General features: G+C 40.0%; 1 protein-coding gene and 1 long non-coding RNA gene across 10 annotated transcripts; one reads left to right on the top strand and one right to left on the bottom strand.

The window, feature by feature from the left end:
* Positions 1-10,104: 10,104 nt before the first annotated feature.
* On the bottom strand, positions 10,105-246,917 carry SH3KBP1 (SH3 domain containing kinase binding protein 1). Of its 9 annotated transcripts, XM_068918418.1 has the most exons (20): positions 246,334-246,804; positions 223,518-223,675; positions 166,797-166,920; positions 124,676-124,782; positions 114,378-114,501; positions 113,812-113,929; positions 108,916-108,990; positions 98,000-98,196; positions 72,894-72,969; positions 64,610-64,704; positions 45,272-45,373; positions 40,465-40,516; positions 36,667-36,747; positions 33,612-33,774; positions 28,904-28,989; positions 18,067-18,176; positions 16,640-16,765; positions 14,660-14,931; positions 13,147-13,210; positions 10,105-11,177 (listed from the first exon to the last, which is right to left on the bottom strand). In XM_068918418.1, the coding sequence occupies exons 6-20, from the start codon at positions 113,918-113,920 to the stop codon at positions 11,136-11,138; spliced, it is 1,650 nt and encodes a 549-aa protein (XP_068774519.1). In that variant the 5' UTR covers positions 113,921-113,929; positions 114,378-114,501; positions 124,676-124,782; positions 166,797-166,920; positions 223,518-223,675; positions 246,334-246,804; the 3' UTR covers positions 10,105-11,135. The 9 variants fall into 9 exon arrangements, with proteins under 9 accessions (XP_068774519.1, XP_068774484.1, XP_068774462.1 ...); XM_068918383.1 differs by lacking the exon at positions 113,812-113,929 and having other exon boundaries at positions 223,544-223,675; positions 246,334-246,917; XM_068918361.1 differs by lacking the exon at positions 113,812-113,929 and having other exon boundaries at positions 246,334-246,912.
* LOC138062127 (uncharacterized) lies at positions 64,712-93,056 on the top strand. The gene is made up of 3 exons (XR_011136213.1): positions 64,712-69,805; positions 85,239-85,475; positions 91,256-93,056. It is a non-coding gene; the product is annotated as an uncharacterized lncRNA (long non-coding RNA).
* Positions 246,918-250,331: the final 3,414 nt, after the last annotated feature.

The following is a 250,331-nucleotide window of genomic DNA, read 5'->3' as shown; positions in this document are numbered from 1 at the left end:
CCTCACACAGGGGCACATCCCGAGCCATGGCCACCTCTCCCTCCTCTCGTGTCATCCTAGCCAGAGCCCACAGCTGGGATGGAGCATCCCATATGGGCTCCTCAAAGGAGCACCATCAGGGTGATGGTTGCCTCACGTGAATGCACTTCTGGGAAGCCTGGGTGCTGTATCCTAGACATGACAATTTTCTCTTTATTGCACAGATCAGAGAGTGGGGAAAATATTTTGATGCTTGAATTCTTTCCTGGCAAGCCGCTGTACTAGCCTGCCATGAGATAATGCAACTTGTGTTTAAACTATTCCTAGCAAACACCTTGCTAACGGACTTTTTGCTAATACTGTCGCTAGTGTGCCACTCCATGTATTTTCATGGTGAGCAGGTATCCAAGTAACCATAAGACGCTGCTTTGAAGTAAGTGGATGAGGGGGAGAATAGTTAACTTCTCTATTAAGCAGGAACATCAGATTTTACAAAAAAGAGTATGGGTTCAAGTAAAAGCTGTTTTCTTTTATAAGGTCATTATGTAGAAGCTTGCTCAGAGTTTAAATAACATGCTGTGGATTTTCCCTAAGAAGTCTAGCAAAATGCTTGGTTTTGTACAGATTCAAAATACTAAATACTTGTACTTCTGTACAACAGAAGCTAAACAACATGGATGATCCATGAAGAAAAGATTGATAAAGAGAAGGCCTAAAAATGCTACAGGCTTTAAAAGTTGACTTGAAGGAACATCTGCTTTGCAAGGGGAAACCTAGGTGCCTCAAAGTGCTTCGTAGGACATAAAGTTATAACACATTGCAGCCACCAAATCAACATTGGAACTAGGTTCAGAGATCTGAGATTCCTTGAATATAACCCTCTTGGTTTTCTGTCACGGGAGAGGATGAGGCCTCCCATGCTCCCTCCTCAACCTAGTGACGGAGAACGAAAGCAAGCAAAGTGGTTGCTGGTTCAGGGACCATAATCCCAGGGTGGCTTCTATTCAGATCTGCTGGTTTCTACGGAGAAGAGTAATCCCACGGCACCCACCTATCGCTGCCCCTTGCAGATGAAGGACAGAGTGACATCTTGTGTGGAATACAAAGTTAATCAAAGGGTGACCTTTCTATTCCTTTCCTCTCAACCGATCTTACAGAATGATGATTTTATATATGCACAGCGTGTACACACAAGTACGTCCACCAAACTGTAATCAATTTCAAAGTTTGCTTTGATTCAAAATAGGTTTATAACAAATTAATCTCATATCCTTTAGTTTTCAGCCCATCGGGCACTCTAATCACGTTTTTGCATATGGATTTTGCCTAGTTATAGGGCAACTCTTTGTGAACTTGAATGATTAAGGAGTGCAGGCTAGCAATGAACACTTGATGCCTTTGAAACGATGAAGCTCTTCTCACTGGCCTCCACAGAGCCAGAATTTTCACCTAGAGATGGATGCTTGCCTTTGAAATTAAAATAATACAAATCCAGTAACAAAAGAGGTACAGAAAACTTTCCACGAATCTCCATCAATACAGACAGCTCACGCTTTTTAGTGTAGTTAACGTTATGTACACTGTCTTTAGCAGCTAGCTAGGTCAGATCCATTATGCAAGACTCAGACATGGGCATTTATAAAGTCTGGTAAAAACTTAGCTCTAATCTGAGTACCTGTGGCTCACCAGCCTTCTCCACCCAGTTCAAAAACTGAGGAGCAAACAGAAAACTCGGAGTCACAAGCTGACGCTGTTTCTCCAAAAAAGTTATGTTTGCTTGATTAGTAAAACTGGAAAACAATTTGTCTCCAATCTTCAACACATTTCAGATAACTTATTTCGGACTTCAGGTGGGAGAAAAACAAATCAGCCCACCCATCCAGAAAGAGAGCCATCCCTTCAAGTTTAGACCCTGACATTACTGGACCCCCACTATTATGACTAAGATTAAAGAAAACCTCAAGAAAAACTGGTGAAAGAGAACACTTCCAACTTAGTTTGGAGGATGGAGTCCTCACCTGACTGTCTATTTCATTCTAATTTTTAGTATCCAAGTCATAGGTGTTAATATTTTAATAGTATTAGACCTAGATTTCTTCAGTCGTGAGACATTTTGACATGATGAATACTTTCTCTTTTGCAATCAAAACCTAACAGATTGCTCCTCATATTAAGTCTCTCTCTCTCTCTTTCTAGTGGAGCAGTTCCTAGGGGTGAGAAACAAACATTTCCTGGAGGAATAAGAAGCAGCTTCAAGAGGTCTGGTCTAAAATGTTTGTGCTGGTAGAAGATTAACTATTCTTACTGGGCCTGGTTAATTTTTCCAGCTTCAGGTTGAAAGTATCTTTGACTTCTTCACATGTCATGGCTCAATGCTTGCATTGGAGTTGTTGCTATGTATTGCTTTAACACAAGATTCTCAGTTTTAGCTTCTCTCAAATTATTTCTCACTGAAAAAATATTCATGACGACTGTCAACTGAGCATTCTCTTTTACTCCCTTTAAACAGGCTTATTTTGTCTACTCGTCAACGAAAGCCCAGCAAAATTATGACTATGGCAGAGAGAACGTCTTATGCATGCATGGTCTATGAGCAATGGAGAGGACAGAATACTTAGCTTGTTTTTAATTGCATTTAGGCTATTTTAATACTACTCTAGATGGCAGATACACAGGATACATGAGGTTTAGAAGCTTAGCAGAAGCAAAACTATCAGTGCTGCTTAAAAGCATTTCAAATTATCTGTAATCTCAATTGTTTTGGTGTTAATAGCTGGGAATGTGAAAAGTAAAGAAATCCTGGAGGGGCAACAATTGCTTCAAAGTGACAAATGAAAAACTGATCTATGTTATGTTGATGTTCACTTTTATAATAGGTACTTATGACGACTTCATTTATTCAGATAGATAAGTAAATTTAGCACAGCCTCAATCCAAATCCTTAGATTGCACCCACGCTTTCCTCTTGCTAAGGCAGCCATGAGATTGCAACACTTATTAAATGTTAGCTTGATATTTGAAGAAATAAGTCTACCAATGTCCAAACAGGGGCTTCGCATCTATTCGTCATTCTCATCCATGATTTAGCAGTCGGAAAACTCATGAGAGGAGCGGGCAATAAGTGGGAAGCGTGCAGCTAAGGTGCCTAATGGGAGATAAGGCAACATTAGCCTCTCAAAATCTCTGGCAACTGTTTGCTTAGCTTACATGATGCCCTCAGTTTGTGAGCATGAGCTAATTAAGGTTGGTTTTGTTTTTAACTATTTGAGTTTGGCTACTTGCAGTTCTCCATACTTTTAATATTGGGACCTGAATATATGTCGTAATTACTGGGCACCAGTCCACAACTGGTCCTGAAGCTCTCTTGGTTACAGTGAGACAAAATGTGATACTAAACACTTTGCCTTCTCTGCTTTGTCAACTCGTATTACATTTATTCTTTGCTAGAGCAGTGTCAATGCTCAAGGCTATTAAAGCCACTGCCAAATAACATGTCAGTCTTGTACAGTTAGGAAAAATTGTGGCCAGGTACATTGTCAGTCATACGCAGTTCTATCCAACTAACCAACATTATAGGAATAACTCCAGAAAAGTTTTATAAGGCTGTAGGAGTGAGAAGTCCAGCCCATCATTGTGTCAAATCACATTTCTGTATAAGTACAGAAGAACTTCTTTCCTTACATTGCAGTGAAAAGGATCACAACACCAAGTTAAATAATAACTTATTTCCTGTTCTAACCCAAGACACCTATGAAGCACAGGACATTCCTGACCTTTTCACACGGACAAAAACAATACTTTACATGTTTTGCTAATAGCTTTTAAATAAAAAAATATTTTCAAGAAAGGGATATTTAGCTGCCAGAAGGAGTAAGATTTCCAGAAGCAGTGGTAAAAGGTAATCCTTTTCCTTGTATGACACTCCTGCTTTTTCTCAACGTTTAAATCCAGTTGGAAAACTGGGAATGATTTTAATATTGCTCTGTACTGCCTTGTGTTTTTCTCTAGCTATTCACAGAGAGCAAAAAAAGAAGTAAAACACAAGTTTATTACTTTGGGACAAACATGAATGTGGGACAAACATAAGATACCATTTCTTATCCCTTCCACATGAGAAGATCAGCAAGCCCCAGTTTTCCAAAAGAAATATGCGCACTGCCAGCACCTCAACCAACTCAACTCAGCGTTCCTGTTTAACAGAGCCATAGCGACATCCTAATCCTGCCGGCAGAGAGACACCTGCTAGAGCCTGCGGAAAGCAATCAGCTGGCCTGAGCTGCAGCATCAGCACCTTCGCCCGGTTCCTTAACCCAAATCAGAGGTGCCCTGATGCATCCTCCCGTGGCCAGTCCCCCTTGCTCCTCTCCTGTGCTTCACAGGTTACCCAGGAAACCCAGCCTGTGCTAGGGGATACAAAGCCAGTGCAGGAAGGAGCTGGATTCCAGAGGAGGTTGGCAGTCTGAGATTGCTGCCACTGATAATTACGTGCAAGAAGGTTGAGGAAGCACAAGACCTGAGCGAGGGGAGCTGGAAAGAGAGTGAAAATGTGTGTGTTGGGGGTGGGATATGGATCTACCCCAGATTGGCACCCAGCTAAACAGAGAGATGCCGCCCCAGCTCACGCGCTGGTGGCAGGTACCTGCCACACCGGTGACGTTAGGGAACTCCAACTCAGCACTTTGACTGGCTGCATCAATCTTGTTGAGTTTAATGTAGCTAGATTAGTTCAAGTCCCTCATAACACTGAAGCTCTGAGCCACTGCAGCAATGTGACATCCTCCTTGTGCTAGAGCTCTCTGAGAGCAGGTTACTGAGCTGCGTTTCTGAGGTGAACAGGTGCTTTGGGTCAGAGCACAAGAAATTTTCCATCCGTGAGACCAGTAATACACACCAAGCATGACTGTGTAATCACAGCACAAACATCTTGCACCTCTGGTGAGAGACCTGCCATCCAGTTAGGAACTGGCTTTCCCTAGCCAACACCATTTTTGCTGGAGTCTCTGAATTTATGCCATGTTTCTATTTTTTTGCAAAATGGCTGCATCTGTAGCTCCAGCAGGGCTCAGTAAATTTGGCTGTTTGAATCAGCAGTAGCCAAATATCTACCAGCAGCAATTTCCATGCAGGTGCACATGCTTGCCTACTATGCTTTCCTAGCTGTTGTTCCGCTCTCTGGCATTAAGAAATAGCATGGTGCCTGGATCGTCTGTGCCATCTCCTACGCTTCAGTTGTCTTTGTGCCCTTCACAAAGAAAACTGTCTCCTGGAGAGGGTGCCATCAAGTGACAGACCATCTTGCAACAGAGGCTGCTGCCTCGCTTAATTTTTACTTCTTCTAAGAAGAGCCTGGAAGTGCTCTCACAAAAATCCCAACTCTTCGTTCCCATGCTGTGATGTGAGGCCATGGGGAACAGTCTGCCAGGGCCTTTTGCGTGAGCTGTTCCACTGTTCACCAGCTGGCATGACTCATGCAGAGAAGAGCTGGTTGTACTGAGGAATATGACCTCCCTTTTAGGAGGCTATAACTGAAAGTGCAGAGTTATGCACAGAGTTATGTGCAGAGGGCATGTTGAAGTGAAATGGTATCATCAAAGTTTTGAAAGCAGATACTTCTTTGACGTTCTGCTATTCGTGAAACTTGGTGATTATCTAATTGCTTTGTTGTTACAGTAATTTTACATTTTCTCATTTGAAAGAAACAGCCCATTACAACTTTTACGATTGTACTGACAGGAGCCAATTAGGTTTCCCACTGCTTATCAGCTACATGCTCCAGTTGCTTTTTGTTTCATAAAAAAGGAAGAGAGTTCAAAACACACTTATCACAAATCATATCTGAAGGGCTGGCAGAGACTGGTGGAGCATTGCCTCCCTATCTTAACCTTCACAGTGCATTAGAAAAATTATTCTCATGGTAAAAGATTTGGTCCTGGAGATTGGGCTGGAATTACAGTTAATTGACTTGCAAAATACACTAAACTAGCACTTTCAGGTAGCAATTTCAACAAAATAACCTTACATCTTATAAATAAATGATTCACCTTACAGTAGAGTATAACACATTTAAAAATACCATTACATTTGTAATACAATTAAAAAAAAAAACATACAAGAGCATTAAGCTATTTAGCTATTTGCACTCCAGAACCCACACTGGCTGATCATTGCTGTGTGAGCACTGAAAGGGGAAATGCAGCTGTATCTGCAGCTGTATCTGCAAAGTTTGTATCTGCACAGGCTTTGAAATCGTTTCAGCAAAGGGCTAAAGACAGTGTGCGAAGCAGGTCCAATAACCTTCATACCCGAGCAGAAAGCGTTGTTTTGGCAGCAGAGGGGAAAGAGGTCAGGAGCGCGGGTCTGCCCGACTAAGCTTGGCTGGCCAGCAGCATGCGGTGGGGGGCGTGCTGAGGCCTGGCCATCACCCAAGCGGCGGGCACGCAGCGCTGCAGATGCCTGCTGAAATTAAAACAAAGCTTTGTGCTTCCTGAGCTGCCCTGCTCCAGGCTGGGAAGCGCCGGTGGCTCCTCACCTTCAGGGCTCACTAAGCAAGTTGGTTATTTTGCAAAACCAGAGAACGGCGAGAGTGGAGGCGGAAAGAGCTGGAGCACAGAAAGAGGGAAGCCGCTGCAGGAAGCCAGGGAAGCCCAGGACTGGGCAGAAGCACGTATAACTAGCTGCCAATGCCTAGACCAGCTCAAGAGTCAGCTGAATGGCCAAAGCTGCCAAGCAAAATCCAGTTTCTGGCTGAAGGGTGTTAATAACCATGGGTACAAGTACCTGCTGTGCAGACTAGCAGTTTCTTCTCCACCCACTCTTGCTCTTTTTAACAGAAAGATTACTCTGAGTGGAAGTTGCGCTTGGAGCACCCTCACCTTGTCAAACACCAACGTCTACAGGAACCACAGTTTCCCAGCAGCATTGCTACCCCCTGGTGACCAAAATGTCCCCTCTGCACTGAAGTTGTAGAGCGGTTGGGTGTTTCTGCTTTTAAACTGTATCCCGGTCTGCCTTTTGAACCACAGCGCGCCCGTGTGAAAGGCAGCTTTAGTCTAGCCTGCTCCCACAATTCCCTCCTCAGTGTACTTCTGTCCCTTTCCCAGCCCCAGGCTTCTCCCTCCAGAAGAGCCGCAGACACCCCACACCTCTGTGCGCGGCCGCACAGACGACTGCGCAGCCGCTTACCGCAGGCAGGAGAGCTGCACCTCGCTCCTAACTACTTCTCTTCTCTCCCGGGCATTGGGGCTCACCCGGCGGCAGCCCCCGGCTCCCGAGGCAGCCCGGCAGAGCCGCTTCGGTGGGGCCGCTTCCACCCAGGGCATCGGCGCACGCCGCTGAGGCTAAGATCGAGAGCGTTGCCAGCGCTGCGACAACTGGCGCGTGACAGAGCCGAGGACTTTGCAGGACTACTAGACATTTTTGCAGCACGCAAGCCCCGCAGACGTGTTCCTGTGCCCAAGCGGGCTCCAGGCACTGGGGCGTGCGCAGTGGGGCCACAGCAAGAGGCTGGCAGCACCAGGGCCTCTGGGCAGCCTGGTGGCCAGGGTGCTCCGGGGGGGGGGCAGAGGGGACCGTCTCATGCGTGGGCTCAACTGCACGAGTTGACGAGCAAAACAACCTGAATTTCTACACTGAGTTCTACACCTGAGGGTTTCTTCTTCTCTCACCTCTCTTAGGCATGTGCAGATTTTAATGCCCGTTGTCACAGAGCATGCCACACCTCACACGAAGATTTCAGAGATAAAGCAGCCCATGAGATTTACTGGGCAGTGAGGTATCATATGCCTAGAAACGAGAACATACTGCCCATAGGTATATTCGATCCGTTGAGCTCTTAGCATAACCACACACGCCTCTAACCCTTTTGCTCATGTATAAACGGAACATAAATCAAAAAAAAAAAAAAGGCAAACCAAAAACGAAACTTGACTAACAGAACTTAGTTCACACTGTGAATGGTTATCATCTTATTTCCATTGAATACTTATTTTTGAAGTGATAAGTGCTGTGACCCCACATTAAAAAAGACGAGATCCTTTCACTTTTAAGATTATTATTTCTTCTCAGTATCGATCTGAGGGTTTTTCAATTACTTCTCACCAGCAGCAAAAAAATGAAGAATGTAACAGATTTGACTAGATTTAACGGTCAGAATTTACTCAAGCTTTGGTAAGTGCAAGAGGTTTATGTTAGAATGAATTCAACATTTGAGGTATACAGATCTTCTTTCACTGGCTTATATAAATCCTTATTATTGTAAGCAAAACATACAAAATATTAAGGAATGAAATTGTATATGAATTAAATTATAACATACCAACCGAGCTATGACTGCCTATAAGAAGAACATAAAACTGGTTTCTTAATTATCTAAACTAAAAATGTTTCAAATTATCCAAATTAGGAATGTGAATAGTATTATCATCCAAAGGCATAAGCCTGATGTTTCATACCTAACTTCTGCATGAAAACGTAAGTCATAATATTACACAAATCCATTACAAGACCAGTGTGTGCATATTAATGAAAAGTCATTTTACACAACTCTCCAAACAACAATATTTAATCATTTTTATGTCAAAATCACTTTGTAGCTCGCCAGCATTTTTTTCTTAAATATAAAAACAAACATTTTTAAAAGCAGCAGTTTATATCCATAAGTTTAATGCATAACTCATCTTTAAAAAGGGAAAACCATGTGCTACGTAAAATACTTTCTATTATTATAATGAAATGCAGCAAGAAGAAAAACTTGTATTTCCAAGAACTCTCTTCTCTCAGAATAATTAACTTTCAAAACAAAGCATTTTCATAAAATCTCATTTAATCTTCTTTTGCAAAGCATGGTATGTTGCACTTCTAAGTACGGATTTACAAAATGACAAGTTATCATCTCAACAGGAGGAAAAAACAGATGTCATCTGCTATCAGGAAACTCCATGCCAAAATCACACTTTCATTTGCAAAAATGGAACATTTCTGAGATGCCCATTATATTTTTGAGGTACAACTCAGCAATAAATACTTTATTTACCACAGATAAAGTAATTTATTATCTTCCAGGGGTGCAAATTAGGAAGCGAGAGCTGTTTATCTCTGGAAACTTGTTGTAAATAGATCACTAAAAACCAGAATTTTTATTGATTATCTCCTATTTCCTCCTGCTTCCCTTACTCTGCTACCAGTTTCACAAAAGATATGGGAGTAATCTAGAAATCTTTATTGCTGGAAAACTATGATGGGACAATCATTCTCGGTATAAAAAATATCTTAATGCAGTTATTTAGAAACCTTAAATAAAAGCATTTCAGTGACAAAATATTTCATTAGTGCTTGAGCAAACTGAGCAATGTATTGGGACTTAAATTAAAATTCTTAAGTTTTAAAATTCTAAGTGACACTACTATTAAAATACTTAAGTTTCACTATCATTGTCAGATACCTTTTTTACAATAGAAGCACATGCTGGAGTAGAGGAAATTATCTCAACGGTAAGGTCCTGCATTGCCAGTTGAGACCCATAAAGCAATATCTGAGTACACTGGAGTATGTATTTTATATATCTATCCGTATCAAAAAGATTATGGGAACTCTGCCAACCCATTTCTGAATGTGACCAGCCAACTAAAAACCAAGTCTCTCATCCAGTTCCTGGCAGGCAGGATGCTTAGCTGTGACATAGGATCTCCTGGATGGAGGCAATTCTAGCACTCCATGCGAAGATAAATAGATCCTTTGTGTGTGTTTTTTTTAATCACTCTGAAGGATCACCAATATCACTCACTCACTCCACAAACTGTGCAAAAATATCCATATTTAAATGCTTTGTACAAACTCAATAGACCCTGCCGACAAGGTTAGAGCTACTCCGCTGCCAGTAGAGAACTTATGAAACCACTAACAGAAAAAAGGAAGAAGTTATTTTGAAAGGATGAAAGCAAACAGATAAACTTCAAGAGAACAGATAAAGCAAGCAGCAGGTTCAATAAAATTAGGAAAAATCCTGCTACAAAAGCAGGACTGTAAAATGTATCATTCTCTTTCTCAAGGACAGAAAGCTTACAAGAGAATGTAGCAAACGATACCACATAAACAGCAAATGAAACAATTCACACAATAAAGAGAACCTTGTGCATGAAATAATACAACTTTTTATTCATGTTTTATATTTACTTTTATTTATTTTTGCTTTAATAATGCATATTCTGTTCACTCTGTGCAAAGTTGGGGACGGAGGCGGGCATTTAATTTTTCTAATGAAAATCAAGCGGAGATGAACATTCAAATTGGAGAGGCCTATTAAAAACAGGAAAGCTAAAAAGCCACAGCTGATAAGGACAAAGCTGCTCTCAACTGCGCCGTTTGTTATGCCACCTGAACACAAATCTGGCTATACTGCCTGAGCAGCTGTACATTGGAAGAGTGACCTCTACCGGTATACGTGACAGGAGTTGTTGTAAGAGCTACATTACTGAAATCTGGTTGGCAACCAGCTCCAGTCAGTGTGTGGCAAAGAAAGGCACAAATCATTGCAAAGATCAGATATTTTTGTTGTTTGTTTCTTTTCTTCTTGTGTAAATACATTATTGTACACAACTTAAGTTTATTTGTAGGGCGTTTGGGGACATAAAATTGCATATTTAACAGAACTTAAAACCATAACAAAAAGTAGGCTGTTCTATCTTGAAGCAAAAATAATCCCTCCAGCCCCAATGTTAACATTCACTCCTGGCTATATGCAGTACAAACATTTTAAAATCTGTGACAAAAGACAATTAAAAACCAAAAATCAAAATCATAAAGCTTGTAAACAGATAATCTGAAATACACTTTATTTATGGAAAAATATCATCAAAATAGTACCACTATGGACTAAACTGCCTGAGTTTTCATTTCACCTATGATCTCGAAGTAGAGAGAGCCTTTAGCACAATAAGATCAACTTCAGTCACAACTAGTGCCACACAGCACTGCTTTGTGTGGAAATTTTTTCCTCGCTGTTGGTATTTTTGTTGTGCTATCAAAACTCTTGTGCTAATCCTTCAAATAAAGGGATGTTGAGGCAATTCTTAAATCATTTGGCACAAAGTTATTTTGGCTGGGGCATAAATTTGAGTCTCAGTCATGATGAATAATGCAACATTTCATCTATCAAGTATTCACTTTGATTGAAGAGCCTTCTTTATGTCATTAACTTCCATCTGAAAAGAAAAAGATTATTTTTGATGCGATTAGATGTTTTCACAAACTGAGGCCCAGTTGGTACCACTTGAAAAGCAAATGTTTCATCTTAGCCACAGGTGTCGAGTATAGGCTTTTATACTACTCTCACTTCCACAGTCTTCACAAATTGAAGACACCTCCTCAGCTGCCGAAGATGACCAGTCATGGCTTTCTGCCCTTCAAAGCTAGACAAGTATCAGTATTGGGATGTGCCACAAGACCCTTCAAACTCTTTATATTACAACTTTTACAACATACACAGCTTGCTGCCAGGAATTAGAGGCAGAATGAGCACTGTGTCCCTACACTGGCTGCTGCAGTTACACCTGGTAAAACTAAACGAAGCTACCGACAATGAACATCAGCAGCGGAGGAGCAAAACCTAGTGCCTCTCTTGCTACAGGGACCGTTCTTGCTATAGGGATGGTACCTCTACACCATTCAAGCCAGCATCCAGGCATCCTAAGGGCCCTGATGGATGTACAGCAGTGTGGTAAAAGCAGGTGGATATAGCTATCATCACCTCCAACTGTACACTTGGCTCCTCTGACAGAGGCTGGAAACCCCGAGGCAGGGATATTAGATACACTCACAAATGCCCTCAGTGCTTAACTGCACCATTTCTAGACAATTTTCTTAAATACAGGAACCAAGAGCTGCTCTGAGCTGAGTTGATAACTATCAGCACTGTTAAACTAATGCAACTTGTGGCTGTTGAACTTCATGCTAATTTAAAGCTGATTATGCCGTCTTAGCTAGCAGCTGACCATTTACTGGCATAAGCAAGATATGAACCAGAGTAACAGCATTCAGCTATAAGATCATATTCTTAAAACTATCAGTGCAGGAGGTCTCTGTATAAAGATTTAAAACCATCCTTGGAGGTAGAATCCAGGGCTCTGAATAGTTTGGCCTGTTGGACTAAAGCAAAACTGCTATTAAAATTGTTGGTCAATTTTATCTCCTGTTAGCTGAATATGAATTGTGTGTTACCAGAAGCCATACTACTACGCAGATGCATACACGAAGTCCTTTATGCAGGACTGGAGCACACACGCTCAACAGCCAAACAAACATTCATTGAAGGTCCCCAGTTCTGCCAAAGCACTTTACTCAGCAAGAACGGCCTAGAGAAATTACAATTCGATTTTCTATCCTTAGTACCAAAAAAAAAAAAAAAAGCACATTTGACCTATACCTTAAAAATATAAAACATAATCAATACGAAAACACTTAAGAAGTACATCACTTTCCAAAATCCTGAAAAGCAGTTTCAAAGTTATTCCATATTGAAGCAGCACTGTCAATGATCCCACTAGAGGCTTAGTTCCACTAATCTCACACAGAAAGGGCAGTACACTACCTGGCAAACTATTAAATCAGTATGCCAACTTCTAGAGCTAAGGTGCTATACAACATTATGGCAGCAGTAACTGGGCTTTTAATTAGAATTCCATCTTTTATATTGCTTATAATGCTTTATTAAAGACAATTTGAGTACAATCCATAAAACAGACATCAAAAATCTTATTATCTGAAATCATATTCCAAGTACCCTAACACTAAGACTGACTTAACACAAAATAAAAAACTTCAGTAGAGAGCAAATCATTTAAAAAGGCAAGATTTCACTTGTGACAAAATTAGACAATTAAAATTGAGACTAAAAACGTATCATACTTTGTAACCTATATTGTGTTCACTTTTGAATTTGCCTATTTGTGCTGATACCTTCTTACACAATTAACAGGCTTTTCAGTAGGAACTCAGTGCTGCAACCCAGGACACAGACTGGCAATGCTACAAAGGGTGTTGTACTTTGAGTGCTTTTTTACTCAGTTTTAGAAATGTTAATAGCTTTTGATTCACTGGAATGTAAGCATCTTATCAGAGTTGTATATCCTACACCTAAGGCTAAGTATTTCCATAACATTATAATTTAAGTACCTGCAATCGTAGACGGATCTTCTTTTCTTCATCCAACTCAGACAGCAACTGCTTAATTTCTTTTCTGTTAAAAGAATGCAAAAAAGCTGGGAATGCAAAAGTTTAAACTAGTGAACAACGAAAGATCACCTCTTGGAGACACGTTTTCCACACTTGACTAGCTATCTTTTCTCCCTGAACTAGTCATTAAACTAAGTATATTCTTGTATACTACATAATATACTACAGAGAAGTAATACTACGAATAAAACGACAACCTCCCCCCGCAACACTGCTAACGAATAATCAGTTTCCTCCTAAGAACCCTGCATCCACAGGGCTCTGTTCTTGGCTAGCAGTATCAACATTATATCAGTACCCAGTTACCTTTTTCCATACAAAATGTAAACGGATTGGCTGTTGGTGGGTTATAGGAACCAGTAGCACAAACCCTGCCCACGCTATCATGCATTTAAGCCACTTAAAAGCTGCTTATCCCTACAATACAATATAACCTACAACTTTGTAAGACTTAATGACTCCTAATTATGGTTTTGCTGTCATCTCTTTTGTAAGGAAAAGTAAGAGCAGAAACCTCACATTCCCATTGACTGACCGGACCCTCGAGACAGAGCCCAGCAGGTGGAAGTAAACCATGCCGGAAATGCTGCAGGACGTTGGCCGCAGCCACCCACACAGGCTCCGAAGAGGAGTCACCTGAAGAGGCAAAGCTGCGGGGCTTTCTGGACACTTCCGCCTTGAACAAGGCCCTCCTACACTGTCTTCTCCAAAACTCTGTTTATCTCCCCCTAAACCCCTGCTCCACTACAGTCTCTGCATCCTGCTTTCCCCTTTCTTTTTCCTGCCTGGGCTACACACAATAGACAGTGTAAGTGAAGGTTTAATTTCCAAGACATTACATATTCTCAGGAATAGCAAAAACTATGGGACAGCCCCAGTTTCTCCTGAGAAATCAGCAGCTTAAAGAAAAGACACTAAACTCTAAAATCATAAGATTCAGAGTGATAAACACAGAGCTCATCAACTGTCCTAGAGACAATTCAACTGCTTCTTTTGGAATACAAGCTTTCTGGGCAAATGCACTAACAGTCTAATAACAAATGATTTAAGAATGTTATTAACTAGTACAAATGCACCTCCTTATTTAGATCAACGTATATGAGCTCCCAAATAGTTATTGACTGATTAAATTATATAAAGTTATGAAGAACCTTATTAATTGCTTACAGTTTAAAACTTACCTTTTTCAAAAGCCCACAGACATCTACTTATGTCATAAAACAGAATGACAAAGCTGTTACAGATTAATAACGCCAGACTTTTTTCCGGAGCTTCTCACCTCCAAACACGTTCTTTTTGTTAGAACAGTAGAAGAAAATTATTCACAAATACAAATGCAAAATCCTTGCAGAATAATATATGTGAAGATTCAAGAAGAAAGAAACTGGGATGCACTTTGACATCACATTTTAACAAATGCATCCCACCTACAGATGTGACTTGCAGTACTTACTTTTGCTGGTCTTTCATTGTTTCAACAATGGTTCTTAGCTCCTTAATTTGTGTTCTCAGCTCCTCCAGGGCAGTCTGACCTTGGCTCAAGGGCTCAGTCTTTGGCTTTCCTTCAGTACCAAACGGGGATGGAGAATTTGACCTGTGGCCTGTTGTTCCCATAGCAATTGAATGAAATCCAGGTGATGGTGAAGGAGATAGTGATGCTTGTACATTACTGCCACTAGCCAAACCTCCTGGTTTTGGAGGCAAGGAAGTTTTATTTTCAGATACCTGTAACAAAAAGAAACACTTTTAATATGTGGAGAAAGCTTTATGAAAATCAGATCCCTAACAAATACTAAGCACGTCACTGCTTTGTGGTAATGCTGAAAGACCAAACTCATACATAGACAGTATTGGCCAAAGCATGATAGATGCAACAGTCAGTCAAATTATCTTTGTACATATGCAGAGGGGATTCAATCTGGACCCATAAGATCAGATAGTTTCAGGAGGAGTTTCCACACTTGTTACAACCAACCAGGAAAAAGTGTTTCCAAGATCTGGGGCACAACAGTGAAATGAACTCTGAACGACGGATACTCGGTGTTTCTCTCAGAAGTTCGTGAGAATATGCCAGCACCCACGGATGCGTGTTTCAGAGCACAAAACCGTAGTGCCCAGATTCTAAGCTGGATTTTTTGCAGATTACATGTATGACTTCCAACTAACCACTGAAGGATTCCTCTACAACACCCAATATTGTTTTAAAAATAAGAAACGCATTACGCTTTCCCCTTAGTATTACAAGAAGAGGTAAACATGCCTTAAGTTCACTTGTTGGTATGACACATAAAGACAAATAAATCTCATGACTTCAGAGTGATAATATAGTAATAAGAAATGTAAGACTTTTATAACTTTACTGTACTGTCCAGGGTACAGTATGAGTATAAAATCACAAATGGCATTAAGTCTCTCCAGTGGCTTGGATGCTTGACTTTGTGACATTAATTTAATTCTTTTAACATTTTGTATGTGTGCGCATAGGTGAGTAATGTGCACCTATAACCAGACCTTTCATAGATAATAATCCTTATATCGAACCTTTACAAAACATAGGTTTCTTTTGGACTGAAAAGAAATGTTAGGCCAATTTCAAACCTGAAGCAAGTAAGCAAAGCACAACTGGACTTAACCACATTGAACACCTTATTTCAGAGCTTAAATGGGCATTTACATTAAACCCTTAAGTAGCTACTTTCTGACAGCAATATTCTCATTTTACAGGCACATCTACACAGTTGTCACGCCAGCATATCATTTACAAATGCGGGCCCTAGCGTATTCATTAATTCAGGTGCTCCCAGAAGAGGGAGCTATATAGCAAAATATTATCGTTGCAACTTGATCACAGACATGCATGCCTTCATCTTTCAAATAACTGTTATACTGTAAGTGTGTAAGGTCTGTATTATGAAAATCAACATGTACTACAGAAGAACTCCAACCTCTAGAGCCTGATCTACAATCTTTTCCTGTAATATTTAATCAGATCAATATACAGTAAGAATGGCACAAGCCCATAGGATGGACACAGTTTTATCAGTATAAAAGGTGCTTACACTTGCAAATTTAAATTCACATGTACTTAGAGCGGGTCAAAGGGTTGCATTTTCTCCACTCGCAAACTCTCCTAATGTAAACTCAATTTACAGCTGCAAAAAAGGGCTGCTGCTTCTGAAATCTGTTTCCCTACCTTCTCTGATTCTATAAACGTACTTAAAACTAGAAGGATTTTTTTCACAGTATAGTAGTAGAGACATGTTAACTGTGCCATTCACTTAGTCTTGCATTTCAAACATGGAACTATCCTAATATTTTGTAAGCTTCTTTAAAGGGCTAGTTACCAAGGTGATTTTTGAATTAAATTTTAAAAATACGTATTTGAATAATATTCTTAAAAAGGAAAATGCACACAGCATTCCAGTTAACTTACTTGTGATATTGTAACCGTTCTTGATTTCCTTGACACTTCAATAGTTTTTTGTGTAATGGAAACATGTTCCTCCTTCTCTTCTTCAGGACTTGGTGAGTCAAAGAAATCCGGGCTTGAAAGGGAGGACTATGTAGACAAACACAAACACACACACCCCGAGAGGGGGAAGAAACGCAGATAATTTCATTGTACAAGAATTTAACACAGGTAGAAGAAAAGCATTTATAGAAACATTTTTTTCTAAGTTACTATTTTCAAGTGTAACAAAACTTACAATTAGGACACTACCACACTTTTTTTTTTTTTTTTTAAAGTCATGTTTTCCAGGTTAGAATGCTTTCAGAGCAATCATGGAATGTGAAATACTTAGTTAAGTTACACTTTTGCATTGCCTTATATGATAACATGAAAGCACCATCCTGTCCACAAGAAGAGCTCTACCTTATTTCGCTAGGACAGTGCGCACCGCACTGCGGGGATGTCAGGTCTGCCACCTGGGCAGCTCCGTGGGCGGCTCCTTCAGAGGACTCGCGCTGTTACCTGTGCACACTGTGGGCACTGCAGGGCTGCCTTACGCACCACCACTTTGTATGACTGCAAATGGGGGAAGGTTCTTTCCACCCTTTCTCTCTTTCCCCATAGATTTTACAGTGGGGAAAAAAACACTTTCAGCTTGCCTTTTAGGTTACTGCATTTATTTACATAGTCAATTTTGAAAGCTTTTCACAACAATGCTTTTAGCCTCCCTCCACTTTGTTTTTTTCAGCAAAATGACCACGGGTAAATGTGAGTAGTTACTCTCATTCCCTTACCCCAGAATGCAAAAAGCATGAAAGCAAACCCCATATCCAAAAGGAAAAGGCACTGAAAAACTGAGTGTTGGTTTCCAAAGAATGGTTTATAAGGCCATAACTTGTCTTAAGATGCCTATTAGAGGGTGAAATTTAAATCCCTCGTAAATTTACACCAGTGAGCTTAATGAAAAGAAATGCATGAAGGCTCATGAGAGGTGTTGAAGGCTGACAATGGTCTATTTGTCCTAAAAATCTCTTAAGTGTCCTAGAGAAAACAAGGGATTTCCTTTGGGAAATGCTTTCAAAATCCTTGATCCTTAGCACAAACTGGTTTATTCCAACGATTTTTATGAAGGATTTTTCTGGCCTTGGTCATGACTGGCAAGAAATACCTGCCAGCACCCAAACGAGGGGTCCAACTCCTATAAGGAAAGGACTGTTTTAAACATTAGTATTCAAAATACTGGCAGACTTTTGACATTGATTTTCCTGAGCTGCATTTCTCTGACACCCTGTACGTGTGAAGAAACGGCTGTGTAAATGTAAGTGAAAGTACCAAGGAACACAGACAGTAGAAGGAAAAAAAAAATCAGAAAATACAATCTTTTTAGAAGAAAAGGAATATTAACTTACAGATGTGAGAGACTGGGAGGGTGGTCTCCTGCCAGTAGCTTTTGGTCTGGTTGTAGTTGGATGATTAAGCTTCTCAGCAATTGGTATTACAGAGTCAAAACCTTCCAAGTCTTAAAAATATAAAATAGAATTGATTTGATTTTCTGATGGATGTTCTCAAAGGGAAAGAATCAGAACTTTTTTAAATTTCAAAGAAATCAAATCCCATTTTCCCCATTGTGTCACAGTATTTTACACATTCAGCCACCATGCTGCCATTAACAAAAAATTAGAAGTCAAAGACAGCTGTAATGCAGTCGCCCTTGCCAAGCACACTTACCCTTCCATCTCAAGCACAGTAAAGCTGAGAGGGAATGCTAAAGGAGCCTTTGGTTTTGTTTACACTCAGCACAGTGGAAGCTAAATGACAACATGGGTCCTGTGGCATGAAATTAAAAACAGAATTCCCAAAGTTCCTTCCTTCTTGCTATCAGAAAGATTCGCAAAATTTTCTTCTGAATATCTGGAGACTGAAGACAGCGCGCACATTATCTCAAAAACCGCAGCATCAGCACTACCTCTGCTGCAGCCCACCCCATTGCTTAGGGGACCACAGAAAGAGAATGACTGGGCTGGGAGGGACCATGAAACTGTAGATGAGAGGGGAATGTTTGATAGCCCAGAGCTTAAGAGAAGTAAAACACCAACAGGCTCCTGAAACTGAAGGAAAGCCCAGGAAAACCAGGTCTACTGGAATGAAGTTTTGACTCGTCTTTATGGTTAGTAGAAGACACTGGGGGAGTGTCAGTTTACCGAATCCAGCCACGTGGTAGCATGTTTATATGAAAGACAGATGTGATGAGTGAAGGAATACTGCTGCAGCTTGTGAATACATGCCTACATGAATACATTCAAAAGGCTTAACACCATTCATCTATTTTTATAGGTTATATCAATTTCAACCATCTCCATTTCAAAATACTCCACTGCGTATGTTAAGAAGAAATGATACAGAAAACAAACAAGAGACACTAAAGACCTGACAAAAATCAGAGTTCTGTAAAACTGCTTTCAGATATGAATCAAGTGCTCAAAGTCTATTTATTATTCAGTGGCTATTTTTTATTGCACAACACTTGTGAAAAATAGCCGTTAATAGTTATATATACTGGGCACCTAATTTTCAGAGCTGTTAAAAAAATAATGAATCTCTGAAGATTTGTTGCCATATTACAACCCCCATACAACATTACACAATGGAAAAACAAACCTATTAATGGGTCTGTGCAATAAACTGCACACTGAAGGACACTCAAACTGATTCCAAGTACTCTTGATCTGGCTGCTAGGAGTTAACAGGGATCAGACATTCTTTATTTAGTAATCTTCTTTCATCTCCGGGGGGAAAAAAAAAAAGAGAGAGAGACCTCTTTCAATAGCCCTGAAATACTCTAGGGTTATCCACCTCCAAACACCACTCTATTTTTGCAGTAACTCTTCCTATATATAAGCAGTGACCCCACTGTCCTCTACCAGGTATTTCTCTCTTTGCTTTTTTACTGACTGTTGATGCCTGCATCCCAAGGCATGCCACAAAGTCTGTCACTGAGAATTTGACAATCCAAAGCTTCAAATATATCCACAGATCAGGTGAGGTTATAGTGCTTTTAAAGTAAGAATGAGCTAACCTCAAAGGATTATATAAAACCTATTTATAGAGCCCTACAGAACTTCAGGATTTGGAGAGAGGAGAAATGGAAGAAAGAATTTATTTTCTGGGAAAAAATTTAGTCCACATGTGAGAGCTGGTTTCCAGTAATACCCAGTTTGAAGATGAGGCATGAGATAGCTAAATGACTTGCTTAAGATCACACAGAAAATCAGTGACACATATTTTCATAAAGTATCTTCGTTTTCACCACTCTATGTTACTTAGTTAAGCTGCACAGCAAGAAAATATTGCCACCAAAAATACACACTCAGTTCTATAAGCACATGAAGCTTGTATACATAGGTACAAATGCTGGCCGAAGCAATCCTTCCCTCTGTTCCCTAGCCACTCTTTCCCACCTAATTGTTTTTTTCCAAATTAGTTTAAATTCAGCTTATTTTCACTAATTTTCACTAACTGTTTTCTCTGAATTAATTTAAATCCAGCTTATTTTCCAGCTTAATCCAGCTTTAAATCCAGCTTATTTGGTGTGCACCCACCCACACCAAAACCTGCGCTGAAAGGAGGAAGTCTCAGAGAACTGATACAAGCAGGTAAAAGGGAGGCAAAGAGGAGATTACTTCTTTGGGGGACAGTACGTTGGCTGAAGTTGTCTTCAAGCCTAAGAACGTGCCTGTACATGCCTGCTCTCTCTCGGTTTTGCTGCTGCCGTGGTAAGCTCCCTTATTCCTTCCTCTGTCCTTGCAAAAGATAAGTAACTACATTAAAATGGAAAACAACCAATGAAAGAAAATAGTGAAGTCATTAATTCGATGCGGTCTTTAGGCTTAAATAAACTAACAATTTCCTAGAGTTCTATGTTTGATCAGGATAATGAAATATTTATGTTACCATTGTAAAATGTATTGACCAACAGCACAAGAGGGTATGAATTTGTGTCCATGAGACCCATGAGCATTTGCAAATAAAACTTGCCTCAAATATTTTATGAATACTTTGAAAAATGAACATTTCTGCACAAAGCTTCTCTTATCAAGAAATAATGGGAAGAAATTGAGCAATAGTCCAGTTTTTCCACTTCTGACCACATTTCTGATAGCCCAAAAAAAAATAAACCAAAGCAGTCGATATCTGCACTGAATTTTAAAAAGAGCAGAGCAGAGGTTGGAAAAGTTCCACAGGTGAAATGTGTTGCCAAACTAGTGAAATCACAGCCACTCAGCTGACACTATAAATGAAATTCTACTTAAGTGTAAAGGATGAAGCTTGGTACAATGCTGAAATAGAAAATCCATTTCCAGTACTTCCATGTGCCCTTTATTCCCCTCTTTTTCTTCTCCTTATTTAGATGCAGGTTTCTCTCCCAGTCCTCTCTGCATCCAAGATTATCACCACCTTCCACAGTCTTGACCTATGAAGTACTCATTCAGGAAAATTCCCATCTAGTAGAGACTGGTAAAGAAAAATGAGGAACAGAACCAGGCAAGAGACCTCTACCTTACTATCATCTATGCTGTAGATGCAGTAATGAATTCACTTATACTGGTTATTTGACTATTTTTTGCTAACGGAACGTAAGGCTAAATCGATGTGACTATATTATTCATTGAGGTCATTAAAGGCAGACATTTGACTTTAATGTGTGTTTCTGTAGCTATCAGAAATTGGGAGCTTAAAACTAGGTACTAGGCAAAATGTACAGCCTTCCTAGGCCGGACCCTAGGGGATACCATTAAAAATAAAGTCCCATCTACTGTATTCAAAGTCATGATAATTGCCAGTCAGGCAGCATCAGCATCCAGTGGATCCGTTTTCTCTATTGTAAATAAAGATCAGTAAAGGAGATTCTACTGAATATATAGAAGTCACCCTTCAAATAACACTGACATCCCCTAATTAAAAACTGGGTGATATTTGTCCTACAGATAAACAGATGCATTCATCATTATTACTGTCTTACCGATCAAGCGGGTACATCTTGAGCTAATTCATGAGATGGGGAGAAAAACATTGGAGTAATTCTAGTATACTGGCGAACAACAAAACGTTTGCCTTACTGAGCAAAAATACGTAATGAAAATGAAAAATGTTAGCTGTACAAGAATTATTCGCTGGTATCCTTCCATGCCATGTTAAGAATAGGCTGTTTTTCTCCATTGCTAGGTTCCTTTGGAGACATGAGTATTTAAAACATGATGACGATGTTTTTAAAAAATATCCAGATTTAGAAAAACAAACAATGATTTGGGGAAAAAGTCCTGGCTTCTGAGCTGATAAGAGTTATACCTACTTGTAAAACAACCTTCAGTCCCTCCAAAAAACCACCCCAAACTAAAAAGTTAAATGTTTCTGCTTCCTCCTCCTCCCCTTGCTTGCCTTTACTATGGTGACAAAAAATATAGCTATGCTTTAATTTTATCTTAAAGTAAGTTAGGATTTTTAGTCTTTGGACAAAGTCATTTATACATTATGAAGACGGAAAGCATTTTGAATGAGCAGAGAGATTTCATCTTGAGAAAACTGAAATGGAAAGTGATTGATAATATGAGAACCAACATATTCAGAATGTTAATGGCTAGATTTCATAGAACAGAAATACGGCAGAGCTGGAATAAATGAGGCAAAGGCGGCACTCGATTCATTTGAAGAAGATAATGTCATAAAAGCCTCAGAGGTAGATTCCATTTCATCATCATACTCCATACATTTAAAAGATTGACAAGAGGCTAGTGAAACGGTATACTGTCTTTACATACATTACGCCCGAAAGCTTTGCCTGCAACAGATGAGGCAGAGATACCGCAAAGGAAATCTTCTGCACTAGTAATGTCCACTCAATACACGGCACTAATGAAGGAACACTAACTCAATCAAGAATCTGCCTACTACTGGGAACTTTCAGAAGACCACTTCTGAAGACCACAATTATTTCAAGTCCTTCAAGTGCCCAGACGGTGCCACGCTCCCCATGCTGAACAGCCCTTTACCCTTTAAGGAATATATAGCTATGCTCTTAAGAGTCAGGGGAGCAGAATCTCTCCCATTACTAACTACAGATATTTTCTTAAGATTTGGGTTTTAGCAGGAGGTTTTCCTGGCTCGGGGGATACAGTGTTCTAGAGTTTAACTACAACGGACCCAGGAGGCCTGTCCACCTGGTTTCTCGTTCTGGCTGAAGGAAGCTTGCCCATCTGGCTGCCTGCGACAGCTACTGCACCTTTCCTAAAGTATACAATTATCTTTTCACATTTTAACCTTGAGTCTTGTCAGTTGAAGAGCTGCCTGTAGAAAGTTGCCGTAATGAGCGTTGCTAACCTCTTGCCAGTGTCCCCATAAGGATTTTATTTTTAACAATTCAGAAGATGCCAAGGAAGAACTGAAAGGTCAAGAAAACTGAGCTAGAAGAAATGGATATGCTGTTTTCAGGCACCTCCATTTGACACACATGGAGAACGGTTTAAATTTATGTTTTACTGCCTTTTTCTGGACCCTCCAGGGCAAAAGACCCAATTAAATCACTGAATGGACTATTACCATATCCCTCGTTATAATATTTACTATTCACATCTATGTTTATGGGTAATTTTAATTCATTGATATAAATATTACAACATAACACATTTGTGTAATTCTGCTCCTTTGCTCTGCTATATTAAAATGAACAGTAGCATAGAAGGAAATCACAGTTTCAGGTAGATTTCTGTCTTCATTATATAATTCACATTTTGTCCTCAACCCCTTATATTCACGGGTGTTTTGCCTTCTCCAGGTTTTACTTTGTGTCTTCAGGCAAAATAATTATAATGTCTTCCAGTATACAGCTTGGGATTTAAACACAAAAATGCTCCATTTTACAACTTTTTACTGGAAAGATTCTCAGACTCTTTCCCTAGTGCGGGCCAAATCTTATTAGATCACTTTTTCTTCCATCCAGAGCCACAACGATCACCTCTCCTAACAAACATGAGTGTATAATAGCTCTGGAACAACTACAGATACAGCTCAAAGAAACACAACATACAGATTTTATTGCTTTTTGTTAGATTTTTTTTAAAGTAGAGTATTTTTAACTACCCTTCCAGGCAACTTAGCACCAGGGTTGGGGAAAGAGAGAGAAAAAGAGTACGGCTAACAGCATGGGTCCAGCCAGTACTCCATGAGCCATCAGGAAGGGCTCTGAAGACTAAAGTCTGAGGAAAGACTGAAAAACGTGCTCACGTTAACCAGTTTTCAGGGAATCTCTTTAAAAAAAAAATCATGCCAACACGGTGTTTCAGCAGGAATCAACAAATGTGTATGTGCCTTCTGTTGGCGCTGTTAAAGATTATTAACTGCTTTCATAACTACTATGCAAAATGCATAAAGAGCCAGGAAAAATACTGGAAAGCTGTGTCCACTTGCCTCTGTAAGGGAAGTGGCTGTGTAGCTCAGTCTTTTTGCAAAGCACAAAGAGACTGTTTCTTGTGTGGATTAACTGCGCGTTTCCACAGTACATAAATTATTTTCATTTGTTCCTGGCTTATTCTTTAAATTACTTAGCTTAAATCCATATGATTGTAAATGCTCTTTCAAAGCAAATCTATTTTGGATATACAAGCCTTTGCTGGGACTGCAATCTTCCACAGTGCGTGTACAGTTAAAAGAATTAGGATTAATCTTCACTTACATTGCAGAAAGAACTCAACACCCCTAATTAATTGGAATAATTCAGTAATTTTCTGGAAGCATGAGTGTTTGATCCAGTAAACTATTAAATGCACTAGTTGTTTTTTTGTCATATCACTAGCCCTCAGAAATAACTTTTTTGTGTGAAATTGAAAACCAAACACACAATCTAAAGGCCAAATTATACACTAGTATGTGAATTTAAATTGTTTACATCAATATACTTCCCCATAACGACTACTTTTCTGCTGGTAGAACAGGACTTACTTTGAGTGCAGTTTATGTTGCTTTGGAAGGATTTTAAACTAAGCCCCAAAAGCTACTGTCATTCCAGAACGGGAGTCTCTACGTGAGACTTTAAAACAGATAATACTACTGTGATTTAACCATAGCAATACCGGAGACAAATGCTGGGTGACATGGCAGTGCAAGTCCCACTGAGAGCCAACGGGACTCCAATTTCCACTTTTTTGGTTTCTACTTCAGACCAGGAAACTAGCCTAGAACGTTGCTGAGTATCTTCTGTTTTGTAACATGTACAGGCATCACAACAAAATATACACATTTAACTTTGTGATGGCATCAGCCGACCGTACGAACGCCTTAATGAACACAGCACTGACAAGCAGCACGTTCATATTGTATACTTCACATACATCACTAAAATTTTTTTACAGTAAAATAACAGAAACTATAATTATTATATTCCATGTCAATGCTATAGTGCAAGATTTTCTGTCACAGTACACTCAGCTACAACTGTTAATTTAAAAAGTCTGTAATAGCCAAGTACACATTAGCTGGTCTACAAAATATTTAGGTATTCATTGTCAATGAAAGTAAAGACAGGACAGAAGAGAAATGGAAAAAGAAGCCTTACCATCATGAAATGAAGAAGAGTTACCCATGGCAAAGAGATGTAAATAGGAAAAGCTGGATGAAATATGTGTGGAAAGGAAAGGAAAGGCATCACTAAAAAGAAGGAAAAAGAAAACAGAAGAAGTGAGGAGGAAAAGGGAATGGTTCATCTTATATAATACATTCTGAAGGCTAGTTTTCCAATGTTTTTTGTAAGGATTGTGGAAAGAAGCAAAGGCAAGAACAACCGTGGTAACAGCCGCCATTATACCTACAATCAGCAGTCATGCTGCTGAACAGGACTTGCCCTTGTCAGTACAGATTGCAAAATTGTAACCAGTGCTTTATTATCATCAAGAGTTTTAAATGTCATGCCACAACTCAGCATAACATGCTAGGGAAATCAAGCCATGCACTAACATTTACATAAAAATAACTTTTTATATATGAAACTGAGAAAATGTTATGCAAGGTGTTGTACCTCACCTCCGCCTTGCCTAAGCAATTGCAACTTTCTTGCCTGGTAAAGCTGAGTAAAAATTTTTACAGATGTTTTTAAAGGTGTGGGGTTTTGCGGTTAAAGACCTTATTGACACCAAAAGTTTGGTGTCCACTGATGCCAGAACTCTTTGAAGTGGAAAATTTCATGGAGAATTAACAGAAAAACACATTTTCCAAAACAAGCAGTGTTTAACACACTGATCTGCAATAGGGGACCTAAACCGCACACAAGTTTTGAACCTGGACCCTCCAACTCTCCGTGGCAAATTCTTTCTCATTTGTTGATTGAATTGGTGATGTTCTTGTTCACATGTGGTTTGTTTTTTGCGGGGGGCAAATGTACATGAAGGAATCCTGTTTTCTTCTCTGCCCTCTTCCTAAGGTTTTTTTTTTTTTGATAAAGGAAAGGAACCAATGTAGAAAACCTTAAAAAAGCTTTTGCAAAATGGAAAGCTACTCGTCACCCAGCTTTAATAGGTTTTGCTCTTATAACCAGTACACTCTCTCCAGTGCTTTTGTAGGTGTCTCTGCTGGGACTGAAAGAGGAAGAGTTTACAACTGGCTATATCCACCATGCTGCCACTAGTGCAAAAAAGCCAGGAGAGTGCTGTAGCACCCACCCCACGATTCACCATCAGGCCTTAGCAGAAGCATGAAACAGGGTTAGGCAGCTTGCAGCTGACTGCTGCTTCTTCCCCGTTCCTCTACGAGAACTGTAAGCGTCCTAGTGACACATTAGGGTAATGAAGGAACAAAGAGGGACCCAGTAACCAGACTGGTCATACACCGGAGCTATCACAAAAACCATTTAACTTCCATGTTCCCCAAAGGCCACTAGTAGGCCCGGCTGTATCTGTCACACAGCTTCACAGTCATTAGCTCAACTGTGAATCTGGATCACTGAAAAGAAAACAAATGGCTAGATTTAATCATAACCGTTTTGATTGGAAGGATGAACTTCGGGGAAGCTGAGGCCATCCTCCCCATAGAGTATGTGGTGCTTTGGCAACATGCGTAACACATACACAGGTAAATACTATCTGGATTCACACTGCCCAGTCCATCAGTGGTCTGTAAACACTGGACACTCCACTCAGTCATCCATCATTTTTACCAGTAACTCCTTTACCCACCAGATTTCACCAACCCACTGTTCTCTTCATTAATAAATCAGAAATCTTAACACACTTATCATAAATCTTTCCAATAACACTACCCCACAATCTGTCCTCAACTGCAAATCTCTCTGCACAGTAAAAGACATTAATCCACTGTGAATTGTTTTGGCTTACAAAGTTTTAATTTATCGCTCTACCCTCTCCCGAGGGGCTGTTTATTTGTCTAACGATATCTTACAGGAGCCATCACAAGCCTTCTGAAAATTCCTATCAGTTATGATATTTAGGTCAACTTCCACTCCAAAATCTTTTTTTTTTCTTTTTTTTCTTTTAACAAGTTGTCTAACAGGCTAGAATAACATGATTTGCCCTTGTAAATGCCATTCTGGTTTGACCCTATCAACTTATACTCGTCTAAGTATTCACACTGTTCTGTCCTTAGACTCAATTTACTCTCCTTGTTAGTGGTAGCAGGAGGTCATCAGCTAAACCCTTTGCAACATGCTGTAAATGTGGTTTGGTGTATGGACTCTTGCGGGCTTTCTATTCTCCATTAAAAAAACAACTGAGTTCTGGAAAAGAACAAAAATTATTCTAAATCAAATATCCTACCTATCCTTCCAGAGATTTTGTTAAAAAAGCAAAAAATAAAGAAACGCTATAAACCTCCAAGCTTTTATCCTCATAGCAATCCCAAGGAAATTAGCACTGTGATAAAATAAAGTTTTCTTTCATCCCACTGTTACATGCCATTTGCATTCATAGCTTTCTCTTTTAAGCAAACAAAGGCTTATAGGCTTTGAAGCAAATTTATAAAAATAGGTAATAAACATTAAATGGTAGAATCTGACTGCATTTCCATACCATTCTCTAAGATCAATCTCCACAACAAAAAAGGTCGTGCAGTTTATTTCCAGCTTCTAGTATTCCATGTTTACCCCAAATAAAAACCTAGAGAAAACATACTCTTCGGCTCTCCAGAACAACTTTATCAACATAAACCACCGCAACAGCAAGAGGTTAAAAAAAGGCAGGCACACGGATGCTGAAAAGGCTCATAACCCCACGTGGAACCAATGCAGTGTTTTAACTTTTTCTGCTGTCACTAAAACGGATAGATAAATTCAAGACCACACGTTTCAAGGGCGAAGACAAGGCAGGTCTGGCTGCTGAAAGTATAGTAGTATTTTACGGAAGCGGCTGACCAGAGCAGCGGCTGCGGCAGCCAGCCGGCACTGAAACAGCCGTTAAGGCCGGGCACAGCTGCTGCGGCAGAGGGAGACGGACAGCCGCAGGTGACGGGGCGGGGTGGGGCAGGGCACGCCCGAGATGGCTGCCCTGGCTGCCCCCGAGATGGCTGCCCTGGCCGCGCCGCCAGCCTGGGCTGCGGCCCAGCACCTGGCGGTCTGAGTGTCTCCCACCCTCCGCTAGAAACATCTCCTGTTTGCAGACGGCAACCTCCAAAGGGCAGGAGGGCGAGAGCGGAGAGGAAACCACCCACCTTTGCTCCTTTCAGGGTGGTGTCCCGATTAAGCTGTTTGTGTTTCAGGAACATGAATTATTGTTTTAAACAGAAATGTATGGTTTTTCACTCAGTGCTCTAAGTAAAATGGATTTTTTTTAGTTCAGTCTCTATGCCTTTGTATTAGGAAACGCACGGGTTATTTTCTAACTGCACCAAACGTACAAGCTTTTATGGCATTAAAAATATGGCAGCATTAATATTACATCTGTTAAACAAGTATGACTTACTGTCATTGGCCTTCTCACTTGTCTCTGACTTTTAAGCAGAAATAACAAAAAGCCCTCCCAGTCAAAATATCTCACCATTTCATATTTGGGTTTTTTTAAACAGAAAAACACAACAAAACAAGTAAAGCAGAAATGTTGCTTTAATTCTACAGTTCAAATCTGATATAAATTCATTCAGATTCGTTGCCAAATCCTCAATCTGCCTTTTGGATCATAACAAAGTCACTAAAAAGCAGACATTTATGCCATAAATTTCTTAGGCAAACTTAAAAAAAAAGGCACTATAACTTACCAATGTCGTTGCTTCTTTCAGAGGAGTCTTTCTCTAGAGTGCCGGACACTGCACTGCCCACTAACTCCACTTTCGGACTGTCACTCCTACAGTTGGAAAAACAAGAGGAGACATTTTACTGGAGTTTGTGTGGGGGCTTCAGTAAATTGATAGCTAACTTGCAGTTAATGAAGAGAAAGGGAAATATTCTTCCTGTGTAGCACTGGCGTTACAGCACCCTGTCAGGGAGAGCAATCTCCGGTAAGCAGACATGCTCTGCGGATTAACCTTATCTCATTTCTCTTTAACACCTGTCAAAAAAGCCTATTTTAGACACCGTAGCGTCCTGAACAATTCTTCAAATGTTCACAGCATCCCAACACGAAGGAAATCTAAGGGCACAGGGACATCCTTCAACATCTTATTTGTACTTGTTTCTAATTAATTGGCTTGCATAAACGATAGTGATGGGTGACCCAGAATACTGTAGACAAAGGAGAGAAAATTCATGCTAAGATAATGGGTTTCAGCACTTCCTAGTGCTTACTCATAAACGCAGCTCCTTCACCAATAAAAGATTCTTACTTATTTTTGCACGTTGCTTACAAGATTAGACTATGAAATCTGTTCCCACAAGTCCAAAGAAACAAGATGACCTCATCTGTCTGAAAAGGCTTTGGAATACACAAGCGTCAAAAAAGCTGTGATACTTTATAGAGAGGAACTATTTTTAAATCTAACAGGAATTCATACATAAGCAACATTATTTTTCTTTCTTCGGAGAACTTTCTATCCTGCAATTATTTAAGTCTACAGAAATAATCTGGCTACTGAAACTTTTTTTTTAAAAAGAGGGCCAGTGGTACATAAGTAGCTCTGCATTGCACAGCTCACACAAACAACTCTCTGTGACATTTACTGTGATATCTCAAGAAAACAACAGCTCAATTACTGCAATAAATTGTGTTAACCGTTATGAAACATTACCAGGCAGCTTTGCAAATATCGTAGTTTTTTCCAAAATAACTATCTCCAACATAGTGCTACAAGAATTACGTGTGCACAGAACAATGGGCTTTGGGTAAAAATATTGCTTGTCCCTGAGACAGCCCACCTAGATGGTGCATTCCTAAAAACAGCAATAATTAGCCATTGACAAGAAAATATGATGTGCGCTTCCAAGCCCTGTTGATTTTTCATTCCTCTCTGCTTTTGATGCCATAAGCTGGTGAGGGACCGCCTGAACTCAGGACAGCAGTTAATGAGTCAAACATAAAGGGACTGCAAAACCAGTTTCAGACTTTAAGAAGGCTATGATAGATTAAAAAAAGAAAAAAAGAAAATTTGTTTTAAAAACTAGAGGAGGTCACAGATTAAGTGAACTTATACCCAATTAAATACTGTGGTAGGGTGACACATATTCTAAGACCCAAAAAAGATGGACAGCCAGTTCACGGCCTGAAAAACAAACTAGTGTTGCACAATTATCAGTATGGCAGACAGTTTGCACCAAGAAAGAAACGGAAGAAATTTAACATATTTCTGGAACAATGAACTGATGTGTAAGATGATATATGAGGGTATTCCAAGTGACCTACCCAATTAGTTAATTTCCCTATGTCTTTGTCTTTTAGGTTTTTTTTTTCTCCTAATGGCTTATATATTTGTAAATATTTGAGAAGCAACATAGTTTCTTTCCTGACATGGCCACTGAGCAACTGACCACGTACTCTGTTCTGCACATTCGTATTTCCTAGCAAAGTGAGAGCATCACATGAGTCAGGAGCGCTCTAGCAAAATACATGCAATACAGCAAATACTGTTTTGGAGGAGAGTCTTAGGTTGGTGTGATTCAGAGCTGAAAGTTGTAACGTTTACAATTTGAATACCAAAAAAATCAAGACATCTGACATCACAAAAAAAACCCCCACCCCACCTCTGGTGTCAAAAGAATCAACAGGCTTATGCCAATCTATATCCCTACTGCTACAAAAGGCATAAAGCCATCCCTCCTTGGTCACAGCGTCTCCCTCCCTCATGTTGCCACTAAAGCCTATGAAGATAGGCTGTCAGGTTGATCACACAGAGGATCAGCCTGAAAGAAAACTCACGCCAATAGAAATCCCCTTGCAAACTGATTAATTGCCATCTGGACCAACTCCCTGACCCATATGGCCGAACGGCCGCAGGAATGCTGGTGCTAACATAAGGGAGGCCAGGGGAACAGGCTGCCAGGAAAGGGAGCCCGCACGTCTCAACAGTGGCATAGACCCAAATTGGTCTAGACCGATTGTGAAAATGCATTTTCAGTAGGTCTTTATGACTTGCCTACCCCAGAGAATTGACTCATCGGTAAACTGTATAATCACTTCTATGTCTGGATAAGCTGTGAAACCTCTGGAGCAAATTGACAGCTGTTCTCTATCCCACATGGTTTTTGCCTCTCCCATTGCCCTTGAAGTCCTAACCTGCCTCTAAGGAAGGGGCATTATATTTGGAAAAACCATCGTTACCACAAAAAGACAGTGAGATGCATGAGATACGCAGCACTTACTCAGAACACAAGAGACATTCTTCTGCTAACCAGCAGCAATGGAAATCTCCTGGGAACCACTGTATAAATCTACAGCAATTTTTCCCCCTAGAATCAGCAAAAAATTCTGCTGGTTCTATTTTTATTCTGATTGCCTTAGGCCTTACAGATTCTGGAAGTGGATACCAGAAGGTCTTAAAATAGTTACTATCTTACTAAACTGAACTGACTTTAAAAAATGTACAAAACACCTTATGGAAATGACCACTTTCAGCTGAAGTTACACAGCTCTTAATTATCCAAATAATTCCAAGTCTATTCCAACGGTTATATAACTATGTGAACTTCCCACCCTCTTCCTATCAGACACCCATACAGGTTAGAGCTTACCAGGACAGAACAGCTATATGAGATAAATCCATTAATTTGAATTAGCTGATAAAGAAATTCACAGTGAAGCTGCTAGCACTTGTGACCTTCAGAAGAGCATCATCATCACCTTAGAAGTCAGCTTTCCTTCTTAAGTTTTAATCTAATCACTGTCACAAGTAAAACTCTTTCAAATATAATGGTATTAGGCATACAGAATGAAGTTTTTTTCCTCTGCCAGACCCAGCAGAATTTGGATATTAACAACAAAAACAGAGTTACTGTTTAGATATGCTTTTTCACACAGTTAACATGAAAATTGAAACATTTGAAAAAAATAAAAGAAGGCTTATTTAGTTACACATGTCCCTAGTTAGAAAAAAGGAAAACGGGAGAGAGAGAAAACAGCTAACCCCACAGCTCTAGTCAAAATGATATTTACAGTGGCAATCCAGGCGAAGCATAGAACAAAAGAATAGCTACACCATTACATGCCAGGCCAGCAAACTGAACACTAGGATGTGTACTAGTCTTGCCATGAAGGTATCACTTGGCTAAATCTAAAGGCCATAGCAAATACTTGCTTTCTCAAGCATGCCCAAGTGATCAGCAGGTGTGGGCTACATTTTAGAAAAACTGAACAAGCATATTCAAAGCCAAGGTGGCCAAAAGAAGCTGTGGCCCTAACACACGGACAAGGGGTAAGCTCTTGGAGATGCACAGCCAAAGCACTTCAGTAAGATGAAACTGGCAGCACATGGCAATCACCAGCTCTTTACTTTACGTGTCTCAGATTTCATGCTGAGAGCGTCTGTTTAATGAACCATATGTGGAACAACGAGGGGAATCAGTACCTAGGATTTCTGTTTTATTCCACTCTATCCTATATTCCATTCTGGTATTTAATCCACCATTATTAACATAGCATACCTGAACTCCATTAGTTCGATGGCAGCTAATAGTTCTAACAGTTCAACAGTAACATCATTTTTATATGTCTTCTTTCTACTGTTTCTGCAAGATACGCAGCTCCATATTCTAGGCGTCTAGGAGTCTTTTGCCTATTTCTCTCCATGACATATAAGGGAGTCTACAGTGCCCAGCCCAGAGCTGATGACTATAATATAACCATCTGGACTTGATTAAGGCTAGAGGTGAGGCATTTAATTTCTACAATCTTTTCCCAGCTTTAATAAATGGATCTAACAGTTGTGTTGGAAAGTCCAGCTCCTCAGTGCGTGTCAAAGGCTGTAATCACCCCTGACATAGAGCCTCATACAACTACAGAATAACAAGAGAACCACACTGGAGCATAAGTCACTTGATAAGCAGTGTTCTGCAGCAAGACCAGCTTAAAGGATATGCTGTGAAGAAGCACATATTTTGCTAAAAATTCATCTATAACAATCAAGGAAAACAGACTGAATGCAGGCCGACAATATTTGAAATGACTATTGTCTAATACTGTTCCTCAATACAAGAAACGAAGCTTTTGCACTGAATTAGTGCCCCAGTTAAACTGGAATAGTATGAGGTAGCAGAAGTCAACACTGGCATAATTTCACATTCTGCAGTGGAAACTATGACATTTCAGTATTTGCGTGTTCATCAGTGGGAATGAAGTATTAATGAGCAGTCCAAAATCGCTAGTCTTGAGAAGATAGTTATGATACAGCCACATGACTAGAAGGGTGGGGTTTTTTCCCCTAGGTTCTTTAAATGTGTTTTACCAGGAAACAAACGGTGACATTAGCTGCAAAATCTAAGTTCTATAAATATGTTTTCTTCCATTAATCCAAAAAGCACTGGACAGAGGAAAAACAATACCTTGTGTGAGTCACAGGCACAACTGGTCTTTCTGGTCGTCTAGGGGGCAAGGTACCAGGTCTATTCGCAGAGTTTGCTTTGGGTGGCCGAGGTTTCTTCGGAGGTATAGCGGGAACTGAAGGCTTCTGCAAGTCTAACTGTTTTTGCTCTCTCTCTGATCTTTCTTTAAATCAATTAGTTCCAGAAAAAAAGAACACAGATATTATTAATTGAAAATCATTTGCACAAGTCTACAATTAAACCAGAATTCCTCAGCTGTAAATATACTGCATAAAAAGAATAAGCTTATGTTCTTTCCACTTTTGTCTTAAATCATTCTTCATTTAAAACAAAATGTTTACCACAAATCAGATGTTTGCACCATCTGAACATTATGCATATAATTCCTCATGGCTGAAGTGTGTGTGCAGTGTCTGAATGCGAATGGCATTTTTGATTCTAGCAACCCACTGGTTTCTGAGCATATGTAAAAAATAAAAAGAATGGCAAGAAATTACGTGCCATATGGAATAATATCCCATGAGCACAACTCATATCAAATTCTATTATGAGACGATAACTGAGTAAGAAGGGCACAAATACAAAGATAATAACAGTGGATATTATTCTCGATCTATTGACCAATCAAAGAAATATCATTTTTGGAAAACAATTCTGAGCATTTCAAGTAAAATATAGTTAAATGAAAATGTAAACATTAAAATTCAGCAATGCCAGGCCAAAATCTAAACATGCAGTTAGAGCAACAAAATCCCTCACAGATATGCTCAAGAGCAGGTGCAGGATGTAAACCCCTCTGAAAAAATCAGATCTTTTATGTACGTGTTTAAGCACAGACTTCTAAGCTTAGTTTTTCAGCTTCCCAATGAAAAAATCAGATCACTTGGAGAACAGGTTATGCATAGTTAGAAAGTGTCACAACATTAATAGCCCAGTGCCAAACATGCAGTGCCTGTGATTATGTCAAGCACGATTCACCTGAATAACTCTTGTACATAATAAGCTCTACATTCAAAACACAGAACAAACAAACATAGAAGAAACTAAACAGATTTGCCACACCATAGAAAACTGGATGCCTCTTAAGTCAAGTACAAAACTCTCAGTGGGATCTGAGTTTCACTCTCCGTATCTGGCTCTGTCAACACTCCCACTTCCTTTGACAATACTGTCTATGATACGTTGCGAGTATTATACCTTTGCGTACACATAAGAGGTGTTTGGAATATTAAAGGATATTACTTTATGGGTTCTAGGTTTATGTCTGAGAGAATCACAGGTCACAGAATTAATCAACGGAAATTTCTCTTTCCTGAAAATACTAGCAGAAAAACTTAAATGAAATGGTGGCATAATGCATTTCAATGTTTGCCTTTAACTCAGTAAAGAAATAGCGTTCAGATAGCTAAGGACCAATTTATTGCTGTGTTTTTAAGTGATTCAAACACTCTAAATGGTTTGGGCTGCACTAGCTAGGAACATACCAGTGGGCTACTAGGCAGTCTAGTAAAGACAGTGAAAACTCACACTTCAAATTTCTATTTAAATAAAGAATATAAGCTGAATGCTATGAGAAGGTATAGCATGTGAGTATCCCAGGCACAGAATAAATCAGTATAGGAATCAAAGTTGACAGCAATACACAATAAATACTAGATTTGTAATAGTCCAGCAAGTGATTATTGTTCACTGCCTTATAGTCTTTATTCAGAACACTTTTACTTGACCTAATCAGCTGGTCCTCTGTAACGTACCTGGAAGCTATTCCAAAGTATTGTACAATTTTCACACCCTTATTCCTATGACTATTTATACTGCGTCAGTGTCCAAGAATCGAAGCTATGCATCAGGGACCGGCTAGGCTTTGTCCTGTACCAACACAGTATAAAGAAAATTCCTGTGCCCACCCATACTGCCATACCACAGTGAGCAACTCCTCTCAAGCCCTGGTATTCTACAAATGTAGACGTGATTCCTATTGCCCGGTTTTCCGTATCTAGAAAAGTTACAGATATTTATACCCTGGGACAATAATATATTTAAACTTCTACCATTTCAGCAGTTGGCTTTCTAAATCCAAAAATGGAAAGCCACATCAAGTACTGCACATTACCAAAACTAAATGTATGCAGATAAAAGTGCTAAACCAACACCTGCCAGATCGCTTAGACATTTATCCAGAAACAGACCTTGGTGCAGAACCTGAATGTTCTGGCACTAAATTATACCCGCATATTTTACACTTACTCATGTGCATTCATGTGCCTTTTTTCAGGTTGCAAATTCAAACCCTTAAAAGTTAAGGAATCCTGTAATTAAGTCTGTCTATACCACCTAACAGTCCACTCAGGCATATGTAACTTGACACCATCTTCAATTAGACGGTCAACGCAACTGTTCTCCCAGTACTATTCAGAACGCACAAAGAACAGCCACTAAAGGTCTCATTCTCTCAGCAGGGCTCGCGATGGTACCATGCCTCATTTTCTGCACAGTGTTCAAACCTGGCTTTGAAGACAGAGTTTTTTTATTTCTTCGCAGGCTTGCCTGAGAGCGTTTGTCACTATTATAATGGAGTGATTCATAAGCATTAATGACTATAACTTCACAAAATCCCTACATGGCGCAGAAGAATTGTCAACCCTCTTGTAACTAGAGAATCAAAGCATACAGATGTTAAGACGTAAATATGCACTAGACTGGTGTACCTTACTTCACTGAGGACCGGGGTTCTACTGAGCACTGAGCTTTTGATAGCATTTTATGTATTGAGAGTATATCTCCCCTTGTCTTCTGTTGAGGCTGCTGGTACAAGTAACACCTCTGGATTGGTACAATATCCACTACAACTGAAGTCCCTGAATTCAGCCTCAAAGCAACCATGGGATTTTTTCCAAAATGCATATAATCACAGATCTATTAGAGTGGAAAAGAAACATCCAAACAAATATTCTTAATAAAATCAACCTACTGAGGAACTAGGAAATGAGGATGTATCTCAGTTCCATTCACCTTTTCTTTCTGTAAAAATCAAGCAAGAAAGCATATTTCATACCTTTTTCTTCCGTTCGATTAGGAAGGCATTCTGGCCTTTCAGGAGGTACCTTTTTGATTTCATGCTTCCGATCGACGATGCCTGTCAAAGAACAGAAAATATGGAATTCTGACAAGCCAACAAGCCCCGATATAAGGCTATATGAGATTTAATTTTGAAATTTCTTACACTTTTTAGATTTTCCTGCTCTGAAATTTTCTGGCTAAAACTGACTCTAAAGCTATTTTCAAATATAATTGCTTACATCATAAAGGCCACAAAAGCAATCGCATGTTTATGTTTTCACCACCAACTTCACACTTTGCAAAGAGGGAACCTTTTGCAAGGAAAAGATCATACTCATTCACCATTTTCACCATTCTGTGAAAATTTTCAGTAATTACAGATCTTTAAATGAGGACAGAAATTTAAATTTTGTGATCCTTTAGTGTAATCCTTTAACTCTGTAGACATACTAAACTGAAGAGCAATTTAGTAGTCAGGAAACTCATTTGTAACAGATCAATTAATTGGGCATTTCTGCCAGTAAAATATTGTAGATAGATGAATATACAGGTTTTATTTCCCATTAAGTTAAAAAAAAACAAACACACACTCCACACATGAAAAGGATGAGAATACTAGTAACAACAGTGTTCTTAGTGACTACAGGCATTTTAAATGAGAGTTTTTGGCCTAGAGGCGTTCAGGTAAGCGTCTGCTTACCTTGGAAGGTTACCATAGTCTTAGAAATGCTAGGGACCCTGACATACTGGCTTCGGTTACTCTGAGGAGTATAAGAGAACTAGTGGCAGCAACAATGGGAAGATTTTGCAGAAATTTCCTGGCACATGCAAGATGCAATCTTCCAGCCCCCATTTTATAAGAAGCACTATTCTGGATTTTGGCTTCATTGCATTGGCTAGCTACTAGGTGCTAATACCATTTCAACTTAGCAGTGCTGAAAACTGCTTTAGGTAATACTATTAGTATTTCAATAAAAATTACAGTAGATGACATCCAAGAAAAACAGAGGAGGTAGGGTAGGGAGTACAAGGCAATTTTTTGCTTCAGTGTGTTCTACTGTATGCAGTTCTTAAATATATTTGCATTTTCTCAATGTGCAGTCACAACTCTCTTCTGCAGCTGGTTCCTAGAAATCAGTAATCACCAGTGCAAATTGCTCATCAGTGGTGATTATTGGCTACTGTTTGTTCATGTAACTGTGCTATTGAACAGGCAACACTTGTACAACCTATCATGCCAATAAATACTACTGAATCGCCATAACAATATTTTACTCCTGAAGGAAGAAACTGCTGCTAGTATCCAATTAAAGCCATTCTAAACGCATGGGTTATATCAAGCACATCCTGACAGTCTTGCACAGATTACTGTGTTCAAGGAGAAACGGCACCTATACCTAGGTAGCCACCCATGCATAATTACCGTATGATTCATGGACATCATCAATACACCGAGAGACACTCCTACGCTATGTCTCAGACAACAGACCTACAAACACTTATGAGCCAAACTCCCAAACTCGGGTGTACTCTTTACCTGAGCACTCCCTGACCCCAATAATGCAGGTACCAGGCAGGTATCATGCTCCTCCGGCGGAGCTGCCAGGAGAAGGCCACCGGAGCACGGTGGCTGTAAGAAAGCTCAGGTGAACTTCAGGCAAGTCCCCAAAGGCATTCAACAGAATATTCCCACCCTTCAGTCTACATGCAGCTATACTGCTTACCCTAGATATCCAGTTAAATGCCTGTCTCTCTTCAATGACTATGTAAGGAACTTGCACTTTTAATTTTTTTTTAAGGTTTTCACCTTAATTCGTAAAGCAGCTTAACACAGACGGCCCTGATGGTTGCTTACAGCTTAAAACTATCAGCATAAATTTCCACCTTCACTATAACACAGACTAGCCCCCTCCTTTACATGGGTAGCAGCTGTGCTATAGACAAAGACCAGTTCTACTTCTCCGCTTTGACTTTATACTCTGCATCAGAACATGCTGATATTTAATTATTTAGCCTGCAAGTGACAGTTCTCAGTTTATTCGTCATGCTACGACAGGCTAAACATGCAGAAACAGTACTGGCAATTGTTATCTACTATTAACAGCAAAGCCTGCCATGTGCAGAAGCGGTATAACACCGTGTCATCCTGGTGAAGTGATAATTTCATACTGTAGAGAATGGCAGGATGGTAATAAGAACAGAATGATTTTCATCTCTAAATGCATTTCAGAAGAAACTCTTGTGCAAACTCAACAAGGACTAGTCAAGACAGAATACGAAAACAAAGAACAGTAGCCTTGGCTTTGCCACACGCTCAGGTGGCCGTAAACAAACTGTCGGCATCCCTTATACATCTGTTTTTCCTTCTGCAAATGGGCATATTACTCTGCTATGCCGAAACAGTAAATGTTATGGATGCAAACAGGAAGAAACAAGTTAAAAGTATTATTTTCCCATTTTACATTAGGGAAATATGAGAGGAGTATAAACTGAGAGAAATGTAACTTTTTATAGAAGTTTTCCAAAACTTATATGAGGTGATAATTTTTGTTGTCACTAAGACATCTTTAATATGCAGCCACCACTAGATGGCAAAGTTATACTGCTCTCTCGGGACAATCATCCTGTTAGATCAAAAATCTTAAAATTAAGTCTTCTCTATGTTTTTAGGAGTCTCAAGAAGAAATGGAGAATAAACCATGGAGGCCAATAAGCAAACAACAAATTCATAGTCACGATTCCATAGTCAAAGAACTGCTTGGTAGAATTAAACTATGTGAATTATAATCTATTGATTCACAGTCAATTGTACCGGTGCAACTACTTCTTCTATTAATAAGTCAAGATTGTAGGAGGGGGAAATTTACTTTTTAAAGCACTGAAAGTTGGAACAGACCGCAGCGAAAAGAAAAACAGAAATATGACTAGATTGGCTATGTTAGTTTTCTTCTTCCTAACATGTCCCAGCAGTGGGGGAAGTGGTAAAGCTGCTGCAGAATTTACTAATCTAAATCACCCAGGCACTTTTGAAAATTTTTATTGAAAGGCCTCATTTAAACTCCAAATAAAAGAGCCTTTGGCTTTCCATATTGGCTTTCAACCCAGTCTAACATATTTCAAAAATAGCTTTGGTAACACTCATTCATTTGGAAAACATGCTCAGCCTCTCAATACATTTGCAAAACAATTGTCTACATAATCAGAGTCAAGGTAACTCCTTTAGCTTTATACTTAGAAGTGTACAGAAAAACATGAATCTGTCATTATAGCATACAACCTGGAGACAGACAGTTGGGCTCCAGCATTCATGCAGATCTGTAAGATCTAAATTGTAACTCAGATGGGGCCACCGAATTATAGCCAAGTTGCCTAATACGATCAGAAAAAGGCTCTTTATCTCTAGAAGAGATCAGATCTATAGGTGCAAAGTGGATGCGGTTTCCTGCTACAAACTAGATTCCAGTATTTAGGGCCTAATACTGCATACATGAAAACAACCAACTTAAGTCAAGAACTGCCTCATCCAGAACTGGAGAACTTACTTTTAAAATTTAAACTGGTGCAGTTTTAAAATGGTGCAGATGGTTGGTTGCCTGTAACAGATTCAAAACAACAGATCACAGTCTTTCAGGGTTATTTCATCTTTTTGCATTTTGATTCTGATTTACGTGTTGTTTATACGCTTCCTGCCTATCAGTTTTGATCCAGATGACTTCTATTTCAATTTGAATACACATATTTAGACTGAGATGTGTCTACTGACACGTGCTGTATAAAATCAGCTACACCTTACCTGATCCTTGTTTGATGACAGGTGCCGATGGAGGTGGTGGTTTCTTAGGTCTCTAAAATTTAATAACAGAAGAAAATAGGTTGCTTCAAAATTCACACAAATCTTATTCACACAAAGGTTGAGTGTAACTAGACCTTGCTTAACATTGAGAATTACATGACTTGAGTCCACAGATCTGTCCTATATTTCACAAGTAACTTCATTAAAGTAAAGTTTAAGAGAGAAAGTAGAATCGACATATACAATGACATTTTTCTGCTTTTATCATTTAAATTTCCTGCTCAGGAAAAAAAAGTCCTGTTTATGTGGTTTAAGATTAGTGAAATACATGACCTTTGGTATACTGAAGAAATCTATTTTATTAAAATTTAATCTTGTAAATATTCCATTTTGAAAAAAAAAAAACAGGTAGATGTGGTAGGAGCTGAAGTGTGTCTTTCTGCCTCATAAATAGGGCATAAATGCAGAACACAGGAAATGCTGCAAAGGTTACATTTTATTCACTTGCTGTGATACCAGTTATCAAAGTTTTAGATATTTTGCTGAAATGAAATAAATTATGCCAATCCATCTGCATAATTTACTTTTTACCTTCTCTGTTATTACTGCTTGCCTAATAGATCTGTAACAGTATGGATGATAAACATGATCACCCAGTCAGTTCCAGAACCATTTCCCTTCATCTGCAGGTTAAATGCAGAGTGGCTTTTCTTCTCTGTTGTCATGTGCATACACATGCACACCACACAGACATTCACTGTATATATCTTGGAATGAATACAAAATGGAGCACTGCACTAGACCAAACGACTTTAATACTTTAACTACTTTAATACTTACCCTTAAAAAAAAAAATCGATGTTATTTAGAACAAAACAAAATTAAAAATTTGTAATTGTTTTCTTTGTATAATTAAAAAAAGGTAAAATATAGTTTTGCACAGACTGAGTAAGCTTAACAGTTTAAATCTCTGTAGATGTCATCCTCCAAGTCTCAGGTTTCTTCTAGCACCTGTGAATCTCCTGAGATCAAACTGATAAAAGTTCTGGCCAAGGATACAGGAACTCAAAATGATCCTCTCTGTCCTGGCTGCAATGGGCCAAGACTGAGAACAGTGAGTCCCTCATACTCTCAGAGACACTTCTGCAGGAATTTAGGCAACATGGTTGAAGGTTCAGTTGCTGACAGATGAAGGAAAAAAGGTGGAAAAGGGGAAAGGAGACACAGACACTGTCTTGTGGAGGCAACTGAATGTAGGTGGATTAACGGCTGAGGAGCAAAGCAGCTGGTGCTGAGGATCCGACTGCACAATGTACAAATCCTGGCGTTTATTTTGGACTAGTTTGACTGACCAGCCACCAGCAGTTGCAATAAATGAGGTGCACTCTTTCATCATAGCCTGTGGTTTAGTTCTCATCTGAAAGGCGTCTAGTTCATGAATTCATCACTCCAGGACCTGACTGTGCGGCAAACCAAAGCACAGTAACTGGAAAGGGACAAGTGAGAGATTCACTACAAACCTCGCTCCTGATGGAAACTAAAATGCTAACATAGACACACCACAGAGAGACAATCCGAGGGTTTGTTAGACAAATTGGCTTTAACTGGAAGCTGGCAAGGGCAATACACTATTTTGAAAAGGCAGAGAAACATCAGAAAAAGGAGCTTGCCTGACGGAGCGTTAAGACTGTAGAGGGAAACATGCAGAACCAAAGAGGAATTGTAAAGGTCAGCCGCGGGATGAGATAACCAAGAAGGTGATGGAGCTGGATGGGATGTGAAGCCAACAGAGAAGAAACTGGGACTGACAGGACAGAAAGAAAATAGAACTACAAAGCAGGCCCAAGGAGCACGTGGGGAGCGAAAAACTGGCTGGATGGAGAGACTGGATGTAAAGAGAGAAAGTCCTTACGGATAGTCATTTTGATCAGGTAGTGAGTTCAGGGCAAAATACTGCCACTGAGACACATGAGAGGCAGAGACTGGGACAGGACAGCGCATAGAAGAGACCTGAGACAGGTAGCCACGTGTGGAAAAAAAACAGTATTGGAAAATAGCAGTGTGAACAAGATGGTGGGAAAGGGCCCTGAGCTTTTTGCTCAACAAGCGGAACCACTACAACAAATATGCTTTCAGACCTTGGGACAGAATCCAAAGTCTCTGGATCATACCAGAAAATACCTGACAAAAACACTGGACAAGTATCCATTTCTTTCCCTTTTAGCACTGATTTATGCAAAGAAAGACAGTCTACAGTTCTGCAAGTTACTTTCTAAAGTGGCCAGATCTGTGCCATTCCGAACTTTAAAAAATTTTATTCTCTATGTTTACCGGACACCTAGCTGGCTTTTTTCCTGACTCCATCTCTAGCCTCTCTTCCAGATCTAAAGACAGGTAATTTTGTGCTTTTCTCTGTCAAAAATGCAATCAATTTCCTTTCTTCTTTGGGCCTGTGGCTACCATAAGCAATTGTGATTATTATTTCTTATTGGTTCCTTAGTGAGTCTACTGAGAATAATCATTACTACTCATTAATACTGCCATTTTCATGCACAAATTCAAATGAGAAACTGGCGTTTCTAGTATTAAAAATCTGAAATACATACTACGTTCATGTGAATATTCCAAAGTGACTGAAATTCAGATACAAAACTTAAACCACAGTTCTCTGAACGCTTTTCAATGTGGAATCAGAGAAAACCAAGATAATTTTTCAGAACGTATCTTCTTATCCAGTTCAACAACACAAGAAAAAATCCAGTCTCAGAGAACATCTGAGTTTTTCTTCTATCACTCAGCCACTGAAACAATTCACAAGGATGAAAGTTTTGTAAAGAAATTTTAAGAAGATAGCATACACAGTCTGCAGAATATGAGAGATGAGAAGAGAGGATTTGGATGCGGTAGCGGCAGTTGAGATAGCACACAAAGCCTACCTTTTTTTTTTTTGGTTTTATTCCTCTCTTCATATTAGCTTATTAATGAAATGAACTATTTAATAAAAGATTTTTCAGTTTAGCTTGATTCCACATAGGAGATTATATTCAGTCAAATAGCGCTTATGTGCAGAGAGATGACATAACGGTGAAAAGAGCTACAAGCTTTACTGCAAAATTCATTCAGTTGCACTCTTTTACCTGCTGCAGATGGAATGTACAAAGAGAACGCTTCTGAATTTTCCTAAATGAAGTAAATCTCAGGCATTACTAAAAAGAAAGGATGGTCTGGTCATTTTACCACAGAATTTTTGGACTATTCACAGCTCTCTTACAGACTGTTTGCAACAAGCAGTCACATTATTAAAATTTTTTGCTTTTTGCCCCAAAAAGCTTGAGTGTTGAAAGGCAGGACACTAATTATCTCGGTAGGCTTTAAAATGGACACAGATTTTCAGAAACAGTGAACATGTATAGATTCAACTGAAGGTATGTATTCTGTATATAATAAAGAAAATGATAGGCTGCAGCAAAAAGACGATTGCTTCTAACTCTTCAGAATATTACTTTATCACGTGGAAGCCTGTGTTTGGGCTAGCAGCAACTGGAAAAGGTTAGAAAAGACTTCAGATGTTAAAAGGGAAATGTTAGATAACTTTGCAATTTCTCTGTTCTAAGTGTCTGAACCTTAAAGACATATCATTTATTAGTTTAAGACTGAATAAATTTTACCACAGCAACACTAGATAAGAGCAAAGATTTCTCTTCTTCTGTAATATTATTTGAAGACTCGCAATGTCTTAAGGTTTATGATTTCTGCCTCTTCTGAAAATCATCTTCTTTTATTACTAGGCCTAAAGCCAGGATATCCACTGTGATACGGAATTGCATTTTAATCTCCAACAGTTTTTGCTGCTCTTCTACCTTCATTTTCAGTAATTATCATGTTAACTTCTGTAAGTTGTTTCACACTTCCTTTGTCAAGCTTTCCAAGTTATTTCATTTTTGCCTCCAGCATCCAGTTTTATTGCCAAAGATTGAAGCAGAGCGTAAGTCTTTGTTTTATCACAGAAGGCTTACACAGTCACTGTGAAATACTCATCAAAAGCCTGATCACAAGCTCATAATACCACACTGATGACTGAAAATGGATTCCTGAAAACAGAATGGACTTTTGGGAGGAAGTAATCCATTACTTTCTTCCAGGAAGCTGCAGTATTTCTAAATGCTGTTTGGGAAATAACAACTCTGCCTTCAACTTTCAAATCAATATAAGCTGAAAAAACTTTATTTGTAGTTTTTTTACTTTCCTTTTTAAAATATTTCTGATAGGGTAAAGAAACATGTCTCCGTGACTCCAAATGTTCACCATTCTCCTTCAAATTTCACAGTTAGAATTTCACCCTTTTAATTCTGGGAGAGTGCTTGCAACTATGACAGCTTGGCAAGATAGGATGACATCCATCTACAGCAGGTGGTACTACTAATATTTCACACTCTACCACAAAAATAATGGAGCCAAGTTAACAATTCTGATCACCTTTGCACCACCTGCCCCAGCAAATTACACTGTGATTTCCAGTTTTTCTGCCTCTCAAACTAAGAACAGGGGCTGGAGGGCTTTAAGAATGACGTAATGGAGGCTGACTGACTGGACAGGCCACATGAAACCCTTCAAAGAAATCGCCCAATATGACTTTGAGTGCCACACGGCTTGCAGATGCTTTGTAACCCAGAATTTTTTTTCTCTCAACACTTTCCTGTTATTAAGTTAGAAGCAAAACTTCATCTAAATCTCATATTCCAAATAGAATTTCAACTCCATTTTCATTCTGTATTTTAAAGCGAAGCTGAAGGAATACACTACTTACCTCTTTTTCAAAATCAGAGGGAAGAAGCTTGACAAAATTATCTGGAAACACTCCCCGTCTGCCATTGAGCTCTCCTTCCCACCAACCTACATCAATGCAGTCCTACAAAATAGTAAAATAAAACGAAAAATGTAATGTGCCTGTATGCTGAAGAGATTTGGGTGCTGAAGTGCTCTTTCACATAACGTCCTGCTTTTTTGCTAGAACATGACAATTTACTGGAGTGCCAGGTTAACAATGTAATCTAGCAGATAAAAATGTCAGCAATCACCCTGCATTACATTATCATATGGAACAGCTAGGAAAGAACAATAAACATGCTGTAAGGCTTTAAGAGCTTGTCTGTGTCTAAAGCTAAACACTATCTCACCATTTGATCTATTATATCAGTAAACATTTTGAGCACGTATGACATTACGTCTCTCTGATTTCATGTTAGAGAAATGCAATAACTTAATTAAACATCACATACCCCAAGAGGTAATAAAGCTCCTTTATTTCCCATGCTCTCAAAAAAACACCTTGACACATTAGAACTACGTTTGAAATTATTAAATTTCATCACAGTCCAATTTAGAAGGCATTATACACCTGATCACTATCAAGCATCTTCTTTTGAAGCATTTTTTGAACAGCTCATTGTGGGACGCATAACAAAACAATGTTCAGCTAAGTCGCTCACAATAACCACAAATGAACTACTATATCAATGACTCTAAATGATGGAAAAAATTAGTACAGCTGTGTTGGTAACAAACAGGAATAGTAATACAAACCACATCAATTTTACAGAAGGTTAAAATTGTTCCTTGACTCTTGCATGGTAAGCTCCATGTTCACTTGCTTCTACCTTTGCGAAAGAGAATGCTTCCAGTTGAAATTTTCTGCATTTTTCTTCTTTGAAAAAGTGTCCAAAACACAATTACAGGAAAGTCACCCATCTTCTGCTCAGGCTTAAAACCATTTCAGTCAATTTTAGTAGATGGCTTAGCACCAGGCTGGCCAACCTTTCTATCCTCTTGAGCAGTAAACCTAAATCTCGATGTGGCTCAGAGCCATGCAATAAATACTGTACTCCTGAGACACAGGAGAAAGGGAAGCTCCAAGAGGAGGGTCAACCACGGGTTGCACACAACAAGAACTCCCTGGAGATCCCCCCATTCTGTGGGGAGACAGGGCTAAATGGGGGCTGGGTTTGCAGCCAGGGTCCTACACCATCTGGCAATATCAACCTTAAGCAATCACTGCAGGCTCACTTCCTTCCACGGCTGCAGATCTGGGCTGGCCAAACTGTCTGTGCACCAGCCGGTTACATCCAACAGTTCTGGTAGCAGAGCTGCCCTGGAACTGCTCAGTAGTTCACCAGGTTGGATGTTCCTATGCTAACATTTCTAATATAACCCTGTGGAAATTCTCCCAGACTTGACACACATTTTTGTTTTTCAAAAATCACATTTCACAACCATTCAGAAGAGACCAGTTTGAATTTAGCAGCTACGTTCTCTGAATAATCAGAGGTACTGATGTAGGTCAAAGAGTGCTAGTTTGCGTCATGATCATTGTTCTGGGACAGCCTGTGATGAGGATTTTCCAACATTACTTCAGAAATTGAGAGGTTCTTTCCCGGTAAAGTCTTTATCCAGGCTGTGGAATAAGTGTGCTAGTGTACAAAGCAGGTGCCTTACAAAACAATCACTCATCTCTTGTTGCCCTTCAGTAGAGCGAGAGAGAGAAAAAAAAGAGCTGTGCATCTGGAACACTAGCATATAGGGGCAAAAGTAGGAACAGAGGTAGGGACAGAAGAAAAGAAGGTAAGAGCAGGCAGATAGTTTAGGAGAAGGGAGGAGGCAACAACACGCAGGAAATAGTTATATGGGTTTTCACAGAGCAGGAAGCTAGAAAAATTGGACCGAAGCAAAAGGAACGGGCCAACCTCTATAGGCCTCATAGATGCTCTAAGGCAACGTCCCTCCAGGAAGAAAATAGCTTTAAAGTCATCAAGCAGCGGTTTATGTCTTAATACTGTTTGTCTACGGAAGCTGGTCGTAAAGGCATATTGTGAACTACATGCAAAAGCTCTAGGGCTAAAAATGTCACGTTCACATTATTCACTGTTGTAAGCTTGATACGTAAAGGGAAAGGGAATGCTAAATGCTCATGAAAAAGACAGACCTTAACTTTTTTCCGAGATAAGTATCCAAAATGAGCAAATACTTTTAACTGCAACCACCCTGATCTTCATGCATCATCTGCCTAAGAAAAATCGTAGCGTTCCTTCGTAACACAGGAAAATTTCAAAGATAAATACTTACAAAGTGTGCACACACTACAAAAGTGCAGAAGGAAATAAACTAAGAGGAAATGAATAATTCGGTATCTAGAGCAAGAAAACAGTAGTTTAAATAGGGGAGAGGAGCCAGTTAAAAAATCAGAATGTGAGCGCACAATAAAAGACTGCATGATAACACGCATGCAAGATGGCCTTATCTTTATTATATTTCCATAGAATTATTTGTTTCAGCTGCTACAGAAATGTCAGCAGAATGCAAGATAACTTAACGAGATATATTTAATACTATGAGAAATCTGAAAAACAGTGTTTACAATGATTGTGCTAAGTTGGTATTTATCTGTTAGCTATAATGAATAAACGTTTGATGATACTGGGGAGAAAACAGAATAGCATTAAAGAAGACCACTGCTTTTATGGGATGATTTCCTTTTCCAAATTAGGGGGTCATTTTTCTGTTCTAGGCTTTTTATTTAGCATATTCAGTTCACCTCCTCTCCTAACACAGCTAAATAGCATGGTTTCTTGCATAATGTGTTTTGGGTATTAATTTTTTCTTCTTTCATATCTCAGCATTACACTCTGATTTAATGTGCTCCTGGATCCACACAGGCAGGCACTGAACAATCCTTTCATTCTTTTTTTGCTCCTTTTTTCTCCTGCTTAACCTGTTGTTTCTCCCACCTTCTTCCCTCTTTTTAGCAGGGTAGCCTTCACTAAGAACAGTTTCCTTTTCTAGACCTTCCTGTGATTTTTTAGGAGAGACTTACCAGTTCAGTTTGACCATCAAGCCTCTGTTAGTGAACAGGGCTGATCCTTGACCAGTTGACGTTTTAAAAATATCCTCTGAGTGAAATACGGTGCTCTAGTGAAGGACTGAGATTATCAGCTAGTCATGCATAGCACAAGCAGGCACTGTGCGGATTTTACTCTTACCTCCGCCAGCACCCCTCAGTTCCCGATGGGAAGGAGCCCTCTCAGTTGGCACTATCTACTTGCACAAAGTCGAGTATTCAGTGCACTGAATTTTTCTGTCACACGGGGTGTTTTATAGTGCCCTGCAGCCTGTATTCTGCTAACCTGAAAGTGCGCAAACATTTAAGATCCAATTTAGATTTAAAAAAATATTAATAATAATGCAGGCCTCCAGAGATGAAAAGGTTGTACTACTGGTGGTACAGCTTAGTGCTATCTAATAATCCTGATGACTAAACAACATACTCCATCATACACATCATTTTTAGGTCGGGTGTTTTGCTGTGCTCTTAGGAGTCAGAAATCTTGCTCTTATTTTATCATTTTATTAACACAGATGAATTTTATGCTCAATCCTTTTTTTTTTTTTTTTAAAGGCTGGTTCCTTTTTCATGAAGACACTGTTTCTGTTACATGTTCCTTAATCCAGAACAGCTGTAGGCTTGCTTTTTCCTCCTCTGCAAATTGTCACTCCGGCTTATGCAGCCAATTGCCACACAGGATTCTCATACATTAAGTAAATCTTGAGGCAGTTTCTCTTTAATTTTCTCATTTACTTTAGTGAAATGAAATATTTTCCACAAATCAACTGCAGGATAACACTGACTTGTCTGTTTTCATTGGCAAGGCTGGGGAAGATGTAGGACATGGAGAAAACAAAAATTTAGAGGGAAATCTTAGTGTTTTCTCATTGAAACACAGATCTTGGTTTTATCTTCCTTAAAAGTGAACTAGTTTTGTTCCAAAATCTTCTAATCTGACAGCTCTAACAGAAATTAGTTTTTTAGAGAATAAAATAAAGTGAGAGAATGGAGGTAAAATGAAAGAAGGACGAAAAGCTGATCTATGGCAGAATCAAAATTCATTCTCATTCCAAACTCAGTGGATCAAAAGTAAATGATATTAAGCTAAATACATTAGATTTATTAGCAAAATTTGTTTTGCGATAAATATGAGGGTAAATAATTGGACAAAACATAGTGATGAGAAAGAGAAATCCTGAGGAATTTTTGAACTCCATAAGAAATAAATATTGTACAAAATACGAGGTAATAAAATGTCAACCTGAACAGGAATTCTTAATGAAGTCAGAGAAAACTTGTAAGAGAAAAGGGTAAGCATGGGAGAAATAGCAACCACTAGAACAACAGCATTTAACTAGCATTTCTCAACATGCTGCCAACAATTTTAACGATATATGCAGACAATCTAAAAAAACCAGTCTTTTTCTTGACATGAAGAATAAAAGGAAAAAATATCTTTCATACAATTAGAAGTGAGACACGCAAGCTGTGCAGGAATTTTAAGGAGGAGTCATCTGGAGAAAACAAACATTTTTCCAGAAGGACATATTAAAAGAAAAAAAAAACTACAAAATGACAAGAACACAGCTCCACTCTGAAACCAAAGTCTGTAGTGACTAAAAGAGTAATGGGAGTTAAAAACAAAAACAAAAACTGAGCTATGCCTGACCGGAGAGATCAGACAAAAGCAGTGCAAAGGTCTTCTAACATACAGGCAAAGAAAACTTCCATTTTGGAGCACCAGATTTTTTATACCATTAGTGAATATAATGAAAAATGTAAGTAGGGTTGACAGAATATGATCACAGCTTAGTATCACTTAGAAAATCCAATGACCCTGTAGCAACTCTCATGCTATAAACCACTGAAGTCATGCTTTCGCCTTTTCTGGGTGAAAGAAGCATGGCACTGCTTGGTATCTTGCACATAAAGCATCCTGCATCAATAATTTTATTTAGTGGCAAAACTCGTGCTATTATCCTAGAACAAACACTGTGTTGTTCAATCCCTCAACGTTCTCATTGAAACCATAAAAAAAAGGAGCTAGGGGAAATTGAACATAAAACCTCAGCATAAGGCTCCTTAATACTGTAAGTCTCACAAATACTCCAGAAGCAGCTGCATCTAGACACACACTACTGACAACATGCTCTAATCAATCATCTTCCTAATCTGGGCGTACTCTTGATTGCAGGACAAGAATACGAACTTTCCTTCAGCCAATTACCATTCCCATTTTTCTTTGGTGTTAATAAAGACGACAGCAGAGCTTGGGAAGGCAGAGCTGTCGGTCCTCTGCCAACTTCATCTTAAATCTACTAGCTGATGCCACATTCAAGACTATGACATTAAAAGAGGTAAATTCCTACCCACCAGGTTACAAGTCTCGCCCATGCAGAATTGTTTTGCTGATACTAGCTTGATAATAACAAGTTACCACGTAATTCAAATATGACTGAAATCTCCCTCTTTGAAATGGTCACAGACTCGCAGCCCCTGGCCCTCTGGTCCAAGCGGCCAGGAGTTTCACACATTCCAAAACCAAATGTTATTTTAAATAAAGCCACAGCTCTTAATATCAGGCTTAGATATGACAAAAAGGTTTATTTCTAGCCCATACTGCTACTTTACTTGTACTCTAGGCCCTGACCCAATTGAAAAGACCATGAAGGCAACCAACGTTTTCTCTGAAAACGGAAAGCAGCAATTCTGGTTGTGATCACCTTAGTATAATCTCGCACCATGGAATTTTTCCATTATTTTGCTAGAAGTCAATAAAGTGTACAAGCTTGCCATAACTTAAATATCAGATATATGTTCTCTGCTAGGTACTATGCTTTATTTTTATTTTTATTTTTTTTTTTACTTAAAGGCCATTTCAAGAAAAGTTACTGTATGCTAAAAGATGGTTCTTAATCACTTCAACAAAAACCAGTAGCTACCTGGCTCTCTGCGCAGCTGTATTTTTTAGTTTTGTCTTGCTCCAGAAGCCCCCTGGACTTATGTTTAGATCATTGCTGAAGCTGGCAGCAAACGCTCAGAGACGGCAAATTACGGCTCTTTCCAATATTGTCAGCAGCCTGATGCTCACTGGGGACGTACCAAAAGCTGACCAACCTCTGCAGCTTTACAAGACATATGGAAAGCTAAGAGTGTTGGAGCAGGGCTGGAAAGGGCTGCCTAAATAACCTGTTCAGCCAGTGAACCTGTGGAGCGCAGCACAGCCGCAGTGGGCAGTGCTGAGGTTCCCTCTGGGGGCGTACTGAAGGGTCGCAAGAGATGCAGAAACAGTTCTATTGTGAGGCAAGTAGAAGTTGCTTCAGCCACATTTTCCATTTATTTTAGAGATGTTTCCTGCCTCTTCCCCCATAGCAACCTGATCTTCACGGAGGCATGGACTCCCTCGTCCCTCACTGCCTTTGGACTTACTGAACATTGCAGGGAGAGCCAGAGCCCCAAGTTCATCCAGCCCCTTCCCAGCTTGTTTCCTGAGCTGCCCCTAGCAAAAGGGAAGGCTCTTATTTGTAAATGCAAATGAAGGATCTTTTCTTTGCCCAGGGCTCCCAAACAAAGGAACAATCTGTATTTATTTTCTCTCTTATGCGTGTCTGTTGTTGCAGCTGCATAGATCCATGAAGAAATTAATCTTTAAAAGGGTGATCTTTTCATTTGCAAACAGGACTTCAGTTTTTCTGAAGGAGCAGATCATTGTGCAGGCTTGGCCCTCTGAATGTGCTGCTACTTTGCAATACTACTAAAAATATGAAGCTGAGGTGTAGACATCAGCCACTAACTGATCAATATTTGGCTTTTCTGATTAAGTTTCTGATACAGGAACTTGTGATTTCATCATTACAGCTAGGATAGAAAGCAACGCCAAGTACAAGAACAGCACGTCTTCAGAAAACATAGCTGCAAAGCATGTCTTGTGGGATGTGTACTCTTTGAATGCTGAAGTTTTCTGCTCACACAAGTGGATGTACTTAGATATGGAGCCATCATTTATGGAGATCTTTTCAAAAAGATCTCCATTTATGGAGATCTTTTCATGGTCTTTTCATTTATGGAGATCTTTTTCTTACCTTTTTAGTTTAAGATTATATGTTACCAGCTTAAAATATCCAATTAGCAAGCTAAAATTACACAGTAAAAATTACAGACTATCCAGAATACTGAGTGAGAGACAACACAACAAGTGCAAGCTCTGGCTAAGTGAAAATTTTGCAAGATAGCATAACACAGCTTTGCAGAAATCTCCAATAGAATTCATGGCTCTTTGTAGAAGGCTTCTCATTAGAAAAAAAAAAAGAAGAAGAAATCCCAGCAGTTGGTAGTTGTATGTGTCAAATGTCTGTTTTTCTTCTGCCTTTCTAAAGTTGGTTCCCATCAGGAAGAATGTTGAGCTTGTAAAATCACATTATTCAGAAAAGCCATGAATACCTTTTACATTTCCAGCACTGAGAGCTTTCGTGTGTCAGCTCTGCTCTGCTGGCAGCCGCATATGACATTATTACTCCTGGCACTGTAAACATCTCCCTCGCGTTTCTTCCCACCATTGACAGGCAACCTCACAATTTAAAGGAAAACAAAACACCTTTGAATTTAAGGGGAAAACAAAACACCTTTGAATTTAAGGTGACCAAATCTCCACGGAACTTTTCAAGACGTTATCCGCAAACATACAGAATGCACAAAGAGTTTGTAATTTGAGAATTAAAGGTCTTGTCGAAAGTCAAATCTAAGAAATAAGGCTCTGCTATTGCCTCCACTCATGCAGAGCACCCAAAGTGCGGCGCTGCTGCATGCCTGCGGGCTGAGCTGGGGCCGAAAGGGCCCAACTCTCGCCAAAGCTGGAGAAGGGCCACAGAACGGGCTCTGCAATTTTTCAAGTTGGTGTGTGACACTGTTGGGCAAAACAATGACGGGCAGGGAAATTTCTACCTTTTTTGCCTGTTAATAAATAAGTGCCTGGATTTTAACATACATGGAAAATGTTTGGTGAAAACAAGTATCAAAAATCAGCGCTATTTTGGTAACTTTGAAATGAACTAAAGAAAACCCAACCTCATACAGCATCAGATCTTCATTAATAAAATTTTAGCATTGTGGGAGACAAGGAAATCATGTTAAAGCTGTATGAAAAAAGTAGTTTAATAATATTGAAGAATTTTTTAAAAAAATTCTTACTACATTTCATTGAACAATAATGATGCTGAAGGGAAGATATATTGCTCTCAAAATCCAATTTTGTTTTGAAAAATCAAAAAATATTTGATTTTAGAGTCTTCGTAATGCTTGTATAGCTTGGTAAAATACACGTGAATGAAGGAAAGCATCCTTCCAGAGTCTTATATTACACCCACCTTATGCTACTGAAGACGGCATTTGAAGTAATGAAGCTTTGTTACTTATTAAGCTCAGTTACTGAGAATGAGACTTTACAGTATAGTACAATAATTTGTTAAACATTTTTGAAGAAAATGGCTATGATTGAAAGCTAGTAATCAAGTCCTCCTAAACCGATACATTCCTTTAAAAATGGGCAATGTTCAGAATGAATGAACGAACGACTACCTAATCCAAGATCATTCAGATAAAAGATACAGTAGTCCAACAGCCAATAAATTAGTCTTCTGAGGCTGCGCTGCAGAGCGCCCCTTTCCCTTTTATGTACACTTCCTTGCGAGTACTCACAATTATGGAAGACTGGAAGAAACGTATGAGGAGAAATCTGCCTCTCTGGCCCTGCTTGGCCCATAACCCAGAGTGATTTATTGTTTTAAGTCCCAAAAGATCCAAACCTTGCACGGATCATCCCCAGCTCCTGCCACCGCCCATGCCTAAGCAGTAGGGCACCTTCTATGTGATAACTACAGCTGCATTTTTTTTAAAACTCGAGGCTCCAAATAGGTAAATTTTTCTGTATCCAGAAACTCTACGGCTCCGCTACGAATTCACCAAGTCAACATTATAAGGAAAGAGACTGTCACAAACTAGACACTATTGCAGCTGTGGTTAAACTCCCCTTTCCAGAGAGTGGTTTTCACTGAAAGGCTCAGCAAGATACCTCTCAAAGACATATTCTGGCCAAACTCAGGTTTTTGGGCCTCACACAAGAGTACCAGCTTGAGACTAACACCCTGCAATATAACTTAGAGGAGAGGATCTAACAGACCAGATCCATTGGACTGTTTCAGGCTAGATCTAACCCTCTGACTTTGAACTCTGCAAGCAGCTACAAGCAGCTAATCAGTAATGAAGCTGCAATGCCTTAATGAAATATTTGTACCAACAGAAAAAATGATACTGTTCATGGACCAAAACAATTTCTCCTGGGATTCACTTCACTTGCAGTGTTCAGTCAGCAGAATATCACGGGGAAATACATGGGATCCAGGTCATAAAACCCTAGCCCTCGAACACTCAAAATAAAACTAAATTAGCCAAAACAAACATGAAAGGTAGTGCTAATAACAGATATAATTTATCCCTGTGATGAGCCAATAATCTCCCTTTAAATGAGAGCCAACATACACAGACCAGCACAACTGAAGGATTATTTAATTCCATTATTACTTCTATCACAGAAGTCTCAGGACCAGGGCTTTAATGACAATTACTAATTAGTTGGCACGACATATGCTTTTTTCCCCCCTTTAAATGGCTCTCCCTACCCTGAAAAGGTTGGACTTTTGATAATACCGCCAAACCAGCAGGTGAAACCAACAGCCAGAATAAAAGAAAGGATGAAGCTAAGCAGTGAATCTAAAGCCTGCATTGTGAGCAATAATCACAGTTTTCCAGATTTCTCAGCATTTCTGTGATATCTCTTATAAGCACAGGGAAGAAAAACTCTTCTCTCCTTTAATCTTAAAATAGGTCACCTTTTAAGATTAGCCTGGCTGTATTAAAAATACTTACAAATAAACCTAGCAACTCTTTTCAAATGATGCAAACCTTCAAATCTTACATGCATGGAGGATGCTACCACTTTACCCTCATAGCTTGCCCTGAACTTCCCTTTGTCAAAATTCAAAATTGGGACTTCCTAGAAACAATATAATCCCTTCCTTTGAAGACACTGTTGTAGCACTGGAATCAGTGATAAGGAGAACAGGAAAGAAGTACTTCAGTTCAGGGCGTATTTTAACAAATAACTTTTATGAATACACTAACGAGAAAAACGTTTAAGTGCTGGTTGCTCCCCTCCCCTTTAATAATCTCAGCCTTCACAGTTTATTTAAGCGTTCAGCTCAGAGAATTAATGTTTCAGTAAAGTTTCTAAAGATACCAGTGAAATTTAAGCTGCACCTGGTACCTTATCAAACCTATTTTCAGCCTTCATCCCTACACAGACCTACTTAATGCTCCATTTTTAATCATGCTGGCCAGGAAACGCTGCAAGATATGAATAAGTGTTAAACAATTATTTATAAACATTTAAAAGACTTGGGACAAGGACAAGAATTTTCAGGCAAGAAGAAAAATGCGAGGAAAATGACAGAACAATTACTCACAATCTGTTTTCCCTACGACTTTCTTAGCATATCCAATCATTTCAGAAAACGAACATGTTCATTTGATCATCTACATCCCCACAAGTTTTATATAACTGTTTTATATAACTCGTACAAGGAAACATTCGTGCTTCATCTACGCAATGACAGAAGTTGTACCCCAAACACCTGCCATATGCAAGCAGCACGCCCAGGGTCCGCTTCTCCAGGCCCAACTCCAACCACCATCACGTCTGGCACAGTGGTTTCAAATCTGGCAAAAACCCAGACCTTCTCACTCCCTTTATGTCAAAACCTTCAGGGAAGAGTTTCTGGCTACTGTGAAACCAATCTCTCGGCAAGCTGCTGGCTAAGGCGGCAACACCACTCCTCCGATGGGCTGCTCCCGGTCATACGCTTTGCGTTTCCTGTGACCAGGGCTGCCGCGTCCGAGACCACGGTGGGGGGCAAAAGGGAAGGAACAGAACCAGCCCTTTCAGCAGCTGCCTACCAGCAGTCATGTAAAATTGCACCCTTGGCCTGCACACTTAGCAAAGTAATTCCCCATATGAAATCAGCAGCTCAGGTAGAAGCAGACTTCTCAATCTGCTAAGCAGGCTGGAAGTGTGACAAGTTGCTGTTTTGAGCGCAGCATAGGGGGACATGCAACACAGAAGCCTATTAGAAATAGCTTGTATTGTTCCCAAAAATACTTAAATGTCAGAGTGACGCTTTTCCTACTGTAGCGTGGCCTTTAGAAACTGCCTCAACATCAGGAGAAGTTTTAATTCAACATATTATTCTGACCTATGCAGAATTACAGGGTTTTACCAAAGAGGTGCTGAATAATTTGATGGTTATCTCAGGAGAGAAAAAAGGGGCATGCACTAAGACCCTTTAAGCTATTTTTCTCTGATGGAAATACCTATTTATTTCCAAAGGCAAGCCGTAAGTGCCTTTATTGCTCACAAACAGAACACAATTCTTTGAAGACAAAGCATCTTAAACGCTTTCATGAAGCCGGATGTTATCTGGTGTCTACTTACATTATTTCTTTCCATGTCTGTATGCAAGACTGCAGCAAAAGTTACAAATACTGAAACTACCCTGTACCAAAATCCAAAATGAAGCCATCCGTGTAACCAAATATTTAGTGCCAAGAAAAATCTGCAATGTTGTTAACAGACTACTTTGAGAGAAAGCCATTTTTATTAACTTTATTGAATCAGGTAATCTACTTTCCCCTGCATAACCTGTTTTTTTTAATTGCTGTATTAGTAAAATCATTTTTAAAAGTGAGACAAAAACTTTTATCTGTCAATAAAGGAAAAATAAAATTCTTTTCACCTGACTGACTATCCTGAAACAGGACCAACTTCTTCCCTCCTTTTTGAAAGAGACATCCTTAAGCTACCATATATTTTCTGCTCTGAGAATTCTGTGTTCTTGGACAATTAACTTTATTTTCAATGACTTCAGATATTATCACCCTGATAGTTTTACCTCTGAAGTGGAAAATACTGGACATTCCATCTCAATACGGGAGAATGAGCGTTCCTATCCATCTGTTTGCTCATGATAAAAGAAAAACTAAAAGCCTTCTAATTTCTACGTGCATTTCACTGGTATGACAAACAAGGATTGTCAAATATACGTATGCTGTTTGCAACTAGAAAACGTGGAGAAAAAATCAGCAATGCAAGAACAACCCTGCAAACAAACCTCGAAAACCCTAGAGACGCCGTAATCCAGCAAAACGTTCAATGTCGTATCAGCGGTTGCTCTCCTCTATCAAAGTGTCCTATTGCTGTTCCTTCCCTTGCTCATGGCCTCAATAGCTGGCAGGATTCTTGTAAATAGCACTTACTAATTTCATGCCTTTAGGAGCCTCCTGCACCCGTTAGAGCAGATGTTTTCCTTCACAACCCTACCCAGCCTAGTTATCCTTGGCAATCTCGCAGCTCAAGAAAGTGCTCTGGACAATTACCTCCTGCACCAGGCTGAGCACTTGAAGATGTCCTAAGAGAGAAAACTGGGGGAACTGTTTTGGTGAAAGGGCCGTATTTCAATAACTGTCTATAAATACAAACTAAATGCCTAAAGACTACATGAGAAATTGGAAAATATTAAGCTCTTTGCCTAAGAACAGATTCCATACTCTACCATGGACAGATGCACAGAGTAGCCGCTGTATAGTGACAACCTGACATTATGATAGAGATTAATAAGACTGAATATAATTTCACTGTTTCCTTACACCCTCCTACTGACCTCTACTTATCTGATTCATCTTGGCACTTGATTGTATGTACTTTGGGGCAGAGACTCACTTAAAGTACAGCATTTTGGAGCATGAAAAGTGCAAATCTTATAGTAAAGCAAATTAGTAACAACTCCAAATGCAAATATTATATTTGCAAAAATTGACTGCCATTGTGCTTATTTTTAGAAACTACATTTATGCCTCCAACTGGACCGTCATTAAATACTGAGACCAAGAAATTTGTCATGTAAGTCTCTCACTAGTGATGGGCATTACCTTACTGTGTCTTTCATGATACTGATAATACAAGTTTCACAGTACTATTTGAATAGAGTCATTAGTACTATGGGAGGCTGGGCAGCTCTTTTGTTTTCTCTTTTCACCTTATTAATCCTTCAGACAGTTTTGGTGAATCCGTAAAGGAGGCTGGACCCCTCTCTGTGAAATGCACCTCCTCCTGAAAGCTCCTTTACAAAATCAGAAAGGATCCCCTCTATGTTCATCCGTTACTTCAATGCACCACAGTCCCTGAATCACGGCCCTTCCTAGGGACCACAGATCTCACTCGCTCAGCTTTCAACCTGCAGCCACAGTCCGCTCTGGGAGAAGAAAGGCTCTGCAATCTGGGTGGGTGGAGGCTGAGAGACAGCCAGGTTGGGTATGTACAACAAGGCGTCATATTATTATTCCAGATGAGAACAGTGACACCTAACATTCTGGTCATCTTGCACATTCAGAATTAGCAGAATTGCTGCTGATATTGTCTTCCACTACTCCTACTCTGACAAGAAGGGTTCCGGGGAGGATACCCTTCCATTGTGCTCAGCTCTTCAAATTTTTTCAAATTTTTATTTATCTAGACCACTTTCATTCCTGTGAACAAAGCACCTATATGTCTTCCATATTTCAAGATAACGACTGAGAATACCTGACTGGTGGTCTTTAGTGTCTAGGCGTCAGGTAGATTAATGTAGTGGAATGAAATGTTTCACACTCTTGCAGGTGAAATTGCGAGTGTATTCGTGATGTATTAATTTTGAAATTATTTAGTTATCATTATTGATTTTTCACACAAGTCCTTTCCTACATGCCAGTGAAGTCTCCAGAATCTTACAAATTTTGTCAGAATTTACTAGACTACTAGGAAATCTGCAGCGTATGCTTAAAAAAAGAGTCTTTTATTAACTCTGGAAAGTAGCCTACAGTAGTTATGTCTGAAAGAGTAACTTTCAGTAAGAGCTGGAATGAAAAATACTAAAAGATTTTCAAGATGACAGTTGAAAACGTCACATGTATCTTCTACTGCTTGTAAGTCATTCTATTTACTACAAATATGATCTCCAAAATCAATATTTGAGTAGGATAAAACATCAATTTTCTATTCTGGTCCAGCAGCATAGCACAGTTACTACCAGCGTTCTTAGACTTGCCCAAATGTGGTCAAGAATGTTTTGTAGACTCTAGAAAAATTACTAAAAGAATATAAACATTTCAAGCTGTAAAGAAGAACTTTCAGTGTGAATCTCAAGGCCTCCTGCAATTCATATCTTTTCAGCTAATGAAATTATCTTATCACCTACTTTCACAACAATCACCTTAACTATAGAAGTAACACTACTACGTTTTGCTTTTGGTTCTCTTTCTTCAAGAAGTGTGTTTTTCTTTCACCTTTGCTGGGAAGTAAAGATAAGAAGTCTACTGTTTGACTGCCGTCAGGATGAAGGCATAAAAAAATTCCCTTTAGAATTTTGAACAATATTGTCTGATCCTCTTATTTTTAAATATCTTGCATAAAGGAATTGAAGAGCTACCATTTGCTCCCCTTCCAGCAATTAATAAATAAAACCTTTTCTATGTGTCTACTCAGGGATTCACTTCAGAGGGGAAAAGGAGGAGAGAAAAAGCTTTTCCAGATATTTTTGGAATGCGTTTATGTGAAGTTATTAACTTCTCCCTTTGGTATCGACTTCCAGGTGAAATTTCACCTATGAGATAACAACTGTTACTACCATATGCTTCCGATTGGGTATTTTGTGCACGATTTAGGCCTACACAGTTCACTGAGAAATGACTCAATGTGTTGTTTAATCAGCTATTATTTCTGGCTATCTGTCCTGCATAGTGGCATTCTTCCCATTACATCTCCCAAAATACCCAGCCTTTTCACCAGTTAACAGATCAGCCTCTTCTGACTCACTGAAGTCTTTAAATGAAACTTACCATCAAGTGACTGGGGAAGTCATTTGTGAGTCAACATATCTGTTTACAGATTTCATAAAACCATCAGATATTCAAATTCCCTTATCATGAGGCCTAGAGGGGAGATCTAATCAACTTTTGATTGAATATCCCAACAGCCATCAAAGCAGAGTGAGGACTTTGAAACAGAGTGTGTAAAGGCCTGCTGAAAGTCTACAGAAAAAAAATATTTGTTTATTCTTTATATTATATAGCTATTTGGTGATCTCGACAAGGGGACTTTGCCTATAATGGGATTATAGGGACTATAACTACTTTAACCGAAAAAAAAAAGAGAGAAATGTGATATAATCTTACCCCTTCCATCTATAAGGGCACTGTTAAAATGGTGATTTTGAATTCACCATTGACTGATACCATTTATCTTTCCACAAAAATAGGAACTTCCTCACACAGGTATTCTCACATGTGCAGGTGCACACACAGAGGCCCTCTTAGTGACTTACCATGTAGCTCATTTAAGATCTCCTCTCTTATATAGTATATATCAAGTGCTATCTCATCTTCTTGCTTTTAGAAGTCTTCTGATGTGCTTTGTGCATTTGTGTGTCAATTGGCCGAATGAGTTACTTTTCATACTAAGAATACGTACCATTTTCAGGTATTGCTGATCTCAACAAAACGCATTATTTTATGATAATGCCTCCGTAGTTTTAGGAAGCACTCCACTCATCTCTTCTTTCATTAAAAGTAATGATCTTCTCTCTTTGGCTGTAGGTAATTGGGAAGAGTCAATTTTGTCTTGTGCACTCTAGAACAGAAGGCCAAGCCTGCAAATTACTTTCTTACAAACAGACTAATAGCAGCTGTAATCTGATGGCAAAGCAAAACCACGGTATTAGTTTCTGAAGGACTCCGTACATTTCTATTTAATTCCACTTAATATGGGTCACTAACTCTGGTTAGGAAGAGGACTCTCTAAGCACGGTGATTTGAATTCTGGCTGAAAGACAACTCTCTAGCAAAAGCCATTACTGGGCAGAACCCAGAGGCTGACTTTGCCGCTGCTGATTAAAAAGAAACGGTGATGGACACCTGCTTTGGAAGATTTGGGCTAACATGAAATTACTATATTCTGTGGTAAAAGCAGGGAGGAGATCCCACGTTTTTCAGTACTTTACAGCAAAGAACCTGGCTCCAGATCACTTAGAAGTCCATCTTTTAAACTATATATCAAAAACAAATGGAAAAAATTCCACAAACCTGTCTGCAAAGAGGTCTGCAAACCACAAAAAGATCTGCAAAGTGACTGCTTGTTAAGCACTGTTTCTTCAGTATCTCAGATGAGCTCAGACAAAGCATATAAAAGCATCTATGGAGAAGTGCTAAGCCCTTTTGCATTGAGATCCTCCACTCGCCAGAGGCATGGTTTTATCTAATTGTTCGTGGACATGTGATAAGCCACAGGAAAAAGAAAACGATTAAATAAAATGTCTGCAGTGGCTTGATACCATCGGATTAGAGAGTAGGAGGACAGTGGGATATACCAGATTATCTATTGATAAACTGCTCACTGCAGGTTGGGAAAATTGATCGGTTAAGTCAAAGTATCGGCTCAGCTGCTATAAAAGTATACTTTTATATATATAAAGTAGTATATAAAAATATACTTCCACTGTGGGGGCAGTGGAAGCAGGAAGAAGAGAATGGGAAAATGAAAGCAAATGAAATCTCATATTGAAACCTCAATGGGACAGCTGTCTCTACCTACATATAGTAGAGAACACAGCTTCACTTGGAGACCAGCCACCTCAGCCTAGTCAATAAAGGGTAAAGTGGACAGGAACAAATTTTTAAAAGCCATTTCCATGATCAGAGACACTGTTAAATAATTACATAAGAACATTTTAAATTAGACAAAGCCAAACAATTGTCAAGACAAGCTAAACAAAAAAAGTCTTTAAGGACAAGCACTAAGTTAATGGAAAGGCCACAAAAAGTATAAAGAAAATGGAATAATAAAGTACCAAACGCTTTTACACACAGCAATGATTCATTTTAATTACCTTTAACCTATGTGAAACAAGAGAAATGACACGTTCTATAACTGAAAAGAACAATTCAATTTGCACTAAGAATAAATTCTAGTATGCAAGGTGCACCTCTAGCATAGCAATTCTAGTAGTTACATCGCTAAGGAAGAAAATATCTGTAGAGTAGTGGAATAGAAAAAGGGCAGCTTGGCTGGATTCATTTGGCAGCTCTGTGGATTTTCCTAATTCTAGTAGAAACGAGAGTGAAAAAACAGAGATGTGAAAAAGAACGGTAGGTGAGAAAATGCAATCACACACACCCATGCTTTAGACACGTTTGAGTTTTTCAGCATAAATGTCTGTGCCGAAGTGGAAGTCTGGGGTGTCGTAAAACACCCTCTCCCTGGATTTGCACACTTTTACCTGGGATGTTGCCTACAAGCTGCCCACCCCTTCTGTTCAAATTAAGGTCACCGCAGTGAGGCTTATAAGAAATATGTTCACGCTGTCAAACTTCAGGAACCATTTACGCATTTTTTTTTATATGCACAATTTATCTTTTTAATTCACAGGTCCTTTTCCTACCAATGCATGATTATTTTTCCTCAATTACATGTTATGCATTCTTGAGGACAAAGGTGACATCCTCTCAGTTTGCAGACAGCTTAATATATACTCAACATTGCCGCAGAATTATTTCTCAGGGTCTTTGCTTTTTTTCCCCCAAGTGCCAAATTGCTAAGTAATTTCATATGAAACTTATCAATTTTAGAGTTTCTGCTTTTATCTGCGTATAAGCACAAAGAGACTATTGTGCACACTATTAGAATTCATCTTCACCACACAAAATCCACAGTCTTTCCTAGTTTGTACCTTTTTTCCAAATACTTATTTCCAGGAGTCAAATTTAAACAAACTCTGAAGTCTTTAAACAAGAGTAAGAAATTAAGTGAACCTAACAGAAAATCAGTCCTTTGATATGTTCAGTCCTAAATATTCTAAAATAAAAGACTTAGATTAACAGTATATTAATTTTGCAGAGTTGAAATTAAAACTGCCTGCAAAATACAGAAGTTCATTTTCCTGTGGAATGCTAAAGAGATATTATTATCTCAAAAGCTTAATTTTGTTCTAACTCTTGTGTCTTTGTGATTTTACAAAACTTATTGTTTTCTGTGCCAGTGGCTAAGAATCTGTGAAATACTTCATGTCATGTATTTGACAGACATAAAAGACAACACTGTCCTGCATTACTGTCCAAACTGTATTTTGTTTGTAAACAAGGATGTGAAAGTTTATAGGAGAGCATGCTAAATAAAAATGCTGAATGCAAATACATAAATACAACCAAAAGCAATAAGGGATAGATAAAGGGAAAAGCTGCTGGATTTACCAGCTATTTTATATAACATTATTATATATTTTATATAACATTATTAAAAGCTACCATAAACTTGCTTAGTTTTGCCTACTGACCGAGTTGCCAAATCTCTCAAATATTTTAAACCTTTTTACTTATTTGAGATCTCAGGCTAGACTATATGCATTTATTGAAGATGTCTGGCTCTGTCTCTCAAGAGTTACTTGAAGTGAGGATTTAGGATTAACCATGGAAATGATTCTGACATCTCCTTAACTGCTTCAATAAGCAAGACTGTCAGCACTATCTCCATCTTTACAGAATTAAACTGTTTTGTGCAATTAGACAGCAAATAAAAAAGGAAAGGGGAATGAAACCAAACTGTTTCAGCTCCAAGTGATCCTAATTTCAACAGCAAATAGTTTCTATATACCTCACATTTATTGCGCTAAAGAAAATAAATGTCTAACGTTAAAATAATTAAAGCCCGTTATCGCCATTCACAATTCCTACAAGAAAGATAATTCACATACTTCACATAAAGAGCTGCAAAGATGCTGCTCTCTTAAGTCTTCCAGTTTACTCTTGACGCTGTTACCTTTGTTAAAGGGATCTATTTACAATTTATGTAGATCGGTCAGTGGATTCAAATTAAAATTGATCACATAAACACCTGTAAACTCATGAGTGCACACATGCTGTTCTTTGCTTAACCTTATCCAGGCGAGGCCTTGAAGCACAAGAGGAAGGAAGACATAGCTCTCTGAAATCTATAAATGCTTCCTTGCCAAAATACCATTGTTTTAAGGAGGAAACTGTCAAAGGGACAAATAGGGATTTGATTGTTTACATGGCAACTGAATGATATCTAATTTAAAACCTGCATCCCTGCTTATAGGAGGAAAATGTTGCTTTTACCTTACTGATAAGTGTGACGACGTCGCCTTCCCGGATTGTGAGTTCATCATCGTTCTGCGCTTCGTATGGAAATATCACTTTGCAATACTCCTTGGCTGAAAGGAAGAAAACGCAATGTGATAAAATATAACTTTAAAAAACCTGCTTATCCAAGGGTGAAAATCTTTATAAATATTTCAGAAGTGTCTCTACATGCTGTTTTATTTTCTTGCCATCTTTCTCTTTGTATTACAGACCTTCATAAACTGCAGGAAAGATTAAAAAAGCTACGTACTGATGAGAATTCCTGCATGTGTCATCCAGGAAGACAGCTCTGGGAACTCCCAGGATACTTATCTCAAGTAGAATTGCTCCAGCCAGCAACATGCCATAAACCACTTCTCTTAGAGTAAACCTGTGTTTATCACTGGCATCCACTGGTATAGCCTTCCACCGGACCACATAAATTGGAAGCACAAAGGACCTAGTAGGTTGATATAGCTTATCTATCCCCTGGTGCTGCAAGGTAACAGGTATTTCTGAACCTATTAAGATGGTAAAATAATAAACAGTACATTAATAAAAGTAAATTCTTAACTAAACCTTCTGTATATTCAGCATAAAAAGAGAGTTTTGAATCCTAGCCGAAAGTTGCTTCTTCTCTTCTCCCTTCACTGTCTATAAATAAGGAATCATCTCAACTTTCAGCTGGAAATTACAGGAGCCAAACACTCCTACTCAGAAATCATAAAAAGCAGTTGTCATGAAAAGAAGTTAGTTACATGTTGCTGTGCAACAGACAAGTATGCCAGTGTGCCTTACAAACAAAAGGGGAACATGTATTCCAGCTGTTAAATAATGTATAAAAATGTGATATTCAAAGACAGTGAGTTTATCAAGTCCAAAGAAATGCTCAAGGAAATTACTGGGCGCTTTGGAGAAGGGACGGTGTATATCTCGCTTAACTGTTAAGGTTTCAACGCTGATGACCTCTACCTGTGATCCAGTCATCTGTCATACTCAGTGCAGAAACAGGTACTTGCAAGGCACAGAAATCTAAATTAATTCAGCAAGGCCTATGTCTTTATACATACTAAAAAGAGAATTTGCATTATCTCACTGGGATGCATTTGGGGCTCCACCTGGGGGTTAGCTGAGCTACTCAGAGGCCAAGGGCTGTTTCAGACACTGGTGGGTATGTGAGACACCTGCGTGGGTGACAGGTCTGATGCACAGCCCATGGGAGAGCCAGATCCTTCCAGACTGGAAGCGAGCCAAAAAACCCTGCAATATCTCAAATGGCACCAGGTGCAGCCTACTGACTCAGGCCCCTAGGGTGGGACTGGGATCTGGATTCAGATTTGGTCACCTAAAATTGGAAACCTACAAGTGCCTACGCTCGCACTACAGTCAATGGAGGTGAAGTCCCTACAGTTAGTGGAGCCTAGAGAGCCACTCGTCACCCTAAAAGCAGCCACGTACATTGGATTTGCTGAATCACACTCTAAGCTCCATGGACAGTATAGATAGATCTCCACTGAATCTAGCAGAAGCCCAGACACCAAACTCATGCACCTATAGCTAACCCTTGCGCTTTGACTCAGAACCTGCATCCCAACTGCTAAAGTCCGATGATACGAACATCGCCTTAAAAAAGCATCCAGTAGACATTTTATAAGGCTCTAGTTCAAGTAAACAAGATTTTCTTTGTCTCCACAGATTTCTTATCATCGCACACAAAAATTGATCCAAGGTCATCAGCAGGTAGTTTTTTTTTTTTTCCCTCTGACGTCTTTGAAGAAAGAAGAGTCAGATGAAGATAGTCAACAGAGGATTGTTTTTGCCAGTTCTGAGAGCAGGGAACAGTGTCCAATAAACCTTTGCTAACATTACCAAATGAGTGGCCATGTGAGAACCGCTATGCCACAGTTCAGATTTCAGCTCAGATTCAATTGCTATTTTATTGCAATCTACAGGAAGGGACTTGGATCTCTGTGGACACAGCTAGGATGTTTCACCTGCTATCTCGTCTTCAAGGACAGTATAACAACATTTTATGTACAAGCTGACATATACTGACCTAGGCCAGGTAGATACAGAGCAGCATACAAGAGAGACCAACGGGATATGGAACATTTTTACAGTTCAATGAGTAAGCCACCTTAAACTATATATATATGTTTTTTCTATTCAGAGTGTTCTCATCCTGAAAAACAGCTCTCCTGAAAAACAGATTTGGTGAATTAATGCAAAGATGAAGCAGATTTAAGAAGAACTTAGTTCTTTAAGAACTAAGGAAGTTGAGAGCTGTGCGCTTAGTGAAGCCCCCGGTTACTGGCGACAGCCTTAGCATCTCTTTTCCGCAGAACAGAAAATGCTAGGCTAGGTTCTCAGAGGCAAACATTACCTGGCCAAAGGTGAATCCTTCCTGAACGTCTCTTCTGAATATATGCATCGCTCCTCCGTTGACTAATAGCATAATCTGCACATTAGGTGGGAAGCCAAGCACAGCAACTCACTGCTAATCAATGGGAAAGAGCAGTGACTACACCACTGCATACACACTCAAGGTGCAAATGAATCCCATGCATTTGAGATTAAAGAATGCTTTAAACAGCAAGCATCCACAGGGCTCATGTCTCCTGAATCTTATACTGGGCAATTCTCCCTCAGCTCCCCCTTGCAATCTCAAGATTGTAAATTTGCACCATCCTTCAGGACGAAGACCCTGAAAAAGAGAGTGGGCAGAAGGCTGTGGGATCTGTGGTTTCAGCACCTGAGAAAGTCAGTTACAATCAGGAAAGTAAGTGCTCTCCTTCTTCTTCCTTTTTTTTTTTTTTTAAAAAAACTTTTCTTTTAAAAGCATCTGTCAGTATGCATCCCACAGTCAGTGGCTGTCAAAAGCAGCAAGACTTGAACCGCAGAACCCGTAGTCCTTCATGCGTAGCAAACGACCATGCATCTTCGCCTCGTGCTTTTGATGTCAAGTACTGTCTTGACGATGAAGCAGGAATAAGCACCATCTCTGCCCACTCCCCTCCTAGCCCTGCCCTTTGGGAGGAAGGCACAAGGGAGCCAGGGTTTCTCTGACGGCTGCCCGGGGGGGCCTGGGGTGACCAGGCTGCAACATGACTCCCGTTCCCCAGGTCATCCTCAGAGCTCAGGAGCAGGAGGAAAAAGCAGCAGCAAAGGAAACAGTGATGACTGGCTGCCTGTTACAGCCCACGCTTCAGTGAGGGAAAAAGAGTCTCAGGACCATCCTAAACAGCCTAAAGGGGCTATCCTCTGTAAAGAGCTGCACAAGCTGCATGTTGAAAGAAGATGCAAGTACAGGGATATTTAACATGCATCTTCTTGCAATACCTTCTGCCCCAAGGTCTGTCCTGAGTTCAAAATGTGGCCTTTTTGAGATAGCTTCAAGCCAAAAAAATCAGTGCCTTGAAGAGGAAAACAACAGCAAGAGAGAGCCTCACAGCCTAAAATACTACAGAATACACCTACTTCATTACGTAGGCTGTTGCAAATAGTGTATTTCACCCACAGAATTCAGTGGCTTGATATGTATTTAAAATTTCAATGGAAAGCATTGATTTCAAAATATAAAATTTCTAAGTGGCTTGGGGTCCTGCAATATTTTATCAGGTAAATTGATTTGTTGGTATTTTGGGAGACAGGTTAAATATTATACGGTCCAGACTAGAACTGAGCAAACTCCATTTACTCTACCAGTGAGTCCTGTTCATTTTAAAAGGACACCACTTCTATTTGTTCTCCGGCCAGACTCTTAGGATTAGCTATTCAAGATAGCAGTCCACAGACATCTACACCTTCAGGTTTAAATTTTGCGGTGCGACAGCGACTAGAATTTGCTTTTCCTCTTAGGCCGAGGTGACGCAGGTTCTTCCTCTCACATCTGCAGCAGCTTCCTTGTTGTTAAGCAACTCGTGTTCCACTCCACGGCAAGACTTCCTCAGGCGCAGATAATATGACCACTGTGCTAGATTCACCCTTCTAACTTTTTATTATAGATATTATATATATAAGTGATTTATATATTTTCATATATAAACTATATGTATTTTTTAAGTAAAATAGTGACCTTATATACTTGATTTTTGAAGCTTAATTATTTCTCCCTTGATGAAGGCTAAATCATATACTAACCAATATGGACACAAACAGTAATGATAAGTAAGAAAACAAACAGCATAGAATTAGTACCCTTGAGCCTAAGCTTCCTCTTTTTAATTATTACTTACATAAAATGTTTCCAAAATGGAACAAAATCTACCAAGTCCAAGCAGTGAAAGATTGCATCATCGTTAACAAAAAGATAAAATTGAGAAAAAAACAACCCCAAACCCACACTCAGCAGAATGTGATTTTATTATTAACTGTTAAGACTCGAGATGCGTAAATGGTTTGCAGAAATAAAATGCCTTCACAGAACATTACGAGGTTCAAACTATCCAAACATCACCTCATCAAACAAAGAATTAGAAACAGAACTAATTAGGCCCTCATTAATCCAGATTCAGCTAATCTTTATACCTTCTAGCACCATGCAAAAAGATTAGTTGCGTGCTAGGATTTTGGTATTCCAGCTGTATAATAGGTTAATACAAATCGTAAATATCCAGCGAGTAGAGTAACTGATATTAACTACCATGGTCACTGCACTTCAGGGCTTATTCCTTTGCTTTTCTGTTGTCTACTATTTATCTCCATTTTTGCAATCTCAGTAATCTGCAGTAGTTCCCTCAGTCATGGTGCATGTTTCTGCCTTGCTGAATTTCAGAATCCAACACAGCTACTTACAAAATGGTACATATTTTTAGAATAGCCTTTCCACCTAAACTAAAAACAATCTACTGCATAGCAAGAACAGTTCTTAGACCGCGCCTGTCATCATCCCAGAGATATAGGTATACAAACACACGCGTGCAAGTGCCATCCCAGAAATGTAAGACTGATGGAAACTCAGCAGCAGCGTAATTCCCCTCGAAGTCTCGCCCACTGCCCCGCCACAGCAGGGAAGCTATAGGAGAAAAGCAGGCTCATAAATCAAGACGTGGCAAGAGTCAGCAACCAGCGCTCCTTGCCAAATCGCCCTGCGCAGAGAGGGAAGAGGCCGCGGCTGTCCATTTCCTGGCTCGGCAGGCTCTCGCACAGCACCGCGGCTGTTATCTGGCTGCGAAGAGGGAACGCCGGCATCAGGTATGGAAAGAATCAGGCGGGAGACGAACAGCTCTACTCTTCCTCTGCCAGGGCTCGCTCTTGCTCACAGCACCCACCTCTGGCGGTAAGCCCGGGGGATCTGAATCACCTGCCGAAGCGCCCCTTCCCCATTTTGAGCTCAATCTGTGGGGTTTTGTTTCCTGCTGCCCCTTTGGAGAATGGCGAAGGGGCTGTTTTGTTCAGCAGCTGGAGGCGCCCAGAACAACTGGGACCCCACCACCCCAGGGACACAGTCCCAGCTAAAGTGAAAGTAGCTGAGGGCCAGGGTGGAAGGATGCTTTTATGCTAAATGCCACATTTGGGACATTCATCTGTTTCATGAGACTGGAAACTTTCCGGATTCAGTTTTTTTCGGGCTTGTTTGTGGTAGGTTTTTGGGCAAAAACAAAAATGAAACTTTGAAGAAAATTCTTCTGCCTCAGACTAGTTTGGAAGCCGTTAAGGGCTCATGAGAACTGTTTAGCTATTTCTATTTTTACCTATACAAAGTGGTTTGAAAGGAAAAAAATACGTGTGAGACTGAAGAAAGAGAACAAATAGCAGATATTCAGACTGAACCACAGACCCATTAGGATTATATAATTACTTTACATAGCATGTTAAATAGAGATTTGTTCAGTTACTCTGTCTAGGGAATGTGGAAAATTCTGGATGCACTGCTATATTTTAGAGGAGATACAAATGATATAACTTTGGAAAATGCCCATTTTCCAATGGAGCATTTTAAAAGTTTTCCTATAAGGACAAATATTAGGATCATACTTTTATGGACAGACTATCAGCATTACTACAAAATTATTCCTCTCACTTACAGTGCATACCAAAAAACAAAGCTACACTGAACTATATTTCATTTTCACGGAGAGGTTTTTAAATTTAAATGCAGTACAACTTCCGCTGATAGAAAAGTATCTCCTGTGGTGCCATTTAAGGCTAAGACAACTACTCATAATTCCATTATATCAGACCTCCCTTTGTGCATCTGCTTCCAAGGTGAGAACAGAAATGCCAAAAACCCTACTTGAGGTCCCAGAAATCATATATCCTAAGTAACAAAGCTTAGGGAAAATTCAGAGACTCTGAAGACAGGTGCATGGGAAGATATTGTATAAATCAGCAGCCTCCCCTGCTCGTCAGATCTGGCAACCGTGAAGCTGAAACATGCTTGCACACCCAGGTGGTGAGAATGGAAGGCAACAGAAGAAGGGGGATTTTCTGATCAAAAAGGCACGTCCCAGGGAAATAACTAAAAGAGGGGAAAGCAGAACCAACCAGAGCCCAAACTCGTCCATGCAGAAGGCACAGTTGTCCTACCACTGCTCAGAAGATTTTCACTTTTTCTTTAATATATGGAACAAACACGAAATCCCCATATGTGGCGCGGTGAGCAGTTCTGGCAGCCAGAAGTGTGAGCTGATGTGGAAAGAGGTAGCTGCTTCCCATCATGGCTTTACCGCCCGAGGGCTAGCGCTGCAAGCGGGAGAGCCCTTGCGATCACCCCTTCTGATAGCGCCAGCACTTAGGTCAGCTTAACCTGCTCGAGCTGCGGGCGGGCAAAGATAACGGCGAAGCACCCCCCCCCACCCCGAGTCAGGAGCGTGCTAGCAGTTTGCACATTTTGCAGTATTTCAAGTTCTCCCTTGCTCAGGGCAACTGAGCGCGCGCAGCGCTTCCCATTAACAGCCCTGCGTCACAAGGGGAACGAGATAAGAGGATGTGGCAAGTCAATTACTGCGGTGCAGCTAATGGACAGAACTCGTTAAGCTGTTTTAAGCTGCTTTTGCCACTCTGAGCTGAAAACAGGCAGTAAAACTCTCTTCACCAGACACTTTCCTCAGGCAGCTCCTTCTCTCCTACTCCAGATCCTTCCCCTCCTCTGTCTGTATTTCAGTCCAAAGGAAAATGTGATCGGTTAACTCTCTGGAAGGATAAACACAGCAAGGAAGGAGAAGAATTGTGCAAGTTTATAAATAGAGGCATCACGTGAACTAAAGCGCAGGAAAACATAACTTACAGATAAGGCCAAAATCTCCTAAGTTTTCATACGGACTCCTAAAGGGAAACAGAAACTTCATTTCCTGGACCATTTTAAAGCTACATAAATGGTTGGGTAACTAAGATGAACTGAACATATCTTGAAAGAAACAACTGCGGAGCAGCAAGGTGATGGATGAGATTCCTTTTTTGCGAGCAAAGTTATGCAACACAGAATAGACTGGAGATTTATTTCTGTCACCTTTATATAAAGAGGTTGAGCAATTGTTACCTGTGAAACCAGAAGATCCTTAAACATGGATAAGACAAGAATTTAACTCAGAAACTCAACGTTTTGTATTTTCATCAATTTCTTTGCTAAGATACAGCTATGTTCTCTTCCCTCCTATTGCTTTCTACCAAAAACCCTAAACCATTTAGGTGTAACTTCATATAAATAAAGCCGAAGGATGGGGAATACATACATAAGTTATTTGGTAAGCTAATTACATACAACTCCACAAAAGAGAATTGAGACCTTCCTAAGAGATTTAATTATCGCTTTTTGTTCTTCTAAGCATCAAGATAAACAGAAAAACCCTGAGGTTCTTGGCCACTATTTAATTTGTATTTCCTACCCAAACTATACCACTCCCACAAATTGTTTCAGCTAAGTAAAAAGAGGAAAAAAAAGGAAAAAAGGAAGGGCACTCACAACTAGGGATATTTTTCTACGACGTACCACCTACAAGTTACAGTGTGAAGTTGGATCTTATTCAACTCTGATTAACTCTGAAGTACTCTCAAGGCTGAAATCTGATGACATAATTTTGTTTGATTTTTGGTGGCAGAAAACTCGAGGTAGGATATCAGAGCAAAAAAAAAAAGAAAAAAAAACAGAGGATTCTGTGAAACAAAGCACTCTGTCTTCGTACTGCCTCCTCAAAATTTATCCTAAATATATCTAACTGCCTCCTTACTTTTCAGATATACAGAACACACTTTTAGACAAAACTAAAGAAAAAAATGCTCAGCTTGCTTTTAAGAGGCTTAATAGCACAAAGTGCAAAGAAAAAGAAACGGTGAAACCTACTTTTTGTTCTGCTGTCCACTTCTATTTTTGTTGGCTCCTGAGTTGCTGTGGCTGGAGGTAATTTCTTCCCAACACTCTGAAAAAAATAATATTCTCCTTTAAAATTTGTATGTTCAGTTAAAAGTTGGACAACATAAAAAATTGTAATGGAAATATAAAATATAGGAGTAGAAAAAGGACAGTAAAGAAACAGAGGCAACTTAAACTACACTCAGGTTTATTTCTGGGGAGTTTGTTAGTTTTTTTTTATAAAGGATTCAAAATAACGTGATCCCCAAATTCTCTCTCTCTCTTTTTTTTTATTTTACTAACACATTTTTAAACATGTATCCCTTAACACATTTTCAGGGAAGACTCAAAAAAGTTCCACTGTGGACTGAATATGTGATGAAATTTCTTATAAAAAGGTGCTACTCAGTGCCAACAGTAAACTTGAAAGAAGAGGGGGAAAAAAATCCCTTGATTTCGTTCCATACCAGCAGTATTCATTTTAGTCTCTCTAGACTGAGTGCAATTTTTATGTTGACAGCATTTCTTTAAGTCACTCTCCCATTTCAGTTTATTTTGAGCAAAAATATCTAATTTATAGAGAAGTACTACAAATAAGCCATCATCAGCCTCAGATGGCTAAATTTAAAGAACAGTAAGTGAACGTTATCTGCCCACAATAAAATAAGTAAATAAAACAAAACAAAACAAAATAGAATTTAGAACAGTCATCTTTATGCACCTTCAGTAATAACTATAGGCACGCTAGCCCCTCTCTCCCTCACTTTTCTCCCTACCAAGAAAGTTGTCTCGCTTGAAATCACAACCATGTGCAGCTGAGGACACAGGAGTAATTATTGCTTGTTTATACAAGTCCTTAAAAGCCGTAGCTATAGATCAAAATCCATTTCTGGTAAGCTACGTATAAACGCCACAAAAAGTTGGTCCATACTCCAGTGACCACCTGAGTCAAAGAAAGCTACAAGGCAGCAAAGCTGAAGGCAGTAAGGACCTCTTGGGGACTATGAGGGAAACACTGGTCAATATAAGAAGCAATACCAGTACAGGAGTTTAAGCAGGTGAAAAACTTGAGGGTGTATGAAGAATACAGAGACGCCCATATTAGCCATTCTCTACGCTAACTGTGCCTAGGTGTGTTTAGGAAAAGGGGTAAAAATCATATGCTGGAATTTGAGGCTGGCAAAGGGAGGCACATCCGGGGCAGAGGTAGTTTTGAGAGTTGGCACAAGACAGCCATCAGATTTGTGCTGATGACGATGACAAACTAAAAACTGCAAAACCCAAATGTGTCCTGCTGCAGCTGAACTCCCAGGTGGCAGCAGAAACAACTGAACTTCTGCAGAGCTTGTAAACCCACTGTAAACAACACTGAGCTAGTGAACTGCTGGGGAAGAGAGATCAAGAACAAAACTCTACAGAACCCATCCAGCTTTTTTTTTTTTTTTTGAGATGGCAGTGAGAGGAGACAAGAAGCATTAGCTGAACCAGAGATTATGAGGACAAAAGCATAACAGGAGATGACAGGCTCCTGCAAATCAGGAGACGACAAGACTGCAGAGAAGAGCATGACATGGCTGTGCTGAAGCAAGGCTAAAGTCAAGAAGGATGAGGATGATACGCTGACTCTGAGATTTAGTTGCAAAGCAGTGAAAACTGCACTGCAAGAGATGTATGAGGAATCTGAAGGATCCGGACAGTCACACAGATAAATGAGTTTAAGATGAAAACAAGGATGGAAAGATGGCTTTGGGTTCGGAGGCAACGAGCACAGTTCAAGATGGCTGCACATCTCAGTATATGCTTGTTCACAATCACACCTCTATCAAAGCTCGGTTCCATAAAATGGTTTGGAAAATGATGACAGCACATATTCTAAACTGCATTGCAATTAACTCAGAAAGAAATTTGTACTAAAGGAACAACCAAATGTTTCCATTTAACGAAATATTTGTTAATGATGAAAATGTTATTCTAGAACAATTAATGAAAGGAAAAGGAAAGCATCTGCTAACTGTTTTATCACAGGTGAATCACTGATCTTATGTCCTAAAACTAAAACCTAGATGAAACTGCAACCAACTAAAATTTAACAAGCAAAAATCACAGCAAAAGAATCATGGACAAAGAGAAAGAAACTGCTGCATTCCAGCGGGAAGGGCACGCTGCAACATGGAAACAACTTGGGACTTCTTAATTTACAGATGTAGATGAGAGTGCAGTGCTCGAAAACATTCATTCATCTGCCTGTTCAGACAATATGCCAGCATAGGTGATAAATCGGAACGAAGAACCAACTGACTCCTTTGGACCAAAGGAGAGACTGCCTCCCAAACAACAACATTCTTCTCTTCTGTCAGGAGCTAGGAGACGGACAGAAAAGCAGTCTTTGCATGACTCGCAGTTTTCTCAGGAAAGGGGGTAAAAAGCACAGGGAGAGAAGCGGCTGAAGACGTGACTCCTTTTGCACAAGGGACAGATAGAAACAGCCTGAGCAAAGAAGCGAGGAACCAGACTCCTCATGAGTCTGCTGATAGAACAGCAGCCCCAAATCGTGTGAAACGTGGAGAAAAGATGCTGAAAGATCACAGTGACCTTTAAGTTCTGGACCCAAAAATCATTTAAGCAAAGCAAAGTTGTTGCAAGAATTCAGTAATGAGGACAGGAAGGAACGTTTATACTCTTTAGGAGGGCATGGAAGTCACAGCTTATTTCCAGGATGGCTGTGCAGAACCTTCTCCTGTGAGGAGGGAGACCTGGGATTGCTGTTAGATGCTTCAGAAGGGTGCAGGGCAGCAGGGGGAGGAGAAGACATGTGGAATTAGTATACTTTAACCACTACGGGATTGCACCCAAGGATTTATAGGGGTGTCACAAGCACTGCTGATAGGAAAAAAAAAAAAAGCAAAAATAGATAAAACATGCAAATCTGGCTTCAGGTGGACTTGCCTTGTCAAGGTGTTTCAGTCTTCCAGTGAAATAGTACTACGAGATTTTTTTTTTTTTTTAAATCTGGTCTATACTAATCCATACGTTCATGTGGAAAACATTTGTTTCCACTTTCCTTTTGAAAATATCCTCATGAAACCTAATCTACTACTGATCTGTTCATTAAGAAACAAATCAGATAAACCTTTCTTCACCCTAAGGCACACTGAATCCTCTGTGTTCTCATGAAGTCTGACAGTTTGGCTTTAACAGAATAAAATCTCAAATATATCAAGCACCTGTGTGCGGTGAGTCCCAAGTCAAATACTACTTTCGCAGTTACCAACTTCTGTAACAAGAAAAAGGAAACAGGAGACAGACATCCCATAGGAGCCAGAAGTTTTGCTTCTGGCTTTCCATCTGCTCTGCATCACTCATACTCCCATACTGTTCAAATATACACCAAATTTAGCAGTGGTTAGGAGAACCAAGCAAACCCAACTTTAATTCTTGCTGATCCTACACACATCTCTAAGATAGAGACTTTTCTTTTCAGGGACTAGTTCACTATAGGGTATTTTGGTTCCTTCTCCAGTTGAACGCCTTCTCCAGCATAATTTATCAAAATGTCCTTCACTTTTTTTTAAATAAGAGAGCTCCAACATGGGAGCAAGGAACACTTTAAGCAGGTTGAGCTGCAGATCTTAATATATTAATAATATTAAAATATTAATTATATGAACATAATGTTAATATATATTTTTATTGTATAAACAAGCTTAAATATTAATATATTTTTCTCCTCATTCTCCTCCATTTTTCCTTTACATGAGAAGAAAGCCAATCCTATTTCAGAAAAATATCATCTAAGCCCTTCTAGGCACATTGATCCATGCTGCAAAATAATGATATACAATGTCAGCTTTCACATTGTGTAGTTCTTTCCCCAAATTCATTCCTACCTACCAGGCTAGGTAGGTAGGAAGGATTTCAGAGTATAAGACAAACATTAATTAGCATTCCCAAGAAGTAAGCAGATCTCATCCCTTTGGGATACAGACAAAAGAGAAAATTCGGAACTTGAACAACTTTTGGGGAATTTGGACACTCAAAATCTAAGAGTGGCATCCTCATCAATACCAACATCACCCGTCACCTCCCAGCCTGAACTCTCTCTTCTTATTTATCTAATTCCCTTCAAAAGCTATCACGTTATTGTTTGCAGTAAACAGTCACAAGCAGCACGAACCAGAAGGCCTGAAATCGAACCTCTCCCAGTGGTGTCCTAGTCACCTGGCTGCAAAGTCAGGCTAACTTCTGCATTTTCTCTTCGGCCCGGTATATCTTGAATTCTTGGCTGCAGAGCAGTCCAGCACCAACAGAAAGTATAACTTATTCCACTCACCCCAGACAGCTCTAGCCGAGTGGTTCAGACACGCTCCTGAAGGGCACAGTTTCAGTTCCCTCCATCTTCCCCCACTGCGTGATGACTCTAACTCATTTCTAGGTGGTAGCACTCAGCACTGTTCTACCTACGTTACTCTAGAGGTATCACACTAAGGGACTTGCTCATCTCCTGTCGCACAGGAGATACGTGGTGGACATAGAGTCCAGATTTCCCGACTCCAAGCCCTGGTTGACTCCCAACACAGGAGGAGACATCAATGGAACAAAAAGAATCTAGATCTCACTACTTCTGCAAGGCGAGTACCATCAGGTCGTTTAACTGTCAGACACAAATCCCCCTAATCGCCTGGCAAGTGAATTCTAAAGATGAAAGGAGAAAGAATGCCTTCTTGCAGCTAAACCAGCTGACCAAAGAACGAATAATGGCCATGATTTGGCATACAGATATTAAGAGAGATGAGGCAGATTTAGCAGCAACCTGCCAGTCTTAAACCTTGCTTTTATGAAGCCAATGAAAAGGCAGTCTAGCATTAAACAACAGGTTCTATGAACAGAAGAGGTCTTGATGGCAGGTTGATACACTGCAAACCCCTATCTCCGCAGACCAGTTTCCTGTGATACTGAATTAACAGTGATTACAAAAACAGTTGAGGTGGCACACAGAGTCTCTTGGATGAGGTCACAGTATAATCAAAACAGTCTCATTTCCCTTCATTTATGTATTTTGGCTCAACTGCAATCCCTCTGACAACACAGAATTAACACAAGAGAAGCAGAGCATGTAATGGGCCTTCTACAAAAGAGTTTTTCTCACTTGAGGGCACTACTGACCTTCCCTACAATTCAACCTTGATCAGAGGAGAAAAAGTAGACCTGTGCTTCAGTTTGCTCCTTCAGGATATTTTAAAATTATGTTTAAGGTTTTTTTGTTGTTGTTGAAAACTGACTTGCCTATTTACCTTTGTCATTCAGTTCTTGCATCTCTAGAATACCTGATTTGGAAATTCAAATTAAATCGTCATCTGTGAACTAACTAGGTCAAGACAGAAGATTTTGTTATACTACTTTGTACTAAAGCAGCAAATTTTCCTTTTGCTTTCCTTTAGCAAATATAAGCTTCTCCAAGTATCAGTTTGTTTACTTAGGAATAAGGAAAAAAGATTTACTCACCATCAGGATTTACTTTGGAAAGTGCATTGAAGTATGTATTCTAGAGAAAATACTTTGTAATTGCCATTTCAGAATATTACTCCATGAAGATATTCTTAAGGAAGACACCAGACATCGAAGGATTCATTAAAAAAAAAAAAAAAAAAGGCTATGCGAGCTGGAAACGCTAACCTTTTTATTCTTTTAGGCTTAACATTATTTGTCAACTTGAACAGTGAAAATGTAATTAAATGCACTGATGGCAGAGAGGAAGAGAAGAGAGCTATGTATCTTGAGAATTTTTAGAATTTCAGAATACCTCTGTGACTAGGTAAGGGGAAAAGAAATACAGCGTTTCCTTGACCAGGACACTTCCTTTCAACATTCAGCTACTATTTTTGAACGTTTTTTACACGTACAGAATTTCTTTTCAATATATCTTTAAGTATAATCCAAGGCCACTGTTAGTAAGAGAATACAAAAGTTTTAATATATTTCTTTAATATGTCTTTAATATATTCTTTAATTTATTTATTTAATATATTCTTTAATATATCTTTAATATATTTCGATACTCAATTTTTGTAACTGAAAGTATTTTTTCTCAAAGAAGCAGAAGTGGTCACTAGCTTCTTCCAGCTACAGATGAACAGAAGCATAAACAAGCCTCTCCCTGGCTATGTCTAATGCTGATATTTTGAAGGGGGAGCGAAATTAATTTACTTTTGTTAATGTGCTTCAAATACTTAAGGGGACATTATCAAGCTTTTTATCCACCCTACCTCGACTACCTTAAGTTCAAAAAAATGGAAAGAACATAATTACAAAAACCGCAAAGGCTTTCAGATGTCAACATGTTCTTATACGTCAGACACGTGTAAAATATCAGAAATGTCTAGATCTCAGTTTTTCCCATGACACCAACATGTCACAAGTACCTTCTTGTCACAGCCTGACCAAGTGTTACTATCCTGGGGTTTCCTAAAGGACAGAGTTAACAGTTTTCCCAGAGGGTCACCAGATGGCACTTCTAAGAGGGGGATGGGAAATTTAAGAAGATTGCAAAGAGCAAATAAAAATTCCTTAAAGAAAGTGGGATTAAGCCCCTGCCGGCATGTTTGACTGCCCCATTCACCTAAATAGCTTATTCTGTACCTCTGTCCAGGCTACTGCCCAGCTATGCTTTGGCAGAAATACCATTCCAGATGCTCCTGACCTGTGATTATTATTCTCTTTTAAATACCAACTAGACAGGTATAATCCGCCCAATGTACACACAGCTAGCGCAGAGAGCCTTAGTTGCCCAAGCTGCATGCATTTCTATTGACATCATCTATGAGGAAATTCCAGTCACAACACAGGGTAATTTCCTTAAAACTAGGTTAGATGAATGAACGGGACAGGAAACAAGTGCTCATCAAGTCCTCAATTACAACCAGACTGTCACAAGCACAGGCGAGCGAAATCCTTTTTATTCTCCTCTTCCTAGTTTACTCTGACTATGAACGGTGAGATGGGATGCGATTCAACACGGCTTGTAGTACCCTTGCCATGAGCAAGAGGGAGGGAACGACCCAGAAGGTAGCTGAGCGCTGGAGACCACCCCAGGCTGCCGATTCCTCCCTCTGTCTTGGCGTTAGCACGTTCGTGGGGCAAGCAGGGAACTGATCCATGATAAAACTAATGCAGAGGGGAAAAAAGAATAAGAGCTTTAATGTTGATCCGCTTCACTAAGCAGATCACCAGGACAAACACTGGGATCAGAACAGAGGCAGGAAAATTTATGGTTGGAGGGGTCAGGTGCAACTTTTAGTTGCTGTGCTCATTTACGCCAGAGTAAGCTCATCGTGAAAGCATGGTGAGCATCTCAGGGTGCGTTTTAATATGGCCGTGGGGCCAGCAAACTATCTGTTGCCCATGGCCAGGACAATCCAAAGAAAGGATGCAATAGCGTTGGCCTTTATACCATTCAAAAGGTGAAATACAAGTGACACTCAAGTACATAGCTATAAAGACCAGATGATATTTTCATAAAGAATGGGCACCCTGACCACAGGGTAAGACATGGCATACATCTGAAGAAATTTATTAGCAGGAGGCTTGACAAATATTTCACAGAATGCAGAAAGCACACCAATTAAAATACTTTTAAATTTTAATATTACAGTTTCTTCCAGTCAAGCTACATTATCCTCTATATTTCAGTCAAGCTATATTACCTTCTATGGGACAATCTGAAGGTAGTTTATTTTCACGTTATGCATATACTCCAGCAGACTTAACTATATTTATTCCAACTCATGTCCATACTACATCCATTTAGGAATTGGATAAATATCTGCCTTCTTAATTACAGCTACTTACCTATCTCAAGCATATCCGCGTAATGAAATAAATCCTTTTTTATTTTCTTTTTAAAAAGGTTTTACCTGTGAAAGGTTTTACCCTTCTACAGCAAGGATGTAAACCCCTGCATTTAGGTACTGTGGCAGGCATACGAACCAGTGGCTCTTTAATCCTTCCTTGCCTGAAGAAAGTCAATAAACCTCTAAAGAAAAGATGGCCCTCCAAATAAAATCTAGGCCTTACCAAAGCAAAAAACTAAAGTCTCCATCCCATTAAACCTCCTTGAAAACTCACGTAATTTCAGTAGGAAGCACGCCTCTTGCCACAGTTAATAGTTTTGGACAAAGCAGACAAGTTAGCCGAAGTCAACGATCATCAGCGAGGAGGTGGAGGCCCCATAGCTGTGAATGAATGTCAACCCCCTACTTCCAGCACTATTTTAGAGGAAAGCAACATTCAAGAAGTCAATGAGTATATATATACATATACATACATACATACATACATACACACACACACACACACACACACACATATTTATCTTGCTCTAATATTAAAGGTTTTTGGAACAAGGATACAGATGCAAAAACCTAAAGGTATCTGAGGGGAAAAATGTTATCTAGTGCCCACAGAGAAATGAATACATTTTTCTCAAACACAGATTTCACTTCTTGAATGCAAAACAAAAAATGCGCACAAAAAGAGCAGCTTAGTCTACATCCTACCACAATACTCTCATTTTCATTTCAGAGAGCGGTAAACAGGTTGTGATTATATTACACTGCATTCAATTCACTTGGTGCCCTAGAAAGAGTACTGAATGTCAGAGCCTCTTACAATTGCTGCATGTGATACACTGACACTCATGACACCGAAATTCAAGGAGATAAGCACGCAGGAAAGCAAACAACCCAAAGGAAACAGCAGAAAGGTCTCGAAATGAAGGATGTTTTAGAATGAAGCATGATTTTGTAGGGCTTTTGATTTCTGATTTATCTCAGATGCTTATTCTTCTGGTATACTTCTTTTTTCACTTGAAAAAATAAATATTTAAGGAAAGGAATTACTGGTGTTTTTCTTAATTATGTCAAAAAGTATTTCAAAATCAAGTACAAATAAGACTTTTAAAATCTCTTATCAGGATAGACAAAGAATGATTTATGTGGTTCTGAACGTTCATGGGAAAATAAAGACAAAATGACAAGTCTGTACTCCTTTTGACATGTTATCGTAAAGGATTATATTCAGCAGAAAGGGGAGGGAGAAAAAAGGGCCAGTATGATTGAACCGATTTTCATTACAGCCATGTCGGTCCTCCTGGCTCCTGAAAAAGATTGAAATTGTGACCTGAATGTACAGCAAAAATTGAGAGATAGATAAAAAGAGCCTACTATTTGTCCCTTTTTATGTTGTTTAACTTAGACAAGTAACTGATGAAAAGACAGGAAACAAAAGGCAGAATTTCGTTACTAGGTTTTTGAATTGAGGAATCCCTCAGGGATCTGGATCAAGGCTTTTGTTTTCAGCATATTCACAGATGATTCAGAAAAGACAAAGTATAGAAACATAATTCAGAGAAGCAGACATTTGGAGGAAACCCCCTTAACTTTAGACAGAAATGATGGGCTTTGAACACACAGATGTACTTTGGAAAAGAAAAAAGAACATTGCAAAGTGTTGTGAAAGCACTGTACTAATCTGTCCATAAGTCCAACACCTAGATCACTCTGTGCAATTCTCATGTCCTTTCCCCCCTTGCACATAACCTACCCAGTCTCTACAGGAACTGGAAAAAAGGAAAGTCACCAAGGATGATCAAATCTACGGAACAGATTCCTCCTCCTGGAAATGTGGTCAACGTGGGTGATTTGGCAGAGGTCTATAAAAACCAGGAGGGGCACTGAGAAGGTGGTTAGGGAGGACTCACTAATTATCTCTTCCAGTAATAAAAATTAAGGGTTATCAAAAGAAATTAGCAGGTGTCACATTCAAAACAAAGGGAGGCACTCCTTCACATAATGTGTCATTAGGCTGAGCAAAACACTCTTTCACAGGAACCTACAGATGGAAAAATTCTACATACATCACAAAGTGAATTGCTGAAAACAACCTGAATTGCTGAAAAAAAAAAAAAACATTAGGGTTATTAAACACCAAGCAACCACTTAGCTTGGAAAGTCTCCAGGTTAAAAATCACCAGAGGTTGTGAGCACTCACTGCAGAAGTTTCTCTGCACTTTCACCCTGTCCCCGTACTCTCCCCTAGGTATCCAGTGTTGAGCATGGGTGGAGGCAGAATACCAGCCTAGGCACACTGCTGAGCCAAGCTACGCATGTCTCAGGATCTTCCAGATTCCTGTAAGACTTGTTCTTTGAACATATGAGATGGAAATAATAAATATAGTACCCTTAGGAAGGTAAATCTAAATAAAGCAAGGTGACATAAAAACAAACTGAAAAGACAGAGGAAATTACAAAGGATTACTCCAACTCCTCTCTCTCCCCAACAGTTATCAGATAAAACTTTAAGTTTTTCAGTTAAAGACAGAACTAAATTATAAGGAGAACCAATATAAATGGAGAAAATAATTAGAAAAATGTTCAAAATTATAAAGCAACAAACTTTTTCAGGTTAGCTTACTAATTTTTCAGTCTCCTCTGATTTGTGGACCACTAAGAAAATTTTCATTGAAGAGACTTCAGAGCTAAAGATTGCTTTATGGTATTATATAAATTTGCTTTCCTTGGCCACCTTTTGTCGTTCCCTCAGAAGCAGTCCAGAAGCCCACTATGTATCTAAAAGATTTTAAAAAAGCAAATACTTTATTAAGAATTAGCTACTGTAATGAAAAACACAAATCCATGGGACAGTAATAGCTAATTATATTTCCTTTTTAGATATCTCAATTTCCTTCTCACCTGAAGGGTAGACTAGGTATAAAACACAACGTTATAAATTAAGCGCTCATAACAAGTCACCAGTCCCCTGAATGAATTAGACTTTGCTGAGTACTCTGAAAAAGAATCTCTTTAACTGCCTACAAGTTTCTCTGAGAAAGTGCTATAGATTTGAGATATCTTCATACGCACAATATCGGTCCAACTTTGACTTTAGTTTAATTCCTCTGAAGAGCTAAACCAGTAATGGATAACCCTATTCAGTGTTTCAGTGTATGAATATACCCCGCTCCATCAGTGATGATACTGATGCTTATGTTGAGTTGTAACTGTTTATATCCTCCACATTCATGTAATTCATACTTTTGCATTAAATGAAGAGTTTCAAACCTTCATAGTGGGAAAGACGTCCAATAAGACGAGATTGTTTCACAGATTCCTAATTTCCCATTTGCAACTACAAAACATCTCTTCAGCAACCTCAGAACTTCTTAAATGGAAAATTACTTTAGTTCTTGTTTCCAGCTGTTGAGCTGCATCAGAAATGATTTGAGTCAGCACCAAATGTCCCATCCAGCTCTCCATGCACTACAACAACCAGGTGTTCAGCAGACCACCAGCAGTCTACAAACCACAGATGAAGAATATCCTCATTAGCATTATGCAAGTCTCCAGAGAAGTATGTGTTATTTCAACTATGTTCAAAAAAACGAGCAGTTAAAATACGTAATGCAAAATTTCTGTTTCAATTTCTCAGACAGAAAAGTGGGTGGGAACAAAAGCTTGAATGAACATGAACAATAAAATGTGATTTTCATTAAAACTCTGGGTAGCTCAGAGAGCAGGACAGGATATATCTTGTCTTTTACATCACTACTATCTACAGTATACCTCTTCTACTAGCACATGACTTCAGAGTCTAAAGCTGTTATAATTTGGTATTTTGACAATTTCTTAAAATTTCAAATTATTAGGGGGGCTGAAAATGAGAAAAGCTTTTTTCTACTGACATACTTAGTGTGCTGAACAGAAGAAAAAAATATATACTTTAACTCCTACACTTTCTAATATTCATATTTCTGCAAAATTTGGAGTCCTGACATTTGATGCCATTAGGCTGTCAGTTATAAGCCACTAACGAACTAGGAATCTGACTTCCCAATGGTTAATAGTTTATTGTGTCCAAGTGAGAACGTGGATATAAGCATTTAGATTAGGAAGATGCTGCTGAAACAAATGGAGCAAGACATATTAGAATCACTGATGAGTAAAAATACTTAGCAAATGAAATAAAAAAAAAAGAGAACAAGGAATGAAACACACATTATGCTCCCAACTGCCTCATCTCAAAGCTGTGAAAGCACACATATCGAAATGAGATATATGAACAAGCTTGTTTTTATTCTTAGGCTGCAGACTTGCAATGGTAGAGGATGTTTCTTCAAAAAAGTAAATATTTTTGCAGCGGACAAGTCTTCTCTCCTTCCTGCTTTATTTATTTTTCATTTTCCCCTTTTACTGAGTGTGGTTCACACAAATGAAAAGGGCCACGTCCTTCTGCACTCCTTGTCTGTGCCCCCTAAAATGCTTGTCAGGATTTTATCTTTTGCAGGTTGCGATTCACAGTTTCTGTCTCCCCTGGGAAGAATCCTTTAGCGAGTCTGTACTTAGTGAACGCAGTTCCTCTCCGCTCTCCCAGGAGAGCCAGGGCGGTCTACATTGCAGTTGATAACTAAGCAAGATCCCGTTTATACCATCCGTCATGGAAAGTCCTTTTATGAAACCTGCTCTTTTCCAAAATTTATGGATTTGACAGCTACTACAGGGATCTACACTTACTTCTGCAGTGGTAAGTTCAACTGCTTTTGCATGTCTCTAAAAATCGAGAAAAGCAAAAAACAGGGAATTTTTCTTAAGTATACCGAGTTTTTCATGGCCTTATATCTGCTAAATATCTGTTTTATATATCTGTTTTTATCTGCTATATCTGTTTTATATCTGCTAAAAGATGTTTGTTGGTACAAGGATAATGTCTTCCCAGCTATATTATGTGCACCTCAGAAATCTTTCCATAGCCTCAAAGGGGAAGGGAGTCCTTCCAAGAGGGACTTTTCTTCTGGAGACTGTCCCTGGGCCTGAGCTCCCTGGGGAGGTGGTGACGAAAATGAACTTCTTGGAAGAGCTGATGAAAGCTGCTTTCTAGCAAAATCATATGCTCCAGGGTCTGAAGATGACCCCAAAAACTTAACCAGCAGGTAAATTTGAAATCTGGCTTGGGAGCGTGTCTAGCAGAGACACAGAAAGAGACAAACATTTCCACCTTTATTGTTTAAAAGCAAAAAACTCAACCGGAAAAAAAAAAAAAACCAAAAACTATATATTTATGTGTACTTATACCCAACAAAGGAATCTGCATATCAACAACTGTTCGTAGGAATGCAAAATTTTACTGCTTTTAACAGCTTTGGTAGTCTAAAACTTGGTGGGGGTTAGCTCTGGGAAGCCACATAAGCTAGGTTTACTGGTAAATTACTAAACACTCCAAAAATAGTATTAGATTAGACTACTGACACTGATTAGACCGTATCACATATACTGTAACAAGGAAAGATTAGACAACATTATTGTTATGCCTATAAAGAGATTAAGCACAAAGTAGAGGGAGATTGTACTGGGTATCTGGAGGCTCCAACACAGCTAGAGCATCCAAAGAAGAGTGAGGGAAAGTGAAGTAAGGAATTGCCACTGAAAGTAATACTTCATTGCCACTGAACAAAATTGCATTGCTTTGTATTTGCATCACAGTTTTCAAATACAAGCTGCAAACAGAATTACAAAATAAATTAAGTTACCACAAGCATTTGCTTGCTCCCATTTTAAATATGAAGAAAGTGAAGTTCAAAAAAATATTTTTCTGAGTTCACACAGGGATGAAGCAGGAATAAATTCAGGTCTCCTCTTTAAAAAATGCCACACTGTTAACCAGTACTATCCTTTGCAGGCATTCACTATGCCCATCTCTTTTTTTATTGTGCTCCTTGCTTTTTACACTTATGAAAGAGCTATAGTTAGTGAAAAAAGGAAGACAGAAATGCCACAAATCTTTCTTTTTAAAGTAGCAACAAAAATACTTTGTTCTTTTGTGACAGCTACAAAGCTGACAACAAACTCTCAAGTAGCTGTACAATTATATTTTTCAAATTCAATGATTAAAAAAAAAAAAAAAACAAGCCTTTACTGCCATGCAGATAGTCCTGGACTTAACACTGACAGCAAATATTTCTCCCTTTTTTGGCGTTATACTCCTCCTTTTCCCCTCAGATTATCTTTTATTTCCATTTTTAGGGTTTTTTTTCCACCTTGCATCACTGAAATCGAGACAGAAGTTGCTAGGGCTAAACAGAGAGATATTTTTATTTTAAACTCTCACAGAGAAAATTACAGCGCAACAAGTGACAAAGCAGAAAGTATTAGCATCTGCATCCTTTCAGCTCTTTCAACTGACAGGAATTCAATCTATTTTCCTTCGAATGGAGCTCAGAAACTGGAAACACAAATGGAAAATGACTAATATCACGGGTTTTTAGCTTTTCTCTTCAGCAAGCGCTTTAGGTACAGACAGACTGCTTCAGAAGACACTGTCAGCTGCACACATGGAGCTCTACAGCTATCTGGGTGGCCGGTGCCTAAGCAGGCAACAGCAGCCCACACTTGGCCACAAGTCACTGCTGGACCAGGACTTCCTCCTCACGAGTTGAGTCCTCTCTCCCTCTTGGCTCTTATTGGGAAGTTGCTGTGAAGTGCTTATAGTCAACTAACTATAATAATGCAAGCTCGTGTTCACAGCATTTAAGAACCATTTTTAAAAACATAAAACACAAGTGGCTTAATATAGATATGCAAGCAATGGAGACTTCAAAAAGGCATTTTAGAAGTTGGCCTAAAGACTTTTTATCCCATAGAGCATCTGGCTATTGTATGATCCTTTTGCATGCTTTTGCTCCTCCTTCCTCTTTTTTTTTTTTTTTAAGAAAAAAGACACATGGCACAATGTAAGACAAACGACATCTCAAAAACTTATACCTTCATTTCATATTTTGTACATAGTTTACTGACTTCAGCTTTTAAAAGCAGATGTTTAGAGAAATTTACTTTTTGCTACCAATAGTCCCCAAAGTATCTGCAAATAATTAAACAGTTTACTTGGCATCTCTCCATTCAGCTTTCTATAAAAATTCGTAAGAATCAGCTCACTCCTGTTTTCCTCGCTGTCTTCTAAAGGAAAGGACAATCGGCATTTAGATTTTATTATCCAAGTGAGCAAGATTTTCTACAAAATTATTCATATCAGTTTTCCTTATTCATACAAAAGACTCCAGATGTCACCTCACACAGAACAGGAATTAGTAAAGCTCTTTTTTTTTTCCTGCCATAAAGAACTGCAGTTTTATTAAACCATTTTGGAAGAATATGGGGGGTGACTTTGCTTAGTAAGTACACATTTGAAAGAGCAACACATCCTAGAGACTGTGTAACTATTCCTGCTTAACCGTAAAGTTACGTTATTCTTTATAGGAAGAGAATTCAAACCAAATCATATAGAAATTAAACACATCTGTGCAAGTTTAATGGCCAAACAGTCCGAAGGGGGAAAAAAAACTTAAGCCAAACAGTTCCAGGACAGAATATGTCTTCACACAAAGTAATCTCCTATTTTACTATGTTCCTCTAAAGCAGAGAGGGACTTCAGCATCCCAGGGCTCTTTCTCTTTTCTTTTTATGTACACAGCATTGACAAATGGTAGAGCAGAAATGAAGAATCCTGCAATCAAACTCTGTGCTCCGCAGAATATCTATTATAATACAGTTTTAAACAGTCACAGGAGAAAAAAATATATATATAATTTTAAAAGAAATACCTCCTCTCCCATTGTGAAGCCAAGCTGCCTTGCAGCAGCTAAAAATGTCCAAGAGCAGCACCGGAGTCCTGCCCTTTCCTCGCATGAGCTCAGCTCACCGAGGGTGGGAGCCCAGCCCTAACACTGAGTCACGCTTTGGGCCAGCCCAGGCAAACAAAGGGGACGGTTGTTTATTTCGCAGGAAATCTGGAGCTCTTCCGAGCTCTGCTCACGGTAGGTTCGATGTTTCCTCTCCATCGCCAATCGACTCTCGTCTCCCCTGGCTTCATGAAAACGACAGCTAGGAAAGGCAGCATAAGTAAGAAGGCACGGACTTTTTATGAACGGCCTGGGCAGAAAGTCATGCAAACAGTACTGCTGGAAAATGAGTTTTTGACAAATGATGAGTGTATCGGTCTCATCAGTAAAAAAAAAATAAAGACAGAAAGAAAAAAGTAGAATTTCACGTCATTTTCACGTTGAATTTCAGCGTCTGTTTGAGCTTTTGTTTTTTAAAGGAAGATGATTAAGAAACTGGTAAAACAGAAACATCATTATGATGATGTTGTGCTCCATGAAAATTTCATAAATTCTTAATATTTCTTCTCCACAAACATTCATTTAAATTTAAAATGACTCAAAAAAGGCAGCAGGGGAACAGGGGGTAAAATACCATGGGCTTCTCTCATAATTTGGAGGAAATTAAATATTTATATTTAAGCAAACCACAACATATTAAACACTCTCACTTCTATTTGACCTTAAATAGCATCCAGTAAGCTTTACAAAAGTGTTGAAGCATTTACACACAAATATGTCTGCCACGTACATACATATGCACACTCAACACACTCCCTATACACACACAACTCATTATGTAAGGAGACATTCTCCTCATATGAACGGCAACATAATTTTGAGACAAGAAGACAGACATTTAACTCTTACACTAAAAAGATAAAAGCAAAAACAGTTCTCTAGTTTTGAGAAACAAAGAGTAAGGCAGGACATGATAAACTTTAATATAGAGGATTTTAAAGGGGAGGGCAATTAATTGTTTGATACGGTTCCTACAAAAAAAGAACAAGAAAAGCTTAATTTGCCGAGCTGGGATATTAGAAAATACTTTCTGTTATGGTCGTGAAAGACAAAGATAGGAAGGACACACAGTCCTTAGTGGGTTCTTTTTAAAAACAAGTCAAGAGACATCTCTTGGGGATTGTTTATACCTACTTGCTCCTAAACTGACTGAATGGCTTGCATTAGATGATCTCCGAGAGCCCCTCTGGCCCTCTATCAGAAGCAAATCAAAACTGATCTGAGTAGTACTATCAAAGCAAGTACAAACTTCCAGAAAAAATATCAGGATATTTTAAAAGACAGGAAATGAGCAAGAGGATGGATCACAGCAAAGGTACCATCTCCTACAGCACACTGCTTGTGCCAGCACCCTGCTAGCAGCAGAACAAGTTCAGGAATGATTCAGCGGCTAAAGCCTGAAGGCCTACTCAAACCTACTTCCTGAAGATTTATATTTCCCAAACATAAATTATTTTAAATAGACAGGAAAAGATGAGTATATAAATTCTACTCTAGGTAACTTGCAGATCTTATACACCCTGGTTTATATTCACAAATCTCTTTAATGCCTCAGCAAGTACGGAAGTTATTTATGGAATTTCAAAGCTCACACTGGTTATTTTACTTTTTCGGCATAGGGGTCTTTGCACTTCTAACTTTCAAAGACGACTGGTGCAAAGAATATCAAATATCTTCTCATTAAAATCTTTATAACCTTTTCGAATTTTAAAAAAGTTAACAACTAAGCAATTAAAACTCAAAGTTATATTCTCTGATAAAATCAATGTGAAGCAAGAAAAAAAATCATTTTAGCTAGAAACACTAAGATTGTTTACAAAACAGTTCATTCCGAAGGCCCTGACTACAGCAATTTAAACTTGTTTATATCATTTTATATCAGTTAGATTTTATCTAGGTAGGTTTTATTGTTATTATTAGACACATTACATTGCATTTATTGGTAAACCAGTTCTCTTGCAGTTCATTAGACAGCAAAAAAAAGTCAGCTTGCATGTCAAGTACTGTTACTTTTGAAAGTATTTTCTCTACTGGAGTTGAAACATGTAAGAAATCTTTTTCTAGAAATTCAGTTGATGTTTCATCAAATGTCTCTGGAACTCAAAAATCCGCTCCATTTTAACCTATTAAAGCGTAGTGTTTTGTGTTTTCAAATGATTCTTCTTTTTAAATTCTTCTGGGGGTATGAGGTTTGATTATGGTATAGACTCAACTGGAAACGAGAGATTTGCTGTGATGTAGCAAGTTACTAGTCAGCAGCTGAACCACAGCAACGCATAACATATATACATTTAGTTCGTCCCCACTGTGAAATGTAATTGCATTAGCTTAAACCTACACATCCTGTTTTTCATACTGAAGCATGCTAACATTTCATAATCAAAACCATTACTGAAAACTAGGGAGTATTGCCTCCCAGCACTCCTCCGAGAGACCTCATCCTGGCAGAAGCCCAGCGCTCTCCCTCAGGACAACAGAGCAGATCCTCCACATTACTTTTAGGAGTAACTTCTAGTACTAGGAATACTTCCTACGCTACTCTGTTTCTATTTTTACATGGTTTTGAAGTAGCTCGGGAACATAAGTGGGAAATGGTTTTCACGCATACGCGTTTCGTGCTTCTTTCACACAGAGAAAACTTTTCTGAGGAATAGCCAATGATGTACAAGCGAAGCGTTGCGGCACAGACAACAACTATCTTACATTTATTCCGAGTCCAACAGCTGCTTTATTAAAAACAAAAGCCTATAAAAAGTCATAAGCAGCATCAAATCCTGTGTGGTTACCTTTTTTCACCAAAAAATGCTGTTGCCGACCGCTACAAAAGCAATACCTGGATGGGTCTGCTCAGGCAGCCTGAACAGATTACAACCCAAAGGGATAAAATGTGAGAACAGAGATACCTAATGGGATAGCGTGGAAAAGCAGGAAGTATCCAGGAGATCCGGAGACACTATTTACTCAAGTATCACAGTTCAGTGACTCAGCAGAGACTCACTGCCAGCCGGAATTATCAAATTTGTTCCCCTCTATTAAACTTAATTGTCCATTTCCTGCTCTACCCTCTTTGTACCAAGCCTTGTTTTGATTAAGCCTCCCCAAAAGAGACATGCTGTTTTTCAAGCGTCCCTCATTTCAAGAACTTGCCATATTTCACCTACCCTGCATAGATTAGGTTACTTCTTATTGTTGTGAATTATTTACTTCAGAAAGGACAACAATATTTTAAAGAACTTATTTACAACACCCGCAGTGCTCTGTGAGCATCCGCCACCATTTGCAGATGCGCACTCTTTTTGTGTAAAGAAAGAAATCCTGTTCTTTTTTTCCTCACCGAACCCTAGAAATGCAAAGTGACACCAGCAGAGGAACAGCCACCCGCCAGGAGGCAGCCTTGCTCTCGTGACAACTACAGCAGGGGACCAGTGACAACCTTCCCCAGGAGGCTGACTCACACGGTGGCACTAGAAGAAACGGTTGCAGGGCAGCGATGCCCAACTGCAGCACACCACAACTTCAAAGCCCAACACAAACCGGCTTGCACAATTGCCCGCTGCCTCCTGTTGCTATGTACAGTTCGGCTCGCTGCCGATGCTCACCATGACGGCTGCCATCGCTTGTGGCTGGCACTGAAGAGATGAACAGCAGGAGCCTCTGCTTTCATGCACACAGTGCTATGCGTGCTGTTTTCACACGCACACATGCACCCCCCTCCCCTCTTTATTTGCACTGCATGCTCTTTGTCCCAGCAGGCGTTTTTAAGAGTGCTTGTATTCAATGCCAGGTGGTTTTGTTCACTTTTTTTTTTTTTTTTTTAACTATCTTCATATTTTGAGCAGCAGCTTCAGCATTTTTTCAGGGGAGCAAGCACCTACCTACGACAACATCTGACGGGAAAAAGAAGCCGCACAGCGCTGTACAACACGGAGGCAAGCGCAGACTGCCATGTGCCGCCTACGCAGCTAGCTCTGGCCACGCACCGTCAGTGGGTTGGCAGCATTGCCAGAGCTCAGATATAACATCGACCACTTCAGAAACGCCAAGGAAGACCTCCACGCAGCATCTCTCCAAGATTTGTTTTGAATGTCAGTTAAAAATTAAGGGAAAAAATGTTTTGTGCAAGCAACAAGGCGGGAATTAACAGATCAGGCGGGGCCAAGATGTGGACTGTAACAGAAGACAGTCATCCCAGGTCCAGCAGAACCAGGTCACAGCTTCAAAATACACAGGTCTTACAAGCGCTCGGTCTCTGAATTTACCACTTTCTATCTTGTTCCAGAGGGCAGGCAGATTTAATAATTGACATAAGCTTCTAGCCCTTTTAGCTGTTGTGTCTGCTTTCATTATTTCTTCTCCACTTCCCTCGCTCAAATATATTAAATATATAAATAAAATATAATTAAAATTAACCTCAGCCTAAATTTAGCATCTTGCAGTCAGAAGTTAGCTAGCTAACACCAGTTAGCTACATCTTACACGTTTCTGGATCTAGAGCCATGATAACCTTCTCTCCTGTATATTAAATCATTATGGTGGCTGCAAGGTTCCCCAATTTGACAGTTGAATATAATTTATGTTAAGCTCTGGCAAACACTAATGTGACCTCAGCGAAGTCTGTTAATGAAATCTAGCTCTTTCTGTGAATTCACCAACTCCAGCTAACCCGGAAAAGTCTCAAGAGATCTATTGCCCGAAGAAAAGTACAAATATAATATTTTCAAACAGAAAATGTGAAAAATATTCTCCATAGTCTCTCCTGAAGAAAGCACAGTCTTCAGAGAAAGATATAAAAGGACTTTTTCTTAATATTCAGCTATAATGGCATTTAGCATTCTTAGCTGAAACATCAACTCACTAATCAATCCCATATAGTTAAATCAGACAAAGGAATGCATTGGTCAAAACTGATTATCTTATACATTCAAAGGTTTATTTTTAGATATGGGAAAGGAAAAAGCATTGGCTTGTTGGAACAATGGAAGTATATACAGATAACGTTGGAAGGAAGCTAAACCTCAGAACAGAAGTTTTAGATAAGCTACTACAAATTGAAAGAAGAATAAGCATAAACACCTGTTTAAGTATCTTGAAACTGCCCAAGGAGAAGGCAGAAACGCAAAATGGGCATTTCTTTTGGAGCACAAAACTTGTGCTACTCCAACAATGTTTCACTGAATATTCTAAGGAGGTGCAATATGAATATATGCACACTGTATTTCTTCTAAAAATCCATCTATCAGCAAGCTATTCAGCCACACTAGCATAGTCAATTAGCTCACTTACACCTATTGTTAATGGGAATTTAGCTCTGACAGAGCAAAGCCTTAGGAATTTTGTTTCCTGATGAAATAAGAATCAATACAGCCGACTGATCAACACAAACAGCCAAAGAAAACCAGAAGTGCTGCAAAGCAAAAGTATTTAACTCCCCTTATTTTAAAACACAAAAGCACAGCTCTGACGGCACTGTTCCTATTAAGCCACCACAACCACATCATTAATTTCCCTAGGATAATCTGCCTTTGTGATTCTTAAAACAAAGAACAGCAAAGCAACGAGTCCAATGAAGCCAATGGGGTTTCATGCAATTCTTTGGTTTTGCCTTCACTTAGGAAGTTTATTGATCATCCTCAAAGAGAAGAATCACTGTGTTCAGCATTGTTACTAGTAGACTATCACAACAAACACAAACACAGCACGACAAACGGGGCGGTGATATACAGGCGGGCCTAAGGGAATCTGTTCCTGCTCAGCTGCTAGCAATCCTCTCTGCTCTCTGACTCCTGCCCATCTTATGGGAAAGCCTTCTTAACTCACCATGACACTTGGGTCGTTTAACCTTGCAAAACACCTTTGCACGAAACATGCTGTAAAATTATGATTCATAAAATAGAAAACATATTAAACTACAAAGTAATAATCCCAACAAAATGAGACCAAGCTGACTCTTCTGTAAACGGGACTGATGTTTTCCTGGGAATTATCTTGTAATAAATAATCCCACATTATACAATCTTCATGATAATTTATTCATACTTACAACATTCAGTAGTTGTTAGGAAATACTGTAAAATCAAAATCGTAACATTATCGTTACAGAAGTATATAAAACGTTTCGTCTATAACAGAACCAAGAAGAGCCATCAGAAAGAGTTTTCGGGTCTCCAAACTTCAGAAAGAATAAAAAAACGTGAAGGAATTCAATAAAGCATCGTTTCTGCGTCTTCAAAAAATTGTGAGTTACTGAAAAAGTGAGGCTACTTCTTGTAAATGAACAGGATACTTACCAGGGCAAAGATCCCTTTAAAAACTAAACTGACAGAGAAAAATTGTGCTGATTTGGCACTCTGCATCATAAGATTACAACATTTTTGATCCAGGAAGCAGAGCCCTCAAGCCAAGTATGACCTTTCTTGGAACTACAGACTAAACAGAGTTCTCTATCAGCCAGCATTAAATGGCAAAGACCACTGCAGTGATGAGGGAGGAATTTCTTGCAGCCAGGAGAAACGTATTTGGGGAGGATGATGTTTTGTAATCGTAACCTAATGCTGTGTCAGTGAATCATGTATCTGTACTATGAGAAGCCAAAGACCACAGTGCGAGGAAGCTTCTGAGTGTCAGTGTTAAAAGGTTAACCATCCTGTCTCAGGACAGGAAATTAAGCAGTGACAGCAGAGACATTGGTTTTACTTATCTCCATGCTTGAAACACAAATAATGCACTCTGCTTACAAAGATGAAGCTGTTACGTTCCATTACATATGCTGACTTTAAGACAAATCCAAAGACGTAGGAAAGAAGGTTTGTGGGTAGGCTGTGAACTCGGGAAATCCTAAATTCAATTTTTGGCTGGGTAACAAACCTACCAACTTACGCTACACAAATATCATCTGCCCTTTGGGAAAAAGTAAGGTAACATTTCTCATTATTATATAGCAGAGCGAGACTTCCCGTCATTGAATGAAGGCCACTTAATAAGCACTTTGTGACCACTTCACTTTAAAACAAGGGACTTCAGAGTTCAAGGGATATGTATGTTTTAATCAATTCCCTTTTACAATCTCTACCATACAGATGGTTACACTTGTAGTAAATTGCAGACAAAAGAAATCCTTCATGTGGCATTACAAGAGCCTTATCGTTTGTGAATTCTAATCTGCCTGCGAGACTGAAGAGAAGTGAATTTTGTGCAACTCTGGAATTCCGGTCACTGCCCTACAAGGGAATGCTTATGTTACACAGCAATCATAAATGCTACTAGCATGTACATTCTAAGCGTGTTTGTCTTAGGTGATCCTCTTCACGCATGGCATACAAAATATATTTCCCTTACCTAGCCAGTAGCAGGAAATTAATAATTAAATATTCATCTCTTGTAGAACTGCGTTATTAAAATACGCATTTCCTTATGCTACAGGATTTTGTAAGGTCTGACTCAAGAAAAGAGGTTTAAATACAGCCATGCATGAGCTTAAATCTTACTGCTATCACACTCCTGTACAGTCAATTCCCTTACCTGGGACTTGTTTGAAAAAGATCCCAGGCAGCCATCAAATTATAAAAACAAATATCACCTAAAAAGTTAAAAAAAAAAAAAAAGCGCCAACCTTTCATTAACCAATTTCATGTGCTGGTACTCAGAAAATCCTCATAAAACCTAGTCTCACCTTAGCCACCTTAACCAACGATAGACTGTCAGGGTGGCAAATAAACCACACTGCAGAGAGATGCCACGACGGCTCCTCGCAGAGCTGCCTTCACTGCCTCCCTGTCACGTTCCCTGAGTCTGGACTGAGGGCGGTTCATCAGCGAGCACTGCCAGAGCTGGGCTGTTGCTCTCTTGACTCCTAGATGGGTTGCTTTGAGGAGGTGCCATTTGAACACAGCTCAGCTACTTCTGCTTCTACACCTTACCCAAGTGCTGCACATGAGTTCATAATCAGCCCACCCAGAAAGAGAAGGTTAGCAGAGCACCATGCAGGCTTTGAAGAAGCCAGCAATGTCCGGGAATAACTGTGTTTTTCCTTTACTCAGATACTCAGATTATCCTAGCTCTCTACTACCCTATTCATACAGAATCCAAATTGCAGTCACCTAGAAAACATTAACCATTTTTCCTGCAGCGTTACTAGCTTAAGAAGTTTCCACAATACCTTAGCAGCATCTCCCTTTCTGTTGTACCATTATAACTCGTGATGCAGTGGGGGGCTGTGCTATAAATCAGATCAGTGAAATGATCTAGCTTAAAACCCAAAGTTTTGAGGGCCCCTCCCAGAAGAGCTAACCACTGAAGCACCTGGTTCTACAGACAACTGAAGAGCACAACTCAAAAGGTGAGAAGCTGCAGCACCAGGGAACCACCGCAGCTGCCGAGGAATTTCTTAAAATCACCCTGGAGCCAAAGAAAATGTATTACGTAACTGCCTGCAGCAGGGTCCTGGGTTGGGCAAGCCTGCCAGCATAGTGCCCCGCATCTCAGAATATCAGTCACCCTACAGAAATCTCATGTAGGTCTCATGTTGTTCACTTAAAGAAAGGAGAAGGATTTGACAAGGTTTTTCTTTGGTTGTTAACTGCATTAGTTTTTTGGTTCATTTCCCTAACGAACATACCCTAGAATGATCAATTTATTTTTTTAAAAAAGTTTCTCTCCTCCAGTTTATTAGATACATCGCATTTTGCTTTCTAGTCTCCTTATTTCTAATTTATGTAAAGATTGTTTTCGAGGCTGGAGAACAAGGAGTGTTCTCTAAAAAGATGATCTATTTGAATCTGTCAGAAAACAAGACTTTCTTCCCTGAGTGCTAATCTCAGGACTTTCTTTTTAGGGTATAAAGAATAAAATTACATAAAATATGTTCTGCCTTTTACGAAGCCCTTTAAACAAAGCTGGGTAATTTCTGAAAGCATGTTTTTAAGTCAATAAACCCGCTACTAAATTGAAATGGTTAGGTATTTTCTGAAGCTTCCTTTTTAGCAGGCTGATGGCACAGGGACTGTAATCCCCTCTTAGTTTACATAACTAGCTATAATTTTTTACAGTAATGTGAGTAACTGAAAACCTGAAAAAGCCTCTCAAGTCTTGTTCTCCAAAGTAATCTTTACTTAGAAAAAAGACCAACCAACGTACGGAGGTAAGAACAAAGGAAGAAATCTTTAAGCAAAGTCACAATTCTTGCAGGCGGTTAACCTCACTGGAATTCACTTTCTGGTGTACGGCAAAAGAAAAAACGCAGTCTTGTCCACAGAAAGAGTAGGAAAAAAAGGACCATAAATCTCCAAGTTCTTGCCAATGATCAAATTTAGAACTCTAAGGAGAAAACTTATTTAAACCACCACCACCACCAAGAGAGAATTAAAGAAACGATACATACCTTATCTACCGGGAGAAAGTCATTGTCAACTTCTATTGACCTTGGTCGTAGCTTTATAGGTTTGTCCTTGAAGATATCTCCAAAGCCAACACCCTTGACCTTTTTGGGTTGGATTGTTGTGCCTCCATTGGCTCCTTCAGATTTTGTGCTGCAAGAGTCACCTCCGTCACTCTCGGAGCCTGTAGCATCTTTTAGGCCTGTGAAATGGAGGGATGAAATGAAGAATCTTAAGTCTGAAGCCCAATAATTACAAACCAGATTGCGAATGGAAAATGATCCCTCCCACCATCCCCTAAAGGAAAACAAAACCATGAGAAACAGGTAAAGAAGATGATCTCTGTGCCATACACTCATTCTGGAATTTTTAAGATCATTTTATTTCATCACGTTGGTGTACTAGCCAGAACTTACACCAATCCACAAAACATGCATACTCCAGCATCAAAACTTTATTCATGAAGGTCACCATTACTTGAGTACCAAGAAAATCCTTCACCTTTAGAAAAAGATTATTCAGAAGAGAATCCAAGAAATGAAAGAGTTAAATTCAGTTCTAGGGCAGCTATTGTATAATGCCACTTAAAGCTAACAAGCAGTCAGACCAGGCATACTGTACCTTAAATCTGTATGACTCACATCAAGCCAATTATGCAATTAGTATCTAAAGCTACATTACCTAACTGGCAAATATAAAGCTGAAAGCTGTTTAAACAAATTTGCAATAAAATAAGCTGCATAATATGTTCCCTGCTGAAAATTAAATCTCTCTGCAGCACAGACAGCCTCGTAAGAAAAGCACCCATGCACACCATCCTCTAGGACTATAATAAATCAAAACTGACATTCTGATTTGCATTACTTCTTTCAGTGAATAGCAAAATTCATCTACGCTTCTCTGAAAATTTCCGCTCTTTGAATAACAGAGGCCACAAATCCAATATGGTGGATGTCCAATATGACATTTCAGCCACTTTACAGAATGGTGCAGAATCAGGCCCGATACTCGGGGGCAGTAAAAGTGGCCCACTGACGTGTCCTCCAGTTGAGACAGCCTCCTGAATCGTTCAAATCTTCCTTCTTACACGTTACAGACTGAGTTAACTCAACGTTTCCAGGAAAAAAACACAGCTATTGCTGCTGCTACAGAGCATGGCTAAATACTCCTAATGACAACAAACCCAAATTCTCACGTTCTACTCAGAAGCGTTCATGGTGCCACAGACATGGATCTTATGAGTCAAAGAAGGCAAGTTTCCTCATCGTCTTACTCTTTTTATATAAAGGTGGACAAACCAACTGCAATGGATTTTCATTATAACAAGGTGCCAGTACAGAAGAAAGAAATCATCCTTACAATCTGGGCATTCAAAATCAAGTAGGTATTATATATAACATATAACTGTTTTCCTCTTCCTTTGAATACTCCAGCATGTTATCTGTTTCCGCCATAAGGAAAGAAATAGCATTAAGAATGGACAAAAATGATCTGCAAGTTGTGGAGCACGTGGGAAGCTTTATATCTTCACAATGCCTCAGTTTCTGCAGTTCTCTGACACTTACAAGCAGCAGGAATAGGATAAAACAGGGCTCTGAACTGAAAACATCTGAATACCATTTCCAGACTAAACTAGGACAGCCCCACAAAACTGAACAGGCCAATTACCTAAAGAAATAATATTTCACTGAAGTAAATGAAAACCCCTGTGAATAAAAATTTAAACATTAACAATAAATCACAGAATCACAGAATCGTTTAGGTTGGATGGGACCTCTGGAGATCATCTAGTCCAACCTCCCTGCTCAAGCAGGGTCACCTAGAGCATATTGCCCAGGATCACATCCAGACGGGTTTTGAATATCGCCAGGGAGGGAGACTCCACTACCTCTCTGGGCAACCTGTTCCAACGCTCTGTCACCCTCACAGTGAAGTTTTTTTCTCAGGTTCAGATGGAACTGCCTGTGGTTCAGTTTCTGCCCATTGCCTCTTGTCCTATTGTTTCCTTTGCTCTCCCTGACTCACATGATGTTTTAGCAAACCAACAATCCATATGATGAGAAACTTCTAAAGGAGAGCAGAAAAAGGAAGAAGAGATTCAAGGTAGAGTTCCACAAATATTTTCTTGATGTTCAGTCCATGATTAATGATTGCTCATTAAAAACAAAGGCAGAAAACAATGATTTTCAGGGGTTTGGGGCATGGCTTTCCTTTTGTTGGTTTTTTCGGTCAGTTTTTGAAAGCGGGATCATTTCAGTGACCGGGCATACAGCACAGCCCTGCAAATGGTCGCTTTAGTCCACCTGAGAAATTGCAACGTAAGGGTAGGAACCTATGAAGCTAAATTGTCTGGCAAATATATATGGCATGACAACGCTCAAGAGGGCAGAATATGCAAGGGGTCCTACTGATGAAGATTTGTCAAAGATCTGAAAAATTCTGATCAGATATTCTCCATGCAAAAACTTTCTGCGATTTAGGTGAACGCTAACTTGTTTAAGGAGAGACTTCTAGTCTTACTGGTAATTCACTACGAAGAAACATCGTTATCCGGCAAAATGTAGAATCTTCATCAAGAGCTCCTTTAAGCTGCTCTGGTGAAACACAGAAATGCTCCACAGCTTGAGGCCTACAGGCACAGCTTCCAGGTTAAGAAAGCCAGGGGTTCACCTGTTAAAATTGCTTTTAACATCACGGACCTGCTAGAAAAGGAATTCAGGAATTCAATTTTTAGCAAGAATGTTAAGCAGAAAAATCATAATACACTGCTCTGTTCTGAGATTTTCTGTACCCAAAACAGGAAAGCAGTAGGACTGCAGAATTAGAGAAAACTCCCAATTAGAAGCAGACAAAAAGTTGTGCAAAATACTTTGGCTCTCCGGCCTCCTGAGTAGCTGCTACATCTACCTGTTGACTAGGAATAACACTTCTCACTTTGCAAGGGTTCAATTTAGGTGGCACTGCACAACTTAATTGTTCCACCAACTGTGCAAGACTAGAATAAAAAAGAATTTAAAAGAATTCTAAAAAAGAGCACTATGACTCTTTTTTCTTAAATGGGTTGGGGCCTTGATCTTTTTGCTTGGACCTTTTTACCTTCCCAAAAAGAGCCTGGGGGGAAAAACTTAAAGCTGGTTTCATTGTTTTATCATGGCAGTTAGAATGGTGGTCTTCACGTCATCAGTAAAGTAAATTCTGTGCACTTCTTCCCTTCCAGAGCTCATGGAGGCAACACTCAGTGACTTCAAGCATTCACAGCCACTCTGCTCTGCACCGTGGCGGGGAAGGAACATATCCGTAGCAGAGCCATTCCACAACACAGAGGCGTTCATAGATAAGGAGCTAGGTCAACTAAGCCTGGGAGGTATAAATCTCTTCAGCCACAGGGCAACGTCACTGCCTTTCTCTTAATCCTATACCTTGTTGTGTCTTGGGCAGTAACAAAAAAGATGCCAGCTCTCCTGGCAGGACCGTTCCAGCTCTGCAGAAAGTCAGTCACTAGGTCCTTACTGAGAGAGAGGCTAGAGGAACTTCTGGCAAAAGTTCCCCCTTTCATCCTTGCCAGAATCTCCTGGAACCACTCCGTGTTGGAGGGAAGAAGCAGTGCTGAGACCTCCCTCAACAAGTAACTGAGTTTCATCTGATAGGAGCCATCAGCTCTCTTAGCCACCCCCTGAAATGAACAGGGAAGCTATCTTTAAAATAAATTATTAAAATAGGTTTTCTATGTCACTATTTGTGGGAGATGACACACATCTGGAGCTTGATCTTTCCCAATGGCTGCAAATAAAATATGGGAGTAATTACTGGGAATTACACAACAGGTCTCATAAGGACTTCCACATCTTTGAAGCCTGCATGAGAGTTCAGAAACCTCAAGGGGTTCTAGTAAAAATCAGGCTTTTACTTCTGGGTCATCACTTGTTTTTCATTATGGAGTCTTCATCTTTTATCAGCATTCTTCTATGATGAGACATCACACCTTGTATCAGAAGACTTACCTTAGGCTTACAGTAGTTTGCCTTAGCATCACCCATCCGTGCTTGATGACAATCCAAGAGCCATTTCGTTCTCAATGCTGCTGCACAACTTTGTCTCAGTATATAGTCCTGATGAGAAGTTTCTCTTATAAAGTAGCAATGGTGGAGACTAAATGAAGTGCTATTCTACGTTTTTACTGAATCCAAGGAATACAGCTTTTGTTATCGTATCCCAAGTTCCATGTGAGATATGTAAGCCTCTCTGATCTTACTATACATTGCCCCTCTAATAGGTTGCCTCCATTCTTCCAACTCAGAGAGATGAGCAAACCTGAGCTCAGAGAGCGATCCAAGAGCACTGTCTTATAAAAGGTGAAGTTACTTGCTTTTCCTTTACAATTCAGGCTCCTTCCAAGTCTCCTAAAAAAATATCTGGAACCCAAGAACGACTCTTCACTCTGTGATCCTATCCTATCTATCTGACATCTCCCTCCTCAAGAGACTGGGGAAAGAAGCTACTTAAGCCAGTTCTTCGATAATCCTACCTGCCTCTTTTCCTCTATGAAAGCAGCAATCCTGCCAAGGGCAGCTGCATTTGGCCTGGCTACATGTGCCTCCCTTGCCGTGCCTACAGAGGGAAGGGATGGCTGAGGTGATCCTTCCTCCTAAAATGGAAAATATTTGTCTCTCCACTGACTCAAACACCCTTTTATTCTTCAGCTTTTCATGGTCTTTTTCACTACTACTGCAAACAGCTTAGTAGGAGAACAGAGCTGGGCGGGCACAGTCTCCCTGAAAGAGAAATGCAGCCCACAGATACAGCTGGGAACTAAGCAAGAACCTGAGTGACCTGGGAAACAGAAATAAGGAATTTTCTGCAAGAAAGCTAGAGGTAGCAGGGAGGTCTGGCTGCTGAATGGGCATGAAGAAGTGGAGAGTGTTTCAGCTGGCACAGTGATCTGCTCCCGATGACTAATACACCCATGCAGACTGAAATAGCTGTAGTGAGGCAATGAACTTAAGCACAAAGAAGGTAAGGTCAGCAGCTCAGGAAACTACTGTCTTCAGAAACATTGTTCTCTTTTCTTCTGCGGTTAGTTGCTAAATACTTCTCACATAGCCGGCGAACGATAACAACCACTTCAGTTAGGCCTCTCTATTTATTTAATAGCAAGTTTTCTAGAAGCTCTGAGAAATTAAATGCATTTGGATAGGTAACTAGCCAAGAATATAACATCAATTCAGCACTTACTAGCACGTCTATTATCATGCAAGTCCTAACACTGTGAAACCTTTCCAGTCCTTTATAATTTCTCAGAAATAAGTCTTTTTTGGGTCTCACTTTACAAGCAAAGTAATTTTATTATTTTGCCTAAATTTATTGTTGCCAAATCATCTGTAGCGCTATAAGGCAGAATCAAATCTGAGTGTCAGGTGGCTCTTATAGTAAGCTGCTTAAAGCCACAGCAATGACAGCATCAGCAGCAAGAAGTTAAAAATCCCAGGAGTCAATTGCTCCTAGCCTGTGACAAGATATGGGACTACTGGCATACAGCTGGCTAAAAACATTTAAAGCTCCAAGACCTGAGGTTGCTACATGCTCTTTATAAATTCAAGATAATTTAGGATTCATGAAGATTAAATTCTCACAACCATGTCGGGGGGAATTTTGCACTTTTCTTCCTCTGTGGGTATGCAGAGTATATTAGTTTTCTTAAGACATTTCAAATATCACCACACTCCTGCTATGACTACTACCAGTCTTTTGAGAGCAATACTCTGAAATGGACCAAAACAGATAACTCAAATGGGGATTAAAAGGAGACCGCAACATCAGATTTAATTCACCAACATACAACATCCCCAGAGCAGTGCTGGCATCAGACCAAGATTCTAAAACAGAAAGATATTTAGGGATGATAAAGGGCTGTGTAAATTAAAGCCATTAAAAGAAAAATAAACATCTGTGATAAAATTAACTCCATTCAATGCAGGAAAAGAATTGTTTCTAAATAGGTTAAAACATGGCAGGAAAATAAGGAATACATTGTGAGTTTCACAGAGCTTTCTATTTTAAGGTATTATTTACCACTTTAATTTTTGTTCTTTTTTCAGGATTGTTTCTCTCTAAAGAGGCTTTATGGCACTGGGCAAAAGGCAGACCCTGCTGATGCTGGGTAAGCCAGCGTTCCCCCGGACGCGCTCTCAGCACCGATGAGGCTGGCTCTGCTAAGCGATGGAAAGGTCAGCTGTTCGGCGGCACACACCTGAGACAGCGCAAAGAACTGCCTGATTTGGTCTGGCAGCCAGAGAGAAATGCTGTCAACTGTGCTTAACAGAATAAAGCACTGTGTAAATGGAGCTTATTAGGATTTTTGCCTTTTATGGAAGGGAAGGGGAAATGCATTCGTTCCTTCTGTTTCAAGAAGGACGGCACGGAGCGCCCGAGTGACCGATCTGAACGACAGAGAAGGTGAAGCTGCGCATGATAACTGCAGGAGGAGACGGGAGAGGAAGCGTCTTCCTTCCTTTTCTTCGCAAAGCCGTAGAGAAACAACACAGCCTAGCAGGGGTTATTTTGAGCTTGCTCTCTGTAAAAACCCCATACTTTGTTGATGCCATCCCCAACAATATTCTGTACTGTCATTAAAAAGAATAGAAAAGGCAGTTTGATTTGAAATATTAGTTTAGAAGCTGTGTTAAACCTTCAGAAATTCAAGGTTAATAAATCCATATATTCAAAAAACAAATTCTTAAGCAAGAGTTATACACACAAATTGCTAACGTAGACTATCTCAATATTAGTCAGTATTTCTTAGTCTCAGTTATATTCTTTGAAAAAAAACATACTCTTGTAGTCCAAACACTTTGTCATTTCCTTTCAGCGCGTTCATTTTCCTTAGCACGATGGTTCTTGCCGTGTAACAAACAGCCCCAAGATTTTTAGGCTTTCACAAGAAATCATGCGGGGAACAGGGCAGCAGTGGCCTGCCCCGTGTAGCAGCATGCATGAAGGGCAGTGCAGCGCAAGCATCCTCTGCAACATGACCACGGAGCCATCAATATGGAAGTTGGTGGCTTCACCTCAGCCCCAGCCTTTCTCCGAGTACTGTAAGAGCGAACAGTAACAATCATTTGTTCAGAAGTTCTGCAACCGTACTATGCCTTATCATCGTCTTGATTTCCGAGTTATTTTTTCATGTCCCTTGTCCTGAGCAAGTACAGGAATACATTGCTTATTGTATGGGAAAGAATCTATAAGCAACCACAAGCAAAAGGATTCTTTCCCTGTCGCTCACAGAAAAATGGTCTTTTGTGTGATTAATGGAAACCCACTTGCTAGTGGGAGCCCAAATCTTTGAAAGGATTTCATGTGTTTCTCCCCAATCAACATAATTCTTCCCCACTCCTTCCCTTGCCATCTGTACATTTGTTTTCTAGACAACGGTATGCTTATTCTCAATTAGAAAATTTTCCCTCACCCATTTTTTAGCTTTGTTATTTCTCAGATATTATTTCTCATTGTAGCAGCTGTGTATTTATTATATGTTCTTCTTAGTCAGCAAGTTAGAACTTGAAAAGAAATAGAAAACCTTAACTGTCCTCTCTCCAGTATCGTTAAGATTGACATTTGGGTTTCTTGTCAACTTCGCTCACATTCAGACGTTGCTAATTGGAGTTAATAATGTCATAAATACATCAGTCCTATTGATTTCTTTGAACTCTGACTAGGCATTGTTGCTCAAGGGTTAAGAAAAAAAACACGTGCTGGAGCAATAGAAAATACAGAATTAAAATTACTCACGAATACTTCTGTTTCAACGATCCTGTCTCATCTTCTTCCATTATATCTAATATCTATTACTGACAGCATTGTGGATCCATATATAAAGAGAGAGAGGCAAATATTTGTCATATTCAGGCGTTGTATGTGCCCTGTTCCTCAGCAGAAGCATTTTCAAAGAGGAAAAAGCGAAGGAAGAAAGAGAAATTAAAATAGTAAAAAAAAAAAAAAAAAAAATTCCAAGAAGCATTTTCCGTTGAGGAGCAGGAAGGTTATAGGATGGCAGAAAAGAGGGCAGTGATCAACAAAATTACAGGTGAGTAATTTTTTTGTTGTTATATGTCTCTCTTCACCCAGCATATGCAGCAGCAGGAATTTACTGTCAGCAGGTTAATGAGCAGAAGGCCAAAGGCGTTAGAATATGCTGAACTCCACTCAGCAGTAATCTAATGACCAAAAAAGCCATGTCAGCATATGAAGACAATGTTGGGTGTTTATGCAGGAGAAATCTTGCATATTTCAGTGAGAGGTATCTCTAGAAGCAGCGACATACATTTAGCTACAGCATTTAGCAGTTCTGGGCCTTGGTTACATAAGAAATTTCCTTTTCAACATAGCCGTTGGGAAATTACTTTCAAAATAAAACTATTATTTTAACACTCCACATATGTTTGAAAAGTAAAACTTCTGAACTTGCTTCAAAAGTTGAGCAACATTTCATGCAATGTGATATAGGTGAAAAACCCCCCACCTTTTGGGCATAATTAATCTAAAGCTATGAATTGACTCCTGAGCTTAACCCCCAGAGAAATCAGAAACTTGAAATTAGGATAGCTCTGGGTTGTTTTGAACAGACATCCCTAAATGAAAGCAATTCTGTAGAGTCTCCAAATGATTTCCACTGGAGACATAAGCACATGGATATTTGCGTGAAAATAAGGACCATAAATAGGATATGAAATAGAGCAAGTTAGCCAGACCTTCAGTAGGTCTGCTTTGAAAGAAAATTAGCAGGCAAGAAGTGAGATGCCAATAGACGCAACAGGAAGAATAACGAAATCTCCTTTTCGCTTGTTAGTTTAGGAAATAGTACCTCGGAAAGCAGTGGGAATGCCAGTTCTAATTTTGTTTAACCTGCCCCCCAAGATGACCTTGTTTTTCAAGATCATTTCAAGATTATTTTCAAGATTCATTCCTTTCTCAGCATTTCAGTTCCCAGTTCAAACCCAACAAGCAACAAACAGGCCAGAAATGTAGCTGGATATCTCTGGCCTTCTTAGATGCAGTTTTACAGAGAAGCAGAGATACCTTGTAAAATCAAAAAACATACAGGTCTCAACCAAATGCCATGGGAGGTAGTATTAAGCCAGACAAGACACCTTTGGCCAACTCTGAAAACAAAGCTTAGATGGCCATCCAACCATACACTGTGAAATCAGTCTCAACATTTATTCGGTGTGACATGGCACAAACACAGGCCAGTATTGATCATCACGGAGAACTAAATGCAGAGCTCTAACATCACTAGACAGGTGACTGAATTCTTCCTGACCTCTCTTTGGCGCACCCTATATAACTGGAGAGGAGAGGAAATGCCACTCGACTCTCAGTGGAGACGGGCAAGGCATGGAGAGCAGCTCTCCAAAAAGTTTGAAAGGTAACGTTAGTGCAACGACTGCCCAGAAAGATTAAGGTTGCTAAATCAGAGATTCCTGAATTGCCTCTGATTTTAAGGATGCATCTACCTATCTGATGTGGATAATAAGGCAATTTAAGGAGATGATGGTCTAAAATCTCTGCAAGGAGCATGCCCTCTAAGTGCGTGCATATGAAGTGGTACATAAGCAATCATGAAGCCTATAGGGTGAGAAGCAGGGGGAAAATGTGAAGACCACCAGCCACATGGTCTACCCCACCCAGACCAATAGCTCGGCTGGAAGCTGGAGAAAGAAGAGCTGCAGAAAGGAGAGGCATTCCTGTGGGCAGGGAGACCGTGGAGCAGGGACTGAGAACTAGGGGAGGGAAACATACAGAGCTGCACAGACCCACAAAGAAGAAACTTCAGCTTTTGTACTAATACAAACAAACCAGTAAACCCCACAAAACAAAGCAACCCCTCCCCCAACTTGGGTAAGTGCAAGTTAGCAGAATAGAAGACTACCACTCCAACATCTTGTCCTGTGCTGTGAACATTCATGACCCAAAAGTCCTCCGAGGTTGGAGAGCAAAACTCCGCCCAAGAAGGGAGGCAGAAGGGCAGCACAGCTTGGATGTCCAGAGGAGAAAGCTGGCTGGGAGGAAGGCAGATGCCAAGGTTAGCACACCATCCTGCTCACTGCAGGGCAGGGCTGAACACTTTGTACTTAGACAGCTGGAGTTAGAATGTGACTCCGTAGGATCTCTTTCTGCTCGATTTCTGGACAGGGAAGCAGGTGGAAAGACAGATTTCTGTCTTCCTTGCTTCCTCTGTCTTGCATCTGATATCACCATCCTCTCTTCTTCTGCATTAACATGGTAATAGAAGCATATGAAAAACAGCATATGTTCCAGGTTTCCAGAATGCGGAAGGCAAAAACCTTAATGTGAAATGAAAGCAGCTTTGTATCTTTTACCTGAACCAAAATTCTGTGAGTAATTGCCGTCAAAGGTAGAACACCAAAAGAAGAGCATGCAGCAAATAAACAAAAAACAAAACACACACTTTGTTCTTTAAGAAAAGCAAAGCATATTTTATGCATTTAGCAATCATAAAATAGAAACTTTATTTTTAAGCAGAAGGACTCTTAATTCAAAGCACTGTGGTTATCAACAGTCTTCGTGTTTGAGGTGGCAGAAATAACGGGACCAAAAGGTCTAATTTCCATACTTGAGACCTAAACAGCTCATGTAATTCACAGTCTATTGTGGGCTTACAAACATACATTATATGGACATATAACATATACATGCACAGAAAGAATGAGTGCATTCTCACTGCATCAAGGATAGACAGCTCATCAGCAGCAAACTGACTTTAGCTTACACACAGATATATATGCACGTAGGGTAGCCGAAAGTGAGTAGCAGTGGCACGCTTTTACAAGTGTAGATAAATCAAACAAGTGCTGAGGACTAAAACCATCTTTAACATGGCTTGTTGATTTTGAAACACACTCACTGTTATAGCGTCTGTAGCTGTCAATCTTTGCCGGTGCCACTCTGTACAGAAATGTCCCTTCAAAGGCAGATTTTCCTGATAGCAGGCAAGAGAAGGAAAGAAGAGAAAAAAGAAAAGGGGCAGGGAGGGGGAGAAGAAATCGAATGACGGTAAAAAGAAGGGAGAGGAAGAAGTTTTAATCTGTACTTTCAGTGACTAACATTTTTTAAGCCTTATTAGCAAAACAACGAGAACATTAACCAAAAGTATCTGATTGCACATGAAGTTAAAATAGTCTTACTACATGTATGTCAGATAAAAGAATCTCATGATTTTGCTACAGCTGTTCTTTATTATGCCCAACAGAATGCATTGTTTCTTAGGTTTTGTCTCTTGTCCATCAAGTAGCAAGACCTGCAAATTAAATGCCTCTCACATTCATTCTCCTCATAAAGCTCAGGGAAAGCCTGAAAAAAACTAGTACTGCAGTTTTGTACTCACACTGGCTCACACTCCCAAGGCAGATGTAGTTAGTGCACTTGAACCAGCACAGACGACATCCAAAAATGGCACTGAAATACTCAAATTTCTGCAATATACCAGAAGTCTGTAAGCAGCCGAAATACTTCATCTTACCAAGAGGACTTACAAGAAATATTTTGGAAATGGGACCTGGTCCTTTAGCAATGCTTAGCTGAAGGGACAGGATATCAAATTTGGAATAAATCGGTTTTTCAGCCAATAGCTTAATCAAGTGTTTTGACTTGGCACACGTTAACAAAAAAACTCAAAATACTAAAGCTTAAAAAACCCACTTCCCATCTTAGACCTTTTAGACAACGTTTTCTCCGTCAAAAATATGGATTTATTGCTTAAAAAAAAAAAAAAAGATGTAAAATTCAAGTGAGGGAAGGGTTATGAGCAGTTGATTTTTTTTTCCTTTAATCTGAGGAGCACAGGCAAGACCAAGAATATACAGCTGTCAGCTTGTTGCCAACCTCATCTAGATACACTATGGTAAAAATGACTGTCTCCAGCAGAATTTTATAGCAAAGTAGTAATAGCCAGTACCTGTGAATTGTCTCAACGTAGCATGACACCCATTTTGGTACCAAAAGTATAGATTAGCTTTTCCTGCATATCATTCTGTTGGACTTTCAGAAAAAAAAAATGCTATGCTCATTTATATATTGTAAGAAGCCGTTCGTTCTATTCTTGTTTCTTAATTAACAACAAAAGATTACCCTTCCCTTACTTTTACATAATAAGGAAGCAAAAAAAGTCACAAATCCATTTTTCCACCTTGTTTTTACAGTCATCTTTAAAAGAACACTACTAAAACATTCAAGCAGCTGTTAAGAAATGAGAGAAAGGTATGTTAAGCTTCATGCCAGTGAGGAGAGCCAGAAAGTTGAAAATGAATATATCTAAGGTTTAAAGAACTTAAAATACAGTAGGTTGCCTGACTAAATCCTCAGCTGATGAGTCTATCATCACTCCTAGCTCCAGTAACCATGACTGGAGCCAGGACTGATGACAGAAATGATTGGCCCTCACTAAGAGGTTCTAAAAATATATTAAATGAGGCCCAGCAATTTCTGAACGGACACACACAAGAGACAGCAAGATATAATAGGTCACCTTTAAATGTTCTGACATTGCCACAAACATATCACAATGCCTTTGAAATCTTACTCCTAATACTAAGTTGTCATTCTTTCAGATACATTTCATTTGATTATATGATAAGGTCTTTGCTTCTTGAAACGCTGTAATGACAAGATGTGGTATTCAAAATACTCTTAAGATTAGTACACAATATCTGAAAAATCTAGAAAATAATTGAGCTTATAATTCACGGATCCATTTAACATAGTAATAAAATCATAATGTATACTTCTTGCTCATGCTGTGCAACATTCCATCAAAGGAAAACAATGTTTTAATTCAAGGGAATGCTTTAAAGAACAAGGAGCTGTCATTCACTGTGAGGGTATCTGAACCTGTCCCTGTGTCTTTGAAGACAGAAAATTTGGCAGTCATCTTAAAGCTGGAACAAACACTTTAAAAAAAATATTTTGATCTTGTAACAGCCTCAATTTCCAATCTACTGAGCACCCACCAGCTGAGGGGAAGCATCAGTTCCAAACTCTTTCAATTAAGGGGCAAACAAATCCCACTATCAGTAATCAAAAAAATTTGGGCACTTCCAAAAAGACAAGGCATTTTCAAAAAAGTGGCTTTGTTGTGAAGAAACTTTCCAAGGTTACTCTATCGTACAGGAAGAAAAGAAACAAGGATAATTCCTTCCAGCCATTTGCTCTGATCTGCCATAAAATTACCGTTGTCCTAGATAAAAATACGGACACAACAAAATAATAACAGACAGAAACTTTCTCCGCATTGTACCTGCATACCAAAATTCCCATAAACTGTATTTTATTTTCCACAGAGGACAGAAGCTCCTGTGTAGGTCATAATGGAAGGACAGAGAAATACACATTTTTATTAACTTTATTCCTAAAAAGTAAAGTTAGACCATTTTTTCTCTACCATATTTTTTTCTACTCTGAGTTCAGCAGAAATTATGCTTGTTCATCCAAAAAAAGATGCTTTCTAGAGAGGGTCAGTAAAATGCAATTAAAATGAAATCTAATTAATACTCTTGTGTTTGCACAGTGCACTTTCTCCAAAGATCCCACGCTACTTTCCCAAATCTTGCAGTAAACCTGTCAAGTATTGTCCTATCCACCTTGTAAACTAGGTTAAAGAGCTGAAGGTTGCTGCTGAAGATTACAGTGCCATACCCCATTCCCTTTTACGTCCCTCTAGAAGCTGCGTAGAGCCTCAATGACCACCCAATGTTCTGCCTCAATGCACAGGTCCAGCCACTCAGATCTGATTGTTCACCCAGAAAATAACTTAATAATCTAGAATTCACATTCTAGACTTCCACCTTACAAGTCCGGTGATACGGATTGTACACATATTCAAACACTGTTTCCAGAGAAATAAAAAGCAGCTGTTACGGAGTCAAATTACTGTCACATCTTGTCATCCACAGAGGAAAAATTTGATTTAGAAGCATCAATGTTCACCCATATGAGATGTTACCTAGAGCATTTCAATAGGTATACTGGAATAATGCACAAATCCTCAATGATTTGCTGGTTTGTTTTCTTTTTTCCTGTATTTTAAGAATACACAGGGGTACTTGAAATGAAATTTATCATTGCCAGTCACTGTTTTAATGGAGGATATACAAGCTTGCTGAAATTTCTGCAATCCTATTATGCAGATTTTCAAATACAGATAATCAGGGTAACTGAATATAGTTCATAAATATCTCATAAATCACCATGTGTTAGAGAGTAATACCTGTAACAACTCCAGAAAACCATTAAGAAAGAACTGAGCTGATTCAAAATTCTGCTAGGGCAATGCAGCTCTTAATCTGATGATGTCAGTTTAAAAAGAAAAAACAAAAACATTAAAACCTTGCAAGAATCTCAATACCCATTGAGACCCTTTCTCTTTCTCGGGAGGTTTACAGGATTCTTCTGTTTTACCAGTATTTTGCTAAACTAGCTCTTGAATAACACATGATCTTAGCTAGCCACAAAGCTCCTCCATATAGTTAAACTACATACAATAAAAGGAGAAACCTTCTCGCTCAGCTATAGTTATCCTCAATGTAGTTAAAGAGGCAAAACTAAGATTTACGTTAACTGCATCTTCTCAATACAAGCGTTACAAGTTAGAGGTTTCACTGACAGTCGGAACCAGCAGGAAAAACTGATTGTCTGAACTAAACGATAAGTATATGTCATTAGGGATGTTGGTGAAACAATCTCATGTTCTGTGGCTGCTTTCACACTGCCAATTGATGTTTTCATTAAAAGGCATTTTTAGGATGCTCATTATAAACTAAATTTTACCACATTACCTGGGCAAGGAATATCCTTTCATTTGGACAAATGAAATGGGGGGACTCCATCCTAAATATTACCACTTACCTTTATCATTTATAGAGTACTAAGCACTATAAAATCCATGACTGAAACTACATCTACACAATTAATTCTTCCAAGACTCACTGCATTAATAATGAAATAAATACATGATAGCATATACAGGTTATAGAGAGCAGCTTGACATCTCACTGAAACGTGCAGCTTCACTTAATGCCCTTTTTGCCTTTCCATCACACTAAAATTGTTAACTCCTTTACAAATATTTTCATTCTGGTTTAAAGCAACCTTACTCATAAATATCATTAGCAGCACTGACCACATGACTACGTGACCAGTACCACTACACATGAATGCTACTCCATTTTACAAACAATATGAAAAAATTTCACCGTCACAAAAGTCAGGCTTTTTAGAATCTTATTTCTCCGGGATGGAATAAAGCTGATAAATTTGCCTTAAATTGAAAAATGAAATAAAAAAAGGAAGCATAATGACCTTCTACATCTTGCTGATAGAGTGAACTATATATAAATTAAGCTTTGGTAAGTTTACATTAAAATAAGCTAACAAAGACCTTGGGTGCCCTTTCACTTTTGCCCGTTGCAGAGATCTCAGAAGAATGCTACATGGCAATGAATATCTTCACTGCTGAAAACAGTATACAGACTGTAAAGAAGGACTTGGCAGGTAAATGGGGAATTATCCTGAAATATCTAAATACAAGTAATTTTTTTTCTTTTAGTGAAAGATTCTCAACCACTGACTTAGGAGATAACACCAAGAATATCTGTTTGAAAAACAGAAAAACAGCAAGATCAGTTAAGTGCCCATTTCATATACAAGCATATTTTGGTTCAAGTTATTCTTAATGGGAAGTTATAAATAAGACAACCCATTACTATGCTTAACTATTGCAAACTTAGTTATCAAACATGCTTTTCACCTGCAGCAGTATTGGCCCACTGTAAGTGGGAGAACAAAGTCCATGTCCCAGTTCTGGCCTTTTTCCCTTTGGCTGCAGGGGCAGTGGGTGACGGAGGTGATAGTAACATGCTCAGCACCTGGAGGGAAAAAGTGCCGCATGTCCCACACCAATAATTATGATTCCTTAAATCTACTGGAGTCGTTAAAGAAGGCATGGCACTTTAATCCCTTGTTTAAATAAGCAGAGACACTTTGTAGACATTTGGTTATTTTGCTCAGCTTCCACCTCTAAGGAAAAAAAAATTAAAAAAGAAAAATCATGTTGCAATACAAAGCCAATAATCATCATTGCCCTCTGTGTTCTTGGTCTGTCACAGCTAGGAAGGTTTTAACACAGAGTATCAACTCAGATAGCATTGCCAGTATTCACTGAGCATCATCATCTGACCCTTTCACAGCATGAACTAGAAACAAGGCATCTGAAAACACTCCCAAGTAAGAGGTAAGAATACAATACCCTATCAGTATGTGAGGGGGTGAACACACAGACATCCATACAGAATATCAATACTATTTTTTCCTTACTTGGCTTTATTTGCTCTTCCAGTGCTAGTCCAGCATCATCAGAATCAGACAGTTCCTTTATGAAGTTGGAAGGAAACATGCCCGTCTTTCCGTTAAGTATACCTTCCCACCAGCCCTCCTCCACCTGCACCGGGACAGAAACAAAACAAAACATATGTTTTAATGTATACACCACTTTACGGAACTACATTAAATACAAACTTTTCAATAAAAATGAAAGCAATGACTTTGAGCAGTTTGTATTACATTCAGTTCTAGGGAGCACATGGCAGAGGCTCCAGGCCACAGCATGTTATGTTTTGCGGAGAGGTTTCTTTGTTCTTTTTTTTTCTTCCTTTTTTTTAAATAAAAGCAAGATGCACATACCCGCCTGTAAATGTCAGCAGTGCTGCTTCAGTCAGATGCATGGGCAAGGCATTAAGTAGAAGGACAACCAGAGAGCGCAAGGTGTCTCCACGTTTCAGTTTTTATGGATATCAATTCAATCACGGAGTACATTTTCAGCTCACGTTGCCCTATTTACGACCATCATCTTCATGTGCGATTTATACGCTATTAAAGCTTAAGTTCCCTAAGCAGTCAATGGAGAAGGAGAAATGCTTGCAAAGGGCTATCCAGAGAATCTACATTAGATATCTGAAATTAAGTTATGTGACTATTCCTGCTTTCCCCATCATAATCAGAAATACTTTTTTAGAAATTATGAATTTTGCCATTTCATTAATATGTAGAAGTAAGAAATCTACAGAAAATAGAGAATAGAAAGAATGATACTACTGCATATTCTCCAGACATCAGAAGAGTTACAAGGAGCTACTGAAAAAAAAAAAAACCCAATGAAATGGCCGCAAGAAGGAGAGACATTTCCTAGCCCAATCCCAGGAGAGAATATCACCTAAAAATGACTAATTGCCCCCTCTACAACCCACTCAGGATGGAATGGCAGTGTCACACTATGAAATGACAGCCCTTAAAAACCAGATGCCTTTAGGTTATAACGGGACAGCAAGAAATGACCTATTCTCTCCATCAGCTAAGCACATCCTTGACAGATAAATATATAGCATCCATCAGACACTGTCCGCTCACCAAAAAACAACAGCATCAGTCTGTGAAATATGCACGTCCAATACTGTGTGACGCATTTCTTTCCTGTCCCTTCCCCAAACAAAAATTATGAAAATAGGAAAGTTATTTTACAGGTTGAGAGTATTCACATTTAATATTAAAAAACAACCACCCTCACATCTTAAATGGTACTAGTTAATTACTGCAGAAAAAAAGGTCTGTTTCATATCACCTATCTATTAAAATCTCAAGCTCTTACAAAATAAATCTGTTATTTAACATGTTCTCATTATATAATACAAGCAAATATTTCCTCAAAGGACAGAGGAAGGGCTAAATTTTTTTTCAGCTTAGCTACGTGCCATGATGTACAATTCTACTAATAAGTAAATTGTTATTACTTCAGGAGCGTTTTGTGTGTTCTCTCTCCAGCTTCCCTTTTTAGTACATTCCCTGTCTTTCTGGGTCGTTCTTTGCCTTAATATGAAGTAGTTCAGACAAGCACAGCTACTTTCATTTAATCTCAGTACCTGTTCATGAAAAAACTCTTTTTTTTTTTTTTTTTTTAAATGCATCAGTAGTACTAGGGAGATCAAGCACAACTTTGGGAATAACGGCTCTAATCGTGCTGCTGCTTCAGACAGCAGAATGCATACAAATCACTCAATGACTTCAATCGAAAGTTTTCACATGATATTCTAAAAGGCTCTAAAAAGTAATATTTGTATTTGTTCTCTCCAGAAACTTTAAACCATATGGAAAACTGAAACTGTATGAACCACCACAGTTAGTGGCCTCTATAAATCACAATTCTAAACATCTACATATTTAGATACGGTTATATAGAAAATACACAAAAGGGCCAAAGCTCATTGAACTATAAAATATTTCAAATTTTCTAATGCACTATTCCTAGTTGGCACTATTGATTAGAGCTAAACATTACGCCATAACTGCATTAGCCGATTGACCAGAAGATTAATCACAATGGAATTGCACAGTCAAGGTCCCCGCTTTGCAACATGCCGAGATTACTTAGCGAAAATACAGCAGCCAGTACCACTTAGTTCCACCTTTCCCTCAAGTAATTTTCTCCTGCATGTTCTTCTAGTATAACACTCCAAAATTTCCTTATATGTTAATGTTTACACTCTTAATGTGGCATGTTTAATGTGTGAATCTCCATGTATGTATACAGAAATACACACACACAAAGATCTATACATAGATAAATCTAAATGAGCTAGATAGATAAATCTAAATGAGCTATGAATATACCTAAGCATTCACTAGCTTATTTTAAGTTTTATAGCTGATATAAGGATGAATTATCTGAAAATATCATGCCACATTCCATAAAATTACCAATTAAAGATAAATCTGAAGCCAGAAATAAATTCTTCCCAAAAGAAAATGCAGAATGACGTTAGCAAGTCAGCATAGGTCCAGGTCAAACTGGACCCTCCAAAGATTTATTACAAAATCTTCATCAAAAGCATTAAAAAAGTAGTTTTTTTTTTTTTTTTTAAACTGTAGCTACATGCTTTTACCAACCTCAAAACACCTCAGCTAGAGATTAATCCATAAAACAAAAAGGACACTAAAATGCCCCAAGGATTTAGCTATCCCCAATTGAAGCAATCCATTGCCATATGGTCTGAAATGTCACAATAACTCTTAGCCAATAAACCCTTTACAAATGAAAATGCATTATTCATGTGGGTAGTCCATCTGCAGGTAACAAGCACTCAATAAAATTTGACGCTATACTAATATAAAAAAGTGCTTTCGGGTTTTATACATCTAAGTCCTAATTTAGACACAGCATTCATGTGCTAAGCCAAATGAACCACAAAGAGAAGGATTTCTTTCAGAACTCTCTGTCCCTCCACCAGAAGAAACACTCTACTGTCGACAGTATCATAGGCACCAAACATAAGCTCAGCCTGAATATGAAGCTTTTGTTTTTAAGTCAGAAAAAAAGTCTTTTCCGTCTGCCAAGTGTAAGTGGCTACAACTAGAGGTATTTTCAAGATGTGTTTTCAATGTGTTAAATCTGTTCCCTGCTTTTTGGAAAGGCATGACATGTTCTCATCTTGCCAAGCCTTTAGGCTGCCAGTACTGCTGTCACACCACATTTTAACAGCAGCAGAATACATGAGGCTGCCCCGGGATACTTCCATAGCCCACTTCAAATATTTATGGAGGTAGCGCATTCAGTCAACTGCAACTCAGTCAGCGTCAAACGTGTGGCAGGGAGAGATCCAACAGCAGACGGCTATTCTCAGTCCCGTGACTGTATGCGATTGAACAAGATATGAACTACAATACAACCAGAGAAATGGTGCACCACTTCTACAGACACATGTTCCGTTAAGAAGTCTTGCCTTCGGGATTTAAAGGGGTAATTAATCTACATAATAATTAAATAGCATTCAAACGTTCTTTTAACATCACTGGGTTTTTTTTTTTTTTTTTACATTTTCAATGGAAGAATGAATACTTGTACTATGTTTTTAACTGGGTTACTAATTCAGTAGAGCTTTGTGTGATGTAAATTACGTGTTTTGGAAACTATAGACCAGACACAGATGAAGAGCATTCAAAACATACTGTTGACTTTTTTAGAAGGCAAGTGTTTAATCACATTGTGAGATCCTAGTACACAGTAACAACCCAGACTGTAAAGACAGTAAGAGAGTCTAAGAGTTACTTTTAGTTACAAATAATAATATAAATAATAAAGAAATGCTCAAAATAGATATCATGCAAGCAGATAGGGAAAAAACACAGATCGCTGGACTGCTGAGCCACTCGGACAAGTGGTACTCAAGTGGGTGCACAGACGCTAGGACATTTAGCTTCTTAGCTAATCAAGATGTCTTGAAATCAATCTATTTCCATGTTTGAAGTACAGAAAAAGAAAAGAATATGATGACAGCAATTCAAACCTTCAGGCAAACATAATAGCTCTATTTCAGACTGAGAACGCCGTTGTTTGTTCTGCAACTGTACTGCAGTCAATGAAAGCAAATGAACAGCAATGAAAGCAGAAGGTCCTTAGGACTATAATATTAAGATAGTCCAAAAGTGAGGAGATGTTCCTTTCTATGCCCTTTAGGATTTCTCTTCATGGCCAGTGCAGTCTCAAATAAGCAGCTCTGTTTTACAGCACATTCCCCTTTAAAGAAAGAAGTTTCAGAGGGAGCATCAGCCTGACCTGCAGCGCAATAGATCTGTTTTTGTTGCAAGCCTAGAAGCATCTTCCCTTCAGGGGAACTGTACCTCCAAGATGGGACATCCTGAAAAAGCAGGAAACGTTGAGGCCAATTGTCAGCGTTTTCTTGGCAGGATATCTGAGAGCAGTACAACTACCCGCTTACACCTTGCTCTAAAATCAAGTCTAAAGTTGTTTAACGATTAAAACATTCAGCTTTTTGGAAAAGCTGCACGAAACGTATTTCCGATAAACTTCTGTATCTGCTGTTCACAAGCTTTTCCGCAACCTTCAGTTTTGCCTGTTACGTTTTAGCACTGCCAATAGCCTGCTTCTGGCTCAGCCAGGGCCAGCGAGGAGGGAGCCTCCGAATCGGGAAGGTTTCAGGCAGAGAAAGGCTGGGTCAGAAGAGAGTCCCTGTGACTCTATATTTTAGATCTAGTATTCTAAAATAGGACTCTTTAAAAGAATTGTCTCCCTATTTTAGAAATAAAACACAGCCCCAGGAGTAACAGCAATGTCAGAGGGAGGCAACCGGAAGAAGCAAAGCCCAAGGTCAGGCTGAAGGGCTGAAATAATGGACATTAACATTTCCTTTGCTGAGAGAGAACCACAACGCAAGACAGAAAGCAAATAAAAACCTCCCTTATTTTGCAAGTCCTGAAGGAAGATCCTGAGCTCAAAGGACAAAAGAAACCATATTTTGAAGGGAAACAAAAATTAGGTTCCCCAAAGGTGAACTAAACAAAATAAACCAAACTCACTGGCAGTGGGAAAAGAAACGTTGGTAACAGATGTCTCCGAACATGGTACCTAGAGTGCCACTTCATGGCTTATTTGGGGACTGCATTCAGGGGAGCCACCCGTGAGATGCCTGCCAGTCCCTGCGGTTCTGCTACAATGCATCTAAAAGCTGTTTGGTAACTCCCGTGCAGAAGGGAAGAAACAAAAACTGCTCAAGAACCTTGAACTGCGTGCTCTTTCCAACTTCTGAGTCATGTAAAAATGTTTGACTTTTGTTTTTGTGTTTTTTTTAAACACCATTATCTATGTCAGAAACCGAGGCACAGAAAAAGCAATCACATAGAACTGGAATGACCCTAAAATTTGTACCTTTAGATCCACGGAAGAGCTGTCTGCCACATGAACTAACCGAATAAGCAGTAGTCATAGCAGGTTTTGTGAAGTACTTTTTAGAAGGGGTTAGGAAAACACCTTGCCACAAGATTTCACAGAAAAGTAACCAAGAGATTTGGAGCCTCAACATCCATGCCCAGCTGTTTTCTTGGAGTATTACACAGTTCTGTACTTGTGGCACAGACTGCTCCTCGCCAGTATTAAAAATTCTCCTTTCAATCTCATGGCTCTCAAAGTGAATATAGGGAGAGTCCAGCTCAATCCCCAGTATTTAGTCCTGTTCTTGAAAATGGGTTGAACCACTTCATCTCATTTGCACAAGAAAACCATCAACCTTGCCCAAAACAAGCACCAGATTGGTAAAAATTCAGTCTGCATTTTTATAATCCCAAACGGAGTTTTGTTACAGGATATCGCAAAGTAATATAAGGCAATGTTAACCAAAAGTGGGAGAATAAATTCTGCAATGACACAGCATGTCTCAGTTAAGACTTACTTGTGAGCCCCTTCACGTACTATGCATTGCCAAAAGGCTCACTTCTCAGCAGGATGAAGCCACAAGGTATATTGCAGTACAAGGCCAGAATAATCCCAAACGCAAGTCAGTTCAGACTGCTGAATGACATGCCAAGGGATCTTATCCTGATGCGGCAGGTTAATTGGTTGGCACTCCATGAACGTGGAAGGGTGAAATGCAATTGGAATTCAGATATTTGCATTTAATAGGACAATTAGTTACAGTTGTATTTTGAGACAACTGTAATTAGAGTTATAGCTAATGAGCTAGGAAAATTAATGACAACCAAAAAGCTATCAATCACATACTAAACATGAACATAAACAAGGATGAAAATGCTTCTCTTGTTAGTTTCAAATATATTTTTAATTTAAGTCTGTTAATTAATTTCTCAGGGGTATCAGTCTCTGTGCAGTTACGGAAACCTCTAGCTTCACAACAAGCATTTTTATCTATTATTATGAATGTTTGATCTTATTCTCATTAATTTCCACTTTATTTAGAACAAAGAGGAAGGAATCGTGATTTTTAAACATCTACTGTCTTCAAGAATATCTGTCTGGTGATATTATAAACCCCAAAAGCAAAGTTCACTCTCTTTGTTCAGCAGTTCAAACACTCTCAAAGAATTACAATCTTGCAATTCAAAAGCAATTGTTTCACTTATACAAAACACAAACCTAGCATCCCAGACTCTCACTTGCTGTTATCTCAGCCCACTGTACAGCCCCAAACCACGTTTACCGCAACAATTTTCAATAGTGTCTACCTACCACTACCACAAAAACACTCCTTAAAAATTATCTTGTCCAACCTATTGGCACCAGGAGTGAGATCAGGGGCAGCTTCAGATACTACTGGGTGTTTGTTAGTGCCCTGAAGCAGAGCTGGGAGAAGGGAATACACCCTCAGCTTCTGCACTAATACCCACCTGGGGATTAGTGTATAATCTTCACTGGGGGTCCTGGGAGACCCACTCGGGCGCCGATGGCAGCAGCGGAGGGGAAAACTTGTGTTCCCTTCTGCCAATCCTCTTCTGGAAGCAGCTACTTTCAAGGGGATAAGGGGGGAAAGGACAGAGGGGTCAAGTCCCACAGTCCGCTAGATCTTAAAAGACTTTGGCTAAGGAATCTCAGTTCCAAAAATTGCACAAGCTAACCACTAAAGCACCTCTCATTCCATCTGTAACAACCTATTCTTTTAAAGATGAAGCCAAATTGGTCCAGCAAAATAAAAATCAGCTTTTATTTGCAACAAGGGAAGCCTAACGGGTTGTAAACCATAAGTGCAATTTTACACACATTTTAAGCTAAATAACTGCATAAAGACTACATACACACTATTTTGATCTAAAGAATATTTGTTTTAGTTAACCTTAAGTCAGTTAGGAATCTATTCATGCTATACTGCAATAAACAACTAATCTGAAATCCACAGAGATTTGAGAAGATTAACCTAAATCAATTTAAAACTAATTATTTCAACTGATGCAACTTTCTTAGAAGAATACAATAAATTACTACCCCTGGGAATTTGAGACCTTTTACTCATGAATAAAAAGATCTGGCAGGAGAAGGGAGTGACTGAAAATGGAAAGTGAATGACCATTAACTCAGCCATAAGAAATTCCAATTACCCGCTGAACCACTGTAAATAATGCCTAAGATGCTATCACTCAGTTTTCATCTTGAGTAATGACAAGCCAGATTGATTGAGGATTATTTTTTGGTGACGATGTCAGCAAATTTTCATGGATATTTTGCAAGAATTGCCCACATTCCCACCACATGAATACATTATTTACAATAACACAGCATGCTTGGGTCCTCCCTAAAAATCTTCAGATAGTTTCACAACTGAGAAAGCTACAGACTTTTTAAAAAAAAAGGCATTCATATCAAACGTCTATCTTTCGAATTAGGGAGAGTGGTATAATGCCAGAAATACTGTGAATCATATTTCGATGCAATGACTTTTTAAGAAGCTTCCTCTGCAAGCAGAAGGGTAAACAGTGAAATAAGTAAACTGCTTGGTGCAGCTTTCTACACTAAATAAAGTTCCTGTTTCAAGAGAAATTCTGCCCTACTTTTTCTAGGAATTAACACTAACACGACAAGGGCAGAAGAGGAAGCAGTGACAGCAACTATTCAACATCAATCGCTCTACATTAACCATGATGAAAACAAAGTTCACATAATAACTCTTCCTGAAGTGCTGAAAATTACCCCTTTATATTGCCTGTTCCACCAATTAATCTAGTTCCACCCAGAAGACTTGGATAATGTCCTGGATTGCATGAATGCACCCAGTGATGCCTAAGGCAAACCATATGTTTCAGTAACTGATAGGACAGGGTACCTCCCTAAGACAAAGCGGGCACGGCCTCACCTAGGCTCACCAGAGACTCTTCATCTGGCTCTACTCATGGTCAACAGCTCAAGCTAGCCGTGAACAATCCTCTTTCATGCTACGCTTAAACTAATGCCAGGATCACGTGCCTTAGTCCTATTGAACAAAAAAGCAGCCCTAGACAAGAATCCTTCTGAAAGTTGAGAATGAGCACGTTTGCAAAGCTTTCTCCAACTGTAGCAATTCAAGGCACAAATATGAGTTTAAGACTACAAATCTGTAGCTAGCAATCTGAGTGGGTTTCCAAATTATTTAAAAGTTCTACTTTCAAAAAACACGCCCTTTACCGTAAGCATATACACACAAGCAGGGGGATGTTTCATTTTCATAAAGCTAGATCTTTCCATTTTGATGCAAACATTTTCAGCTCGTGTGAATTTAAATAAATCTGTTACTTATAATTAAGGTGTTAAAACCTGTAAGGTGACACAAGATGCATTTCATGTGAGAACTCCAGATGTCTCAACTAAATTATTTAACCATACAGTTCATTAGGTAGAGATAATTCTTTGGTTGGGCTTACTAGGAAGGGCTTCTTATGCCATCACTATGCTCTTCAGAAACACAGAATTAAAAGTCTTAAGTACGGCCAAGTGATGGACGATGTTCTTGCAGTTATGCGAGGTCAAACATGCTTCAAATCCCACAATGAAAAGAGCTCAAGCGCAGCCACAAAATTTCTTATAATATTAAGTTTACACTGACATCAATGTATGCTCTTAAATATCTCATAAGTTCGACATCTACATTACAGTTCTGCTCACAGACAGAGTAAGGTTAGTGAAGCGACTTATCATGTCTGGTTGCAGGAAGAATAATGCACGGAGCTGGTGTGTGCAGCTAGGTTAAAGGAAAAACAGTGATCACTAAGCTTCTTGCATTTCGTTGGGATAATTTAATCTCTCATAAGAAAAATACGAGATGTCATGTAGACTGCAGTAGAATTTCTACTCTTTTAGAATGATTTTTTAAGTGTCAGATAAGGAAAAAGAAAGCAAATCATTTATCCTTGACAGGAAAATAAACGTTGACTTATTAGCTGCTGAGTCACAAGAAAAAAAAGTCCTACGAACAAATGATAAAAGTTGAAACGTAACTTTTATTTGATTCTTGATTGGACTAGGATTTTAAATACCTTTCTAAACTTAAGCTAAATAAAGGCTAAATGAGTTTGAATGCATTCTACTTAAGGGCTTCATGTTAGCATTTCAAATTATTTTGCTCAACGGCATAACTTCTAAAAACTCTGACGGAACAAAAATTGAAGGTATAAGGAATGAACAGCTTTCCTTGCTCCTGCAACGAGATTCATCCATGCAGAACAACTTTCATTATCTTTGTCGAAATTATCATAACTTGTTCCCGGTCTTTCTAAGAGATGTGCATCCACTTTCTAGGTCCACTGCCACCCAGAATCTTCGGTCTGTAATAAATTTTATTTTTTTATTTTTTTAAAACTGATTACCTGAAAATGAAATTGTCAAAATTTGAATACCAACATGACAAAAGGTGAATGTCATAGCTGAATTCTCAAGGGCTCCAAGAAAATTTCTCAAATCTGTTTTACTTGGTAAAGGTAATTCATCGTTGTGGCTGGCTTACTATAACTGGGCAGTTTTTTCTACTGTCATCTTGTTCTTCAAAGATATAAACTCAACAGCACTGTAGCATAAAGTCTGAGCTTTTTCCCTGCAGAGAACTCAGAAGCAACATCTGCTAGAGTAAATCCAACAGAATCACTATCAATGGAAAAAAAACCCACAAAAAACAAAAGCAAACCACCACCTCCCCTCACCTGCAAAACTAACCTGACAAAGACACATAAGGATACTGGAGAAGAAAAACGTCTGGTTTAAATTATGCCTTAAAATGCCATCATGTTTAAGAGCTTAACATGCACAAGACATGCCAGAATTGTGTGCATGTATATTCCATTAAAGGTCTACTTACCTCTCCCACAACTTCAATGATGTCACCAACTTTTAATTCCAGTTCATCTTCATTCTGAGGCATATAACTGAAAGCCACCTGACATCTTCTTCGCCTGCTTCTCTCTCCTGGTGGATATGAAGGAGACAGGGAGATTGTGAAATGAAAAGAATACTCCATGTCAAACCATAAGCCATAGGAAAGGATTAAAGATGAAGTATAATTCTTTGCGTACTTTTAAAACAGCCTGAACATTTGCAATGCTTACCACGCGTACTTAGAGCTAATTAACAAGAAAAGACTGGAGCAGAGCATTATGGGGCATATTATTTCTTACAACTACTTTTATAATTTGATACGCTTAATATTACACAGCATTTGGGTGAAAATAAATTGTGCTTTTTTTTTTGTTTCTGTAATATTACTCAACAGCCAAAACGTAACAAACAGGTATTGCCTCCGAGTGACAGGATGGAAGAACTTTATCCAGAGGATCGTTCCAGGTATATTTGCTACGATTTCTCTTCTAGATAATGGCCTATGCAGATGGCACAGGCAAATCCAGAAATGGGAAAAAAATTCAAAAACTTGTGTGGTTTTTGCTCAGATGGAAATAAGCTGTCAATTGATCATTTTGCCCTGTATCTTTATTTTTCATAATTCTTTCACACACATACATGCCCCTAACCTTATATAGAGAATATATATGTGTGTGCGTGTGTGTGTACACACATTTAGAAGCTGCATATTATACAATAATATAAGATTAAAGAAAATAGAAGGAAAAGCCCTTCCAACCCCCCCCCCCCCCAAAAAAAAAAAAAAAAAAAAGCTAGGAGTGTCATTTCGTTAGCGTGCTTAAGGCATGCTAACTTGAATAATCAACCAGCCATGGAGAATGATGTCAGCCGTCTTCAACTCTCCAGCTTGGCCACCCAGGCTCCCATGGAAAGCTGGCGTGAGGGTGCAGCTTTGAACACACAGCTGGAGAGAGGCTTGAATTTATAGCCCTGAATAACAGTAAGACCCTTTACTTGACCCTTCTGCCATCACGTTTTTAAGTGAGACAGACAAATGGAAAAAATCCACTTTTAGAACTTTGTTTCTCCAATCCACGACAAACATATAAGTCATAGTTGTATGATTTGCAGCAGAGTAGAGGAGAGAACTTCCCGAAATTACATTGCTGAAGCAAGTGGCTCAGCCTCTGTTAGCTGTGGGACAACACACTGGAGTGAAAGAATCATAACCATGCTGAAATATGGAGAAGGTGGAGAGAGAGGAAGCACTGAAAACTCAGAACATGCCGATTCACCTCTTCTCTAGAAGCTCTGAGAAGCAGGAATCATACTATGTCGTATTATTTTTACATATAGGTGCGCACATGCACACATAAACACATACTCTACACAAAAAATAGTCTAAGAGAAAGTACATTTAACTCTTAAGCTCCTCCAATGCCTATCAAAATCAGCTGTACAAACACTGTCTGAGAATAGCCTTAAACTGACATTAAATTACAAAAACGGATCTCAGGGTCAGCTTGGTATTTCCTCTGCAACAACATTTCTTGATAATACTACCCTAGAATGAACAGGCAATAAAAACTCATAGAACAGTTTGTTTGTTTGTTTTTAAGAAAATTTATTAACTAAAAGTAGAGAAAGAAGGTGGAGAGGAAGGCATCGAATTTGGCTTACTTGTGCGTTATGACATTTCTCACTGCCACTGTAATACTGCATGAAGGACAGCTCTTTCAATGTTAAAATTGATGCCTTAACACAATGTGACCGAACTTGCTCAAATTGGTTTTTTTTTTCCCCACCTACAGATGACTGTTCATTCTTCGCCATCTAAACTAAACTGAACAATTTTACACAATTGCATCTAAAAGAACTTAAATATAAAATAACTATCTTCCATAGCGAAGTGCTTCTTCAACTGTGCAGAAGAAACAGGATGGTTATTTTTCCTAAAGATAACATTCCCACTGTATGATTTCCAACATCAAGTAGTGACTGTTGACAGATGTGACAAATTTTAGTTGCCACAGTACTTTATAAGCAATATTGTGCGACTCTAGGATGAGTATTTTTTGAGATTTTTTTCTGCCAAGGGATGTCAAGGACAACAAGAAGGGCTTCTTCCAAGACATCAATAGCAAAAGGAAGACTAGGGAAAACGTGGGCCCGCTGCTGAATGGGGCGGGTGCCCTGGTGACGAAGGATACAGACAAGGCAGAGTTACTGAATGCCTTCCTTGCTTCAGTCTTCACTGCTAAGGCCAGCCCTGGGGAATTCCAGACCTTGGGGACAAGAGAGGAAGTCTGGAGAAAGGAAGACTCTCCCTTGGTGGAGGAGGATCGGGTTAGAGATCTTTTGTCCAAACTTGACATCCATAAATCCATGGGCCCTGATGGGGTGCATCCACGAGTGCGGAGAGAGCTGGCAGATGTTATGGCTAGGCCACTCTCCATCATCTTGGCAAGGTCCTGGAGATCAGGAGAGGTGCCTGAGGACTGGAAGAAAGCCAGTGTCACTCCAGTCTTCCAAAAGGGCAAGAAGGAGGAGCCAGGAAACTCCAGGCCTGTCAGCCTCACCTCCACCCCTGGCAAGGTGATGGAACAGCTCCTCCTGGAGGTCCTCACTAAGCACGTGGAGGACAAGAAGGTGATCAGGAGCACTCAGCATGGATTCACCAAAGGGAAATCATGCTTGACCAATCTGATAGCCTTCTATGATGGAGATGATAGCCTTCTACCTTCTGGCTGGGTAGATGAGGGGAGAGCAGTGGCTGTTGTCTGCCTGGACTTCAGCAAGGCTTTTGACACTGTCTCCCATCACATCCTCCTAGGTAAGCTCAGGAAGTGCGGGCTAGACAAGTGGCCAGTGAGGTGGATTGAGAACTGGCTAGATGGCAGAGCTCAGAGCTCAGAGGAGTGTGGTCAGTGGTGCAGAGTCTAGTGGGAGGCGTGTAGCTAGTGGTGTCCCCCAGGGGTCAGTCCTGGGTCCAGTCTTGTTCAATGTATTCATCAATGACCTGGAGGAAGGGACAGAGGGCACCCTCAGCAAGTTTGCTGATGATATAAAACCGTGAGGAGTGGCTGATACCCCAGAAGGCTGTGCTGTCCTTCAGAGGGACCTGGACAGGCTGGAGAGGTGGGCGGAGAGGACCCTCCTGAAGTTCAACAAAGGCAAGTGCAGGGTCCTGCACCTAGGCAGGAATAACCCCATGCACCAGGACAGGCTGGGGGTTGACCTGCTGGAAAGTAGCTCTGCAGAGAAGGACCTGGGAGTGCTGGTGGACAACAAGTTAAACATGAGCCAGCAGTGTGCCCTTGTGGCCAAGAAGGCCAAGGGGATCCTGGGGTGCATGAGGCAGAGTGTGGCCAGCAGGTGGAGGGAGGTGATCCTGCCCCTCACCTGGAGGAGGCCTCACCTGGAGTACTGTGTCCAGTTCTGGGCTCCCCAGTACAAGAGAGACATGGCACTCCTGGAGAGAGTCCAGCGGAGGGCTACCAAGATGATGAGGGGACTGGAGCACCTCTCCTATGAAGAAAGGTTGCGAGAGCTGGGCCTGTTGAGCCTGGAGAAGGGAAGACTGAGAGGCGATCTCATCAATCTCTACAAGTATCTGAAGGGGGAGTGTCAAGAGGATGAGGCCAGCCTCTTCTCCGTGGTGCCCAGCGACAGGACAAGAGGCAATGGGCGGAAACTGAACCACAGGCAGTTCCATCTGAACCTGAGGAAAAACTTCTTCACTGTGAGGGTGACAGAGCATTGGAACAGTTTGCCCAGAGAGGTAGTGGAGTCTCCTTCCCTGGAGATATTCAAAACCCGCCTGGATGTGATCCTGGGCAATATGCTCTAGGTGACCCTGCTTGAGCAGGGAGGTTGGACAAGATGATCTCCAGAGGTCCCTTCCAACCTAAACGATTCTCTGTGTGATTCTGAGATTGCTGGGAGAGCTAAGAAATAAACATGATTCTGTACATAAACGTTAAAACTGTACAAATCCTTTCTCCCCTCCCACACAGGCCTTATGACCGCTACAGAAAATCTAGAGAAAGCCTACATTTATCGCTATCGATGAAGCGACAAGATCAGATGCTCAAGGGCAGCAATGGTCGCAGAGTGACTCACTTAGAGCCTGCACAACTTCATGAAAGCTGCAGCTCCCGGGGCTGGAGCGCTGGCCCTGTGCACCGCCACGCATCCAGTTTCTCACCTCGTGCTGCTACCAAATGCTGAAGCAGAGAGAAAGGCAGGCTAGCCCTGCAGCCTTTGCTCAGTGGGTACACGTGACAACGTGGATAAGATATACAGTGGAGGAAGACAATTAGGGCTTTCCTTCACCCTGTCTTCTGATGTGCCTTATTTCACACTCAAAAGACCCTAGGAGATCCCACTGTCATCCAAGGCATGCTCCCTATAGAGAATGACAGTGTAATGCCAGTAGACAAATCTAGCACTCTTTCTACAAAATAATAAAAGCAGGGTCAGCCCGGGAAAGTGCTTGAGTCTATACAGAAAATGTTGTCCATCCATGTGTTTCTTTTTCCCGTTCCCTTTTGCCATATGATTAAAAAAATTGAAGTTTTTCCAGCACCCAGTAAAAGAACAAACTAAACGAATATTCTACGCACTAAAAAACAAAAAACTTTAAAAAAGCAACCAAAACAATAAGAAACTGCTCAGATTTGAGGCTGGGTTTCTTTTACATTCACTACCTACATGATACGTTCAGAATCCAAGGAAAAACAAAGACACTTAAGTGGAAGAACCATGCAGCAAGTGAAATCCAGCAGAAAGAATAACAGAGGCAAGTGTTCCCCCTTGCTGTATTGCTCAGACCTACTAGAGCCCTAGGCAAGCTCTGTAAATGCTTTCGGTCTCAGCTTGTAATTTATTACGGATTGGGAGAATAACATCTTATCCCCTTCCTTCCCCTCTCTCAGCTGTTCTGCTAAGAGCAGAGTTCTGCTTTACATTTGTAAAGCTACAAGTTCCCAAAACCTAAAAGGACTGCAAAATACAGCTACGGAGATCACAAATTTACAGTCCCATTGGCTTGGGCATTAATATTCACAGCAGTTGTATGATACTTCTAACAGTCAGCACGATACCGAAGAAGACAGACCTAGCCACCACACTTAAGCTGTACTACAATTAAGCCTTCCTCAAGAGCTATCACATAGACTTGTAAAATTAGCCTTCTGGCTGTCTCACTGCTCCCTCTCTCTTCCCAAATCTTTCCCCAAAGAAGTACTGAAGAGGAGACTAGCAAGTCAACAAGGGGCAAAAAGTCTAAGTACCAACTAGTTCCTCCTTGTGGTCTAACGCAAGACAACAGACCCAGCAGAGAACCCTTTGGTTTTAAGAAGGTGCTGCTGGGCCCCAGGTGCTGTGTGAAAAGCTATATACTGCAGAAGGGGGTATCTATTTTTTTGTATGCTAAAGCAACATGGGTAACACAGTGGTCTGAGATTTCTGCAAAAATGGAGCTGGTCCGAAAAAAGGTCAGAGTCAACAGGCAAAACGTATACAAAACCTGTTAGCAAAGAAAACCTTTTTTGCAAAAGAAATATTCCCATGCCGGCATCATAGATTTTTTGTTTGTTTCTTAACTGGTAGAAAGTCTCCAAAGGTAATCTCCTCAGAAATGAGAAAGACCAACTAGATCAACTAACAGGCAGTTTGGATACAAGTCTTGGTCTTCTCTCAGCATTGCTCTCTTCTGCTAATATTGCCACTTACTGCAGAGTACTAGTCTAACAGTCTATGCATGTGTTAACTGTTAGTCATCTGAGACACACAAATGATGCACTTTGACATTAAAATGTTTTGAATTTGATCCATTGGTGTAACGTTAATTTTAAACCATATGGCCAGCAATTTTGCAATGAAGACTGCAGATGCTTTCCAACCTAATCCACTTTTTCCTTCCGTGTAAATTGATAAAGAAAACATTTTGTAGGAGATTTTTCACATTTCTATTGACATCTGAGCATAAACAATTGAGCTACTTGCAAGTGAAAAGTTACTGAGGAGTGAGAAGAGAAGTAATAAATACAGTACTTTAAAATTGGGAAAAGTGTATTGCGAAGTCCTTGCTGGGCTTTGAAACGCTTAAAAAGGAGGAGGAAAAAAAAAGATCAGTGAACTTGTACTGGCCGACGGGTAACAATCTGTAGCAAATAACCTGCTGCAGGCAACACCATACTGTGCTGCTCCTGCTGGTTGCAGTTTTAGACTTTTCAATTTCCCAGCATCAAAAGGGTTTTGAAGACAGATTGCCCATGAGCTGCAGGTTGGGAACCAACCGTGCTACATTTTACTCAGAACAAGCTATCATGCAGAAAAGATGTCACTCACCCTCGTGAAAAACACTGGCTCCCACTTGACATAGTTTTAATACACCTCGAAAAAAAAAATCCACATGCCTAGTTTGTGCACTCTGTTCTTTAAATAAGTCATGCCGCTGCAAAAGAATTTGCTGTGCACGTATAAGAAGGTTAAAAAAGTGGTAACTGCAGAGCCTGCTGCATGTGAAGCGATGGCACCAAGGGCTCAACACTGGCGCTGCAAAGCGTGCCTCACGTCACTCCTTATAAGAGCTATGCGGAAACCACCGAACCCTTACAAAATTTCTGCAGACCTGGCAATAGAGGCAAGAAAATAGCCTTGCCTGCGTTGCAAACATGCAAGGCCATGGATGTACCTGAAGAGCCATGACAGACACCTGCCTCGGCTGCAGCTGTTGACTGCCGACGCTAGCACAGCCCACGTGGGGCTACGTCCCCCTGCCCTGCCGCTGAGCTGCTTCTCTGACCGTTCGCTGACTGCTGGCAGCCAGAGCAGGGCTTGGTAGCTCAGCAGCGTACGCGAGGGGCTTTGCTAACCCCACGCCTTTTCATCTGTATCCCCTGACTCACCTATCTCAGTGTAGGTGTCCCTGAGCAGATGTGATGTTGTGCTTCCCCCTCCATACACGTGACCTTTCACCCGTAACCCTGCTCAGGCAACAGCCCTCAGTAAGACCTGAAACACACCCCCACCCCCAGTGATAACCACCATTAGTGGTCGTGATGGCTGCATCCAGCTCAGATCAGAATCTGGGGAGACAGATAACAGCACCAAGGGCTAGCTGAGCATGCGCCAACCGAAATACGGCTGGCATGCAAATATGACTATGAGTCAATCATCTTACCCCATAAATAGGGGGCAGGCCAGAGCCCATTGAGCTCTCCTGCACAGCAGCGGGCTGCATGCCAGGATCTCCCCTTGGGCGGGGACGAGAGGGGAGAGAGGTCGAGAGAGTCCTTACCCATGACACGTCCTTGGTAAGTGACTAATAGCGTGCTGAAACTTTGCAAACTTTGCCGAGCTGCATCTCGGATTTATTGTGTGCACAATCCTCTAGACATAAACCGCTGACCAAGTTTGGGACTAAGATTGGATCCAGCTGCACCCAGACTCCTCTGAGGAGTTTGGAAAGCAAGGAAGTGCACTCCGAACCGCATGACTCAACGGGAGAGTCTCCTTGCTTTCGTCTGACCCTGCCCTCCATGCAGTAAATAACCGAGTGTACCTTGCCATCGAATCTTGTTAAACCACAGTCTTATTTACCATCAAACTTTGTTAAATTACTATCTTATCTCAATAAAACATATCGCTGCTTCTCGCTTACAAGTGAAGTGCATCACTCTTCTGCAACAGTGGGATGTCTAAATCTGAGTCTATCACTCAGGAGCAGACTCAAATGGAGAGAAACTAAATTTCTCCAGAGGGCATTTAGCTTTCTTATAAAAGAGACAACTAAAATACGCAGATGAATGACTCTCTGGAGGTGCTTTTCTCTACTCGTGTGGTTAGATCAGCCTTCGACGTCTAACTTCAAAATGTCGCAAGTTAGGGTAGATGGCAAAAAGGAATGAATATGTATTTAGAGACTTGAAAAGGATCTTCCCGGGAACAACTCTAATTTTTTTTGAAGTAGTGTTTGATCAGATTCTAAAAGTCATGCGGTTGCCTGTGATAGCAGCAGACTAGCATCAGACTCAAAGGGTTTCCTCCAGCTTTACACACGCAGGAGACAGCATGATTTATAGACACTTAGACAATGCCCTGGCATTAGCAACAAATACAAAAAGACGACAGTGTTATGTCACTGGTCACCAAAAGCTGAGCCAATGCTACACAAGAAGTCGAACTGGTACTTAACGCTTTGCTTTCAGACACCGGGAAGAGTTACACAATGACAATTTGCGATTTCATGAAATGCACAAGAGCAGTTGAGCAAATAACTAAACTATTTAAAAATAAACTGGAATTTTCATATCCAAACTACTTTTTTTTAAGGATAACACTTATATAACGAAACAGATGTTTATGTAAATGTGTGCGTGTGCGCTAATGGGTTATTCAGTAGTTTCTGTAGAGCTTAATTTTCACTGATGCCAACGTGTTTGCACTCTATTCTGCTAGTGTCACTGAAAAGCATGTGGTTACTTTAACTAACACAAGGTAACAACAGCAAGCTTCATGAAATATATTGTTTCCATCAACTGTACATACCAATCCATATTTTTTAATCACAAGAGTACAACAATCTGTTTCATAACACAGTCCTATTTGTAACTATTCAATAGAGAACAGAAAAGTTATATTCAATAAAGAACTTTATTGAGAGAACAGAGCCAAGAAGCAAGTGTCTATACCTCTCCTTGCTGACAACGTATACCTAAACGTTTTACGTCTTCAAAACTAGGCCACACAGTTTTGTAACTGGATCTGTTTTTAAAAGGCACATATAGATACCTCTACAGTTCAGACAAAATTTCAACCCAATTGTTCCTGCTTTTCTGTTTTTTTTTTTTAGCAGGAGCGTTGCTATGGAAATTGCATGCACTAGGTCTGGGACCGGGAGAGGCTGGAGTCAAGATCTGCAGTGTGAGGAGATTTTTCCCCTGCATCTAAATAATTTCAAATATGCTAAGCACAGAGTAGCTCCCTGCAGACAACAGCCTTCCCTCCAGCCCAGGCTTGCTGGGCAGGTTGGGGGGAACCACTGAGGGAAATCACAATCCTGCGCTGTCCTTAAAGTAACTGAACTGAGTAAAGCTGCTTTCTAGCAGGTCCATTATGAGGAAAATGACAAGTTGGAGGAAAAGCTTCTGGTTTTCTACTTCAGTTTCCCCTGCATGCAGCATAAGCTGCCCATCAACCCCGGTTACACTTCCCATCTCCTGCTTTCAGAGCTAAATCCATAGCTCAAGAGAACTGGTTCAGTCTACCGTGCCTTCTGGTGAGACAAGCTGGGCTGTGATATGACTCAGCTAGAAACCAGTTCTAAATTTAATGTTGTGCAAAAAGACAAAAGGCAACTACGGTATCACTAAGAGAAGGCGTATATCCGTTGAGGCTGTACGTTAGTTGATTTTGACGGTACTGATGGACTTTTGGTTATAGTTATAGTTTGGTATAGTATAGTTTGGTTTAGTCATAGTCATTTTGGGCTGCCAGCCTCAACAGTTACAGCATCATCTATTTTTCTTTATAAATCATTGAACTGTATATATTAAAAAGCAAATTTTAAGAAAAAGATTGAGCTACTAATTTACTTCTGGGTAGAATTCTTCTTAAAAACACTACCCTCAGTAGGTGCTTTTGTCAGATTGAGTTACCTAATTAAAAGCAAACAGATAGCTATAGCACAAAAGCATTAGGTTTTTTTTTTTTTTTTGAAGTATATAAAAAATAGTGTTAAGAGACTTCAGACAAAAACCTGGCCGTGCTCAATGCCAATATGGATTTTGTCATTGCATTCCACAACACGAGGACTGCATCCCATCTTATACCCACTCACTAGTAGAACTACAGCTCTGATTTAAAAAGGTCCTAGAATTGTCAGGTCCCAATTTCAATTTCCTTTTTTTCCCTGGAGGAATCTAGCAGTGTTTTTCTGACCTGAGATATGACATGTCAATTCCAAATCACTTATCATCCACACACTGTTGAGAGGGTGAATGCTTTTCAGTGGACAACAAAAAATCCCAGTCTTTTCCCTATCTAGCAGAAAATAGAAGCAAGCTGTGTGTGATGTTTTTAATGCACAAATAAAGAAAGAAAAGAAATAAAAATTATTTTAAAATTGTGAGATTATTATACTAGAGAAGAGAAAGATAAACTGCAGGGAAGGGGGGGGAAGTCTTAGGTGCTTCTAGCACTCCTAGCAATGGTGTTACATAAAACTACTGTGTTTATCTACAAGCAGGTGAACTGGAAAGTGCTCCGCTTTGATGTGTGCAGCTGAATCATGGAGACTGCAGGACTCCATTAAACATGATTAAGCCACAACACAATATGCCATCACTGTTAGTAATAGATTACTGTGAGTGTGTTAATGTTCTACTATTATTGAAGAGTCTCTTCGCTCTTGCTAGACTCCACAGCAAGACTTCCAGGTTTCAGCCATCTGGCTGCCGCTGTGAATTTTATGACCAAGATTGCTGTATGAGAGACCTGGAAGCCTGGCAGCCACGTTTTTGTCACTGCTACATTCTAAAGCATTTCCACAGTCAGAAAAAGGGCTAACCTTGCATTGCTCAACAAATTCAGTCTTTTGTTAGAAATATGCAACAATATGACTCAGGTCTCGATTATCACATGCAAATGTTTCACATTACAGCAATAATTACTGGAAGCAACTTAGAGCAACAACATGGTACTAGTGGTCAAACACTTTTAGGGAAAAAAAAAAAAAAAAAAAGCATCAATTAGCCGAGAAGTGGAGCAGTACCTCTCTAAGCCACAGTAGGAGCCGGGCTGTGCACTTGACAGACAGAACTGAAACACTAGTGAAGGAAAGATCATTATTAAAGCCTAACCTGAAGCAGAAGCAAATGCTATAAAATTAACTGCAAACAAACTCAAAAGACACATGCACCGTTCAACCACAAAGAATTCTACACCATCAAAAAAAAAAAAAAGATTTTGAAGTTGAGTCTGAAACTTATAAAATGCATACAAAAGATACAGAAACTTCTATTAAGTATAGCATCAAGAACATGGTCAAACCAGCACCCCACTATTACTAGCAAATTGAAAAAAGCAAGTCCAAATTCCGACAGGAACACTTGGCCTTCCCATACAGCCTGCCAATTTTATGCTCTTTCTTCTAGAGGGCAAGTGTAAAATACTGTGTTACTACACATTAACTTAGTCACATGCAGAACCGAAAATGTGCACATTCATTAAAGCTACTACTTTTGGATCTTTATCTTTTTGGGCTTCAAGCTGTAAATGAGCATTTTGGATCGGTATTAAGGGTAAAACATTCCCTCCTAGGACACAAACTGGAACTCAGTGACAGGGTTTCAAATGGGCCTTTTAAATTGTAATTTAAAAGGAGCTACTTGATCCTGAGAAAGACTGGACAAGTTTGCTCAGCTTCTCGCCTCCTTCCAAAACAAACTATTCGCTACAGCTGGAAAAGATTCAACAATATTCCTCGGCAGCAAGTGGTGCCTTTAAACATCTCTTTTTCAAAAACCCCATTCTCTTGCCCGTTCTCAATAATAAAAGCTTGTCGCTCTCATTTAGCATCTCTCATAAGCAATTTGTTACAAGCAGCAGCAGATACTGCTGTGCTCATTTAACTGCTGGGCAAACCAAGGCTCATACTCACCAGGGTGGCTTGTCCCTGGTCACCCATGACTTTGCGACTTAGTTCATATCCCACACCTGGTCTCACTGCTTGGCACTGTGATTCCTGTCGCCTCTTACACAGGGAGTGCCTGTCAGGGGGCCGATGACCCTAACACGGGATCTCACGCTTGTCTTTATATTTAGTTTCTTCTCTCATACTCAGACTGCCACAGAAAAATTGCAAAAAGAGATTTTTATACTGGCTACTGTACAGTTCATACAAACTGACTGTATAAGGAGTTTCAAGAAAAACTGGAGGCAGTAGAGATCACCAGCAATAAATTAGCAAGAGGCGGCATACAAACTTGAAAGAGTATTCTTTCCTGGGTGCAAGAGGAAGTTTCAAAATGCAAGAGTAGAGACAAAACAAGATTTGCAATTGGCCCATAAAAGCCATTTTCTCTTTCTGTTCTCCTTGGAAAGATCTTACGTTGTCATGGGATAATCCCAGAACGTTATCCCATCAGCCAGGTTTTGAGATCCAGTTGACTATTTTGCTCTTTGTATCGCTCTCTAATGTTTGACTAACCTAAAAATAAACGCAAATTGCTGTTGCATCTTGCTCACTTCTTTTATGTTCCATCACATCATTCACACCACTTGAAATGCCTGTGAACGGCAGCACTTTGCAAAATACAGTGAATGAGAGCAAACAGCTCCAATTGTGGTACCATTTTGCACATTCAGCTTAATTCGTGTTCTCCAACCTCTTGTAAGTAAACTGATTTAGATCAAATCACATAGTTGCCTACATAGTAAACTGCAGAAATACTAACTTTCGGCATTACCATTACTATGTTTCTTGCCCTGAAGACTGACTTCTGCCCAACTTGCCTTGAAAAAAAAAGGCTTTAAAAAGTAAGACTTTTGTTGCTGTTGTTGTTGATTTTTTAACAAAAAGATGCCAACAGCTGCATCACTTCATTTTTAGCTATCAGTATCAGTGTTTTGTGACAGGTTCTCAAATTTTTAATGACATTACAAGGTCGGTCTTGCTCTGACCTTTGCTATATCCATTTCAAGTCAGCCTCTCTTATCAAAGGCTAAAAACCCATCATCAGGATTTCATTTTCACTGCACCATTAACAACATGAATCACACAAATGCCTTGAGAAATGAAGGAAAGATGCAAAGATTACAGCAGCTAATTTTCTGGTTGCTGCGCTCACAAGAGCTATTACAAAATGAACACATGCAATAAAACAACAACACTTAAAAACGAACATCTCTTTCCTATCTGGCACCTAGAACATCAGTCAGATTTTTAACCTAAAATATAATGTTCCTCTAGAATATAATTTATGACACATACAATTTATATTGCATATACATTTACAGTTACATACATAATTTACATACAATTTAAATATTCTTTCAGAAGCCATTAAGGGGCAACAAAGTTAAACTAAAACAAATTAACATATCCACAGACAAGCAGACACATCACTTTCCTATCCAGCAGTATTCCTAAAACCTAGCAAAAACATCAGATTTGCCTTGGACCATAAGCTTAGATAAATCTTAAATTCTAGGAAGCTTATAGGTGAAACTAGACCCTACTCTCATAAACCAGGAAAATGACTTGCCCAGTCCAATATAATGGGTCTGCTTCTGCAACTCTTATATCAGGACAGGTCATCACTCGATCAGCAACTCACGGCCACGCTCGTGCATGTACCTCCCATGGCAATTAAGCCGTGGTCTTTTCAAGACCTTGCAGAGGAGAGAGCTGTGCTGGTGCTGCTTGCCCAGCTGGTGACACGCATCAGCTCAGCAAGCCATTACACAACTGCCCCGGCCTCCAGCTCTGCTAAAGGAAAAACACACCAGAAGGAACCCTCAATTGCACTGCTCGTGTAAAGATTTGTTATTATTTCTTACCTACCATTGTGAAAATGCTATAATCTGAAATAATCTGCCTTTCTAAAAGGGTGATATCCTATCCTGTGTTATTTGAGGGCTGCCCAAGTGCCCAGGAACGTATGTTCACGAGAGCAATAAATAAATATAATAAATCAAAACAAAGCAATTACTCTTCCTGTTGCTGGCCCACTGAAGCCTCAGCCACCATTAGCTACATGACAGCTGAGCTGAAGCTAGGTTTCACATGAAGGTATCTCAGTATAATGAAAGGGAAAAGTGACATTCACTGCTCCACAGTTACCTTCTAAAAAGAACAGTCCCATAGTGACCACATGGGATAGTTCATTCCACAAGCACAGGGCAAGTATTTCTAGATCAGCCAGACCAGATGGGTATCACCATTCTCCAATGCAGATCAACAGAAATGGAAAAAAAGAAAAGAGCTAAAGGCCTACGTGTTTTGGGAAGTCACCATCCAGCACGTATAACGCAGGGGCAGAACGAGTCGCTCCATGCAACCCTAGAGATGAAGGGCAGAAAAGGGCTTCCCAGTATCCATTTCTAGCCCGCTCTGCAGCGCCTTTTGCTTTTGGTGGTGAGAAACTCCAAACGTCACAGGAATTTTCCCGAATAGTTTTGGTTGTTCTCATCATTCAAACTGGCCTCTGTGTTATTTATAAGCATTCATTTTTAGTAAACTACATCGCCAAATGAACTATTACAAGCAATAGCTCATGATAAGGCGGCAACTAGCAATTCAGTTCATTATTACAGTGTCATTTTCAAAAGACGTCACACAAATATCATAGTTTTTTGGTCATGTTCTTCTGACTTTTTTCACAAGATTCATAAGCTCTACTTTATCAAGAGGGTTTCTAATCAAAAGAGTCAAAGGGTATAGCATTCAATCCCTTCCTTGCTGCCTTATACCTTTAGTTCTCATACAAAGCAGACCTTATACCTCAAAACTGTCTGCTACCGAGCACATCCAGAGGTTTATCTCTCTCTCTCTGAGCGTAAGGGGTTTGCTCAATTGCTATCATTACTGCTAACGCAACAACACCCATGCGCAGTGACGAATCGAATTGCGCTACATTTTCTTGAGTGTTAAAGAAAGGAGAGCGCGGTACTCAGCTAGGCAGGCCACAGAACAAGATACCACTTCTAAAAGTTACTTTAAATGTTCAACCTCATATTGCTGTTAGCATACTCTATCCCAGCTCCTTCATGTCAAACTGCCATAATATTTTCTTTCAGGCTTCCAGGCACACTCAACTTACTGACTTTCAGAGTTATTTTTGGTACATCACCTCTTACAAGACACCTTTATAGCTTCGTTAACTTTCAGTTACGTTTTCAAGTGACACTGACACGAGTTCCTACACAGGTCTGTGGAGAACTCCCAGGTAGAAACTGAAAAGTCATATAGAGAAGTCCTACTATGTCTCAACCTCTTAGAGTATTATCTACTCTAGCGCCAGTTCATCTGCTAGCTGCTTTTTGCCTTGCTTTAGAGCATTTATCCAGACACAAAAACATTCCTAAAGGTCTGTAAGACTCTCCAAGTAAGACTTGCATCAAACAAAATTAACTGTCAACAGGGTAATTTCTGTGCCACTCCACACTGCTGCAGTGTCAATAAAGCAAGTGATCTGAAAGCTAAAAAAGAAAACTTTCTCATTAACCTATTTGATTGCACCATTTACCTCTCAGGCAATCTCAGGCATCTGTACTTCAGTGCGTAGTCCAGATAAACACAAGCCAGACACATTACCGTGTCTCTTAAAGTATGAGTCTTATTACAGAAAACTTACTGTGCACTAAAGACAGAATATTTAAATTAGACCATGTCCATTGACTTACGTTCTGGATCCTAGTATGAAGTCAGCATGCCTACGCTTTCATTTCATATCATGCAACTTTCACACACATTCGTATATCATTTCACTGCCAAAGAACATCTACAGTTGATTGCTAGGAGAATAACTAGGATGACAAAAATGCTTGCTGCCAAAACACAATGTTTTTTTACATAAAAAACACCATCAGCACTTAAATAATAGCTATGACTATCCTCCACCAGCTTGTTAGCCACTGCTTGGACACCTTTGCTGTATTTATCACAAATGATTATCTCCTGGGCTCGTTACTGAGATTCCCATTAGTCTACCCCTACAGGTCTAACTTCGCCATAATGACCAACATGCTTAATAACATCGGGAAGATTTGAAAGTACATGTAGAGATTTAGGCACATAAAAGTTTAGGTTGACTCTAAAAGGAGCCTTCTGAGTCTCTCAAGCACTTTGGAAAATCTCTTCCATAGTTGTTAACTTTTTAACACAGCATAGGTTGCTAGTGCAAGATAGTAGCCAAGGTAGACAAGCACAAACCACATGACAGAATATCTTATAATCCTGAGATGCATAAAAAAGAAAGAGAAAAGAGGAATTACTCAACATCGAGGAAGAGATGAAAAGGGTCTCCAACAACTACTTTTTTAAGAAGCAAAAAGGGAAAGTCACTCCGAAAGATAACGCAGATTCAGTCAGCAGAGCAGGGAACAGAAGCTGTTCCAGTGAACACGGAAAACGGAGAGCAAGGAGTACTTAAAACTTCAAGAAAATATACCAGTTTACATGATACAGTTAATTTCCACCTAAACATGTAACCTAAACGCTGCTACTCACAACTATGCAATATCCTACCTCTCCAGCTTTTTCTGACTGTTCCCCTACTATTCTGTTTTCTTGCATGACCAATAAAAACCAAAATCCTGCAGGGATGCATTTGTGCCTTTACAATAAAAAAATTAAGAAAAATTTAAAAAGCAAGGACACTTGGATGTGTTTTGCAGATACTCTTTATGTTTGAGGGCAGAAAAATACGCTCCACCAAACGTCAATACAATAAAACATTCTTCTGTAACTTCCTCCCCATAACAAATGCCAACCACTGTTAAAGAGTAAGAACGTAAATACACATAGCTTTTAGAAATATACTGCTGGCACTCTTTCGGTCACAAGATTTATAATCCCTAAATAATTTGCCACCAATAAACTCACTGTTCTGTATGCTGGAATGTTATTCGCTGTAGAGGTGTCAAGACAATAGGATAACATGGTCATGAGCTTATGTTCCTACCGTGTATGGTGACGGGCACAAACATTCAGTCCACAACCCTCTTCACCTGTTTGGAAGAATGTGTACAAAAACGTTTCTTGTTCATACTGCTCATTTAAGTACTATCTACACACAAGCAGCTGAAAATCTTACTGTCATCTCAGACCATTGATCATTTGTGACTTCACCTTTGCTTTTGTATATACTACACAAAAGGCAAATGCTTTAATTGCTTCATCAGTCACTAGAACCATCACTATGAGTCCATCTGGTATTCTCATTTGTTTAGAGAGTCCCAAATACCTACTTCAGTGCCATCGCACATCTCTTCAAACATTGAATCTATGCTTCTAGCAATCGGTGTTATGCAAGAAAGCATTTTTAGATAAAGTAGAAAGGGGCACACAAAAACATATGACCACAAAAACAACGGAAACAATACATGTACACAGGGAGGAAAGCTGTTAACAACTCCCTCAGTGCTTTCAGAGTCAAACATCTTCGAAAGCTTTTGTATTATGCGCTTTACCTGATTATTTTATGATCAACTATCCACTAAAACCTGGAGTCATGGAACTGCTTTTTCAGTTAATCTCTGATGCTGCCTGCAGGAGAGCAGGAGGAGTAAAGCAGCTTCCATCAGCAGCCCATGCCTGACAGAGGAATAACAACTTCAACTCACACCTGGCAGGCTGTCCCCAACTGCAGCCCTCTATATCATGCCTCATATTGACGGGTATTCCCATAGCACAGCTGCAGCCACTGGGAACTTCCAGTTCCAGACTAATGCTCGTTCTTGTCCCCAGGGCTAAAACTATTGTGTGCATTATGGACAGCAGTAGTGTGTTTGCTTACAGAGCTACTATAAGCCCTACCATATGCTGATACAGTCATCTATTAATATTAAATCACCTACTAATATTGGTCTAAATATCTTCACAAAAAGCAGCACTTGAGAACTAGTAAGAACCCTATCTGAATTATAAAGTGTATGCTGCTTGCATTATTGAAAACCAGAGAGTAAGGAAATGCAATAATATAGAAAGCATTATTTAACCTTAGAAGAAAGCTCTACCAATACCCAAGATGAAAAAATAAAAAAAGTAAATCTAGGACTCCATATCTCACATGGAAATTTGAATCAAGCTGCACACAATAGATATTTCATATCTGTCTGCAGCAAGGAAAGATTAATATAAATATATGCAAAGTTTTGCGTAATTCACTATCTTTTGCCTTGGAAGATAGATGTTGATGTATGCAAAACATCTGATAATTTATTTGCTTCTGAGGCACTGCATATTATCTTACTTACAGAAATATCCTTGCAAATAACCGAGGACTTAAATCAGTCTTTTTTGATTAAATTACATTTCTTCATCAGCTCTTAGGTCATTTATCTTCTTGTTCTATTATTTTGCACTGTTCACAGATGCCCAAAATCTGAAAACCCACCAAGAGAGCTGAAGCCTGAACTGAAGCTCCAATTTAAACAACCTTTGTAAAGACAAAGAAACAGAGAGTATTTATACATGGGAAAGAGGGTGAGGTGGAATCATGACTCAGTAGCAACAGGCAAGAGCAAATACAGAGCTCTCCATTTCCTTTTTCAACAGATCAAGCTTAACCTGAAGCGGGGATAACAATGAATACGACCCCCCCCCCCCCCGGGGCTGTCGCCATGGGAATAATGAATGGTCTTCCAAATCAATTTGCAATGGATACCTATGCATGCAAAAGACCTCTGAAATCCAAGCAGCTTAGTGAACAAGGCCACATTCGCATATAGAAACGGAGGAAAACAGAACCAAAGAGGCCGACTAAAAGGAGACCATCTTTCCAGCATGGAAGACAGCACTTAATGCCAATACATTACAGACAACATCGACCAATCCAGAGCAACTGCACAAACGTCGTCCGTTCTTCTACACTACATAGAATTTGTATCCTGCAGAACTGCCAGTCTTTCACTTTTCCCTTCAGTTACCACAGAGATCCACGTGAATGATGAAACATTCACCAAAGTAACTAGGCCTTTTTCTTGAGTGCATTCATAAAAAAATTCCCTTTCTGAATCAGAATAATTACTTTGCATCTTATTCTATTTCCAATGTTTTAAATGCAGTGTGTTCTTAATGCAGCAACCTACGCAGACTACACTGTCATGTTTGTTTTGGGTTGCAGAAGTTTCATTGTAACAAGTCTCAGTTTAAAATATGTTTTGGCATCTTCAATACAGGCCTACTGAGTGGTTTGTGTAAGCAGTCCCTGGAGAGCTTCACATACTAGAGCGAGAACCTCACAGCGGCTGCAGAAAAATGGCCCTCATCTATCTGCAGCTGAAGATGCATGCTGTTCTGAATTAACTTTGAAAGATTTCATACAGTTAGAAAAGACAAGTGTCCTTCAAATCCTTTATTCGCACCAATGATCAAAAAGTTCTGCAAAAAGAACTGCATCTGATGTATAGCACAACAGAAAACCAGTCTTCGCATATGTTTCCCCATGCGCAGTGGACTTGCCTGTCATCAGAGGCTGAGTCACAGTGAACAAAACCAGATTACGGTCCAAACACAGAACTGGTTTTCCTCATTAAAGCAAAAGCAAAGAACTTAGAAGTCTGCTCACACAGAAAACGTCATTCGTTGATGTAAGAGCTTTTCTAGATTCTGAGATCCGATTAGCTATAAAATACAAGAAAAGAAAGAAAATATTTAATCTATCAGAACACTGTCTTGGCTAGCCGCATTATATTTTCGTGTGAATTCAGAAACTTTAAGACATCTGTTATCTCATGCTGGCAAAGAAAAGAACCTCGAGAACAAAGTAAGCAAATGAATCATTTCTCATCTGGCCTCTCCCCCTCACTGCTGCTCTGCTGATTTCAAATGATAAAGGAACAATTTATTTATAAAAGACACCACTAATATCTTCTACTTTTGCACACACATTAACTAATTGTGCTCTACTCATGCCACCTGCTCCATTTTCTTGGGCCTGTATTTATGTCTTCTTGGTTCCCTTGTACACATATTCAGGTTTCTCATTACTTGAAACTGTGGCCTACACACATACATCCTTTGTTTTAAATGACTACTGTAAAAAGAAAGCGAGAAATAAAGGAGCTTGTGTAGACATAACTCCCTGAGAGCAACACCACCCAAAGAAAGTTTTCAAGACAGGCAATTGAAATGAAATTGCTCCACAGCTGTCCAGTGTGACAGTTATGTGGAACTGAAATAAAAATGAAAAAACCCCCCCAAAGCTTCTCTGTTTGCAGGTGCCAGTTGAAGGATACAGTGCATGACTGGGATCAAGTGACCACATGGCAGTTGCCTGAACTATCTATACTAGAAGTACTGCTCTAATAGAAGAGCACCAGCAAGGTAAGGCTCCTTTCAGCAGTTCTTGACACTGCAGCATAATAGTTCCTCTTTGGCCTTTTCACTCTCTCAGCATCTGCTAAGGGACTCTACAGCCAATATTTACTGATGTTTGTCCTTTTTGTGGCACTCTCCTGTCAACACTGCATTCTCCTCAGCCTTTCCTTATACCCACCTCTTCTTTCTCTCGTTACCTTTTTCTTCCACGTACCCCCGCACTTCCTAGAGCTCTCCCCACCAAATAAGTCTTTGTAAATACAGAGTAGTACATTTGCATTGTAAGAAATTGGCTTGAGACACGGTGTGGCTCCATTTCTGCAAGGACTTAGGATTTGTGCCTTGAATATGCAAGACTGCCAGCTCCTGTCTGTATTGCATCTTGTTATTTGCCCAGCAATCAGAAAGTAGGAAAGCTGGGGTCTTGCTTGACTAGGACTTCTAGTTGTTAACAGAAAATAGGGGTTTTTTTGTTTTTTGTTTTGTTTTTTTACTTTTTTCATTTAAAAATACTTTTTTCCTGTGAGGGTGGTCTAACATTGGAGAGACCGTGGAGCCCCCATCCTTGGAGACAGTTCAGACTAACCTGCTCTAGCTGTCCCTGCTCTGAACAGGGGTGGTGGATTAGATGATCTCTAGAGGTCCCTCCCAACCTTAGCTATTCTGTGATTCTATTTTAAGGCCACCCTTCAAAAAAAACCAAAAAAACAAATGAACAAAATCAAACATGCAACCCCCATGATTCTGCATTGATTCTCTGTTAACAATCTTCTCTACAACTGGACTGCTAAAATCCAACAAAGCTGTGTTGAGGCATTCCTGTGAGTTAGCCTCTGACAGATAAAGATGGTGACAGCAAACTATATTATTGCAACTAGGTGTGAGGTACCAGCAAATCCAGTAGAAATTTCATTTGACATATTTGTTGACTTTTGTTGTTTACAGACCTCTTGTTAGTATAACCCATCCTCCCACTCACCAGCTCAAACTGAATTCGCTTAGAATCTCACTTGCGGCAAATGCCACTTGTGGTCAGACAGCAAATATTAAAATTGCAGAATATGAGAACCAGCATTTCCCTAGGGAGCTGGAGAAAGCCCCTCTTTAGCACTCTTCATCTCTCTCTTGCTTGTTATCTCTTAAGACTTTCATTTAAGGTAACTGAACCACAAGGGGAAATGGAGAGTCTTCATTGTCATACCACCACCACCATACCCAGCTACTATTTATATTTTTTGCTCTTAACATTAAAGAGAAAGCGAGAAGATTAACTTCAGCACTTTTGTTTGTCTTTTTATTTTGACAAAGGTGGCATTAGAAGATGAGTTAAAGAGGAAATGTTTCGTGCGCTTAGAAGTAAGTGAAGTTTTTATGTACATCAGCATGCTACTAAACCATGGTTTAAGTTCTGCACGAAGAAAAGGGCAGCCAGAAGCCTCCAAAAGCTGCTCCATAAGCAGCAGAACTAACGAAGCTTAGAGAACTGTGGATTCGCATTCAGCGCCTTCTAACCGCCACGGCCTCCTGTAACACCATCTCCCCTCCCCTTGCCCCAACGTCCACTCCTTATCCTGGGAAAGTGACAGCACATGCTGGGACTGCTACAGAGCAACCCATGTACTGACTGGCCGACCAGCACACCTACGCTACCTGGCCTGCTAGCTGCTGTCTCTGAAAACGAAGTTCTCATTCAATTAGGAGCATTAATTTGTATCTTATTCCTCTATTCAGCTTTCAATTTTGAAGAACTATTATGTTCTTATAAAGGTCCTAAAAGACCTCTACCTTTTTCTGCTAAATCTAGCTCATACTGGCCAGTGGGTTCAAGAAAAAAAAAAAAAAATCAAGGGAAGGGGGGGGGAAATGAGCAGAGGTGTACGATACTCTCAAATAAGATTACAAAACTAGACTAAAATGCTCATAGTAGCAAAGGTTTCTAGATGTAGTCAAAGGGCTACACTTTGATACATAACTAGAATACAGTCTTCTTCCCACATATGCAAACCAACATTGAGCCTAGTTCACTTGTACTAAATTAGGAAAGAGGGCAAGGAAAGGGTTCAAACACCCAACAGCCACTAGCTGCAGATTAATCCCCTGGTATGGCAAAGTGGGGGCGATGCTCCCCATCTCTCTGAACATTATCTGCCCCCCAGGAGCCGCCATTTCCCCCTTTCATCCATGTGGACAGCTTGCACGAGGATATAGACTTGTCACCTCTTTCTTCCCTCATGTGGGCCTGTAGGGCAAATAGCAGTCTTCTCAGAACATAGAGATGTTAGCAGAACCAATTTTACACTTTGAATAAATTTAATTCAGAAAACGACACCTGAGCCTTGACATTGTGAAATGAGTTTTAGAATAGGTTTCCTAGAAGATGTGGGGGGGAAAAAAAAAGTTTTTGCCTAGACAACTATCAACTCATGAAGATGGCAAACATGAAGTATTCTCTTTTTGACAAATTTGTCTTCTCTCCAAAGACCCACTTAAATTTGAATTTCAAGAGCAGCTCTATCTACCACACTACATTTTGTGTTTTAAGAACTAGACAAGACGAGGAAGGAAAAGAGTAATATCCTCATAACTGTCTGTATTGTGGGCAAATCAGTTATCTGCTTTCCTGAATTTATTCAGAAAAATATTCTTCAGAGCAGTAGTAGTTTCTCTACATGGGGCCTAGTATTTATACTGAAAAGTTTAGGTGAAAATCGCATCTAATCCCTCACACCTCACATGAAGAGATGGCTTCATCTCTTCATAAAGAGAAGGCACTTCAAAGGAAAAGAGAAGCATCCACTCCCACACTAGATATCCTCAGGGCCCAAAGATGCTGTAGCATGCATTACGTTTCCAAATCAACTGCAAATGCTCACCTGAGGGCAGTGCCACTCTTGCATGTGATCAGTGAATCCCACTGCAGAAATGGTGGGCAAGCTCCAGAGCACAGCAAAGCCACATTTCACACAAACTTAAGTGCCAGTTTCTGATCACTCTGCCCCACTCCAGGCGTTGTCAGTTCACACCTACAGCCCCAGTTTTATGGCACAGTACTTCTTACAGCTTAACTGCAGAACATAAGATATGTCAAACTGTTTGTTGTTTTTTAGGTCTTTAGATGAATGATTGTCAGCCTTTTAATCTCCATAAATCTATTTTCTATACTTGTCATGGTAACTTCCCATGTAAAATTCGGAACAGTAAGTGATTAAGGGATTAAAGCATTGTCTCCTATTCAAGGGATCTGTTGCCAACCTTCTTTCTAATGATTTTAACCTATCCTGTACTTGCAGGTTTTTTGCTGATTTTCAGTGGGTTTTGAACTAGACACTAGAAGATTTCTATACAGAAATAAGACAGTCTTACTACGCTGAACAAAATGTCAACTTCTGAGCTGCACAGAGCACCACCAGTTGTGAGGAACTTTCTGTACATAACTTCCCCACCACAAACCCGCTGTCTCTTGTCATGCGCCTTTCCCTCTTCCAGCAGCTAACCCAGTTTCCCTCCTCCTTGCTACATCTGGGCATGTCATATTTGTGCAACTCTTCACACACGCGCCCTAATACCCTTTGGCTCTGCCTATAGCACCATGACCATTTTTGCTCCTGCCAATGCGCTGCGACTGGCAATGACTTCGTGTGCCTCAAATCACTTTTGCTCTGCATGAAGATGAAGTTTCTTGTCAAATTAATACATCCTGAAATCCAGCTGCATCTGAACTCTATCCAAGACTGTATCTGCATCCGAGATCCCCTATTGAACCTGTCATCAAACCCTTCCTTAATACTTTTCTTTTTGCCGCTGCAGCGTTTACACACACTACTTCTACCCCAGCTTTAGCTGGCTGGCACTGGGCTGCTTCCACAGCTTTCACCAGGACCCTGCCTAAAACGCCTTACCAACATGCCAGAGTGCTCCAAGGGGAACTAAACCACTTCATTTACTTAAATGGATGTCTCATTTTTATTTTTTTTTGGTCCATTTTCCTGAAACTGGATCTTCCCCAAGGCAATGTCCTGAAACAAAGCTACCTGGACATACCAATGGACTTTCACTTGCCTGGCTTTCAGCCTTCACAGACAAAATATTTTTACTCTTTCAAAAAACAAAGGTTTTGTAAGCACTGTTCTACAAAACTTCCAGAACAGCCTGATTCCAGGCAAGGCAGGCAGGATTGGTCGCAATATCTGGTTTCATACCTTCCCTCCTTGGCAGCATTTTAAAGACAGGTTGGTTAACTGACTGGACACCCAACACGTTTTGTCTGCTCACCCGCTCCTCCGGAATCATACACAGGCTTCCTGGACAACTATGGTCTCAGTTGTTATGACGATGCGCTAACGTGCCTATAAAATATTTTTTGCTATATTTAACAGATCCAGCAGTTTAGGATTTATTCTATAAATGAACATAGAATTCTTTAAGTAATAAAAGCTTTACAGTAAGAATGTTTACCTACTTCTGTTACAATTATCATAAAGTAAAGAAATGAGCAAAAAAAACACTTTTCTATTTTTCTCCCTTTTGGCTTACTTTATGCATTTAAAAGCACTTTGTCAGCCTTGCTGTTTTCCCAGCACTACCAGTTTCCTTTCGTGTGTGTGTGTGTGTGTGCGCGCGCCTTTTTTTTTTTTTTTTTTTTTAATATAATGGCACAGGAAAACATTACTTTGCAAAATTATGAAAATGTAACTGGACAACTACTCAAACTGACAGGGCAATACAGGTACATGTGAAAAGAAACTATTGCCCCTTAAAATAAAAAAAAGAGTCTAGATGTAAGTTTGTAACATCCCTATATTTCTTCTGGTTTTGCTGGGATAAACACTATCTTATCCTAAAAATAGCTGTCAAGGTTCTCTTTTCTTTTCCATTACACTTTCTACATGAATTAGGAGTTACTTCCTCAAAGTTAAAAGCAGCAAATAAATAGACATCAGGCTCAAGTCAGCTGAATCTATAAAGAAATCTGTTCCCCAAAAGTTTCTGCTGTTACAGCAAAAAGAGGGAGGGAGGGGAGAAAGGGTGCTATATATACAATTAGGATACTAGTTTTTTGGGACGCCGATCAAGTCCTATACTTAGCCTGCACAACAGGAAAGTGAAGAGCAACAGATGGTTCAAATTAACAAGACAGCATCTGTTTTCTTTAGCATTTGTTGTTTTAACTGAAGGATCACTAATACCTCTGAAAAAGTTTGACAAACTACCATTCTCTCACAGTACTTCTAGAGTGATTTTCACTTACAACCAAATAAAACTTACAACCAAAGAGTGCTGAGCCAGCACTATTGCTCTGCTTGTTCCAGCCCTTGCAACACTCCTTTCATCATGTCAAAATATGCGTGTAGCAGTGTGCAGAGCTAGACAGTGAACTGACCCCCTATTGAAAGACAACCTCTGTTTTTCTTGCTAAGTTTAATGTTAACCCTGACCATTTCCCTAGCCCTGTTCATAATGCAGCTAGACAAACGGCTGCTATCGGTACAAGGGAAGAGGAAGAACACAGTAAAGACAGCTGTTTTGGTGGCAGCGCTGGCTTAACACGTTCCTAAAACTACAATCTCAGGCTAACCTTTAGATGTATAATATTTTTACTTCCCTCACTCCACTTGCTCAATCACTGCCAGGCATCTGAGTGAACATTAATATTTTCGTTTTTCTTACGTCACTGGCGCTTTTTTAATTGAATCATTTCCTGGACACTTGATCTCTTGTGAAGTTACCAGAAGTAACTATAGACCATGTAATTTAGGATCACGCTATGCTGAATCAACACTCTAGTAAAGAAATGCCAGATTTGAAAAAATACCACGTCTGATTACATTTCAGTTTACAGCTTATGCAGAGCTAGATACCAGTCTATCGATGAGAACGTCTGTAGGCTGTCAGGGGTACACAAGGTACCTGTGACACTGAATGAAATGTGTATAGGGAAATTCACAAACACAGTGTTTGAAACTACTTAAAATGAACTAAATATCTGGTATTAATAACTGAAGCTTGTGCGGGGGTATTCTTATCAGTTATTTTACCACAGATAAAGTGCACAATGAATGCATAGCGGAAGATTACACTCAACAAGAAAATGCATGACCCAACAAAAAAGAACTGCTTAGCTGTACACGATGGCTTAGACAGCGGCTACCAGGCAGCTGGGACCCTCCTTTATCCTGTTTGATCACTAAGCACAGCGTTATCCTTGTCATCTATTATATCGCACTACTCACAAAATCTAAGCAATGACTACAGCGCCAAGCTTAGCAATATAGCTGGGCAAAGCTGAGGAAATCTAGCCCCTGGAGGAAACAGTATCAGAATCAGACTCCGGAGCAGCCAAGCATTGCTGGGAGCAAGTTGCTGCCGTGTTCTGGGCTGTCAGGAGCGGCTGGGGCTCCTTCTAGTGCCAGTGCTCTCTGGAACAGCTGTGGAGGAGAGTGGCAAATGGATGACGATGCAGCTGACAACGCTAGCACAGACGTTACGGCAGAACAGCTATAATCACGGGGCACTTCACCGGCACTGTGCAGCCTAGGCAGAAGACCATGCTAACAGCACTACACTGCTGCCAACTTCAAAACTCATTCCGAAGTAATTCAGGTATCTGCAGTGAGTTACCTCTCACCACAAGGACCTTTGCCTTGCCCCTGTCTCAGTTTCTAAATAGAGTAGCCACGGAAGTTGGGAAATAATGGCTCTTGCTGTGTGACAAAAATAATAATCTTTCATAATGCAATCATGTGCTTGGAGCCAAACAGCAACCATCAGCCGCTTGTCAGCACCTCCATGTTTCACTCCTTTGTCAAATACAGCCACCCCAACCAAGGAGCTTGGAAACGAACCATCAGCAGCAACATGCTTCAAATAAGAGGATGATATTAAAAATTAACACAACAAGCAAAGAACAGGCACACACAAGCATACATTTTTAAAACTGGAAAGAAAATGCAGAAAGATATAGAATAGAAACCACTGCACACATGACAGTGCAGTGCATTATGACAAAGTATTAGAAAGCAGTGAGATAACCAAAAAAATCTACGGTAAAGAGTATAATACATAACAATACACTACTAACAGCAGCACAACTTGCCATGCCATGAGAATCTTGCCAATGGTGGCACAGCCTGAAAGGGAGAAAATTTTGAAATAAGATAAAACACGCACGAAATAGGGAATGATGAAAATTTAGGAAGCTTCATGTCAATGGAAACAAGAAGTATACTTTTGCACTCATGCTATCTTGTTACTCAAGTAACTGCACCTACCTAATATGGGAATCTGAAAATTGAAAGCCTACGTATCTAATAATGCCATCCTACTCAGAATAATTCACGCCACACATTATCAACACTACCTGCTACCTGTGTGTTTTTCAAATCTAGTTATAGTAAAGCAAACTTCCCCAACTTCAATGGCTTTTAATCAGAGAATCAAAGTATTTCACAGTACTTACGAAAAATAATTATAATGAATGCAACGACAAGTTAATTCCAGGCATGTCAGTTCATCAGGAGAAAGTTTTTAAAGCCTCTATCTATTCCTGGAAATAAAACATTTCATAGAATCTATGACAGACTATAAAACAGTATAAACAATGTGTCTTAAGGACAAGTATATTGGACAATGCTTTCAAATATTTTCTTATCATTTGCAATTAACAGCTACATTTTGTTTAAAGTACTCCAGACGTTACACACCTGGGAAAGGGAGCAGGGGAAGAGAAACGGCAAACGCAAAGCAATTCAGAGCTAAATTCACCCCCCTGCCCCTAACCAAAGCCCTGAGTGGCACTTAGTTCCCAGAGGCCCCACAGCACACTTCTAAGTACGATTCTCTGTTCAGTGCTTCTAAGTCATCAAGGGAGCGACAATCCTTTCAAAAGGCACCTACGGTGCCTTTCTACTGTGTGCGTTCCCTTCACTGTCTTCAGAAGTTTTTTCCAATTTGAGTTTATAAATATCCTCTATCAGAAGGGGAAGTTTCTGAATTCTGCCTATAGTTTCTTTCTGGTCCAAGCAGGCAGAAGTGTAAAAGCTCCCCGCACCAGAGAGATCAAGATAAGCTAAATACTGAAGGCACCAACAGCAGCAGCACTCTTTCAATACAGAGAGCACGAGTACATAGGATACAAACTGAAAAGCACAGTCACAGAAACAAGTACAAAGGTGTATATTTATTGTAAGTTTTCATATAAATTCAAAAACCATCTTGGCAGAGGGGTGCCTCCAAGGTTAAAAGCACATTCTCAGACCACTCATTTATACAAATTACCTATGTCTTCAAGTCATATCTACAAGTCACACCACACTGCAGTTTAAAGGAGACCCAAGGGAGCTGTTGACAGGCATTGCTTTTCACCTACATTCCCAGAAATCATTCAAAGGTTTTATGGTTGCCACAGGGGCCAGCAGCTTCAAACTTCCCCACTGTGCTGATTAGAGCCATAACTCACCGTAATATGACTGGCTCTTATCACTACCTAGAGTCGATGGGGAAGAGGATGCTGACAGCTGTACAACCCACATTCCAGCACAGCCAGGAAGACTACCCTTGACTCCCTGTCCCCATATCAGTGATATAGGCACCGCCCCAGCTATGTTTTGAGCGAGCAAAGGTAAGTAGCACTGAGCTAAGGACCTGACTGTCAGTCTGAGAGGATGCTTGAACGGGTATATTTAACCTAGCTGTTACATCAAGTTTAAATCCAGGAAAGACATGCATTCTTGACCCAGCTTACAGCACACTGGCAAAGTTTCAGAGCTCACGGAACATATTAGCCCGCACAGCCGAAACATCCTCTCTTGACCCCAATTTTCATTCCAGAGAGGGTCATGTTTTATAGTCAGTGGGAGCGCTCCCTGCATTGCTCTCTTTCTCCATACGCTCTAACACAAAATAAATAGGAAGTCTGACTCTTTTCTATCACAACTGCCAGATGTGAGGCTGAGATACTCTTAGTCACTTACAGCGACCTCCAATGTTTCATTCCAAGGCTCACTTTCCTGTGAGCTGCGCTGCTTCTTTTCTGCCATTTCTTAATCACAGAAACTTGGGAGAGAGGGCAGGGGAAGAATGGTTGGTCTGTAAATTTTCAAATCAAGGTAGTCATGCTCTTCTTGAAAAATCCCTCTACATCTCGGTGAAAGACTAAGGGAGTAAGGCACAGACTGCCAGAGTCAGGAGGCAGAAGTTAACGGACTGAACTCAGAGACAGTCGGGCTACCCTAGAGCAGAGATAAGGAGGGAACTGACAGCAGCAAGGAGACACTTCTCTAAGCAAGTCTGTGACAAAATAAATAGTCTCTTTTGTGATGGGAAAACTTAGTTTTAAGATGAGAGGAAGCTTCAGATGCCTGTTTGTTGATGCAATTTGTTCCAACAAGAATAGCTTTAGTAGGTGTGCGTGTGTACACACTCCCAAGGAGTTTCTGGTTCATCCTCAAAAGGTTTCAGCTCTTGCTATCCCCTTCAAAAAGTCTAACACAGTTTTTTATGGTCAACAAAAAAGAAAAAGCAAAGATGGCTGACTCTTAGAGCAAAAAGCAGCCATCTCAAGGAAGCAGAAGTGCTAAAAGTACAGGTCAGTCAAGTGATGCATTTCAAAGACTGAGCCTAGAGTCTCCCTTTTTCTCTACTACCTGCCAATGAGACTCCCAACAAGCATTCACTACTGCTGTGAAAGTTTCTTACAGCAGGTTATGCAGGCCTATAGTTTGCATACCTTATGTATCCATATACCAGAATTCCTCAGTTGCTATCTACCACTAAAGACATTCCAAAAAACCCCTTACTTTTATCTTCTCTATCTTAGCGAATAGACTGCGAGTCTTGCACACACAAGAAGTCTCTGTTCTTTTCTAAGGAAAATGTCCCCATATTGAGTAAAATGTAAATTTTACATGGGCTGACCAAGATAAGTTTTTATATCCATAAATTTTAGGTTTCTTGCAGGTGTCACTGCTGCAGGGAAGGCTGGGCAAGCAAAGCCTGTCCAGCGGATTACCGGCAAGAAAACTTCAAATGCAGAAGTCCTGGAAAACTCAAATACCTAACTCCTGTCGTGAGCTCTCCAGAAAGGACAGCATGAAGCTCAAACTAAAACAAATTTGGTCACCATGCCAAATGGCAACAGCAATAAAACCTCAATAGGTTCACCAAGAACTCAACTTAGACAATTCATTCACATATTAAAGACAGGTGTTCTGGGACTAACGTTAATGCAGAATGAATGCAGTTAAACAAAGGAGAAGCTAGTCAGTAGTACTGCTATACCCATGAAACATCCAGTAGTTCTGGTTTTGATCTATTTAATTGGCCACTGTGTATGAAATGGTTTTAATAAAAAGTGTTCTTAAAAGAAGTGTCTCGCTGATCAACTACACCAAATCTCCTGTCACGCAGAGTGGTTAATCACCGTCATGCCTGTCCTCATTCAAGAGCTACCAATGAGCTACATCCACTTACATTATTAAGCTGTTTGTATTAAATACACCTGCTTAAAAAAGAGAGAGACAGAGAGAGACTTCATATTGAAATATTCTGGGGAGAGGTTATTAAACTCTCAATCTAACACATGAGATAAAGTTTCTCAGCAAAAGGAATAATATGTATTTCAAGTAAGAAGAATGACCATGTTCTCTTCCGGGTATGAAATAAACAAATTAGCTTCAGGGATAAATACTAATCTGTTCTAAAAACTTTTTCATTGTATTGTATTTGGCATTGTATTGGATATTTCAAGATAACTGCTAATAGCAAATCATTTTGCACCTAAATTTGAAACCAGGATAATACATTCGCTCTTGACTAGTACTTTTTGGACAGAATCACAAAGAATCACAGAATGGTTTAGGCTGGAAGGGACCTCTGGAGATCATCTTGTCCAACCTCCCTGCTCAAGCAGGGTCACCTAGAGCATATTGCCCAGGATCACATCCAGACGAGTTTTGAATATCTCCAGGGAAGGAGACCCCACTACCTCTCTGGGCAAACTGTTCCAATGCTCTGTCACCCTCACAGTGAAGAAGTTTTTCCTCAGGTTCAGATGGAACTTCCTGTGGTTCAGTTTCCGCCCGTTGCCTCTTGTCCTGTCGCTGGGCACCACAGAGAAGAGGCTGGCCTCATCCTCTTGACACTCCCCCTTCAGATACTTGTACACGTTGATGAGATCCCCTCTCAATCTTCTCTTCTCCAGGCTGAACAGGCCCAGCTCTTGCAGTCTTTCTTCATAGGAGAGATGCTCCAGTCCCCTCATCATCTTGGTAGCCCTCCGCTGGACTCTCTCCAGCAGTGCCATGTCTCTCTTGTACTGGGGAGCCCAGAACTGGACACAGTACTCCAGGTGAGGCCTCCCCGGGGCTGAGTAGAGGGGCAGGATCACCTCCCTCCACCTGCTGGCAACACTCTGCCTCATGCACCCCAGGAGACCATTGGCCTTCTTGGCCACAAGGGCACACTGCTGGCTCATGTTTAACTTGTTGTCCACCAGCACTCCCAGGTCCTTCTCTGCAGAGCTACTTTCCAGCAGGTCAACCCCCAGCCTGTCCTGGTGCATGGGGTTATTCCTCCCGAGGTGCAGGACCCTGCACTTGCCTTTGTTGAACTTCAGGAGGGTCCTCTCCGCCCACCTCTCCAGCCTGTCCAGGTCCCTCTGAAGGACAGCACAGCCTTCTGGGGTATCAGCCACTCCTCACGGTTTTATATCATCAGCAAACTTGCTGAGGGTGCCCTCTGTCCCTTCCTCCAGGTCATTGATGAATACATTGAACAAGACTGGACCCAGGACTGACCCCTGGGGGACACCACTAGCTACACGCCTCCCACTAGACTCTGTGCCACTGACCACACTCCTCTGAGCTCTGCCATCTAGCCAGTTCTCAATCCACCTCACCGTCCACTCATCTAGCCCACACTTCCTGAGCTTACCTAGGAGGATGTGATGGGAGACAGTGTCAAAAGCCTTGCTGAAGTCCAGGCAGACAACAGCCACTGCTCTCCCCTCATCTACCCAGCCAGTCAGTCCATCAGAGAAGGCTATCAGATTGGTCAAGCATGATTTCCCTTTGGTGAATCCATGCTGAGTGCTCCTGATCACCTTCTTGTCCTCCACGTGCTTAGTGAGGACCTCCAGGAGGAGCTGTTCCATCACCTTGCCAGGGGTGGAGGTGAGGCTGACAGGCCTGGAGTTTCCTGGCTCCTCCTTCTTGCCCTTTTGGAAGACTGGAGTGACACTGGCTTTCTTCCAGTCCTCAGGGCACCTCTCCTGATCTCCAGGACCTTGCCAAGATGATGGAGAGTGGCCTAGCCATAACATCTGCCAGCTCTCTCAGCACTCGTGGATGCACCCCATCAGGGCCCATGGATTTGTGGATGTCAAGTTTGCACAAATGATCCCTAACCCGATCCTCCTCCACCAAGGGAGAGTCTTCCTTTCTCCAGACTTCCTCTCTTGTGCCCAGGGTCTGGAATTCCCCAGGGCTGGCCTTAGCCAGACTGAAGCAAGGAAGGCATTCAGTAACTCTGCCTTGTCTGTATCCTTCGTCACCAGGGCACCCGCCCCATTCAGCAGCGGGCCCATGTTTTCCCTAGTCTTCCTTTTGCTATTGATGTCTTGGAAGAAGCCCTTCTTGTTGTCCTTGACATCCCTTGCCAGATTTAATTCCAAGTGGGCCTTAGCCTTCCTGGTCGCATCCCTGCACACTCTGACAATATCCCTATATTCCTCCCCAGTGGCCTGTCCCCTTTCCCACATTCTGTAGACTTCCTTCTTCTGCTGGAGTTTTGCCAGGAGTTCCTTGCTCCTCCATGCAGGTCTCCTGCCCGCTTTGTTGGACTTCTTCCTCAGAGGGATGCACTGATCCTGAGCCTGGAGGAGGTGATACGTGAATACCAACCAGCTCTCTTGGCCCCCTCTTCCCTCTAGGGCCCTACCCTATGAGATTCCTCCAGGCAGATCCCTGAAGAGGCCAAAGTTAGCTCTCCTGAAGTCCAGGGTTGCAATCCTACTCATTGCCCTGCTTCCTCCTCATAGGATCCTGAACTCCACCATCTCATGGTCACTGCAGCCAAGGCTGCCCCCAACCTTCGCATCTCCAACCAAACCTTCTTTGTTTGTTAGTACGAGGTCCAGCAGCACACCTGTCTTCCTTGGCTTCTCCACCACCTGTGCCAAAAAGTTATCCTCAATGCTCTGCAGGAACCTCCTCGACTGTTTGTGTCTAGCTGTGCTGTCTTCCCAGCAGATGTCAGGGTGGCTGAAGTCTCCCATGAGAACCAGGGCCTGTGATTGTGAGGCTACTTCCAGCTGTTTGTAGAAGGCCTCATTGACTTCCTCTTCCTGATCAGGTGGCCTGTAGTAAACCCCCACAACAGTGTCACCTGTGTTAGCCTGCCCTTTAATCCTTACCCATAAGCTCTCAGGTCGTTCTTCATCCACCCCTAGGCAGCGCTCCATACATTCCAGTTGCTCCCTCACATAAAGAGCAACTCCACCACCTCGCCTTCCTGGCCTGTCTTTCTGAAAAATCAGATAGCCAGTGCTACGTTATCATCTTTTGTGACAAAAGTGGACTACCAAATTCAAATACAAGTCTTACATATGAAATGAAATCACATATATCTTCTGAGATATAAAATATCCACAAAGCTTTTAGAAAGGCAAAAATCCTCAAACCGATTCATAACTGTTTGCTAAAAAGAGTATGAAACTCTGTTGACTATGCTTTCCAGTGCAGCATTTTTCAGCTGTTTGCATAAATTACTTGTAAAAATATCACAACTTTAAGAGAAGTCTCTCGACCCTCTGTTTCTATTTTTCAGTCTGTGGACTGGAGACTTCTTAACCCTTTAGTACAAAGGCCCAAAACAGCTTGCCTACAAAAGCTACAGAGGTACTTGCCATACACATTTCTTAAAAGCATACAGTCACAGAGGCCTGTGATCTGACATTTCAGTCCGAGCATGACAGTCTGAGAGGAAGTTATTAGCTTGGATAGAAAAAGCCTTGACCTTAAGAGAGGCTTAATACTCCACTCCATGACAGATATTTCATGCAATCCTCTACAAGTCACTTAGTCTCTCTAGCTCAGACTCACCTCATTAAATTTCAGGTATCTTAAATTAATAGTCATCACTTCTTCTGCCATCCACCAAGAAAAACAAATGTCTCCAGAGTGGCAATTCAGATATTTCTTTGCAAGTACCTGTGAGCAATAGCTACCGAAACTTGGGGAATCCATGTGATATTGCAAGAGGAAGCATTTTTCTAGGATAGGTAATTTCCCATTGATTGTTTAAAAGTTCACTAAAGACTGCATCATGTGTCAAATCTAGCAGTGTGCGTACTAAAACATATTTTACACATACCCCAGCAATCACTTTTCCAATATTTTTCGACAGCCATTGAAATGCTGTTGCTTACGCACCTGTACCTAGCAAAGCCTGATTCTTACTTTCCAAAGATCTATTCAGCCAGCTTATGGCCTTCTCAACTTCTATTCATGTATTTATTGCAGAACATCTCTGAGAAATCCTGCTCTTAGGCTGATTTCTTCCACTACAGATTTGTTCATCCTCCTTCTGGTGTGCCATACCCCTAGCTAAATATTTCTCTGCTTCCCCAGCTATCTGTATCTCACTCCTGCAATCCCAGCTCTTTCCCCAGAGTTCATTTTCCCTACTTCTCTCTCTCAGTCTTTTTCAGAAGAAAACTGCTGAACAACTTCAAGATTTTTTCCTCATGCCCACAATCCATAGTCCTATCTCAGAGCTCTTCTCCTGTCACAGATTTAGGGATGGGACTCACCCTACACAACTTCAGTGCTTCATGCAAGCAAGCTATGCTGCGTTCTCTTTATGGTCAAAGGACAAGGACCATTGCTTTCAGGATATGACTCATTTCACTCAATTTAGGTGTGTCCGTTAGTTTAAGATTGGAGCCTGTTACCCTCTGCTGGCCATACATTGGGAGTCTAACGTGAGAAGCTGGGTGTACTGGGCATAAACTGCAGGGTTTGGAAGCAGAAGGCTGCTGTTTGAGAGGAGGTTGTGAACCGCCCCGTGCTGGTAACAGCCACTTCCAGCCAGATCTGAAATAGATGAAAACAGCCCAACAGGCACCAAAACTTCAACCGCTCAGGAGAGCACGTGGCACCTCTGCTCAGACATATTGGGGAGGAGACGTGTGAGGGTGCACGTAAGGACAAACAAAAGGAAAGACGTGAGGAGACACAGAAAGCAGATAAAGGAGTAACTGAAAAGAAGAAAGGGGAGGCACTTAGGATAAAAAGAGGACGGGGCCAGGGCTTGAGGAAGAATGGACAGATCCTGTGTCATACGTAAGAATTAAAAAAAAAAAAAAAAAAAAAAAAGTGAGGGTGGCCAAGCACTCAAGCAGGTTGCCCAGAGACGTTGTGGAGTCTCCTTCCCTGGAGAAGTTCAAAATCTGACTGGACGTGACCCTGAGCAACCTGCTCCAGGTGACCCTGCTTGAGCAGGGGATTGGAGAAGAGCCATTCTGTGATTCTGCAGGACCCATCACATTAAACAACTGGAAGAAAAATGATCTCACTGGAATAAGCTGCTGGACTCTGGATTGATAATTGAGACTATAACTGAAAACCATGGTGGCAAATGATCATGACAGAAAAATTTAGATTTTAAATATGTAAAGGCACTATTTCAACAGGACCTAGCAACAAGACCAGCTTGAAAAGGAGCAAACACCCTTTTTCACTGTTGCCAAGAGGACAGCGTTGAGATCTCAGTTCCAGATAAATCAAAAAATCCAGCATGTCAGTGGTCAACAGACTAATCTAAAAAATCAGAACAATGATAATACCTATCTCTATATCACTATTCTATAGAATAAATCTATTTTAGGCAGATTTCACAGTATATTTACAGCTACCCACCCCCAAAAAAGAAAGAAAGAAAAGAAAGAAAAGAAAAAAAATCACACACACAACCCACTAAACTCATTTTATGGCACAAGACAGACAGTGCAACCATTTTCCCTTACTATAAAATAAGTATACTGAATGCAAAAGCATAGCCCTATGAAACAAGGAGGGCTGTTCACACATCAGATGAGTATCCTTTCTCTGAAAGCATCGTACTCATCAGCTCTGAAACTAGCTATATTCCACATGAATTAAGTGTGTTCTTCCCCTGACACTTTTACTATTGAGGACTATTTACCTCAAAAGCAAAGAAACAGGAAACCAAAATGCTGGAGAATCATCATTTTTACATGCATGATCTACAGGCTGTGTTTTATGAAACAATACAATAAAATACCCCTAGGTTCATTATACCCCTGAAGGTAATACTGTTCTGGATAATCAGAAGAGAACTTTACCAAACAGAGATCTTGCATCTAGCATGGAGTGCATCTAGCATGGAGCCCTACTCGCTTGCCTCCAGAACAAACCCAAAGTCTTTTCTAACTTGCTGCAGACCACACTCACACACACACACACACGCTCTTTCTAGCTACCGCCTACAGGTCCAGCACACACGGATGGCTTTTCTTCCATCTCTGATTTGAAAATAGTGCCTTTCTGTGCAGTGTTGCTTATCTGAGGGTAAAGATTATGCAAGTATTTCTTCTCAAGAAACAGTACTTTAAAGGAAATGTGTGTTATCTGAGACAGCTTATGCATATGCAGATACGATATTTAAACTCAAAGAATAAATATTTTGCTGAATACGAGTTTCCTGTGTGATTAATTTTCTATGCCGCATTTTGGGTTTGTCATATGTTGTATGTGTATTTTAACCTTAGTAGGCTGAGAAGTATGCTCTTGTGCATATTTTTGTAAACTGTATACTGATTATACACCAATTAGCTGAACTTAAAAACCAAAAGGTTTTTTTTTTTCCATGCTCGTTATGATTTCTCTGAAGTTGGCAGTATTTGCAAGGGAACACTAAAGCCTGTCTGTGGAGAAGGCCTGAATGTACCAACAGCAGCAAGACAATCCAACCAACAGACAGATTAATGCCTTCTAACTTCCTGTGTTCAAAAGGGAAAACAAAATTGACCATGCTGGAGGGTCAGAGGCTTCATCAAACACCTGACTGGCACATGACAAAGGCATTTTTTTGCACTAGGTTTAGTACTGAACAATTTTATGAAAGAAATCTTGAGGTTTGCCTTTGTGTTGAAAAAGGTGACCAGCATCTTAGATTATACACACACTTAAAAAAAATACAAAACTTACACAGCCGAGTCTCCATCAGCTTGTCTTTTTAATAAATGGAGTGTCTTTTTGTATCCAAATAATTTAAAACCAAACAAATATTGAATGAGATGATGAAGTATTTTACTTGCAAAATGCCTTTCCCATTTCTCTAACTTACAAAAATAGACTTAAATCTCAGTTTTTGCATACAACAGACCCTTGTTATTTTATCCGTAACATAAACCTATTACACTGTCAATCTACTTTTACAAAATTTCACCTTTTAGGAAAGGATGCAACTTCTCTTTATTATTTAAATGCCGGGTAAAATAAATAATTCTCAAGAGAACTAGAAAAAACATTTCCCTGCTTTCAGTGTTTGGCTCTGATTAAGAGCATGTAAAACGTGATGAGTTGTTCCAGATTTTCTGGCTTGAACAACCTCAGTGTGGACTGCGTTTACAGTTTATATATAACAAATACTTCTGGCAAGGAAATGTATTTTTTCATTAAATATTTTCACTTGTATAACAATCGCTGTTAGTTTACTTACAACACGTAGCTTATTAACTCCAACCCTGCAATTTAGTCTACGCAAGTGGGCTCCTGTTCCCCGATACACAAAATAGCACAATGAAGGCACACAGAATACTTAAAAATCAGAACAAAACAATCATAAAATAAGCCGTAGCCAATAAACAATTATTGGAATAGTTACAGAAGTTTGGATCTGTTTTTAGATTTCAAAAGTTGACCTGGAAGAGATGGAATTTCACCATGTTGGAAAAGTATTTAAAAAAATTGATACCTTTCAATGTTTTCCTGCTCTAAGACCAGACTGAAATTTTCTTATGATGTTAAATAATAATAGCAACAACAATTTGACTTTTTAACCCCTCTTAAAATGCTCTCGGAGGAAAAAAAGCCTTTCCCAACCTGCTACTAATGGGGTTCAACAACGCCAATTCTAATCAGAACCAAGGGGTTTGTTGTTATTGTTGTTGTTTTTTAAACAGATTTGCACAAAATTAAAAACAATAGTTCTATATGCCAGGTTAAAATTATGGAGTAGGAAAAAGATGTACTAAACGACCTATGTTTTGGCCAAATGACATATTTGGTCATTTGACATACGAACTGTAGGAGGTAACAAAACAACGATTCCTCTCAAGTTCTGGTGCAGCCCATGCAAGACAACTACCACTGGCATTCATACGATTTCAGAGATTTCATTCAGCACTTTGGCCTTTTTGCTTAGACAGGGGTTGACAATGCTACCTACACCTGAAGTACCGGTCAAAATTAGCCTGGAGATGCTGCTGCCCTGGGAATGTCAAGGAAAGCACAAGGAAAACAATGGTTTCCTGACCTCATCTCTGTGCTTGAGGAAACAGTTCTTTCTTGAGCCTCTTGGAGGTGTAGTATGAACTCACCGGAACACTATATAAAAATGTTCCAATTTCTACATGTTAATTGCCATCGCTACCACATATGATCACAGCAGATCTCAACATCTTTGAGGTGGGTTTAACTCAGGTTTTGCCGATAGGCAGCCTGAGTCAGAAATATCTGAAATTTTTGGAAGTTGTGAATAATTTTGGATATGCCACTGCAGAAAATCAGAAAAAACTCTGCACATCTGAAATATAAATATGCATTAAGATACCTGCACTTGCAAACTAAAATGTGCTAATTTGGCCAGAGTTTAAGTAATTTAACCAAAGTTACACAGCAACTCTGCGGCAGACCTAGGAAACAAAGTCCATTATTTCCTCTGTGCAGCTCGTATTTGCAAAGCTGCAGAAGAGAAGAAATCCCTGAAAATATTAACTCTCACAAACATGTGAAGGCCAAGCATAACACAATTTTCTGAATTATGTCCACCGCAGCAATCTCCTCCATTATACTAGTAGCCCAAGCAAAACACATATTTAACGGTCAGCAAGAAAAATTAAAGGATCAGAGATACTCTTGTTTTACTGTCCTCAGTGAAAAGCAGGCAAAACCCTACCCTTCTGTTTTTCGTGGTCTCTACGGCAGAAACTGAGCGATTCATGGATGATAATCTACAACTAATACTACTGAAATCAAGTCACCCTCAGTAAGTACATGAAAGAAATACTAATACTGGTAGGCTACTACTGTGGCACTTATTTGATGAAACAAACTTTTACATGATGCATTTCAGTCTTACAGTGGTTTTATTATAAGATCTCTTAATTTTAACATATCATTCAGAAATAATTAGGATGAAGAAACATGATATAAAGTTGGATCCACAACACCCTTTTTATTAAGAAATTCATTCTTTTCCTCTTAGCTAGTGAGATGTTTCCTACAAATAATTTAGCCATTTTCCTTGAATACCACTGCTGGACATTCAGTGATAGTCCTCAAGGAAAAACAGGTATCAAATATAACTCTTCAAAAGCCAAAAGCCCAAGAGTGCAAGATTCTTCTACTCAAAATTTAAATGGCTGCAGGCTACTGCCACTTGTATTAAGCCCACCAAGTTAAGGTAGCACACTACGCAATGTAACACCATAGCGGCAAAAAGGTACTTAATATCATCTTGGTAGCAGAAATCTACCATCTCGGAAGGAGAAACCTTCCCTGTGTATTAGCACAGAATACTTACTTCCAGGTCACTCTATCTGCTCTAAAGTTCCAAACACCAAAATTACACTGCTCAAGAAAATAAATCGCTTTTTTGTTTTTTAAAAAAAAGTTTTTACCAACCCAGATTACTATTTCTATTGCTGAACAGCACCTGAAGACCTTTAGAATGCATCCCCCTCAACTTCATTTCCTAACACGAAAGAAAGAATACTCTCTTCCAGGTCAGGCTGCATTCGCCCATCACTAAACAGCTTGAGATAGGTTTTAACAACAAATTCCAGCACAAGGGCACTCGAGGAAAAGAATCCCCGGGGCATTTAGGGTTCACTCTTCAGTAAAATACTGCAGTTCTCTCTCCACGAGGTGATTGGTCCTCTCCCTTCCCATGTAGCTCTTAGCAGACTCTTTATTCCTGAGCACAGCAGTAGTTACAGGCTTCGCTGTCCTTACTTAAAGAAAGCCGTTCTGGCACCGTGCTCAAACCAACCCCAGAGAGAAAGAGGGGAAAGTTCTCAGCACCACAGTTCTTGCGGCCTTGCTGCGCTCTGTGCATCCTCAGCTACTGTTGCAGAGTAAGGCAGGCAGGGTGCAAACGCTCGCTCTGCAGCAACAGACATAGCCACGAAGAAGTGGCCAAACTGAAAGATTTACCAATCCTGACACTACAGAGGTAACCATGAGAAGTGCAGCCCCCACCAATGAAATCCAACGCAGCAACATCCTAATATGCAATTTGCTATCCCCAAGCCTGATCCCTTTCTCAAGCTACAAATCTTCATATCAGTCTTGGCTTGCTTTTCTTTCAATAAATACGGAGCTTCATCTTTTCAAGCTACAGAGAGAAAAAGGGAATTTCCTTTATCTTCTCAATCCTTCAAAGCCTCTGAGATATGGGGAAGAAAGAAGAGGAGAAAGCCTCTGCTGTACATATCATTTTTGGAGTGTTATTCCCTTGTGAACGAACCGAATCTCTGCATCTGCCACAGCTATTAGTCTTCTCCAAATAGCAGCTGAAGCAATATGGAATAGACTTGATCCCTAGATAATTTCACAACCACTCATACGGTTCTGCATAGCAGCCATGAAAAAGAATTATTCTTGGTAATTTAATTCTGCCATTGCTTGAAAAACCTATGACCCAAAGCAGAAATGTTGGACACGTCTCCAGATTCAGGATGACACGACACTGCAGACTCAAAAGACAAGGCTGTCTGGGATCTATTTCCAATTTTTGTTTTAGAGAATTCCTAGCAAGAGACTTGGAGATTACTCCTCCCGCATTTTAAAAGCGAGTCTTACATTCTTCAGAAATTATTAAATCTTCCTAACTTGCAATTGCAAACCTTAGGTCTAAGACCTCAGTCAAACTGTTAGCTCAAATGCAATATTCACCCGCAATATTTAAGAGGAAATTTCCATATGCATAGCCTTAACAAAGAAGATGCATCAAAATGGAAACTACATTACAGTCCTGATTAATGACAGCAGATTACTTTGTAAAAAGACAGCAAGCAAGAAACTGTCCAGTGAATTCTCCAGGAAAAATACAGCCCATCACTTACAAATAAAGTCATACAAACATACCCTAAAGAAAATCTGGCTCATTATCTGTTATCGAAAGATCTTTCTGTTTTGTTTTGATATTTCTGAGAGCGAGTATGGAAGGTAGGAAAGGAGACAGAAGATTTAGAGGCGTCCATTTTAGCAGCTCAAAGCCATACATAGGAATCTGCCATGGGAGTCAAGCCAGACATGAACACCACACTGTCCAATCTGAAATATGATACGATGCTACCCGTTTCTGAAGAAACTAATACCATAAGCATTATGTTTTCCACCTTTTTTGTTGTTGTTCGTTGCCAGTAACCAGCTTCTGTCTGGGACAGAACATGAGTACGTGAACGAAGACTGAATGTCTACTGCCATCACTGTGCAGAAAGCTCCATATATGCAAGCTGTCAGTTCTTCGCTTTGATAAGCCTTTAATAATCTGCATACATATATCTCCTTAATTAAATATATCCAGCAAGGACCTCTTTAACAAGAAAGAGATGCTTGTGCAAATTAAAGGGAAAATATTAGACATAATATAGGCACTTGCATGCTGGTCTAAGAAGAGAGTAAGACTTTTTTCAGACATATATTCCTGCTACGCCTTTACAGTTAAATACACTCTAGCTTTAGTTCCAGAAACAATGAAAGTTTACATTTCATTTTTTTAAAGGTCTGAATTTAATCTGTGTTTAAGCTTCTATATACTATACCTTTTTTGTTGGTTCTAATAATTGTCTCAGACAACAGTAAAGGGCTTCCATTGGAAACTTCATTTACAGGCTTCTCTGGTGGTTTGTTGGCAGTATTTTCTTTCTTCATGTCCTTCTTTATTTCCTGCATAAGAAAAGACAGGCAGAGAGGGAGAAGAAAAAGAAGAAATCGTAAACAAAAGGTATCACAGAATATTCTAAATCTCAAGCTCCCACGAATTCTTAAAACTTCTATGTATACACACCACTGCCTATGTTAACGCTACCCCAAAGACATCTTTGTAAGTGGAAATGCCACAAAATGAAAATCATTTTCAGTAACTCTTCCAACCATTACTGTCCTTCCTTTTTAGGAGAGGTTAATCCCTTATTTATGCCTGAAAATTGTAAGACAGGTTTGCAAAAATCTTACTAAGGATCACCAAGGCTGAATGGTGAAAAGAAAAAAAAAAAATCTCAGTTTGTCCATGAATTAGTCGTACATTGGACACACAGGGGAGAATCAGGTTCAGTGTTCCCTTTGTAAAGGCAGCTAAGTCTGCTTCCCCTCTGTTGAGGGGCCCACAGAAACAACAGCCATAGCACGCAGAAAAAAATTAAACAGGAAAATATGACAAATGTTACCATAATTGGCATAAGCACATAGAGCCTGTTGTCATAGGCGTTGTTAGCACTAACACATTTTGCAACTGACAACCTTTTATGGTGGTTGCCTTTTTGGCAGCACAAAGAGAAAAGTATATGGTGGAGTGAAGTTTCATGCAAGTAAACCCACGGAAAACAGCTTCCCAAGACTTCACAGTCAGTACAAGGGAACATGCACAATACCTCTCTAACAGCCTCCTAGGCAGACTTTAAAGGTCTACCTCTTCATTGTCCGTACCCGCTTTGCCAAAGCATCTAACATATAACAGCCTTTCTTGTCTTATCTTGAAACACCACTGAGACAGTCAAGAAGCACTACCTCCACATTATAGACAGGGAACTGTAGCAGTGAAGAGGCTAGGCCATTTGCACATAGCCTTCTACAAAATACATGACGAAGGAAAACAGTGAACTTTTGTCTCCAAGCTGAGTCCCAAGTCAGGACCACAGAATCATTCAGGTTGCGAGGGCCTGGGGAGGTCTCTCCTCTACCTCCTGCTCAGAGCAGGGCCAGCTCTGAGGTCAGACCAGGCTGCTCAGGGCTGTGTCCAGTCGGGTCTTGAAAACCTCCGACGACAGAGATGACAACCTCATGGGGCAACCTTCTCCACTGCTTGATTGCCCTTAAGGTGAAAAACTTTTCTCTCATACTCAGCCTGAATCTCTCATTTCACTTCGTGCCTGCTCTCTCTTGTCCTCCCCACCATGCACCACTGTGAAAAGCCCAGCTCTTCTTGATAACCTCCTTGTCAGTACTGGAAGGACCACCTGAAGCCACCTCTTCTCCAAGCTGAACAAGCCCAGCTCCCTCAGCATCTCCTCACAGGGCAAGTGCTCCAGCCCCCAACCTGCATTGCTGCCAGGGGTTCGTTCCTCCTTCCTTGGGGGCAGGGCCTGGCAATTGTCCTTGCTGAATTTCATAAGGTTTCTGTGTAGTTCCCTCTGAATGGCAGCCTTGCCTTTGAGCATGACAACCGGGCTCCCCAACTCAGCGTCTTCTGCAAACTTGATGAGATCCCAATCCAAAATTTAGCAGATATCAGGGGCAGGTGAAAGCCTTGAATAATCTCTGCTGCTAGCAAAAAAAAAAAAATCCTCCCCTCCACTTTCCAACTTATACACAGTTGACGCCCTCATCTATATCCCAGAGCAGCAACAACCTCCAGCCTCCTAGTACACAGCACTGCCTCAGACATGGGAAGTACCATAGATCTTATTTAGGTTCCCAGCATATTAACCATGAACAGGGTGAACCACAGAAAGCGCATTTCTGTTGAAAGTTTCTAAACAACATCATGCAAAACAAGATTTTTCAAATGACACTTTAATCTACGGGATCCATTTTAAAACTGAATTTCACAGTGCTTTGTGGCTGGAAGGTGCTTTTATATCCTCTCTTCAATTGGTATTTCAAAGCTGAATTATCATCTGCACAACGTTAATACATTCTTCCATACCTGCACAAAGCATTTACCATGTATCAGTATTCCATTAGTAGACATAAGAGTTTTATAAACAGCCGCCCATCCAAGATACAATGAATGTTCTATCCACTGCCATCACACAGGTAAAATAGCATCTAAAAATCCAACTCATCTTAGCAATTACCAAAACTGAACTACAAATGTGAATAAGTACCTGCACGAAAGGCACGTGCATCTCCAGGATGGATACTGCTATTGTTAGAAGAAGAAGAAATATTCGTCTTGTTTGAACATGGTTCTTGTTTAAAGTGAAACACAAGATAATTTAAGAACATTGCATGCGTTTAGAAAAAATGTTACCTCACTTTCTAAAAAATGGACTAGACTAATACATTATTCCAAGAAGTTTTTTTCAGCCTTAAAAATTAAAAGATAGAATAAATGAGTCCACCCAAAGCTTGCTGTATTGGAGCTTTAAATTGATTTTGCAGCTGGGTGACAAGTTCACAGCTTATTTTAAAAATTATGCACAGTTTAAATGGAATGTGTGCGTCAAACTCTCTCTTGCAAAGAGGGCCACAAGACATAGCTTACAGACGACCCCACATCGCCAGAAGTTGTTTCCTGTGTGTCATTAGTAACGTATTTTCCACTCTTTATGTCAGCATGAAACTACCTTTTCAACTCCCAAGTGCTGAAACAAGAGTATAATTCTTTATTTTAAAAATTTTATTCATAACTTCAAAAGTGACAGAGAAAACTGTTTGCTGTAAGAGAAAGCAGTGCTATACCCCCAGGTCTGCAGATGAATAACTCTTGTGCCTTTGCTGCTGCTCACAGCTTTTGAAGAAGCACCATTTTGCTCCTGAAAAAAAACAAAACACAGGAGTACAACAAGCCAGCTCTGAAAAATCAACATTTGGTTGTAGGGTGGGAAGACCTACGCTTCCTTTTTCGTCTGGTATTCATGGGAAAAAGATAGAGACACATGCTGAATGTTCACTAAGCTGAAACTGATACAGAAGATGTAGCACCTTCCAGCCACCAAAATCCTGAAATCTTCTAAGGATTTCATTTTTCTTTTTTTACAGCACTGGCTTAGTACACCTTGTTTCCTTTGCTGCTCATGAGAAAGGACTTTACTTTTCATAGCCCACAATAACGTGACATTTGAGCTCTAAACCTAGCGGCATTAAATTACAGATCCAGAAGGAAATTTGCAGTAAAAGTGGAAAATTTTCTAAATAATGAAAAAAAAAAAAAATCAAGTGAAAGCCAAACCAAATTTACTAAGCTAAAATCTTATCAGAAATATATTGTATTTAGAAATACCCTATGGAAAGCCCTTATCTAAGGGGCTCAGCATGCATTCTGCAGTAGAAGAGTTATGCCAGAGTTAAGCCACTAATGCACCTTTTCAGCTCCTGGTCTTGTTCTATAGCACAAGACTTAAAAACATAAAAACAAGCAAAACCAAAACAAACAAAAATCACCTTGAGCAACCTCACTGCAGTAGCCTGCGGCAAATATTACTACCAACATCACATCCTGTGCCTGTGTTCCTTCTGCCTCAGCACTGTCTTCTCTTCTACATCACATCGTTTACCCTGAGGAACTTAAGATTTTAGGACTTTTTTTTCCTGTAGCTATGACATAAACAGAGCCAGGACACCGGCCCTTGTCCATGCTGTTTTGTTGTAAACCCGTCTCCTGGCACAGCTATAGCCCACTTCGCCTAACCCTCTGTGAGCCAATGGCTGTGCATGGCTCAGCAAATAACCCAGGCCACAGGCTGTTCCCAACAGGCAACACGAATGAGGCAAGACTCCTGAGGAAGGGCAGAAGAGAAGATTTCACCATGCAAACTGAGCTATTCTCAGGGACAAGAAAATGAGCCCTAGTGCTGTTAAATTCAGCATTTATCTAGTATTGATGTAGCCCTTGATATCTATCCCTTTTATCTGCTGTAAAGAAGCTAGAGGAGGAGAAGAGGAAATAAGAGTTTATTACTCTAAAAGACTATAAAGTCTTACTAAAAACTGCATTTCTGCTCGAGAAATAAAGTAAAAACAAAACAAACTGTGGCATCCCAAACCAGCTGATGTTATGGTTCACAGCAAGAAATACATTGAAGATGACTACCTTTGATATTAAGTCAATGATGCAATTAAAACAGCCCTGAAAGCTAGGTGCTCCAACATCAGTAATAGTTATGGACATCTCTCTGCACAACCCATTCATCCTGGACTCAAATGAAGTCAGAGAGCAGAAGCCTGCCAGGTGAGGAAAAAAAAAAAAAAAAGAGTAGGCCAATCAGCTTCCAAATCCACAAGTACCAAAGGCAGCTTTTGGGAACTTTCTCCCAATTTATGACAAAATCTACTTCCGGTTCTGGTTTCAGGTTGGTGTTTGTGTACAGTATTTCTCATAAAGAAGAAATTCCAAGTCCAAGTTTCCAGGTAGAAACTCAACTTTCATGTAGGACAGATGGGAGTTGGGAACCTCCCAGTCTGCCTTGGGTGGTTCAAGAACAGTGGGATTTAAAATCCTAATGCAGAATGAACAGAAACTAGTAACGCAATTGTGAGTTCAGGGATTGCTGTTTTTTGAAAAAGGAGCGTATGAAAAGGGAGGAGAAGCAAGAAAGAGAAGGAACTTTACTACATTATACTGCTCTGAAGTACTGCAAGCATCAACCTAGAATTAGCACTCTGCCCAGCAGTGTACCTCCTGACTAGGATTCCTGCACTGGTTTCTGGTTGTGTTTTGACTACAGCAAATATACTCACACTCTGATTAGATGCAACCACCACTCGCTACGGGCCACTCTGCCCTTGAGTAGGACAAGGGGGACTGTGCAGCTACTGAGGGACATCATGGTGTGCTGCATCTCCTCCAAACCACACGCAGGGGCACTTTTACCAGGAATCCCTGTGGGAACAGTAGGCCACAAGAAAGGAATGAAAATGAAGCAGCTGCCTGCAGTAGGAACGGATCAGATGTGAGGATCTAGAGGAGCCCTTTCCTGAGCCCACAAGACAAGAGACGGCAAGAGATGATCATCTACCCGAAAAACTCATTGCAAACTTTAAAAATAACCTTCATCTCTGATGAAATATTACAATTTTAATTATACTCTGGGTATGTAAATATATTTTAAGAGTACTCTGAAGGCCTTCAGACTTCACACATCCTTTTAATACCTACCCCTCCATTTACTTAATTATTTGCATTTTTTGTAAGCAGGCTTCAACCATACTGTAGAGATGCCAGTGGCCAAACCACAACGAAAAGACGATTTTCTTCTAGCAAACTTTAAAATACTATTTCCCCTAAAGACAATACTGGAGAGGATTTTACCTGAATCTTCCTTAATCCTATCCCACACCATTATGAGCCACAGAAATTTTTAAGATAATCCCAGTATGCTTGCGAGTTTTAGAATACTAAGAAGTATTACCTACTAAACAAAAAACTACACAGTGCGTGCTCCATCTCAAACTCCATCATCTAGCAAAACGCAATATATTCAGGGGCACCTATATACTATTAAATGGCTTTTTCAGCATGTAAGATCTAGACAGTAAGTATCTTTCATCTTTCCTTAAGTCTTTCAAGAACTATTACTCATTGACATGACAGTCTTCATGCCTTTTTAACACGGGGAGAGGAACAAAAGTTAGCTAATATTTGTTACCAAGACTGAAAGCAAGCACAGGAACTTCTGCCGTTTTCACGATATGAACTTTTTTTTTTCCTTACACTCTAGCAGTTCTGACATTTACAGGAATTTTTACTAAAAACATTTAAGAAAATTGCTGCAGCCCTCCATGACAAAAAATGCCATGAAATGCTGTTCTGTGCTGATGCAAAGATGAAGTATTCCAGATAACATTTCCTCTATCATATTTCTGGGGAGCTGTGAAAATTTATGTGAAAATCACCACCAGATTCCAAGATCACTTATTTAAGGCTTCCATGTGCAAAAGGAAAACCAATTCTCCTATTCCGGAGGGGAGAGGGTTAATCAAAACAACTCAAAACTTTCTGAAAACAAAATACATGCATAGTGAAAGAGTTCTTTAAAAAAGTCGAGAAATAATGAGCCTTTTCACAAGTCAAAAATCTTCAGCCTGTACATTGCTTGAAGCCAAATACGGTAGCAGCAATAAGAACCCAGAACCACATGCAGCCTAACGGTAAGCCATGCAACGTTAATTATCAAAAGATGACAACGGAATTGTCAGGAGCACTTTAAACCCTCTGAGATACAGTATGCAAGATTTTTAGAATACGTTCTTTTTAATCCCTTCTCTCCCAAATTGTACTTTGTATTTCAGGACAGACAATTGCAACCATGATTTCCTGCAAACATTGTTTGCCACTTCAAACAATGCATGAATTCAATTACCTACTTATACTGAAATCTCAAAATGCAAGTCTGCTGCAGAGTACCTTTGTGCAACGCTTTAGTTCTCCCGAGTCATTTCCTGCGGCGTTTTCACTAAAAGTAGGTAAGAGTTATTGGACAATTATAAATGTGCTGAGACACAAATGTAACTTTGCCATTGTCAAGAATCTTATAATTCTGCTAACAAATAAACAATGTGTCTCATAGGGCAGAACAGACCTTCCCAGCAACTAAGCCAGCATGAGCGTGAAAACTATTTTCAACCAGAAAGATGGGGGCAGCATTAAACCCGATATCACACTTCATCACACTAGTCTTAAGCTCTACTAACAACAAAATGACAGTGTTTCAGAGCCAATACAGACAGCACCTGGCTTTTACCTTTCTGACTTCTGTATCACTCAAGATCCAGCAGTCTTTTCTTCCCCTTTCTAGGGCAATTGCTAAGTCCAAGATGCAGAGACAGACCAAGGGACCTCCAAGCACCATGAACGAGTGTAAGATGAAAGAACGTTTCCATTACCTGGTCACAGGAGGAGACTCCCGTCCCCGGGCACGTCAGTGAGCACAGAGGGAAGGCCACCTTGGTGAGTGTGCTTCACCAACCACGACCTCGAGCTTCTAACAGCTGCATAGGTGGGATGTCGCTATTGCGCACAACGTCTGAGTTCACGACAGAAGTTCAGCTCCTGTACCAATAAACAGCTTTTCACCAAAGCAGAATTCCCCGCCCTCTCTCCTCTTTCGCTATCAGTTTATGCCTAGTTTACAAGAAGCGCTTTCCCTACTGCTTGTTAGGTATGTGACCTAACCCTTAAAAAGAATAGGCTGGTAGTACGTTAGCCTCCTGGTTTGTGCTAGGACTGCCTAGTTCTGAGGTTATTTCTAAACCACCGCCTACTATGCCTCTCAATGAGTTCTTTGGTTTCTGTATCTGGCCATCTGAATCAAGAACAATTTCTGTGGTTCACACGACTTCTATTAGATTTAGGGCTTGTGAGCAGAAAGAATGATCTGCTCACTGAGTTTTACGTGCTGAATAGCCTACCTATCTAGCAGTAAAGTAGAATGAAGCATGATCAGGGAAGAAGGCTCATGACGTGCCTTACCCTCCCATTTCCCTTCTTGCCTTACATAGAAAGATGCAGCCTTTTGTTTCACTCTCTCCTGATGCAAATGAACCCTTGAAGCGCACCCACCGCCAGGCAGAAGTGCTGCTTGCTTGGCTGCTCAGGTGTGCCTGCAGTGCCATCACTGTTCCTCAGCCAAAAGGCCTTAGCAACAGTGCAACGTTTCCTGTCGGTATGCTACTCCCCTGTTTCTCATGCATATCTAGGACCTAGTCCGAACAATCATACATTCATTACACAGCCACAAGTGCAATGACAGCCAGTCTGTCACATGCATTTTTGGGCAACATTAAAATATCAGACTTAATATTATTTTATTTATAAGCTTTACTTAGAATAGAGGCAGTACCTCAAACACTCAGGACGATAAATTGGTGACGTGCAAACAACCACCTAAAAAACTAATAATCTGGATTTAATGCAAACACAACTTGTCAAAATGACTAAAATGACTATGGAACAAACAAAGCAGCAGTCGCTATGGAAGACAATTAACTCTTACATCTAGTGTAATCTACACTGACTGTAAGATTGCTGTACCACTGAAGCATGCGATCAACTCTTGCTTTAACCGCTGGTAACTTCTCTTTTTATGATCATCTCAGACATTCCCCGATTATTCCATCCTGAGAGACCAACAGTCTGATGCCCTCCCTACCACAGGTCCAAGTAGGCCGTGCTCTGCTACACTTCAATTCCTTTGCTGCTCTCCTACACATCAACATCCAGTATATCAGAGCAAACCGAAGCCCCTCTTTAAACAATCTCAACGTTCTTCCTTTTTAAAAACAGCTTTATGCTTTTGTATATCTTTCCGATAATAAGAGGTCTTCTGCACAGGCTATTCACCTCTTGCATATGCAGAAAGCCTCACGCTTTTAGAAAGCTAAAGCTGAGTACATGCTTTACAATAAAATAAACAAAACTCTTAGATTTGTTAAGTCTTATGTAATCCTTCAGCTTTGCTTTTATAGGAACATGAGATACTTTTTCCTGTGTGTGTTCATGTCAGGAGAATCTCCTTCTTCCATGCCATTAGCCTCAGACTTCATTCTTCATTTCAAAAGGAGATAGCTTACATTCACTTCTACTATTTAGTTTTTCCAAAAGTCATCATAAAAAAAAAAAAGTAAAAGAAAAGGGAAAGGAAAAAAGACGCGATGAGAAACAGCAAGGAATACAACAGTAAGAAAAGTGGGAAACACATTTTAAAAGCCACGTGGCAAACATACAACACCAGTTGTCTCAGAGAAGGTCAGGAAGAAAAAAAATACATAGGTTGCTCATTTTTGTTTCAGTTCTCTACCTTGGCTATGGCAGTGATTAGCATTCCCTACCACCAGGACAAGCAATTCACTACACCTCAACACATTTAACAGATCAAGAATGAAAATGACAATTAGAGCAATAAGAAAAGGCAGATAGGGAAAGGATGCTACGCTGCAGATAAGAGGCCTTGCAAGCCATTCAATTCAGTCCTGATCCCTGAGGAGGGGAGAGGGGTCCAGGTCTGACCTCCTGCTCCAAGCCCCTTCTCTCTAGTGGGTGTTCCAATAGCACCAATGCATTCTACACCATGGCAGCAGAAAAAAAATCAATGCACAGACAGTGTTGTTTCCCTGAAGATGTTACAATTGAAGCGTAAGAAAAAAAAAAAAAAAAAACAACTGATTAACAGAAAGGGCAGATGGCAGGAAGCATAAAGAAAGAGAATGGATCAGCATGGGCCAGGTGCCTAAGCACTTAGCAGAATTTTATAAGCACTGTAGCAAGATACACTTAAGGAAGTCTTTGAAATAGAGCAAATAAGTTTGTGGATCATTATGTGCTGGCTCCCCTCATGCATGGGGAAGTACAAAAGCAGAGGCTTCCTGTAAACTTGCTAAAGAAGCGAGGAGTCTAGAATCTGTCACCAGAATGGGGCAACCAATCCACCACACAGGAGAGGCGCTGGGGAGATGGAGACCAAAAGGCTCTAAAAGTTTAAGCAGATAAGTTGCAGAGCTGTTGTGGTTTTAGCATTTGTGAAACCTTACAGAGAATCACAGGATACAGAAGAAATCGTAAGGTTGCAGCAGGTTTTTGTAACCTGCAGATGAACTGAAAGTGACTGCTTACTTCATACTGCCACCGAGCTGTCTGCTAGCACCCCGCAGCACACGCTCCTCCACAGTTTTTAATCTGAGGCAGAGAAGTTGTTTAGTTTTACATATCTAGCAACCTACATGAGCAGTGGGGTTCAGGGCATGAGGCACTGCTGCAGCAAGGACTGCTGTGAGGAAGGTGCTCAGTAACCAGCTTCTCTAACTAGCACCATATGAGCCTAGCGACAGAGAAACTGTGATGTTTCCACTTCCCTCCTCCTCTTCTCTCACTTCCATACCGTTCATGATGACTGAAGGCCTGTCAGGCTTTCATCAGTTTGGATGTCCTGCCCCCTTCACCAGGGTCTGGCAACAACACTGCGCAGTCTATATGCGTTTCAGCTACCCAAAAGTCTCAATGGACATATGCCCAGGTCTATGCACATGCTTATAAACACATGCACGCACTCTGCAACTGCGAGCGCTGCAGAGCACCACATAAAGGTGCTGAGATTCTCAGCCAGTTTCCCCTCAGTCCAGCACCAATGGAGAGAAGAGTTACGTTTCTACTCACAGAGATCCCGTTTTCATCCAAGTATTAGAAGTATTATTACTGTGATAGAGAGTACAGGGTTGTTCCACCTTTCTTTGAGCAGAGATCAGTGTAGGCCAGAACATGTTAATAGATTTCCCCCCATAGACATTTGGCCATTGCAAAAAGGTTTGTTGTAAGGGTCTACAATTTTCGAGGGCTGATAAAAGGGTATTTTGTCTAGTATAAACATTTCTGCTTGGAGTATAAAAAAGCCCTGTGTGTATTACCACGTAAAGCAGAGCTGGTAAGATATACAAAAGACTACTTGAAACCATGAATTTTCAAGGTTATATCTTTGTTCCTTCTCCCTCTTTTCACAGCCATAAAGTCTGAAGTACAGAAGCCAATACAGAAAAAGAAACAATATACATTCTTAGTAACAAGTAATAGTAGACATTATCACAAATTGCAATGTATTAGATAAACAGATAAACTATCTCTACGACACACACAGTTTCAGAGAGAGACAAGTAGCACAAATCCTTTGCACCGAATCCTGTCACACACCACATGATCCTTAACAGCAGGATTTTCTAATGGGAGCATTAGCTGAGCCATCCTGTGCCTTGAGTTCTTTGCTTAAAATCATGTGGAAGAATGGAAGAATTTTTTGTGAAAGGACTTATCTTCTCTAAATGACATGTGGTACAGGGGAAAAAAACCAAAACAAAACAAACACAGAAGTAAAGTCATTGTGCTACACAAAACCAGAAAACAGCTGCACACAATTTCAAAACTCTCAGGTCAACCACAGTTTTAAAAAAACACTGCTGATGGTCCAAACAGTCATTTTTCTTTCCAATTAACAAGTCAAGAAAAATTACACAAATTCCTATAGAAGTCTCTAATCCCATAATTCTACATTATAAAGAACTGTGCCATGGGAAGGTCTGGGCAAATTACCCAGATTGCTATCGTTCTCTGACAGACTTGCCTTCCAATACATGCTACTCTATTAACCCACTCTCTCAAACCCTTACAGCAGTCAGTTATAAAGGTTAGGCAGGGAAGTCCTCAGACACAGCAAGCATTGTGTAGTTCCACTGCATGTAAAATTCAACTATAGATTCATGCAGATCCATCAGTATTTTAAAAGTCTCCTCAGACAAGCTGAGCTGAAAAAATAAACAAACAAACAAACAAAACTCAACACCCCCCCCCCAACCCCACACCCATCCACTCACGTACATATTCATCTGGAAAGACAGTTACAGAGTTACAGGATTTTTAGGGTTTTGTTTGTTTGCGTAACCAGTTGTATAAAAGCTAGCCAGCATTAATGAAATAAGACCCTGGATTAAATCAGGGTTAATGAGATCAGGAGTAGACACAACATTATTCAAATCACACACCATATGAGTGGTATGTGCTGCCAGACCTGTAAATCGGAGATTAGAATTTAACACTATTCTCTCCGCAGTCTGACAGTTTAGGGCTAAAGGTTTCTTCATAAATATTGCTGCCATCCACCTGTCATAGCTTCACAAGAAAAAAAATAGCACGATCCCAATTTTCCCTAGTGTTAAGCACCAACAGTTTCAAGAAGGAACTGAGGGCAGCGGCAGGCGCTCAGCATTTGTGACAGCCAAGTTCCTCAAGACTTACAATCCTTGCAGTTGTCATAATGCAACTTTTTTCTGTTTAATTATTTTCCTTTGTAATCCGAACTTGCTTCCTGCAAACATTACGGCAGGTTCAGGTTAATCCATGTGGTTTTGGAACCGGACCATACATCTTGGAATTTTTTATCTAGTGCAGCCTTTTGAGTTCCAGCATGTTGTAGATATCGCTGATCTCCAGTCTCTTTCCCGTATGTCTGGTATGCATAAGTTGACAGCAAAGATTAAAGAGGTCTTCTTTAGGGGGGGGGGGAAAAAAAAAGGATGAAGTGGGAAAGATTCAGAGCAAGGTTTTTAATTATCCCTGCTAAAAGATGTTTGTCTCAGAACCATGAAAATCCCTTTAGAAAAAAGTAGGTCACATATTTCTTTGGAGGTGTTAGACTTAACCCTAAAGACTTGATAATTTTAGTGAAGACAGTCCTATTTGTAAAGTCCTAAGAGCTGAGAGGACCAACCTAACCCTTAAACATTATGTCTCAAAACTTCCCTAGCTGAAATGGAGAAATGCAGCAGCTGTTAAATCATCTACACTCCCAACTGCTTTTTCTTAGTAGAATGGAGGTCTCTGGACCCAGCTATTCATGGTACCTTCTAGGCCCTCCTCACTTTGTCTGCTCTTTTACAGCTGCGAAAGAAGAGCAAGCACACAAATGGCGATGGATAGATCAGTCTACTCACGGAGAACAACATTTTATATTTTGGTCTCATCCAAGAGAAAAGAGAGGTATAAATAACGCACACAGTAGAAAGAGCCTTGCTCAACACTGATCCACAACAGCAAGGAGTGTTGCTCAAGACCAAATAACGTGTGGGTGAGCGCTAGACTCGCCTGAGAAAGTTCAATATGCCTTTGGTATCTGTAGGAGGGGACGTACAGCCTAGTGCCTCCGATGGGAGGAGAAGATCTGGTGATCACAATCCTCAACTCAAATTACCCAACCTCATAATTATTCAATGTTTGCAAATGAGATTGGCAGGCTACCTTTGAAGTAATGTGTCATACTGAAACTTACCTTTGCAATTCCTCACCCTAGTGGTTATTCAGCCAGCCAGCATGAAACTTTAAACAAACTCTCATGGATACCCGAGCAACACAAACTCATCGGCTTGTTTTTGTTTTTTTTTTGTTTTTTTTTTTTAAAAAAAAAGTAAAGTAGAGGACATATTATGGTCAGATCCACATGAAAAAAAACCTGATGTGGTAACTGCTAAGTATCTGCCTAACACACTCAGCAGGATTCCTGTTTACAGACAAGAAGTACAGTAACTGTTGCATAAGAAAATGTGATCACTGTTTGGACAAGATTCATTTCAAGCGGTGATACCCATTATACAGTGCTTTCCAATGGGTTGCATGGTGCCAGTATGGGTGAGACTCACTGCTATTAAAAGCCTAACTTTATAAATAAAGCATGGGTGAAAGAAAAGCACTAATAAATCATATAGCTGTGCTGAGGGAGAAGGAAAGTTTGAAGACTAAAGATGTCAAACAGGCAGCAGGTGCATGGAAGTCATTAAGGATGAAGAAACCGTGCACTGTGGCTATAAATAATAACAATCTTTCAGTAAAGATATACTACAACTCTACTAATGACTCTTCTGTATCTGCTCATCTAGTTGAGCATCATCAAATGACGAAGCTGACAGTGTTAGCAAGTAGGAACATGAACACTTCAGTAGCCACAAACTCATATGGAAGTTGGCTTTATGTCATGTCTCATTTTTAACTTATATGTAAGTTTGCATTTTTTCATTAAAATAAAGAATCAAGAGAAGGCTGAAAATGTTATATATGGAAGAAAGACCTATCCATTCATCTAGGCATTAGCGATTCTCTTCAATCAGTTTTTTTGCTGACCAATTTATCAGTAAAAGAACAATTAATTTGAGAACAGTCAATACACTCCCGGTGTGCAAGTGCTGCAGGCTGAGGGAAGACACAAGGTATTAATCCTGTATGTTCAAGAGGGTTTACCTACATTTCAAGTAAAGATTTCAGGGTAATCTTAACTGTGAAAATGCTGTGTCTCTAAGTTATAAATAAGCAGAACTGGAAATTCTGCTAAATATCGATCCGTGAGACTCTCAGAAAAATAAGAAAATTTACAACATGTGACTTTGGTTTTGTTCTCCTACACAGCATCCTACCTTGCAAGTACTTCTCCTTATGTATGCAAAGCATAAACTAGAGAGAAAATTAAGCTTTTGGGGAAATCACTGGATAATTAATACAAATACAAACATCCCCTGAGAAAATAGGAAGGAATCTCATTTTGCAGCATGTGAAAAATGTATTTGATTTTAAATTCCTTCACAGCAAACAGCTTCAAGCTTTTTTTTTTTTTTTTTTCCCCTTCCTTCTTCCTTTGTGATATTAACTTTCTCATTTCAGAGCAGAAACCACCTGTTTCCTTTGTTTTCACCGGGGACTCATCTTGACATGTTTTCTCTAGCTCAGAAGCACACCTTACCCACAGGTAGTCCTACTGATTTCAAAAGGCCTATTCACACAGTAAAATTTTTAGACATTTTAAGCAAAGATAGTTTCATCTAGCCCTTGGAAACAATGTAAAATCTAGTTGTGGTTACGTCTTCTGAGTAATAATTTATGAGGAAAAAAGTGGCTGGCTATTGACAAAAAACAGCAAAGATCACCCAATCGCAGTATCTAAAGAACAATGAAAAATACACAGTGACTGGTATTTTAAGATGCAATTGTTGCATGATATGAAACCACCTCCCCCACTTTCCCCCTCTACCAGCTGTATCAAGAGATAACTGGTAGATATTTTGTATTCATGTGTAAATACTCTCCATATGTTGTATTAAAATTTATTGAACGTCCTATCATATGAAATATACAAAAAATCAACTTAATTTTAATGATCTGTTATAGTGTATACGATTAGAAAATTTTAAGCAAGTTGCACAGAACTAGAGTTCAAAATTGGTATCAAAAATGACAAGTTTAAGGCAGGAAGGGGCAAACATTTATAATAAAGGTGCATTAATAGCCCCTTCAAATTATAATTCATATTCAGTATATCACTCTTAACTTTGAGTCGTATGATTCCAATCATTTTTAAATGGAGAAGTAAAAAATATCTCATGTATTTGTGGAAGAGGGTCCTGAAAAAACTATCATCAGTAAAAGCAACTAAACATGTGGTTTAAGGAATCTGTACCAAATGAGCTGCCTCTAAAAGCCACTCTTCGGGGAAAAAAACAAAACCCCAAACCTGTTAACACTTCTTACACTCTGAATGCACCACTCTTCTCACTCTGTGAGCCAAGCAAGATCAGAGTATTGAAAAATATAGAAGTTATCCAGAAGAAATGACATGGTAGTAGTTTAAAAAGAGCCCATGTGTGTTCCATTTTGCTCATTAGCAGTATGCTCGTTATCACAAATCAAGTAACAGACTGTGTCAGAAGAGTCATCAACTATTCTAAGCAAGGCCTGTGATGAACTGGTCCGAGAATTCATGGGAGTCAGGGACTTGGTACAGATCTCTCTGGAAAACGAAACCGTGTGAAACACACATATCACGTAATACTGAAAAACAGAAGAGAAGAGATCCTTTCCATATCAGTTTGAGACTGGGAAAAAACAAAGCCTGTTGAGGATATTTTACTACAGAAAAAGAGGAGCATGAATTCAGAGTAGGCACGCAATGATCTTTATGTGAAAGGAGCTGGCAAGCAGCTTGAAGCCTATGGCTAGGCAAAAAGAAACCCCGTGCGCAACAGGGGAAACGGACAGCCTAATCACAAGTCTATGCTACCCAGCTAGCTTGGACATGGCTGCATTGCACTGTGCAATACACAGGTCCTTGGACACAAAAGTGCCATTCCTCAAGATGTCAACGGGGGTGTGAGAGGTGGCCAGGATAGCACACAGCAGATCTGCCTTCGGGCACTTCCTCTTGATGAAAAACTGAGCCATGCTGTGGCCAATACCCATCAGCGAGAGTAAATTCATACATGCTTATGACAGTGTCTCAGTCCAGCCTTCAGACCTCTAGAAACCATGGGTGGGTCCTACGTTTTGCTACTGGTTGCTTTACGTATGTCTTCTGCCCCTCCGCCACATACGTTTGCACAGTCAGTCACTACCTCATAAAATTTTTAAGTATTTATTACAAATATTTTCAGTGATTTTCAGCACACGCTTTAGTACCTATCACCTATGCTACCATTAAATATAAGTTGGTACAGACTACAGAACACAAGGAGAGAAGTTGTTTGTTTTGGAATTCATTTTTTCTGGAGAATTGAAGAGAGCGTGAGCAGCAAAAAGGGTCATTGCTTGAGCCCATTAAACAGCTGAAGTGCTAGGCTGATGGCCTGCATCTGTAAAGCAGAGAGGGAGGTAACGAGTACGATCAAATATGGAAGGTAATTACTTGCCAATCTTCTCAGGCCTGCAATTCTGCCAGCTATGACAAGCTCCTAAAACAGTAATTTTAAAGCACATTACATCCTTTAAAATCTTGTTTATCACTATCACTTAACATGCTATAAAAAAATAAATAAATAAATCGCTCACTTCCCTAGCCAGGTAAGTTTTTATCTCACATTCACTCAAGTAAACGTGTGCCGTAACTGGAAGCAGCCATAAAAAGGCAAAAACGAAGCCTGAGTATAATAAGGGATATACTGACCAAGTACTAGTAACTTCCTCGTTTCCTGAATTCTTTAACAAATACGCACACAGTTCTAAAAACTGCCTGGTCTCCATTTATTCACAGGGCTACACAACCCCTTCTAACCTAGCGCCTACGGGGACATTAACACCACTGACAATTTCATTGGAAGCCTCAGCAATTTGCCATTTGGATAACCAAGGCTGAAGACATGTAATCAAAGGCAGTATTTCAGCTTTTCCACTGTGTTTATCACACAGCACGGCAGTTTGTTCTTGTCCTAGGTTCTTGCGCATCTCGTGTCTCTGTCTTCAGTACGGCAGCTTCATTGATTAGCGCCAAAAAATAAAGCACGTCAGGTTTCACAAATGTGAAAGTATCTCTCTCTCTCTCTCTCTCACTCTTCCAATTTTTGTTTTACTTAAATTGATTTACAAGGTACTTATATGCAAGGCAGCTAAGTGGCATTAACTAACTACTATAACAAAAAGAAGTTAATGTTTTTCAGGAAAATCTATACACCCATTTATTTTTCTTAGTTTCTCTCTGAAGTTCTTCCAATTCAGCATTTAAGTTTGAAATCTCTAATGTCATTTTCTATGACAAAAATGCTACTAAGGACAAAAAAATAACTCTCTCATTTAGTTACTCAGGTTTCCTGGTAGATCAGCTGTACTTCAAAATATTTCTGAAGAGTACCAAATGCCTGGAGGAGCATACCTCTCCTTTTTCACAAAATTGGGGCTCTATCCTTGTCTTCTGACAGCTATTTTCACGCACCTCAAAACTGTGGCTGTTAGCCACAAATTACACTTTTTAAATAAGTAATGTAAAAGCATTGCTAAACCTGGTTTCAGTTAAGACTCTTCAGTCAAGTACTTCTACTGGCTCTCCAAAATTTATAGCACATTAAAAAAAAAAAACAAAAAAAAGAAAAATGCTTTAAATTACAGGAATCATCATAACCGTATTTGCCTTGCTTTCTTAACCAACACAGATACACACATCTAAATCATATATGTAACGGGGTTAACAAAAAACAGAAAATTAGAATTCATCTTCAGAGCACATTTCTAAACGTGAGTAATACTTAAAATACACCCTCTGGAGAGCACAACTAACTTTTACCTCCATCCTCTTCTTACATCAGAATTGTTTTAAACTTCTTTCCCTGTTTCAATGGCATGAGGTCTCCAAAACGCCCAGCTCCTGCGAGTTAAAGTATTTTTCTCCAAAGACCATTTTGATCCAAAATATTTTCCAGACTCCACTATTTTATAGTGGATAGTGACTTCGGAAATGATTACGTATAAATGAATACCAAAACTGTTAGAAAATACAACTGCTCAGTGTATTAAATAATCTTAAAAATCTAAATCACCACACTACCTGCAAACTTCTGTTGAGAATGTATAAGGTAAGACAGTAGCTGACCGATACTCTCATTTGCATTCCATTTCATTTTGTAAGCTTCATTTCCTAAATTTAATCTTTCACAATTAAGTGGATGCTTGAATTCAATTATTTAAACAAAGAACTGCTTAATTTTTTCAATCTTACTCTTCAGTCACTGCTCGAATGGGTGTCTGCTGGATACACTGTATAACGATCATAATCTCAAAATGACTGGTAGAAAGTCTCCCCAAAGGGACTGCAAGACAAAGCCGAGAAATTCACCCGAATCATGAAACTTTTGCCCAAATTTTCTCAGATCTTTTTCCTGAAGCAGCTATTCTGTTTTAATGCCATAAAACATGACAGTGGTCATTTAAAATTCAACATCGTGAGCTCAGCTCCATGCTTGCGTTGTTTCTGCTTCAGACTGGATCACAACAGTGAAATCAAGAGGATCACCTGTAATTTCAGCCGGGAAATACTAACAGGCAGCATCTGACTGAAGCAGCTCAGCAGCATTCTACCTGCCGGCTAGGCCTCAACGATGCAAAAGGGTTTAACAGCAGTGAGAAAAACTGCTTGGCGATTCTCCTCATGTTGCCTTACATAAGGAAAATTAGCTCTACATATTCTTAAGAGCTTTCGGGGGAAAGCGTGTCGTTTAGATGTGTCGTTTTGTTATTGAAAGGAAATAGACCTGGAGTTACACTATCCACATGTCACAGAAAATTACACAACAAAAACCAAAACCACCTGACTGCAGCTAGAAAGGTCAGTTTTGCCTCTTGCCATAGTAACACCTTTACCAGCAACACACCATCTAGTCATCATCTTTATACCTTTTTATGCTAGATACGTACTCTGGTGAAATACCAAACACTAAAACCACCACAAGACGACACTTTTCTCACATTAACATTTTGTACAAGCTCTTGACAAAGATAAGCTCCAAACACTGAGACAGTGGTCTGAAGTCTGAAATTGAAGAATTTATTCACAACGTATCCGCATCAAACTGTTAACCTTTTTAAAGAAGATTTTTGGTATGAATAGCTTGAAATTAAGTGCTCAAAGAGATTAGATCCAGCTCCAAAGCCTGTACGTAAGTAAACTTCACTTTCTATCCATTCCATTTGCTTGGTGGAAACAGAAAGTCCCTTTTGTGTTCCTGCACAGTAGCTCTCCTTGTGGTGGTAGGTACCCTGAAAGGAGTCTTATCAAATTCCACTAGGCTAACTGGGCAGCCAGCGCAGCACGGAGGATTTTGGTTAAGAAACAAAAGGTAGAGGGGTCTTCAACGTGGGGGTGGCAGTGAGGTAATGTAGGAAGGCAAAAAATGAAAGGAAAAAGACAACTGAGCAACATGCAGTGTAGGTAAGAGTATAAATGTATGATGCCTCCAAACACAACAGTCTGCCTTCCACAGTCTGAAACTACAGAGGCTAACTGGTAGGACAAAAACAATTTTTTTTTTTTTTTTTAAAAGGGAAGTACACACACTGAACTAGATCCAAAGCCTCACCAGAATGTCAGAGATTCAAGTCTGGCACACTGAAAATAACCTCCAAACACTGTAACGTTTGTCCAAGGCAGAACCATCTCGTAAGCAATGGAGCCCACTTGATTTTTTTCCCTAGTGTGCTTAGAGACTCCTGCGTAACCCCATATTTAACAGAAACATTGGAGAAAGCTTTCAGAAAGGCTGGCAACTAGGACAGGCTGACAGGGGACAGGCTGCAAACCAGCCTTTATGACTTTGCTTAGACTGCTACAGAATACTACAAATACCATTATAACAGGCCTTTTCCAGCCAGTAAGTATGCATTGCTCACAATAAGAGGCTGTGTTGACTAAAGGGAAAGAAATACAAGTCCTATGATAACAGGCACGTTAACAACGGTCCTTTTAACAACAGTATCACCTGACTATATGTGGCATCTCAGATGAAAAAGGGGAAGGAGTCTGCTACTGAAACTTACTGTTCCTACAACTTCCAGGACCCCAGAGGAGGGAAAGTGGGGAAAAGAGCTCCAAGCAATGAAAAAAAACAAACTGGGCATTTAGAAAAGTCAATTAACAATCCACCAGGCTAGGCATCTATTCCAGCTAAGTACCTGCCTGAGGAATGGGAAGTTTCTTCCCTCTTTTCCTGCAAAAATCAAGTCAGCCCACAGATTAGGCTGCTGAAGACAGACAACTGTCCTAAGGCAGCCGGGAGTGCGGCAAACCCAGCGCTGGCTCTTGATCAACAGGATCAGGAAAGTCAGCAGCCAGGGGGAGGCTGTGTATTACCCACAACTGTTTGATAAACTCAAGAGTTCGAAGGACAAGGGAGTAAATTTGCAAAGAGATTGGAGACAGAGGAAATAGTTCACTCAAGATTAACTGTTCCATCTCTGCCTCTGTGCCTAGTCCCTTTGCTGAAACGCGGAGTCCCTGCTCCTGAAGGACAGCAGTTACAGCATCCTGTCACAACTGCAAATTAAAGTCAGTGTCTGTATTTTCTTGTGAACAATACTTAGCCTCTCAGACTTTGTACCTGTGGAATTACAGTCCTCGAAAGTAAGCTTCTGCGCGGTTATAACGAGGAAAACCGAACTGCATTACAGCACAGTATTGCAATCTGCAGCAGAGGCATATTCACAACATTTTTCTCCTAGAATTACATACAGATTATTCTCTGATGCATAGGTAATTTCTGCAAACGACCACCTGTGAAAATGAAGGTGCAGGGACTTAATATGCACACTGAGCAGCACAAACCAGCTCCAAGCTCCCCATGTATTGTTAAAGAGCTCATCAGCACTCCCCCCCCTCCCCCCAATCAACTGTTGTTGTACCTGGCCTTTATTTTTCTATCTGAAGAGTTGATCTGCCAAATGTTACCAATTCAGTAACCTCACTCCTCAAAAACTATTGTTTTTCAACAGGCATTCATTTTGTTATCTTTATTTCTATGCATTTCATTTTTCAGTATATAATTCACTGCACACTCAGGCACAACTAGTTAAAATGCCTGGGGCAAACTAATGTTGACACATTAACAAACTTCAAAATTGTACCACACATTTAATTTGTCCCTGAAACAGGATTTTTGCCTTTCAATAACAGAAATATAGCTGTTCTGGATAAAATAAAGAACTTACAAATTGTGATTGGCATCTAACATTTTTTCCTCATAGCTCAGGACAACAAATCATTACCCAAACTGAAGGATTTTAGATGTTTAAGTTGATAAAAGGTGGGTTTTCTGGACAACATCAACTCAGTGATTCACACATGATCTAATCAAAAAGGCAGAGACAATGTTATGCTGTCCTTCCCTTACACCGCAAAGATCGCAGCAGCCAACCTTCACTGTAATTTTGGTTTCTCCTATAGTTTCTCAAGATAATAAAACTAAATGCAATTCAGTGGCCAACTAATCCACCTAATCCATGTCGCTTTTAAATCACAAGTGACAGTCAACTCAGCTGGAAGCACTAATTTAACAAAGAAAACAGAATAGAGAATCTTAGAGTCTCTTTTCTTAAAAATTCATAAAGATTATTCCAGAGTAAAAGGCATCAAGCAAGAACTTGCTGAGATTAGACCACAAGCCAATTAAAAAATAATAATAATAAAGGGAAGAGATTGCATGTATCTATTCAACCAATGCAATTATAGCCTCTAACAAAGAGTAAGATGAGCATCAGAAGCAGGTATTCAAAGCACTTCTTCAATATTCAAAGCATCACGTCCAGAACTGGCATTTCATACGATATCACATATAAACCACAAAATGGTTTCAAGGGTTTAAAGGAAGTTTTAGTCCTGCTTTGTGAAGTAAGAACTTGCCAGGGAAAGGTTAATTCAGAAGTTTCTACTGCATATTCTTCTCAGCTATCCATTCCTGTTGAGCACTGGAAACAGGATACTGGCAAGATAGACCACTGCTATAGTATCTCCTTTGTTCTTGAATACCATCTCCATCTGTACAGTGGGGATAGTAGTACTCACCACCTGTGCACTGATTTGAAGGGAGTAACCTGCATGTTCTCTGGTTACCTACGAAAGACGAAGTCCAAGGCACTGATGGTTATATTACACCATCTCACTAATGCAAGCCTTCTGCTAAAATACAGTGTTAGCTCATGTTATCTCAGTAGAGTTTTTCAGTTCTTCCGGCACAGCTTTTTTCTTTTTTTTTTTCTTTCTTTCTTTTTTTTTTTTTTAATTTGGGGCATCCTTCTGCTTTACAAAATGGGTTTGGAAGAAGTCAGAACTAAGATCACTGTGCCAAATGGAAGAGATACAATCCTTTTATTAAACACAGAAAGGATTTTTGATTGGCATAAGAAAGGAAAACAAATATACATTTTTAACCATAGATTTGTATTTAGACTTAATAGCTCTTGCCTTTTTTGGCCGCTTAAGCAATATAACACATTAAAAGCAAGCCACAAACCAGGACATACATTTTTAAACTTCCTTTCAAGCTCTGGAGAGTTAATTTCTTATTTCGTCATGCAAAAGCCCTTCAAACACATCTGTGGCCATCAAAAAGACAGCCCTGCCCTAATCTGTTCCTTGAGGTGCTAAGTGGGTTCCTATAGGCCGCAAATTAACCATGCCTATGAAGTAGGAGTCTCCAGCCTTTACCAGGAACGTTGTGATATGGAGGAAGCAATACTCTGAAGATTCTTCTGCTGGTCTTCAAGGTATCCATAACCTACAAAGAAGTCACACACCAAGTTTTGGGCTAGACTGCATCCACTAGACAGTTTTGGTATGTTCTTTTTTAAAAAACTTCATTATTAGGTATGAACATATCAGACTGCACACAGAAACGAATTTTCAAAACCCACTAGGAAATGCACTCTAACCTGTCCTGCTGGGCTCGGAACCGAGCTCGGGGGGACAATGGAATTGCTAACACAGTCCCAGGAACCCAATCCTACAGCTTAAAACAATGTGCTGAACTGGTGAAAGGCTGCCAGACACCAGGGATCAAACATTGTTAGCTACCATGGTTACTGGCAGAGTTTTAACTCTGCAGTCTGTAAACACAACCATGTATGGAACCGGCTATATAGTTAATTAGTTCCAGGGAGAAGGAAAACATGTAGTGTGGGCAGAACTGTAATCTCACATGGACAAGCACCTGCAGCAGAGCTTTCAGACTAGACCTTTTGTGAAATAAGCATAGAAGTTATCAAGGTTATGGCCCAAGGCATCTTTTCAAACCAATTTTAAGATGTATTTCAGGACATGATCTCCAGTCATTGCCTCCCCCCCCCCCCATAATTACTGTACTTGGAAGAATATCTGAGCCACTTCAGATGACATCTTACTACTACTGGTTCATAATCCTGACAGCATTTAGCTCTGTGAAAAAATGCTTTGAATAAAAGGGGGGAAAAGCTAAAATAAATATAGGTCAAGGTGGATTTATTTATATCCTTTTAAATCAGATCATTATTTAATAACGTATATACATTGCTGTTGGAATGGCATACATTTTTGCAGCTCTTTTTATTTTGTGGTAGACTGAATTGTATCACTTTTAAAATGCAAATTGAAATAAGAAACAAAGTGAAATAAGATTCTGGCATCATATTTTCAGGAAAGGATCATTTAAAATAACAGTCAAAGAAATATTAAACAATTGAAGGTCAACCAAAAGAAAATGCACTTAAGCACTGATGTTCTTCGCTATTAACGCATCACAGCTTTGACAGATCCGCTCAGCTACAGCACTTCTGAGACCTTGGCAGTCACACTAGGCTCTTTCAGGTAGGCCTCCTCCTCTTTTTAAATTATTTTCAGAAATATCGTGCAGTATGCCTAGCAGGTGAATCATAGATTCTTTCTACGTGGTCTCAAAAATAGACAAATTAATTTTCTTGAGTGTAATCAATTTTGCTCAAGTAAACTGATGAGTCCAAATTTTTAGAAAGACAATTTTTTGTAAAAATTTTGAAAACATTTTTCTGAAGGTCAAGAGAGATATCCAGCGAAATAGCCATACCGCATTACTATAAAATTTTCATTTTTCAGGAATATGCAGAATTATGTTTTCTTCCAAATTTCAAGGAAATTGCCTTTTTTAGTGATACAACTATAGTATATCTGGCCCTGGACTACATTAATGAAGGAAAAGTTATGCAGCTTCAATACCATACTTCCTCCTCTTCATCCTGAGCTACATATTCTGTGCTCTCATAGCATCCCAGCTACAAACACTACCTTCACTCAAAAGCCTAGGAGAACAAAACATTAGCACATGCTAGCACACCTGAACCACCTGAAGATGCCTAGGCACAGAAACCTAGAGAAGTGACAAGTGCAGCTATCAAACATGCCATCGGCCTGAGTAACCCCACAGAATCTTGGGGGAAAGCCTCTGCTGCCACTCCAGCCCTGCTGTTGCCGCTTGGGCAGCCTATGGTAGCAAGAACAGGAATGCCCGCGCAAGCCAGAAATCCTGTTGGTGGAACACTGGCTCCCCAGAGGCACCGGCCTTGCAGCGGTCTTGCTAGCAAACAGGACTTCCCTCCAGAGAAATTGCTCCTGCCTTTAACACACTACCCGCTCCCAAATTCTAGTGAGAAGAGAGATGAAATTTTAAGGAAAGTGACTAACGTGCACAGATAAAATATCAGTCCCTTCCTCCTTCATACTAGCTTTGACTCTAACACATGAATCTGTGAAAATATTTGGAAGACAAAAGCCCTCATCTGTCCTTCCAATGCCATTAGAGAGTGCATAGGATTAGAAATAATTGTTCCTTTTGGGCATAGCGCACACATTGTGTTTCTTTCGGTTATATTTAGGTTACATAATAGCGCTTAATATTCATATCTTGCAACTTGCTAGTACTCTTTTGCAGTGAGAGAGGTTGCTGGTTTTGTGTGGGGGGTAGGTTGTTTTGTTTTTAAATATACTATAAATATCCCTGTAAATAGATACACATAGAACACAATCTACTTGGTCATAACATCAGCCTATACTACTATAATTAAAAAAGAACTGGTGACAGAGTTATTTTGGTTTCTTGTCAATTAAATTGATAAGTCAAGATTCCATACACATTCAAAATATTCCTGTTTTCATTCTCAGTCATTACTGAGATGTTTCCTTAGATAATACCTCATCAGCTCTGCAGCTGGGCTACACAGAGAATAACTCTTCTCTCCTCCAGATCCTTCTCCATCTCGTATCTTGAGCATTCCCTTAAGGATTTTACATACCATGTGCTAACTAGCAAAGAAGGTGACAGAGGCCCCTACAGAAGGCCTAAAGAGACTTTTTTTTTTTTTTAATTATGCTTTTCTGGCATTTTAACTGTTTCAGAAGAAAAAAAAAGAAGGAAAGAACAGTGCAGAGATGACATACACATCCTCAGATTTCTGAGACACTATACAAACATGGAAACAACAATAATGTCTATTAACATATGCAGTGAGAAAGCAACTACAAATTGTGAAACAACCCTGAAGCACTTTATTATGGTGATTCACCAGACCCATTCTCCATCTCAAAGGAAAAAACAAGTCTCCTATTACCACTACCAAAAAGCCAGTCAGTCTTTACCCTCCTCCCTTTAAACAGTTTGCACCCTTATACTTTAACAAACTTGCACAGGCTTTCACTAGGAGCTGGCCTCAAGTCTTACTGGCAGCAATATGGGTTGAATGAAGACACAGCTCAGGACATTGTTATTGCCAGGTCAGGCAGCAAGTCAGCTGGAGTGGGAAAATTTAAAAAATGCCTTCATTTCCCAAGGGGAAGCTAGCCCTCTCACAAGGAAGAGGCTTAGAGTGATTCCAAAGTCCTCGTTCTGTAACGCTCCTTGTGACATCCAGATGTTTAGGTAAACCTCTGAACAAGGTTTTAGTCTATGCCTACAAGTACGTTTACTCCTTTTTTTGTATTTAACACTAAGATTTACTCATATGAAATTAAAAAGGTTCACTCCCATAATACAGGAGAACTTCCAAAACATATGAGAAATCCTAGTTTTTAACCTTTCTCCACTTTACACTGTTTGCATTGAGGAGTAAACAGGAGGAAGATCTTCATATCACCATTACTACTGTCATAATAGTTATGCTTTTCTAAATCTATTTGATGGGCTCAGAAACACAGTAAATTGTTCTGTATAGGTGGCTCAGTACTATCTCTACCTAGCAACAAGGAGATTTCAGGTGTTTCAGTCGGCACTGTATTTATTTGTTGCCTCGGGAAATTTTTTTGCATAGGAGTAAGACGAGAAGAATCAAATGTACTTGATCAAGCTAAATATCAGCAAATAAAAAAGTGACTGTTACAACCCACTTGACTACTGATTCTGTGACTGTTCAGGAGCTTAACGAACCTCCATCACTTTTATATAAAACATTTCAATTTTTGTTAACACCTATCACAAGATAACCCAAGGTCTGGGTGTCATTACACTGGCAAAATCTGAGCAACTCTAAATTTAAGCCCTTCACATGGGATAGCCTGGCCAGGAGACTAGCACATGGATCACTGCTTGAAATACAGGGATAAAAAACTTGCCCAGATGTTTCAATGAACAGACACTGTCTGACAAACTCCTCAGGTAGCTCTGGGTTAGAACAACGCATCCATGCTCCTCTAAGAGCAGTTGCAGAAAACAACAAGGCAGTACCACCAACCACCACCAAAACAACCTCCCCCCCCCCCCCCCCCCCGACATGCTGGGTCTAGTTTACAACACAGTTCACAGTAAAAGTGAATAGTTATTAATCAAACATATACTCTGTGGTATGTGGACACAGATCGTACCCAGAGGTAGCTAGCCTACTATAAATCATATTCCAGAGTAATAAAATTTCCAGCTAAAAATCCAGTTTACCTTTAATTGTTTGTTGCTATTTTGTATTTCTGTCAAACCATGAAAATTGCTATTTTTTCTTTTTTCACTTTATGCATGATGGATCAAAACAAGGCTATACTACTTGGCTGAAGTACAGCAGTCAACATTTGATGTTTTCTAAACACTTGCTAGGAATAAAAACAGGAAAACATTTATTTAGTACAAATATGTATTTTCTATGATTCTTATTTATCTAAAGCTGTATTTTAAAGCAAAAATTGAGTTCAACAACAAATCTGACCCGCTTTTGTCCCTTTGAAGCAAACTGCACAGCAGTTGTTTTCCTTGAACAAACTGCACAGGATCCAACTAGTATTCTCCATTGTTGTAAACTTATTTTGTATCGTAAATCCTGTATTTATCTAGTTATTATCACAACAAAGTTAAATTTTGGTAAAAATTCTACATGGCAAAATCTGTTTGAGCTTTAAAAAGACAAAAGCCAAAATTTTCCATTAATTTTTCTTATTCCTTGCACAAAAATCCATTTTCTAGAAGACAGGCTTACAACAAAGTAGTTTTAACTGCTTTAAGATCCCAGATCTTGGAACACCACATACTTGGAGGCATGTTTTACCACCATATGCCTTTAAATATCACCATGGGTAGTCTTTATAATAGGAACAGGCTTTTTGCTATCCAGATAAAAATCTAAACAATATGGTCAAAAAATAGTTTCTTGAAAACAAAAAACACAAGAGATTCAGCAATATTTTGTATAATCTCCACACGTGTCATCCTCACAGACCATGCTGGAGCTTCTTTCCAACCCTGAAGCAAACCACATTGCATTTGCTGGGTGTTCAGCACAAGGCTGCGGGAGCGAAGGCAGACTTTCTGTGCCAGGAGGGTCTGAAGGCCGGCCCAGGAACTCAGACCGGGAGCAAGCCTTTGTGCTCCCAATGGCCCCATGCTCATATTGCAGCCGCAGGAAGTCAGCAAAGAGGAATCTGGAGGAACAGAAACACGGAGGAAGGAAAAGCATCTGCATGGGAATACGGATTTTGTTGAGAAGCTCATTGTGGAAGGAAACTAGGCGCAGAGCAGAGGGTGAAGCAGAGTACATTCAGGATGAGAGCCAGGATGCAAGGAGAGAAAGAAAACACAGAGCTGGGGTGGGGGAGAGAAGGGAGAGACCTGGACAGGCTGAAAAAGATGCCAGGCTAGCAAGTGCTGGAGGCAGGAGTGGGGAAGGGGCAGTCATGCCTGACAGGGAAGGGCTGAAGCTTTCTACTAAACAGAGCCAGGAGGAAGGGAAGGAAAGCGACCGAACCAAGCTAAGGGGCCTGAGTAAAGAGAAAAGGCTGGAGCAGGGCACGAGCCCTGTGGTAAGTAGCCTGTTACCATGTAATTAAAGACTATCCAAATATTACTGGTTCTAGGTAAGCTGACCTTTCCTGAAGTACTGCATACAGGTCTGAGCGCTACTGAAAAGACTAATCATGCTTAGGAAGGTAAGCAAAGGGCTAGGAGGACGATCAGTTGAAAGGAGAGACTCTTGAAAGAGGAAATCAGAAGATCTTGGCCTGTTTGCTAGGTTGCAAATATATACGTAGTATGCTCTCTAAAAATACATCAGAGGGGAAGGAATAGTAAAATGACAGGAAAGGAAGGAACTATTTAATCAGAAATATAAATAATGAGAGTAAATGAGCCAAGATCAGTCAGGAATAATTTAGGGAGGTTTTCTTTTTTTTTAAATAACATGAAATGAACATCTCGAATAATCTTTGTAAAGAAGTAAAGAGAGCATTAAAAAAAAAAAAAGGCACAAACCCCCCAAAGCCCTACCAAATTAACCAAAATATTCCCTTAAAAAACAAAAAAGGAACAAAAAAAAACTAACCATCACCACTAAATCTTTTAAAACAGAACCTGCTCAGCTGACGAACACAGCCAAGGCGCGTGTGCGCGTGGAGAGCAACAGGCCTGTTACTAGGAGGCCCTGCCTGCGGGTGCCCTAACAAAAGGGCTCCCTTCCTTCTCCACCTCCGACAACCCAGAGCCAGCACCACGCTCCAGACACGTCATGCCTGGTTCTGCTCTCTGCCAGATTGACTTTTGGCCTGTTCATTTCCAACAGCAACAGCCAAGCGCAGGGAGCCAACAAACCGTGGTTTACTATAAGCCAGGCGCACAGGACTATGGCATTTCTTAACTCTGTGCTCTAACTTCGAAACAGCTGTAACACTCTTAACGTGTCCGTGTATGTAACAGCTCTGCAGTCTAAGGAAAGCAGCATTAACTGAAAAATTGCTGCAATATAAAAATGTGTCATTAAAAGACCTGTAAACTGAAATAGCAAGAATTCTGGATTTATTCTGGAACCCAAATGTATGTCAAAAGTAACACACATTCACATTATCTACACTGAAGACAGGCTTTGTTCCAATTTTAACTGCAGCTTAATCATCATCCTACTTGTGTTTAGAGCAGATCTACTCAGATTCAGGGGTGAAGTCCTATTTCAACTAAAGTCAAGAGGAATTGCAATGTTCTTTTGAGTGGAGACCAGAATTTTACTCCAGACAAAAGAGGTACCTTGTAACTACCAAATGTAGTGGTTAAACTCTCTTAATCTTTACATTCAGCAGAAAAGCTAGTACAATACACCACAATAGAAAACATTTCATTTTTATTCAGTCAACTTGGTTCCAAAATAAACAGACTTCCCTTTAAGCAAAATAGTCTAGAAATTAACCACAAGTAAATGTTTCACTGATTCATCATGTTTGCTATGAGGAAAAAGAAATATAGGTCTCCACAACAGAGAACATACACAAAACAACTGGTTAATTGTACATTCCAATCAGGAGGTACTGGCACATTTCTGGTTAAAAAAAGGCACAAAATCATTCCAGTGTTAAGTACGTATGTCATTCTGTGGGCAGAAGAATACTTTTAGTTTGCATAATTATTCTCAAAAAACATTCTTAGTAAATAAATATTTAAACAGGAGTAAAAACTCCAGCTCTTTCCAACTTCCAACACAGGCAGACTTCAGCCCACCAAGCACCTATCCCCCCCCTTCACCCCAGTTCTTGATTCATGGATGTCCAGGACATTTTATGGTATTTATATGTAACATAAAATATTTAAGGTTTGGATAAATATGTACCACTTCTAATGTAATCACCTATTAAAGCTAGAATGCTTACAGATGCCTTGTAACCTCAAACAGCATCACCTCTGATCGCACTGAAATCTCAGTTTTCGTTTCAACCAAATCAATTCCTTTCTTTGCCTGCACAGACAATTTTGCAAACGTGACACACACACCCACCCACACCCTCCCTTAACAGTTCTGTCTGCCAGCATATACAGACACTGTGACAAAGGCTATTCCAAACTCGTGTATCTTAGTCCTATGACTAAGTCCTAGTTAGTCCTAGTTCCACTGGTCTGGAAGCCTGTCCAATATACCACTTCCACAGAGACCCAGTGTGGACAAAGGCCAGCCACACCCAAAAAGATGCGCTCCTTCTCACTCTAGTTCCTACCTCCTTGGTGAGCCTATTGAAGCTACGTCAGAACAGTGTAGCTAGTGAACGGACTCCTGCAATTAAGTTCTCCATACACCCCAAACAAGATGAAATCCTTCAAAATGTGCCATATGATTTAATAACCTAGCAGGAGACCCTTGGCATTTTCCATCTGCCTCTCCTTCCCACTTTCTCTAAAACGTTCCTACGCTAAAACACTAAACTTTGACTGAAGCAGCCACAGTGGCTATTTGTCTGTTTTGTTTTCCTTTAAAAAAACAATACTTTTCAGTTGTTTCTTTGCATTATTAATCAGCTTTTAATAAAGCCTCTTCTCTTCACAAACGTAACAAGGCTAATCTGGTATTCAGACGTTCAAATGCTCCAAATGGCCCTTTCTCCCCGTAGAAGATGGGAAGCGTACTCAAACCTGTTACCAAAATAGACTTTCCAACATCAATGACATTTGTTTGTCTACGATATGACCAAAGGCAGCCTTCTGTTTTAAAAGCATGGTTCATTTCAAAACATAGCCTGTGTGAAAGCTCCAAATCTAACTGCAGATTTGTCCCTATCTGCACTGTCATTATCTCAATTACTGCACTGCTTTTTACAAAAAAAAAAAAAAAAAAGTAAACATGTGTATCATGCAGGTAAATCAAATTACGTATCAGAACTCATTATTCCACTGCAGGTGACTGTGTAGGAGTGCAAGCCCTGATCCACCAAAGTCCCTTAAATTAAAAAAAAAAAATGCACACACACACACACACCTCCCACAGCACAGGACTGCAAAAGCATTCTTTGCATAGGTATCTGATATAGCACAAAGTAGCCTTCAAGCATTCCATATCTTCTGTGATAAATATAAGACTATATTCTCATTTTCTCACAAGAAGTTTGATTCAAACTCCTCTGTTTACTGCTGACTGACGGCCCACACTGAGTACAAGCTAACCACTCTGAGTTTCCCACAGCTGCCCAATGGAACTGTTTCTCCCGAACAGAAGAGGAGGAGGAGGCGGAAGTGAGAAGAGGAAGAAACAGGGACAAGACGTGCTCATGGGTCGTCAGTGTACAGTTCAACACTCTAAGGTGAGCTTGTACAAACTTTCAAACCAACCTTTAATAACGAACACATCCAGAAGTACCCTGCTGACGGGTCAAGTAAACACCACAGTCGCTGCTCACCACCACCTCACACAGTTCCCCTCAAGCCCCAGAAACCACCAGGCCTGGACGACAGCTCCAGTAAGGCACCAAAGGCAGCAAGGGCTCCAAGCATTCCTTTTCTCTGCCCATCACAGCAGTTGCAGAGTCTTCAGTTTGCGAACATGGGCTTCGATATACACAGGGAGGCAGGCGGGATCTATTCAGACACAGTTGTTTGTACTCGATTAGAAGGAAAGTTGTTATAATATTAAAAATTTAAGTCAGGAAATAAAAATATTTTCCATCATGCAGCTTACAGTAAAGTTGTTTACTAATAAACTTACTAAAAAAAAAAGTTAAGACTCTTTATACTTTAGTAAAAACTGAGCAATGAGGAATAAGGGCCATTCACTGTTACTAAGGCAACCCTTCACTTGTAGCGAGAAGTTCACCTTTCGTAAATTCAGTTTTATGTTTTCTTTCCTATCCCACTAAACATGCCAAGAATTTTATTCAAGTCTGATCACAAGCCTACTTTGGACTGTACAAACACACAAACGCTGAACCTTTCAGATGCTCAAATCAGCCCATAGGATAGGAATCTAATTGCTACGAACCTAAAATCGATAGTATTTCCCTATACCCAAAGGAGAAAAGGCATTCCTCTTGCAGGAACTGCATTCATTAGCTGTAAATGACAGTGGTTATAACAGGCTAGCCAAGGAGAATCATACCAATTATAGACAGCACATGTGACTATTTTACTAAGATGCTTGTACAGCTTAAATTTTTATGTTTACTTTTACTATGTGAAGTGGTTAGTCCACAGAATAAAACCACACAAATGTATTTCTTACAATAAATTCTACCTCAAAGACCAACTGTCTCAAGTATGGTTATAAAATAGGCACAGATGTCAGATTCTTTGAGGATTTCTGGGAGACATCTACAGATTACCTTTCCATTTCCTCTTCTCTCTTGCTTCCATCATCGCAGTCATTAGACAAAAATTGGCATTCAGAGCTTGTCAATGGGCAAGACTATATTCATTTCTACTCTTATTTTCCATGTGTTCTTCATTCTCCTGAATCTTTAGCTCCTCTTTATTCACCTATACACTGAAATACTTTTTGTGTTTGGTTTTCACTTGAGGAAAAACAATGAATTAAAAAAAAGTGTGTTTCATTCACACCAAAGGATGAGATCACAGTGTTAGACTATTGACAATTATTTTAAAACAATCAAACATTCATACAGGGATGTGCTCATGCACATCTTCACAGTATGAAAGGAAATACAGCCTTGCTCTTACCTGGACCTTCAGGACTGCAGTAATGATATCAAAGAGTACGTTCCCAGGCTTGCCTCACGTGGAAAAAAGCAAACACCTTTCTAACAATTTCACAGAGCCAAGAGAGATCCTGTCACTAGTCCCCAAACCTCAACAGTTATTTCCCAGCATTTTAGTGCTCAAAAAAAGTGTCTTTTAACAGCAGACATATTAAAAAATGTGCTTCCTATATCATATTAATCAATTGTAAGCTGAAGCGTTCCCATTCGTTTTAAGAGACAGCCTCTCCAGCTGCCTCCTATTGCTCCCCATCAGCCTCAGGAGTTCAGCTCTAGCCACAAGTAGCTTTCTGCAGCACGGCAGAGGGTGGGAGGAGAATGACTCATCTGTGTCTCTTCTCTGGTCTCTGAAGATCACCTTCAGCTTGAACTTGAGCAAGAGAACCATCATTTTAAAAATAAGAAGCAGACACCTCTTCCCTAAACTCCTCCAGCTGCCACTCAGGAGAGTCCAACAGAGTGGCAGAGAAAGAAACAAGCAACTGCTCTTGCTCCTTGATCACAGGTTAGAGCAGCCAGAACAGGGGAAAAATTGTGCCAGGATTGTTTGAGGTCTCTGACATCCTGGAAGGGCTATGTCTACCTCAGCACAGCTGATAACACACCTTACTCTAAACTCTTCTCAAGTTCTCTGGCACAGCCAGTGAAAGAAAGATTTATGTATAGTTGAGGGCTTATAGATTCTTGCCACTTCTTCTGTGCAACCCAATCAGTTCAAAAGAAGAAAAGGGCCAACAAATAGCTTCCAGGGTTCATGACATTTCTTATATGCTGTCAAGGCCAAATTCACAAACCACAGAAGTAGTATAAAACTTCCAAAACTATGCATTTCAAGATATTTTATTCACAGCTACCTTTAAAGAGTTTCAGAACAAGGAAGGAAAAAAAAATGCACAATACTGCATACTACATAGTTATTTGTAGTTTTCACATGTTCTGCCAAATCCCAAGGGAGAGGATATTTTACTTCAGTGACCCCTTCTAGATAGTGCAATCAGGTCCACAGGCCTCCCTGATTTTATGTCCTCTTCTCCCTTTGTCCTAGAAATAGGAAACTTTATGATGCCAGCTCAGAAACCAGAAATAGACGTGACCTGAAACTACACCTTCCAGTTTTAGGACCATAACATTATGCACAGGTATACAAAGCCTCCTTTGTAATTCAGTTTGAATTCTTGGGCTGGAAACGTAATCTTCCAGGAAGACTGAATGACGAGGACTGCTTCCTTGTCCTGACAGAGAAGTATCCATTAGGGAGTCCACTAGTCCAACCCTGCTAATGGTTATTTTCCTTAGAGAGCAGGTGCGACTCCATATAAGGAGGAGCCCTGTGACGGTGTCAGATAAGTCCCCAGGCAGCTGGACAGAGTCACTGCAGCCTGCACCTACCAGGGCGAGCAGGAACTGGTCTGTGTGTGAGGTCGCTATTCCTTCCTTTGGAAGCAAATTCCCAATCCTACGCTGAAGACTGAAACGTGTTCAGACCCAGCAAGTGCAAGCTAATGACAGAGCAACTGCTGCCATTCTGCAATGGTGACAAATTTAATAAAAGCTAACATAATTCAAAGGAAGCGAGAACAAAAAACTCAGGTTCACTCTGTTAAAAAAAACACCTCCACCACAAAAACAGATTCCTGTACCTGTGTGTGTATTAGCAGGAACACAACTGCTCTGGTATTTGAGAAGGATTTTATTTACAAAGCGTAATAAATCCTCAATGCCTCTGAACGCAAAAATTCAGAAAGCCTTTCTTAAGAAATGAAAAAAGAAAAAGCATAGAGATGATGAGCCACAATTATACATTTAAACATTTTTGCATGATTTTAGGAATTAATGAAAAGAAGTTTAACTAACACCTCATCTCTGACATCGGTAAAATAAATCCATGAAGCATAAAACATTATAAATCCATTAACTGAGACAAACATTCCCTGAGATAACGTACTGCATAATCGCTGTAGTGAAAGTTATGTCCCTAACTAATTAAACTTATGCCTTAGGCTTTAGTGATGTTAATTCATCTATTCCAGATTTATTGTGCTTTAAAAAGGCAAGAAAATCATTTTCTTCATCACCTCTATCATAATTTTTAAAAAAGATATATTTGATTACTTAACTAAAAATCACTTAAAGTAGAAACATATTGTGGAGCAAATGTGTTTGATACGACAAGCTATCATATTTGAGCAAACACGGTAAAGGAAAGTTTCACACAGCTGACTCACGTGAGTAAGACGGTCATCTCGCCTAAGCGGGTAGAAATTCCTCCTTCTTCCGTTACAAGAAGTGAAGAAGTAGGGAAAAGAGCTTTGCTGTCTGCAGAAGGCACCTTCTAAGAATTCCTCCAGAAAATGAGACACTTATCCTAGAAGATCATAATCATACTAGATGATAAACCTTACCACTTCAAGAGTTACCAGCTTTCACTGCATTATTTTGCACTCTTTGAACTGTAAAAAAGTCCTACGGGTTAGGTATTTCTGACAGTAAACTTCGGCAATGGTTAGCTCTTCCCATTTCACTGGAATAGCTATAAAACTGATGTAGGAAGAGCTTCAGTGAAACTACAGTAGCCTTTACCTCACTCTTGCTACTTTTGTCAGCACCTTCGCAACAAAAGGCAGCAATCAGATTTCTTTCCACACTTCCTCTTACAAAATTAGCGAGAAGGCAGCAAAACGACCACACACCTTTTCTTTTTAATTGCAGCAGAATTCACCAAGTGTCTTCCTAGCTGCGGGCCACTCTAATCATTGTAATTCCATTTTAAAGGGAAAATAATTTCCATATTAAGTAGCATATTTTTCCGTACTGAAAGAGCTCCAGCTCATCCACAAGTTCCACAAAGCTAATACCAGAGATCCTCGGATGACACTGTCTTCATGATCGTTTTAAGGATACTATATTCACGCAAACAATTTGTTTCAATCATTCATGTTTTACCAAAAAACAAAAAAACCTGAAACTCAAATCAGAAACATAGCATCCTTAACTGGATTTGCTTTTGGCATACTATTCTCAAAACAGACAACGAGCTGTTATTTCTCCTTGCATCAGACCATGCTTGAATTTATGTAACCACTGTTCAAGCAGTTCAAGTTCACCAAGAATGAAACTGCTGTTTCCCATCTGCACTCGTAGTTTTTTATACTGCGGAATATTTAGCTTTATTTAGCATCTTTTGTGCTCAGCGTCACCAAACAGTACGCCAGACTGGTTAAATGCTGGTGTCAGAGAAGCCACTATTGCAGCCATTAAGCAGCTAGCAAGAGCTGAGACTGAAAGTCCTTGAATGTTCAGATCCATTTTACTATAAGTAGATATTAGAGGTATAAGTAAACTTTTTAGAAGCAGATTACATAAATGTATCAATAATTTAAATAATGCACTAATTAATTAGAGTTTAACAGGATATTCAAGAGAAAGAGAGGGTTACATAAACATAGGCTTAGCTCACAGGTGTTCAGTCCTTAACATGCACAGAGCATTAGGAGCCCTAAGGCCAGAAGCATAATTCGGCTGTGGAATGAAGGAGCACACTGTGTTGCTCTGACACAGAGATTCATCAGCTTGAACAAGAAGCATCTCCAGTAGGTTTGGAGGGGGCCCTATGCAGGGACACTTATCCAAAACAGTAGTCATAAGGAACCCTGATTTTTAGAGGCAAACAAGGGGATGATATAAAGAACACCTGCCACAGAGAGCAAATGAGAATTCAGAATGACACTCAGCCTCTAGAAAGGTGAGATGCAAGAATTATTCAACAATTGTAATTGCGATTTAAAAGGGTGAGATTTCAAGAAAGAAAAAGACAAATAAACAAACCCCATATATATGCCAATTTAATTCACAGCATTGGTCCATACAGTTTGCAGCGTATTCTGCCGCTGCTCACAGAATGCAAGAACATTCAGAGTAGGGTCTGGAGAGGGGTAAGAACACACACAGACACACAGACACACAGACACACAGACACACAGACACACAGACACACAGACACACAGACACACAGACACACAGACACACAGACACACAGACACACAGACACACAGACACACATTAAAATTTCAAAGTAAAAACATAACTTGAAGAAAATCTATTTCATTACTGGCAATATGCATTGCAACCCAAAGGGAGCCATTTAATTGACTTCATGAGCTTTGGATCAAGTTCACGATGCTAACGCTATAAACCACTAGTAATAAAAGATTTCATAAAACAAAGCTATACAAATTAATTGTCACACATAAAACCCTGACAGCCAAGTAGATAAACGTGAAAAACAAAGTCAGAAGAACTGATTTGGATTACACAGTTGACTGCAATTTTAAAGGAGGCTAGTTGGGAGAAATCAATATAAAGTCACCCTGGCAACTCTGAAAAAGACTACAGGACAAAACCTTACAAACATATCTGCCCGTCTTCGCCAGAAGAGATCGTCACAGAACACATACATTATTTTAACCTAAGATCTTTTCACGACTTATGTGAAACCTGGTTATCCTATGTGCAAATAGACATAGGGCCTACTGGATGGCTCCTAAGAGTCATTCTGCTTATCCTTGCCTTTCTATCCATCCCCTGAAGTCTCCCTCACTCTGCTGTTCTGCTTTGCTACTAAAGCTTGGTAAAATACGCGGAGTAGAGCTGGTTTACAGACACTGATTATGGTCTGCTGAGAAAGGCACAGAGCCACGCTTACTAACGAGGGCAACAACTGAGGAAGAGGAGGCAAAAGGCCCCAATAAACAAAAAAACAGAAAGAAAGAAAGAAGGAAAAAAAGCAAAAAGGAAGCACAGAGATATGTTAGGTTTGAACATTACACTTCATTTCCTCCAGCCTACTTTCATTTTACTGTTTTGTTTTCATTTTTTAACAGCACTAACTTCTTAGCAGCATATTCTCCTGGGCTATGGTGCCCTATACAAGGGTTTTATCCCCAATTCACAGCTTATTTCCCACTCTTTTTCAACCACCCTTTTCAAATTAAGCCTCTGTTAGTAATTTAATACAAATCTTAACATTGCATGCTGTTCTTTTTCAGGCCTTTCCTTTTTCCTTCCACCTGTTTTAACAGCAGCCACGAGTTTTACCTCTTTAGAGCAGCATGTCCTAGTCAGCAGAATCTTCTTCCTGGACCTCACTGCCAGAATGTCAATATTCTTCTCTTTTCCCAACTTAAATCTAATACCAGTTCCTTGCAAGTTTGCCCTAGGTTTACAAATCTGAGAGGCAAATATTTCATTTCCAAAACGCTGTCTACATCATATTCTATCCTGGCCATATCTCTGCCAATTTTCATTTAACTTAGGGACAAAAGTCTACAGCAAGATGTACATGCTGCTTCTGCCAAGGAGGACTGAATATGAGGGAAGAGTTTGCCTCAGATGAATAAAAACATATCACAACTGACTCGGACAGCTGTCACCTGGCTCACAATGTAAAGGTTTATTTTTATTGGCTAATTTTTGCTTTCTATATTTCTCTCACACAGGTACAACACATTTAGAACATGGCTGCTGAAAATAAATTTGACTTCAAGACCAAATAGGCTACTCACATGCTTTAATCTGAAAAGATCTTGCTGATGCAAAGGTTCTATCTTAGCGGAGCTCTCCATGAATGACAAAAGCGGAGTGTGATTCATTTGGCAGCCAAATTATTCCAATCATTCCACAAAGGCATTTAAAGCCCCACACACATCACAGTTTTTATCTTCCATAATCATTTTTCTCTCCCCTTTTGCTCAGTCATTTTTCACTAAATTATTAAATCCTTCTTTCCTCTTGTTACAGTTTGGGAATTCTCTGACTGCAAGAAAAAGGGGTCTCGTAACAGAAGGTTATAATTAGCAGTAGGAAAGAGAGTTGTACAGAAAAGATGGCTCTGTGGTAACTGTGAAATGGAGGCTATTTAAGGTAACTGAAAACCCTGGTGCTCACTTCAGTGTATGACTTCTGCAACAGAACTCATTCCAGCCTGCATCCTGCTTACCAGACAGCATGCAGATGGTTCACGGGCTGACAGATCCAGTCCACAAATTGAAACACACACAGTCTATGCCAGTACAAAGTAATTTTGGAGAAGAGACCAAAATATAAGTCTAGTAGCAAGTAATACAAGAGCAATCCCGATGACAAGGACAAATCTAAAAGAATGATGACTGTATAGCTTTAAAGACCCAATCTTATAAATAAGTCAACTTTCAAAGAAAGTAATACAGATTCAGACTAGTTAGAAAAAGATATGGAAAATCACCACCTATACTGCAAATGCAAAATGCTGATTATGCTCCACCTACAGTTTAGAGTTCATTTGATAACAACAAGACCACAAATTGATCCACGGGTTAGTGAAAACGAGAGGAAACAGTAGATGGATAAAGGAGCATCAAAGTCAATACACAAAACAACAGCGTGGCTACATCTGGAATACTATGTATCATTATCAACCATGTCTGTCCAGAACATGAACAAGTGCTGGAAACAAAACAAAGAGAAAGGCCACTAGTATTCTCAGGAGAATGACAGCCTCCCTTGCATCAGTACCACAGCAAAGATAACTTCTTCAATGGCTCTTTAACAACAAGGAGGATGGACAAACCACATGGGGAGGAAAAAAAAAAAAAAAAAAAAGCCGTCTAAACCAGAGGAAGAGCCCAAGAGCAAGTGACAAAAACTGGCCATTTATAAATTTAGGCTAAAGTGTAAAGGTATGTTTCTAACCGTCAGAGCAAAGAGATTCTCAAGCAGCACTCACTGAGCATAATGGCAACAACACAATGACTATTTTCAAGATATTGCTTGGTAATTTATGATATATGGCCTGCGAGAGTAAAAGGACGGGAACCATTGACCCAATACATGTTTTCTAAACTCATCTTATGCTTTTGCTTTCTCACTCAAATAAATCAATATATAAACACATACTCACATGCTCATGTTTAGAAGATTCTTTTTTTCTTGTGAGTGATTTTAAGCTACTTAGGGTAACATCTCTGCCACTCACGGCTGACTAACCTTCCTGGATACAAATTTTTTCAGCAGTTCCTTCCAAGTACCCTCCTTCGTTGTTTCTTTACATCAGACAAGGCTTGAATTCATATTGCTGTCTTTTATACAATCACTATACTCTCCTCTATCTAGCTGTCTACCTTCACAGAGTGTTACTTGTGGTTTGTAAAAGGTTAACATCTCACTTCTTCACAATTAAAGGTCACTTCAGAAGTTGTGAGACACTGGGAGAAAGAGGAAGGGAGGGAAAGGGATATGCATAACTGCATAGTTCACAGGAAGCTAGGATAAAAAAACAAACAAAAATCACTGAATTCCATTCAGCCTATTCAAATGCTTCAAGAATTGTAATTTTACAATGTTGCCAAAACTCTTCTTTTCTCTATTCTTGGCATAAGCACGTAAGTGTGCGGAAGGCATCATGTTTTTAATTGGAGTGTGAAAAGTGCTGCCCATTGAAAGAAAAAAAAAAACACACATAGCTATAATTAGAAATGGAAACCAAAACCAACACTTCACTTCACTGATTATAAAGAAAAGGCATCTCTTGTTCACAAGATACAGTCTCTAAGTAGGCCCAGAGTCTTATCCTGCATGTTTCATCTAACATTCCAGTTAACTACTCTATAATCAAGGTATCCATATAAAGCCAAACCACTTTCATAGAACAAATCATTTTAACGGGATCACAGAACAGCTGGAAGGCACCTCTACAGATTATCTTGTCCAACTTACCTCTGCTCAAACCTGGGTCACCTAGAGCAGGTTGCTCAGGACATTGTCCAGTCAGGTTCTGAATATCTCCAAAACCAGAGACTCTGCAACCTCTCTCAGAAACCTGTTCCAGTGCTTGACCACCCTCACAGTTTTTAAAAAAAAAAAAAAAAAAAAAACCACACAACCACACACTTACGTTTAAAGGGAATTTATTTTATTTCAGTTTGTGCCTATGGCCTCTTGTTCACTCGACACCATAGAGAAGAGGCTGGCTCACCCATCAGGGATTCATACACTGTGATCAGATCCACTCGAGCATTCTCTTCTCCAGGCTGGGCAATCTCCAGCTCGCTCAGCCTGTCCTCATACGAGAGATCCTCCAATCCCTTAACCATTTTCGTGCCACTCTCTCCAGGATGTCCGCGTCTGTCCTGTACTGCGGAGCCCAGACCTGGACCGAGCAGGCTACGTCTGGCCTCACTAGTGCTGAGCAGAGGGGAAGGGGCACCTCCTTCGACCTGCTGACAATGCTCTGCCTAATGCAGCCCAGGAGGCCGCTGGCCTTCTTTGCTGCAAGGGCACATTGCTGGCTCATGTTCAGCCTGTCCACCAGCACCCCCGGGGCCTTCTCTCCAAAGCTGCTCTCCCGACCATCAGCCCCCAGCTTGCACTGGCCCTTGGGGTTACTCCTCCCCACGTGCAGGTCCTTTGCTCAATTTCTTGAGGTTCCTCTCTGCTCACTGCTCCAGCCTGCTGAGGTCCCCCTGAACAGCAGCACAACCCTCTGCTGTATCAACCATCCCTCCAGGTTTTGTATCCTCTGCAAACTTGCTGAGGGCGCCTTCTGTCCCACCGTGCAGGTCAAGAATTAAGACGTTCAACAATACTGGCCCCACTATTGACACCACTGGAATGTGCAATACACCACTAGGGACTGGCTCTCAGCTGGACCTCATGCCATTTACCACAACCCTCTGAGCCCTGCAGTTTAGTCAGTTTTCAATCCACCTCGCTGTCCACTTATCTAGTCTGCACGTCATCAGCTTGTCTGTGAGGATGTGATGGGAGACAAGGTCAAAAGCCTTACAGAAGTCAAGGTAGACAACATCCAATGCTCTCCTCCCATCCACCGAACTAGTCATTTTGTTGTAGAAGCCTATACATGATCTTGCCTTTTTCAATCTGTGCTGATGATCCATGCAAAACATCCTCTTGTCCTTAACACGCTTACAAATGGTTTCCAGGATTATTTGCTCCATCACCTTTCCAGGAATCAAGTTCAGGCTGCTCAGACTTGTAACTCCCCAGATCCTCCTTCCTAAAGATAGCAGTGACACTTCTTTTCTTCCAGTCAAGAGCCTCCCCTAAGATTTCTTCTGGTTTTGGCATTATAGCACAATTCTCCACCTTCAAGATTTATGAATGGAAGTAATAACCCTTGTTTTTCAGGTATCAGGTTAGGCTTGCAACAATGATGGGAAGAAAGCAGAATGATTTGTACTCTGAAAGCAAATACGATCTAGAGTCATTGGCCGACATTTCACAGAATAAAATAATTAGGCATCTCAAAACCAAACCACCACAAACAAAGTTACCTTTACTTTTGCCATCAGTCATAACACAGACCAAGTGTTCATGGAGGGCAAGGAAAAGAAATGAAGCCACATAAGAAGTAACTACAAGTAATTGTAACAGGCATTCTAAGACAAGTCACAGCTAACTGAAGTTCCACCCTTCAGATAAAAATCTATTCTTTAAAACATACACGCATCTTGTAAGCCAAAAGAAGAAAAAAGTGAGTTTCTACTTCTTTCAAATATCTTAATAAAATATAGATATTTAGGTAGATCTGACCTGCCTGCTAAGAACCACGTTTTTAAAGAGCTTTTGGCAAGAACCAATCAGTCAGTCCACACTGATCTACAATACAAGCCAGTGTGGCATTATTTATACTGTGAAGTTGCCTTTCCTAAACAACAAAGGTACCGATGTTATACTGTACCACTTCTCAGAACAGTCTCCAATAGGCTAAGCACTGGCAAGAGGAAGAAAATCCGGTAGGCTGAGAGCAGGATACGAACAAAGGTCTACGGAAGACCCATATAAAGCCATCATATAGCAGTCAGACGTTATAGCACTGTTTTTCCTAACACTGTCACAGAAATACCTGAAATTACATGGTTTTTCCTGTGCCTGTTTATGTCTTTTCCTATTTATACTGGTTTCTTTCCTGATCAAACTCATTCTCTCGAACTTTGTTTAGTCACACCTTCAACGCTACTACTCACATGAAAAGCAATCTAACAGAATACAAGCTGCACAGCTTTTCTCTCTGCACGTAACTGCAACCAGCAGAGAGGAGCTGCAAGGCAATACATGACTGAACACAACTTCAGTTTTGTGCTAGCATAGCTACGGTTTATGCAGTACACGGAAACACTTCATTAACATTTTAAACATTGCCATTTGGTGCCCTAGCTACATTTCCTGTGATAGACTATAGTGGAGTTAGCTTACCGTGGGTTGATTTTACAGAAGCTTTCCCAGACGTGTCACACATTAGGCATCCCTTTCACTTTAAAACACTAAGAAACTATTCAACCAACTCCTTTCCAGTTATCTCATCTGCTACTGGTTGAATACAAAAACACAGTTTAAGCTAGCAAAGCTATTGTTATCTGAATCTTAAATATCTAATATCTCACATATGTGCCATAACCATGGTACCTCCAGCCCTTTCACTTGAAAACGAAATCCGGGTACTAACTACTCTCTCTTTCTTCCACTCACAGCATTCAAACCTTAAACTTCTCTTCCAGCTTCGAAGAGTGCAAAAAATGCATCAGATAAGGAGGTACCGATGGCTAGTACCTATATCCAAGCCCGGTCACAGCTAATTTTAAGAGGGAGAGCTGTAAATTCCTTGGAAAGAGGGGAAAAGGGGGGTGGGGGGAGAAGAAAAGATTACATTGCAAAAGTGTGCTAGATATGTTTAAAAACAACCCATAAAGTGGAAATTCCTAACACTGTATCTACTTCCAGACTTCTGCCAGCATGGTTGGATCAGGAACGTGGACAGGTATGATATCTAACTGAACCTGCCAAAGTCCTACCACTGACATAATTAAACTAGCTAAACTGGTTTAATTTACTGAGCTTTTACTGGTATAGCCTGTTTGCTTGCTGTACATGATTTAGTAGATGGCAATGAAGCAAAGGTTCGCTGTACGGTTGTTTCGCAGCAAAAGCGCTCCAAAAATATATTAAAATTCTTAAAACCATAGAAGAACAGTAGTATACACAGACCGAAAGGGTATTGCAAATGAGGCTCCTCATATATGTCTGCAAGAACAATCTGTGTTTGCATTATCTTCTACTATATATTTTTGTTGCAGATCATATTTACGCTCCCATATGTCCTCATGAAAGGAACAACATTCAGTTCAAAAGAAACAAATATTATAAGTGGGCGCTGTTAACGCCACAAGATCAAGGAGGCCTGTTTGTGGCACTAAATGGTCTTTACTGAACAGTTACTACTATATTGATGTAACTTCTGTACTCCTAGAAAAGTACTTGCAATGAACATCATCTTTATTTTCACTGAATCATCACTTCTGACAATCTTTTCAGAAGACCTGAAGCATTTTCCTGAGAGCAGCAGGAACACAACAACTTGCTTCTTTGAGGTAAAGGTTCAATAAATTGATGATATCAGTATAATAGCAGCATAGCAATAATGATTTCTCTCAAAATCAGGTCTCCTCCGATAACAACGTATCATGCTCCAATGACGCAAACTTCCCTTTTCTCTCAAGCAGTTTAACCAAATAGTATTAGCCTTAATTAAAAATAATAATTGCTTACTACTAGTATTTAGCTATATTTTTGTTGCTTGTTGCCAGATCTGATGAGGGGATACTGAGTCTGGAAAAACCGACAAGGTTCCTAACACCACAATCTGGTAAGAAATAGCCATTTAGCCTCTCCCTGCAAACCTTATTTTCACTTTATGAATGTCTAAAAATATCAGTAGGAAACAAACACACTTGTCAGAACTCATTACTAAACGCAGGTGGTGTTGCTCATTAAAACTAACATCCCATCTCCCTGTTTGTCCCTCCAAGTATTGTTCAATGGCGGGAGTTCAGTAGCTCATTTTAGTACAGATAGGCTCAAACGCATGACCCAGAAAGCCTCCACTAATATACTTTTAGCCACTCTTCAAATTAAAAAAGAAGGAAAAAAAAAAACCCAGCTCACTAACACAGCTAGAATAAATATTTCTCTGATTCTTTATAGTCCTCAGCATCATGGGGCTGGAATTTGACAGCAGAAACACATGGCACATTAAGATTAGAGAGGCAGCTTACCAATACATTACAGGTAAATCCAGGCATGAGTAAGGAATTAAGCCCTGAAAGAGTTCTTCAAGCCGGTAACTTGTATACCCAGTTTCAGCTTCATGAGAAAACAAAACTAACATACAAGCTGCTGGGTGGAGGAGAGAGAAGAGAAGGGCAGTATGTAAAACTAATGGAAATAAGTGAACCTTAAAAAAAAAAAAAAAAAAACACAGAAGAGTAGAATATACCCCACTTTAAAGAGGCTATCCAAAAATTATGCTTTGATAACTCTTTGAATACTTACTAATGAAGCATGAAAAGGTAAAAAACCCAGCACAAAGAAATTGAGGCCAACATTACAGAGTGTCCCTGCAAGTGTCACCAAGGTTCAGACGGGCCAGCAATACGCATTCTACATCCTTGTAAAAACTCTGTTTGAAATATAAAAGATTAGCATTAAACAATTGCTTAGTGGAGGAAAAAATGTTGAATTAAAGAATTAGATCAGAGAATATATTTCCTTTTCCCCCTCCCTATTTTGTAAAATAAATGAAAGGCCCTTTTAAAATGGCTTCAGATACCTTAACTTTCATGATTTAGCTTTAGATCTAGTGCCTGTATATGCATACTACACGCACATAAACATTATTCATGCCTACTGTATGTGCACATATCTATTGCTGAGAACATTTTGAGAGGAGTTACGCTCCTAAAAAAAAACAAAAAAACTTTTATTTTATAACCATACAGCGGCATTCCCCTCCCATCACTTACTCACAATTTCCCTCCAGCGTCCACCGGACAGATTGTTTGGATTCTCTCAAAATTCTTCAGATTGTCTAAAAGGCTGCAGAAGTTCAAAGAACCCACTAAAAACGTATGGGTTGGCAATACAGAAATTGGAAAGTTTTCTGCACAATTCTAGAGTTACCCAGGCTCGACAACAGCCTCATTGACAACACATGACATTGACATCATATGTCAACAGAGTCAAGTATTACCAAATGTAGTACTCAGTCCTACAAGAACTGGTGCATGTAAGCAGTAGTATCCTTCTAGTCATTCCACCTGTTTCAGTGAATTACCTGCCCAAGGATTTTATTTCTGTACAACCGTTTTTAAAGGATCTGGCCTCAGCTATTCTCTCAAGGAGGTTTCAAATTACATATAACCCTTCCTTCTGCAGGGAAAAATACCGATATTATCTCAAAGCAAGCTAACGTGATCCTATCTCCTTCCAGGACTTTCATTTAGTTTTATCATTTTATATATTTAGAAAATATCAGTAACAAGCTAGTTTTTGGTTTTGACTTTATCATCATTATTTGTGAAAATCTACTCACAAGAACAGATCAGCTCAAATTCAAGATCATAGGGCTTTCATTCGCTTTCAATTTGAGAGGGCAGATCCCATGGAGTCAAAGAAAGAAAGAAAGAAAAGTGCACAACAGCGCATTATGAATCTACTGAAGGTCACAGAACGAATAAGTTGTGTGGGAAGAGAGAAAACAACTGAGCATACACGCGTTTCTAAGCGTTCAACAGTACATTTAAGATGGTTCCACTTACAAGTATTTTTTTCCATGAAACTGTAATTGTACAGCAAATATTTAATTAAATTTAAAAGTAAATTCCACTAAAACAAAAGTGAAACATTAAAATTTTTGTTGAATGCTATATTGAGACATATATGCACAGTCTTGTGGGTGGATGCAGATATTTTATTCACAATTATTAGCACAGTGGTTTTGAGTCACAACCCTTTTTCATCTATATTTCACTAATGCAGTCCTGTAAGAAGAACTCGGCTCTTTTTAGAAGGATCTTTATACAAGGAATAGGTTATATTTTGCCTTTGTGCTTGATAGCATAGTAAAATTGAGACATAGGACATTAGGAAGGGATAAAGAAAAGAGTGAAATTTGCATCCTACCTCTCTTTTTTCTTCGATTCATATAGTACAGGCTAGTTAATGCATATTCTATGTACTCACTTGACAGATAAGTAGTTATGCAATGCAAAATATTATCACTCTTCAACTATGAATGAGTAAATGTAACAAGTCAGTCAGGAATCCGTCAAAAGTAGATGCATTTGGCAGCTTTGGTTGCTGTTATCAATTTAATGTCTTCGGCATAAAAGATGCACAAAGAAGATTATTTGAAGGGGTAAAAAATAGTAATTTATAAAGGTCTGTAAGACAGTGCTCCATCAGTGCTTGATTTACATTTTTCCACTTTGTTCAGGCATAAAGAGCAATATCAATGTTACACAGAGTTTATTTTAAGTTCTCCTTAAATAAAGCATAGATTTTGGCCTAATCATGTTTACTATGCACTGAAAATTTGGAACTGTTATTTTTCTATATTTGGAAATAATGAGATCGCCTCTATTAAAAAAAAAGTTTGAATTATATAACCCAAACATATGATTCTCTTCGATTAACATTCACTGCGTGGTAAAAGAACTCTATGTTACTCCAGCTGAATATTTTCTATTTACATGTGAGGGTGGTGGTTTTTTTCAGATTTTTTATTTGGACATTTTATTTATAATCAGATATATGACCATGTTGGCAGCTGGTAACAGAAATACAACAAAAAGATGGCACGAATCAAAGAACATCAATACATTTTTAGAGGTGACTGAATGACTTGTGGGATTTGCGAGGCTTTCAAATCCAGTCTAAATTTAGATACATCACAGAGCAAGCTATAGCTATTAAGTGGTCAAGTGGGCGAGTGATTTTGGAAGCATCTGATGGCAGTGAATGAACCATGTCTCAAAAGTGGCAGGGCTACATAATGCTGATCACATAACAGCAGCTTGTGGTAAGATGCGCAGCCTGCTCACACGCTGGTGTCTCACACCTGGAGACAGCATAATAAGGAAGCTGGGGGGGGACAAAAAAAACCCCCTTCAAAATAACCAAAAAAGCTGGCAAATACACATCTCAAAATGAAAGCTGGATGACACTATGCTCTTGTCTCTAAGCAAGAAGAAAATCATTCCCAGCTGAAAGGGCAAAAAGGAGCTATGTTTGTTTTGTTTTGTGCTACTGATTAATAAACAAATAAATACTGACAGATAAACAAGACCACCAGAAGGGCATTTGCATTACCCAAGCTCACCTAAACGTGTCTGAAAGGGAAACCAAGGTTTAGATAAGCTGGATATCATGAGACAGCCACAATTACAGCAATACCCTGTAACCATGAGCAATCATGACAGCTGTTAAAGAAGTTTCTGCTCTGGAGAACTTTTCTGTTGGCAGAGTGTTTTTAATCAAGATTTTTGATAATACTGGCCCAGCGCCTGGACAGGCAAATGGAAAATCTCTTGAAGAATTACAGTACTGGATTAACCTTTCAAAGGGCGTAGTAGGTCCCAACGCAGCAAGCAGCAGAGAAATCAGGGTGTTCTGAAGCAGCACATGCACACACTCAACACTTCTACGGTCTTGAATGACTTGTGATGCATTTAATCCTACCAACATTGCCAGTCCAAAATTAATAAAAGCAGAAGTCATTACTATCTACTATATAGCTAACAGGTTTGCCTTGTTCCTTCTGCCTGAGTAGAAGGTACCATGTTATTTTTTTTTGAGCGTACTTTCTACTTGTTTTTTCCCTTACATCCCCCACTGTCTCCTGTCACAATAACTGGCACTAAGTAACCATTGCTGAAGCGGGAGTCTGTAGTAAGAGCGAGTAGATAACCCATTGTACTACATTATGGCAGAGTTCACTTCCATCTTCGTCTTTTCCAAGGGTAACTGAATGACTTCAGTGTTATATGTAAACAGTAATATATTTCATACGGTTCTAAGAGAGCCAGAATTGATGATTACGAGACACACATACACTCGCCTCTCTTTGATTCTGAAGAGAATGACATCGTCTGCTCATAAAACTAAACCACTTAAATATACTCTGTCATATAATAATTTTTACTAACAGCACCAATGAAACTCTAGCAAAAAGTAAGTGATTGGGTGATGGCAGGAGATGGGGAATGCTTTAAGGATTTGATCTCCAGAAAAAGCTTCAGAGCTGCCTCCCAAAACATTCTAGAAAGGAATTGCAGCACTTAACAGAAACGGAATACAGAAACATGTAATTAGTCAAATATGACTTCCAGTAGCAAATAACGCAAACAGTCTGTCATTCCAGTTGATATACACTTTATAAAAAGACCATTTTGAAACGTGTCAAGTGATCTAGATATGATACTTTGGGGGAAAAAACAGCCATCCTGTATATAAAACTGAAAATTCTAAATAAACAAAAAACATCCTCTAGACACACACACTTACTGTTCATAAACTACTGCTTGATCAGGACAGAGAAATTAAAAAAGCAAACAGGATCACCAAATCATTACAGCAGCAGAACAGCTACTTTTACAATCACAGATATTTCTTTTTTTCCTGTGCGTCCCTCTTACTCTCATCTTTCTTCTTACTTACTGTTAGTGTCACCTAATGTTTAAGTGATACATATTGAAAGACAATTGGAAGATGTACTCAGGATACAGGCAGGCATAGTTCCAATGGAGGAAACGCAATATTTGTCAGACTAAGCTTGAATTCAGACACAGCTCTTCAGAATTACAATGAGTAAGTTCTGTAGTTACACCACAGGCACCCAGAACACTGTGTCTTTTACACCCTTTTACGCAAACAAAAATAACAAAATCAGACAGTGTTGTCTAAAGTCGAGGGAATCTGTCTCAGGACTGTATATTAGATTGCAAGAACGTGTGGAACCGCAGCACTGACAAGTGTTCTCATGCTAGCTTCAGACAGCAGTGGGACTGAACTTCAGTTCAGTTGCTAGGAGCTTGTGTCTTCTGTTACCGTATTACAAGAACTCTAATGGGGTTTTTTTGGTCCTGCAGGACCAATGAGAGAGGCAACTGTACTCTCTGTAAATCCAAAACTGTAGTAGTATGTTTAACAAGACATTTGTATGCAAATACTGCTAAGCACCTCTAAAGATTTTACCTTCAGAGAAGACTTACTCACAGCAGCCTGGTCTACCATTAAAACAATTGCCAGAACAAGTGTAAAAATGACTCAGCCCCAAATACACAGATTACTAATTTATCTACCACCCGCCTCCTTCACCCCTCCCGCCCAGCAAACAATCTACAGAGAAAATAAAAACATCCAGAGCTTGGAAAGCTGCCAGAAGAAAAAAAAAAAAAAAAAGAAAACTGATTTACAGGAGGAGAATGTAGAAAGTCATGATACCTTGTCTTTACCCTCAAACCTTTTAGGATTATGCTAGAGAAAGGCTGTCAACTGTAATCCTGTAAGTCCTTATGGACACTATTTTAAGAGGCTACTGCCCAAAAACATTGACTTCCCTGTGTAAACACAGTTCCAAATAATACTATATAAGTAAGTTGGGAAGAAACTGAAGCTGCTTTAAAGAAGTATGAGATTACAGCCCCATCCTTGAAAATATAACTTCTAAATAGCAAATTACATTCTCCTTTCAAGCCCTGACTAGGTTTTCCTCTCCATCTTGGCTTAGAGCTTCAGGAAGGCAAACAAAGTGTTTAGTGCCCTTTTAAGTGTAATACTGTAAGTTTACTTACTTACGATTTAAACAACAGCTGCAATTTTAGTCCCTTACCTCACCAAATACGTTTTAAAGAGAAATGCTCTGAAGTTTTCTTAAGGATACAAAAGACAAACGCAAATAAAAAAAAGGAAATAATTGAGTCTCCTTAGTAATGCCAACTTATACCACGTACATTAAACTCTCCCATCAGCGAAGCAATGTGATGTGTATTTAAATATATGGATATTACTTTTTGTTTTCTTGAACGCCATCAGTTACAGCATATACTATGGAAGCACTGCCAAAACTCTGAAAAGTAATATGTTGTTTCTAAAATCTAAATCTTTTCACTGTGCACAAAGACAATTAAGCCACTGCCTTTTCTGAAGGCTACTTTTTACTAATAATTTGTTGCAATATAAAGTACCAGCCACCAAAAGATAATAAAATTTTGCATTAACACTGAAGCTGCATGTTACCAAAGTGCCCACTGTATGATTGTTCTCCACATTTAAAACCCTCTCACTTCTGCATAGTTCATAAAACGGTCACAAGCCGGATGCCACAAAACATCAACTGCTGACAGTCCCAAACAGTAATCCTTCTTTCTCCTCCCCCCGCAGCTCCCCTACTGCTTGCCCCCTCCAGCATCAAAACACATCTGACAAACTGATCACCATGGGAGAGCCAACACCACCTCCGCCCCTGCCAAACACATACGGGATCCATTCCACCGCTGACTGCAGAAACGCTCTGCAATTCGCACGTCACGCTTTCCATCCAGCCATCACCCGCTTCCCAGGACAGAGAATCTCTGAAAGAACATCTCTGACTACCAGGGAGTCTCACACCATTTCCAGGCCAAATACCCGGAGCAGCTGCCTAGCTGCAGCTCCCTCACCTCCTCCACAGCTAGACTAACAGGTTGAGGCAGGGCATTATCTGCAGTCATGCCTTGAGCACCCTGCAGGGCCCAGGGGACATTTTTGGTGCAGTGCTGCTCTTTCTGTGTTGAATTCCCTTCAAAGAACAAACACTGCCAGTTCAGAGGCTATCAACTGGTACAAGACCATCTTGGTGCATCTATATTTTGGGGGATGATGGTGGGGGAAGACCGAGAAAAACTTTGTCTTACTAGTTTGCTTGCACACTGTAAAAGTGTAACAATAGCAATAATAAATAAATATACATCAGTGATGCAAGGTTTCTCTCCATGATGTCTTTCTTCACTGCCATGATGTCTTTTGAGAGAAGCAAAAGCTCAACGATACAATATTTTCATATGATAAAACCAATCTGAAAGTTTCTTTTGCCAGTTATATTCTCTTGTATTTCACCATAAGGATAACGAGTTTAATGGACGTACCCAGAATCTGGAAATAAGAAACCAGGACTACTGAATCTCATTCCCAAAGAGGCATAACAGTAAAGATACCACCAACTGAGAAGTTTCTTGAGACAAGTAACTTAACTGTCCAGTAACTTAACTGCAAAATCCTGCCAAGTGAAAACGTGTAAGAATTCACTGTGACCCATAAAGCAAATATCTTTTCAAGTAGAGACAGAAATAACACTGCTTTCACTAGCCTGCATGTAACATCAGTGCCTTAGCAGATGCCACAACTTTCAGAATTGTCTACTTAAGCAAAGCTGATGGAGATAGCACTTCATGAACAGTATTAAGACGACTTAGGGGAGAGGCCAAGGTGGCAAGGTGGTACCTGAGAGCGAGTAGGGAAGACAGCAGGAGACAGTCGGCTCTCCAGCCCCACTGCTACTGAGCAACGGCAGCCGGACGGCTGGGGCCAGGGAAACAGAAAGCACAGCAGCAATTCAAGTCCTCTGCAATATGGAGAATATTCTCTTTCCCTCCCAGGAGCCAAACTACAGATTCGCAGGGTTCCTGCATGTGCAGAGCCCAAGTCTTACACTGTTAGAAAGGTTTCAGGAAAGCACTAACAGGGACGAGTAGCACCTTCTCCTAGAACGAGGTGGACGGGGAGGGGAAGGATAGAACAACAGGGGCTTCTCTGCAAGGAATCACCCCGTGCTTCATTCATGATCCCTTGCAACCTCTGGCTAGTTGTGAAGAAAAAAAAAGAAAAACAAACATATAGAGAAGAAAAGTGACTGGGCAAGCAACTGGTAAGGATCTCCACTGTACATCTATGATTCAGCATAACCAACATCCCTGAATTCTACAAATAATTTGCACTATTTAAAGATTATGTTCTGCTATGGTCAATAAAGCCAGATTGCTGTTCTGACCTGAGACAGCAGGATAGTTATGCAAAATCCCTGTCCTGTTCCACTGATTCTAAAGACCTGGCTACCCACCACAACCTCAAAGATAACTACAGCCACACCGCTTACTATTTTGAAAATGATTTAAAAAAAAATAATAATTCTGCTAGCAGTATGTGCAAGTCACCTGGAGTACAGGCAAGCCTAAAGATTGTCACATGCAGCAAATTCAGTTTACCAGTATAATACCATCCAATCCCACACAGCATTGGCTTTGTAAACTAACACCAGCAAGCATGGCTCTGCACCACAGTTTCCTGCTTTCTACATCTTCATTTGCTATCAGCAAAATCTAACCGTCTCAGCTGCTGTCGCACTTAAAAATACAGTTTTGAACTGCAGAGGATGGTTAGACTAGGAATTTATCAAAACAAAAAACAAACAAACAGCCTCACATCTGTCTCGTAATGGCATTTCTTAAAAGAATTACAAGAGAAAAAGTAATACACTGCACATCACCCTTATTAACTTGAAATCCAAATTCCATACGCTATAACCAAAAAATACAGTAAAAATTTTCTAGCCAGAAAAATCACACAGAAAACCAACTTTATACCATATAAATGAACAATGCAACCGCGCCTGTCACCTCCTCTTTTTCAACTCTGTTTTTGAACAGTACGGCAGAAAACCAGGAGCAATACATAATTCTCTTCTCATTCACACTTTTATTTCTCTACCTGAAAACAACTAAAAAGGAAAGGAAACAGGAAAAAGAAAAAAAAGACCAAATATAAATTACATACATTTCTGTTAAATTCAGCATCACTTTTCTAATAATAGCAGATGTGCCCAGAGGCAGATAGAAGTAAATTAGGTCTTAAATGTCTCACATTTTGACAAACTTCTACCACAGTGTGTTCCAGCTGACCATAGCTGCAGCCTAACAGACAGTGGAAACTGAAAGAGAAAAGAAATTCCAAATACCTTTTCTGTTAAACCTTCCATACTGATTTGCGGAGCATAGAAAAATATGGATCTGTATGTTCTCTGTCTGTCTGTCTGTGTGTGTGTGTGTGTGTGTGTGTCAGGATATATAATAAATAAAATTCAGAGCAGTTGTTTTGCAGATTCAAGAACAGGAAGTACCTCTGATCACTTCATAGTGAAAGTCCCCTGAAGAATAAATTACTGTATATGCAGCACATACGTACCATTGCTACCTCCCTTTTCCTCTTGCGTTCTCATATCTGTCTCTAGACTACCTCTCTTCATTAGAATATTCTCGTAATGTAAATTTATTCTATGAAATTTAAAACTACTCTTGTTACAGGCAACTCCAAAAGTCTTTTCTCCATCACAGTCTAAAAAATATTATTCAAGAGAGTACTAGGCTTTCTTAAGTAACACTTCATATCAATGTCTTTGAATAAACACTGAAACGTATTACATTTTCCTTTACTCTTTAATTTGTACATCTTTTCTGCCAAACTCTTTTCTCTTCAAACTGCACTTCTAGAATCTATGCTAACTGAGACCACTCAGACCTCCTGACTGTGTCAATTCAATGGTTTCAATTCAGTCCAAACATTCAATTTTTGCAAAACTCAACCTCATGATGGCATCCCAAAGAAAAGGTTATTCAACAGAAAAATCAAAGCACAAGAAGAAAAAGACATTTTTCCATCATAAGAAATTATTCTCTCCACTTGCAGGCAGAATGTAAAGTACCTAAGGAATTTCAGTAGTGATTTTGACCTCTAAGCAACTTTCTCAAAGATTTCAGAGCAACCAGATCTTCACAATTACAGATTCGGCAGCTACTTTTACAACCAAGCCACGATAACCTTTCTGATAAGCAGCAGGAATTTGGAGTTGTGTTCAACTCTGCCACTTATCTATAGCATCCCTTTTAGCCCGCCTCTCAATTACCCTGACACAACAAAATAGCTAAGGTTCCCTGTAATGGGACATGAATTAATTGCTGGTGAACTCTGCTCTCCATGCACGTGTTAAAAACTGTTTATGATTGAAAGAGAGTTTGTAATTATTTGTGATCCTAATGGACAGAAAGATTACGCTTAACAAGCTTTCTAACGGGACTACTATTATGTTTGACTACAGCTTTCCACGTATAAGACGACGACTGAAGGAAGATGAAAGTTTTTCACTCAAGATACTCACCAACTGACTGTACTTTTTAGGAAGTCAGCATCTTTGCTACAGACTGTGTGCTATCTAATTTAGAGAGGGAGTACTCAGCTATAAGAAACCTATTTGACTTCATGTTCAAGCTGACTCAGAGAATGAGGAAGAATCTAATATAGTTTTTAATTCTTTAGAAAAGAGCCCTGGATGCTGATTTAAGACCAAAAAAAACCAAAAAAAACCCACTTGGCAATATTTTACGTGGACACAGAATTTGTAACATTTCTTGTTGTTTTAGAGCTTTCTATGGAGAAAAAGCAATTTATTTTCTAATCCTTTCACTAGATGCCACAGTTTGAAGATATTCTGAAAAGAAGAGGCATCAAGAATTATGTATTAAAGGGCAGAACTCGTAACCCTGCATTCTTAGGTTATAATATTTTCATAACGGAAATTGTCTGGCCACATTTATTCATGAAACTAAATCCAAAAGTCTTGTAAAATTAGCAGCAGTATTTCAAGTATCAACCAGGAGAAGGCTTAGAGAAAGCTTGCTTTTGTCCCACACAACTTTATCAGAGTTCAAATTTACTATCAAAGTTCAAAAATACTATCAATACACAATCTTTCCCAAAACAGTTTCCCCTCCTCACCCTAAAGTGTGCATTTTCAGAGATGTAGTAAGAAATAGGGTGCATGTTTTCCTTCTCCACTCCCTTCCATCTCCTTGAGGCTGCCACTTCCTCCTAATCATCCCCTCCTTACAGACAGAGCTCTCCTTCTCAGCAATGACAAGAGCAGGCATTAGGATGCAAGTATGTTTGTCTTTATAGGAACACTTGAGGCTCCCATGTCCCCCCCTGCTATGGCTCTGCAAGTCTGCTACCTAACTGCTTCCCCAGGTTCTTTTGACATATGCACCATTTCTGAAGCAAAACGGAGTAACTTTGCTATGTGTGCATGCATAAACACAGCAGGCTCACAAAGTTAGAACAAGAAGGGGAAAAAAAAACAAATAAACAAACAAAAAACAACCACCACACATACCACTCAAAAGAGGAAAGTCCCAAAGACCCTCTGAAGCTGTAGTAACAGATTTACATAAATCCCATTTAGGTAATCTACTGCAGTTCTTGGTCTCTTTTTCATAGCTAGAGAGCTAAGTTTGTGTAGACTGATGGAATGGAATCTACTTGCACAGACCTCCGCATCAAGGACACACAGAGGTCACTAACAGCTAGTCTGATATATGTAGACATTCACATATACAGATCCCCACTAAAAAAAATTTATTTCTAAAACTTTAAACAGCTATCCTAAAAATAGCATTTCCATAAGTTATTTGACACATTACGTGAAACACAAAGTAACAATATAAATATCGAAGCTTATTTTACAGGCAATTGTTTGGAAAACTCCACCTTAATTACCCTCAACTAGTTTAGCCATGAATAAATTTCAACATAAGGCTTCTATAAAACCTAAAAAAGCACTCTGGAGATAAAGAAAAAACAGTTATAGAGAAGAGAAAATATTGTGAATGCCATGGAATAGACTGCAGACTAGCTGTTTTATTTATTTCGAAATATAAGCGGTTCTCAGTCCACACTAGTGGAACATAATCACTAAATAGCAGAGAAACGTAGGGTTAGCTACCTTTATTTTCAGGATATCAAAACTACATTGTCTCTCATTGTAGTATCTGTTCTTTGTAATACAGCCTCAATGGAATGTTGTATGGCAATATACCACGTTTTTAGATACAAAAAAAAGTTAGGATATAAAGGCTAATAATTCATCTGAGCACGACAGCTTACAAAACATAAACACACAACACAAGAACGGTTCCACTTTGTACTCACTCTTACAAAGTTGTCAGGGAACAAACCTCTTCTGCCTTTGAGCTGTCCTTCCCACCAGCCTCCATCGTCTTTCTTGATATTGGTGATTATGTCACCTACAGTGATCGTCAGCTCATCATCGTGTTGAGCTTTGTAGTCAAACTCCACTATCGCCTCCACTAAAAGAGAAAAACACATATTGCATAATTATTGACTGTACACTTAAGTTTCAATGCCTTTGAAAGGAACAAGAAAACACCAATCCAGCTACAGAGTCTCTGTGAAAGTAATATGTTCAGTTCAACCACAAGAGTACAGCAAATAGGCCACGTTTAACAGCAACGTTTTGTGGATAACTACTACAGCAAGGCCAAGGAGAAAACCTCAGGAAGGCCCGTTATAGCTAAGACAGCAAACGGTCTGCATTTTTCTTTGAGGATTAAAGGAAATGGATTTGTGCTACTTTAGCAGTATCTACCAGCTGGCAGCGTTACAAAGTTGATTTTTATTTCTTGGACATTCTTGTTTGCAGGACTTTTGAGGCATTTTATTTTTGGAAGCGTTCTCAAGTCCATAAATATACAAGTCACAGCCACTGTACCTACTTTGTTCAATATGCTACTATTAACCTAAAAGTATTTATCAAGATTTTTTTTGTATCGTGCCACATTTCACTGTTATTTATACAGTAAAGCAGACCTCTGTTGCGTGAACATACTCTCACAGAATTTCACCAGTGAGGGGAAAAATTCATTTTCACTTGTGATTATGCATCAGAGGATGTGAGGATAAAATACTGCTACTGCTCTAATTGTCAGCTATCAAACACTAGCGTGTTATAAGCTTGCTACCATCTATATGTGGTGAGACTTTTTCTTTTCCTGGAAGAACCCTTGACAACAGACATGCAACAAGGTTCCTGTAGATTCTCTCATATACACTATACAATCACTGTAGGGATTTAGGGAAGTCATAGAGATAGAAAAAAATTCTTTGGAGAACCAGGAATACTGAATATGGGGGTTTTCAGTTACGGCAGTTATAGTTTTATTTACAGTTCATCACATATCTACTAAAAGGAGCCTGACTGGCAACATCAAGGACAGCTGTATTTGTAAAGCCTTTTCTCCTTTCTCTTCAATGGAAAACTATGCCCCAGGACGTTCCGCCAAACGTTTAGCACTTCAAATGTTGAAACAGAAAAATGAGAACTAGTAACAAGCATCTGCTTTCTGTGCAAACGAGCAGCTATGAAAACCCTACAAGAGCTGGCCATCCAACAGGCAGTACAGCTCACACAGCAAACCTAGCCACAGAGAGTAAAAGGCTCTGCCTAAATAACAGAAGCTCTGAGGACTAGACTGAATTAAGATGACAGGAAAGCAGTTATTCCTTTCCACCCCCAAAACGTCACACAGACACAAAGCTCCCTCCCTCCCCCAGAGCCTGCAAGTAATACCTAAAAGAGCATTCTGACTTATGGATACGTTCCAGGCACTAGGCTACTGCCAAAGGCCTGCATATCTCAAACTACCAAGTACCTCCCCAAAACCTTTCACAGAAAGATGTGCAACAGGCACACCTCACCCAGAGGCTTCTCGAGAAGCCTTCCTTCTGGTGCCAGAAGTCACAAGCTTCTAGCCTTCACCGTTCTGGCATTCTCCACTTCCCGTCCTGACAGGCATGGACACGGCCTGCCCTCATCCAGGACTCCTGGCGATTTGGGCTTTTGAAGCTGCAGGGTCTCAGAAAAGAGCCGTGAGCCTGACCATCCAATCAGATTTTTACCCGCTAGTTGCCCTCTTCACCACCACTGCTGACCTGTCCCACACTGGCTTCAGCAGTTTCTGGTTCCCCTTATGCAAACTGCAACGCAAACTACAAAATCAGTTGAACTTGAACTAGCCACTCTAGTTAGAGCAAATACAAAAGAATAAGGGGTTATTCTTCTGACATATGGACAGAAGTCCCTAAAAATACCATTCACATTATTCACGTATGGATACCTTGTCCTACAGTGACCAGTAAAATTGGTTGGGAAACGGTATCTGCATAATAGCCCCCTAAAGACTACTGGATTTAGGCAGTGGCACCAAGGTACACACACTACTGTAAGTCTCAAACCAATGAAACTTTGGGTCTCCACAGAACCCAACAGCACTCAGGCTCAAAAATGTCAAAATCCAGACTGTTCAGCAGAGTATTCCCTGTTTTGTTGAGCTCTGACAAGGTCTTCAGAGAGCAAGGCCCTGTATCCTTCACTTTTAAGAAGCCTTCTGGGATAAACTTGCCCTCAGGGCTCAGAGCTTATATACACTCCCTTTTGGGAGCAACAAGCCCCTCTCCTCCCTACTTAGGATGCTTTGAAATCCTGTTCTCATTTTGCTCTCCTCATCTTGCAAACACAATTACATACCGTTTTGCTCTCCGAGTCCCTAAGCAACCAGGAGGCAGTTAAGCGAGTTAGCTGTCAGGAGGAGACAGGAAAGGAGCAGGGATTTGGGCTGGCTTGAACTAAAGATTCTTCAAATACTCTTTCTCGACATCCAGACTGCAGCAACACATACCGAAACACAAATGACTCCTCAAATTCCATGTTTTAAAAGAGATCCAGCACCTGTACCTATTGCTGTGCTTGCAGTTTTCCTGAAGATGACTGCAAAATTCACATTATTCGCAACAGTTTCATTCTCTTATTTTCGTGAAGGGAGAATAAAAGGTAGGATAGGGCTGCTGATTTGACTCTACAGCTGTTTTGGTAGATGTGAGGCACTGGAGTCATCTTCCTTGAAGCTTAAGGTGTCCATCTTGCACTACTACATATACAGACAGCTGCATCTGTGCAACCTTTTTTTGTTTTTCTCGAAGTTTAATTAACCAATGAAAACCTCCTTTACTGTTGTTCAGGCTCTTCCCTTCTACAAATATTTCCACTTATTAAAAAAACAAATATTTTTAAAAGCTGTCTCCTCTCAAAGAAATTAATTACTGTATCATAAGTGTGCGTAAGCTGATGGAGACACACAGATCACCAAAAATGAAGCACACAATCAAGATGTCTATAAACTTTCAAAAGGAAACCAAGAGTATAGTTGGGAAGGAGGAATAAGAGCACACCACAGCAAATGTGTAGATTATGACAAACTAATGAGAATGTGCTTCTGAGATCACTCAAGTTCTCATTTATCACATTACTGATGCTTGCAGAGCATATAACAGCTGAGAAGTGCTTCATAATCTACAGGTCCACGGAGCTGCAGCTTTTATATCAAGCTCATTTTTAAAAGGGTGCTCAAGGATTTTCATGCCACTTTCTCAAACTATGTTTTGAAAAATTCATTCTGCCAGGTAGACTTAATCTCGTTTGTTTCTTTAGAGGCGAAATTTTGTCTTCATGGAAGCTGGATCAAGACTGGACTGATGCAGGTATTCTAAGGGAAAAGCAGATCTGAGGTTTGCTACACATCTGCAAGTCTATCACACCTCATTCCTGAAGTGTTAGCTCTCTCCTTGGGAACCGGACTATCAAAGTGTCCCAGGCTGCACAATGATTTATGAGGTGAGAAAACATTCCATGGACAGCGAGCTCTGGCTAACTATTTGTTAACCAACAAAGGCTGGTCTTAAGCCCAACTCTGCCAAGGTAAACAGCTTGTTGCATTAACAGCCAAAACCTGATCCCTTTTAAGCCAAAAGCAAAATGAAATGACAAAATTGGGGCAGACAGATCTGGCGTATCTTTTTGGCGGCTCTTTCTTCAAAATTTGTCACCCCATGATGCCAGAAAGTCAAACCTTTCCCAGCTTGCAAACATTGGCTATTAGATTCTTTCTCTCAGAAGGTGGCATTTTTCACTTGAAGAATCATTCATTGAGTCCAGAGACAAAATCCAATATAAAAACCTAATCAAGTTATTCTGATCTGAAAGGGGAATGCTCATTCCTATGACAATACAATCAGCTATTTCTAACGTTATATTACCATCAATCCAAACTGTAGGAGAAAAATCCAATGAAACGGAATCAAAACTACTTATTGCCAACCGTGCTGAAGACTGGCACAGTAAACTCATTACCGCAATGTCAGGGACAAAGACTTTATTTATTTAGTAGCACTTACTGGTCTGGGTTTAAAATACAAAATTTGAAATGTTAGTGCCATGAACTAGTTTAAATGTACTGAAAGGCTGCATTTAAAATAAGCATAACTGGAAAAAAAAATGTTGATAAACACTCCAAAACTGAAAAGCTTCAACTATTCCCACCTTTCATTCTCTGAATTAGTTTTGTATATGCACTTGAAACTATTTTGTTGATAATTCAGAAGCTTGCTATTGATTATTGCTTATTACTTTCCTTGCAACAATGCAAATGACAAGTAAAACCTAGTCTCTCAAAACTGACCTGTCAGAATAAGCATTTTTTTAATGTCACCATCATTTGAAAACAAAAGTGTCTGAATTCAGGCCATTTTCAATTACTGTACTATGTCTTTCCAAGCAAGAAATGAATCAAAAAAAGAAACAGAGTCTTGCTACTGTGCAACAAAAACTACTCTATTAAACCAGTTTCTAGTGACATCTGAAGCGTGTAGGCACAATGGAAATGTTATTAACGTCTTTGGCGCTATTCCACCCAAGTAACAGCATCCATATGGCAACAAAACCTTCTGCGGCAGCATGGTTTCACACACAGATGCAGCCCCTAGAACTAGTGTGCGCAGTTAGACAAGACAAGACAGCCAAAGGGTTAAGAGCTTCTCTACTATAAGTTTTCTGCTTTTCCATTTGCTAGTCACTCAGCTTCATGTGAATGATAAATACACATGTTACATTGGCTTTCTCTAAAAACCAGAACTGCAAGTAGACAAACTACCTTTAGATTTTCTACACCAAAGCTTTACATTAATGTTCAAATTAAATTTCTTCAGGTGAGAGTGCAGCAGAGCTTTTCTCTTTTGCATAAATATAACTGTTTACAGGTAACAAAGATTAACTCAATGGCATGAACAAGAATCACACAACAATCCACTTAAGCTGCCCTCTGCGTAAGCCTCAAACAGGAAGGTCTCAGCGACTACAGAAGGCTTCATGCTTTCTACCACCTACAGTAAACTGATCAATGATCAAAAAAATATTAACCAAGAAGTCAGAATACATTTTTTTTCCTGGTACATGGTATTCTTTCAAAAAGCAGTTAGAGATTCAACTGTGTAGGAAACATTTAATAGTTTATCAATATTTTCACTGCAAATACATTTGACAATTGGTTTACAATCTGGTCACCCAATTCCATCTGCCTCAAAACTTGCTAGACAAGGTCTTACTTCAAAGGTGCTATTCTGCAAGGGAGAGCTAGGGATGAGTTGGTGCATGTTCTACACTTAGTGCTTTACGGGGAACCTTTTTTTTTTCCTTTTCCTTTTTAATGATTTAAATAAATATTTTTGCTATAAAATAGGTTGCAGTAAAGCTCTCAGTAAGACATTAGAATCTAGTAGCAGGGAAAAATATCAGCACCTTTTATCAGACCAAACGATACAACATGTGCTACATCCGGAACTCAGTAGAAAAAAAAGTTACCTTCCATTCAACATTCCTGGTCTGATAACCTAGAACTAGAAGACTAGTCGATGGCCTGAAGACCAAGTGTGAGCTATAACAGTTGTTTTCTGGACTCTAGGAACACTGAGCAGTTGGCAGGCCAACCAAACGTGGAATGTTATGGTACAAATGCGTTTGACGGAGGAGAAAGAAAATAGATTTATGCAAGGCCTGGCAAGATTTATTACAGCGGGCACAGCACTGAAAAAATGGGGCCGCACTGGCATAAGTATTGAGCACCCACCTGGGACTCCCAAGTCATGCCTACCCAGAACCATCAGAGCTACTGTAGGCACCAATGCTATAACTTTTTTATGATGAGGATAAGTAATAACTGAGTGTTAGTCTGGATCTGGGAAGGAATTCACTAAGTTATTAGAAAAGAAGAGAAATTGTGAATGGGGCTCTCCCACCAGAGAGCAAAATAGTCTATAGTCTGTGAAGACTCAACTCTGTCAGTATCTTTGTATGTTATAATTCTAGATGAAGGAGCCACTGAATAGTTCCTTTCAGGCACCACTCTACCAAAATGGAAAAGTTTTTTCCAATCTGCTAACTCTAAAGTACACACACACACACACACACAAAATAACAATAATATACCATTAACCTCACAGCTTAAATGTAAATGACAACTGGAATTTTTAAGAAAGCTTGAACTCTTAAATTTGAAGCACAGGTATGGCAGAAAAATTTAAGTTAACTTGGTTGACTCCAATTTTCTTGGAAAATGAATTTCAATTTTTTTTTAAACAATACTTACTATCAGGAGCAATACTCTGTGCTGAAAGTATTTACAAGGATTCAGCTCCATGAAAGGAGAGAGACTTGAAAGGAAGAGAAAAACTAAGACCACAAAGAAAAACCACTATTGAATCTGTAAGAGGTTAAATCCATGCTAAACAGTAAACAGCAACTCCTCTGCTAAGGTAACACTTTTTAGCTTACATACTTCTATATTCCCCCTTTGAAAACAGTGGGGAGAGGGGAAGCTAAAAGTCATAGTCCTAGAATAATATCCCCGCTTATATCCCTCAGTTGTAAAGAGCAGAGAAATCACAGATGGACACCACAAAAGTCAAACCGCAAATACATCTTTTTAGGTTCTAGTCATCAGCGGCAGTTCTCCTCACTAGCCCGCAGGACAGAAGAATTAACCGGCTTTCCAGCTAAAAACTGCCTCAGCAATCCATTCTTGTCCCTTACCAAATGCTGTTACAGCTGATGCTCAGCCACCCACCCGCATCTTCACAACTGTTATGAATATCGGCAATCTTTAATGGTTAGTCACACAAGCTAGTTGTTGTTAAAATGCTATATATTTCCTTCAGAAGAACGGAAGTTTTATGGAGGGATCCCACTAGAAAGTCTTATGCAAAGACAATTGTCTATGCTTGCGACACTAACAAAAGGATTCAGGAAAAAGTTGAAATGGAAACAGTGTTCGGGAAAAACTGTATTTGTGAGAAAAATATATGTGTGTTTTACTTCAGAGGAAAGCATATGGTCACTTCAATCACAGTCCAAAATTTAACAGTATCAGTAAACCTACAATTATCTTGCACACCTATTTCTTCCACAGAAATCACAAATTCTGCAGTCAAGATTTTTTATTTGTTGTCATTTCAAGGGAATCAAGTGTCCCAATCCTCCCCCACAGACAAAAACGCCTCTTACACAGTTTGCACCCGCGTGACCCTCAGCCTCATTTTACCAATGACACCACAGTAGCCAGTACTGAAGCACTTAAGATACATGCAGAGCATTTGAGAGGAAGGTCCTTTGTGCAAGTCACACGTACGCATACAGGCATGCGCAGAAACGCACCAAAGCCGGTCATGGGCCGAAAGAGAACCTAAGGGGCCTACGTTCTTGAACTCCACTGCCTCCTGCTGCCTACGTTCAGGGAGTGTTTGAAAGCGATTGAAAACACCCTTACACAGTTAATTGGTGCAGAAGACCTTAAACTATCTAACTTGATGGAAAGTGTGAGCGTTCTTGCTTGGGACTGTGACTCTTCCCTGGGCAGCAGCAGAGCTGAAAGCTCTCCAGCTTACATAAAGCCCTAGCTATCCTCCAGGAAAAGAGGAGAGATAGTCTTCTGTTTTTCAGGATTGGTATGCTTGTATCTCGCTTTTGAAAACACAAGCACCAAGTTATTCCAGTGGAACTTGCCCAGCAGGACAGGAAATACTTTATTTTATGGCACTAAGGCATTAGTGTGACTATAGTTCATCACAAAAGTCTTGCATTTACAGTTAGGTAACTAAGGAGCAACAGTAAGTCAGTGCATCTGTCTTTCTGTATGTATGCGGGGAGTTCCCTTCACATGAAGTACGCATATCCTAACAAGCACACGGCAAACAGTTTCAGATATATACTTCCAATAAACATAAAGCGTTTGTTAGTTTGGTTTTTTTGGCCTATCACAATGGTGTTCTCTCACTAAATTCAATGTCACACTCATATCTCCGATATAAACTTACAAAACAGTATGCCAAACCACATCTGATGACCCACACAAACAACTAAAGAATAAGCAAAGACGCAAAAGATCACCATGGCAGTTTTAAGTTACAGCAGTTAGTTAGATCTGTATTCCAAAGGCTCCCGTATTTTCTACTTCAGATCCAAAAATATGATCTACTTCAGATCCAAATTTAACTGGGCCAAGTCTCCTTAACCCTTTTGACAGAGTACCGATGGATAAGCATTCTTTGCATTCACGTGGCTAGTCCTCTGGGAAGCACTTATATTCCACGAGTTAATGTATCCTTTCCTACAGGACAAAGTGGTCCTTCTGCCTTGAACCACTTGCCATTGAAAGAGCTTTCCCCCCTCTCCCCCCATCTCCTCCCTTAAATTCGTCAGTACTATCAACTGGAATACCTCTTCAGATACAGCAGATGTTCCCAGTATACAGCATTCACAGGCAAGCTTACCTCACAATACACATTGCAATCTAGTTTATAGCCTACACACACTGCATTAACCTGCAACTGAAGTTATATAGTGCCTCTTAAATGTAAAATTGTCTTGAGAGTTGATTTACTTGTTCTAACATTGTTTTTCCCCCCAACTATTAATGCACACAACAATCCATCCAGAAGAAACAGAAGACAGATTAGATCCAGAGAGAAGCATTCAACATCATCTTAACATGAGTTCCCGGCTCCTCCATTATCAATAAAAATAATTTCAAAATTCTGTTGAAAAGTACAAAGGATTATACACACCCATTGCTAGGATCAATATATAAAAGGAGATGAGGATCCTAACTTAAGCTATGCAAACAAAGACAAATAATTCCGATTTGACTGAAACTATATATTCATAAGAACTTGCTGGTAGTACTACTTCTGTTGTACAAATCACATTCACAGACAATTGAGAGGTTAGAAAGGATATTCGTTACTTCTTCAGAACAAAGAGAGACGATTCCACTACTTACAACTAAATATAGCTACAAATTTTACTATTTATTATATATATCTATGCTAATTCATGAACGCTCCTACTGAAGAATGTATCAGCATAAAAATCAAGCAGGATAGAAAAGCCAGTCTGAAAATAACTGTTTAAGATCACTCAGAAATATTAGACTAGTGCAACTGTCACTTGATTCCAGTTCCATACCTGCCCTGATAATATTTATGGATGATGAGGTAAACGCTCAGGTAGAGGACCAAATCAAAAGAACTTATGGAGGCCTAGGAAAAAATTACCTTTTCTCTGATACAATGTAGCATCGTTTAACTCCCAGGAAGGTAAGAAGAGTTTGCAGTCAAACATTTCCTCATAATCTTTGTATTTTGTACTGCATAGATTTTTAATAAAATGTTAAAACTTCCAAATTTCTCGGAGAGCAATATTCACCCAGCCTCACTAAAAATTAAGACTAGAAAAATGCATGGTATCTTTGAATGTGATCTCACAGATGAGCTCCAAAGAATTTCACCACAGAAGTCTGTTACTATCACCAGACACCCTTGATGAAAGTTGCAGTCTTCTTGCAGAAGAGAAGGATGTGGAGAAGAGGATGTATTCCTCTGCATGTAGCCACATTGTCTCCAAGTACTGGTAAAGATGGGTTTACTTTAAGAAATGAGACTGTGAAGAGCCACACAGACACATCTCGTGGTATTCCTGCTGTTGGGAGTGGCGATTTCTGCAGGAAGAGATTGATGGCAGCAACAGATTGACACATCCCAAATTCTTGGCATGTGCTACAGCCCCTTATCATGTAATGTCAGGCACATGCAAACACTGTTTCTTAAAATATTTTCAAAACTAGTATACATTTCCCTCACTTTCATGAAATTGTATTATTTTTAAGACAGCAGTTGCAAACTATTTACCCCAGTAGCAGCTCTTGTGATTAGACCTGTCAAATGTTAACACTACAAACCAGTGGCGTGCTTTAACCGATGCATTATAAATGGTCACAAAGAGACGTGTTGTACAACAGTCAGGACCAGGACTTGCTGCAGAACAGAAATAATCAGAAGCTTCTCTATTTTTCCCTCCTACCTCACTCTTATATAACTCCAAGCATTTTAATCTACAGACCTTAGCATTTGGTGAAAGGTCAGGCCCAGTATGGAGTTCCTCAGCAGTTTAAATATTTATAAGCCAAAGAAAAAGGACACTCGCTATCATGCTTCCACACACAATGTATTGTCAGGATTACAGGAGCTGTAAAAGCTATGTGTGTGCTGGGCTAGACCATAGCTAATTTGCATCTCACCACTGTGGTCCAATTCAAGATTTATATACTAGCATTAAACCGTCTCCACTAACCTTTAAATTGCACTGAAATAACAGATTAAAAAACAAACAACCACATACACAAACACATAAGGAATAAGATTAAAGCAGCATAACTTGCTCCATTATGTGGGCAAGAATGGAAAGAAGGGTAGGAGTATTTTGAGAAAGGACACATTCAGCAAAAACAAAAAAAAACAAAAAAACCCATCACACACAAAACAAACCCCCCACACCTTTGCTGTCCACCAATATGATATTTTTTCTTGATTAACAACGAAATCTCATAAGGCTGTCATTCATAATTCCCATCAGCTTCTTCTATCCTCCTTCAAACCCTGGAAGAGTAACAGTGCCCCAAAGAGAAAAGCTGCTTTAGAAGCAGTAACTCTTGCACGTAAGGATTCGCAGGTTCCAGACAAGCCTAGGGCAAATAAACCTAACTATCATATCAGATAACATGTGTTGACTCTATGCATTAAAAAGCTTTCAAATTTCAATTTTAGAAATCAGAAAGCAATTCTGAAAAACAAAATTTTAGATGACATCTTTAATGATGTTTTCTCTCAGCTCAAACCATTATCTGCGGGTAATTTTTCTGGATGTCACAGTAAGAGGAATTCCCAGTAAATCAGTACACTTTCTTTCCACTTGTACGAACAAAGATATTCCCACATCACAGCCATTAGCTTCCCCGTTTTGCTTTTATGGTGCTTTTCAAAATCCTAGGTGTCAATTAGGCTTGTGTGAGGAGATAATTCCATTTCCAATTTTATTCTCATTCTCTCTCAAAGAAATTCTCTGGATTTTGAAAAAAGACAAAGCCTTCCAGAAGACAGGTCTTATGCTGCAAGTAGAAGATACAGCTCCCCAGAGCTAATCTGCTACCAGAAGTGTCTTCCAGAAGAAAGAACTCAAGGAGTCTCCTCCACCTGCAGAAATAAGCTTACGTCTAGAAACTGCCAAACTGAGATACTACCTAGAGCGTTTCCGAAGAAAGATAAGCTTATGTCTAGAATAAACTTCTGAAATGAGGTATTACCCAGAGCTTTTCTGAAGAAAGACAATCTTGAAAGCAAAAACTGATGCAAGCTAAACAGTACAGCTAAAAGCTTGTCACTGACTTTCACTGTGAGCAAGAACAGCTTGTGACCTGATGACAGCATCGCTCCAATAAGAAATTTGAGCCACTGTGTGCTCGTTGACTGAGAAGGCCCAGCAGAGCCCAGTACAGAGTGAAAGCACAAACAATACTCAGCACTTGGACAGAAGAGCCCATTGCTGCATCCAGGACACAGGAAAAGAGGGGAAAATACAGCAGCAGGATGGAGCTCTGTGAAATCCAAGTAAACATAAACAGAAGCAATGAACCCTATTGTTACATAAACAATTGTCTGCTTGAGGTCGTTGTCCTCCCATCCCCAGTGACCAGCCCTGGCTCTGTCTGGACCATAACACCGCAGGATGACAAGAAAGCTAATGATAAGGCAGATTCTACTTTGGATGGACTAACTGTCTCCTCAGCAGCTGCCACAAAATCTTTCTACAGCAACCAGAAGGGAGCACCTAGGTTAAAACCATGCACCCAGGAGGACTAGAGGCAACAGAGCTTACACTGACTATTATCTGCTTTGACGGTTTCTTCTAAGGTTAAGCAGAAAGATGTACCTCTCCTAAGTTTCCTGATCACCACCCATGTGAAAAATCTCTAGTGATCTCTCCTAGTTTCCAACGATCCATGCTCCTGTAGCTAAGGAAACTGGAAGCCAAAACCAATGCTACGTTTTATAAGGATCTAAAGAGGAAATGATTGTTTCTTGCCTTCAGGATTTCTTTCTCAATTAAGGCTGACTTTACATCAGCCCCTTCCTTTTGGTTCTTGAGACAGACACTGCCAGATTCAAACAAACGGGAACTGAAGTTCTGATTAAAATAGTAACATCCTGCTTTTCAGTTCTTCAAATTCAAAAACATCCAAACTTCAGCAGTCAGCTTTACTGACTTCCACAACCTGTTTTTATCCATGAACCTCAGCAGAATCACCATTCCATCAGTTTACTTAATCCCACTGAGTCACACAATACCAAAGGTGGCTGGCAAAACACCACATGGAACACACCTCAGCATTTACCTTCAAAGGTACCGATTCAGACCTGAAAAAACTCAGAGGACTAAAGCAACGGTCTCCAAGAGACTGACAGTCCCTCTCCTGATAAGGCATCTATGAGGAACCAGCTGAGGTTAAAAAAGTCTTCTCGTCCCCCTAATTCTGAAGCTAAATTAGTAGAGAACCATCCACAAACTTGCTGCAGTGCACACTGGATTGTCTGCAGAATTCAGCAGAATCTTTGCATCTCAATACAGGGAATTTTAAGCGCAATGTATCAATGAAGAACATAGGAGAATTTATTAAAAGCAGAAGCAGCAGTGCACTTGAAAGACAGATGAAAAAAGAAAAGATTAATTTGAAGGAAGAGCAGAAGACAACAAGAGGGAGTACTAGGTATCTGAAAAGGAAAAAAAAAAAAAAAAAAAGAAAAAAGCAGGTGAAGAGCATTCTTCCTGAGAAATAGCTCGGAAACACAGAGGTAGATTTGTTTAAAAATAAAAATAACTTACAGGGCAAAAAGAAGCATAGATAGATACGCTTCTGTAAGTGATACAAAGAGGAAAAACTGCCTGAGTGACTGTCTGCTGTCTGAGTGACACAACAGGGTGAAGGAGTAAGAAAGGCATAAGAACAAATAAGATCATCTCTTCACACTTGTGCAGAAAATAATAAAATATGTTGCAGAAGAATATATATTGAGGATCTCCTACTACTGCAGAACTGGTACAGACAACTCTGAACCATCAGATAATAGTTTATTGTGAATGAGGTGGCATCTTTGTAAGCCATTTATCTCCATTTGCCATGAACCAAAGTCTGATAATTGAGATGTCAATCAATCAATCAAGAGCACTATTTACAGCTGCTTCACATACAAAATCTGTAGTCTTCAAAATAAGCCGCACACTCAATGCAAATCAAATAAAGCAATTCTGAAATGCAGTATGATGCCAACAGAATGAAGAGCATTCGAGTTGACCTCAGTGATCGGAATAATTCTGACAAGAGTATTTCAGGTGTATCCTTAAATACAGCTGAATACCTTATCAGTAGATACAAGGGAATTAATGAAGATTTTCAGAAAGAGACTTCCCAGTTTTATAAGAGATCATTCTTCAGCGAAGGGGAGGCAGCAAATAGCAGCGTTCCAGGCAAATGAATATTAAAACAGTTGTAACAAAAGGAGGTAGCCACAGTAGCAATAAGGTTTCTCTCTGTCCCAGCTGAAAGGCTTTTCTTGCAACCGAAAGAGCTGATCTTACTTGTACAGATTAGTTGGCTGTTCAAAGGTACATTTTTCTTCATCAAGTTAGGATACCCAGTTCAAGACTTCAGCACCACCAATTCAAGCAAGGAGGCAGATGAAGAAATAGAAGGGTTCTTTCTGCTATATTAAGATCTTCCACCAATAAAATAGCAATTATCTAAGCTGGATATACTTTATTCAGAAATCTCTCTACTAAATACATGATCCCTATGAAACTGGAGTATTTTCACACAGATAACTAAACTTGATTTAACATGACCAACAAGACTCACAGGGTGGTCTAAAAATCAAGAAAGCAACTGAGCAGCTGGTCAAACGTATAAGCTAAGTAGCTAATATCCAACCCAAATCCATAAAAGGTTTTAGTTCCATGTTACTGGAATAATTAACTATGCTGCTAAATTTACTAGACAAAAAAAAAAACTCTACAAAGAATATATTTCCAAAAATAAGAACAGAGCAATTAACTATGAAATCAAAACAAAAATTGATCTAGTATCAGATGAAAATTAATGATTAAACTAGTTCAATGATTAACTCAACGCAACAAATAAGTTACAATCTTAGAATGTGATCAAAGTTAAGAGTCACTTGTTTCATTAAATAAAAACACAACAAAACTATGGAAATGCATCAAAATCTGATCTACTAGTCGGAACTGGTTAAATATTTTGATATTGAAGCCAAATTCTGTAAAGCCTTAAACAACTCTAGTTTTCAAGACTGCATAGAGCTTAACCTTTTCTTTCCTACCAGCAATCTAAAAATATAGGCCTTAGAATGGCACAAAAAGCAGAAGTTTGTTAACTGCCAAACCAGTGCTGTCAACGACTGTCGGCAGCTCGTTTTCTCCTTGAACAAAAACAAAAATTGAAGAACAAAAAGCGTGGCGCATCCTACAAAAAACGTCTAATATCATGACGGCTCATAAATAAATTTGCAGATATCATTAAGAGGCTTCTAGAACTGGAGTTCAAACTACCATTAGATCAGCAAAAGCAGTAGCAATATTTATTCCTAGCAGGCAGCCTTCAAATTCCTTCAAATATGAAAATGGGTGCATTTTTTTCTTTTCCAAGTTAGCTGGACCATATCCTTCCTGGAAGTATTGGTGCTCAGTATTAGCGGTTCACAAATATCAGTGGTCACAAATTGTTTGGTCATGCAGTGAAGGCAAAGCTTCTCAACCTTAACCTTGATTTGAAGGCTTTACTCTCTGCACCCATTTCTTCTTCCCTTCTCTTTGCTCAGTCAACAAAGGGAATAAAGTTGGGTTGTTTTGGGTTTTGATTTTTTTTTTTTTAACTTATGGTTTAAGCAGAAAAGTCAGGTATTTATATCCAAACACTGCAGTTCCACAGCCTTGCCAAAACAAAGTACCCAGACTATTTCTGAGGAAACTAAGATGGGCTTGCCTAGACTGAAAGGTCTTGATACGATAGTCATCGTTTTTATGCAAAAATAAGGACACATTTATATGAAATAACTGATGAAAAAGACCAACATCCAGGTAATCAATCTTCATCCATAAAGCATTCAAATATTGTTTATAAATAAGCATCACTGCTCTTCTAAACCGATTTATTAATCTTTACATTTGAAAACATAAGATCAGAAGTCAAACAAATTTTAAGTTCTAAATTTGACAGCAAAAAGCTGTTTAAACCTCGTCATAAGGAAACCCCCAATTAAAGGCATATCTTCTTCTGGATGGACTTGAGAATTTCTTGGGTCCCCCTCTTACAGGGGGCAATAGGCAACAGAGCATTAAAAGAGCCCATGGAGACATCACAGAAAGAACTCCAGAAATGAAGAGGAAAACACATGAAAAAAATAGATTAAACTAAGCTGAGGTTTAACTACTAGCCAGTTTTACAACTCTTACAAGGACAGCAAATTTTCACTGCCGCACAAGCCTATCACAGAAAAAAAAAATCCACTCTGTCAAGTTACCAGTGTGTTAAAACTGTTTCTAGCCAGAGGTGAGGATGAATCAGTAACTGCAGATGGATGATATATTTGATTTAACCCTGAAGTGAGAGTTTTCAAAGAATGGCTTTACATTTGGCTCAGAAATGAAAAGTTCTGTACACGTATACTTATACTTTAATACTCTGGCTACCTTTAACTACGACGCTTATTAATCTGTGTGGAAAGACAGTGCTACCTACAAAGAGACTCAGGCTGTCACTGGCAAGTAGATACAGCATAACACAGCACCAGCAGCTGCACGGACCACTGAGAACTCCTCCTTCTCCTCCCCCCACCCCATAAAATCCCACTCTGAGGTGAGCTTGGTGTTTGTTTTGAGAGCTCATTATCGATAACAAGCACCAACATGTTGCTTTGTAAATTAACAAACAGTTTCCTGGAAACTGCAAATAGAGGGCATAAAGTGTTGTGGGGATTTTTGTTTGTTCTGGTGTTTTTTAAAAAAGACAAGTCACATAAATCCACTTACCATGAAGATGAATTATTCGTTGGGGACAAACCAATTAGTTTTTACATATGAGTAGCCTGACCACTGAAAGCTAATTAAATACTGAAAGACCAAGCTGGGCCTTGACTTGTAACATATGCAACCAATCTGTGTTAGTATTTTTGAGAAGGGAGCGTGGCATTAGTTCCCTGGCGAATTGCGCAGCAATGCTGATTTTGTTCTTTGTGAATAGACTTACGCTGGTTTTAGTGTGAGCTGTTTTCAGCCATCATAAGTGATTTTACTCCAAAGTATGAAAGAATGGCTAGAGAAAGAAAGGAAAGAGAAACTTTTTGATTTTCTTTGCCATTTCTAGTGAAGCTCAAAGGCACTGTTCAAAATGCAGCTCTTTACACTGACACTACAGTCACAGGCTAGGGATATTTTCCTCATATAACTCCTCAGTTTCTGTATTGCATTATCCTTGTTGCTAGAAAGAATTGTTTCAGCACAGATGAAACTGCTGATCAACAACTCAAGATAAATCTTCATCATAAAACAGGAACAAATTCTCAGCGACGCCCACATTGGGATCAAACTGCTGTAAGAATTAGGACAAACACATCCTTCCCTCTCCACCCTTTATCACCCTGGGCACTCCTTTCTCCAAGTCAAAGTTATATTCAGAAGAAAACAGAGCTGAGGCATCCCAACAGCCATCTTGCCCCACAGTTTTTAAGTGGATGTGACCATTTGCATTCTCAAGGTTTGGTTTCTACTGACGGTCCTCAATGATCAATAATAGGAAGGAAAAAAAAAACCCACCCTCTACTTGCTAATACAACCCGTGACTACTGACCTGCAGTATTACATATTTTCTCACACACAGAGACCCAAAGCTTTTACTGTGTCTTCTCTCTGTGTGAAGCAGAGAGTCACCAATTGCTTTTAACATTAGCTGAATTACAGAATCTTGATACTCACCCCCTCTCTCATTCCCCTCCCCCTAATTTATTCTTTCATTATTCCTCAGCATACAGAATGCAGATATGCCCTATAGCTACATCTCGCTTTTGCACCTAGGGAAAACATCCACTCTTTGGTCTAGGATTTTGTATTCTGTGATTTTAAAAACAACAAAGACAAGAATCATACCAAAATCCACCATCACTCTTGATGAGAGAAAACCTACAGATACCATATCTGTGGCTGTTTTTCCTCCCCTGATCCCATTAGGGCAAACCTGCTTTCAGCACTTCAGTGACCTCTAACATTTCAGATCTGAGAGTTCAGTTGTTCATTTCACACCAGCAATCTCTTGTTTTTCTCCTCCGAAGGCATACTTCCCTTCCCTTCAAGTGGGGAAAGAGTCAACACATTATCTACAAGGTCAATGCTGATCTGCTATATGAATGCTGGCACACTGCTTGTAGAATGATTACCAGTAGCATTCTCAGAAAACCCTCTAACATCTAGTGAATAATCATTACAAAAAGAAGCAATCTGAATGATATTAAAGATGAGCATAAATTGTATATATTCACTAGTAGCAGTTCACATATCAAAATAAAGCTGTTTACTTGGGGGGTGGGGGGGGGAGAGAGAGAAGGATTTTAATTACATTTCCTTATACCCGGGCAAGAAAAGCTTTTCCAGCTGTTCTACCCTAATTTTCTACATATGAATCTCTGATTAACACAGAGTCCAACAGGAATTTAACTGTTTTAGACAACTGCCTCTGTTTATGCATCCTCTTCTCTATCACACTTTGTGATCTAAAAGCAACAGTTAAACAACAACAATAAAGGAAACACTGAGCAAAGAAGAGCTACTTGAAAGGGGCAAACAGAAGAGATACCAGCATACAAAAAAGGTTGTACAATTAAATCATTTCAATAATCTTATATTTGTAATATGTATTTATATATTTCTTCTTTTCATACTCTCCCTTGATCTATTCAGAAGGCAGTTCTTACAATCTCTTACAACAGGAACATCATTGTCTCTTGATTTCTAGGAAAACAGTTGTGCCAACTATTTTTGTATGAAATTTCAAATAGGTTACTGAAAATATTTTATCAAAGTTTATGAAAACTCCAGTTGAACTCCAACAGTGATGACATTTACACACTGTATAAAGATTGTGTTATGCCAAACAACTGGAAATCTGTTTCTGAACAGCTCTAACGCAACTGCCTTATTGTCAGCGAGGAGCTTACCAAAAACATCAAAAAAAAAAAAAAAAACGAGTAATAGCACACAAGGAAGAGAATAAGCACTTTTCACAGGTTGGTAAAGATTTTTACTCTTCCTACATAAAGTCAGTTTACAACTGCTTAAAATCTTATTTAAAAAAATCCAAGTGAAAATACTCCATGCTAATCCTCCTCCTGATGGCAAAAGTTTCAGCTGAAACTGTTCCACTGTTTTCAAGGACAACATTAATGAATGGCACATGCCATTCCTATTTAAAAATTTCCTTGGAATCTCTCAGCAAAGCAATTGTAAATCTCCACCATTTTGGAGAGGGAACTTAAAATTTGTCAAAGAGCAGTCCTGAGCCACAAACATACTTATTATCTTCTATGTGGAATTTATACAAAATTCTGTTAGGCTCAAGCCTCAAAAAATGCTTCATTTTATGTAGGACTGTAGAGTTGTTAGAGTTTACCAGCTAAACTCCCCAGGCTCTTTGTGGCAGTGCACATTCTCCAGCCCATGCCACAGGTGAGCAGATCCTTGGAAGCAGCTCTGAGGATGCAGCTCTTGCCTGGGGGTGCAGCTGTTGCCAGCTGGAGGCCAGGGTAGCCCCACTGGCAGGAAACTCACAGTGCTCCCTCTAACGATGCTGAGATAGGAGGGAGGGAGAAAGAGGAAGTGGCTTGTCTGAAATAAGGAGAGGGAAGTAAGAGCTGAGAAAAAGATAAAGAGGTGAGAGTCTATGAAGAAAGCAGGACAGAGAACTAGAGGGTAGGGGATAGAAGAGAATTTGGACAGGCACAAAAGGGAAGTAGGAAAAGGGAAAAAAAGAAAAACAGAAGAAGGGGTTGCACCTAGTACAGAACAATCAGACTCTCAAACAGATCCAGTTATTTCTATCACATTACTTCTTGCTGTAATATTCCTTTGTTGTTTACAAACTAGCAGTAGCATTTCATAGCAAAGCATTTTTCTCAATCACTAATGTCAATCCACCCAGTCTGCCAGTATTAATAGCAGTTTTAATAGCAGTATTAATAACTGTTTCAAAGAGCACAAGACTGTCTCTGGATCCAAAGTCCTAACTATAGTAATAATAGATGTGGTCAATCTCATCTGATATAAAGAAAACCAACTTAGCCTCTCTTCCCCTATCCCAGTCGTAAATTATTAGCAGTCTCTTGGAAAATATTAAGAAAAGCAATTCTACCCTAAAAAACCCAAAACATTAAAGTTACAAAGTAAATCACTGACAAGTTTGGTGATGAAGGTGTTTATCTGTAACCTGGCATTTAGACTATGATAAAGGCTTCAGCTCCTTGGTCTAACTGTATATAGGACCCCTACCTCATTTAATGCATATAACCGACTGTGCTCTGAAGATAAGTAAGGACTGCGTAGTAGAATAAAGCACCTTCCTTCATTTGCTGCAGAAGTTGGAAGGTGTGTATCACCTGACACAACAAGCCACACAATGCCAGCGGTTTTGTGACAATGGCAGTTAAACACAGCTTTCTAGAATCAGACTCTATCCTTGCTCTTTCTAAATTTGGTAAGAGGTGCTTTTCAAACAAGGTTTTCCGTAAATAGCTACCATACATTCTTCTTACTCTGTTTTGTGGACCTCCAATTACAGGACAGCAGTCTGATACGTGAATCCCTTGCAAATGAGATACAGAAGTTCTTCAGCCATACACAATTCTAAGCATTCTTAGAGAGGAGAAAAAAAAATTATATCTGAGACTAGAAGAGGTAGTAAGTAGGGACTCAACATTTCCCACTGCACTGACAATTACCTTCAAGGCCTCTGCCTTACCCTCACTTCATGTTTAGGGAACTATCAGTGTTTTTTTCCATGAAATTCTCCTGATAAGTCTATTCTGAACAAATTAAATTACTTTAAGATATTCCAACTAGAATGTCACAGAAGAGTTAATAAAGCATCAATAAATCTGTATTTCTTGTAAGGTTTGGAACAGGTGCTGTAAAAAAGCTTGGGGCCACACACCAAACTTAAGTGTGTGTATGTAAAGAGAGAGAGAAAGTATAATATAGTGTATACTATATTTTCTCTCTCTCTCTATATATATATAGTGCACATATACGTATGTACACACACATACATACACACAGACACAGGCTTGGACTAAGTAATAATATGTAGCACCACACAGGAAAACATATGCCACATATTCAAACCATTTATAAGTGATTCAAAAATAAAAGCCTGGGAATCTTAACAGTATACTACATACCAAAAATTCACCTATCATTTTCTGCATCTAAAATACTTTTCAAAAATGCTGACAATGTTGAAAAATGTTTTAATAAAATTGTTTTCTTTTAGAATCTCCTAGAAATATTTCACTTTCATACAAGTTACTCGTATTTTTACCTCCTCACACATTTTTTCCATTTGTTTCTACACTACAAGAATCACTTAACCCTTAAAGATAAGAATAGCAATGAAAACATGCCTCCTTCCCAAATGGGAGTGGAGGGAAGGCAAAGTCAGACTGAATTACAGTGAGTTAGGAAAGGCAGTATCAAAACGAGCTTTAAAGAAGCCAGATGTGTATGATCACAGCTAGTTGAAGGGAGGAATAAAAAGGGGAGGGGGAGGGGGAGGAGGTCCTTCACTACTAAGTTACAGTATTCAAAAAGCTTTCCAGAGCTTTTAAGTAACAGTGGCAGTTACTTCACTGCACCTTTATCTCTTTCCTTAATCTTTTATAGAGTGAAGCAAAAAAAAAGGCCAATATTTGGGCTACAGATTAAGCAAAAGGCAGAAAGTCTTACTGCAGCACAACAGAAAGTTAGGGAGACGACAAAAAAATCATGCACTAAGAGAGGACAAGAAAATAAAGATAATAAAGAATAAATATGATTTCTTGTGACATGTCTTGCTTAAGACAGATTTTGTCCCATCCAGCAGGTAAAAACTTCACCCTTCATTACAGTGCCATACTTAAAATCTTATCCGTGGCTACAGAAGACACAAGTTCAGAGAGAGCAGCGGTACCTAGGAAGTGAGCTTACCCTAACACAGCCTTCCAAAACGCACCCCATTGAATGTGGTGGACTGGGATGCTGGCCTACTGTCAACCAGCGCATCTGAGTTCACTCGGATCAATGCAGCTGATTGAGCTGCATATGGCTGGGCACACTGCAGTCTGAACTGCAGGACTCACTGAAAGTCAACAGAGGGAAGCTAGTGCTTAATCTTGGAACACGAAGGTACCACAGTTATGCATGGCTCTGTTAGCACGCACCGCACAAACTAATCTCTCAGAGAACAAAGGGGTGTTTTTTCCCTGCTAGGTTCCTAATGCCACTGTATTATAACAGGTAAAAAAAGATCGTGTAAAATGTCTGCCCACATAATCCAGTATATTTAGCCGTTTTAGTGATACTGCTCTCAGGTTCCCTCACAGTCCAGCAGCAATCCTGCTACTGCGAGCAAAACGAGCAACCGGGTGTCCAAGGACAGCCAAACGCCAGTATTTTGGGGCGCCGTTCGCTACTTCCCTCAGCCAGGCAGCCCCAAGCAGAGGCCGCTCGGCGGCTACACCCAAGGGCTTGCCTACCAACACGATACGGTTTCTTTTGTTCCCTCGGCTCCCTCGTTTTCTGCCGGGCACGGCGCTGGGCAGAGGGAGCAGCGGGCCAGCCCCGCCGCGGCGATGCCCAGGGGCGCATCGCTCAGCCAGCCCGCGCCTGGCACCGCTGCTGCCGCCGCCGCCGCCTCGGCTCCTCAACCCCGCATAATGGGACAATTCATCCTCCCGCTGCCCACGCCAGCCCGGAGCTGTCTCCTCCCTCGCCGCACAGGTAGCGGGCGCTGCCCGCCCCGGGCTGGGCAAGTAGTGGGGAGCCTCTTGGCGAAGCCCGCGGGAGCCACCTCACGGGCGGCGGCCTCCCAGCCCAACGGCCCTCGCGCAACGGTTCCAACGGCCAGGCGCTTGGGCGCGCGCCGCCCCCTGGCGGCGGGGCGCTTGGGCGCCGCCGCCCCCGCAGCCTCGCGCGGGCCCCTCAGCCCTACTGCTGCCGCAGCGCCACCTGCGTTGCCCCCGGGGCGCCCGGCCCCAGGCTCCCCACGGTGGATGCAGCCGGCGGCGGGGCCGGCTGGCTGATTCAGCGGAGAGGGCTCGAAACGCCTCGGCCCCGGCTCGGGATCCCCACCCTGGGCGGCAACCGCCCGGCCCTCGCCCCGCCGCGGCAAACCCCGACCTCGCCGCCCGTCGCATGAAAACGATTATTAAACGGGCCCGGGGAGGGGGGGGGGGGGAGGGAGGAAGAGAGAAGTTAAAAGGCAGAAGGGTGGATGAGGTGGCGGGCAGCTCCCTCCCCGCCGCCCCCAGCCCTGCGGCGAGGCGGGGGCACACGCACCCCGCCCGCCGGGCGAGAGCCCTAGCCGGCCGCCGCCGCCCGTCCCCCGGCGCCGCCAACTCGCCACCAACACTTCAAACTCACCCATTTATGTCGAGCTGGGCTTCGCCCGGCGGCGGAAACAGGCTGAAAGTTTGAGGCAGCTGGCCACGGCGAAGGGGGCGAGCGACAGTCCGAGCCGCCGCGGCCGAAAAGAGAAGAGGCTGCCGATAGGGATGGTCCCCTCCCTGCTCGCCCGCTGCTCCCTCCTCCTGCGCCTGCCGCTCTCAATACCCGCGGCAGCCCGGCTGCATTCTGCTTCCTGCTAGAAACACTTCAGCTTCCCTCAGCATATATATTTATTTTAAAAAATAATAATAAATAAATTAAAAAAAAAAAGAAGGAAAGAAATCAGGCGAGAGAAAGGGCTCAGCCTTCTCAGCCTTCAGCTCCTGCCAGCCACCTGGGTCCCCGATGCCGGGCAGAGCGGGCAGACAGGAAGGGCGGCCGAGGCCGGGCGGCGATGGGCGCCGTGCCCCGCGGGCCGGTGCGCGCCGCAGGGCGAGGGTGCGAGCGGCGGCTGCCTCTCCCCGCCCCAGGCGGCGGCAGCGGCGGCGGCGACTGCTGCTGCTGCTACTGCTGCTGCCGCTACTGCTGCTGCCGCCGGAGCGAGCGGCGCGGCGCGGCTCGGCGCTGCGGGAAGTGTCGCGAGACTGCGCCAGAGCCGCGGCGCCGCCTCGGGCCGGCGGCGGCGGGAGGGCGGAGAGGAAGGAAGCGGCGCGGCGGCCGCCGGCGGGGGCAGACGGGGGCGGAGGGGTGCTGCGGCGCCTGCCCCACGCCCCGCGGCGGGACGAGGGCGCAGCGGGCCCAGGCGCCCCCGCAGCCGCGAGCGGCGCTTGCTCCCCGCGGCGCGGCCCGGCCGGGCGTGTCGGTGGCGGCGACGGCTGCCGCGCAGGGCAGCCGTTACCCGCCGGCGGGCAGCCGTTACCCGCCGGCGGGCAGCCCGCCAACGCCTCCTCCCCGCCCACGCCGAGCTCTGAACCTGGGGTGACTCAAGGGGGCAGGTGCCGCTCGCCTGCCGCGACCGCAGGGCGGGGGGCGCCCGGGAGGTGTCAGAGGGCGAGGGATGAAGAGGAGGGAGAATAAAAGGCTTGGAAAAGGCTGCTTTCAGTTGTTTTTTTTTTTTTAAAGAAAAGTAGAATCACATCTGAGCAGCTGATGGTTCTTCTGAGCAATCGCGGAGAGAGGCAAAACGCCTGTTACCGATACTGAATGAGCCGGAGGGCTATTTTACTGCCGATCAGTAACATTTCGGAGCTGAAAGGCACCTAATTAGGCCTTGCTGCTTTCCTCACCGGAGGATATCTTTGTCGTAGTTTTTTTTTTTTTCCAGTAGCAGCAGAAGGGAAGAGCAAATTAAAAAAAAAAACAATCCGCTATAAAGAGATAACATGTAGATAATGTATCATTTACAGCGCAAGCAGCTCCAGTATTAATGACAGGTTAAGCAAAACCTTACCTGGCTAATTCGGGTACAAAGATAGAAAAAGCGCTCCCTCCCCCCAACTACGAAGGGACTCGTTTTGAAAAAGCTTGGTGGAGGTTAGGAATTACTGGTGAGAGTAGAAACCTTTTCAAGCAGCATCTGGATACCTAGCTATGAAAACCACCATTTTTTAAAATAGTAGTGGAGAACTGTTTGCGAGAAAATTTGATGGAGCTACGTTAATTATGAGTGCCTCAAGTCAAGAATTAGGATTTTTATCTGTAAATATTTTATTAATATCAAATAGGGATATTTTTCCTTTTTGAGAAGTCTTCAGCTGCAACTATGAAAACTTATTTTAAATTAACTGATTTGTCTGCTGTGGCAATAATGGAACATCAGGACTGAATCTATGCTCCAGCAGTTTGTCTTTTCTATATCTAACCTTTTAAAAACTTAAATACTTTGATACAATAAAACCTTCAGAAATAATATTCTTTGTTAGACATATCCATAAAAGGAAAATAAATTCAACTATCAAAAGGAATATAATAGAAATACAGGTTGGATGTAGACAGCCTTCAACTCAGAGTTTCACTGAAAATGGAAAGACAAACCAGCTCAGCATTGTTTTCATGAGCAACGGGACACTAAATTGCAGTCTGCTGAGAGGTCAATAGTGGGGGGGGGGGTGCAGAAGAGGGAAGGAGAAGAGATTCAAAATGGAAAAAAAAATTAATCTTCATACAGAATAGTTCGTAGCCAGCCATACGCTGGCTACACGTGGCATTCATATACACCTCAACAAAACAATGCTGCTTTCCATTATCCACAACTACTCAGTACGGAAGGCCCTTCAGCCTACATAAGCTGACAGTTTTACAGCATTAGTTCTGGGAAATTAGCAGCATGAGTAGAAGTAGCTTTTATTTGACAATTTCAGCTAATGTCTCTTATAATGCTTACATCGATCGCAACCAAATAACATGCCCAACTAAGTAGAATTGCTGCAACTTGGTTTGAGACCAATGAAGACAGTTCTATTGTTAACATGCTAATTTCATATGAAGTTTGGCTTCCCAATGCTCTAGCTGTGTAGTTTAAGGTAGAATAATTGGTATAACAGAATAATTAAGCTTGGTGCATTCCAATAGCACTGCTTCTACAAGAACAGTTCAGGGCCACTGAGGAGAAATAACAGATTTGGCTAACTTGAATTTAGTCAGTTTTCTAACTGTATCTTGCACTGTATAGGAGAAAGCCAATGTGAAGGCTATCCCAACCAGATTCCCAGGCCAAAATATATATTATGCATATGTATGTTTATGTATGTGTATACACACACCTCCCTCTGCTGTAGAGCCATATGGCAATTTCAGTTCAGCTTTGAGGAAGCTATCACTGAAAACTAACGTATGGGAATTTGTTGGCTTTCCCATCCAGTAAAGCACTAACATAAAGGCTGTCCTGAAAAAAAAAACACAACCTCATTATTTAAAACTATGATTTTTTTTCCCCTGCTGTCATAGTATGTTCAAGTCCTAGCCTCCTGTTCTTCCCAGGCCAAAATAATTTGTGTAGCACTGACCCTGCGTTCCTATAAAGCCTAACTGACACGGGCATCCTTCAGTTGGAATTTCCAAGCAACACTGCAATGTGTGTGACTCATTTCGGTACCTCACCCTTGTGATCAGAAGTTGAATGGATACACTGATGAGACCGGGATGGCAGTCAGAAAAGAATCATTACATGTGAACGAACTGCTCAGAGAAGGTGAATAGATGTTTTTAAAATGATACCAATGAAAATTAGCAATTTTTATCTAAATCGATATGCACTTCAGAACATGATCAGCCACATGCACTTTTGAAAGCTATATTGTACTGGTTGGGAAGCATTATATCCCCAAGCATTATGTAAAATTTTTTCCCCAAGACACGAAAGGAACAGTTCCTCCCCTCACAAGCCCTTCTACACAACAGAACGTTTACCACAGATGGAGTTTTGTTTTACCAATTGTTTCTTCAAGAAGAGTAACCACATGAGAATAGGACAGTTATAAAAGAACTAAGTGATTTAAGCGAAGACCAACATGGACTTGGACTCTGGCAAGTTTAAGTGAATAATACAGTAGAGTTACTTTTTTTTTTTTTAAACTAAATATGCCAAGTAAATTTTAGCTTCATCTCATTCCCATTCCACTCTTGTTAAGGAATCTTAGTAATAAAAACTAACGCATTTATTCTTACCTAGCATATTATATTCATTAACACAATTCTTAAAAATGCATACTGGTTTATTGAATATATAAAGACAGCCAAATAAGTGCACATCTGTCCCCATACTATTTCCTGGAGAAGAATCAGTTTGACAGACAGGCAGAGGGTTTCGAATGCTGCGGGTGAGAAGAGGGACATATCTGCCTTCGGAGTTTTGGGGGCGGTGTTTTTTTTTTTTTTTTTAAACAACATCTATTTTGTGCCGGTATCTAAAGTAATTCATATTTTAGGTCTTTGAGAAGGGAGCCTTTTAGAGAAAAAGGTGCATCTAGAAAATGGATCAAAGTTTTAAACTCCGAAAGAAGCAAGAGAGTTCTAGAAACAAGTTATATACAACA

The sequence above is a fragment of the Struthio camelus genome, chromosome 1, assembly GCF_040807025.1.
Source record: "Struthio camelus isolate bStrCam1 chromosome 1, bStrCam1.hap1, whole genome shotgun sequence".
In the NCBI taxonomy this organism is placed as follows: Eukaryota; Metazoa; Chordata; class Aves; order Struthioniformes; family Struthionidae; genus Struthio; species Struthio camelus.
This window is presented reverse-complemented; position numbering and strand designations above follow the sequence as displayed.

Bases quoted from the DNA above. Each gene is read 5' to 3' on its own strand.
- SH3KBP1 (XM_068918361.1), bottom strand. The intron at 13,211-14,659 runs GTAAGTACTGCA...TTCTTTTAACAG, and splicing joins ACAATGAAAGACCAGCAAAA to AAAAGAAATTAAGCAGTTGC. The intron at 11,178-13,146 runs GTACTTAAATTA...TTTTCTTTTCAG, and splicing joins AGATCCGTCTACGATTGCAG to ATGGAAGTTAATGACATAAA.